Source organism: Natator depressus, chromosome 2 (genome assembly GCF_965152275.1).
Source record: "Natator depressus isolate rNatDep1 chromosome 2, rNatDep2.hap1, whole genome shotgun sequence".
In the NCBI taxonomy this organism is placed as follows: domain Eukaryota; kingdom Metazoa; phylum Chordata; order Testudines; family Cheloniidae; genus Natator; species Natator depressus.
The window spans coordinates 1,717,931-1,998,746 of NC_134235.1; the positions used below are offsets into that span (position 1 = coordinate 1,717,931).

At 54.6% G+C, this 280,816-nt stretch overlaps 5 protein-coding genes, 1 long non-coding RNA gene and 2 other non-coding genes across 15 annotated transcripts; 7 read left to right on the top strand and 1 right to left on the bottom strand.

The window, feature by feature from the left end:
* Window positions 1-42,410: 42,410 nt before the first annotated feature.
* On the top strand, window positions 42,411-44,171 carry LOC141981232 (uncharacterized). Its single transcript, XR_012637695.1, has 2 exons — window positions 42,411-42,741; window positions 43,929-44,171. It is a non-coding gene; the product is annotated as an uncharacterized LOC141981232 (long non-coding RNA).
* Window positions 44,172-51,439: 7,268 nt separating this feature from the next.
* Window positions 51,440-51,554, top strand: LOC141983557 (U5 spliceosomal RNA). The gene has a single exon (XR_012638397.1). It is a non-coding gene; the product is annotated as a U5 spliceosomal RNA (small nuclear RNA).
* Window positions 51,555-52,687: 1,133 nt separating this feature from the next.
* LOC141983541 (U2 spliceosomal RNA) lies at window positions 52,688-52,880 on the top strand. Its single transcript, XR_012638388.1, has one exon. It is a non-coding gene; the product is annotated as a U2 spliceosomal RNA (small nuclear RNA).
* Window positions 52,881-56,947: 4,067 nt separating this feature from the next.
* Window positions 56,948-70,768, top strand: GPAA1 (glycosylphosphatidylinositol anchor attachment 1). 2 transcript variants are annotated; one of them, XM_074943643.1, is made up of 13 exons: window positions 56,954-57,023; window positions 57,869-57,977; window positions 58,440-58,619; window positions 59,085-59,196; window positions 59,848-59,995; window positions 60,633-60,734; window positions 60,971-61,167; window positions 61,451-61,647; window positions 61,997-62,150; window positions 62,541-62,636; window positions 63,163-63,359; window positions 67,974-68,144; window positions 69,782-70,768. In XM_074943643.1, the coding sequence occupies exons 2-13, from the start codon at window positions 57,904-57,906 to the stop codon at window positions 70,023-70,025; spliced, it is 1,872 nt and encodes a 623-aa protein (XP_074799744.1). In that variant the 5' UTR covers window positions 56,954-57,023; window positions 57,869-57,903; the 3' UTR covers window positions 70,026-70,768. The 2 variants fall into 2 exon arrangements, with proteins under 2 accessions (XP_074799745.1, XP_074799744.1); XM_074943644.1 differs by lacking the exon at window positions 57,869-57,977 and having other exon boundaries at window positions 56,948-57,023.
* Window positions 70,769-72,854: 2,086 nt separating this feature from the next.
* Window positions 72,855-81,163, top strand: CYC1 (cytochrome c1). Its single transcript, XM_074943645.1, has 7 exons — window positions 72,855-72,965; window positions 78,011-78,204; window positions 78,544-78,670; window positions 79,288-79,445; window positions 79,889-80,049; window positions 80,469-80,569; window positions 80,802-81,163. Exons 1-7 carry the CDS (start codon window positions 72,870-72,872, stop codon window positions 80,904-80,906), a joined length of 942 nt encoding a protein of 313 aa, XP_074799746.1. The 5' UTR covers window positions 72,855-72,869; the 3' UTR covers window positions 80,907-81,163.
* On the bottom strand, window positions 77,703-127,628 carry SHARPIN (SHANK associated RH domain interactor). Its single transcript, XM_074943646.1, is given in 17 exon segments — window positions 77,703-82,832; window positions 83,551-83,694; window positions 84,266-84,364; window positions 88,130-88,309; window positions 88,763-88,874; window positions 89,182-89,342; window positions 103,696-103,869; window positions 104,463-104,599; window positions 109,615-109,894; window positions 111,699-111,789; window positions 112,335-112,476; window positions 113,124-113,240; window positions 117,356-117,530; window position 127,186; window positions 127,392-127,461; window positions 127,464-127,592; window positions 127,595-127,628. Coding segments are annotated over 17 exon segments (2,127 nt in total). The 3' UTR covers window positions 77,703-82,751.
* A 4,165-nt stretch (window positions 127,629-131,793) lies between these two features.
* On the top strand, window positions 131,794-177,683 carry MAF1 (MAF1 homolog, negative regulator of RNA polymerase III). Of its 7 annotated transcripts, XM_074943653.1 has the most exons (8): window positions 135,433-135,712; window positions 160,541-160,684; window positions 169,944-170,072; window positions 170,667-170,832; window positions 173,100-173,221; window positions 173,795-173,914; window positions 174,813-174,932; window positions 175,279-177,683. In XM_074943653.1, exons 2-8 carry the CDS (start codon window positions 160,602-160,604, stop codon window positions 175,298-175,300), a joined length of 762 nt encoding a protein of 253 aa, XP_074799754.1. In that variant the 5' UTR covers window positions 135,433-135,712; window positions 160,541-160,601; the 3' UTR covers window positions 175,301-177,683. The 7 variants fall into 7 exon arrangements, with proteins under 7 accessions (XP_074799752.1, XP_074799754.1, XP_074799748.1 ...); XM_074943651.1 differs by lacking the exons at window positions 135,433-135,712; window positions 175,279-177,683 and adding an exon at window positions 131,794-132,308 and having other exon boundaries at window positions 174,813-175,020; XM_074943647.1 differs by lacking the exon at window positions 175,279-177,683 and having other exon boundaries at window positions 174,813-175,020.
* A 4,913-nt stretch (window positions 177,684-182,596) lies between these two features.
* Window positions 182,597-256,901, top strand: WDR97 (WD repeat domain 97). The gene is made up of 26 exons (XM_074943656.1): window positions 182,597-182,637; window positions 182,717-182,872; window positions 183,380-183,528; window positions 184,211-184,794; window positions 185,443-185,564; window positions 185,918-186,581; window positions 186,919-187,067; window positions 187,728-187,964; window positions 190,255-190,345; window positions 202,335-202,467; window positions 203,535-203,662; window positions 204,950-205,025; window positions 205,589-205,744; window positions 220,371-220,526; window positions 224,214-224,369; window positions 224,682-224,813; window positions 226,204-226,341; window positions 228,195-228,329; window positions 229,205-229,348; window positions 232,370-232,567; window positions 234,374-234,495; window positions 246,208-246,373; window positions 247,471-247,545; window positions 248,475-248,668; window positions 251,250-251,311; window positions 256,394-256,901. The coding sequence occupies exons 2-26, from the start codon at window positions 182,824-182,826 to the stop codon at window positions 256,594-256,596; spliced, it is 4,419 nt and encodes a 1,472-aa protein (XP_074799757.1). The 5' UTR covers window positions 182,597-182,637; window positions 182,717-182,823; the 3' UTR covers window positions 256,597-256,901.
* The last annotated feature ends 23,915 nt before the right edge of the window (window positions 256,902-280,816 follow it).

Below are 280,816 nucleotides of genomic sequence, written 5' to 3' on the forward strand. Positions count from 1 at the left end.
GTGACAAAATTCTCCCCTTGCCTGCTGATCGTCCTCTCGGTTTTAGTCCAGCTGTGATGCTCATTCCCCCCCCCCCCGTCCACCAGGTGGCTCCTGTACCTGCGCTGACTCCTGCAAATGCACAAATTGCAGGTGCACCTCTTGCAAAAAGAGTGAGTATTCCCCCCCCCTTTTCAAAATGTTTCCTCAACAAGCGAGTTGCCCGCCTGGCTGAGCCTGCGATGAACGAGGGGTTCGTCACCGGCTCCCGTGGCAGCAGCATGGAGACTGGAGTACAGAAGCTGGAATTTCTGGCCCCGATGTAGCAAAACCATTAAGCGTGTGCTCAACTTGTAGTCTGGGGGAGTTAGGGCTGTGCTTTGTGGGCCTGCTGTAAGCTATTACCAGCGGGAGAGTGGGGTGGGAGGAGGTATTTTTTCATGCTTTGTGTGTATAAAAAGATCTTCTACACTTTCCACAGTATGCATCCGATGAAGTGAGCTGTAGCTCACGAAAGCTTATGCTCAAATAAATTGGTTAGTCTCTAAGGTGCCACAAGTCCTCCTTTTCTTTTTGCGAATACAGACTAACACGGATCTTACTCTAAAATTAATCTGGAGGCTGGAGGGGGTCTGGTTTCTGAGGAAAGACTGGAAATGTGGTTCAATACATAGAACTGGGCTAAGGGATGGCTAAAGTGGGGTGGGTGGGCATGAGGAAATGCTGCTCGTATCTGAAGGGTGTAAACCCCAAGGAAGGAAAGGGATTATTGAGCACAGTAAACAGGGAGCACCCAGAGGGCGAGAGGAGGAAATTAAGAAGAGGAACGTTCGGGCTGAATATCAGTCAGTGGGAGCTGGGGATGCTCAGCGCCCTCGAACGTTAGCCCAAGGTGTTGCAGGATTGGTGCCCCAAAATGGCAACACCCACTATCCGGGCACTTTGACTTTGACAGTGGCTGGAGCCCCAGGCCCTTTAAATTGCCTCCAGAGCCCTCCTGCTGGAGCCCTGTGGTGGCGGCTGCGGGGCTCCGGGGGCTATTTAAAGGGCCCAGGGCTCCCCTGCTTCTACCACCCAGGCCCTTTAAATAGCCGCCGGAGCCCCACCACCGCTACTCCAGGGCTCCGGGGCCTATTTAAAGGACCGGAACGGTAGAAGCCGGGGATCCGCAGGCCCTTTAAATAGCCCCCAGAGCCCTGGGATAGCGGGGGCTCTAGCTGCCTCTGCCGCCCTGGTCCTTTAAATAGCTGCTAGAGCCCCACCGCTTCTCCCGGGCTCCGGCAGCTAATTAAAGGACCAGGGCAGTAGAAGCAGGGGAGCCCCGGTCCTTTAAATAGCCCCCGGGGCCCGGTGCTGCTGCTGCTACCCTGGGGGGGCTAGGGGGAGGAGGAGAAGGAGTGGGGGCACTTACCTTACAGGGTGGGCTGGGGCTGACTCTGACCCTCCTCAGCCCCGCCCCTTCCGCCCTAGGCCCACAGTGGAGTCCCTAGAGACCAACAGACAAACAAAGGGCTTTTGGACAAATAATCTGAATTTAAACTGACTTGGGGCCTTCTTTCTGATCCAGCAATTGGACAGGACCGTCTGACCAAGGGAGGCCCCAATCCTTCCTGAGACAGATTCGAAGGACTTGACCTATTTTTTTCTTGACCTGATGCTCACAAACAGGGAAGAATTAGTGGGGGAAGCAAAAGTGGACGGGTATCTGGGAGGCAGTGACCATGAGTTGGTTGAGTTCAGAATCCTGACGCAGGGAAGAAAGGTAAGCAGCAGGATACGGACCCTGGACTTCAGGAAAGCAGACTTCGACTCCCTCAGGGAACGGATGGGTAGGATCCCCTGGGGGACTAACATGAAGGGGAAAGGAGTCCAGGAGAGCTGGCTGTATTTCAAGGAATCCCTGTTGAGGTTACAGGGACAAACTATCCCGATGAGTCGAAAGAATAGTAAATATGGCAGGCGACCAGCTTGGCTTAACGGTGAAATCCTAGCGGATCTTAAACATAAAAAAGAAGCTTACAAGAAGTGGAAGATTGGACATATGACCAGGGAAGAGTATAAAAATATTGCTCGGGCATGTAGGAATGAAATCAGGAGGGCCAAATCGCACCTGGAACTGCAGCTAGCAAGAGATGTCAAGAGTAACAAGAAGGGTTTCTTCAGGTATGTTAGCAACAAGAAGAAAGCCAAGGAAAGTGTGGGCCCCTTACTGAATGAGGGAGGCAACCTAGTGACAGAGGATGTGGAAAAAGCTAATGTGCTCAATGCTTTTTTTGCCTCTGTCTTCACTAACAAGGACAGCTCCCAGACTGCTGCGCTGGGCATCGCAACATGGGGAGTGGATGGCCAGCCCTCTGTGGAGAAAGAGGTGGTTAGGGACTATTTAGAAAAGCTGGACGTGCACAAGTCCATGGGGCCGGACGAGTTGCATCCGAGAGTGCTAAAGGAATTGGCGGATGTGATTGCAGAGCCATTGGCCATTATCTTTGAAAACTCGTGGCGAACGGGGGAAGTCCCAGATGACTGGAAAAAGGCTAATGTAGTGCCAATCTTTAAAAAAGGGAAGAAGGAGGATCCTGGGAACTACAGGCCAGTCAGCCTCACCTCAGTCCCCGGAAAAATCATGGAGCAGGTCCTCAAGGAATCAATCCTGAAGCACTTACACGAGAGGAAAGTGATCAGGAACAGTCAGCATGGATTCACCAAGGGTAGGTCATGCCTGACTAATCTAATAGCCTTCTATGATGAGATTACTGATTCTGTGGATGAAGGGAAAGCAGTGGATGTATTGTTTCTTGACTTTAGCAAAGCTTTTGACACGGTCTCCCACAGTATTCTTGTCAGCAAGTTAAAGAAGTATGGGCTGGATGAATGCACTATAAGGTGGGTAGAAAGTTGGCTAGATTGTCGGGCTCAACGGGTAGTGATCAATGGCTCCATGTCTAGTTGGCAGCCGGTGTCAAGTGGAGTGCCCCAGGGGTCGGTCGTGGGGCCGGTTTTGTTCAATATCTTCATAAATGATCTGGAGGATGGTGTGGATTGCACCCTCAGCAAATTTGCGGATGATACTAAACCGGGAGGAGTGGTAGATACGCTGGAGGGCAGGGATAGGATACAGAGGGACCTAGACAAATTGGAGGATTGGGCCAAAAGAAATCTGATGAGGTTCAACAAGGACAAATGCAGAGTCCTGCACTTAGGACGGAAGAATCCCAGGCACCGTTACAGACAAGGGACCGAATGGCTCGGCAGCAGTTCTGCAGAAAAGGACCTAGGGGTTACAGTGGACGAGAAGCTGGATATGAGTCAGCAGTGTGCCCTTGTTGCCAAGAAGGCCAATGGCATTTTGGGATGTATAAGTAGGGGCATAGCGAGCAGATAGAGGGACGTGATCGTTCCCCTCTATTTGACATTGGTGAGGCCTCATCTGGAGTACTGTGTCCAGTTTTGGGCCCCACACTACAAGAAGGATGTGGATAAATTGGAGAGAGTCCAGCGAAGGGCAACAAAAATGATTAGGGGTCTGGAACACATGACTTATGAGGAGAGGCTGAGGGAACTGGGATTGTTTAGTCTGCAGAAGAGAAGAATGAGGGGGGATTTGATAGCTGCTTTCAACTACCTGAGAGGTGGTTCCAGAGAGGATGGTTCTAGACTATTCTCAGTGGTAGAAGAGGACAGGACAAGGAGTAATGGTCTCAAGTTGCAGTGGGGGAGGTTTAGGTTGGATATTAGGAAAAACTTTTTCACTAGGAGGGTGGTGAAACACTGGAATGCGTTACCTAGGGAGGTGGTAGAATCTCCTTCCTTGGAAGTTTTTAAGGTCAGGCTTGACAAAGCCTTGGCTGGGATGATTTGATTGGGGATTGGTCCTGCTTTGAGCAGGGGGTTGGACTAGATGACCTCCTGAGGTCCCTTCCAACCCTGATATTCTATGATTCTATGATGATTCTATTGACCGGGTGGGCCCCGCCCGGAGAGGCCGAAAGAATCACTGTGTTATCTTTTCCCTCCTGCTTGCTTTACTTTCCAGGTAGACTAGTCCCAGTGGGACTTCGCCACACCAGCCCAGAGACAATCTGGAGGCTGCTCGGCATTCTGAACTCCGGCTTGCATCAGTGGCGAGCTGAAAGCACTGGAAGGATCAGGCCCTATGCAAAGCAATAATTGTGATAAAGTGGGACTATGTTCCGAGTATAATATGTACCGGGCAGAGGCTAGTGTGTATACCTCCGTCCATTCTGAGTACCTGCTACCATGCTCCTTAATCACGGTCATCTACCACAAGCAGTGCTATAGAGCTGAGCTATTTGAGCCATCATGGGGTCCCAATGATCTTGTATAGGCAGCAGGTTTAAAACGAACAAAAGGAAGTATTTCTTCATACAAGGCACAGTCAACCTGTGGAACTCCTTGCCAGAGGATGTTGTGAAGACCCAGACTATAACAGGGTTCAAAAAAGAACTAGGTAAGTTCACGGGGGAGAGGTCCACCAATGGCTATTAGCCAGGATGGGCAGGGATGGTGTCCCTGGCCTCCGTTTGCCAGAAGCTGGGATTGGGTGACAGGGGATGGATCACTTGATGATTCCCTGTTCTGTTCACTCCCTTGGGGCACCTGGCACTGGCCACCATTGGCAGACAGGATCCTGGGCTTGATGGACCTTTGGTCTGACCCAGTCTGGCCGTTCTGATGTTCTGAAGTTGTATTTCTCCCATATTCCCCAGTCACAACTTCCTACTTCTTGTGCTGTTCTGCCATATGTGAACGCTTCTCATGGGTGGACGCACCGCTGTTAGCCGATGGCCAAGGATGTTTGGTGAGGTGCCAGCTATGCCCGTTTATACCATCCGTGACTTTAACCGCTAGGACGCACTGTCCCTTCGCGGCGGGCAGCCCGGGCTAGGCTGACGGATGCCCCAAGGTCCTAACCACCCGTGACTTTAACTGCTAGAGCTCAGAGCTCCTTCGCAGCGGGCAGTCAACACTGACTGACAGGTGCCCCAATGGCAGCACTAAGAGCCTCTCCACACCCGTGACTGTAACTGCTAGAGCTCAGAGCTCCTTCGCAGCGGGCAGTCAGGATTGACTGACAGGTGCCCCAAGAGTTTGCCCCGTGGAGGCGGCACAACTCAACGCTAGGCTCTTAGTACTCTCACCTAATGGCCAGGCTTTATAGCCAAAACGGCTGAGGTTCTTTAATTGTGTTGGCTGCTTTACAGTAAACCAGAGAAACAAGTCAGGCTTATGCACAAATGGTTACCAAAATTTATTAAACTAGATTCTAATCATGTGGTTACAAAATTGCTAGTGCCTACTTATTTAAATGTAGAGATGTTACACACACAAACAAGTTACAAAACTGAAGCTACAATCCCAAAGAAAGAAAACAAAGTATAGAGCTCTATTTCAAAATATGTGTACACTAAAGATAGGAGATCAGGTGTGGGTGCTTCTTACCCTCCTTGCATCTCTCGATTCCAGCGGTGCCAAGCCAGGATCGGTCACTCAATTCCGCGGAAAGACGAATAAGGGACAAGGCTCAGGGACCCTCTTAGCTGCAGAAGCCTTGGGAGGCTGTCACTTATCTGACCAGCAGATAGATAGTGAAAAGCACTCAAAAATCATGGTGCTGTAGGTCCCATACTTATACCTCTGTACTCCTTTATTCTCTTTCTCCTTTCTTATGCCAAATTGGGGCTGGTCTGTCTGGGCGACGCCAGCTCTCGCAAGAGTAGTTCACACTTGCAAGGGAGAGAAACAATAAGTTTCGACTACTGGACATTCCTTTTATTAGGGTAAATATTTTCCCACCTAGGACGTTGGGGTGTGTGCATCACGCTATTTAGTAGGGGCTAAGAGCCATGTCTGTCACAGCTTCTCTGTCTGCTGTGAGCCCAATCGTTGTATATGTTCCCAGAGGCACATTGTAGCAGCACACCTGTGCTTCTAAAGGCTGTGCTGGAATTTATGTTACGTACCCTGTTGTTTTGGCTCCCGTGTGTTCCCAGCAATGCTGGTCGGGGGGAGGGGGGGCGCGGCTGTCTGTCTGGCTACAACCGCCGCCCACAAATGGAAGAAGGAGAACTCCAGCACATCCCATACATGTGACCTTACCCCCTCCGACCCGACTCACAACTGGGAAGTGGGATGGAGTTGTGCAATTGACTCTGTAATTGCAGAACTGTAACCCAGTGCTCTTCTCCCCCCTCATCGCATGATGCCTGGTCGTCCTGTGCCCGTGCCAGCAGTCTCTTGTGCAGGACTCCGTGAACACCTCTGTGTGGGTCAGCGCGAAAAGCACTCAGTCCGTACCATGTGCCACTCCTCCACCATACTCAGTCTCATTCGGTCTCCGGAGAACCTTTCTCTGATTCGTCTTATTTATCCTCGGCCACTCCAAGCTTTCCTGTTCCAGCCTCGGTGGATCCTGAGTTTCGGTATTTGCAGGGATGTCTTCCAGCCGCAGGTCGTTCTCATTAGATACACCCGAGAGCTCAGTTGCTCCGCCCTTAGTTGGTATCCAGCCAACAAGCCAACAGGCTCCTGTACCCAGCCGAGTGAAGCGGCATCTTCCTTTGAGTGTTTCTCACAGTAGGGAAGGAGCGGGATTCAGTCGTGATGATTATAAAAAGGGATTCTTTGTGAGGTTCCTGGACACAAACAGATACTGTCGTTCTCTCTAGCTTCCAAGCGGGGGCTCTAGCTGCCTCTGCCGCCCCGGTCCTTTAAATAGCCGCTGGAGCCCACCGCTTCTCCCAGGCTCCGGCAGCTAATTAAAGGACCAGGGCAGTAGAAGCAGGGGAGCCCCAGCCCTTTAAATAGCCCCCGGAGCCCGGTGCTGCTGCTGCTACCCCGGTAGGGGAGGAGGAGGAGGAGAAGGAAGGGGGGGCACTTACCTTACACGGTGGGCTGGCTCTGACTCCCCTCACAGCAGGAGAGATGAGGTGTTGGGTCACTGGAGTTGAACGAATGGGTGATTAAAGGGCTGGCTGCAACCAACCCCCGTCAATGAAGGGTCCACCAAGACAATGGAAGCCCAAGGACTGAGCCACTGACACCTATCCCCAGGAATCTCCGGCAGGCAGAACATGTGAGCTCAGCGAGGGTCTGCAGGACTTCGACAATGGACTCTCACCTGGGACTGACACAGAGAGGCAGGGCCAGAAATGGATTCCATAGCATCTTGGCTGGCTGATTATGCTGACTCGGCGAGCATGGACTATGCTCCAGTTGCCTAATAAACCTTGCTCTGTTTTGAAAAAGCTGCCGGGTGTCACTGCCGATACTTAGAGCCCTGCAGATCTGTGGCCATGGGCTCTATATCCGTGGACCATGTTTGCGGATCGGATGTGGATACCCATTTTATATCCATGCAGGGCTCTCCCAATACTTGCCGAGGTGCATTGGTCCCTGAAGAGAGTCAAAGTCTCTGTCAGTTGGGCTCATTGGGCAGAGCTCACGGTGTGAAACAGGAGTGTGGGAGCCCAGAGGCTCGGTCTCGGAGGCATTGAGACCACACAGCCTCCCCTTAAGGGAGAGTGAGGCCCCTTAGGGGGCTGGCACACAGAAGGGGTTCCTCTAAAGGATTATTTAAATGCTGGGGCATAGTACAGATCATTTCGATGCATGACCTAGGGTGCATCATATTTCCAGATACAAGCGTATTATGTGGATCAGTTCTCCTTTTGCTCAGCACAGGTATTTGCAAAAAGGAATCGTGGGGTATATTAATTACAACTTCCAAACAAGGCCACGTGAGACCAGTGAACTGGTCCAGCAAAGCTCTGAGACGCATGCTGAACACGTACCTTGTAGGCGTGGCCTCGGTGACGGGGGGGGGGGGCGGCTTCTGGACTAAAGGTCAGGAGAAGCAGGTGCTATTCCTCACTCTGCCACTAACCTGCTGTACGTCCTTCGATAAGTCACTTCACCACTCTGGGCCTGTTTTCCCTCCCACCCTTTCTCTGTCTTGTCTCTAACAGACAGGGATTGTCTCTGATATGTGGATGTACAGCGCCTAGCACCACAGGGTCCTGATCCTACTGTATTATGAATGATCAACTCTTAAAGTCAATGGGATTACTCTTGTTCTCAAAGTTAAACATTCTTCAGTGTTTTTCTGGGTAGGGGTCCATAACAAGTGCTTCACATGTGCTCTCAGAGAGTCAAACAGCATCTTACTCTGTAAGCGTTTGAGGAGTAGGGCACTACTCCATGTGGGTAAAGATACCACAGTCCAGTCTTATTCCACTGAGATCTATCCAAAGCTCATTTACAACAGGGTGAAGGTAACTCAGACTCTCTACATCCAATCCTCCTCTCCCTGCCCTATGCCCACTCTTACACTCTGTTCCTGGCTAAAATGTCGGATTCATTTCCCGGTAGGAAAACTGTATACCTGTGGATGTGGAGACAGTCTTGGAATGGCAGATTGGGAGGAAACGAGTGCCGCTCGCCGCCCAATGTTTCTGAATGCAGAGAAAGTCCTGAAGGATGCAAACAGAGTGAACATAAACACCCCGGCTGCTGGCATGTAAAAGATCCCCTGGTTTGCTCATAACCTTTGTGGCCAAGTATCTTGTTCTCCTCAGCAGGCTCAGGTCTTTTTAGCCTTGGAGACACAGGTTTGGGAAAGGCAGCCCGTCCAGGTGGCACACGGTCTGGCTATACCTTTCCACAGTCAGGCCCTTGGGCCTGTTTTCCTCTCCCCTTGGGGAGGGGATGCAGCCTCCCTTCCTGGAAAGGTTCAGTGTCTTGCTGCACCCAGCCTGCTGGCAGCTTCCCAGCTTGCGTGCGTGCGTGCGTGCGTGCGTGCGTCTGTCTTTCTTTCTTTCTTTCTTTCTTTCTTTCTTTCTTTCTTTCACTCACTCACTCACTCCCCCCTCCCCTCCCCTCCTAACAGGGGCGGGTTTAAAAAGGTCTCAAGCAGTTGGAGTCAGCTGAACCTAACTGGCTCTCTAGCAACCCCTTTTCAGCTGAACCTTATTAACCTGTGGTTGCCTCTCCTCAGTGGATAGGGAGGGGCCTTTTAACCTTCTGGGACTGATTACTCCCCCCCCCCCCCCGTAGCTGTTTGTCCTGGGTTTACCACACCTTGTATAAAGAAGAGGAGGACTTGTGGCACCATAGACACGAACCAATTTATTTGAGCACAAGCTTTCGTGAGCTACAGCTCACTTCATCGGCTACTCACCAAAGCTTGTGCTCAGATAAATTGGTTCCTCTCTAAGGTGCCACAAGTCCTCCTGTTCTTTTTGCGGATACAGACTAACATGGCTGCTACTCTGACACCTTGGATAGTTCTTTTTGCAATTTCTGAGAACTGGGGTAACTGCGTGACAGGAAATGTGTGGATTTGCTTCTGAGTTAATGGCTGATGGGTTTCAACCAATTGGGTCGGTGGCCAAAGAAGCATCTGTTGTTTTGTGCCCTTTTCCTCATAGTGCCACAGTGAAGGGGGAGGGCACTTGATTGCACACTTGAAGGCCTGGTAGCCATAATTCACCACCAGAGAGGCACCACTGGAAGTTGTAGTGCAAACGGGACCCTGGTGTTTTCACCACCCTGCCACGTAACCCTGCTGGAGCGTGAGATGACACGATGGTGAAAACCCCTGATCCCTGCTGCCACTGGCACTTTCCCATTGTTACCACCATGTGGCATACAGGGGCCATAAATGTGTGTGGCCACGCTATTCTCCTCCTGGCACCCCCAGCTTGCAGGGTGCAGGGGTCAGGCCAGGGTGACCCAGGCCCACAGAGCACAGTCCTGTGGAGATTCGGGCTGTGTTACAGCCCCTAGGCAGGCCAGGTGAGGGGATCCCAAAGGGGCCCATTTCCTACCGCAGACACAGCTTCGGCCAGCACGAAATCAGGGGGGCTGAGAGCCATTGAATGCCCTGTAAACCCTGCATAGGATTGAAACCGCTTCAAGCCAGGGGGTGTGGCAGCCCCCCAAACACCCCTATTCCCAGCACCTGTGGGAACCCTAGAGCTGGCCCTGATCGGAGCGTGCCCCCGAGACCCTCTAGTGCCATGCTCCCAATGAGGGAAATAAAATAACCATCACATTAAGGATGCGCGTTGCGCTCCGCGCCGGGGCCTGGCAGGGGACAGCGCCCTGCAATGCGCTCGGGGAGAGCGGGCTGCACTCAGCGCCCGGGGCTGGGTATTGCTCTCGGGACTCAGGCGTTTCCACACCGCGCCCGGGTCTGTGCGGGGACAGCACCAGGCAATGCAGTGGGGGGGGGGATGTTTGCACACGGCGCCCTGGTGTGTGCGGGGCTCGCCCACGCTATGCGCTCCGGGGGGCTTTGCGCGCGGCGCTGTGCGGGGGCGCCCGGGCGTTGCGCAGTCACGCAGCGCGGCTCCGTGCGGCGATAGGAGCCGCCAGCAGCCCCCGGCTCTGCTCGCTGCTTCGGGGCCCGTGTGCAGGGCGGCGGGGGCGGGGGTTTTGCGCTCGCTCCCACGCCTCCGCCGAGATAAATCGGAGGCGTCGGGCAGCTCCGCTCCAAGCCTCGTCTCCTCCCCTCCGCCTGGCTGAGCAGCGACCGCAGCAACCCGGAGAGCGATGGATCCCCAGGACTGTCCTTGCGCTGCCGGTGAGTGACCTCCCCGGCTCAGATGGCCCTGGCTTCCACCTTTGCGCCCCGGGCTGGCTTGTAAATCTCCTTTTCCAGCGGTGGGAAGCCTTTTTTAAGCCACTTGCAAATATACTTTCGTGGCGGGGGGAAAAGATTCTGCAGTGACTTTTGTAAGATCCAGGTAACAGACAGATTCAAACCCAGGGGTAACTGAGAGGTAACTTCTACCCAGCAGAGCCGTGGGAAGCAAGTGACTGAGATGAAGCCTGGTGTTCAGGGGTAATCCGTTATTTCTTGTCAAGGTCCAGACTCAAGATAAAAGAATATAATAATAATAATAATAACAACGATAAGTTCATCCAAAGACTTTGTGGTCTGTTTAAAAAAAGGCCTGGGGGTTTGGCCCATGGTCTGTCTATTGACTTTCCCCTTGTTGGGTTTTTTTCCTGCTGGTGATAAAATTCTCCCCTTGCCTGCTGATCGTCCTCTCAGTTTTAGTCCAGCTGTGATGCTCATTTCCCCCCCCCCCTTGTCCACCAGGTGGCTCCTGTACCTGCGCTGACTCCTGCAAATGCACAAATTGCAGGTGCACCTCTTGCAAAAAGAGTGAGTATTCCCCCCCCCTTTTAAAAATGTTTCCTCAACAAGCGAGTTGCCTGCCTGGCTGAGCCTGCGATGAACGAGGGGTTCGTCACCGGCTCCCGTGGCAGCAGCATGGAGACTGGAGTACAGAAGCTGGAATTTCTGGCCCCGATGTAGCAAAACCATTAAGCGTGTGCTCAACTTGTAGTCTGGGGGAGTTAGGGCTGTGCTTTGTGGGCCTGCTGCAAAGCCCATCAAAGGGAACGTGAGTCTTACCTCTCATTTCGGTGGGATCTTGGGATCAGGCCGCAAGTGCTTTGCTGACTGGGGATGCATTTAAGCCTGTGCTTTAAACTAAGCAGGTGCTTTGCTGAAGCAGGGTGTCTGTTGTTAAACTGTACACTTACTTTCCAAGTGTGGGCCTGAAAGGTGGAATCGGTGTCCTTTCCCTAAGAATAATTTCTAAAAACTTCTGTTCTTTCCAACTCTAACCAGTTGTTTGTTTTTCGTACGCTGAGTGTTCTTAACAAAACCGTTGGGTCAGATAAGGGATTCTGACCTATATTAAGGTGGGAAATGACTCAGGACTGTCCAATCTTGACTTTTATGTGGCCTCTGTGAGGAATATGTATTCACAGTACAACTGAGATGTTTTAATATTTTATAAAGTACAGTTCACGGCATGGTTTTGCTCCTTGTCTCATCCATGTTGAACTTCCTTCAGTCCTTACGGGGGAGGGTTGTTTTATTTTTTGTTGTCTGGCATCTCCAATAATCGTGTCTTGATTTTTATCTTTTCAGGTTGTTGCTCCTGTTGCCCAGCTGGATGCAATAATTGTGCCAAGAGCTGTGTCTGCAAAGCTCCAGCATCCAGGAAATGCAGCTGCTGTTCCTAAAATGGCGATTTTCTGGTCTCCTGTAAATATTCTGTACGAAAGGCAAAACTAATTTTGTTTGTAATGTCGCAATGACTGTTTTGTACCTTTCACCGAAATGTCGATTTGGGGTTGAATGAAAATAAAGGCCAGGACTGGAGACATGTAATGCCCGATTGACTCAGCCTGTTCATTCCATTCAGTGATTTCCAGCTTGCACGACTAATCCCCTGTTCCGAGTTTAGTTCTTGCACAGGGTGTTAGCAGCACATCTCATGGGAGCATCAACAAGAGCCCGGAGACTAAAGCTTCATGCACGAGCCGCAGCACTGGCTTGGGTTTGCTTTTGCCAGCAGAGCTTCAGGCAAAAGGAGAAGTTTTCAAACACAATATTTCTGTAGTGGTGGCTCAGTGTTGTTTTTGCCTCTTGGTAGCAAGGGGAAGCAGCCTAGGAATCAGTGTGTCTAGAACACAGGGCCTAGTGCTGCAAGCTGCTGACCCTCAATCCATTGTGCCAAATTCGGATGGGAGTCCAATGCAGAGAGTTTAAGGAGGGGAGGAGTGAAGTCTAAACTGCCGTAACATACCTTCATCCTGATTTCTTAACACACATATTGCATCAAATAGGGGCCTGTCTACACGGCCACTTCCAAATGCATTTATAACCAGCTAGTGACAGGGCTGGCTCAGAACATCTCTCGTGTCTACATAACATGGTTAGTAGCTGCAGCAGCTTCCTCTGTCCCCCCCCAGGCTGGGAACATGGCTGTCTTCCTGTAACCAGGCCGCAGTGCTTTACAGTCTAGAGAAGCTCCCCAACTCTGCAGGGGTAACTGATCTGGCTAGCCTTCCAGCTCGCTGCCCTAGGCCAGGATGTCCCGGACGAGTTTGCTGTAGGTGTGGCTCTGGATGCATGTCCTGTAGGCACTCTACTCACGTGAGGCCCCGTGGGCAAGCTGCCCCGAAGGCAACAACACAAATACAACCAGCCACAAGGGTAGACATGGACATACAAAGGTTAAGGGAAAATAGCTGACTTAGCTACAGGCTCCCGAATTAAAAACCCGGGGCTCATTAGAGATCGTACACCTTTAACTCCGCTGGAAGGAACAGCGGCTTAATGGCCCCTAGATCATCATATCAGGGCTTGTTGGCTTCCTGGTTGCTTGTCTGGGGCTTGCAGCCTCCCTGGGGGTTGCACGGGTACCGGTTTGTCAGCAGTGGGACTCATAAAATAAAATGACACAGCAAGTCGTTACCGTAGCCAGAGGAAAAGCCGTTCCCAGGGTTGGTTTTTTTTAGAGACATGGGGGAAATGACTATGAGAACGAGAGGGGAGCTAGCTGAGAACGAGTGACCATGTGCAACGGCAAGGAATTGGAGGAGGGAGCAGGGCAGCACAAGGATATGAGATTTCAGGATGGCGGACTGGGGAAATAAGAAATCTAGTGAGGAGGGTGCACTGGGAAGAAGGATAAAAATCTACCACTTTAGAAAATGGCCAGCTAAAGAGTGTGCAGTACTCAGATGCTCCAGTAATGGGGGCCATAAAGTACCTAAGATAAATAGAGTTTGAGCCTTGATGCTGCAGCAAAGAAGGCCTATGTCATTTTGGATTCCACATGTGGAGGGAGGCCGGGGACTCCTTGCCCCCTCTGGAGCACTAGGAGTCTCTTGGGAAGCCACATTGTTTATTGTTCTTGCATGCTCCCTTCTAAACTGTTAGATTTTAATACGTCCTCCCATTGCACCTGGCCAGAATCCATCTCCTAATTCTTGCTGCTCAGCAATTCCAAAGCCTGGCTGGCCAAGCAAAGTGAGGTCTAACACTCAACTCTGGCATTGCTAGTCTGTTTATCTTCACAACATCCCTGTGAGGGCAGGGCTGTGCTATTATCCCCACTGTATAGATGGGAACCTGAGGCCCAGACAGACAAAGTGACTAAGGCCTTGTCCACAGTACAGAAATTAAGTCAACCTAAGTTAGGTCAATGTACAGCCACCATTGTAATTACTGTGGTGATTCATGTCCACACTCTGTCCCCCTGTCAGTGGTACATGTCCACCCCAGGAGCACTTCCACCAACATAGCTGTGTGAGGCATTGTGGGACACTGGAGCCCCCGGCCCAGGGATGTGTGGGTCAGGCTGTCAGCCCTGGGGTGGCCGGGCTCCCACTGAGAGCTCTGTGCAGGGCTGACAGCCAACAGGCGATGTAAGTAAGGCAGTGTCTACACAGACGTTGCGTCACCCTAATGACCTCGACCTAAGCACTACGCCTCTCGTGGAGGGGCGGTATTAGGTCAGTGTAGTGGGCGATGGACATCAGCGGGAACAACGCTCTAGTGTAGACACGGATAGAGTTAGATTGACGCAAGATGCCTTACGTCCACCTACCTGTAGTTCAGACCAAGCCCAAGGAAATCTGTGGCAGAGCAGAAAAGTAGACCTAGATCTCCCAAGTGGCCCACTTAACCACTGCACCATCCTTCCTCTCAAAGGCGAGCTTCTAGCTAACATTATCAGCCCTCGGGCTCTTTCAAGATTCCAGCCTCCCAGGTGATCCCTCCGGGTGAGTATGCTCGACATGAGCTGGCAGTGCAGGAAGGCACGAATGCAATACTGGGCTGTGTGTCACCGGACAGGGAGAAGATAGCTCCCGACCTCACAGCATGTGGAATATTGTGTTCAGGCCAGAGCTCCTCATTACTGGAAGGATGTTAGGATAGAGATATTCAGGCCTGTCTGTAAAGGCCCATACTCTAAGAATGTAGGTGTGTTCTTATCACTTGGCTAGTCATAGAGGTATAAAAGAAAGAATCCAAGTCACTGTCTGCCGGTGTAAGGTCCTTCTCCTACTGTGACAGTCTGAGGCCCTGTGCTTAGGCTAAGATCTTTGGCTAAGCAGCAGAGGCAGCCATGAGCTGGGAGTCGACCGGTCACATCCTCACATCCCAAACTAGTCACATTGAAATATGGTGCTATTGGGCTGTTAGGAATACAATCCTGTCCTATCACCTCCAGAGAAAGGGAAGTGCCTAGAAAATGTAAAAGGAACTTAGTTTGAGAGCATCCTGTCTGGCAAGAACTCACTTATCAATAGCTGGGAAGTGAAATCCTCCCTTCTCTATTGTTTTGTCATTATAGTTCCCACTTTGCCATTGTTTGTCTGTATAATCTCTGTCTGGTTCTGTGATTGTTCCTGTCTGCTGTATAATTAATTTTGCTGGGTGTAAACTAATTACGGTGGTGGGATATAATTGGTTAAATAATCATGTTACAATATGTTTGGATTGGTTAGTTAAATTTCAGGAAAATGATTGGTTAAGGTATAGCTAAGCAGAACTCAAGTTTTACTATATAGTCTGCAGTCAATCAGGAAGTGGGTGGCTGTGTGGGGGAGAAATGGGAACAGGGAATGGGGGTGGGGAAATTGGAATCATGTTTTGCTAAGGGGGGGAATGGGAACGGGAAGAGGGGCACAGGTGTAAGGCTCTGTGGTGTCAGAGCCGGGAAGGGGGACACGAAGGAAGGAAACTGGAATCATGCTTGCTGGAAGTTCACCCCAATAAACATCAAATTGTTTGCACCTTTGGACTTTGGGTATTGTTGCTCTCTGTTCATGCAAGAAGGACCAGGGAAGTAAGTGGGTGAAGGAATAAGCCCCCGAACAAAAGATAGTAAAGAATTGGAGGGAGCTCTGAGAAGAGGAACAAAATTAATCTGGAGGCTGGAGGGGGTCTGGTTTCTGAGGAAAGACTGGAAATGTGGTTCAATACGTAGAACTGGCTAAGGGATGGCTAAAGTGGGGTGGGTGGGCATGAGGAAATGCTGCTCGTATCTGAAGGGTGTAAACCCCAAGGAAGGAAAGGGATTATTGAGCACAGTAAACAGGGAGCACCCAGAGGGCGAGAGGAGGAAATTAAGAAGAGGAACGTTCGGGCTGAATATCAGTCAGTGGGAGCTGGGGATGCTCAGCGCCCTCGAACGTTAGCCCAAGGTGTTGCAGGATTGGTGCCCCAAAATGGCAACACCCACTATCCGGGCACTTTGACTTTGACAGTGGCTGGAGCCCCAGGCCCTTTAAATTGCCTCCAGAGCCCTCCTGCTGGAGCCCTGTGGTGGCGGCTGCGGGGCTCCGGGGGCTATTTAAAGGGCCCAGGGCTCCCCTGCTTCTACCACCCAGGCCCTTTAAATAGCCGCCGGAGCCCCACCACCGCTACTCCAGGGCTCCGGGGCCTATTTAAAGGACCGGAACGGTAGAAGCCGGGGATCCGCAGGCCCTTTAAATAGCCCCCAGAGCCCTGGGATAGCGGGGGCTCTAGCTGCCTCTGCCGCCCTGGTCCTTTAAATAGCTGCTAGAGCCCCACCGCTTCTCCCGGGCTCCGGCAGCTAATTAAAGGACCAGGGCAGTAGAAGCAGGGGAGCCCCGGTCCTTTAAATAGCCCCCGGGGCCCGGTGCTGCTGCTGCTACCCTGGGGGGGCTAGGGGGAGGAGGAGAAGGAGTGGGGGCACTTACCTTACAGGGTGGGCTGGGGCTGACTCTGACCCTCCTCAGCCCCGCCCCTTCCGCCCTAGGCCCACAGTGGAGTCCCTAGAGACCAACAGACAAACAAAGGGCTTTTGGACAAATAATCTGAATTTAAACTGACTTGGGGCCTTCTTTCTGATCCAGCAATTGGACAGGACCGTCTGACCAAGGGAGGCCCCAATCCTTCCTGAGACAGATTCGAAGGACTTGACCTATTTTTTTCTTGACCTGATGCTCACAAACAGGGAAGAATTAGTGGGGGAAGCAAAAGTGGACGGGTATCTGGGAGGCAGTGACCATGAGTTGGTTGAGTTCAGAATCCTGACGCAGGGAAGAAAGGTAAGCAGCAGGATACGGACCCTGGACTTCAGGAAAGCAGACTTCGACTCCCTCAGGGAACGGATGGGTAGGATCCCCTGGGGGACTAACATGAAGGGGAAAGGAGTCCAGGAGAGCTGGCTGTATTTCAAGGAATCCCTGTTGAGGTTACAGGGACAAACTATCCCGATGAGTCGAAAGAATAGTAAATATGGCAGGCGACCAGCTTGGCTTAACGGTGAAATCCTAGCGGATCTTAAACATAAAAAAGAAGCTTACAAGAAGTGGAAGATTGGACATATGACCAGGGAAGAGTATAAAAATATTGCTCGGGCATGTAGGAATGAAATCAGGAGGGCCAAATCGCACCTGGAACTGCAGCTAGCAAGAGATGTCAAGAGTAACAAGAAGGGTTTCTTCAGGTATGTTAGCAACAAGAAGAAAGCCAAGGAAAGTGTGGGCCCCTTACTGAATGAGGGAGGCAACCTAGTGACAGAGGATGTGGAAAAAGCTAATGTGCTCAATGCTTTTTTTGCCTCTGTCTTCACTAACAAGGACAGCTCCCAGACTGCTGCGCTGGGCATCGCAACATGGGGAGTGGATGGCCAGCCCTCTGTGGAGAAAGAGGTGGTTAGGGACTATTTAGAAAAGCTGGACGTGCACAAGTCCATGGGGCCGGACGAGTTGCATCCGAGAGTGCTAAAGGAATTGGCGGATGTGATTGCAGAGCCATTGGCCATTATCTTTGAAAACTCGTGGCGAACGGGGGAAGTCCCAGATGACTGGAAAAAGGCTAATGTAGTGCCAATCTTTAAAAAAGGGAAGAAGGAGGATCCTGGGAACTACAGGCCAGTCAGCCTCACCTCAGTCCCCGGAAAAATCATGGAGCAGGTCCTCAAGGAATCAATCCTGAAGCACTTACACGAGAGGAAAGTGATCAGGAACAGTCAGCATGGATTCACCAAGGGTAGGTCATGCCTGACTAATCTAATAGCCTTCTATGATGAGATTACTGATTCTGTGGATGAAGGGAAAGCAGTGGATGTATTGTTTCTTGACTTTAGCAAAGCTTTTGACACGGTCTCCCACAGTATTCTTGTCAGCAAGTTAAAGAAGTATGGGCTGGATGAATGCACTATAAGGTGGGTAGAAAGTTGGCTAGATTGTCGGGCTCAACGGGTAGTGATCAATGGCTCCATGTCTAGTTGGCAGCCGGTGTCAAGTGGAGTGCCCCAGGGGTCGGTCGTGGGGCCGGTTTTGTTCAATATCTTCATAAATGATCTGGAGGATGGTGTGGATTGCACCCTCAGCAAATTTGCGGATGATACTAAACCGGGAGGAGTGGTAGATACGCTGGAGGGCAGGGATAGGATACAGAGGGACCTAGACAAATTGGAGGATTGGGCCAAAAGAAATCTGATGAGGTTCAACAAGGACAAATGCAGAGTCCTGCACTTAGGACGGAAGAATCCCAGGCACCGTTACAGACAAGGGACCGAATGGCTCGGCAGCAGTTCTGCAGAAAAGGACCTAGGGGTTACAGTGGACGAGAAGCTGGATATGAGTCAGCAGTGTGCCCTTGTTGCCAAGAAGGCCAATGGCATTTTGGGATGTATAAGTAGGGGCATAGCGAGCAGATAGAGGGACGTGATCGTTCCCCTCTATTTGACATTGGTGAGGCCTCATCTGGAGTACTGTGTCCAGTTTTGGGCCCCACACTACAAGAAGGATGTGGATAAATTGGAGAGAGTCCAGCGAAGGGCAACAAAAATGATTAGGGGTCTGGAACACATGACTTATGAGGAGAGGCTGAGGGAACTGGGATTGTTTAGTCTGCAGAAGAGAAGAATGAGGGGGGATTTGATAGCTGCTTTCAACTACCTGAGAGGTGGTTCCAGAGAGGATGGTTCTAGACTATTCTCAGTGGTAGAAGAGGACAGGACAAGGAGTAATGGTCTCAAGTTGCAGTGGGGGAGGTTTAGGTTGGATATTAGGAAAAACTTTTTCACTAGGAGGGTGGTGAAACACTGGAATGCGTTACCTAGGGAGGTGGTAGAATCTCCTTCCTTGGAAGTTTTTAAGGTCAGGCTTGACAAAGCCTTGGCTGGGATGATTTGATTGGGGATTGGTCCTGCTTTGAGCAGGGGGTTGGACTAGATGACCTCCTGAGGTCCCTTCCAACCCTGATATTCTATGATTCTATGATGATTCTATTGACCGGGTGGGCCCCGCCCGGAGAGGCCGAAAGAATCACTGTGTTATCTTTTCCCTCCTGCTTGCTTTACTTTCCAGGTAGACTAGTCCCAGTGGGACTTCGCCACACCAGCCCAGAGACAATCTGGAGGCTGCTCGGCATTCTGAACTCCGGCTTGCATCAGTGGCGAGCTGAAAGCACTGGAAGGATCAGGCCCTATGCAAAGCAATAATTGTGATAAAGTGGGACTATGTTCCGAGTATAATATGTACCGGGCAGAGGCTAGTGTGTATACCTCCGTCCATTCTGAGTACCTGCTACCATGCTCCTTAATCACGGTCATCTACCACAAGCAGTGCTATAGAGCTGAGCTATTTGAGCCATCATGGGGTCCCAATGATCTTGTATAGGCAGCAGGTTTAAAACGAACAAAAGGAAGTATTTCTTCATACAAGGCACAGTCAACCTGTGGAACTCCTTGCCAGAGGATGTTGTGAAGACCCAGACTATAACAGGGTTCAAAAAAGAACTAGGTAAGTTCACGGGGGAGAGGTCCACCAATGGCTATTAGCCAGGATGGGCAGGGATGGTGTCCCTGGCCTCCGTTTGCCAGAAGCTGGGATTGGGTGACAGGGGATGGATCACTTGATGATTCCCTGTTCTGTTCACTCCCTTGGGGCACCTGGCACTGGCCACCATTGGCAGACAGGATCCTGGGCTTGATGGACCTTTGGTCTGACCCAGTCTGGCCGTTCTGATGTTCTGAAGTTGTATTTCTCCCATATTCCCCAGTCACAACTTCCTACTTCTTGTGCTGTTCTGCCATATGTGAACGCTTCTCATGGGTGGACGCACCGCTGTTAGCCGATGGCCAAGGATGTTTGGTGAGGTGCCAGCTATGCCCGTTTATACCATCCGTGACTTTAACCGCTAGGACGCACTGTCCCTTCGCGGCGGGCAGCCCGGGCTAGGCTGACGGATGCCCCAAGGTCCTAACCACCCGTGACTTTAACTGCTAGAGCTCAGAGCTCCTTCGCAGCGGGCAGTCAACACTGACTGACAGGTGCCCCAATGGCAGCACTAAGAGCCTCTCCACACCCGTGACTGTAACTGCTAGAGCTCAGAGCTCCTTCGCAGCGGGCAGTCAGGATTGACTGACAGGTGCCCCAAGAGTTTGCCCCGTGGAGGCGGCACAACTCAACGCTAGGCTCTTAGTACTCTCACCTAATGGCCAGGCTTTATAGCCAAAACGGCTGAGGTTCTTTAATTGTGTTGGCTGCTTTACAGTAAACCAGAGAAACAAGTCAGGCTTATGCACAAATGGTTACCAAAATTTATTAAACTAGATTCTAATCATGTGGTTACAAAATTGCTAGTGCCTACTTATTTAAATGTAGAGATGTTACACACACAAACAAGTTACAAAACTGAAGCTACAATCCCAAAGAAAGAAAACAAAGTATAGAGCTCTATTTCAAAATATGTGTACACTAAAGATAGGAGATCAGGTGTGGGTGCTTCTTACCCTCCTTGCATCTCTCGATTCCAGCGGTGCCAAGCCAGGATCGGTCACTCAATTCCGCGGAAAGACGAATAAGGGACAAGGCTTAGGGACCCTCTTAGCTGCAGAAGCCTTGGGAGGCTGTCACTTATCTGACCAGCAGATAGATAGTGAAAAGCACTCAAAAATCATGGTGCTGTAGGTCCCATACTTATACCTCTGTACTCCTTTATTCTCTTTCTCCTTTCTTATGCCAAATTGGGGCTGGTCTGTCTGGGCGACGCCAGCTCTCGCAAGAGTAGTTCCCACTTGCAAGGGAGAGAAACAATAAGTTTCGACTACTGGACATTCCTTTTATTAGGGTAAATATTTTCCCACCTAGGATGTTGGGGTGTGTGCATCACGCTATTTAGTAGGGGCTAAGAGCCATGTCTGTCACAGCTTCTCTGTCTGCTGTGAGCCCAATCGTTGTATATGTTCCCAGAGGCACATTGTAGCAGCACACCTGTGCTTCTAAAGGCTGTGCTGGAATTTATGTTACGTACCCTGTTGTTTTGGCTCCCGTGTGTTCCCAGCAATGCTGGTCGGGGGGAGGGGGGGCGCGGCTGTCTGTCTGGCTACAACCGCCGCCCACAAATGGAAGAAGGAGAACTCCAGCACATCCCATACATGTGACCTTACCCCCTCCGACCCGACTCACAATTGGGAAGTGGGATGGAGTTGTGCAATTGACTCTGTAATTGCAGAACTGTAACCCAGTGCTCTTCTCCCCCCTCATCGCATGATGCCTGGTCGTCCTGTGCCCGTGCCAGCAGTCTCTTGTGCAGGACTCCGTGAACACCTCTGTGTGGGTCAGCGCGAAAAGCACTCAGTCCGTACCATGTGCCACTCCTCCACCATACTCAGTCTCATTCGGTCTCCGGAGAACCTTTCTCTGATTCGTCTTATTTATCCTCGGCCACTCCAAGCTTTCCTGTTCCAGCCTCGGTGGATCCTGAGTTTCGGTATTTGCAGGGATGTCTTCCAGCCGCAGGTCGTTCTCATTAGATACACCCGAGAGCTCAGTTGCTCCGCCCTTAGTTGGTATCCAGCCAACAAGCCAACAGGCTCCTGTACCCAGCCGAGTGAAGCGGCATCTTCCTTTGAGTGTTTCTCACAGTAGGGAAGGAGCGGGATTCAGTCGTGATGATTATAAAAGGGATTCTTTGTGAGGTTCCTGGACACAAACAGATGCTGTCGTTCTCTCTAGCTTCCAAGCGGGGGCTCCAGGGGCTATTTAAAGGGCCGGGGCTCCAGCTGCCTCTGCCGCCCCGGTCCTTTAAATAGCCGCTGGAGCCCACCGCTTCTCCCGGGCTCTGGCAGCTAATTAAAGGACCAGGGCAGTAGAAGCAGGGGAGCCCCAGCCCTTTAAATAGCCCCCGGAGCCCGGTGCTGCTGCTGCTACCCCGGTAGGGGAGGGGGAGGAGGAGAAGGAAGGGGGGGCACTTACCTTACAGGGTGGACTGGCTCTGACTCCCCTCAGCCCCGCCCCTTCTGCCCTTGGCCCCGCCCCTTCCAGGGGCCAGAGCTGGCCCGAGCATACCGGTAAGTCACTCGACTTACTTTCATCCCTGAGTTTATGTTTCATTGTGCGCCAGGGTCTGTGTTTAATTCCCTGGGGGAGAGGGACCACTCCCCACTGTTCTGAGCTCCTGGGGGGCTGTGACTGGGCAAATTCACCTCCCAAGAGGTACCCCCACCTGGACAGGCTTACATATACTGGTTCACACTGGAGTCCCTGGAGACCAACAGACAAACAAAGGGCTTTTGGACAAATAATCTGCATTTAAACTGACTTGGGGCCTTCTTTCTGATCCAGCAAATGGACAGGACCGTCTGACCAAGGGAGGCCCCAATCCTTCCTGAGACGGATTCGAAGGACTTGACCTATTCATGGGGGCTCTTGTTCTGAGCTAACAGCTGTTATGAACTTGTAACCATAACCCCCCCCCCCCCGTGGTGGGGTTTGAAGCACTGACTCTTCCCAGAGCCCTAGTTGAAGTTGGGGGTGATTTCTGGTCAGCTTATTGGCATGCATGGAGGTTCTTTTCTTGTTTTAAAGTCTTTTCTCTGTCATGCTTTCACCTTAAGAATAAATGTGCTTGCTTAGAAAGAGCTGTGTGGTAACTTATAACTATAGGGAATTACATGGTGTACAGCCTCTGGAGACAAAGCAGAGTAGCCTGTGTCGGCCATCTGACTTGCTCGGGCATTCACAGGATAGGCAGTGGACTGTGCCTGGAAAAACCCTGATCAGAAGGGAGAGAGACACAAGGAGGTGAACGCTGAGGAGACGGTGCCCTTGCTGGACCACGAGTGAGGAATACAGATGTAGTTTGTGACACCTTGCACCACGCAGTACACACAGGGTCCTGCCTGGAACCATTAAACACTAACTCTGAATAATCCCAGGCGGGCCGTGTCTGCCTTACTCCCTGAAGCCCAACGGGCGATATCCCTAATACATGTGTGTCCTAACTAGTGGAACCTACACCCATTGTGTTACACGAGCATGTTTGGGAGTTATGGTGATTTGCTCCTGGAAAAATGGAACTTCCACCTCCAGGAGTTAAGATTCTTTTCCACCCTTTCTCTTCGTTCCCTTCTTCTCTGACGTCTGGCATTTAGGCTAAGCCCTTTGGACTTCTGATGGCAATTCCCACAGAGCGAGTTTTCTCCGTTAGTCTTTGCCATTATGGGGTGGCCCAATACTCTGACTTTGGGGGAAAGGGTCTGATTTCCTGTTAATCTCCTTGAAACGGTTTGGGAGTGATGTAATTAATCCCTGGTACAGGGTGTCTTTTTTCATGTCCTCTGTGTTGTGAATCGCAATCACTGCTTGGGTAACTAACCAGACACTTGGATTTTTTTCCCCCTCTCTCCAGTCCAAGCAGAACGAAGTGATGATCATCAGCAAATATGAACTCCGTGAGCACTGCCGTAGACACTCTTACTACCTGACCTTGCTTAAAGCTACTGTATGCGGCTGTTAAACACCTTTGGGATGATGACCCATGTGGTTATTTAATGATGTCACACTCACCTTGCTGTAACACGCAAGCTCCTCATGCAGCTGCAGAGAGCTTTGTAGACAAGCTGTGATGAAATAGAAACTTTCTGTAATATTTTTACGCTTCCTATGGGTGCCTCAGTTTCCCTCTCTACTTTGCATTGTTACCCATTGCCAAAGTGTTAAATCTGCTCTTGGGGCACAGCAGGAGAGATGAGGTGTTGGGTCACTGGGGTTGAACGAATGGGTGATTAAAGGGCTGGCTGCAACCAACCCACGTCAATGGAGGGTCCACAAAGACAATGGAAGCCCCAAGGACTGAGCCACTGACACCTATCCCCAGGAATCTCCGGCAGGCAGAAAATGTGAGCTCAGCGTGGGTCTGCAGGACTTCGACAATGGACTCTCACCTGGGACTGACACAGAGAGGCAGGGCCAGAAATGGATTCCATAGCATCTTGGCTGGCTGATTATGCTGACTCGGCGAGCATGGACTATGCTCCAGTTGCCTAATAAACCTTGCTCTGTTTTGAAAAAGCTGCCGGGTGTCACTGCCGATACTTAGAACCCTGCAGATCTGTGGCCATGGGCTCTATATCCGTGGACCATGTTTGCGGATCGGATGTGGATACCCATTTTATATCCATGCAGGGCTCTCCCAATACTTGCCGAGGTGCATTGGTCCCTGAAGAGAGTCAAAGTCTCTGTCCAGGAGTCTCTCTCAGTTGGGCTCATTGGGCAGAGCTCACGGTGTGAAACAGGAGTGTGGGAGCCCAGAGGCTCGGTCTCGGAGGCATTGAGACCACACAGCCTCCCCTTAAGGGAGAGTGAGGCCCCTTAGGGGGCTGGCACACAGAAGGGGTTCCTCTAAAGGATTATTTAAATGCTGGGGCATAGTACAGATCCTTTCGATGCATGACCTAGGGTGCATCATATTTCCAGATACAAGCGTATTATGTGGATCAGTTCTCCTTTTGCTCAGCACAGGTATTTGCAAAAAGGAATCGTGGGGTATATTAATTACAACTTCCAAACAAGGCCACGTGAGACCAGTGAACTGGTCCAGCAAAGCTCTGAGACGCATGCTGAACACGTACCTTGTAGGCGTGGCCTCGGTGACGGGGGGGGGGGGGGCGGCTTCTGGACTAAAGGTCAGGAGAAGCAGGTGCTATTCCTCACTCTGCCACTAACCTGCTGTACGTCCTTCGATAAGTCACTTCACCACTCTGGGCCTGTTTTCCCTCCCACCCTTTCTCTGTCTTGTCTCTAACAGACAGGGATTGTCTCTGATATGTGGATGTACAGCGCCTAGCACCACAGGGTCCTGATCCTACTGTATTATGAATGATCAACTCTTAAAATCAATGGGATTACTCTTGTTCTCAAAGTTAAACATTCTTCAGTGTTTTTCTGGGTAGGGGTCCATAACAAGTGCTTCACATGTGCTCTCAGAGAGTCAAACAGCATCTTACTCTGTAAGCGTTTGAGGAGTAGGGCACTACTCCATGTGGGTAAAGATACCACAGTCCAGTCTTATTCCACTGAGATCTATCCAAAGCTCATTTACAACAGGGTGAAGGTAACTCAGACTCTCTACATCCAATCCTCCTCTCCCTGCCCTATGCCCACTCTTACACTCTGTTCCTGGCTAAAATGTCGGATTCATTTCCCGGTAGGAAAACTGTATACCTGTGGATGTGGAGACAGTCTTGGAATGGCAGATTGGGAGGAAACGAGTGCCGCTCGCCGCCCAATGTTTCTGAATGCAGAGAAAGTCCTGAAGGATGCAAACAGAGTGAACATAAACACCCCGGCTGCTGGCATGTAAAAGATCCCCTGGTTTGCTCATAACCTTTGTGGCCAAGTATCTTGTTCTCCTCAGCAGGCTCAGGTCTTTTTAGCCTTGGAGACACAGGTTTGGGAAAGGCAGCCCGTCCAGGTGGCACACGGTCTGGCTATACCTTTCCACAGTCAGGCCCTTGGGCCTGTTTTCCTCTCCCCTTGGGGAGGGGATGCAGCCTCCCTTCCTGGAAAGGTTCAGTGTCTTGCTGCACCCAGCCTGCTGGCAGCTTCCCAGCGTGCGTGCGTGCGTGCGTCTTTCTTTCTTTCTTTCTTTCTTTCTTTCTTTCACTCACTCACTCACTCCCCCCTCCCCTCCCCTCCTAACAGGGGCGGGTTTAAAAAGGTCTCAAGCAGTTGGAGTCAGCTGAACCTAACTGGCTCTCTAGCAACCCCTTTTCAGCTGAACCTTATTAACCTGTGGTTGCCTCTCCTCAGTGGATAGGGAGGGGCCTTTTAACCTTCTGGGACTGATTACTACCCCCCCCCCCCCCGTAGCTGTTTGTCCTCGGTTTACCACACCTTGTATAAAGAAGAGGAGGACTTGCGGCACCATAGACACGAACCAATTTATTTGAGCACAAGCTTTCGTGAGCTACAGCTCACTTCATCGGCTACTCACCAAAGCTTGTGCTCAAATAAATTGGTTCCTCTCTAAGGTGCCACAAGTCCTCCTGTTCTTTTTGCGGATACAGACTAACACGGCTGCTACTCTGACACCTTGGATAGTTCTTTTTGCAATTTCTGAGAACTGGGGTAACTGCGTGACAGGAAATGTGTGGATTTGCTTCTGAGTTAATGGCTGATGGGTTTCAACCAATTGGGTCGGTGGCCAAAGAAGCATCTGTTGTTTTGTGCCCTTTTCCTCATAGTGCCACAGTGAAGGGGGAGGGCACTTGATTGCACACTTGAAGGCCTGGTAGCCATAATTCACCACCAGAGAGGCACCACTGGAAGTTGTAGTGCAAACGGGACCCTGGTGTTTTCACCACCCTGCCACGTAACCCTGCTGGAGCGTGAGATGACACGATGGTGAAAACCCCTGATCCCTGCTGCCACTGGCACTTTCCCATTGTTACCACCATGTGGCATACAGGGGCCATAAATGTGTGTGGCCACGCTATTCTCCTCCTGGCACCCCCAGCTTGCAGGGTGCAGGGGTCAGGCCAGGGTGACCCAGGCCCACAGAGCACAGTCCTGTGGAGATTCGGGCTGTGTTACAGCCCCTAGGCAGGCCAGGTGAGGGGATCCCAAAGGGGCCCATTTCCTACCGCAGACACAGCTTCGGCCAGCACGAAATCAGGGGGGCTGAGAGCCATTGAATGCCCTGTAAACCCTGCATAGGCTTGAAACCGCTTCAAGCCAGGGGTGTGGCAGCCCCCCAAACACCCCTATTCCCAGCACCTGTGGGAACCCTAGAGCTGGCCCTGATCGGAGCGTGCCCCCGAGGCCCTCTAGTGCCATGCTCCCAATGAGGGAAATAAAATAACCATCACATTAAGGATGCGCGTTGCGCTCCGCGCCGGGGCCTGGCAGGGGACAGCGCCCTGCAATGCGCTCGGGGAGAGCGGGCTGCACTCAGCGCCCGGGGCTGGGTATTGCTCTCGGGACTCAGGCGTTTCCACACCGCGCCCGGGTCTGTGCGGGGACAGCACCAGGCAATGCAGTGGGGGGGGGGATGTTTGCACACGGCGCCCTGGTGTGTGCGGGGCTCGCCCACGCTATGCGCTCCGGGGGGCTTTGCGCGCGGCGCTGTGCGGGGGCGCCCGGGCGTTGCGCAGTCACGCAGCGCGGCTCCGTGCGGCGATAGGAGCCGCCAGCAGCCCCCGGCTCTGCTCGCTGCTTCGGGGCCCGTGTGCAGGGCGGCGGGGGCGGGGGTTTTGCGCTCGCTCCCACGCCTCCGCCGAGATAAATCGGAGGTGTCGGGCAGCTCCGCTCCAAGCCTCGTCTCCTCCCCTCCGCCTGGCTGAGCAGCGACCGCAGCAACCCGGAGAGCGATGGATCCCCAGGACTGTCCTTGCGCTGCCGGTGAGTGACCTCCCCGGCTCAGATGGCCCTGGCTTCCACCTTTGCGCCCCGGGCTGGCTTGTAAATCTCCTTTTCCAGCGGTGGGAAGCCTTTTTTAAGCCACTTGCAAATATACTTTCGTGGCGGGGGGAAAAGATTCTGCAGTGACTTTTGTAAGATCCAGGTAACAGACAGATTCAAACCCAGGGGTAACTGAGAGGTAACTTCTACCCAGCAGAGCCGTGGGAAGCAAGTGACTGAGATGAAGCCTGGTGTTCAGGGGTAATCCGTTATTTCTTGTCAAGGTCCAGACTCAAGATAAAAGAATATAATAATAATAATAATAATAACAACGATAAGTTCATCCAAAGACTTTGTGGTCTGTTTAAAAAAAGGCCTGGGGGTTTGGCCCATGGTCTGTCTATTGACTTTCCCCTTGTTGGGTTTTTTTCCTGCTGGTGATAAAATTCTCCCCTTGCCTGCTGATCGTCCTCTCAGTTTTAGTCCAGCTGTGATGCTCATTTCCCCCCCCCCCCTTGTCCACCAGGTGGCTCCTGTACCTGCGCTGACTCCTGCAAATGCACAAATTGCAGGTGCACCTCTTGCAAAAAGAGTGAGTATTTCCCCCCCCCTTTTAAAAATGTTTCCTCAACAAGCGAGTTGCCTGCCTGGCTGAGCCTGCGATGAACGAGGGGTTCGTCACCGGCTCCCGTGGCAGCAGCATGGAGACTGGAGTACAGAAGCTCGAATTTCTGGCCCCGATGTAGCAAAACCATTAAGCGTGTGCTCAACTTGTAGTCTGGGGGAGTTAGGGCTGTGCTTTGTGGGCCTGCTGCAAAGCCCATCAAAGGGAACGTGAGTCTTACCTCTCATTTCGGTGGGATCTTGGGATCAGGCCGCAAGTGCTTTGCTGACTGGGGATGCATTTAAGCCTGTGCTTTAAACTAAGCAGGTGCTTTGCTGAAGCAGGGTGTCTGTTGTTAAACTGTACACTTACTTTCCAAGTGTGGGCCTGAAAGGTGGAATCGGTGTCCTTTCCCTAAGAATAATTTCTAAAAACTTCTGTTCTTTCCAACTCTAACCAGTTGTTTGTTTTTCGTACGCTGAGTGTTCTTAACAAAACCGTTGGGTCAGATAAGGGATTCTGACCTATATTAAGGTGGGAAATGACTCAGGACTGTCCAATCTTGACTTTTATGTGGCCTCTGTGAGGAATATGTATTCACAGTACAACTGAGATGTTTTAATATTTTATAAAGTACAGTTCACGGCATGGTTTTGCTCCTTGTCTCATCCATGTTGAACTTCCTTCAGTCCTTACGGGGGAGGGTTGTTTTATTTTTTGTTGTCTGGCATCTCCAATAATCGTGTCTTGATTTTTATCTTTTCAGGTTGTTGCTCCTGTTGCCCAGCTGGATGCAATAATTGTGCCAAGAGCTGTGTCTGCAAAGCTCCAGCATCCAGGAAATGCAGCTGCTGTTCCTAAAATGGCGATTTTCTGGTCTCCTGTAAATATTCTGTACGAAAGGCAAAACTAATTTTGTTTGTAATGTCGCAATGACTGTTTTGTACCTTTCACCGAAATGTCGATTTGGGGTTGAATGAAAATAAAGGCCAGGACTGGAGACATGTAATGCCCGATTGACTCAGCCTGTTCATTCCATTCAGTGATTTCCAGCTTGCACGACTAATCCCCTGTTCCGAGTTTAGTTCTTGCACAGGGTGTTAGCAGCACATCTCATGGGAGCATCAACAAGAGCCCGGAGACTAAAGCTTCATGCACGAGCCGCAGCACTGGCTTGGGTTTGCTTTTGCCAGCAGAGCTTCAGGCAAAAGGAGAAGTTTTCAAACACAATATTTCTGTAGTGGTGGCTCAGTGTTGTTTTTGCCTCTTGGTAGCAAGGGGAAGCAGCCTAGGAATCAGTGTGTCTAGAACACAGGGCCTAGTGCTGCAAGCTGCTGACCCTCAATCCATTGTGCCAAATTCGGATGGGAGTCCAATGCAGAGAGTTTAAGGAGGGGAGGAGTGAAGTCTAAACTGCCGTAACATACCTTCATCCTGATTTCTTAACACACATATTGCATCAAATAGGGGCCTGTCTACACGGCCACTTCCAAATGCATTTATAACCAGCTAGTGACAGGGCTGGCTCAGAACATCTCTCGTGTCTACATAACATGGTTAGTAGCTGCAGCAGCTTCCTCTGTCCCCCCCCAGGCTGGGAACATGGCTGTCTTCCTGTAACCAGGCCGCAGTGCTTTACAGTCTAGAGAAGCTCCCCAACTCTGCAGGGGTAACTGATCTGGCTAGCCTTCCAGCTCGCTGCCCTAGGCCAGGATGTCCCGGACGAGTTTGCTGTAGGTGTGGCTCTGGATGCATGTCCTGTAGGCACTCTACTCACGTGAGGCCCCGTGGGCAAGCTGCCCCGAAGGCAACAACACAAATACAACCAGCCACAAGGGTAGACATGGACATACAAAGGTTAAGGGAAAATAGCTGACTTAGCTACAGGCTCCCGAATTAAAAACCCGGGGCTCATTAGAGATCGTACACCTTTAACTCCGCTGGAAGGAACAGCGGCTTAATGGCCCCTAGATCATCATATCAGGGCTTGTTGGCTTCCTGGTTGCTTGTCTGGGGCTTGCAGCCTCCCTGGGGGTTGCACGGGTACCGGTTTGTCAGCAGTGGGACTCATAAAATAAAATGACACAGCAAGTCGTTACCGTAGCCAGAGGAAAAGCCGTTCCCAGGGTTGGTTTTTTTTAGAGACATGGGGGAAATGACTATGAGAACGAGAGGGGAGCTAGCTGAGAACGAGTGACCATGTGCAACGGCAAGGAATTGGAGGAGGGAGCAGGGCAGCACAAGGATATGAGATTTCAGGATGGCGGACTGGGGAAATAAGAAATCTAGTGAGGAGGGTGCACTGGGAAGAAGGATAAAAATCTACCACTTTAGAAAATGGCCAGCTAAAGAGTGTGCAGTACTCAGATGCTCCAGTAATGGGGGCCATAAAGTACCTAAGATAAATAGAGTTTGAGCCTTGATGCTGCAGCAAAGAAGGCCTATGTCATTTTGGATTCCACATGTGGAGGGAGGCCGGGGACTCCTTGCCCCCTCTGGAGCACTAGGAGTCTCTTGGGAAGCCACATTGTTTATTGTTCTTGCATGCTCCCTTCTAAACTGTTAGATTTTAATACGTCCTCCCATTGCACCTGGCCAGAATCCATCTCCTAATTCTTGCTGCTCAGCAATTCCAAAGCCTGGCTGGCCAAGCAAAGTGAGGTCTAACACTCAACTCTGGCATTGCTAGTCTGTTTATCTTCACAACATCCCTGTGAGGGCAGGGCTGTGCTATTATCCCCACTGTATAGATGGGAACCTGAGGCCCAGACAGACAAAGTGACTAAGGCCTTGTCCACAGTACAGAAATTAAGTCAACCTAAGTTAGGTCAATGTACAGCCACCATTGTAATTACTGTGGTGATTCATGTCCACACTCTGTCCCCCTGTCAGTGGTACATGTCCACCCCAGGAGCACTTCCACCAACATAGCTGTGTGAGGCATTGTGGGACACTGGAGCCCCCGGCCCAGGGATGTGTGGGTCAGGCTGTCAGCCCTGGGGTGGCCGGGCTCCCACTGAGAGCTCTGTGCAGGGCTGACAGCCAACAGGCGATGTAAGTAAGGCAGTGTCTACACAGACGTTGCGTCACCCTAATGACCTCGACCTAAGCACTACGCCTCTCGTGGAGGGGCGGTATTAGGTCAGTGTAGTGGGCGATGGACATCAGCGGGAACAACGCTCTAGTGTAGACACGGATAGAGTTAGATTGACGCAAGATGCCTTACGTCCACCTACCTGTAGTTCAGACCAAGCCCAAGGAAATCTGTGGCAGAGCAGAAAAGTAGACCTAGATCTCCCAAGTGGCCCACTTAACCACTGCACCATCCTTCCTCTCAAAGGCGAGCTTCTAGCTAACATTATCAGCCCTCGGGCTCTTTCAAGATTCCAGCCTCCCAGGTGCTCCCTCCGGGTGAGTATGCTCGACATGAGCTGGCAGTGCAGGAAGGCACGAATGCAATACTGGGCTGTGTGTCACCGGACAGGGAGAAGATAGCTCCCGACCTCACAGCATGTGGAATATTGTGTTCAGGCCAGAGCTCCTCATTACTGGAAGGATGTTAGGATAGAGATATTCAGGCCTGTCTGTAAAGGCCCATACTCTAAGAATGTAGGTGTGTTCTTATCACTTGGCTAGTCATAGAGGTATAAAAGAAAGAATCCAAGTCACTGTCTGCCGGTGTAAGGTCCTTCTCCTACTGTGACAGTCTGAGGCCCTGTGCTTAGGCTAAGATCTTTGGCTAAGCAGCAGAGGCAGCCATGAGCTGGGAGTCGACCGGTCACATCCTCACATCCCAAACTAGTCACATTGAAATATGGTGCTATTGGGCTGTTAGGAATACAATCCTGTCCTATCACCTCCAGAGAAAGGGAAGTGCCTAGAAAATGTAAAAGGAACTTAGTTTGAGAGCATCCTGTCTGGCAAGAACTCACTTATCAATAGCTGGGAAGTGAAATCCTCCCTTCTCTATTGTTTTGTCATTATAGTTCCCACTTTGCCATTGTTTGTCTGTATAATCTCTGTCTGGTTCTGTGATTGTTCCTGTCTGCTGTATAATTAATTTTGCTGGGTGTAAACTAATTACGGTGGTGGGATATAATTGGTTAAATAATCATGTTACAATATGTTTGGATTGGTTAGTTAAATTTCAGGAAAATGATTGGTTAAGGTATAGCTAAGCAGAACTCAAGTTTTACTATATAGTCTGCAGTCAATCAGGAAGTGGGTGGCTGTGTGGGGGAGAAATGGGAACAGGGAATGGGGGTGGGGAAATTGGAATCATGTTTTGCTAAGGGGGGGAATGGGAACGGGAAGAGGGGCACAGGTGTAAGGCTCTGTGGTGTCAGAGCCGGGAAGGGGGACACGAAGGAAGGAAACTGGAATCATGCTTGCTGGAAGTTCACCCCAATAAACATCAAATTGTTTGCACCTTTGGACTTTGGGTATTGTTGCTCTCTGTTCATGCGAGAAGGACCAGGGAAGTAAGTGGGTGAAGGAATAAGCCCCCGAACAAAAGATAGTAAAGAATTGGAGGGAGCTCTGAGAAGAGGAACAAAATTAATCTGGAGGCTGGAGGGGGTCTGGTTTCTGAGGAAAGACTGGAAATGTGGTTCAATACGTAGAACTGGCTAAGGGATGGCTAAAGTGGGGTGGGTGGGCATGAGGAAATGCTGCTCGTATCTGAAGGGTGTAAACCCCAAGGAAGGAAAGGGATTATTGAGCACAGTAAACAGGGAGCACCCAGAGGGCGAGAGGAGGAAATTAAGAAGAGGAACGTTCGGGCTGAATATCAGTCAGTGGGAGCTGGGGATGCTCAGCGCCCTCGAACGTTAGCCCAAGGTGTTGCAGGATTGGTGCCCCAAAATGGCAACACCCACTATCCGGGCACTTTGACTTTGACAGTGGCTGGAGCCCCAGGCCCTTTAAATTGCCTCCAGAGCCCTCCTGCTGGAGCCCTGTGGTGGCGGCTGCGGGGCTCCGGGGGCTATTTAAAGGGCCCAGGGCTCCCCTGCTTCTACCACCCAGGCCCTTTAAATAGCCGCCGGAGCCCCACCACCGCTACTCCAGGGCTCCGGGGCCTATTTAAAGGACCGGAACGGTAGAAGCCGGGGATCCGCAGGCCCTTTAAATAGCCCCCAGAGCCCTGGGATAGCGGGGGCTCTAGCTGCCTCTGCCGCCCTGGTCCTTTAAATAGCTGCTAGAGCCCCACCGCTTCTCCCGGGCTCCGGCAGCTAATTAAAGGACCAGGGCAGTAGAAGCAGGGGAGCCCCGGTCCTTTAAATAGCCCCCGGGGCCCGGTGCTGCTGCTGCTACCCTGGGGGGGCTAGGGGGAGGAGGAGAAGGAGTGGGGGCACTTACCTTACAGGGTGGGCTGGGGCTGACTCTGACCCTCCTCAGCCCCGCCCCTTCCGCCCTAGGCCCACAGTGGAGTCCCTAGAGACCAACAGACAAACAAAGGGCTTTTGGACAAATAATCTGAATTTAAACTGACTTGGGGCCTTCTTTCTGATCCAGCAATTGGACAGGACCGTCTGACCAAGGGAGGCCCCAATCCTTCCTGAGACAGATTCGAAGGACTTGACCTATTTTTTTCTTGACCTGATGCTCACAAACAGGGAAGAATTAGTGGGGGAAGCAAAAGTGGACGGGTATCTGGGAGGCAGTGACCATGAGTTGGTTGAGTTCAGAATCCTGACGCAGGGAAGAAAGGTAAGCAGCAGGATACGGACCCTGGACTTCAGGAAAGCAGACTTCGACTCCCTCAGGGAACGGATGGGTAGGATCCCCTGGGGGACTAACATGAAGGGGAAAGGAGTCCAGGAGAGCTGGCTGTATTTCAAGGAATCCCTGTTGAGGTTACAGGGACAAACTATCCCGATGAGTCGAAAGAATAGTAAATATGGCAGGCGACCAGCTTGGCTTAACGGTGAAATCCTAGCGGATCTTAAACATAAAAAAGAAGCTTACAAGAAGTGGAAGATTGGACATATGACCAGGGAAGAGTATAAAAATATTGCTCGGGCATGTAGGAATGAAATCAGGAGGGCCAAATCGCACCTGGAACTGCAGCTAGCAAGAGATGTCAAGAGTAACAAGAAGGGTTTCTTCAGGTATGTTAGCAACAAGAAGAAAGCCAAGGAAAGTGTGGGCCCCTTACTGAATGAGGGAGGCAACCTAGTGACAGAGGATGTGGAAAAAGCTAATGTGCTCAATGCTTTTTTTGCCTCTGTCTTCACTAACAAGGACAGCTCCCAGACTGCTGCGCTGGGCATCGCAACATGGGGAGTGGATGGCCAGCCCTCTGTGGAGAAAGAGGTGGTTAGGGACTATTTAGAAAAGCTGGACGTGCACAAGTCCATGGGGCCGGACGAGTTGCATCCGAGAGTGCTAAAGGAATTGGCGGATGTGATTGCAGAGCCATTGGCCATTATCTTTGAAAACTCGTGGCGAACGGGGGAAGTCCCAGATGACTGGAAAAAGGCTAATGTAGTGCCAATCTTTAAAAAAGGGAAGAAGGAGGATCCTGGGAACTACAGGCCAGTCAGCCTCACCTCAGTCCCCGGAAAAATCATGGAGCAGGTCCTCAAGGAATCAATCCTGAAGCACTTACACGAGAGGAAAGTGATCAGGAACAGTCAGCATGGATTCACCAAGGGTAGGTCATGCCTGACTAATCTAATAGCCTTCTATGATGAGATTACTGATTCTGTGGATGAAGGGAAAGCAGTGGATGTATTGTTTCTTGACTTTAGCAAAGCTTTTGACACGGTCTCCCACAGTATTCTTGTCAGCAAGTTAAAGAAGTATGGGCTGGATGAATGCACTATAAGGTGGGTAGAAAGTTGGCTAGATTGTCGGGCTCAACGGGTAGTGATCAATGGCTCCATGTCTAGTTGGCAGCCGGTGTCAAGTGGAGTGCCCCAGGGGTCGGTCGTGGGGCCGGTTTTGTTCAATATCTTCATAAATGATCTGGAGGATGGTGTGGATTGCACCCTCAGCAAATTTGCGGATGATACTAAACCGGGAGGAGTGGTAGATACGCTGGAGGGCAGGGATAGGATACAGAGGGACCTAGACAAATTGGAGGATTGGGCCAAAAGAAATCTGATGAGGTTCAACAAGGACAAATGCAGAGTCCTGCACTTAGGACGGAAGAATCCCAGGCACCGTTACAGACAAGGGACCGAATGGCTCGGCAGCAGTTCTGCAGAAAAGGACCTAGGGGTTACAGTGGACGAGAAGCTGGATATGAGTCAGCAGTGTGCCCTTGTTGCCAAGAAGGCCAATGGCATTTTGGGATGTATAAGTAGGGGCATAGCGAGCAGATAGAGGGACGTGATCGTTCCCCTCTATTTGACATTGGTGAGGCCTCATCTGGAGTACTGTGTCCAGTTTTGGGCCCCACACTACAAGAAGGATGTGGATAAATTGGAGAGAGTCCAGCGAAGGGCAACAAAAATGATTAGGGGTCTGGAACACATGACTTATGAGGAGAGGCTGAGGGAACTGGGATTGTTTAGTCTGCAGAAGAGAAGAATGAGGGGGGATTTGATAGCTGCTTTCAACTACCTGAGAGGTGGTTCCAGAGAGGATGGTTCTAGACTATTCTCAGTGGTAGAAGAGGACAGGACAAGGAGTAATGGTCTCAAGTTGCAGTGGGGGAGGTTTAGGTTGGATATTAGGAAAAACTTTTTCACTAGGAGGGTGGTGAAACACTGGAATGCGTTACCTAGGGAGGTGGTAGAATCTCCTTCCTTGGAAGTTTTTAAGGTCAGGCTTGACAAAGCCCTGGCTGGGATGATTTGATTGGGGATTGGTCCTGCTTTGAGCAGGGGGTTGGACTAGATGACCTCCTGAGGTCCCTTCCAACCCTGATATTCTATGATTCTATGATGATTCTATTGACCGGGTGGGCCCCGCCCGGAGAGGCCGAAAGAATCACTGTGTTATCTTTTCCCTCCTGCTTGCTTTACTTTCCAGGTAGACTAGTCCCAGTGGGACTTCGCCACACCAGCCCAGAGACAATCTGGAGGCTGCTCGGCATTCTGAACTCCGGCTTGCATCAGTGGCGAGCTGAAAGCACTGGAAGGATCAGGCCCTATGCAAAGCAATAATTGTGATAAAGTGGGACTATGTTCCGAGTATAATATGTACCGGGCAGAGGCTAGTGTGTATACCTCCGTCCATTCTGAGTACCTGCTACCATGCTCCTTAATCACGGTCATCTACCACAAGCAGTGCTATAGAGCTGAGCTATTTGAGCCATCATGGGGTCCCAATGATCTTGTATAGGCAGCAGGTTTAAAACGAACAAAAGGAAGTATTTCTTCATACAAGGCACAGTCAACCTGTGGAACTCCTTGCCAGAGGATGTTGTGAAGACCCAGACTATAACAGGGTTCAAAAAAGAACTAGGTAAGTTCACGGGGGAGAGGTCCACCAATGGCTATTAGCCAGGATGGGCAGGGATGGTGTCCCTGGCCTCCGTTTGCCAGAAGCTGGGATTGGGTGACAGGGGATGGATCACTTGATGATTCCCTGTTCTGTTCACTCCCTTGGGGCACCTGGCACTGGCCACCATTGGCAGACAGGATCCTGGGCTTGATGGACCTTTGGTCTGACCCAGTCTGGCCGTTCTGATGTTCTGAAGTTGTATTTCTCCCATATTCCCCAGTCACAACTTCCTACTTCTTGTGCTGTTCTGCCATATGTGAATGCTTCTCATGGGTGGACGCACCGCTGTTAGCCGATGGCCAAGGATGTTTGGTGAGGTGCCAGCTATGCCCGTTTATACCATCCGTGACTTTAACCGCTAGGACGCACTGTCCCTTCGCGGCGGGCAGCCCGGGCTAGGCTGACGGATGCCCCAAGGTCCTAACCACCCGTGACTTTAACTGCTAGAGCTCAGAGCTCCTTCGCAGCGGGCAGTCAACACTGACTGACAGGTGCCCCAATGGCAGCACTAAGAGCCTCTCCACACCCGTGACTTTAACTGCTAGAGCTCAGAGCTCCTTCGCAGCGGGCAGTCAACACTGACTGACAGGTGCCCCAATGGCAGCACTAAGAGCCTCTCCACACCCGTGACTGTAACTGCTAGAGCTCAGAGCTCCTTCGCAGCGGGCAGTCAGGATTGACTGACAGGTGCCCCAAGAGTTTGCCCCGTGGAGGCGGCACAACTCAACGCTAGGCTCTTAGTACTCTCACCTAATGGCCAGGCTTTATAGCCAAAACGGCTGAGGTTCTTTAATTGTGTTGGCTGCTTTACAGTAAACCAGAGAAACAAGTCAGGCTTATGCACAAATGGTTACCAAAATTTATTAAACTAGATTCTAATCATGTGGTTACAAAATTGCTAGTGCCTACTTATTTAAATGTAGAGATGTTACACACACAAACAAGTTACAAAACTGAAGCTACAATCCCAAAGAAAACAAAGTATAGAGCTCTATTTCAAAATATGTGTACACTAAAGATAGGAGATCAGGTGTGGGTGCTTCTTACCCTCCTTGCATCTCTCGATTCCAGCGGTGCCAAGCCAGGATCGGTCACTCAATTCCGCGGAAAGACGAATAAGGGACAAGGCTTAGGGACCCTCTTAGCTGCAGAAGCCTTGGGAGGCTGTCACTTATCTGACCAGCAGATAGATAGTGAAAAGCACTCAAAAATCATGGTGCTGTAGGTCCCATACTTATACCTCTGTATTCCTTTATTCTCTTTCTCCTTTCTTATGCCAAATTGGGGCTGGTCTGTCTGGGCGACGCCAGCTCTCGCAAGAGTAGTTCACACTTGCAAGGGAGAGAAACAATAAGTTTCGACTACTGGACATTCCTTTTATTAGGGTAAATATTTTCCCACCTAGGACGTTGGGGTGTGTGCATCACGCTATTTAGTAGGGGCTAAGAGCCATGTCTGTCACAGCTTCTCTGTCTGCTGTGAGCCCAATCGTTGTATATGTTCCCAGAGGCACATTGTAGCAGCACACCTGTGCTTCTAAAGGCTGTGCTGGAATTTATGTTACGTACCCTGTTGTTTTGGCTCCCGTGTGTTCCCAGCAATGCTGGTCGGGGGGGGGGGGGGGCGCAGCTGTCTGTCTGGCTACAACCGCCGCCCACAAATGGAAGAAGGAGAACTCCAGCACATCCCATACATGTGACCTTACCCCCTCCGACCCGACTCACAACTGGGAAGTGGGATGGAGTTGTGCAATTGACTCTGTAATTGCAGAACTGTAACCCAGTGCTCTTCTCCCCCCTCATCGCATGATGCCTGGTCGTCCTGTGCCCGTGCCAGCAGTCTCTTGTGCAGGACTCCGTGAACACCTCTGTGTGGGTCAGCGCGAAAAGCACTCAGTCCGTACCATGTGCCACTCCTCCACCATACTCAGTCTCATTCGGTCTCCGGAGAACCTTTCTCTGATTCGTCTTATTTATCCTCGGCCACTCCAAGCTTTCCTGTTCCAGCCTCGGTGGATCCTGAGTTTCGGTATTTGCAGGGATGTCTTCCAGCCGCAGGTCGTTCTCATTAGATACACCCGAGAGCTCAGTTGCTCCGCCCTTAGTTGGTATCCAGCCAACAAGCCAACAGGCTCCTGTACCCAGCCGAGTGAAGCGGCATCTTCCTTTGAGTGTTTCTCACAGTAGGGAAGGAGCGGGATTCAGTCGTGATGATTATAAAAAGGGATTCTTTGTGAGGTTCCTGGACACAAACAGATACTGTCGTTCTCTCTAGCTTCCAAGCGGGGGCTCCAGCTGCCTCTGCCGCCCCGGTCCTTTAAATAGCCGCTGGAGCCCACCGCTTCTCCCAGGCTCCGGCAGCTAATTAAAGGACCAGGGCAGTAGAAGCAGGGGAGCCCCAGCCCTTTAAATAGCCCCCGGAGCCCGGTGCTGCTGCTGCTACCCCGGTAGGGGAGGAGGAGGAGGAGAAGGAAGGGGGGGCACTTACCTTACACGGTGGGCTGGCTCTGACTCCCCTCACAGCAGGAGAGATGAGGTGTTGGGTCACTGGAGTTGAACGAATGGGTGATTAAAGGGCTGGCTGCAACCAACCCCCGTCAATGAAGGGTCCACCAAGACAATGGAAGCCCAAGGACTGAGCCACTGACACCTATCCCCAGGAATCTCCGGCAGGCAGAACATGTGAGCTCAGCGAGGGTCTGCAGGACTTCGACAATGGACTCTCACCTGGGACTGACACAGAGAGGCAGGGCCAGAAATGGATTCCATAGCATCTTGGCTGGCTGATTATGCTGACTCGGCGAGCATGGACTATGCTCCAGTTGCCTAATAAACCTTGCTCTGTTTTGAAAAAGCTGCCGGGTGTCACTGCCGATACTTAGAGCCCTGCAGATCTGTGGCCATGGGCTCTATATCCGTGGACCATGTTTGCGGATCGGATGTGGATACCCATTTTATATCCATGCAGGGCTCTCCCAATACTTGCCGAGGTGCATTGGTCCCTGAAGAGAGTCAAAGTCTCTGTCAGTTGGGCTCATTGGGCAGAGCTCACGGTGTGAAACAGGAGTGTGGGAGCCCAGAGGCTCGGTCTCGGAGGCATTGAGACCACACAGCCTCCCCTTAAGGGAAAGTGAGGCCCCTTAGGGGGCTGGCACACAGAAGGGGTTCCTCTAAAGGATTATTTAAATGCTGGGGCATAGTACAGATCCTTTCGATGCATGACCTAGGGTGCATCATATTTCCAGATACAAGTGTATTATGTGGATCAGTTCTCCTTTTGCTCAGCACAGGTATTTGCAAAAAGGAATCGTGGGGTATATTAATTACAACTTCCAAACAAGGCCACGTGAGACCAGTGAACTGGTCCAGCAAAGCTCTGAGACGCATGCTGAACACGTACCTTGTAGGCGTGGCCTCGGTGACGGGGGGGGGGGGGGCGGCTTCTGGACTAAAGGTCAGGAGAAGCAGGTGCTATTCCTCACTCTGCCACTAACCTGCTGTACGTCCTTCGATAAGTCACTTCATCCCTCTGGGCCTGTTTTCCCTCCCACCCTTTCTCTGTTTTGTCTCTAACAGACAGGGATTGTCTCTGATATGTGGATGTACAGCGCCTAGCACCACAGGGTCCTGATCCTACTGTATTATGAATGATCAACTCTTAAAATCAATGGGATTATTACTCTTGTTCTCAAAGTTAAACATTCTTCAGTGTTTTTCTGGGTAGGGGTCCATAACAAGTGCTTCACATGTGCTCTCAGAGAGTCAAACAGCATCTTACTCTGTAAGCATTTGAGGAGTAGGGCACTACTCCATGTGGGTAAAGATACCACAGTCCAGTCTTATTCCACTGAGATCTATCCAAAGCTCATTTACAACAGGGTGAAGGTAACTCAGACTCTCTACATCCAATCCTCCTCTCCCTGCCCTAAGCCCACTCTTACACTCTGTTCCTGGCTAAAATGTCGGATTCATTTCCCTGTAGGAAAACTGTATACCTGTGGATGTGGAGACAGTCTTGGAATGGCAGATTGGGAGGAAACGAGTGCCGCTCGCCGCCCAATGTTTCTGAATGCAGAGAAAGTCCTGAAGGATGCAAACAGAGTGAACATAAACACCCCGGCTGCTGGCATGTAAAAGATCCCCTGGTTTGCTCATAACCTTTGTGGCCAAGTATCTTGTTCTCCTCAGCAGGCCCAGTTCTTTTTAGCCTTGGAGACACAGGTTTGGGAAAGGCAGCCCGTCCAGGTGGCACACGGTCAGGCTATACCTTTCCACAGTCAGGCCCTTGGGCCTGTTTTCCTCTCCCCTCGGGGAGGGGATGCAGCCTCCCTTCCTGGAAAGGTTCAGTGTCTTGCTGCACCCGGCCTGCTGGCAGCTTCCCAGCTTGCATCTTTCTTTCTTTCTTTCTTTCTTTCTTTCTTTCTTTCTTTCTCTCTCTCTCTCTCACTCACTCACTCACTCACTCACTCACTCACTCACTCACTCAGCCCCCTCCCCTCCTAACAGGGGCGGGTTTAAAAAGGTCTCAAGCAGTTGGAGTCAGCTGAACCTAACTGGCTCTCTAGCAACCCCTTTTCAGCTGAACCTTATTAACCTGTGGTTACCTCTCCTCAGTGGATAGGGAGGGGCCTTTTAACCTTCTGGGACTGATTACTACCCCCCCCCCCCCCGTAGCTGTTTGTCCTCGGTTTACCACACCTTGTATAAAGAAGAGGAGGACTTGTGGCACCATAGACACGAACCAATTTATTTGAGCACAAGCTTTCGTGAGCTACAGCTCACTTCATCGGCTACTCACCAAAGCTTGTGCTCAGATAAATTGGTTCCTCTCTAAGGTGCCACAAGTCCTCCTGTTCTTTTTGCGGATACAGACTAACACGGCTGCTACTCTGACACCTTGGATAGTTCTTTTTGCAATTTCTGAGAACTGGGGTAACTGCGTGACAGGAAATGTGTGGATTTGCTTCTGAGTTAATGGCTGATGGGTTTCAACCAATTGGGTCGGTGGCCAAAGAAGCATCTGTTGTTTTGTGCCCTTTTCCTCATAGTGCCACAGTGAAGGGGGAGGGCACTTGATTGCACACTTGAAGGCCTGGTAGCCATAATTCACCACCAGAGAGGCACCACTGGAAGTTGTAGTGCAAACGGGACCCTGGTGTTTTCACCACCCTGCCACGTAACCCTGCTGGAGCGTGAGATGACACCATGGTGAAAACCCCTGATCCCTGCTGCCACTGGCACTTTCCCATTGTTACCACCATGTGGCATACAGGGGCCATAAATGTGTGTGGCCACGCTATTCTCCTCCTGGCACCCCCAGCTTGCAGGGTGCAGGGGTCAGGCCAGGGTGACCCAGGCCCACAGAGCACAGTCCTGTGGAGATTCGGGCTGTGTTACAGCCCCTAGGCAGGCCAGGTGAGGGGATCCCAAAGGGGCCCATTTCCTACCGCAGACACAGCTTCGGCCAGCACGAAATCAGGGGGGCTGAGAGCCATTGAATGCCCTGTAAACCCTGCATAGGCTTGAAACCGCTTCAAGCCAGGGGTGTGGCAGCCCCCCAAACACCCCTATTCCCAGCACCTGTGGGAACCCTAGAGCTGGCCCTGATCGGAGCGTGCCCCCGAGGCCCTCTAGTGCCATGCTCCCAATGAGGGAAATAAAATAACCATCACATTAAGGATGCGCGTTGCGCTCCGCGCCGGGGCCTGGCAGGGGACAGCGCCCTGCAATGCGCTCGGGGAGAGCGGGCTGCACTCAGCGCCCGGGGCTGGGTATTGCTCTCGGGACTCAGGCGTTTCCACACCGCGCCCGGGTCTGTGCGGGGACAGCACCAGGCAATGCAGGGGGGGGGGGGATGTTTGCACACGGCGCCCTGGTGTGTGCGGGGCTCGCCCACGCTATGCGCTCCGGGGGGCTTTGCGCGCGGCGCTGTGCGGGGGCGCCCGGGCGTTGCGCAGTCACGCAGCGCGGCTCCGTGCGGCGATAGGAGCCGCCAGCAGCCCCCGGCTCTGCTCGCTGCTTCGGGGCCCGTGTGCAGGGCGGCGGGGGCGGGGGTTTTGCGCTCGCTCCCACGCCTCCGCCGAGATAAATCGGAGGTGTCGGGCAGCTCCGCTCCAAGCCTCGTCTCCTCCCCTCCGCCTGGCTGAGCAGCGACCGCAGCAACCCGGAGAGCGATGGATCCCCAGGACTGTCCTTGCGCTGCCGGTGAGTGACTCCTCCCGCTGCGGAGGCGCACAGACCCTGCTCCGAGCTGCTGCGGGGCCTTCGGGGGCTGCTTCCCCCTCGCTGGGAAATAGCCCCCCCCCCGCCCCCCTTGCCGGGGAAGGGGAACGATCTCTGCGCCCGGGACGGCTCCGGCCTCTCCCTCGGGGCCTCTGTGAAATCTCTGCGGCGGGAGCCTGCAGACCGAGCTCCCCGGCTCAGATGGCCCTGGCTTCTTCTGCCGTCTTTTGTCTTTTGGTGACAAAATTCTCCCCTTGCCTGCTGATCGTCCTCTCGGTTTTAGTCCAGCTGTGATGCTCATTCCCCCCCCCCCCTTGTCCACCAGGTGGCTCCTGTACCTGCGCTGACTCCTGCAAATGCACAAATTGCAGGTGCACCTCTTGCAAAAAGAGTGAGTATTCCCCCCTCCCTTTTCAAAATGTTTCCTCAACAAGCGAGTTGCCCGCCTGGCTGAGCCTGCGATGAACGAGGGGTTTGTCACTGTCTCCCGTGGCAGCAGCATGGAGACTGGAGTACAGAAGCTGGAATTTCTGGCCCTGATGTAGCAAAACCATTAAGCGTGTGCTCAACTTGTAGTCTGGGGGAGTTAGGGCTGTGCTTTGTGGGCCTGCTGCAAAGCCCATCAAAGGGAACGTGAGTCTTACCTCTCATTTCGGTGGGATCTTGGGATCAGGCCGCAAGTGCTTTGCTGACTGGGGATGCATTTAAGCCTGTGCTTTAAACTAAGCAGGTGCTTTGCTGAAGCAGGGTGTCTGTTGTTAAACTGTACACTTACTTTCCAAGTGTGGGCCTGAAAGGTGGAATCGGTGTCCTTTCCCTAAGAATAATTTCTAAAAACTTCTGTTCTTTCCAACTCTAACCAGTTGTTTGTTTTTCGTACGCTGAGTGTTCTTAACAAAACCGTTGGGTCAGATAAAGGATTCTGACCTATATTAAGGTGGGAAATGACTCAGGACTGTCCAATCTTGACACTTTTGTGGCTTCTGTGAGGAATATGTATTCACAGTACAACTGAGATGTTTTAATATTTTATAAAGTACAGTTCACGGCATGGTTTTGCTCCTTGTCTCATCCATGTTGAACTTCCTTCAGTCCTTACGGGGGAGGGTTGTTTTATTTTTTGTTGTCTGGCATCTCCAATAATCGTGTCTTGATTTTTATCTTTTCAGGTTGTTGCTCCTGTTGCCCAGCTGGATGCAATAATTGTGCCAAGAGCTGTGTCTGCAAAGCTCCAGCATCCAGGAAATGCAGCTGCTGTTCCTAAAATGGCGATTTTCTGGTCTCCTGTAAATATTCTGTACGAAAGGCAAAACTAATTTTGTTTGTAATGTCGCAATGACTGTTTTGTACCTTTCACAGAAATGTCGATTTGAGGTTGAATGAAAATAAAGGCCAGGACTGGAGACACGTAATGCCCGATTGACTCAGCCTGTTCATTCCATTCAGTGATTTCCAGCTTGCACGACTAATCCCCTGTTCCGAGTTTAGTTCTTGCACAGGGTGTTAGCAGCACATCTCATGGGAGCATCAACAAGAGCCCGGAGACTAAAGCTTCATGCACGAGCCGCAGCACTGGCTTGGGTTTGCTTTTGCCAGCAGAGCTTCAGGCAAAAGGAGAAGTTTTCAAACACAATATTTCTGTAGTGGTGGCTCAGCGTTGTTTTTGCCTCTTGGTAGCAAGGGGAAGCAGATGTGAGTCCAATGCAGAGAGTTTAAGGAGGGGAGGAGTGAAGTCTAAACTGCCGTAACATACCTTCATCCTGATTTCTTAACACACATATTGCATCAAATAGGGGCCTGTCTACACGGCCACTTCCAAATGCATTTATAACCAGCTAGTGACAGGGCTGGCTCAGAACATCTCTCGTGTCTACATAACATGGTTAGTAGCTGCAGCAGCTTCCTCTGTCCCCCCCCAGGCTGGGAACATGGCTGTCTTCCTGTAACCAGGCCGCAGTGCTTTACAGTCTAGAGAAGCTCCCCAACTCTGCAGGGGTAACTGATCTGGCTAGCCTTCCAGCTCGCTGCCCTAGGCCAGGATGTCCCGGACGAGTTTGCTGTAGGTGTGGCTCTGGATGCATGTCCTGTAGGCACTCTACTCACGTGAGGCCCCGTGGGCAAGCTGCCCCGAAGGCAACAACACAAATACAACCAGCCACAAGCGTAGACATGGACATACAAAGGTTAAGGGAAAATAGCTGACTTAGCTACAGGCTCCCGAATTAAAAACCCGGGGCTCATTAGAGATCGTACACCTTTAACTGTGCTGGAAGGAACAGCGGCTTCATGGCCCCTAGATCATCATATCAGGGCTTGTTGGCTTCCTGGTCGCTTGTCTGGGGCTTGCAGCCTCCCTGGGGGTTGCACGGGTACCTGTTTGTCAGCAGTGGGACTCATAAAATAAAATGACACAGCAAGTCGTTACCGTAGCCAGAGGAAAAGCCGTTCCCAGGGCTGGTTTTTTACCAACATGGGAGAAATGACTTTGAGAAAGAGAGGGGAGCTAGCTGAGAAAGAGTGACCATGTGCAACAGCAAGGAATTGGAGGAGGGAGCAGGGCAGCACAAGGATATGAGATTTTCCTTCTAAACTGTTATATTTTAATACATCCTCCCATTGCACCTGGCCAGAATCCATCTCCTAATTCTTGCTGCTCAGCAATTCCAAAGCCTGGCTGGCCAAGCAAAGTGAGGTCTAACACTCAACTCTGGCATTGCTAGTCTCTTTATCTTCACAACATCCCTGTGAGGGCAGGGCTGTGCTATTATTCCCACTGTATAGATGGGAACCTGAGGCCCAGACAGACAAAGTGACTAAGGCCTTGTCCACAGTAAAGAAATTAAGTCAACCTAAGTTAGGTCAATGTACAGCCACCATTGTAATTACTGTGGTGATTCATGTCCACACTATGTCTCCCTGTCAGTGGTACATGTCCTCCCCAGGAGCACTTCCACCAACTTAACTGTGTGGGGCATTGTGGGACACTGAAGCCCCCGGCCCAGGGATGTGTGGGTCAGGCTGTCAGCCCTGGGGTGGCCGGGCTCCCGCTGAGAGCCCCGTGCAGGGCTGACAGCCAACAGGCGATGTAAGTAAGGCAGTGTCTACACAGACGTTGCGTCACCCTAATGACCTCGACCTAAGCACTACGCCTCTCGTGGAGGGGGCGGTATTAGGTCAGTGTAGTGGGCGACGGACATCAGCGGGAACAACGCTCTAGTGTAGACACGGATAGAGTTAGGTTGAGGCAAGATGCCTTACATCCACCTACCTGTAGTTCAGACCAAGCCCAAGGAAATCTGTGGCAGAGCAGAAAAGTAGACCTAGATCTCCCAAGTGGCCCACTTAACCACTGCACCATCCTTCCTCTCAAAGGCGAGCTTCTAGCTAACATTATCAGCCCTCGGGCTCTTTCAAGATTCCAGCCTCCCAGGTGCTCCCTCCGGGTGAGTATGCTCGACATGAGCTGGCAGTGCAGGAAGGCACGAATGCAATACTGGGCTGTGTGTCACCGGACAGGGAGAAGATAGCTCCCGACCTCACAGCATGTGGAATATTGTGTTCAGGCCAGAGCTCCTCATTACTGGAAGGATGTTAGGATAGAGATATTCAGGCCTGTCTGTAAAGGTCCATACTCTAAGAATGTAGGTGTGTTCTTATCACTTGGCTAGTCATAGAGGTATAAAAGAAAGAATCCAAGTCACTGTCTGCCGGTGTAAGGTCCTTCTCCTACTGTGACAGTCTGAGGCCCTGTGCTTAGGCTAAGATCTTTGGCTAAGCAGCAAAGGCAGCCATGAGCTGGGAAGCGACCGGTCACATCCTCACATCCCAAACTAGTCACATTGAAATATGGTGCTATTGGGCTGTTAGGGATACAATCCTGTCCTATCACCTCCAGAGAAAGGGAAGTGCCTAGAAAATGTAAAAGGAAACTTAGTTTGAGAGCATCCTGTCTGGCAAGAACTCACTTATCAATAGCTGGGATGTGAAATCCTCACTTCTGTATTGTTTTTTCATTATAGTTCCCACTTTGCTATTGTTTGTCTGTATAATCTCTGTCTGGTTCTGTGATTGTTTCTGTCTGCTGTATAATTAATTTTGCTGGGTGTAAACTAATTACGGTGGTGGGATATAATTGGTTACATAATCATGTTACAATATGTTCGGATTGGTTAGTTAAATTTCAGTCAAATGATTGGTTAAGGTATAGCTAAGCAGAACTCAAGTTTTACTATATAGTCTGCAGTCAATCAGAAAGGGGGGGGGAAATGGGGAATGGGGGTGGGGAAATTGGAATCATGTTTTGCTAAGGGGGGAATGGGAACAGGGGCACAGGCGTAAGGCTCTGTGGTGTCAGAGCCGGGAAGGGGGACACGAAGGAAGGAAACTGGAATCATGCTTGCTGGAAGTTCACCCCAATAAACATCGAATTGTTTGCACCTTTGGACTTTGGGTATTGTTGCTCTCTGTTCATGCGAGAAGGACCAGGGAAGTAAGTGGGTGAAGGAATAAGCCCCCGAACAAAAGATAGTAAAGAATTGGAGGGAGCTCTGAGAAGAGGAACAAAATTAATCTGGAGGCTGGAGGGGGTCTGGTTTCTGAGGAAAGACTGGAAATGTGGTTCAATACGTAGAACTGGGCTAAGGGATGGCTAAAGTGGGGTGGGTGGGCATGAGGAAATGCTGCTCGTATCTGAAGGGTGTAAACCCCAAGGAAGGAAAGGGATTATTGAGCACAGTAAACAGGGAGCACCCAGAGGGCGAGAGGAGGAAATTAAGAAGAGGAACGTTCGGGCTGAATATCAGTCAGTGGGAGCTGGGGATGCTCAGCGCCCTGGAACGTTAGCCCGAGGTGTTGCAGGATTGGTGCCCCAAAATGGCAACACCCACTATCTGGGCATGTTTTTAAAATGTTTGATATTTGATCGGTCAGTTGTGGCTTTTCCTTCATCATGCCGGGCAACCACGAGTAGTGTTACCACCTTTGAAATGCAAAAATCCAGCAGTTCCGCCACCCCCACAGAACAAGCCCTATGCAACCCCCCCCCACAAGGCAACTCCGCAATCTCCCTCCCCCTTCAACAGCCACTTACTGTATCTAGAGAGCTAAGCATATAGATGAGATTGATGACATCATTTTCTTAAACTGCAGAAGTGGGAGCATTGCAGCATCGTCAGCTGGACACAGAAAATTTTAACATCAGGTATCCCAATATACTGTGATAATAATGCAAATCTTTAGACCCATGTAAAAAAACCCCAGCAGATTAAACTATTTTTCTGCCAACTGGCAATGCCATAAAAAAACTGGCCAGACCAGTCAAATACTGGCCCTGCCAGGTGGTAACCCTAATCACGAGGGACTCAGTAATACAACTGTAAGGGTCTGGTTTCCTGTTCATCTATCAGAATGCGGACAAAGGATGTAATTGTCTGGAGCAATTTATTTCCAGGTAATACAAGACACTCATTTTAATCCAGAAAGTCCATTCATTGGGATGGCTCCCCAGGAGTTCATTTTTCCCCAGTGTCTATGGATTTTAGAAGCTTTGTGGCCACCTTTTCTGAAGGTTAGTTCTGTTCTTACTGGGACGCAGCTGTTGTAAGGCTTGTGACAGGAAACTGACCTCTTTGGGAGATCTTCCTCTGTTACAAAAAGAAAAGGAGGACTTGTGGCACCTTAGAGACTAACCAATTTATTTGAGCATGAGCTTTCGTGAGCTACAGCTCACTTCATCGAATGCATACTGTGGAAATTGCAGAAGACATTATATACACAGACACCATGAAACAATACCTCCTCCCACCCCACTCTCCTGCTGGTAATAGCTTATCTAAAGTGATCATCAAGTTGGGCCATTTCCAGCACAAATCCAGGTTTTCTCACCCTCCGCCCCCCCACAGACAAACTCACTCTCTTGCTGGTAATAGCCCATCAAAAGTGACCACTGTCTTCACAATGTGTATGATAATCAAGGTGGGCCATTTCCTGCAGAAATCCAGGTTCTCTCACCCCCTCACCCCCCTCCAAAAACCACACACACAAACTCATGCTCCTGCTGGTAATAGCTCATCCGAAGTGACCACTCCCCCTACAACCTGCATGAAAATCAAGGTGGGCCATTTCCAGCACAAATCCAGGTTTTCTCACACACACCCCCACCCCCATACACACACAAACTCACTCTCCTGCTGGAGAGTATGGGGGGGGTGAGAAAACCTGGATTTGTGCTGGAAATGGCCCACCTTGATTATCATGCACATTGTAGGGAGAGTGGTCACTTCGGATGAGCTATTACCAGCAGGAGCGTGAGTTTGTGTGTATGGGGGTGGGGGAGTGAGAAAACCTGGATTTGTGCTGGAAATGGCCCACCTTGATGATCACTTTAGATAAGCTATTACCAGCAGGAGAGTGGGGTGGGAGGAGGTATTGTTTCATGGTGTCTGTGTATATAATGTCTTCTGCAATTTCCACAGTATGCATCCGATGAAGTGAGCTGTAACTCACGAAAGCTCATGCTCAAATAAATTGGTTAGTCTCTAAGGTGCCACAAGTCCTCCTTTTCTTTTTGCGAATACAGACTAACACGGCTGTTACTCTGAAACTCTGTTACAAAGTTTATGTATCATTGTGAGCCAGGGACTGGATGTAATTCCATGGGGGAGGGTGACCACAGCTCCTGCAGGAACTAAGAATGGGGGGCAATTCAGCAAATTCACTGAGGGTGTAACACCTTCAGAGAGGTGACCCCACGGGAGACACTCCAATATAGTAGTTCAAACTGGATTCTCCAGAGACAAAGAGACAAAGAAAGGACTTTTGGATTTAAAGCCTGACTTTGAACTGACTCCGGGCCGTCTTTGCATTCACTGTTGTAGCCATGCTGGTCCCAGGATATCAGAGAGACAAGGTGGGTGAGGTATTGTCTTTTATTGGACCAACTTCTGTCAGTGAGAGAGACAAGCTGTTGCGCTTACAGAGAGCTCTTCTTTGGGTCTGGCAAAGGAACTCAAAGTGTCACTGCTGAATACAAGATTTGAGTAGATTGGTTAGCATAATCTATTGAACGGTCCCTTGAAATATATGTTACCTGCTTGTGCTAAACCATCTGTTCAAACCTTGTGACACTTTGAGTTAGTTAGACCTGAAGATGATTTAATTGGGGATTGGTCCTGCTTTGAGCAGGGGGTTGGACTAGATGACCTCCTGAGGTCCCTTCCAACCCTGATATTCTATGATTCTATGACTCTAAGAAGAGCTCTGTGTAAGCCCCTAACTCAGGAGCAGAGGGAGGCCCAAGGAACCAGGAGGGGCTGCCAGGCCAGTTACTGTTTCCCAGGGGGTGCAATGCCCACTGTGCCCGGATAGCCCTGTGGGGCGTGGGGCAGGGTGGGGTCCCAGCTCCCTGCACCCCGGCCTGGGGACGCTCCCCGCAGGCGCACGGCTGCACTCGGGCCCAGGAGCCCCTGAGTCACGCTGGGTGGCCAAGCCCCGGGTTTGCGCATGGACCCGTAGACCAGCTCCTGGGGCTCAGGGCCCAGCTTTCGCCCTGGGACAGGTCGGGGAAGGGAGCGATCGTGGCTCCTCCTTCCGTGCCCTGGGTGGGACGGGCTGAGCCTGAAAGGAGGGGCCAGAGGTGAAAGTAAGCCGGTACGCCCCGGTACGGCCTACCAGCAAGAGCAGCCCGGCTTCCCCAGGGGGCAGTTTAAAGGGCCTGGGGCTCCCAGCAGTGGCTGGAGCCCCAGGCCCTTTAAATTGCTTCCAGAGCCCGGCTGCTGGAGCCCTGGGGGAGCGGCTGCGGGGCTCCGGCGGCTATTTAAAGGGCCCGAGGTGCCCCTGCTTCTACCACCCAGGCTCTTTAAATAGCCGCCGGAGCCCCGGGCTGCTGCTGCTACCCTGGTGGGGGTGGGAGAGGAGGAGGAGAAGGAAGGGGGGGCACTTACCTTACAGGGTGGGCTGGGGCTGGCTCTGACCCTCCTCAGCCCCGCCCCTTCCGCCCGAGGCCCCGCCCCTTCTGGGGTCCAGAGCTGGCCCCCGCGTACCGGTAAGTCACTCGACTTCCTTTCACGCCTGGCCCGCGCGGGGTAACGCTGGGCCCGTGTCAGTGGGGGGCAGCGCAGCCAGCCCCGGGAGCCGCGGGGAGCTACTCGGCAGCGGGGCCACCCCCGGCAAGCAGAGACTCTCCATGGAGACCCGGCCCCTTTGCCGGGCCACGTGCGCCGGCTCCGGGGTTTAGCCCAACCCAGCGGCAGGGCTATTGCCCTCTGGCTGCCTCCCCCTCCCTCCGGGCTGCGTCCTCTGTGTGCCATCGGGACCGCCTGGGCGAGCAGCTCCGCCCCCTCCCCTTGCATCCCCATCTCTGCCCCGCCCAGGAACAGCAGGGGCAGCCTGAGTGCAGAGCTGTGCTGGGGAATCTCATTTCCATATACCCACAGTGCATTGCATGCAGGGAAGCAAGTCCCTGGCCAAGGGGCTGATTTTGCTCCCAATGTCCCCGATTCCGATGATCAAACCCGGGATTTAAATCGGTTCAATTAAATCCCCTCTAAAAGCCAGAGGTTTAGCAGGCTGTCAGCGTGGTCGCCCTGAGGTGAGCAGCACACGCTGTTGTCCTTGCAGCATCTTCAGCCTCCTCTGGTTTCAGAGTAGCAGCTGTGTTAGTCTGTATTCCTTTTCTTTCAGCATACTCTGGTTTCTCTTCAAATATATAAATCTTTTACCTTTTACTAAAGATTTCTGTGGAGAGGAATGTTCACGAGTTTCTACCCAATTTTTTGAGGTTTTGCTTTGGTGAGGCTGTTCTGAGTTGTGAAAAAAACAGAAACGTGTCTGAACTTTGTGTCTTAAACTTCTCTTGATAGCTGGAGCTTCTGTTAAAAAAAAAAAGGAAAACAGAGCTCTGAAAAATACCGTTTACAATACTGTAGAGTTTGATGTATTTGTGAGGTGTTTTTGTAGCAGGGGGCAATTTTGTAGTCACGTAGCTGTTTGGTGTCCTGTTTTTTGTTGTTAGTGATTCGCTAAGGCAAGGCTTGCAGAATGTAAAAAATAAATCTGATATATTTTCACTTCATTTTTTTTTTCATGCATGAGTTCATTCCCAAATGAAAGAATTAGAATAACTAATCCCCCCTGTTTTCTGTGTTAATATTTAATGGTGCAAAAAGGGTATTCATACTGGCCTATCTGGTTATTCTAGGTAACCTTAGGCAGCAGAGCGCATGAGCAATTCATTCTTTCACCCCCATGATTTCCTGTAAGAAGGCCAGAGTGGGTCAGATCAACAGTCCATCTAGCCCAGTGGAGTGTACAGAACAGGACCGGCTGAGAACCAGTGCTGTATCATATCCCTCCTTAGGCATCTTTTGTCTAAACTGACCAGCCCGAATGTCTGTAGTCTCATCTCATACTTTGGAGGCCTACACCGGACCCTCACTAGAACGCGCATCTATAGAGCGCGAATTCGCATATAACACGGTCGCAACCATGGATCCCAAATTTAATTACTTTAATTGGAATTCATATTAATGCGGTTCCCGTTACAACGCAATACTGTGCATGGATCCCAAATCCCGCGTTCTAGCGAGGGTCCGGTGTATTTATTCCTACCCATTGTTTCCAAATCCCGCGTTCTAGCGAGGGTCCGGTGTATTTATTCCTACCCGTTGTTTCCTATCTGCTAACAGTTACTGATCCATGAGAGGGCTCGAGCTGTCTGGAGTAGTGACTGTGAGTGCCAGCCTCAGGGCAGACTGTTAAGAAGCAGGGCACAATCCCCAAATTGGTTGTGTGTTCTATACTTCGATATCACCAAGTATCACGTTATGGATTATGTACCTTTTATGACTTTTTAAACCAAACTTGCTATTTTTGGATAATTGAAGCAGTATATGCAGAGGACTAGAAATGTTTTTATTAACCTGTATTTTAGATAATTTTAATATTAGCTTGAATAAAAATTTTAAATCTGTTCTTATCACTGTAAGAACGGATACTTCCTCTACCTGAGCTCTATCGATTAACCTGATTTTTGGAATAGGGAGATGGAATAGCAGCTTGCTCCATCCACTGCACACATCAGCCTGTTATTGCAGTACTGAACCTCCAAGAACGGTGGACCTCCCTATGGGGAGAATCTCATGGTTGAAGAGCAGTGAAGAAATGTGTTGTTGTCTGCGTTAAAATTTGGTTTGTACTAAGAGTATGGTTTTGAGTCCTTTGAGTCTTTGGTTAGTTATTTGTAACATCTTATTATTAGGCCTCTGAGTTGAAAAGCTGCTCTTGCAGATTTTACTTTGTCATTGTTTGTAGGTCAGTTGAACAGCTGATTTCTTAGTTTATTCTGTGTAGGTTCTTAAACCACTCTCCTTAGTACACCTTCCAGAATTGATTGCATGGTTTGGATCCTTCTTTCCCTCCTCTCCCCATAGAAGAGAAATTTTCCATCCCTTTCCATTGGGAAAACGCCACTGTGTTAACTTAGGAAACAGTCTCTGTAAATGTTTTGCCCAGACGAGGGATATTTCATTGGAGTAGAAAAGGAGGAAGGCTGTGGCCCTTTGAGTCAGATTCATAGCATTTAAGGCCAGAAGGAACCAGCCAATCACCTCAGAGGGACTGAGGTGCACCAATGCCCGAGGCCCTGCAATGGTAAGGAATGGATTTGATGCGAGTGACTGTATGTTTGAGAGAGTTCTGGGTTCTATCCCCAGTTTTAGGGTGTGAGCAGTGGGGTCTACTTGTACTGATATTTATCATTATTTGGACTGTAACATCATCTTGATACCCTAGTCAGGAGCAGGCCCCTATTGTGCTTGGCACTAGGCCAGCCAGGATGCCTGAGTTCTGCTCTTGGCTGCATGACCCTCACTGAGTCCCTTCCTCTCACTTTGAACATAAGAGCATAAGAATGACCCTGCTGGGTCATACCAAAGGTCCATCTAGCCCAATATCCTGTCTTCCGACAGTGGCCTGTACCAGGTGCCCCAGAGGCAATGAACAGAACAGGAATCATAAAGTGATCCATCCCCTGTCGCCCATTCCCAGCTTCTGGCAAACGAAGGCTAGAGACACCATTTCTACCCATCCTCGATAATAGCCATTGATGGACCTATCCTCCATGAATTTATCTAGTTCTTTTTTGAACCCTGTTATGGTCTTGGCCTTCACAACATCCTCTGGCAAGGAGTTCCACAGGTTGACTGTGCGTTCTGTGAAGAAATACTTCCTTTTGTTTGTTTTAAACCTGCTGCCTATTAATTTCATTTGGTGGCCCCTTGTTCTTGTGTTATGAGAAGGAGTAAATAACACTTCCTTATTTACCTTCTCCACACCAGTCATGATTTTATAGACCTCAATCATATCTCCCCTTACCTATCTCTTTTCCAAGCTGAAAAGTCCCAGTCTTATTAACCACTCCTCATATGGCAGCCATTCCATAACCCTCATAGTTTTTGTTGTCCTTTTCTGAACCTTTTCCAATTCCCATATATCTTTTTTGAGACGGGGCGACCACATCTGCACACAGTATTCAAGGTGTGGGCGTACCATGGATTTATATAGAGGCAATATGATATTTTTGTCTTATTATCTATCCCTTTCTTAATTATTCCCAGCATTCTGTTAGCTTTTTAGACTGCCGCTGCACATTGAGTGGATGTTTTCAGAGAACTATCCACAATGACTCCGAGATCTCTTTTTTTTTTTGCGTGGTAACAGCTAATTTAGGTTTCAGAGTAGCAGCCATGTTAGTCTGTATCCGCAAAAAGAAAAGGAGGACTTGTGGCACCTTAGAGACTAACAAATTTATTTGAGCATAAGCTTTCATCCAATGAAGTGAGCTGTAGCTCACAAAAGCTTATGCTCAAATAAATTTGTTAGTCTCTAATCTAATTTAGACCCATCATTGTATATGTATAGTTGGGATGATGTTTTCCAATGTGCATTACTTTGCATTTATCAACACTGAATTTCATCTGCCATTTTGTTGCCCAGTCACCCAGTTTTGTGGGATCCCCTTTGTTAAGGAAAAGTTAGCACATGTGACTCCATTTTGGTTTGGGGCCCACCATTGTTTAAATGCCAGCACATCATGCACCAGGAGGAGTGAGCCTTAGATACTGAATCCCTGTGAAAATCCTCCTCCTTGTCTCCAGCCTGCCTTGACTCCCGGTATCTGTTCTTTGTCTGTCTCTAATTCCCTATCTCCTGGCCTTTGATGTGAGGCCTCCCATCCTGATAATAAAAGTTACTGATGCATGGCTTTAGGACCATGCTGCGTCATTAACATACTAGTTTAGCACGAGGAATGCACCAAGCAGGAATAGGTGGTAGATAAGACAAGGGTTTGTTTATTGGCTAAGGTTTCCATGCACGAGGGCAACATGCTTTGCTAAAAAGTATATAACCTTTGTATAATCTGTATTCAGGGTCCCCTCTTGGCTAGCAGGGGGGCACCACGCTCGAGCGTAATAAACTTAGTGTCTTTTGGGAACTCTGCAGTTGTGGACTTTGTTTATGTGCCTCAGCCTAGATTCAAACTGTGCGTGATCTATCAGGTATAATTCACAGCATTGGTGTGCGTGTCCTACCAGGTGTAATTCGTAGCATTTGTGTGCGTGTCCTATCAGGTGTAATTCGCAGCATTTGTGTGCGTGTCCTACCAGGTGTAATTCGTAGCATTTGTGTGCGTGTCCTACCAGGTGTAATTCGCAGCATTTGTGTGTGTGTCCTACCAGGTGTAATTCGTAGCATTTGTGTGCGTGTCCTACAAGGTATAATTCGCAGCAGTTGTGTGCGTGTCCTCTCAGGTGTAATTCGTAACACCTTGTAGCTCTTCGCAGTCTGCCTGGGACCTAACTATTTTGAGTAGTTTTGTATTATCTGCAAATTTTGCCACCTCACTGTTTGCCCCTTTCTCCAGGTCATTTATGAACATGTCGAGTAAGACTGGTCCCAGACTGTGCCTCCTTTTCCGGTGGCACTTTGGCGGCGGGGGTCCTTCCGCTCCATGTCTTTGGCGAAGTGACCCAGAGCGGAAGGACCCCCGCCGCCGAAGACCCCAGGCCCCCTGACTCCTCTGGGCGGCCCTGCCAAACGCAGGCACGTGTCTGTGCCCACGATCCTGGGGTGGGAGGAACCTCCCGGCCGTCGTCCTGCGCCAAGTGCTGACCCAGGCCTTGCCCTGCAGCTGCAAGCCCTGCCTGCGCCCAGGGACTAACAGCTGGAGCTGCTGGATCTCTTGCCACACAGCCACAAGGCCCATGCGGGCACTCGACACCCCCGAAAGCAGGGCACTGCGCTGGGCCCTGCACCCCCTGCGCCCACCTCCTGTGCCCATGCCCTGCACGCCCTGCACCCACGCTCCGCACCCACCCCCTGCGCCCATGCCCTGCACCCCCTGCACCCACCCCCTGCGCCCATGCCCTGCACCCCCCACGCCTACCCCCTGCACTCACCCCCTGCGCCCATGCCCTGCACGCCCTGCGCCCACCCCCTACGCCCTGCACCCACGCTCCGCACCCACCCCCTGCGCCCATGCCCTGCACCCCCTGCGCCCATGCCCTGCACCCCCTGCGCCCACGCTCCGCACCCATGCCCTGCACCCCCCACACCCACCCCCTGCACCAATGCCCTGCACCCACCCCCTACGCCCTGCACCCACGCTCCGCACCCATGCCCTGCACCCCCCACGCCCACCCCCTGCACCAATGCCCTGCACGCCCTGCACCCCCTGCGCCCATGCCCTGCACCCCCCACGCCCACCCCCTGCACCAATGCCCTGCACGCCCTGCACCCCCTGCGCCCTGCACGCCCTGCACCCACGCTCCGCACCCATGCCCTGCACCCCCCACGCCCACCCCCTGCACCAATGCCCTGCACGCCCTGCACCCCCTGCGCCCATGCCCTGCACCCCCCACGCCCACCCCCTGCACCAATGCCCTGCACGCCCTGCACCCCCTGCGCCCTGCACGCCCTGCACCCACGCTCCGCACCCATGCCCTGCACCCCCCACGCCCACCCCCTGCACCAATGCCCTGCACCCCCTACGCCCTGCACCCACGCTCCGCACCCATGCCCTGCACGCCCTGCATCCACGCTCCGCACCCACCCCCTGCAGGCTTCACCTGGGCGCGCGCGCCCCCTCCCGGCAGCTGGGAGCGAGGCTCGTCGCGGGGCGGGTCCGCTCGGTGGCTCTGAGCTCGATTGCTCAGTGGAGCGGCCGCTCGGCGGTGGATTGAGCGGCCTGGGCCCTCGCGCCGCGGCGGGTAGGCGCGGGCCGGGTGCAGGGGACTGGCGGGGGGAGGGGTGGCCCCCCCGCGGGCTGACCCCGGGGCTCGTGCTGGAGCTCGGCTCGGGGGGGTCGCTGCGGCGAGGGCCCCCCCCCGGAGACCAGCCGAGCGCGTCTCCCGCCAGGCGGGAACTCGGAGCCGGGGTCCCCGAGCCCCCCCCCGCGGAGATCGCCCCCCCCGGCGGCCCGGCCCTGCCCTGCCCCCCTCCCGCCGCTCGGGGACCGGCCCCGCCCCACTCTAGGGCAGAGCCCCCCCGTCCAGCTGCGGGCCCCGGCCCCGGCCCCGGCCCGCAGAGCCACACGCCGCGGGGGCGGCGCCTGTAGGGCCCCGGGGGGGCACGGACCGACCGGCGGCCCCGGGGGGCACACGTACAGCCCGGGGGGGGGCACACGTACCTGCGGCCCGGGGGGGGCACGGACCGACCGGCGGCCCCGGGGGGGGGCGCACGTACCTGCGGCCCCGGGGGGGGGCACATGTACATGCCTGGGGGGGGCACAGACCGACCGGCGGCCCCGGGGGGGGGCGCACGTACAGCCCTGGGGGGGGGGCGCACGTACCTGCGGCCCGGGGGCGGCCCGGGGGGGCGTTGTGCGCACGTGGGGGCGGAGCACCTAGGTGGGCAGGCAGGAGTCCGGGTGGGGGTCGGGGTGTCCCCGGGGGGGGTCAGCGAGGGGCATGGGGGGGGCTGTCGGGAGCTGGGGAGCAGGGGCTCGGCCCGGGCAGGGCCGCTGGCCGCATTGTGCCCTCGCCCCTCTGGCCGCGCCTGCGCCGGGGGGCTCCCGGGTCCCTGCCAGCTGGAGACGCTGCCCTGTTCTCCGCAGTGCCCCCAGGAGTCCGTGGGCCCCGGCCGTCCGCCATGGGGCTCCTGTCGGACCCGTACCGCAGGCGGGCGCTGTCCCGGCTCATCCTCCGCCTCAACACCCCGCTCTGGTGAGTGCCCGGCCCCTGGCTTGCTGGGCTCCCTGCCGCAGGCTCTGTGGGGAGCTCTCTCTGTTTCCTCCCGTCCCCACGCTCTGCTCTCTCCTTCCGTCCCTCTTCTCAGGGCCACCCCTCAGCAGGGCGGGAAGTGGCACACAGCACGATCTCCCCCAGGGCCTGGACCCAGCCCTCCTTGCCCTAGGAGTCCAGGGATGGGGGCCAGGCATTGAGCCGGCGTTGCCTGCCTGGCAGTGCCAAGTGCTGCACCCCAGAGAGGGAGGGAGCCCAGCTGGGGCTCAAAGCCGTGGCCCCCGCGTGCACAGATATCCTCCCTTTTTGTGCTGCTCTTGGACCTCCCTGTTAGACCTGACCCCTTCTCTCATGGGGCAATGGGGCCTGGGCAGGGAGTGGGTGGGGTGGGGAGGGGAGGGGAGCAGCCTGGGGTCTTCACCCCCTTGTGTTTCCTGTCTGCAGCATTCTCAGCTACCTGGCTGGACTGGGCTGGTTCTTGGGCCTGGCCTCCCCACCCTTCACCCTGCGCTCATACATGTCAGAGAACGCCATGGGCTCCACCATGGTGGAGGAGCAGTTCGTGTTTGGCGAGAGGGCACTCTCCTACGCCCGTGAGTTCGCTGGCCACAAGAAGAAGGTGGGGTGAGTTCAAGCCGCCAGTAGTCAGGGGAGCCCTGGCCAGGGTACAGGCCAAGCACTTCTGCGAAGGCCCCAGGCCAGCAGGGGAGGAAGGGTGGCACCCCGTGCCAGCTGCCTTTATAATACACAGGAGTGTCCTGCCAGGGCCCAGCCTGCAGTACTCAAGGCAGGTGAACTGTATGCTGGGAGTTGTAGTCTCTAGGTGCTAATGGAGGGGGTGGCTCAGCAGGGCCCTGCAGTTTGCTCTCCTTGTGCATTGGCTGGTGTATCTCACTCTGCAAGGCAGGGCAGTGGCACTGTGCTAGGTGGTACTGGGCAAGTCTGTGCCCGTGGGTGGGTAGAGTCTGGCCCTGGGCTCTGAGAAGGACAATCTGGGGTTTGCTATGCGCGCTGGGCTCTAGCGTTACCCGTCCCCCTGGGCAAGAGGGCCCCGTTCCAGCCCATCATGCTTCCTGTCTCCTTTCCCAGGGGGATCCCCGTGGCCTGGCTGGAGAAGACAATGTGGAACCTGGGCCTGGAGGTTTATAAGCAGCCCTTCTCCCGCACTCTGCCCTTCCCCGACGAGACACGCGAAAGATACGTACGTGCCAGGCCGGGACCGCAGTCCCTGGGAGATGCCCCATCTCTGTCCTGGGGGTAGGGCACAGATGAGCTGCAGGCACTGGGGGTTGGGGAGTTTCCCCCCTGGGCTGGGGGTTGGTGCAAAGGGACAGATGCGGCCCCTACGCCCCGTGGGCTAGCACCTCTCCACAGAGCTCTGGGGCTTCTCTCAGGATCCTGGCCCTTCCTCAGCTCCATACTGTGTGTGCTGATCCAGCAGGTCTGCTTCACAGAAAAGCGGTAGCAGAACTGAGGGGCTGAAAGCACTTGAGGGGCCAGGGCCGGTCACTGGGCAAAAGGCAGGAGCTGGACAAGCTCGCTGCATGCAGCTCTGTACCCAGTCCCAACCCACAGCCTCTGCTATCCCAGTGCTGGGCTCCCCCCACCTCAATCCCAACCCGAGTCCCCTGCTATCCCTGCCATGGACTTCCCCCCTGCCGCCAGTTGCTGGTGCTCCTCAGCCCCCTGCCCTCCCCATTCTGGGTCCCTCCTCAGCAGACACCAGGATGCTGTGTTTGGCTCTGGGGTGGGAAGAAGCCCCTTCCAGGGCCTGGCTCCCTGCAAAGCCCACTTCTTTTGTGGGTGGGGCTCGGTTCAACTGTCCTGCTGAGCCCTGGTTCCCTCCCTGCAGATGGTGAAGGGTACGAATGTGTACGGGATCCTGCGGGCACCACGTGCGGCCAGCACGGAGTCCTTGGTCCTGAGCGTGCCCTGTAGCATGGGGCAGCACAACAACCAGGCCGTGGGGCTCATGCTGGCCTTGGCTTCCTACTTCCGGGGTAAGTGAGTACATGCCTGGGGGGTGGGGCCTGTGGGAGTGGCAGGGAGGTGCTGGGTCAGGTGCACCTGAGAGTGGCTTGCTGCTCAACAGTGCATGGGCCAGGCCTTTGTGTGACCTGGTGACGGGGGTCCTGTGGCCCAGGGATCTGGTGGGGTTCCTGGGGCTATATCAGGCTCCCGGGCAGGGCGAGGGGGGTTCCCGGGGCTGTATTGAGCTCCCCCATGGCCTGACGAGGGGGTTCCCTGGCCCATATCAGGTTCCCTCCCACCCCCGTCCCAGTGAGGGGCTTCCTGGGGCTGCATTCCCCCCGGCCTGGTGAGGAGGGTTCCTGGGGCTGTCAGGCTGTTCAGATCAGACTCTCATGTCTCAGCCCCTCCCCTTGGCATCTGTGCAGTGTGTAGAGCACGGAGGCCTCTGCCCCGTTCACAGACCCCCGGGGGCCCAGCTGCAGGTAAGTGGTGGGTTCCTCCTGGGGCTGCTTCAGGCCAATCGCCCTGTGCAGGACGGGGTGTGTGGCTGACTTGGCTGTAGTCCCCAGGCATCTGCTGACACGGGCCCCGCCATGGTGCGTACTGCTCCCTGGGGGCCGGCCGGCCTGGCCCTCGCTGACACGGGCAGTGCTTGTCTGCTTGCAGGTCAGATTTACTGGGCCAAGGACATCATCTTCCTGGTGAACGAGCACGACCTGATTGGCATGGAGGCCTGGCTGGAGGCCTACCACGACGTCAACGTCACCGGTGAGGCCAGAGAGCTGTGGGGGCAGGGCTCGGTGGGGTGCAGCAGGGGTCAGGCAGGGCCCTGGGCTAGAGTGCAGCACTCTGGTGAGTCCAACCAAACACTCACTGAGCAGGCACAGCTGCTCGCTGCTCTGAGGGGCTGTTTCCAAACCAGGGAGCTGGCCGGGGCTTTCTCCCCGCAAGCTGGGTTCTGGGCAGTGGCGGCTGCCTGGTCTGAGCTGCTGCTGTGCTGGCAGAGGTGCTCTCCTCGGGGATGCTGGGCCGGGCCGGAGCCATCCAGGCGGCTGTCTCGCTGGAGCTGAGCAGTGACGTCATCACCAGCTTCGATGTGGCCGTGGAGGGGCTGAACGGGCAGCTGCCCAACCTGGACCTGGTCAACCTCTTCTACGCCTTCTGCCAGAAGAACGGGCTGCTGTGCACCATCCAGGGCAAGGTGAGAGTTGGGGGTGGGGAGCCCGGCACCATGCATGTCAAGGGGGTTGGGGGTGTTCCTGGCACCATCAGGGCAAGGAGGCGGGGGCGGCACCATCCAGGGCATAGTGAGATTGGGGGTGGGGGGAGTGTTCACAGCCAGACTCCTCTCCCTGCTGGTTTCTCCTGACCCCTCCCCCGCTTTCCCAATTGCACCCCCGACCAGGCTCCTTGGCTGTTGGGGCAGGGGTGGGGTGGACTGCATGGGGGGGCAGGGGGCAGGCCCTGATGTCTCTGCCCTGCAGCTGCAGCGCACGGACTGGGACACGCTGCCGGCCTACGTGCATAGCCTGCAGACCCTGCTGCTCATGGTGCTGAAGCAGGGCTCCGGCCGGCCCCAGGGCGACCATGGCCTCTTCCTGCGCTACCATATCGAGGCCATCACTGTGCGCGGCATCAACAGCTTCCGGCAGTACAAGTACGACATGGGCACCGTGGGCAAGTGAGTAACACCCCTGCGGGCAGGGGCCCCTGCTCCCCCAGTATGCAAGAGCCGGGACGGAGGGGCTGGACTGGGCTAGCAGGGGCGCTGCGGGTCAGGACTGAGGAGCACCAGCTGAGCTGGGGGATGGAGGGAGCCCAGGGTTGGGATGGCCGCGGGGCTGTGGATCAGGACTGAGGGCTCTTGGCAGAGCCAAGGCCTGGGGAGCCTAGGGGAATGCTGGTCTAGCTCAGTGTGGGGACCGGCCAGGGACGGGACTGAGGGGCTGTGCCCCCCGTTCTCCCACACTGCCACCCCCTGGGCGAGGACGGTGCCAGCGTCCACCCCTGCTGAGGATCCTGCCCCACAGGACGCTGGAGGGGATGTTCCGCAAGCTGAACAACCTGCTGGAGCGCCTGCACCAGTCCTACTTCTTCTACCTGCTGCCCTCGCTCGCACGCTTCGTCTCCATCGGCGTCTACATGCCGGCCTTCGGCTTCCTCATCCTCATCCTCGTCCTCAAGATATCCCCAGTGCCGCAGCTGCAAGGGGGAGTGGGAGAGCTCGGGGCTGCAGCAGGGTCAGGCCTAGGGGGACGGGGGGGGGGGGCAGGTGGAGTCTCTGCTCAGACTGAGGTTGGGGAGGAGCCGGCGTTTTCCACAAGGCCACTGAGCTGCGCAGCCCTGCCTGACAGGGGGAGGGGGCGCGTTCCCCAGGCTGGCAGGAGGGACCCCTCACCACTCTGCAGTGCCCCCTCTCCCCAGCCTGGGTCCCCGTGAGGAGCTCGCTCTGGGAGGCAGGGGCTGCGCCTGTCTCTGGGGAGCAGGGATCTGCCCATGGCTGGGTGAGGGTCAGCGCAGGGGCCCGGTGGGTCACGGGGTGCTGTGTGGTTGGTTTCCTTGACTCTGCCCCACGCCCTCGACCTGTGGATGAAGCTGAGTAAATGTGATGCGGGCGCCGAGGAGCAGCTCTGCGATGGAGACAAGGGCGCTGCCCGCGCTGCTGCCGAGGTGAGGGGTCGCAGGGCCCTGCCCTGGCCGCTCCTGGAGCTCTTCAGGCCCAAGGGTAGCTACTGCCTTCCTCCCCCATGGACTCCCCGTGCCGTGGGTCTCTCAAGTTCCTGGCCGTCTAAAGGACGTCTATGGTACCTGCTACCGTAGTATGCAAGCGCCTCCCAATCTTTACCCTCATCACCCTGCACGGATCAGGACCGGGGACCTGCCCAGGGTCCCCAGGGCATCTGGGGCAGGGCAGAGAGCTCCTAAGCCAAGCGATCACCCCACTGGGCCGCCCTGCTGTGTAACCCTCCCCACCACAGCCCCCGCCCCTTGGTTCGATGGGCCCGGCCCCTCAGGAGATGCCGCTTTGGGGCTGGGCTTGAAGTTGCCCAGGGCCCTTTCCCTGGGGCAGGGAGGCAGATTTGGGGTCCCCTTTGCCCCAGCAACTGGGATTCCTCCAAGGTTGAGGCCTGATGGGGTTGGCTCTGGCCCTGGTTCAGCTGCCCCTGCTTAGCTTCCTCCCTTCCCTGCCCCGCAGGAGTCGCGGCCTGGCCTGTTCACCCTGGTGCCACCTCTGCTGATCTGCCATGCCACAGGCCTCACTCTCTACTTCCTGCCTGTGCTGGGCCAGCACGTGGCCACCCAGCACTTCCCCGTCTCAGAGTCGGAGGCCGTGGTGCTGACGGTCATTGCCATCTACGTGGCCGGACTGGCGCTGCCACACAACACACACAGGTACATGCGGGTCCCGGGAGGGAAAGGCAGGGAGATGTGACGAGATCCGTCGCTCACCCAGGGCCAGCAGCAGGTTGTGCTCTGGGGTGAAGTCAGTGGGCCAGCAGGAACACACACAGGTCTAATACACATACACAATGACTCCAGGGAAGGGAAGAAGGAGGATCCTGGGAACTACAGGCCAGTCAGCCTCACCTCAGTCCCCGGAAAAATCATGGAGCAGGTCCTCAAGGAATCAATCCTGAAGCACTTACACGAGAGGAAAGTGATCAGGAACAGTCAGCGTGGATTCACCAAGGGAAGGTCATGCCTGACTAATCTAATCGCTTTCTATGATGAGATTACTGGTTCTGTGGATGAAGGGAAAGCAGTGGATGTATTGTTTCTTGACTTTAGCAAAGCTTTTGACACGGTCTCCCACAGTATTCTTGTCAGCAAGTTAAAGAAGTATGGGCTGGATGAATGCACTATAAGGTGGGTAGAAAGTTGGCTAGATTGTCGGGCTCAACGGGTAGTGATCAATGGCTCCATGTCTAGATGGCAGCCGGTGTCGAGTGCCCCAAGGGTCGGTCCTGGGGCCGGTTTTGTTCAATATCTTCATAAATGATCTGGAGGATAGTGTGGATTGCACTCTCAGCAAATTTGCGGATGATACTAAACTAGGAGGAGTGGTGGATACGGTGGCAGGTAGGATAGGATACAGAGGGACCTAGACAAATTGGAGGATTGGGCCAAAAGAAATCTGATGAGGTTCAACAAGGATAAGTGCAGGGTCCTGCACTTAGGACGGAAGAATCCAATGCACTGCTACAGACTAGGGACCGAATGGCTAGGCAGCAGTTCTGTGGAAAAGGACCTAGGGGTGACAGTGGACGAGAAGCTGGATATGAGTCAACAGTGTGCCCTTGTTGCCAAGAAGGCCAATGGCATTTTGGGATGTATAAGTAGGGGCATAGCCAGCAGATCGAGGGACGTGATCGTTCCCCTCTATTCGACATTGGTGAGGCCTCATCTGGAGTACTGTGTCCAGTTTTGGGCCCCACACTACAAGAAGGATGTGGAAAAATTGGAGAGAGTCCAGCGAAGGGCAACAAAAATGATTAGGGGTCTGGAACACGTGACTTGTGAGGAGAGGCTGAGGGAACTGGGATTGTTTAGTCTGCAGAAGAGAAGAATGAGGGGGGATTTGATAGCTGCTTTCAACTACCTGAGAGGTGGTTCCAAAGAGGATGGTTCTAGACTATTCTCAGTGGTAGATGATGACAGGACAAGGAGTAATGGTCTCAAGTTGCAGTGGGGGAGGTTTAGGTTGGATATTAGGAAACACTATTTCACTAGGAGGGTGGTGAAACACTGGAATGCGTTACCTAGGGAGGTGGTAGAATCTCCTTCCTTAGAAGTTTTTAAGGTCAGGCTTGACAAAGCCCTGGCTGGGATGATTTAATTGGGGATTGGTCCTGCTTTGAGCAGGGGGTTGGACTAGATGACCTCCTGAGGTCCCTTCCAACCCTGATATTCTATGATTCCAGAGCTCTCTCCCCCAGCAGGGGGCGGTGTGGGGAGCAGGGCGCTGGCTGTGGGAGCCTGTCCCAGGAGGGGGCCCTATGACATTCTCCAGGGTACAATCTGGACTGCTGAATAGCTGTCTCCCCTCAGTTCTCCAACCTGGGGTGCCTTTTACACTGCCACTCCTGGTCTGCCCACACAGCCTCCAGCATATAACTCACTCTCCGCTGAGTTACATGAGTGCTCTAGCCAGCCACTCCTGAATTATATAACAGAACAACACCAGCAAATTCCCAATCCCAGACTTTCCCCACAAATGTGCGTTTTGTACTGCCCAGCTCTTTACTCCTAGACAATACAAGCTCATAGAAAGTCTGTCATTTCATTAATAGAAAATGATATGCAGAAATCCTGCTATCTCAAATGGAGTACCCCAGACACTTCAGTCCAAGGACACACTGGTTTAGATAAAACAATAACACAAGTTTATTAACTACAGAAAGATTTTAAGTGATGAGGGATAAAAGTCAGAACTGGTAACAAAGAAATAAAAGATACCTAACTTAGCAAGCTATGCAAACTTAAAGCAAAAGGGTTTCTCTCACCATGTGTTCTAGCAATCTTACAGCCAGGATCTCTCTCCAGTCCAGTGATGCTTCCTTTGTCTTTCAGGTGTTGTTGGTGCTGTGAGTAGAGATGAACGGAGAGATAATCTGGGGAGTTTGTTCCCCTTTCTTAAAGCAATTCTCTTCTTTGAGAATCATCTCCAGCTGGGGTCCAGGTGGCAAAGTCCCTGGGATGGGAGCTTCCAGCTGTGTCTGTGCCAAGATGTAAATTTCTCACTCACACCCTTTTTCCTGACAAACAATGCCTGCTTAGCCAGGTGATAGTCCATTGGATTTTGTTGACACCTGACTGAGGCATCAGTTGGCCTTTTATCTTTGAGGAACTGATTTGTGCCTGCTTTTTTAAATTTGGAGCGTGTCTCAGCAATGTCATACAGTAGAATTTTATAATTGGACTTTATATAAATGACTGCCTAGCAAGGAGTACTGCAGAAAGGGATCTGGGGGACACAGTGGATCACAAACTAAATATGAGTCAATAGTGTCACACTGTTGCAAAAAAAGCAAATGTCATTTTGGGCTGTATTAGCAGGAGTGTTGTAAGCAAGACACAAAATGTAATTCTTCTGCTCTACTCTGCATTGATTAGGCCTCAGCTGGAGTATTATGTCCAGTTCTGGGCGTCACATTTCAGGAAAGATGGGGACAAACTGGAGAAAGTTTAGAGAAGAGCAACAAAAATGATTAAAGGTCTAGAAAACATGACCTCTGAGGGAAGAGTGAAACACTGGGTTTGTTTAGTCTGGAGAGAAGAGAAGACTGAGGGGGGACAAGAGTTTTCAAAAACGCAAAAGGTTGTTACAAGGAGGAGGGAGAAAAATTGTTGTCCTATCCTCAGAGGTTAAGCAGAGGAAGCAATGGACTTAAATTGCAACAAGAGGGGTTTAGGTTGGACATTAGGAAAAACTTCCTAACTGTCAGGGTGATTAAGCACTAGAATAAATTGCCTAGGGAGGTTGTGGAATCTCCGTCATTGGAGATTTTTAAGACCTTGTCTACACTTACCCGAGGATCAACGCTGCGGCAATCGATGCATCGGCAGTCAATTTAGCGGGTCTAGTGAAGACCCGCTAAATCAGGGGCAGGCAAACTTTTTGGCCTGAGGGCCACATCGGGTTTCAGAAATTGTATGGAGGGACAGTTAGGGGAGGCTGTGCCTCCCCAGACAGCCAGGCATGGCCTGGCCCCTGTTCCCTGATGGCCTCCTGCCCCCAGACCTCCCCCCCGGGACCCCTGCCCCCATTCAGCCACCCCTTCTCCCTGACCGCCATCGGACCCCCCCGCCCCTAACTGCCCCCCACTGCCCCGTCCAACCCCCCCTCCTTCCTGACTGCACCCCCTCCCCCCCCCGGACCTCTGCCCCATCCAAACACCCCTTCTCCCTGTCCCCTGACTGCCCCCTGCCGCCCCATCCAACCCCTCCTCTCATTCCTGACTGTCCCCCAGGGACCCCTGCCCCATCCAACCACCCCTTCTCCCTGACTGCCCCCCGGAACCCCTGCCCCCATTCAACCCCCTTGTTCCCCGCCCACTGATTGCCCCGACCCCTATCCACCCCCCGGCCTCTGACCACCTCCCAAACTCCCCTGCCCTCTATCCAGCCCCGCTCCCTGCGCCCTCACCGCGCTGCCTGGAGCGCTGGTGGCACGGCTGCACTAGGAGAGGCAGCCGCGCCACCCAGCTGGAGCCAGCCGCGCAGCACAGAGACCGGGTCAGGCCGGGCTCTGTAGCTGCCCTGCCCAGGAGCTCGCCGCCCCCCCCACCCAGAGCATCGCGTTGGGGGTGCAGTGAGCTGAGGCTGCAGGGGAGGGGGAACAGCGGAGGAGGGGCCGGGGGCTAGCCTCCCCAGCCAGGAGCTCAGGGGCCAGGCAGAATGGGCCCGCTGGCCGTAGTTTGCCCACCTCTGTGCTAAATCGACTGCCGACCGCTCTCTGGTTGACTCCTGTACTCCACCTGATGGAGAAGGGTAAAGGGGAGTTGACGGGAGAGTGTCTCTCGTCAATGTTGCGTAATGTGGACCCTGCGGTAAGTAGATCTAAGCTACATTGATTTGAGTTGTGCTATTCACATAACTCAAATTGCGTAGCTTAGATCGACTTTTCCCTTTAGTGTAGACAAGGCCTAAGAGCAGGTTGGACAAACACCTGTCAGGGATGGTCTAGATAATACTTAGTCCTGCCGTGAGTGCAGGGGACTGGACTAGATGACTTCTCAAGGTCCCTTCCAATCCCATGATTCTATGAACTTTACCTACAATGTTGCCACACATTTTACCGGGACAATAATGATCAGCACATTATGAGTTTTCACGATACCTCACAAGGCATGCTTTATACAGAATTGTGTAAAAAGGGTGAACATAGCGCCCTGTGACAGTCTATAGAAAATGGTACCATTGGTTCTCTGCTGTTTCTCAGCCCAGGCCAGAGCGGGGGCTAGGCAGGTGTCTGCGGGGGCTGACAGTCATTTCTCTGCTCTGCAGGGTACTGACTGGCTGTGGGAGTGAACGCGGCTGGATGACCCTGAAGCTTCTGTCCCTGCTGTACCTGGCCATGCAGCTGGGCTGCATTGCCCTTATTAACTTCTCCCTGGGCTTCCTCCTGGCTGTCACCATGGTGCCCGTTGCAGCCATCGTCCAGCCCAAAGGCCCCAAGTAAGTGGCACCTGCGCATTTCCCGTGGCATCCAGTGAGGCGGCCCAAGGTCACCTGAGCCAGGCCTGTCCATGAGTGGCTGGGGCTCCATGGCCAGTCTCATCCTTGGTGGGCTCGCTCTGCAGATGGCAGGATGCTTATTCTTTATTCTTGCCAGTAAGTTAAGAAGTAGGGGCTGGATGAATGGACTATAAGGTGGATAGAAAGCTGGCTAGATTGTCGGGCTCAACGGGTAGTGATCAATGGCTCCATGTCTAGTTGGAAGCTGGTATCAAGTGGAGTGCCCCAAGGTTTGGTCCTCGGGCCGGTTTTGTCCAATATCTTCATAAATGATCTGGAGGTTGGTGTGGATTGCACTCTCAGCAAATTTGCGGATGATATTAAACTAGGAGGAGTGGTAGATACGGTGGCAGGTAGGGATAGGATACAGAGGGACATAGACAAATTGGAGGACTGGGCCAAAAGAAATCTGATGAGGTTCAACAAGGACAAGTGCAGAGTCCTGCACTTAGGATGGAAGAATCCTATGCACCGCTACAGACGAGGGACCGAATGGCTTGGCAGCAGTTCTGCAGAAAAGGACCTCGGGGTTACAGTGGACGAGAAGTTGGATATGAGTCAACAGTGTGCCCTTGTTGCCAAGAAGGCCAATGGCATTTTGGGTTGTATACGTAGGGGCATAGCCAGCAGATCGAGGGACGTGATTGTTCCCCTCTATTCAACATTGGTGAGGCCTCATCTGGAGTACTGTGTCCAGTTTTGGGCCCCACGCTACAAGAAGGATGTGGAAAAATTGAAGAGAGTCCAGCGGAGGGCAACACAAATGATTAGCGGACTGGAACACATGACTTATGAGGAGAGGCTGAGGGAACTGGGATTGTTTAGTCTGCAGAAGAGAAGAATGAGGGGGGATTTGATAGCTGCTTTCAACTACCTGAAAGGGGGTTCCAAAGAGGATGGCTCTAGACTGTTCTCAGTGGTAGCAGATGACAGAACAAGGAGTAATGGTCTCAAGTTGCAGTGGGGGAGGTTTAGGTTGGATATTAGGAAAAACTTTTTCACTAGGAGGGTGGTGAAACACTGGAATGCGTTACCTAGGGAGGTGATGGAATCTCCTTCCTTAGAAGTTTTTAAGGTCAGGCTTGACAAAGCCCTGGCTGGGATGATTTAGTTGGGGATTGGTCCTGCTTTGAGCAGGGGGTTGGACTAGATGACCTCCTGAGGTCCCTTCCAACCCTGATATTCTATGATCCTTGCTTGGATACAGGCAGGGTGCCTTGAGAGCCAACAGCCAGTCCAAGGGATGGGCTGGAAATCCCCTCCCCAACCAGGGACCAGGCCCATATGCTGGTATTGGTCATCTGTCTACCACCAGCCTCTCCCAGCATGGGGAGCTGTAGGCATAGGCGTTCCCTGCTCCTCTATCCTCTCAGAGCACCCCCTGCTCAGGGGACTAGGGCAGGAGCACTGGGAGTTGTTGGGGAGCTCCTGGCCATTCCAGCCCCAGCCTCTCCCAGCAGGGGGCGCTGTAGGGAGCGGGGCAGGAGTGCTGGGATTTGCCCCTTTTCAGCCCAGCCCTGCTGGCTGGTGCGCCCCAGGCTGCCCCACTCTGATCCCTGCCTGCGTCTGTCTCCCAGGTATCTGTATGCAGTGCTGCTGGTCCTGGTCACTCCAGCTGTCACCCTCCTACTCAGCATCGTCCTGTACCAGGAGCTGATTGAGTACCCAGTCTCGGCGCTGGAGTGCTGGCAGCTCTTCCTGCAGGCTGTGTCTGAGGGCCTGCTGGACCACTACCTCTACGGCTCCATAGTCTTTCCCTTCATCGCCCTCTTCGTCTATCCCTGCTGGCTGCTGCTCTGGAATGTGCTCTTCTGGAAGTAGCTGAGCCCCTCTACCTGGCCCTATGTCTCCTGGGGGAGGGGGCTGCTGACTGGGCCCCCACCTGGCCACTGGATCCCAGGATCTGGGTCTTGCCCTGGAGCCATCCCATGTTCTCAGGCTGGAGCCTTGTTCTGGAGGGAGAAGGCTGTTCTGGGGCCTGCAGCAGGAGTCAGTTCCCCTCCCTTGTGCTTAGTGCCCTCATTAGGGAAGGCAGAGCCGTGATGGTCCCAGAGCAGGAAGGGGGCCTGGGGTGCCCGCTGCCTGCACTCCACTGAACTCAGCTGTCCCTGGGCTTCGCATGCTGGGACCTTTGCCTTCGGGGGGCATCTGCCAGCTGATGCAGGGGGGAGGGGGACACGGCACTGGGCTGTGTGCATGGGAGCAGGGATGCTTTGGCCTTGCTTGTTCCCACAGACAGAGGGCAGATGGTGGGGCTTAGGCTGGGAGAAGGGGGAGGCAGTACTGGAGATGCAGGTCCCCTTGAGTCCACATGGGTAGGGGAGTGGAGGGTGCTACCCACTCTTCCTCATGCATGCGCTGGGCATGCCTCCCTCAGCATTGGGGGAGGAGAGGAGTGGGGCATTCAGGTTTGCACACTCCTCCACTCTATACAGGTGGGCCGGGCCCCCACAGCAGCCAGCAGACTGGGCTGGGGGAATGCACAGGGATTGGAAAGGCAAGTGCGTGCCGGGAGTGTTCATCTTTGTAATAAAATAACAAGAAAAGCCTCTGGCAAGTGTGGTGAGAGTGGTTCATAGCTGGTGCTGGCGGCGCCCGCAGGCCTCCATCCTTGGGCTGGGTCCTGACCAGCTGTAGGTAAATAAGACGATCCAGCCTCCAGGAGCTTACGAGTTAGGAAGGGAGCTGCTCAGCAAGGGGGGAGATAGTCCAATTCCGCGTACACTGCAAGTGAGCGGTGGGGGGTTAGGACAGCAACGCTGGCTCTCCCCATCTGGCACGTGACAGCAGCATGGCAGAGGCAGGCCTTGGAAGGACAGGTCAGGGAGGGGGGTTCCTGCAGGAGGTCAGGCAGAAGGCAGGGAGGTGGTTGTGGAGGTCGTGTGTCAGCAGAGGAGGCCGGGCCAGATGCAGTGAGCGATGTAGGGTGAAGTCAAGTTTAAGGGGCAGCCCAATTTACACTGCAAATCAACATCCCCCATGAAGCCATTGCTGTGGTGGTCCGAATGCAGCAACACCAATCTCTGTGCCCACCTCCTCTGTGCCTGGCTGTGAACCAGGTCCACGCGGGGGAGTACAGGCCCCCCCTTCCAATGTTCAGAGCTTTCAAGGACATTGGCCCCCTCTCCTCAGAGGATGCCTTTCCCCCTACTGCTGTGGTCTTCCCCCACCCTGGAACTGCTGGCTGTGAGGGGGAGGTTCATGAGTGCAGGAGCCAGAACTTGCCCCGGAGTTGAAGCGAGGGAGTGGACTTCTCCCCAAGCCTTGGCTACACTGAAAACTCAAGTCAACCTCGAGTTGGTCAACTTACAGCCACTGCAGTTCATGTGCGCACTGATGGTCTGTCGAGTGTGTGTCCGCACCTGGCGTGAGGGGGCAGTGTGGGGATGAGACCCGCGGCTCGCAGCTCCCCCCTCCCCGAACCCTGGCTCCCCTCGCCCCCCGGTTCACAGCTCCCCCCCCCCCCCCCCCAGAGCCTGGCTATCCCCCCTGGCTGGCAGCTCCCCCCCCCCCCCCCGAACCCAGCTACCCTCCACCCAGGCTCATAGCTCTCCTCCTGCCCCAGGAGCCTGGCTATCCCCCCCCCGGCTCGCAGCTTCACCCCCCCCCGACTCGCAGCTCCCCCCCCCGGAGTCTGGCTCCCCTCCCCCCTGGCTTGCAGCTCCCCCCCAGAGTCTGGCTATCCTCCCCAAGAACCCAGCTACCCTCCCCCCCCCGGCTCATAGCTCTCCTCCTACTGCCCCGGGAGCCTGGCTCCCCCTTCCCCGGAAGCCTGGCTATCCCCCCTGGCTCGCAGCTTCACCCCCCACCAACTCGCAGCTGCCCCCCCGGAGTCTGGCTCCCCTCCCCCCTGGCTTGCAGCTCCCCCCCAGAGTCTGGCTATCCCCCCCAAGAACCCAGCTACCCTCCCCCCCCCCCCCCGGCTCATAGCTCTCCTCCTACTGCCCCGGGAGCCTGGCTCCCCCCTCCCCGGGAGCCTGGCTATCCCCCCTGGCTCGCAGCTCCCCCCCCCCCCGGAGTCTGGCTCCCCTCCCCCCCCGGCTTGCAGTTCCCCCCCAGAGTCTGGCTATTCCCCCCCTCCCCCAGCTGGCAGCTCCCCCCCGCCCTCCGAACCCAGCTACCCTCCCCCCCCCCGGCTCATAGCTCTCCTCCTACTGCCCCGGGAGCCTGGCTATCCCCCCCCAGCTCGCAGCTCACCCCCCGGAGCCTGGCTCCCCTCCCCCCCGCAGCTCCGCGCTCGCCCCCAGGCTCCCCAGGCGGGCAGCCCCTGGAATCTCCCCTCCCTGCCCGGAGCGGGGGCCGGGGCCTGGGGCGGGGAGACCCGAGGACTCTGCTGGGGGGGCCGGCCCAGAACGGCGCGGACGGGGAAGGGCTGGGGGGGCGGAGTCCCATGGGGTGGGGGCGTGGCCCAGGCCGACCCCGCCCAGCGCTGCCGCGGGGCTATGACCCAATGACCTCCGGCGCGGGGGCTGCTTCCGGTGGGGGCGGTGCTTCCGGCTCGGCGTCGCGATCCACGTGACCGGATATCAGTTGTGCCCGGAGGCCCTGCAAGGTCCGCCCTTTCAGCGTCTCGTGCCCAGCCCCGCCCTCTCCCCACTCGGCCGCCGTAGGCCCGGCCCGCGCGGTGCACCCTGGGAAGGAGGCGGACGCCGGCTCCTCACCAAGATGGCGGCGCTGTCGGCGGCGCGGTGCCTGGTGCTGCGGACCCGGGGCGGCTCCCTGCTGCCGCCGCCACCCGGGCCCCGCCTGCGGCCCCCCCAGGTGAGACCCGCCGGCCGCGCCGCGCCGCGCCCGGGCCGCGCCCCCCCGGGCTCTGCGCCCTGCCCGGCCCTGAAGGTCACCGGGGCGCGGCGCCCCCGCCCGGTCGGGCCCGGGGCCCCGCAGCTGGGGAGCGGCCGCTGGCCCTCGGGGCGCTCCGGGCTGGGTGTGGCCGGGCGGGGACCCCCGGCGGGCGCCTCTCTCGCCTCGGCAGGCCGCGGGCGGGGGCGAGTCGTCCGGCCGGGCGCTGGCGCCGGAGCTCCGGGTCTCTCCGCGGGGGCCGCGCTGCGCCGATCTCGCCCCGCAGGCGGCTGCCGGGGGCCAGCAGGAGCGCGGCCGCCTCCTGCTGCGCGCTGGGGAAGCGGGAGCCTTCGGAGGGGTCAGGTCGTCGCCCTCGGCTCCGGGCTCCGGCTCCCTTTCCCTTCATAAGCGTGTCTGCGAGCCTCGGCTTTCCCCTCCCGCACGGGCCTGGGTCTCCCCAGGGAGCGAGCCGCGGGGCTGCCCCCGTTCCCGGGAGCCGCGGGGCTGCCCCCGTTCCCGGGTGCCGCATCTGTTACCGGGGCATCGTCCCCTGTATGATCCTGCGGCTAGTGAGAGTGGCATCACATACCTGGCATTTTGCGTCTTCCCAGCACTGAGGAATTATGGACGAATCCTTCTCTCTCTACTAAGGTGTGTCAAGGTCATCACTCCCGTCTTCCAGTCAGCATGGTTTTATTGGAAATTGGGTGTAATTAAACCTGAGTTTATTCTTTTCATCGATTCCAAGGTCCAAAAGGATTGTTGTGATCATGTGGTCTGACTGCCCGTGTAACACGGGCCAGACACCTGCCCCAAGATCATTCCTAGAGCAGAGCTTTAGAAAAACAGCCAGTCCTGATTTAAAAAATCACCAGTGATGGAGAATCCACCACGACCCTGGGGAAATTGTTCCAGTGGTTAATTATCCTCCGTGTTAAAAATTTACGCTTTATTTCCTGTCAGAATTTGTCTAGTATCAGCTTCCAGTGACTGGATCATGTTAGACCTTCCTCTGCTAGATTGAAGAGCCCATTGTTAAATATTTGTTCTTCATATAGGTACTTACAGACTGATCAAGTCACCTCTTAAACTTCTCTTTGGGAAGCAAAATAGGTGAGATTGCAGGTTTGATAAAGGTAACTACATAGCTGTAATAGACTTAAATTTTTGTAAGGTTTTTGGCTAAGTAGCAGACAACATTCTGATAAACTAGCACTGTATGGTATCCGAGTACGTGTCCTGTGAAAACATACAGAGAAAGGCAACAAAATGATTAGGGATATGGAATAGCTTCCATATGAGGAGAGATTAAAAAGACTGGAATTTAAAAAGTTAGAAAAGAGATGACTAAGGGGGGATATGATAGAGGTCTATAAAATCATGAATGGTGCAGAGAACATGAATAAGGAAGTGTTATTTACTACTTCGTATAACACAAGAACCAGGGGTCACCCAATGAAATGAATAGGCAGCAGGCTTAAAACAAAAGGAAGTATTTCTTCACACAACGCACAGTCAATCTGTGGAACTCGTTGCTTGGGTTGTTGTAAAGGCCAAAAGACTGACTGGATTCAAAAAAGAATGAGAAGTTCCTGGAGGACAGGTCCATCGATGGCTATTAGCCAAGATGGTCAGGGATGAAACCGCATGTTTTGGGTATCCCTAAACCTCTGTCTGCCAAAAGCTGGGGTTGGACAACAGGGGTGAATCACTCAATAAATCGCCCTGTTCTGTTCATTCCCTCTGAAGCATCTGGCATTGGCCACTGTCAGCAGACGGGATACTGGGCTAGGTGGACCATTAGTCTGCCCCAGGATGGCCGTTCTTATGTTAAATGGACTAACAGCGGGCTAAGTGAGAGATCTGAGAAAGTAGTTGTCAGTGGGGGAACCATTCTTAAATGGGAGAGTCTGGTGGTGGTCCACAGGGATTAGTACTGGGCTTGATGCTATTCAACTTGTGGGGGATAGCTCAGTGGCTTGAGCATTGGCCTGCTAAACCCAGGGTTGCGAGTTCAATCCTTGAGGGGGCCATTTAGGGATGTGGGGCAAAAATTGGGGATTGGTCCTGCTTTGAGCAGGGGGTTGGACTAGATGACCTCCTGAGGTCCCTTCCAACCCTGATATTCTATGATAAGTGTAATATAAGATCACTGCTAATAAAAACTTGTGGATGACACAAGGGTTGGCAGAGTGGTAAATAGTGCTGAGGACAGGCCAGTTGTACAGAGATCTGGATCGCTTGGTAAGATGGACCCATTCAAACAAAGTGCAACCAAATGGAAAGTTACAAATTTAGGAACCAGCAATGCAGGCCTGACCTACAGGCTGGGGGATTGTATCCTGGACATCAGTAACTTTGGAAAAGATCACAGGGGATGAACAACTGAACAGAAGTCTGCTGTGCCAGAAAGGGCTAATGTGATCCAGGGATGTATAAATGGGGAGTAGAAGTGGGGAGGGATTTTACCTCTAGCCACGGTGTTGCTGAGACGGACACTGGAAAGCTGCAGCCACTTCTGGGGGCTACATTTTAAAAAGGATGTTGAAAAATTGGAGAGGTGCAGAAAAGAGCCACAAAAATGATTCACAGGCTGGAGAAAATTCCTTAAGGAGCTCAATCTGTTTAATTTACGGAAGAGTGAGAGATGATTTGATCACAGTGGGTAAGGACTGTCACAGGAAAAAACACCAGGTGCTAACGTGCTCTTTGAGCTAGTAGGGTGGCATCTGGAAGCTGGAGCAAGACAGTCAGATGAGAAACTAGGTACAGATGTTTAGCAGTGAGGGTGGTGAACCACTGGGACAGACTCCCCAGGAACGTATAGAGTCTCCACCTATGTCTAAGTCCTCACATCCATGCTAGTTGCCTTTCGGGAAGCGTCAGCCAATCAGTTTACTGGGCCCAATATTGGGTAACTGGGTGGGATTCCCTGGCCTGTGCTATACGGGGGATCAGACTGGATCCCTTCTGGTCTTAAACTCAGAGAAGCAGCAGCATGGTGAGACACCATGACTTGTCCAAGTCCAGTGCTTAAATCAGCATGAACTGGGTTCCTGGCTCCCAGTCCCCATGCTCAGATTAGTGCTTTCTGCAGAGGTGTTGGCGTGTGGTATGCTGCAACAGGCATCGCTGTAGTTAGTGTGGCTGCAGCTGGCTGTGAGGTGGTCCGAGTGGGTATTGAATGGTGCTGGACTCTGCTTTGTGGTTCCTTGTGTTGGCATGGCTGCTTCTCTTGCCGTATTGGTGACAAGGCGCTGCAATCAAACAGCAGCAGCTGCCCCGGAGCTCAGAGGGACTTGCTGAGATGGGACCATGTGCACTCATGTGACACTCCCAGCACTGGCCTCTCTGCCTGTGTCCACTGGCCTGCAGTCGGGGTGGGTAACAATCAGGGATGACAAACATTGGATTTTTTTATTTAAATTAAATACATTTGTTTTAAAAAATCTATTTAAAATTAAATTTGAAATTGACAGTCTGTTAAGGACTAAACTTACTGTAATCTATTAATCATTTAAACTAAATATAAAACATAGTGTTAAGCTGTACACATTTATCACTGAAGTTTTAAGGAATATCAAACCACTGAACTGGTGGAGTTTCTGGCTAAGCACTGGAAACCAGAGTTTGTCGAAGCGCTAAACCTGCTTTTGACAGCGGCAGCCTGTTTTGCAGGTGCAGAGGGAATATTGTCTTAATTTCAGTCTATTCCTCGAGTTCAGTGACTAGTTCATTCAAAGGTAAGAAACCAATTGGGAGCTGAAAAAGCAGGAAAACTTTTCCTCTCTTCCAATCTACGAATAAAAACAAGGTGAGAGAGGGATGAGATCTACTAGCTCTAAAATCCTGACTGTTTCTGGTCACCACATTCATCAGTTCAATTAATTAATTACAGATAATACGTCCTTTGTTTAACACCTGAGTTAGTTTTAAATACAACACATACATAAGGCAAACAATTGATCGAGGTGTCCACCACACTCAAGTTAGTTTTATTTAAACTAATAAAAAGATTAAAAATACTGTTTTGTGCACTTCAATTAAATTCCAAATTCTATCCAAATCACAATACAAATGTAACCTAGTAAATAAATGCACCATTTGCAATTTTCTAACTTAATAAATCAGGAAAGGTAGGGTCTGTTCTGGGTCTGGCGTGGAGCACGGTGTAGTGGTTATAGACAGTCTAGCCACCCCTGTGAATGTGGCACATGCCTTGTGAGAGGCTGCGTGGCTAAGAGTTGAGCCCATCACCTGCTGTCCATGTCTCACCCCTTCACTCCCGCCGATGTGGAGGGCTCCACTGTGTGACACTGCCCATGAGATGCTGTGGGGCTGGGCCTGGTTACTGTCCTGCCCTGCTGTGGGAGCTCTGTGCCCCCTGCTCACTCCCACCATGGATGCACATGGGTCAGCTCCCTTGAGGGCTATTGGGCCTGGGCTTTCCATAGTCCTGCCCGCTGCTCCCCTTGTAGAGAAAAGGGGAAGTTGCTTGTCCCAGTGCCCCAGAGACCCCCATCTCTGTGTCTGGTGAGGGGTGGGCTGAGAGGCCTGGACTCGCCCCATGTGCCTGGTGCTGGCTGGTTGGCTTAAACAGAATCCATCCAGCAGGGAGCTCTGGAGAGCCACAGCCCACCCACCTGCTGCTTCCCACCCCTACCCCTCCGGTGCAAGTGCTCCAGGGCCCCCACTGGGGGCTGCCGCTCAGACAGCTGAAATTTCAGCTCCTGCTCCTGACCCCGCTGCGCCCTTCCCAGTCTGTGTGGAAGGGGGACTCTGCTTCCTTCTGCTCGGGCGGGAGCAGGCCAGCGTCTCCTGCCTGTCAGGGGAGATGGAGGCACCCGGCTGAGCAGGCTTGGAGGCATGTTGCATCCCATGCACCCACAGGCTGCTCCCCCACCCTCCTCTCCTGGGGCGTGGGAAGGTTCCAAAGGCCCTGCCGGGGTGGACTCTGGGGAGCGTGGCTGGGGGCGGGTGCCCCTTGCTGGAGCTGGCAGGCTGACTGGCTCTCGTCTGTGTTCCAGGCCAGCATGTCGTCGCTGTCAGGCATGTCCCGTGGCAGGAAGGTGGCGCTGTCCGCGCTGGGCGTGCTGGCTGCCGGCGGGGCTGGCCTGGCCCTGGCTCTCCACACGGCTGTGAGTGCCAGTGACCTGCTGCTGCACCCTCCCAGCTACGCCTGGAGCCACAACGGCCTGCTGGCCTCCCTGGATCATGACAGGTAGGTGAGGGGGGCGCCGGCTGTCCTGGGGATGGAGTGAACCCGTGGCTGGAGGGAGGGCAGCCCGGGGGTGAGCTGCCAGCCCCCTGCAGGGGGTCAGAGCACAGGCAGGTGGGGAAGCTGCATCCCGGGGTGACAGGTCAGCCCCACAACTCTTGGCTCTCGCTGGCCCTTGGCTGATGTTCGGGCTCCCCCAGGGAATGCTGGGGGCTTGGGGTCTGGCTATGGCACAGGGGCTTGCTGTGACTCTGCTCCTCCAGCCCCTTCCCACTCAGAGCCATGGGGAGCAGATAAGGTTAGGCCAGGCAGAGGGGCTCACGGCCACCTCTCTCTTCCCAGCATCCGGCGCGGCTACCAGGTGTACAAGCAGGTGTGTGCCGCCTGCCACAGCATGGAGTACCTGGCCTTCCGCAATCTCATCGGCGTCTCCCACACCGAGGCTGAAGCCAAGGCCCTGGCCGAGGAGGTGAGACTGACAGCGGTGGGGACTCTCCGAGGGGGGGGATCCACGCCCCAGTTCTGGCAGCTGGCTCTTGCTAGCTGGTGTGTGTTGGAAGTGGGGGGAAGAGCTGGACTCGCTGCTGTGTGCCCTCCCAGGCCCTGGGTGATGGGAAGCTCGCACCTCACAGTCATGCACTGTGGGCTGCCTGGGCCCCAGCCCAGTGCTCTGTGTCTGTGAGACACAGAGGCCCCAGCCTGGTGCTCTGTCTCTGCGACCTGGTGAGATGCAGTGGGCCCCTGGCCCCAGCTCAGTGCTCTCTGTGGGATGCGTGGGGGCCCCTGGGCCCCAGCTCGCTTCTCTCTGTGGGGTGGGAGGGCCCCTGGCCCCAGCTCAGTGCTCTCTGTGGGGTGGGCCCTGGGCCCAACTGTCTGCAGCCTGGTAGAATGCTGGGGCACCAGGACCCTGGCTCAGTACTCTGTGGGGTGAGCTGGGCCCCGGCTCAGTGCTCTCTGTGGGACACGGGGGCCCTGGGCCCTGGCTCAGTGCTCTCTTGTGCCAGGTGGGACGCGGGGGCCCCTGGGCCCCGGCTCAGTGCTCTCTGTGGGACGCGGGGGCCCTGGCTCAGTGCTCTCTCGTGCCAGGCGGAGGTGGTCGATGGCCCTGATGAGAACGGCGAGATGTTCACGCGCCCAGGCAAGCTCTCCGATTACTTCCCCAAGCCCTACCCCAACCCTGAGGCGGCGCGAGCAGCCAACAACGGGGCGCTGCCCCCAGACCTGAGCTACATCATCAGCGCCAGGTGAGGCCCCCTCCAGTGCGCCCTTGGGGGGCTGAGCAGCTGGTAACAGGGCAGCCGGGGAGGAGCGCAGGGCCCAGCCGGCTGAGCCAGGTCTCTGAGAGGTGCTGGAGCAGTGCATGCTGAGACTAACTCAAGCGGCTGGAGCTCCCATGCGCAGATGGTGCTGGGGACAAGCTGAGCCCAGGTGGGTGCTCTGTGCTGCAGGCCCTAAGCACACCCAGTGAGGCCTAGGGCCCACCCCCAGGAGAATCAGAGGCTCCTTTCAGGCCCTCCCACTTCCTCCCCCATCTCGGGGTGTCAGTGGGTCGGAGGCCGGGATTTCACTGCCGAGGGCTCATCGCCCTGGCCTGAGGGGCAGGGCAGCCACACAGCATGGCTGCTCTGGCCTGGGGGCGGCTGGGTCTCGGCCAGGGCCTGGGATCTCACCTGGCCTTGTCTTTCAGGCACGGGGGTGAGGACTACGTGTTCTCCCTCCTCACCGGCTACTGCGACCCGCCCACTGGGGTGGTCATGAGGGAAGAGCTGCACTACAACCCCTACTTCCCGGGGCAGGCCATCGCTATGGCGCCCCCCATCTACAGCGAGATCCTGGAGTTCGAGGATGGTAAGAGGTGCTCTGTGCCGGGAGGCCCCCCAGCCTGTCCCGGAGCGGGGCCCTTTCCAGCCAGGGGCTTGTGGAGGGTCGGCTGAGGTGCCTGTTGCCTGCACAGCCGCAGCACAGAGCCAGGGCCTCGCGCCCCAAGCAGCCTGGAGTCCCTTCTGTGCTGGCTGTGCTCTGTGCTTCTCCCCAGGGGCCGGCCCCAGCCTGCTCTGGGCCTGCGCTCGGGGCACCGTGGACCCTGCTCTGGGCCTGCATGCGGTGGGGCTGGGCACGGGGTGGGGCTGGGTGCCTGCTGACCCTGCTCTCGGCCTGCGTGCAGGGTGGGGCTGGACGCCCACAGACCCTGTTCCGGGCCGCACGGGGTGGGGCTGGGCGCCCGCGGACCCTGCACACGGGGCGCCGCTGACTCTGCTTTGTCCCAGGGACCCCGGCCACCATGTCCCAGATAGCGAAAGACGTGTGCACATTCCTGAGGTGGGCAGCAGAGCCGGAGCACGATCACCGCAAACGCATGGGAATGAAGGTCAGTGCCTGCCCCCGGGGTGCTGGGGACAGGGGCTCCTCTCTGGGGGGCCTGAGGAGTGCCCTGGACTGGAGGGAGGAGCCCGGCCTGGCCTGCTGGCAAGGCTGGGCATGTGTCTGAGCGATTCCTGCCGGCCGTCGCCCTGGCCAGAGCCTTGGGCCCATGCACTGCTGGGGGAAGGTGCTCGGAAGCAGGGCAGGGCCTGGCCTAACCCCTCCCCTTCCCTTCCCAGATGCTGATCATGGCTGGCCTCCTGGTGCCCCTCACCTACTACCTGAAGCGCCATAGGTGGTCTGTACTAAAGAGCAGAAAAATCGCGTACCGGCCCCCCAAGTAAGAACTGGACCGGAGCCTGCCACCCTGCGGGCCTTGGCCACCCAGCCGCCGTGCGGCCCCTCCCGGGACAGGAATGTATGTACAGCTGGACAGACAGACGGGTACAGCCCACTCCTCATGACGTGTTACTCTTATTTAATGTCCTCTCCCTTGGACACAGCCGCTCGTCTGCTAGGCCTGGGAAAGGACTCTGGGAAGGGGGGTGGCTGCTGTCTGCACGTGCCCGCTGAGGGGGCAGAAATAAACCTTCAGTCTTCAGTGGGGAAGTGTGGTGTGGTGTGTTGGCCTAGGCCCTGCCCGGGGGGCCCTCGCCTTCCCCTGGCCCTGTCACTCCCACCTGCTGCCCTGCCTCCTTCCCACCCCCAGGGGAGCCCAGTACAGCCCAAGGGGAAGGCCTGTGCCCTGCAGCCCCAGCTTCTGGGGAGCCTGTGTGTAATGGTGGCATTTATTAAACAGTTCTGTCCCCAGAGCAGCATCTGTCTGAGTTGTGTTGGGGCCAGCGGGAACGCAGCACTCACTTTACGGAGGGAGGTGCCCGATAGAGGCTGATTTTTCTCCTCCCCCCTCCCACATGGCAGTGAGGAGGGGCCCCACTCCCTCCCTCAGGCTTCATGGAGAGCAGCCCTGTCCCTCTTCCTAGCATGCTGCAGGGAAGGGCACTGCACAGAGGCCTGGCTGGGGTCCTCCGTGCTCCCTCCCCTTGCAGTGGGGGTGGGGCAAATCAGTTACCCCAGCTCTTGGCCACTGCTGCTAGCATCTCAGGGGCTGCAGTGCCCTGCGGCATGGGCACCAGCTGCTGCCCCGGTGCCTCCAACAGATGTGTGTGTTGCTGTGCAGTGGCCCTAACTCTGCCTCCCCAGAGCCAGACCAGCCTGGCACTGGCCCCATCTCCACGAGCTGCTGGATTCCTGCAGGAGCAGCCACGATGGGCTCTCCTGCCATGCCGGCTGGGGGTGGCACCGTTCACAGCCTGAGCTGCCCAAAGGGGCAGAGAGCCCAACTGGGGCCTTTTGGGGCTGCTTCCTTGCACCAGCTCCGGCAGGCCACAGCCACCCTCAGGAGGTAAATCCTTCAAGCGGCCTGGCCATGAGCTGGGCAGTGCCAGGCTGCCCCCAACAGCTCAGCCCGAGGGGTGAGAGGGAGGCCAGCCTGGAGCAGCTTGTGCTACGCTGGGCATGGGGGGACTGGGCCAGGGCCAAGGGACATCTCTGCCCCCTGCACATGACAGTAAGGGATAAGTGTGCAGCTTTCCTGGGCCCCGAGGGGCTGGTGGCTCCTGGACCTGCCCCTGCAGCCCAAGGATCCTCCAAAGGAAGGATCCTCCCAGAAGTGGGGAACACCAGCCTCTGTAAACCCCCGCCCCCCAAGGTCGTTACGGGGAGCTCCCTGTGTTGGGGGAGGCACTCAACAGCCACAGGAGAGGGTACAGGGCAAGTGAAGGCAAGGCCCAGGTTAAATTGCAGGGGGGCTGAGGACCTCTCTACACCAGCAGCATTTCCCCACCCCCAGTTACCCCAGCCCTGCATAGCTCCAGAAGCACGAATGTAGCCCTGGGGCCAGGCAGGCAGGTGCAGAGGCAGCAGCTGCTCTGAAATCCTGACCCCAAACAGCTCCTTCCCTGGCCTGCCCGGGGCTGCAGAGACAGGCCCAGCCTAGGGCTCAGCAGGAAGAAGGCCCTGGGCCAGGGTCAGCGTGGGAGGTGAAAGCCCCCCAGAGCAGGGAGGAGCCCCTCAAGGCACTGCACGGGCAAGGGCTAGGCGCTCCCCCAGGAGCAAGGCACCTGCCTGACCTGTGCTGGGGCCAGGGGGCTGCCGAGTGGGGGAGGCCCAGGCATGGCTCCGCGTGCTCAGTGGCAGTTCTGGCAGTGCGGGTGGCACCTCTGCCCATTGACGTTACAGCGGCATCCTCCACTGGTGTCACCAGGGCCCTGGAGGGGAGGAGAGTGTCAGGGGGGGACGACGACGACTATGGACAACAGACACACCTGCCCCCAGCTGCCTGTGGGGGGGAAATGTTCAGCAGCATCTCCCCACCTCTCCCTGGGGGGCTGCATTCAAAGGTGAAAGGAGCCAGAGCCAGCTGCTCCCCTCCAGCCCCCAGGAGCAGCATGTCAGGGCCAGGGAGGGTCCCACCAGCAGGAACAGCTCTGGAGCCAGGGTGGGGGCCAGGGGAGGGGAAGGCTGCTGCTCCCACATGCATGAGCCTCAGGGCTCCCTCCCGGGGGAGGGTTGGGGGCACCAACCCTAGTTCTGCCTGGCTCGGGGGGTGGCTCCCCTCCTGCCCAGAGCCCAGGCTTCTAGCCCATGCGTTGCCCTGAGCGCCCCTCTTCTAGCAGCTGGGGCAGAGCCTTGGGCACCTGAGCCCCATGGCCTGGCAGGGGGCCAGGTCAGCTTTTCCCTGCCTGGTGCAGTAGCTCACGGGAGGGGAAATCTCCCACTGGAGCCAGGGGGAAGGGGCAGCCATGCAGCCAGGCGGAGGAGCCTGCTCCTTGCACAACCTGCTACTCCCCTGGCCATGGCCTAACTTCCCCCCAACATGAGCTCCTGGGGGAGGCAGCAGAGGCCCAGCCTGGCATGGCAGGTGCAGTTCCCTGCCCTGGGGACAGGCGCTTGGGGGCCAGGGCTGCTGGTCCTGTGACAGCTCACCGCAGGCCCCCAGCGTGGCCCCTTGGTCACCCAGCAGATCTCCGTCTGGCAGACAGTGCAGCGGATCCAGTCACAGCCGTCCTTTTTCTGCACGATGATCCGGCATACGGGGCAGTGCATGGCCTCGCCCATCTGCACCAGTGTCTGCGAGGGGAAGGCAGCTGTCAGAGGAGACAGAGCTGGGGGGAGCCCAGGGCTGGACAAGCAGGGGGCTGTGGGTTGGGATGAGAGGTGTTGGCAGAGCTGGGAGAGGGGGGAGCCCAGGGCTGGGCTCGCCGGGGCTGCAAGTCAGGAGTGAGGGGCCCTGGTAGAGCTGTGGGGGTGCCTGGGGCTAGGCTAGCAGGGGGCTGTGGGTCAGGATTGAGGGGCACCAGTAGAGCTGTGGGGGTGCCTGGGGCTGGGCTAGCAGGGGGCTGCGGGTTGGGAGTGAGGGGCACCGGTAGAGCTGGGGGGCAGGGTGTAGGGCTGGGCTAGCAGGGGGCTGCGGGTTAGGAGTGAGGGGCACTGGCAGAGCTGGGGGGTGCCTGGGGCTGTGGGGAGCCCAGGGCTGGCAGTGAGGCTGGGAACTGCTAGCCCTGTTTTACGTGGGGCACAGGCCTTCCCCAAGACCATACAGCAAACCATGCCAGAGCCGGGAAGACCCGCTCCCCCTTGACCTGCAGCACGGCCAGGGGCTCTCCTGGGCTGGGCCCAGCGCCCAGGGCCGTGCTCTCACCTGCAGCATGTCGCTGGTCTGCCGGGCCGCAGCGTCGGCCTGGGCCTGGAGCTGCAGGTCGTCCTGGTACTGGCGGCAGTCCTTCCCCTCGTGGATGGCCTGGGCGGGGGATGAGATGGGCAGCAATCAGCCCCTGCTCCCCTGCAGCAGCCTCTGCGTGGGTAGGCCCTGGGCCGGCTGAGAGCCCCACACAGCCGCTCCCAGCTGGCCTGGCACTGCGCCATGGGCCCCTGCCTATGGTGCTTGGTTGGGGGTGGGGGGGGAGCCAGGGAGGCTGGGCTTTGACCCCGGGGCAATGGCCAATCCCCTCTCAGTCTCCAGGGCCCCCTCTGCCATGGGAGCTCGGCGCCCCTCCAGGGGATACAGCACTCTCCCAGCCCCAGGGCAGGACCCAGGGCTTGGATATTAAGTGACTGACTCGCCTCCTGCCCCAGCAACGCAGCAGCCCTTGGTTCTGCTCAAGCCCTCCCCCAGAACCTGCACCTCAGCCCCCCATGTCACCTCCTCCCTTGCTGCACCCTGCCCCGGAGCAGCCTCCCACCCTGAAATCCTGACGGGGCCCTGGGATGAAGTAGGAATTATTTGTATAATTTTATGATGCCTTTGTGTGCCTCAGTTCCCCTCTATACTTTGATTCGCTCCCCAGTGGAGGAAGTGGGTGACGGCTGCTCATGGGGGGCAGCACAGAACAGGGTAGGGGTGATGCCTGGCTGTCTGGGCCAGGAACTGGACCTGCTGGAAGCAACCCCATGTCAATGCAGAAGCTCACAGCGAGACTAGGAAGCCCCAACGACTCAGAGGAAGGTGACATCGGCACTGCTCAGCAGGGAAGTGGAGCAGAGACCCCAGCTCCAGCCATGAGCAGCAGGGGATGAAGCCTGGGGCTCTCCAGGGGCAGACTGAAGAGGTCAGAGAGAGACAGAGTCTGGGACGCAGCCCCTGCAGCTTGGCTGGCTGATTGCTCCGGCTCGGCAGACAGACGGTGCTTTTACCCTCAGTTCTTGGTGCTGAGCTAGGGCCAGCCCAGGCTGCATCCCAGCTGACTAACGAACCCTGCACTGCCTGGTTACTGCAAACACTGGCTGATGAACTCGTCCCCCGACTCTCTCCCAGGGTCTGTCTCAGTGGGACTTGCAGGCCAGCGCTCCCGGCATGACGCAGCAGAGCTGGAGCCCCCCCGGGACTCAGTCCAGACTGCAGGGGCCCCCCTGCTGGGGGACCCCATCACACTGAAGGGCGCCTCCAAGGGACTGTTCCCAAGCAGGGGCGTAGCACAGAGCCTGTGGCTCCATGACAGTCCCAAAATCTGGAGATCACGAACCCCTCTGCGTTAGGAAAAAAGTCATTCCACTTTTTGCCCAACAGACGGCGCTGGCATGTCATGTGGGGAGCCCCCGGCTTTGCCCCGTCGGAACGGCACAGGGTCCCTGTTTCACAGCCGGCTGGAGCGGGTACAGCTCAGCTAGATCCTGAACTTGGTGGTCGTGCTGAGAGGACCCTTCTTGAACCCTATGAGTGTCTTGGCCTTCACAACATCCGCTGGCAAACAATTCCACAGGTTTACTGTGTGTTGTGTGGAAAAAATACTTCCTTTTGTTTGTGTTAAACCTGCTGCCTGTTACTTTTACTGGGTGACCCCTCACTCTTGTGTTATGTGAAAGGGTAAATCACACTTCCTTATTTACTTTCTCCACACCAGTCATGATTTTATAGACCTCTATCATATCCCCCTTAGTCGTCACTTTTCCATGCTGAAAAGTCCCAATCTTATTAATGACTCTTCATATGACAGCTGTTCCAGACCCCTCATCATTTTTGTTGCCCTTTTCTGAAACTTTTCCAATTCCAATAGATCTTTTTTAAGATGAGGTGACCCCATCTGTACGCAGTATTCAAGGAGTGGACGTACCATGGATTTATACAGAGGCAACATGATCTTTTCTGTCTTATTATCTATCCCTTTCTTAATGATTCCCAACTTTCTGTTTGTTTTTTGGCTGCTGCTGCCCACTGAGTAGATGTTTTCAGGGAACTCTCCACACTGACTCCAAGATCTTTCTTGAGTGGTAACAGCTAATTTAGACCCCATCATTGTATATGTATAGTTGGGATGAAGTTTTCCAATGTGCATTACTTTGCATTTATCAGCATTGAATTTCATCTGCCATTTGGTTGCCCAGTCACCCAGTTTTGTGAGATCCCTTTGTAGCTCTTCGCAGGCTGCCTGGGACTTAAGTATCTTGAGTAGTTTTGCAAAAAGAAAAGGAGGACTTGTGGCACCTTAGAGACTAACCAATTTATTTGAGCATAAGCTTTCGTGAGCTACAGCTCACTTCATCGGATGCATACTGTGGAAAGTGTAGAAGATCTTTTTATACACACAAACCATGTATAAAAAGATCTTCTGTACTTTCCACAGTATGCATCCGATGAAGTGAGCTGTAGCTCACGAAAGCTTATGCTCAAATAAATTGGTTAGTCTCTAAGGTGCCACAAGTACTCCTTTTCTTTTTGCGGATACAGACTAACAGGGCAGCTACTCTGAAACCTGTCATTGAGTAGTTTTGTATCATCTGCAAATTTTGCCACCTCACTGTTTACCCCTTTTCCTAGATCATTTATGAATATGTTGAATAGGACTGGGCCCAGAACAGACCCCTGGGGGACACCTCTATTTACCTCTCTCCATTCTGAAAACTGACCATTTATTCCTACGCTTTGTTTCCTATCTTTTAACCAGTTACCAATCCATGAGAGGACCTTCCCTCTTATCCCATGACAGCTTACTTTGCTTAGGAGCCTTTGGTGAGGGACCTTGTCAAAGGCTTTCTGAAAATCGAAGTACACTATATCCACTGGATCCCCCTTGTCCACATGCTTGTTGAGTTCTCTGGACACCTCCCCTCCCCTCACTCTCCAGACCCCCTCCTCTCTTCTCTCCCCCTGTCCTACCCCCCACTGCTCTGGTCCACCCTACCCATCCTGTATGTCCCACCCCCACTGCTCTGGACCCCCTCTCCATCCCACTCCCCATCCCCTGCACAGCTCCAGTGCTCTGGACCCCCCCCCCATGCTCCAGACCCCCCTGCTTCAGACCTCCCCTCCCCAACCCCCTACTCTGCTGCCCTCTCCTCCCATGCTCCTGCTACTCTGTATGTAGCCCTGGTGCGAGGGCTGCTGGAATCTTGGGTCCAATTCTGGTGCCCACAATTCAAGAAGGATGGTGATACATTGGGGAGGGGTCAGAGATGAGCCATGGGAATGATTACAGGGTTAGAAACCTGCCGTAAAGTGAGAGACTCCAGGAGCTCCGTCTGTTTAACATAACAAGGAGCTGGTTAAGGGGTGACTTGGTCACAGTCTGTAAGTACCTACGTGGGGAACAGAGATTTGATCATGGGCTCTTCAGTCTAGCAGGAAAAGGTCTGACCTGAGCCAATGGCTGGACGTTGAAACTAGACACATTCACGCTGGAAATAGGACGTACGTTTTTAACATAGAGGAATTAACCATTGGAGCAATTTCCCAAGGCTCATGGTGGATTCTCTGTCACTGGCAGTTTTTAAATCCAGACGGGCTGTTTGTCTAAAAGCTCGGCGCTAGGAATGATCTGGGGCTGTTCCCAGGCCTGTGCGAGGCAGGAGGTCACTACAGCATCACGATGGTCCCTGCTGGCCTTGGAATCCCTGCTGCAGAAATGACCCATCCCAGCATGCACTGTTCCACCCGGCTGTGCAGGGCCTGGCTGCTGGAGCACTGCGCGCGGCAGTCTCCACGGGATGGCAGCAGCTGCAGGCAGGGCCCCACGTCCATCCCCACCGGAGAGCAGAGCGGCCTGCCCCCCGCCGGGCCCCCGGGGCTCACCTTGCAGAGCAAGCAGTTCAGGCCCCAGCAGATGGGGCAGCGGAATTCGTTGACGGCGTCCTCGTAGATGCACCAGCCCTGGCAGTCTGCGGTTTTGCAGTGATAGCTGTTCTGGGTGCGTCTCTCTGCTGCCACCAGGCCCCGCTCCAGGAACCGCTTGTACTCCTCTGCTGACACCAGCTGTGGGCCCAGAGCCCCGAGGGGGTCACGCCACTGCTGGCCATGCCCACCGCATCCAGAGCCGCCAGGGGCAGGGATAGGCTGCAGGGGCCCCTTCTGGAAGCTCTGCCCTGACAGAAGGTGGCTGTGGGGCAGGGGCTAGCCTGGCTTAAGTGTGCAGGTCCCCAAGATCCAAAGGGGGAAGGGAGAAGGGGGCCAGGCCTCTGGGATCTGATGGCGGGGCGGGGGCGGTCAGAGCCTCCCAGCAAATCCCTGGCTCCCTGGGGGCCCAGGCATTTGTCTGATAACATTTACCCCACTCCCCCCATCTCCCGCTGTGCCTCACCTTGAGCGCTGGGGCTGGTCCTATGGAACCAGCCGAGATCCCTGCCCCACACCCGCTCGCCCACCCGCTGGGGCCTGCAGGCCAGCTCTTGGAAGCTGGAGCCCTCCTTGCCCACTGCAGGGACTCACCGCCCGGACCTCCCGTTCCTGGAGCTTGCTGCTGCAGGCGTAGGTGTCATCGCGGAAGGGGCAGGACACCTGGGGTTCCTGGCTGTAGATGATCACCTGCCGCAGGCAGTCTCTGTGGGGACAGGGTGCAGTCACCCCAGGGAACCCCTCCCCTAACCCGGCAGCTGTGGCCTCATGGTCTGAGCTCTCGGCCCTCGCAGCCCCACGAGGGCCCAAAGTCTGGCTCAGCCCCAGGCTCCCAGCACAGGGCCTCAGGGATGGAGTCCAAGCGCTGCATGGCAGGGACCAGGGAACGGACACCCGGGAGGAGCTGGTGGCTCCGGCCCGATCCCACCCGCTCCATCCCCCGGCTCTGCAGCGGTCTCTGCCTCGCGGCGCCCACACACTGCGGCCTGGGGGTGCCGGCTGGGCAGCTGTACCTGCAGAAGTTGTGCAGACACTCGCGAAGCAGCACCCCGTCCCCTGGAGCCACGGGCAGGTAGCAGATCCGGCACTCCATGGCCTCCTGGCTGGGCACCAGCACCTCCTCCTCCAGCTGCAGCAACTGCTGGAAGTTCTGCAGCCGCTCGTCCTCCAGGGCCTGCGGAACAGAGCCAGGGAGAGGTCAGGGCACCTTGCCCAGCGGGCCTGGGAGCTCCCCCCAAGAGGGGCCAGGCCGCCCAGCGGGGCCCCGGAGCTCCCCCCCAGAGAGGGGCCAGGCCGCCCAGCGGGGCCCCGGAGCTCCCCCCCAGAGAGGGGCCAGGCCGCCAAGAGGGGCCCCGGAGCTCCCCCCCAGAGAGGGGCCAGGCCGCCCAGCGGGGCCCCGGAGCTCCCCCCCAGAGAGGGGCCAGGCCGCCCAGCGGGGCCCCGGAGCTCCCCCCAAGAGGGGCCGGACCGCAGCACCCAGTGGAATGGGGGAACTCCCCCCGAGAGGAGCCAGGCTGTCCAGCCAGATGGGGGAGCCTTACTGGCTGCTGGAGCACTGCTTGTCCTGTGCACGGGCACAGGACCAGGCCAGGCTCTAGGGAGATGCTCTGTACAGGGGCCTGCCCTACTGTGAAGATATGGAGAGGACAAGGTAGGGCAAGTCCCCGGGGAACAGATGCATTTTGTGTGGGGGAAGCAGGACGTGTTGAAAGGCCCTAAGAAGAGCCTCACCTCTGGGCAATTGGACAGGAGCAAAGGGAAGTCTGGGAAGCAATAAGCAAACCTGGGGCCCCTGGGACATAGAGTCAAAAGTGGGAGAATGGCAGCAAGGTTTGAGCTCCCATTTGGCATGGGGAAGTACAACAATGCTGCTCTCAGCCCGGGAACCTGCCTGTCCAGCTCATGACAGGTCCAGGAGGCAGCTGAAGAAGCCAGAGGTGCTCAGGAAGAAAAGGGTTCTCTGGCTGAGGCTGCTGGGAAAGAACAAATTAGCCAAGAGGAAGACGCCAGAGCTCACGGTCCAGGCTGCAGAAGGCAGATGAGGGACTGCATAGAGAGGCATGCAAGAAGCAGGATCTCAGGGCTGGGTGAAACACGGAGGCTGAGAAGAGCCACCTCGGAGAGCAGCTGAAAAAAGGGAAGGAGAAAAAGAGGAACCCAGAGAACCCGATTTCTACCCTTTCCCAGCGGGCAGCTCCAGAATAACGAAAGCTCCAGGCTGCAATGGCTTCGGCAAAGCACGGAAGTAGGTAGCCAGCAGCAGAAAGTCTCTAGCTCGGAAGAGAGGCAGAAAGAGCTGGAGTTCCCACTAGCTGAGAAGACCCTGCCTGCCCAGTACACGGGGGAAGACGACTAGTAGATCAAGTAGATCGGGGCTTCTTCTGCCCCTACTGTTGTGTGGTGTTACAGCGGCTGTTAAGCAGCTGCTGCATCCCACCCCAGAGGTGGCTGCATATCAGTGGCTGGGGAAGTGGTGGCTGTGGACAGAGTCTATGGAGCCCTTTGGGATCCTCCCAGCTGGCAACATGAGATATTAATTTGGGGCTTGGCTTCTTGGGGCTTTTCCCAGCTCTACCACCGACGCGCTGGGTGACCTTGGTGGAGGCACGTCCCAGCTCTGTGCCTTAGTTTCCCCACTGCTGACATGGGCCTGATGAATTCCAGGGTTCACTGTATGTAGCACAGGGTGCATTTCCCTGCTGACTGGCTCCTCGCTCTTCCCTTGACAGCCCCCGTCGGTGTGGGCAGACGCCCACCTCCCAGGAGCAGCCATGCTACGAGGGGCCTTCGTGCTCTGGAACCTCAGCTTCTTCAACGTGGAGAGGACCCTGGCCCGCAGGATGCAGCAGAACGCGCATTACCCCTTCCAGGTGCAGCAGCCCAATGGTGAGGAGCACTCCCCGGCACCAGGCCCTGGAGGTCTCCAGGGTACATGGCCCCATGTCACCCAAAGCTCCTGGAGGTGTTTGAGATGCCCACAAGAGGATGTGTCTGATGCAGTGTCGTGGGGTTGGTGTGTCATGAAGAGGGACCATGAGACTGCCTTCGGCACTCCAGAACCTGCTCTGGAACCCACTAATGTTCTGCACACCCTGCTCCAGAACCTACTGGTGCTCTACCTACTCCTCTTCAGAGCCCAATGGCTTCCTGCCTGCTCTGGAACTCACTAACCTTCTGCACAGCCCATTCCAGAACCTACAAATGTTCAACCTGCCCCACTCCAGAATCCACACGCCTCCTGCCTTCCCTGCTCCAGAACCCACTCCAAAACTAGCAAGTGTTGCCCTCCCAGCTCCACAACCAGCCTCCCCTGCTCCAGACTCTGCTCTGGAGCTTGCAAACACTCTTCTTTCCCCTCTCCGAAATAGCAATCGTCTGTCCTCCATTCCAGAGCCCACTCTAGAACTCACTGCCATGCTGGCTCCTGCACTCCAGAACCTGCTCTGGAACCTGCTTCTGTCTGCTCTCCTCCAGAAACTGTTCCGGACCCCACAGAGGTTCTGCCTTCCCCACTCCAGAAACCACAATTGTTCTGTCTTCCTGCTCCAGAGCCAGCAAGAGTTCTGCATTACATACTGCAGAGCCCATTCTGGGACCGGCACTTGTTCTGCCTTCCCTGCTCCAGACTGTGATCTGGAACCCACAAATGCGCTGCCTTCCCTGCTCCAAAATGTGCAACCGTTCAGCTTCCTTGCTCTGGAACCCTCTGGCATTCTGCCTGCCCCAGGGAACTCACTGCCTTGGTGCGAGTGCCTGTGGCACCTTACGCTGACTGGCACACGCCAAAGGGAAGAGGGATAGCTCAGTGGTTTGAGCATCGGCCTGCTAAACCCAGGGTTGTGAGCTCAATCCTTAAGGGGGCTATTTGGGATCTGGGCCAAAACTTGGGGATTGGTCCTGCTTTGAGCAGGGGGTTGGACTAGATGACCTCCTGAGATCCCTTCCAACCCTGGTATTCTATGATTCTATGACTGTGCTCAGGCAGAGGCTAGGAGAAGAAGCTACAGGCTTCTCCCAGAGCAGAGCAGGGAAGGAAGCTTTGGACCAGACGGGGAGCTGGCGCAGCCCCTCAAATAGTGACAGGTGGGGGTCAAGGATTCAGCAGGGTCCAGAGCCTCACTGAGAGACAGCCCAGCAGCGAAACCGGTGAAATGGCCCCGAGGGCAGAGGAAGCCACACGGCAGAGAATGCTGGCCCTGAGCGGAGAACCGGAGCACACCCAGGGATGTACAGTGGAGCTGTGAGGCTGGGCTCAACGCTGAAGCAGCAAGGGACCAATAGGGACTATGGGAGACTGTTTCAAAGAAGGGACGTGGAGGGCCAGCAATGGGAGGGGTGTCCCATAGCGCAAACGGGGAGACTGGGCAAGGTAGGCGTGGCCCCGCAGCCAGACTGGGGAGATCAGAGAGAAGGGTTAGTGTGCCTGATGGGAACTGGGCTGAAGTCCTCTCACAAAAACAGCCAGACTCACTCGACAGAGTGCTGGCAAGCACAAGGAAGAACGAGGGATGAGATTTTAACCCAAGCCGTCCAGAGAGAGTAGGAAGTGACCTGCCTCAGAGGAGAGGAACAGGAGAGAGAGCAGCAGCTGCAGGAGGAGGTGCTGTCCAAGCTCCATACTGAAATGCTCCTGCAGAGCCAGTCCATTGCAGAGAAGAGGGGGCAGCTGGAGGGCAGGTGGCTGCCCTAAGGGAAATATCTGAGCTCTGGGGCATTTGCCGAGAAGGAGGGGCTCTGCTGCAAGGTAGGTTGGCTGACAAAGGGGAGCCCCATTACACAGCTCATACAGATGCAGGGATCACATAGCAGGAGGCCAAGGCCCCTTCCTGAAGTAGGATGGTGGAAGCCTGGGCACATCAAAGACCAAGAGGTCTACCGCAACAGGAGAGAAGGGCAGGCTCAGCCCATGCCCGGGATCCTCGGGTGGAGGAGGGATGGCAGAGGGGTGTGCACATTCTGCAAACGTTAGGGCTTACACCCGGGCTTGATACTAAGGACCGGGGGAGAAAATAAAGACCCAAGCATCTGACTCCAATTAACTACTCCTCTCTGATGCTGCTGGAGTGGGCAGGGTCTGTGTACGCCAGAGCCAGCTCACTGCAGCGAGAGAGGAGGCTGAAGGTGCACCGAGGGGAAAACCACTCCAGAAGGGACAGGAGACAATCACCTTGAAAAGGGGCTGAGTTTGGGGAGCCTGGGTCCGGGCTGGGACCTGCCTCCCTAGCCACCTGGGGTGTGAGTGCTCAGGCCCACTAGTTGAAATGAGAGTTTGGCTACCAGGCTGAGCTGGCTCCAGGGTGGGCAGAGCCCTGTAACAAACCAAGGGTCAGGGCCGGAGGGACAGAAGCCAAATCAGTCCACCTGGACTATAAGGTGGATAGAAAGTTGGCTAGATTATTGGGCTCAACGGGTAGTGATCAACAGCTTGATGTCTAGTTGGCAGCCAGTGTCAAGTGGAGTGCCCCAAGGGTTGGTCCTGGGGCCAGTTTTGTTCAACTTCTTTATTAATGATCTGGATGATGGGATGAATTGCACCCTCAGCAGGTTCACAGATGACACTAAGCTGGGGGGAGAGGTAGATACGCTGGAGTGTAGGGATAGGGTCGAGAGTGACCTAGACAGATTGGAGGATTGGGCCACAAGAAATCTGATGAGGTTCAACCAGGACAAGTGCAGAGTCCTGCACTTAGGAAGGAAGAATCCCATGCACTGCTACAGGCTGAGGACCGACTGGCTAAGCAGCTGTTCTGCAGAAAAGGGGATCACAGTGGATGGGAAGCTGGATATGAGTCAACAGTGTGTCCTTGTTGCCAAGAAGGCTAACTGCTTATTGGGCTGCATTACTAGGAGCATTGCCAGCAGATCGAGGGAAGTGATTATCCCCCTCTATTTGGCACTGGTGAGGCCACACCTGGAGTATTGTGTCCTGTTTTGGTCCCCCCACTACAGAAGGGATGTGGACAAATTGGAGAGAGTCCAGCGGAGGGCAACAAAAACTATCAGGGGCTGGGACACATGAGTTATGAGGAGAGGCTGAGGAAACTGGGCTTGTTTAGTCTGCAGAAGAGAAGAGTGAGGGGTGATTTGATAGCAGCCTTCAACTACCTGAAGGGGGGTTCCCAAGAGGATGGAGCTCGGCTGTTCTCAGTGGTGGCAGATGACAGAACAAGGAGCAATGATCTCAAGTTGCAGCGGGGGAGGTTTAGGTTGGATATTAGGAAACACTATTTCAGTAGGAGGGTGGTGAAGCACTGGAATGGGTTCCCTAGGGAGGTGGTGGAATCTCCATCCTTAGAGGTTTTTAAGGCCCGGCTTGACAAAGCCCTGGCTGGGATGATTTAGTTGGGGATTGGTCCTGCTTTGAGCAGGGGATAGGACTAGATGACCTCCTGAGGTCTCTTCCAACCCTAATCTTCTATGATTCAAATGCCAGAGCCGGAGGGTAAACCAGAGTCATCAGCCAGAGGCGGAGCCACTGCTTTAGGAGCTGTGACCACTCTCAGTTCCAAGGCAGGGCAGCTGGGCTCATCAGTGGCCTAGCAGGAAGCTAGTCAGGGAGCCAGCCAGCGGCTCCTGCACACCCAGGAATCTGCGGCCTTGCCTGAGCAGTAAGAGGCTTTATAGGGAAATGGGACTGAAGACGTGGGGTGTGTCCGTGTTCCGTTTATCAGCCGCCTGCTGCAAGACCTCTTGCACTCTGGTGTCCTTTCCCCCCACCTCCCTGGGGCCCGCCGGCCTCCTGGCCCACCAGGCAACAGTGACACTTGAAGCTGTGGGATTAACTGAGAGTCAGTCACCTTAGTGACCATCTGCTAAACTCCCCAGGGCCGGAATCCATCAGGTCACAGGGGGAAGAACCCCTGGAGCTGCCCCCTGCTTGGAAGGGGACCCTTCTGCAGCCTACCACCCAGATCTGGGGGAGAGCCCCAAGAGGAGCAGAGGGGAAGCTGGGGAACAGAACTGCTGGGGGAGCAGGGGACAGGCAGATATGGGGGTGAGTGCTCCTGCAGCAGGGGCTAAAGTCCCCTTAGTACATTTGGGACCACTGACAGCACTAATTGTCCCCCCCAAAATCATGACATCAACCCCTCACTCATCTCTTTCCATGAAGTCTCATGACTTCTGGGCCCCCCATGAGTCCTGGGGTCTGACCCGCAATCTTTGAGCCTTTCTGGTTGGCAGTACCATGTCTGTTGGGTCCCATAGGGCACCTGCCACACGATCAGCACTCGACACGGAGGCTTCCCAACAGAATGAGAGGCCAAGGAGCCAGGGGCCGAGACTGGCCCGGCAGCTCCCAGATCCCTTTCCAAGCCCCACGGAGCGCGGTCTTCTTAAAGCCACTGTGGGGCAGCCTGGCCTTTCAAGGGCCAGAGGCTGGGAGCTGGCCAGCCCTGTCCAGTGATCCCTGCCTGCCACACCTGGGGTGGGGCCTGGGTTTTAATCAGTAGAGCCAGCTGGGGTCAGAGGAGCTGTTTCCCCTATAAAGAGCATCAGGAGGAGGGTGCTTAGGGGGAAGAGACAGACATAGCGAAGCCTCGTCTTGCAACAACCTCCTCTTGGGACAATCCAATCAGGTCAATATCATGGGCGAAGCACAGCTGACTAGTCTGTTGTTCACCTATGCGTACTCTCTCCTGGAGGTTTCCACCAGTGGGTCTTAAGATGTCTTCAGGATAACTGCTGAAGAGGGTCAGTGATAACCAGCAGCCCTGTCTGACAGTTATCCTCAAGTTGAACCAACTACTTTGCTCATGCCCGGCACGCCCCAGAGCTGCTGAACTTCCACAGAGATTTGTATCGGCCTTATTACATTTTCACCAGCTCCGAGCAGCCACCTCAAGAGGTTTGTGCCAGATGCTGACAAACGCCTTAGCAAAATCCACCAAAGCGTGGAGCAGCTTCCCATCATTCTCCATATCAATACGGACTGAACATTTGCTCCACTGTACTTCATTGGGATCTAAGTCCCGCTTGTTCTTCAGACAGAAACTGCCCTCTTCTGAGAGCCTTCTCTTCAGAATGATGCATAGCAGACTTTTACTAGGGGCATCCAGAATGAGACTGTGCAGGAATTTCCAGAAGCAGCAGAGTTCCCAAGTCTTGGGCCATCTTCCAGGCTCCCAAATGGCACTGACAAGTTGGGATGGGGGCCGCTCCATCCCTTTGGATTTGTTCTGCTTGTATGTTGTCCACTTCAAGGACTTTACTGCTTTTCAGTGTCCACACTCCATCCACAACTTCTTCAGTTGCAGGAGGAGGTTCACAGGGATAAGTCAAACTTCTCACAGATATCCCCTCTGCTTTTTTCACTTCCAGGGTAACATTTGTTTGGGTTACAATATGCAGTTCCTGGCACATGGGGGTGAAAAGGTGTGTTTCCTGTCAGAGAGACCTTTCAAAAGTGTCTTGATGGTTTGGCAGGCCTTCCTACTGGCATTTGCCACGAAGCCGTTCCGTATATCACTGCACTGTTGTTCAAGCCAATCTTCTTTTGCCACTTTAATCAGTGCATTTATTTCTGGCATCATAAGGGAATATTGCTCTCTTGCTGTTTAATCCATCTTCCATTGTGCTCTTAGCTTCTTTCGTTGATCACACAACTCAATCTTCTCCGTGATCCAAGGTTTCTTCTTTAGGATCTGTTTCCCCAGGAATTCAGCCACCATCTCTGTAGTGCAGCAGACGATGTACTCTATTTGATTTACACTACTTGCGCAGAAGCTCAACTCTTTGCAGCTTTTGTTCAATTGTCTTCTTGAATTCCACTTGTTCATTGGACTTTCAGAACATTTTGACATTATAACAGAGCCTGAAGATACCTGCAGGTCATTCTTTCTTTGCTGTTTGATCTTTATGTTGGCTATTACTACGTTACGATCAGATCCTGTCTGCCTTCTAGAAGAATCAACTCCTCATCACACCGCCTGTTCGAAATTACAGTGGAGTCAGTGTGGTTCTGAGTCCCCAGACACAGCACTGTCCACACCCACTGCCTGGACAGTTTGTGCTTGAACAAGGCATTTGCTAATTGCACTGAGTCGCAGCCCTCTGCTGCCTGGCCATGCCCAGCTTCCCGACGCAGCGGCACCATTCTAGGGAACTCTCAGGACCAGTGCAGGCATTCCGGTCACCTCGTCCAAGTAACACGTCTCTCCGGTGAGCAGCTGCTAACACCGTCTCACACTCTTCATCATCACAGTCAGTAGCAGGGCAGAACACTAGACAAGTCACATGATGAGGACAGGCTGCCAAGCTGAGGTCATTAACCTGCTGCTGACCAACTTATAGGGGCTGATCTGCTTCCTCACCGGCAGCGCACCCCCATGCGCTCACATTCTGTCATTGCCACCCCAAATCAGCACATTTCCTTCCACCCCCAGTCCATCACAGCCCCTTACCAGGAGAGCTCATGTTGTAGTAACAGGGGGCAGCCTGCTCGCAGGGCAAAAACACGCTACGGGCCAGTGGAGAACACTTGCTTGACCACTTGCTAGCCTCCTAAGAGGGCTATTAGGGCCAGGATGGGGTTGGGGATGAGCGCCCAACTCCTATAAAATATCCCAAATGGTCAGCGAAACCTCCGACCGACAGCCAAAGTCATCATCACTTGCCTTTGTGAAGCAGAGGGGTTTCTGTTAAAAGCAGGGGTGTGAAAGGTCTGTGGCTGGCACCTTGAAAAGAAACCAGACCGCTTCAGGTGGGTGGAGCTCTTCAGCCTGTGGGGGCAGCCCCCCCGAGCAGGAGGAACTCCAATTGCAAATCAGGAATGCCACATTGCTCCAGGCAGATGACTGTCCTTCAGTGACAACCTCTGTGGATGTTAGAGATGGATGCCACCAGCATTACTGTCCATAATCACTCACGACATCATCATTGGCGAATGCACCGAGGGGAACTGTGGGTTTGCCTGGGTAATTCCAGCAGTGCATTTGAGAAGGTGTCTGAACTACAAGTGAATTAAACTGGCCAAGCAAGTGTTCTCCACAGGCCCATGGTTAGTTACCCTCACTGTTAATGCCTTATTTCCAGTCTGAATTGGTCTAGATTCAAACTCCAGCCATTGGATCGTGTTCGACCTTTCCCTGCTAGATCAAGGAGCCCATCACCAAATATTTGTTCCTGCAGGGGTGGAAGCTCCCTGCGAATGGGGAGCCAGACGGATAAGAAGGGGGAACAAGAGAGCTACTGAGCCTTGGTGGGGGTGGGGTGGGCAGCCTGCTCTAGGCTGGGAGGAAGGGTCCTGGGAGTTCCTACCTGCTCCAAGGCCTGTTCTGGCCTCTCCGGGTCCCACTTCCCATCCCAATACCAGATACTGCAGAGATAAAAGAACCTCTCCCCCCTACTCGAGATTCCCTTTTATACACCCAAGTTAAGTATCCATCAGTGAGTTCTGGGTTTTGGTGTTTTATTCCCAGCACACATGCTGCTCAGCCTCTGCACTGGCTGTATGACTGGCTCAAGGGCGAGGGCTGGTGGGTGAGATTCTGTGGCCTGCGTTGTGCAGGAGGTCAGACTAGATGATCATAATGGTCCCTTCTGACCTTAGTATCTATGAATCTATGATTTATTAACAAGCTTCCAAAAAGGATTGGGCATTTCTAGGGTTAACACAAACATCCAGAGTTAGAGTAGCAAGTGCTAAGAGAGGAGCTTTAGGAGAGAGAGAAAACCTGCTGCTTTTGGGGCTGAAGCCAATCTCTAACCAACAGAGACCAGGAGATGGGGCTGGGGGCAGATTATCTCATGTCTCCTCTTGCCAGTTCTTGCACCTTCCTCTGCAGAACATAGTGTGACACCCGGAATCTAACATTCCTGCGTGTACCCCAAAACGTGACAGTACTGCAGTCAGCCATTCTGTATGTGCAGCACTGCCAGCTGAAAACCAACCGTCACATAGCTAGGAACAATCTTAGGCCTTTGTGAGACAAGGTCAGACAGCCGCATACTTGCAGTTTGTTAATCAGAATGGGAGGATGGGCGAGAAAGTTATGGAAGACAGTGAGTGAAGAGCCCATGGTTTTAGGTGCCCCTGATGTATTGTTGTTATGGCTGGAAATATTAGAAATGTTTGGAGATAATGAGTAGTTTGTTGAAATTAGGAGAATTGGTGACCCAGTAGAGGTTGTTATATACCGACCCACTAGGAGTCACTATAGGTTCTGTGGTTTGTTAGAGATAGCTATAAAAGATTAGGGACCGGGCAAGGAGCTGACATCTAAACTCCCCGTCAGCTGGACGGGAAGAGGGCCCCTGGAAGCCCAGCTGGTGATCACTTGACACCATCTCAGACTGTGGGTAACTATATCTGGGATGTCTTAAACCTATTGCATATGCGTGTGTGTGCTTAATATCTAATAAACAGTAGTTTTAGATAAGAGCACATTTGCTTTTACCAATTGTTTATCAGACAGAAGCGCTGGGTTCCCATTGATTTATTCCTGACACCGCCTGGAGAGAAACAGTCACGTTACCACTGCTTTGGGTTCTGAGAAACCCCAGGTAACACTGTGCGAGACTGGACCCCAGGCTAGATGGACCTCAGCTCTGATCCCATCTGGCTGTTCTGTGTTGCTAGGATTGGCTCCTTTTGAGTTAGCGTAATCCAGTAAAAAACTATTAAACTCATCCAAATCAGCCTCTCAAGGCACAAGAGCATCTAGCCAGGGCCAGCACCCCTTTGGAAACACCCCTTTAATCCAGTGCTGCACATCTCTGTGCAGACCAGGCCAAAGTCCCTGCCGGCTGCCCAATAACACACTGGGACAGATGTGCTCTTTAGAGAAACTTTAATAGACCAAGGAACTCAGGTGTGAACTCTTCCAGTACCTGCAGCTGAGCAATCACTGTCCATCACACTCCATACAAGGAACTGGACACAGACTGCACCACAAGAGGTTACAGGAGAGGAGGGCAGCCACAGAGACTACGGGTTCCCATCCTACTCCTCCATCATACTCCCAGCTGCCAGGGCACTGAAGCTGGGAGCTGTAGTCTCTGCAGGCCAGACCTCCCACGAAGGATTTGATGCCAGCGAGCCTCAGCCGGATCCCACATGGCGCCCCTGAGCGCACTGGTGTCAGAGCCACGCTCTCCAGGCAGGGGAGCAGCATGTGTCTCACAGACGCTTTGGCCACGTCCATCCTACAGCCGGTGACTGGCTTTGGGCTGAGATTTCAAACACAACGTGTAACACAGAATCTGTGTGTGAATCTGGCCCACCCGCCCTCACAGTATCAGTGCATGCAGGTAACGAGATGGGCTTGCATCATCTCTTCCCAGAGTAAAGTGCTATTGGGATGCGGGCTCTTTGTTTCACAGAAGACACACAGACAAGGTGTGGCTGGACATCAGCACTGGGCCCATCACAAGAGGCTTCTGACTTTGGCCTGGGATTCCAATCCCATCTACACTGACAGCTTTGCATTGCTGCTTCCGTACCTGCAGCAGAGTGGCCACGCCCTTCACCTTCCTCCATAGTAAAACCATGACATCCGACAAACGCCTGGAGACCTCCAGGCCTGGCTTATCTCTGGCCTATTCAGCAGGTGGCTCCCTTACGCTCCCCACGCTGCGAGCCAGGCCAGTGTCTGACTGCAACTCCTGTCACTCCTGGGAGAGAAGTTCTGTCCAGTCCCTGTTCACATGACACTCTGCCACTCATATCCCCTAACCAGAGTCAAACCACATGCAGAGTCGTCAAATCTCCTCTAAGCCGCCCCTCTAGCTCAGGGCTCTTTCGGGGGGACTCCTCCTGCTCTAGCATTTGTCAAACCCTCCTTCCTTAAGCAGGAAGTCACTTAAGCACTCACCCCCCTCCCCAAGCTGAGTATGCATGCGACCCTGCACCAAACCCCAGCCCCAAGGGCCTTACTAGATTGAGCACAGGAGGCCCTGCCTTTCCACTGCATGTGGGACTCCAGAACTCCGAAGGCAGGTGCAGGAGTTCCTGAGCTGGGGGGCTGGCTCCGTCCTGCATTTTTTCCCGGAGGGGGTCCCGGAGCTGCACGCCAAATGGCTACGAAGGAAGTGTTTGTGCAGGTGACCCACGCATGGCTGGCAGGGCAGGTGTAGCCCACAGCAGCTCCCCACTTTAATACAGCACTGCATCGCAGCCTCCACTGCAGCGGCGGGAACCTGGACTGGCCAAGGGCTGCACCTTCAGCTGGCTTTATTCTGTGTCGGTTAAGCACAACTCTTGGCTGGGCAGTTTGGCTCCCGTGGTTTAGTGCAAGGCACTGCAATTCCCAGGGGCACAAGAGGCTTGAAGCTGGCCTGGCAGGGATCAGGCCCCATGCCCTGGGGAAATGAGCCCTTTTCTAGCCCTTGGCCAACAACCTCTGCAGTTTTTCTGGACTGGCTGGACGGAGGGCGACCCCAGCAGCACCCATCCCCCTTGCTGTCTGTAAGCCTAACGGAACAAGCAAGCGCCCTGAAGCCTGGGATGAGAGTGGTTCTCTGGGAGGCGCACACAGACGCTCCCCTTCCTTCCCCCGCTCTCTCAACTTGCCTGGCAGCACTGACAACTGCAGTGTATAAAACAGGAGGGGAGGCAGGTGCTTCCTGGGGAGAGATACCCGGGGGACCCACCCTCCCCTCCCGCCTCCCCATGTGGACGGAGGTCACACAACAGCACAGCAGTGACCGATGGCAGCAGCTGCCCAAGCGCGCTGCCCCCCAGCGGCCAGCGCCGCTCGGCAGGGGCGTCAGATCTGCCTACGCTGCTCTCCCCTAAAAGAACCAGGCAGAGACCACAGAGCCCTCGCCCCACAGCACCATGGCGACAGGGGAAGCGGCCCGGTCCCCCAGCCTTCCTAAGGAAGCCCTGTGGGGCAGCTGCCCAAAGCGCGTGGCCTGTACGCGCACGAGAGAGGCAGCCCATTGGCGCAGGAGCTGTGCTTTGCCCACAGGCAGGGCCTGGGCCTCTGCAGAGGCAGCGCTGCGGGTGAAAGCAGCCATTCCAGCCAGACAGGGAGGTCTGTGCAGCCCTCCTGGGCAGGGACGAGCAGGGCTGCCAGGCCCAGCCATGGAGGGTGGGGAAGAGCTCTGCCTGCACCACCAAGGGCCCTCACCCCCCAAGCCACGGGAGGCAGCACAGCCGCTCCACGCTGCAGCATTCCCATGGCCTGGCCCGGGGCCAGCATGTACTCCACTCGCTCCATCTCTCAGCCCATCTAAGCTGTAGAACCCGCAGTGCGGTGAAGCGCCATCGCCAAACTCGTGCAGGGAAGACACAGACCGATGTGAGAAAGCTGCCTCACTCCCGCCGGGCCAGACCTAGCTCAGCCAGAACCTCAGCCCTCCAAGCCACCAGGAAAGAGGCCTCTCTGCGCAATGAGACCCAGGCTCTCGCTTGGGATCCACCCCTCTTGGGGCAGGCCCTAGGCCAGTTGAAGTGGCTCTGCCCATGGCTTGGCAGCCCCACGGCACAGTCACCGGTGGCATAGTATAACACCGCGGCCTGCCCGCTGCTCTCCGTGTGGGAAAACAACTACCATACTGATTCTATAGTCTGACCAAGTATGGTGACCCGGCACAAACAGACGCCCCAGGCCCGCGCGAGAGGGGCTGGGGTGGGGCAGCCCAGGGTGGCCAGGCATGAGACGTGGCTAGCAGAATTCCGAGGAGAGGTGGATGAAGTCATCCAGGGAGCCTGGGCTCCGGGTGTAGTGTGTGGCCGAGCCATCTTCTCTCCTTCCCTTTTCCTAGTGAGATTCCAGCACGAGAGAAAAAAGAAAGCAGAGAAGAGTTTTGTCAGTCGCCGAGCCTGACTCGCTGGAGCCCTGCGGCACTCCGGGCCTTGGCTGGGGTAGCAGGTGGAGACGCAGTTCCCAACGGGGGCAGGGCCCCTGTCTGAAGCCACAGCACAGCCGAGCCTTGCTTACACCGGGGCGTCTGCTGGCGCTGTCACCCCTATGGGAAATACAGCTCCACCCAACTAGCCCAGCCAAGGCCTCGAGAGCCCAGCCAGCCCGACCACAGCTCTTTCCACTCCTCACCATGCCGCACGTGACAAAGACGTGCCCGCCCCCGGGCGCTGGTGCATGGAGCTGAAAGAGAAGGGAAGGAGCTGCCAGTCTGTGTCATGCCAAGCTCCAGCTGCAGTGCCCACACCCACAGCTGGAAAGCCCTCAGCCCCTTTGAACGGGGCCCTAACCAAGGCCCTGCTGTAGAGGCCTGGGCGAGGGAAACACCGCCGGGGTCCCATTGTGGCATGGCCAGTGGCTGCCCTCACCTGGAACAGCCTGGCTGGAGGGGCCAAGGGCCACAGGCTCCCTGCTTGCTGGACCCTGCCAGCTCCCTGCCTGCCTTCGCTATTAGAGAGGAGGGCAGCTCTCCCTGACTCCACTTGGCAGGGCCCCTGGCGAGTAGATGCCCTTGCCAGGGCAACCATGCACCCAGGAACCACCACCAAGTGGCTGCTGGTAGCCGACTACTATAGATTCATCCTCCCCTGGCGCTGTCCCCGCACAGAGCGGCGAGGGCAGCATGGCTGCCCCCCGGGGCAGAGCTGCCTCCAGAGTTACCTGCTGGTACTGCAAGATCCCCTTTTCCTCCTGCTGCATCCTCCAGAGCTCCGTCTCATCCGGTTGGTAGCTGCCCGGCACCACGTATTCCACTGGCCGGTCCGTGCTGCACATCTCGCAGCCCGGCCGCGTGGGCTTGTTGATGTAGGTACATTTTGCACACGCCCAGCCTGTCTGCAGAGAACAAGACAAGCCCTTCACCCACACAGCACTGAACGAGCAGAAGAGACAGAACCACACTCCCAGCACCCGTGGGAGCACACGGGCTAATGGTCTCCCCTGCAGGTTCCCGGGGAGGTGGACTCCAAAGTTGAAGGATGTGCAATAGACAAAGAAGCAGAGAAAATCCACCTCTGAAAGAAGGGGGTCAGTCCCCTGCCCAGAGTTGTGTGTGCACTTTCTCCCAGGGGACCAGGCCTCTGACCACGATGCCCCAAGGCAGCGCCAGGCAGCGCCAGTGTCTGCGAAAGGCGGACCTGGGAGCAGGCAGGTCTGTTACTCCACTGCACGAGGACTGTCCTCACTCACTGCTCTTCACACCTGCCCTGTTCAGGCCTGAGTCCATGGGCTCCTGAAGGGGAGGGTGGCGCAGCCAGACAGGGTACGAACCTTCACAAGTGAGAGCAGAGGAGGGGCAGAGGGGGTGGGGTAGGCGGGTCAGATGGGTGCATACCACAGAGGTGAGGGCAGGTTGGGGGTAGGGATCAGACGGGTGCATACCTGCATTGGGAGAGGACGGGAGGAGGGAGGGTCAGACGGGTACATACCTGCACAGGGGACGGTGGAGCAGCAGCGGCTGGGGGGTCTTTGGACTGGCTGGGTAAGGGGTTGGTGAGCTGCAGCATGCCCAGCTGGCGGCTGATTTCTCCGATATTCATCTTCCCGCTGTTGTCAGTGACCCACGCTAGAGGGGCAAACACCAGCAAACAGACACGTTACGAACACCCCCACAGGATGATGTGAGACCAGGTCTGAAATTCACCTGGCTGAGGCAGTGCAGTTCAGCGTAACACAGGCGGTCACCAAGGCGTGGCTGGGCAGGAGTGCAGGGAGCTGTGCCACCACAGATCACGGCACGGGGTAGGGGTCCTCTCATTTGCACCATGACTGCAGTGAGATGCTGGGAACAGCACCGTTTGCAACACCCTGAGCTTCAACTGTCCCCCGCCCCCACGGGGGGCAGAGCACTCAGCCCACGCAGGAGCAGCTCACTCTAGAGGGGAGCTGACAACTCCCCTTCCTCCCATTTCAGTGTTAGCAGCACAAATGGGGGGGGTCCAGGGCCAGCCTCTCCCCAGCCCTCATCACTCACCTGGCAGTTAACTGTCAAAGAGACAGCTGTTAGTGAGAGGGGGAAGAGAGAGCTGGGGTAGGGCTTTGAAACTATTTGTACCGCTCCGTGGTAGGCTCTGCCTCAGACTTTTACACTTGACTTGCCAGAGTTTCAGCTCTTTTCTATTTTCCTCACTTGGATTTGACTTCCCATTTTTAAAGGGTGCCTTTTTGCCTCTAACTGCCTCTTTCACTCTCGTTTAGCCATGGTGGCATTTTTTTTTATCTACTTACCTTTTTTTAATTTGGGGTATAAATTAAGTTTGAGTTTCTATGATGGTGTTTTTAAATAGTCTTCATGCAGTTTGCAGGCATTTCACCCTTGTGACTTTTCCTTTTAATTTATATTTAACTAGCTTCCTCATTTTTGTGTAGTTCCCCTTTTTGAAATTAAATGCTACAGGGTTGGGTTTGTTTAGGGTTTTCTTGGCATTTTCCCCCACAAGGATTTTAAATTTTATTACATTATGGTCGCTATTACCAAGCGGTCTAGCTATATTCACCTCTTGGACCAGATCCTGTGTGCCACTTAGGACTAAATCAAGAATTGCCTCTCCCCTTGTGGGTTCAAGGACTAGCTGCTCCAAACAGCAGACATTTAATGTGTCTACAAATTTTATCTCTGCATCCCTTCTTGAAGTGACATGTTCCCAGACAACATGGGGACAGTAGAAATCCCCCATTATTATTGCATTTTCTGCCTTTGTAGCTTCTCTAATTTCCCTGAACATTTCACAGTCACTGTCACCATCCTGCTCAGGTTGTCAATAGTATATTCTGACTGGTATACGGTTATTCATAGAATCATAGAATATCAGGGTTGGAAGGGACCCCAGAAGGTCATCTAGTCCAACCCCCTGCTCGAAGCAGGACCAATTCCCAGTTAAATCATCCCAGCCAGGGCTTTGTCAAGCCCGACCTTAAAAACCTCTAAGGAAGGAGATTCTACCACCTCCCTAGGTAGCGCATTCCAGTGTTTCACCACCCTCTTAGTGAAAAAGTTTTTCCTAATATCCAATCTAAACCTCCCCCATTGCAACTTGAGACCATTACTCCTCGTTCTGTCATCTGCTACCATTGAGAACAGTCTAGAGCCATCCTCTTTGGAACCCCCTTTCAGGTAGTTGAAAGCAGCTATCAAATCCCCCCTCATTCTTCTCTTCTGCAGACTAAACAATCCCAGCTCCCTCAGCCTCTCTTCATAAGTCATGTGCTCTAGACCCCTAATCGTTTTTGTTGCCCTTCGCTGGACTCTCTCCAATTTATCCACATCCTTCTTGTAGTGTGGGGCCCAAAACTGGACACAGTACTCCAGATGAGGCCTCACCAGTGTCGAATAGAGGGGAACGATCACATCCCTCGATCTGCTCGCTATGCCCCTACTTATACATCCCAAAATGCCATTGGCCTTCTTGGCAACAAGGGCACACTGTTGACTCATATCCAGCTTCTCGTCCACTGTCACCCCTAGGTCCTTTTCCGCAGAACTGCTGCCTAGCCATTCGGTCCCTAGTCTGTAGCGGTGCATTGGATTCTTCCATCCTAAGTGCAGGACCCTGCACTTATCCTTATTGAACCTCATCAGATTTCTTTTGGCCCAATCCTCCAATTTGTCTAGGTCCTTCTGTATCCTATCCCTCCCCTCCAGCGTATCTACCACTCCTCCCAGTTTAGTATCATCTGCAAATTTGCTGAGAGTGCAATCCACACCATCCTCCAGATCATTTATGAAGATATTGAACAAAACCGGCCCCAGGACCGACCCCTGGGGCACTCCACTTGACACCGGCTGCCAACTAGACATGGAGCCATTTATCACTACCCGTTGAGCCCGACAATCTAGCCAGCTTTCTACCCACCTTATAGTGCATTCATCTAGCCCATACTTCCTTAACTTGCTGACAAGAATACTGTGGGAGACCGTGTCAAAAGCTTTGCTAAAGTCAAGAAACAATACATCCACTGCTTTCCCTTCATCCACAGAACCAGTAATCTCATCATAAAAGGCGATTAGATTAGTCAGGCATGACCTTCCCTTGGTGAATCCATGCTGACTGTTCCTGATCACTTTCCTCTCATGGAAGTGCTTCAGGATTGATTCTTTGAGGACCTGCTCCATGATTTTTCCAGGGACTGAGGTGAGGCTGACTGGCCTGTAGTTCCCAGGATCCTCCTTCTTCCCTTTTTTAAAGATTGGCACTACATTAGCCTTTTTCCAGTCATCCGGGACTTCCCCCGTTCGCCACGAGTTTTCAAAGATAATGGCCAAGGGCTCTGCAATCACAGCCGCCAATTCCTTCAGCACTCTCGGATGTAACTCGTCCGGCCCCATGGACTTGTGCAAGTCCAGCTTTTCTAAATAGTCCCTAACCACCTCTATCTCCACAGAGGGCTGGCCATCTCTTCCCCATTCTGTGATGCCCAGCGCAGCAGTCTGGGAGCTGACCTTGTTAGTGAAAACAGAGGCAAAAAAAGCATTGAGTACATTAGCTTTTTCCACATCCTCTGTCACTAGGTTGCCTCCCTCATTCAGTAAGGGGCCCACACTTTCCTTGGCTTTCTTCTTGTAGCCAACATACCTGAAGAAACCCTTCTTGTTACTCTTGACATCTCTTGCTAGCTGCAGCTCCAGGTGCGATTTGGCCCTCCTTATATCTTTCCTACATGCCCGAGCAATATTTTTATACTCTTCCCTGGTCATATGTCCAACCTTCCACTTCTTGTAAGCTTCTTTTTTATGTTTAAGATCCGCTAGGATTTCACCATTAAGCCAAGCTGGTCGCTTGCCATGTTTACTATTCTTTCGACTCATCGGGATGGTTTGTCCCTGTAACCTCAACAGGGATTCCTTGAAATACAGCCAGCTCTCCTGGACTCCCTTCCCCTTCATGATAGTCCCCCAGGGGATCCTACCCATCCGTTCCCTGAGGGAGTCGAAGTCTGCTTTCCTGAAGTCCAGGGTCCGTATCCTGCTGCTTACCTTTCTTCCCTGCGTCAGGATCCTGAACTCAACCATCTCATGGTCACTGCCTCCCAGATTCCCATCCACTTTTGCTTCCCCCACTAATTCTACCCGGTTTGTGAGCAGCAGGTCAAGAAAAGCGCCCCCCCTAGTTGGCTCCCCTAGCACTTGCGCCAGGAAATTGTCCCCTACGCTTTCCAAAAACTTCCTGGATTGTCTATGCACCGCTGTATTGCTCTCCCAGCAGATATCAGGAAAATTAAAGTCACCCATGAGAATCAGGGCATGCGATCTAGTAGCTTCCGTGAGTTGCCGGAAGAAAGCCTCATCCACCTCATCCCCCTGGTCCGGTGGTCTATAGCAGACTCCCACCACTACATCACTCTTGTTGCTCACACTTCTAAACTTAATCCAGAGACTCTCAGGTTTTTCTGCAGTTTCATACCGGAGCTCTGAGCAGTCATACTGCTCCCTTACATACAGTGCTACTCCCCCACCTTTTCTGCTCTGCCTGTCCTTCCTGAACAGTTTATAACCATCCATGACTGTACTCCAGTCAAGCATGGACTTTTTATCCATAGAGATTCAATGGTGTAGTTTGATTCATTTAAGATTTGTACTTTATTTTACTCTCTGCTTTCATTCACATATAGTGCCACACCGCCACCAGCATGACCGACTCTCTCATTCCTGTATGTTTTGTACCCTGGTATTACCATGTCCCATTGATTACTCTCATTCCACCAAGTTTCCACAATACCTATTTCAGAGTAGCAGCCGTGTTAGTCTGTATTCGCAAAAAGAAAAGGAGGACTTGTGGCACCTTAGAGACGAACCAATTTATTTGAGCATGAGCTTTCATGAGCTACAGCTGAATGCATCCGATGAAGTGAGCTGTAGCTCACGAAAGCTTATGCTCAAATAAATTGGTTCGTCTCTAAGGTGCCACAAGTACTCCTTTTCTTTTGACAATACCTATTATATATCGACATCACCATTTAATGCCAGGCACTCTAGTTCACCCATCTTAGTATTTACACTTTCAGCATTTGTATACAAGCACTTGTACATTCTGTCAATATTGTTAGATTTAAATGGGACTCTTACATTTGACTGTTCCTCACTAGCTCCTACCTGTGCTTTACAAACTTCCATCCTCTCCACCTTACAAGGATATAGGGAATCTCCATTAATAGATCCTCCCCTGAGGGCTGCCTCTGTCTGAAGCACATGCTCCTCCGGACCTGTCGGCTTTCCCTCAGCCCTTCAACCTTTTGAATTGTACACACCAGCAATCTGGTTGTGTTGTGAATTAGGTGGAGCCCATCCTTCCTGCGTGGGCTCCTTTCCCAAAAGGTTCCCCAGTTCCTAATAATCCTAAATCCTCCTCCCTACACCACCGTCTCATCCACACATTGAGACCCTGCAGTTGTTCCTGTCTCTCTGGCCCCACACCTGGGACTGGAAGCATTTCAGCAGTAACAAACCCCTGGTCCAATCCTCAGCTAGTCAGGGTGGCTGGCTCCCCTGTCTTGGGAGAAGCTGAGCCTGTTCATTCCAGTAGAAGATCTGGCCCCAACCCCGCCTAGGGTTCCCGTTTGTGAGCAGTAAGAAGCACATCAGACCTTTCTTTGGAGCCATGTTTGGCAAGGTGCTGTATTTGCGTTTCTCGTCGGTGCCAGAGCTGTCTGGGAGCGAGGGGGCCGGGGGCAGCATGACCAGCGCTTTGTCCTCTTCGCAGCGCTGCTCGGACAGGTTGGCCCTCTTGGCTGACAGCAGATAAAGGAAGGCTGTGTCTCCATCCTTCCGAATGCCATACGAGCCTATCGTCCGATCATCCACGCACAAGCACTGGCCGATAATCCACCGCTGCACGCTGGGGTGGAACCCGTAATCCTGGAAAACCTGCAGGGCGGGAGAAGCCGACAAACATTCCACCATCAGGGAATCATAAGAACGGCCATACTGGGTCAGATCAAAGGTCCATCAAGCCCAGTATCCTGCCCTCTGACAGTAGCCAATGGCAGGTCCCCCAAAGGGAATGAACAGAACAGGTAATCATCAAGTGATCCATGCCCTGTCACCTGGCAAACAGAGGCTAGGGACACCATTCCTGCCCATCCTGGTTAATAGCCATTGATGGACCCATCTTCCATGAATTTATCTAGCTCCCTTTTGAACCCCGTTATAGTATTGGCCTTCACAACACCCACTGGCAAGGAGTTCCAGAGGTTGACAGTGCATTGCATGAAAAAAAATACTTTCTTGTGTTTGTTTTAAACTTGCTACCTTGTTCGTGTATTATGGCCCCTTGATCTTGTATTATGAGAAGGAGTAAATAACACTTCCTTATTTACTTTCTCTATACCACTCATGATTTCATAGACCTCTATCATACCCACCCTTAATCGTCTCTTTTCCATGCTGAAAAGTCCCAGTCTTATTAACCACTCCTCCTTTGGCAGCCATTCAATAACCCTCATAGTTTTTGTTGTCCTTTTCTGAACTTTTTCCAATTCCAATATATCTTTTTTGAGATGGGGCGACCACATCGCACGCAGTATTCAAGGTGTGCACGTACCATGGATTTATACAGAGGCAATAGGAGATTTTCTGTCTTATTATCTATCCCTTTCTTGATGATTCCCAACATTCTATTCGGTTTTTGACTGCTGCTGCACACGGAGTGAATGTTTCCAGAGAACTATCCACGACTCCAAGATCTCTTTCTTGAGTGGTAACACCTAATTTAGACCCCATCATTGTATATGTATAGTTAGGATTATATGTTTTCCAATGTGCAGTACTTTGCATTTATCAACATTAAATTTCATCTGCCATTTTGTTGCCCAGTCACCCAGTTTTGTGAGATCCTTTTGTAGCTCTTCGCAGTCTGCCTGGGACTTAACTGTCTTGAGTAGTTTTGTATCATCTGCAAATTTTGCCACCTCACTGTTTACCCCTTTTTCCAGATCGTTTATGAATATGTTAAAATAGGACTGGGCCCAATACAGATCCCTGGGGGACACCACTATTTACCTCTCTCCATTCTGAAAACTGACCATTTATTCCTACCTTTTGTTTCCTAACCCATGACTGCTTATCTTGCTTAAGAGCCTTTGGTGAGGGACCTTGTCAAAGGCTTTCTGAAAATCTAAATACACTATATCCACTGGATCCCCCTTGTCCACATGCTTGTTGACCCCCTCAAAGAATTCTAGTAGATTGGGGAGGCAGGATTTCCCTTTACAAAAACCATGTTGACTATTTTCCAACAAATTACGTTCATCTATGTGTCTGGCAATTTTGTTCTTTACTACAGTTTCAACCAATTTGCCCAGTACTGAAGTGAGGCTTACTGGCTTGTAGTTGCCAGCCCCGACACAGCACGCCTCCCAGAAGCTTTCAGCTCCACCCTGTGGCTTTGCGCCAAGCTGGGTTCAAATTAGTGTCCACCAGCGTTCCTCGTACCCCAGTGAAGAACCACCAGCCCTGCTAAAGGAGAGGAGCAGACTGGATCCCCAGCTCTCTCTCCAGACATGGAGCCGGAAGCCGTGCAGCGCGGCTAAGAATTTACGGCTGGAGCATTTCTGAGCAGCTCTGCTAAAAGGCAGGCGATGGACTCTGTGGGCCAGTGGGACTTGGCATCCCATGGCCCAGCTCCTCCCGGCAGTCGCAGGAGGGGAAGTGCCTTAGCACTGCATCATACCTGCTGCCTCAGTGTCCCGATGGACATGTGTGCATGGACTCTGATGGTGATGTTGGCGGAGCACGTCGCATCTTCCACTCCAACCTTCATCCTGAGAGGAGAGGCCAGGCCCATCAGCAGGGTCTGTGTTAGTGCTGCACTGGCTGCTAGATGCTCCCTGAAGGCCAGGGACGACCAGGTTCTAGGGGGCAGAGAAAGCCCAGCGCTGCCTTGGCCAACACGTTACTCCCAGGCAGTACCTGTTCGTGGCGGCGCTGCTCCCACACACGGTGCCGGCACCAGGGCTTTCCAGGAAAGACGCAAGTGTCTATGACAGAGTAGCAAGGGGGAGGGGCCAAGGCGTGCTGAAGGTGAGCTCCCCACATGCCCCAGCAGCGGGGAAGCTAGCTCAAAGTAAAACCCTTTGCTCTGCAGAGCATTAGGAGAGGAGAGAAGCTTACTGGCTGTTTCCAGTCTGGTGGCATCTGAAGGCCCCAGTCCGGTTTGGGTCCCCACTGTGCCAGGGCTCCAGGGCACCTTTGGAAGGGCTGGATGCTCCGGGCGGGAGTAAGGAGCAATGGCAGAGCGAGGGAGATTGGGCACTGGCGCCCTGCAGGGGAGGCGCAGGGTGCCCGCTGCGAGTGCGAAGGCGCTCACCTGATCTCGTTGGTGGGGTAGCTGGATTCCTTCAGTAGGATGCGTAAGGAGGCCTGCTGCCGAGCCAGCGCCATGGCGCACTGCGAGGCTGCCTGTTCGTCCCCCAGCTCAATGGCTCTAGCCAGGCGGAGCGCTAACTCCTCTAGGAAAGGCAGGAGACACAGAGCAAGGGGGAGTCTGTGTCAGTGTGTCGCCGCAGGGCACCCCCCTGCCTTGAGGTGGGCACTGGAGTGCGGCTTCCGGCCTTGTGTGCAGGCGAGCAGCTAGTCCAGGAGCAGCATTCATGCTCCACGGGGAGACTGGGGACGCGCTCCTCCCCCGGGGTCAGCCCGACTCTAGCCACCCAGGGATGGGTGCACAGCCCCCAGAAGGAGCAGCAGCCCACGGCTGCACTGCAACAACCCCTCTGCGTGCCTCAGCCGGCGTGGCCCTGGCCCTTGCTAGAGGGACACACGCAGGGCGGTAGGAGAGAAAAGGGGACTTTGTGGGAGCAAAGAATGGCGCTGGCTGAAACAACCAATAGTTTAGTCATTTCTGTCAAGCTGAACTCAGCTGACCTGAGCGTCCAAACCGAGCCCCCCGCCACGGGCTGAGCGCCCAGGCACTGATCTCTGGCCATTGTGTCCCAGGACAACAGAGCCGGCAGCATTCAGAGAAGAGTCTGGCAGCCTGAGCATGGGGAGCAGGCGGAGCTGGGCTCGTAGCCCTGGGCTTTCATGCCTGCGGCGGCCGTGCAATGACAATTCCTGCCCTACGCGAAGGGCCAAGGAATCCTCCACTCTTCCCTACCTTTACTGGAGAGCTCCAAGGGCTGAGATGCGTCCGATGGCGGCGCGGGCAGGGCATTCCCGCTTGCTGAGGGCAGGGGAGAGGGCTGTGACACCAGCACACTGGGACTCTCGGCAGCTGAAAGAGAACCAGGAGAGTGTCGGTGGGGACACTGTAGCCCTAGGAGACAGTGCAGCCAAGCCAGCACTATCCCTGTGAAGCGCTGGTGTTAGTTCCGCAAGGAAAAGGTGGGTCAACGTGGGGGCTTCCTGGCGGGGCTGCAATCGCCATCTGCCCCACCCAGGTGTCCGGCGACCAAAGGGCTAATGTCAGCTCACGCGTGCACGGTCTGAAATGCTTAGCCCGCCACGGTCACAGTTACCCCGACAATTGGAGTACCCGAGGGAGCAGGTACACGTTGTTTCCCTTGGTCCTCAGGGCAACCCTTTGGGCAGTGAAAGTGTTTCTGCTCCTCCCGTCCTGCGGGCACGCAGCTTCCCCTTGCCTGGGGGAATCCGTGCAGTTACTCCCAGACCCCTTCCCATCTCTCCAGACCTTCTCCCACCATTTCAATCTCAGATTCCCACTTTCCAGGTGATTCCCCTGGGATGCTACAACCCCCAACAGCACACGCTCTTCCTCCCCATCTCAAAGGGCCCCTCTGTAACAGACCCTTCCTCTAGACCCCCTTTTCCGCCCTGGCTTCTTCAGACTGCCTGGGGAGCAGTGGGGGAGAGGGTTGTTAGAAAGTGACATGGGATCCCTGCAACATTCCTTGTCCCACCAGCCCAAGCTCAGTCCCGGACTAACATGTGCAGACAACCCCCCTTCTGCGAGTCTGCTTTGCCCTCAGCCTCCCGCTCCCCAGCTTTGTTTCCTCCCCACCCATAGCACTTCAAGGGGCAGACACCTCCTCTTGCACCCTGCTGAGGAAGTGCAGAGCAAGCCGTGCCGGGAGGTGCCCTCTCCTGGGGATGCCATGCGTCTACACTAGAAAAAAAGGTGTTTTCTTACCACAAGGTAACATCTAGTGTGGACACAGCAGTGCATCGCTTCCACACGGGTTAGCACTGGGGTTCATCTCAACCTGCTAACATGTATGAAAACTCCAACGGCCTCCTCCACCCTAGGATGTCACCACAAGTTCGCTCCCTCATGGTGAGGCTTATCTTCCCTCCTAGCAAAGGCAAGGCCAGGGCGGGAGGAAGAGACTCTGGGCAGCTGCTGGAACAAGGAGTCTCTCAACCTCACGCCAAGGCGCTGGCAGAGCGCTGCAGGCCAGGATGACTGTGCACTGGCACAGTGCTGCAGGGAGCCAGCCAATGCCATACCCAGCCCCAGCAGTCCCTGGCTTGAATTGGCACTAAATCCACTGACCCATCTGTACTAAAATGTACAGACAAGGCAGTGAGTTCTCTCCATGGCTGACTGCAGCCCGAGAGAAGAAACATGGCACCCTCACCCTGCTGCAAAGCTCTGGCACTCAGGGGTCAAGCAGAGCTGGCTGGTGGCTGCTCAGTTTGCCGGTACTCCTGAGGGCTGCCACCGTGGGCTCCAGAATCTCAGCTAGCATTACAAAAACACAGATATCTAAGTCTCTAGCCCTTACAGTTGTGAGGAAAACCTTTGAAACGTGAATCAGGAGTACCCACTTCAGTAATGAACGCTGAGCCTACAGCCAACCTGAAACCACCGCCCGAAGATTATGGACTGCACCATTCATCATAGCTGAGTGTTAATTCAGAACCCTAATCACAGCAGTGTAAATGTTAACTGTCTCTTGCTGATCACAGCACAGAGAGGAGGAATAGCCACATGAAGAGCTATATAATCTGTGAGTGGCGACTCCTTCTGGTGTCAGAGTGGGCGGTGCTTGGGAGAGCCTCAGTCCTGCTGCCTGCCTCTCCACAGCTGAGTCCCGCTGACACCCAGCCTGTAAGCACCTGCCAGACTAGAACCTGGGACCATGGAGGTTCTGGGCTGCCGCAACTTCTGCCTTGCCACGGGACCTCAGGCCAGTTTCCTGCTGGGGGACCCTGCGAAACTAGGCACTGCCGGAAGTACTGTAGCCTCCTGATTGCCAATGCCGGTATACAAACCAGGAAGCCAATCAGGGGCTGTCTGAGCACACACAGATTGTGTGCTTACTTCCACTCCAGCCCATGCCTTGCTTTGGCCCTGGACTCCAGCTCCTGACCCTGGTTTGTCTCCAATTCCGCTACTTGCCTCCTGTCTGTAACCTGGTGCCTGACCCTGACTCCTTGGTAGCCTGATCCGGCTCGACCCCGACTCCTGTCCCCAGCTTGGTAACTGACCAGTGCACACCAGCCGCCCACAGCCCTGCCCTGACACAGACACCACCTGCCTGCCTGCGTCCCACCCACAACCAGTGCACAGCCCAGCCAGAGACAGGCCCCTGCTTTCCTGGAGCCCCCAGTGAGCACTATTCACCAGATTGCCACCGCTGACAGAGCAAAGCCAAGCTGCTGCTTACCGCCAGAGACCCGCTGTGCACTTCAGACGACATGCACCACACCGTCCAGACCCAGCGGGTGTGAGACGGAGAGGCTGCAGTGCTACCCAATTGAGCCACTTTAACAGCAGCACCAGGCCTGCCTGCTGTCCCTATCCCCATATGAGAAGGTGTGACGGAATGGGGAGTATTGACCTGGTGTGACAAAGTGGGAATGTTCTTAATGTTTTCTCTGAATACTGGGTGGGTGCCTCAGTTTCCCCTATGCATTTCTTAAGTATCTAGGTGGTGGGATAAGGGTGCGTGATTGTTGCAGAGCCTTAGAGGGCAAGTGTGATGCTGTCTGCACAGAGAATGGCCGACACCCTGTCTCTTGGCAACTGATGGCCTGGGCCCCTCCCCTGCAAGGTGCCATCTGAAGGTGTTGGAGAACAAAGAGATCAGGTGGTCTCCTTGCCTGGGGGAGAGACAAAGGCCAGAGGAGGGGCTGGAGGGAATTTCAGTTTGGAGCTGGCTGGGGAAATGGAGGGAGGCCCAGCACCGGGGTCTGGGCTCCCTGCCCCACAAGATGGACTTGACTGAGGGGGTCCTGTTGTCTGTACCTACAAGCTCTGTTTTGAACTGTGTTCTTGTCATCTAATAAACATTGTTTTACTGGCTGGCTGAGAGTCATGGTGAATCGCAGGAAGTGGGGGTGCAGGGCCTTGTCTCCCGCACACTTCGTGACAACTGGTGGTAGCGATGGGATGAACTGCACCCCGTGGATGGCGCTTCCTTCAGTAAGTGACTGGGAAGCAGTTAAACGAAGGGGGATTAATGAGGACCAGACGTGCTGAAGGCTCAGAGAGGAGCGGTTTCGGGGGTCGGAGAAGCTACACTTAACCCCTGGGAGTGTATAACTAGTGAGAAGGACTGTTGCAGGAACGGGGTCCCCCTGGGGACCGCGGTGAGCAATTTCAGGGGCAGAGGAGTCTGCGGCTTGACCCTGGGAGAGAGAAGGACTGTTGCAGGAACAGGGTCCCCTTGGTGAGTGGTTCCAGGGACGGAGGAGCCTGTGGCTCGACCCTGGGGAGAGGTGGTTACCTGGAGAAGGGCTGGCACAGCAGGGGTTCTTCCTGGAAATTGTGGGGAGCTGAGAGCACACAGGCCTGCAAGTCTACAGCAACTTGGGAACAGCGAGAAGATGTATAACCATCTCCTTAGAGGGACCTGGTAGAGCTGTGCAAGCAGAGGGGGCTGCGCATTGGAAAGCTCACCAAAGAACAGCTGATTGCCCAGCTGGAGGAGGAGGATCACTCAGAGGAGCTGATCCCTGTCCCTGAAGGAAGAAGCCCAGCAGATCCAGCACGGGCACCGGTGTCTGTCCCGGCTGGAAGGGGTCAGACTCCGAGGCCCCTCCTCCCTATGGATAGGGGAGGGACTGGAAGGAGCCCGGTGAGCACCGGGGGCACTGTGACCCCCGCGGCCAGCAGGGTTCCTCACGGCGGAGCTCCCCATCGCTGGAACTGAGGCACCCACCCAGTATTCAGAGAAAACATTAAGAACATTCCCACTTTGTCACACCAGGTCAATACTCCCCACTCTGTCACAGAGGGATCTGCAATCTGCTCCTTGTTACATACAGCGGCTATGGCCGTGGGGCTCTGGGTGAGGTGCCAGCTGCCCTGGGCCAGGAGAAGCCTGGCATTGCCCCTGCATTACACCCCCTGCGTCTCTCTCTGTAACACATGAATGTTACCCGGACACAGCCAGCCCGAGAACCCAGCCTGCCATTGCTGACCTTTCTGCACCTCCCGCAGGGAGCTGCTGACAACCGTCCACCACTTCTGTGCCTCCCGCTCATCTTCGAAGTGAAACACCATCGGGTTGTCTGAGCTGCTAAGGACCGTCAGCTCGTGGCACGAGATGTTCTTCACCGAGTACGAGATGTCTTTGAGGTTATACTCAGCAATGCTCTGGGGACAGACCAAGGAGAGGGTCATGAGGCCACCCTGAGGCATGAGCAAGGCAACATGCCTTCCCCCTCCTCGCCACATACACACTGCTCTCTGGCCCCTGTCTTTGGCCAGGGCTCCAGTAACCTGGGACATTCCAAAGACCCTCTTACCAGGTGTTAAGGGCTGATGCTGTACTACGTGCTTAAGAAAACTGCTGCAAGTGAAGTTAAGCAAGTGCCTAAGTCTGCAGGATCACGGCCAACAGCAGCTCCATCCCAAGAAGCTTCCATGCTGAGCGTACATGAGGACGTGATACCAAAATACTGGGCAGTGCACAGCTCACACGTTACCAAAACAGAAGTGCTCTGCAATCCTCCGCCTGTCCTGCACCACCTCAGCCCAAGGTCTCTCACAGGAGCGTATTTCAGCAAGACGCAGCTGGCTCCATCACCACAGAGTGAGGACACCACCCACTGCCACTTCTATTTGCTACCCTCTGGGCACAACAAAACCACAACACGCATCTAAAAAGAGTGAGACCTAGAAATGCCCTGTGCAGTGGCTCTTAGAGGAGACCTCTCCCCCAACCCCGAGGCCCCTCTGTAACAGGGTGGCCTTCCCCTATAAGGGCCACAAGGCCTGGGGCTGGCCAGCCCTGTCCAGTTAGCCCCACCTGTGCCATAATTTAGTTGCCTCCCAGGACTAATTGGGGTCAGGTGACAGCCTGAAACACCTGGGCCTCATAACAGGGCCCAGAGAATTCAGTTTGGAGGAGGAGGAAGCCTGGGGGCAAGTTGAGTGGCTGTGGAAGGTCCTGAGGGAAGGGCTGGAAGAAGGAGGGGACTCTGGGAAGCAGCCTGGGAGTCAGCCCTCTACCCCAGAGCAGAGACTTCAAGGTAGTCCAGAGCGGAGTCTGGAGGTGGGTGGAAAGAAGCCAGGCAGGGCAGAAGAACCTTTGCTTGTCGGGACTCGTATTACTTTGGAAGGGAGCTGGAACTTCAAGTGACTGAGCCACGTGAATCTCCCAGACAGACAGAAAACCCTGGTGAGGAGAAATTGAGGAGGTTTGCAGTGCCATGTTCTGCCAGCAGGGGGTGCTACAATTAAGGCCAAAGCAGACTGCAAAGAGTGCCTCAGGGATCTCATTACAGTGGGTGACAATAGAGCAGATGAAATTCAGTGTTGATAAATGCAAACACGAGAAAGCACAATCCCAACTCTACATACAAAATGATGGGGTCTAATTTAGCTGTTCCCACTCAGGAAAAAGATCTGAGAGTCAGTGTGGCTAGTTCTCTGAAAACACCCACGCAATGTGTAGTGGCAGTCAAAATAAGCGAACAGAAAGTCAGGAACCATTAGGAAACGGATAGATAATAAGACAGAAAATACCATAATGCTGCTATATAAATCCATGGTATGCTCACACCTTGGACACTGCGTGCAGGTCTGGTTGCCCCATCTCAAAAAAGATATATTAGAATTCGAAAAAGTGCAGAGAAGCGCAACAAAAATGACAGGGGGATGGAATGGCTTCCGTCTGAGGAGAGATTAAAAAGGCTGGCGCCGTCCAGCTGGGAAAGAGACGGCCCAGGAGGGAAGTGACAGAGGTCTATACAATCATGCCTGGGGTGGAGAAAAAGTGTGATTTACCCCTTCACCTAACAAAAGAGCCAGGGGTCACTCAGTGAAATTAACAGGCAGCAGGTTGAAAACAAAAGCAAGTACCCCTTCACACAACACAGTCATCCTGCGGAATTGCTTGACTGGGGATGGCGTGAAGGCCAAAACTACAACTGGGTTCAAAAAAGAACTGGGTAAGTTCCTGGAAGATAGGTTCATCAATGGCTATTAGCCCCATGCTCTGGCTGTCTCTCAACCTCTGACTGCCAGAAGCTGGAACTGGATGACGGAATGGATCACTCAAATTGCCCCGGTTACTGTTGGAAGACAGGATACTGGGCTAGATGGACCATTGGTCTGATCCAGTATGGCCATTCTTTGGTTCTAGCCACACCTATGACAGCGTCTCCTGTTTGTCAGACTGTCCATGTCTGGTCATCCTCTCTTCTGTCTAACCTGAGACTGAACTCCAGGGGGCAGGGACCTCACGTCTATGGCCTGTGACGGCCCATGCACAGCCACGGCCCAATATAAATAACTTGTCTGGAAAGTCTCACTAGTCTAGCCTTACTTCACGTTAAAGCTACCCCGGTGAAAGCCAGGCAGCTCTGGAGAGCTGGCTGTCCCTGCTGTCTCTCTCAGAAAGGGGAGAGGAGCTCCGCAGGGCCTCACTGCTTTCCAGATCCACCAACAGGCCATGCATTGCCTCTCACAGCTCAACCAGGGACAAGACAACAGGAGGGCAGTGCAGGCACCCGGCTGCGTTAGGGTTTAATGCTGCATGTAAAAATGGGGGAGGCGAAGGAGGTTCAAGGGACATTGTCTGTTTTTTCTTGTTTTAAGTTTCACTTTCTGTATTAAACACCCCCTGCCCCAACAGTTACTAGAGTTGAACATTTGAATGTATTCCTCCCCCAGCAATCCACGAAGCAGGGGTTTTCTGTTTCTTCTCAGTTGGGCCCATGAAATTAGACCCAGGCCATTTCACTTTCTGGCTCTTGCATGCAAGGCCAATGCTGGAGCCTCAGCCACCATGTATGCAAGTGGGGGAGATTAAAAGGAGGAGTGACCTGGGTATTTGCTGTACTTGGTGAGTGTACTGTACTTGGTACTGTACTTGGTGAGTGACTGGAAGCTGTATTGTGCCTGAGCCAATGAAAAGCCAGAGAGAGCAATCAATGACAGCCACACGCACAGCACTTGGCAGCAGGATCCTTACAGTGAAGCCGTGACACAGAAGAGTGGGCAGGAAGGAGACCTCCTCTGAGGAGTGTGAGAATTCACACCCCATGCAGTATAACTAAGGGGACTGTCAGGATGAGCACATGGCTGTCCTTCCTCATCCAGCCTCCTGGCTGCTTGTTACACCTGCTCCTGGAGCCGCCTCAAAAAGGAGACTAAGTGCTGGGGGGCAGGAAGCTCGTCTGTCCATTTGCTGCGTTAAGGACCCAGCGCACCTCTGGGTGCTGTAAAGGGCAGGGAGTCCTGAGATCATTTCTATCTGCCTCTTGAGCAAAGTCTGTTGTGACGGCTGTAAAACCTGGCAAAGGCCCAAGACAGGGATCCTCCCAAGAGGCGATGGGCAGGTCTCCAACCTAGCAGGAGCTCTGAGCAGGACAGAGGTCAGATATGGGAGAGGAAAGGGCCTGTGTTTGGAGGGAGTGGCTTGAACTGGCTGTGAGAGGAGAGAAGCCCTGCTGAGTTGGCCAGGCTGCAGGTAAGGTCTGGGAGCGGTGAGCTACCCTTCCAAACCAGGTCCGGTCTGAGTGTTACCCGGCGGTTCCACAGCCTGGCTGTGCTTGTAGTGGGCGTGGGGCTTTCGTGAAGTGCCCTCACATGTCTTTACATTCACTCCCAATCCCACCAGCAGAGGAGAAAGTCATTTGCCACTTGCTTGCAGCACTGGAGCCAGGTTCACTGCCCTGCAGCCTGACACGGCAATGTCACCAGCCTGATGTGTTGCACAAGCCAGGAAAACCTGTTTCTTTAAAAGGGCAGATGACCCAAGTGCCATTGTGGGGCGGGCGCTGGGCTACGCTGACTCAGGCTGTGCATTTCGGCTTAGAAAGGGGGGCACCTTTAAGCCTAAGATGCTACAAAGGAGGGTTTTTAGTGCACTCTCCTGCTCGTCCTGTAAATAACGGTCCAGTAGCAGCCTTACAGCCCGAGGGAAAATACCCCCAGCCAGTGTTCTGCTGACGCAAACCCACCCACCCAACCTGGAGGTCAGCTGTGCCAAGAGATGGGGTAGGGAAGGGGATTCACTTAAGAGGGCTCTTTTTTGAAATACAACCCCAGACAGAAGCAAACTTGTCCAGAGTCCCCAGCTAAGCGATCAGAGGGGGAGACCGAGCCAGCGGAAGTACAAAATGAAGCTTGTCTCCTTTCCATTCACCCCCGCTGGAAATACTGCAACACCCTCTACTAGGGGATGTCCCTTGCCCTCTGTAATCCAGCACAGACACGAGTCAGGCGTGCAGCAGAGAGCAGGCTCCTGTCTCATGGAAGGTAAGGGGCTGCACAGACACAGCTAAGCTACCAACGCAGCACAGACAGCAGCGAGCAGGGAAGGTGACATGACCTCAGCTTGCCCAGCCTAGGGAACATTTCCAGTGAAAGCTGAGAAGCCCTGGCCTTTACCAGATCACACTTCCTGTAGCAGCCTCCACACACTCAGCAGTGTCCAGAGAGCCCCCCCCCACACCAATGGAAATGGAGAGCTTAGAGAGAGGGAGGGACTTGGAGGCAGATGAGCATCAGGCAGATGAGACAGCATAAAGGAAAGCACCCCTCAACTGAGAATCTCAGGGGCCCTCTGCCCCTTTTAGGGCACCTCTCCATGGCACTAGCCCTGTGCACATCCACCAGAGGGAGCACTAGGGCAGACAGGGCACAAGCGTTTTTACCTGCTCTGCCCGCACTAGCACTCAACACGACAATACTAGTGGGGCGGGGGCGATTTCCTATCGAACAGCAGTGCGCACGAGGCGAGCGGGGCAGGAGCCCCAGTCTGGAGCAGAGCAGTGCAGGGGAGGCAGGTGGCTAACTCGTTCCAGGCAAGCAGGGCAGGAAGACAGAGCTCTGGGAACAGGAGGAAGCTGTTTGATTGTATTTGGAGACAGGAGGTCAGGGAAGCAGAGAGAAGAGGTGAGGGGAGAGTGGACAGGATGCCCTGGCAGAGGCTGGAGGAGAGGTGGTCCTGCTCTCGGGCTCCAGCATCCTGGACCACCTGGAGTTGAGGGTGGGGGATTTAGGAAGGAATCCCAAAGCCCCCTTTACTGCTGGACTCAGCTCTTTCGCAGCTGACGTCCCGTGGGAATGCCGGTGTGGATGTGCACGCGTCAGCACGAGGGGCACATCTGCCCCCAGACTTGGGGCTTCGGCAGCAGTGAGGCAGTCACCCTGAACGGGGATCTCCTCAGGAGCCACGGTTAGGGTGGATGCCCCGGCGTGTCCCAGTGACAGACAGACTGTCACGGGAGTGTTATGTGTCTCATGGTAGCACCTAGAGCCCTAGTCATGGACCAGAGCCCACTGCACTAGGCACTGTACAAACAGACCAAAGAGAGAGTCCCTGGCCCAAAGAGTTATAACCTAAGGATAAGATGAGACATTAGGTGGATACAGACAGACTGACGGACGAGGAGGAAGAAACAACAAGAGGACGTTCTCAGCACATCATGCCCCACCTGTCAAGTATTTTGTAGGCATCAGGACAAAGGAGAGCATTAAGGATGTGGAGGAGGAAATGAGGTAGCTTTACAGATGTTTACAGGAAGCTCCTCCCCAGAGTGAAGGGCAGCACAGGAGAAAGCAGGAAGGGGCTTGTTTGAAAATTCAACAAGCAGGTGATGGAGGCTGGAATCCTGAGCTGACTGGAGGCAGGACTCAACCTTTCAGTACTGACTGAGAGGTGACAGGTAGTATGGGGACAGTCGAAAGGCCCTGAAAATGTAAACAAATAGCGTATGGTTGATGAGCTAGAGAAGGAGGAGCCAGTGTAAGCATGCAGGTGGGTGGTGACACGGTCAGAGCTCCGGGCTGGGACAACAATCCTGGCAGCAGCATTTTGAGTGGACAGGAGCGGGGCAAGACTTCATGTGTGACAGCCAGAGAGAAGGCGGCAGTGAGAGAGGAGATGGTGAGAGCCTGGGTAAAAGTTTAGCTGTGTGGATGGAGAGGAAAGGCTGGATCTTAGAGACACGATGCAGAAATGTTGTGCATGATCTGTACAGTCTGGACGCGAGGCTCTAGAGAGAGGTCTGAGTTGAAGATGACACCCAGGTTACGGGCCTGCATGACAGGCAGAATGGTAGTGTTGTCCACAGTCATCAAGGAAGGAGGTAGCAGGGAGGGTTTGGGGAAGGGTGGAGATTAAGAGCTTAGTTTTAGCCAAGTTGAGCTCGAGCTGCCAGCTAGATAGCCAATGTAATAAGATGAGGCCCTGAAAAATAAACCCTTGGTATCAGAGGCCCAGTATGAGACCTAAGGCCTGAGCTAAAGTAATGGTCAAGACTTTGCTGACATAAAGCAAAGTTAAGCTGTGAGCCAGAGGCAGGCCCTGCTCACAGACGCTGGCAAGGAAAGGGCTGATGTTGCATAAGGATATGCTGTTGCATAAACCTATATCTAAAGTGCATTGGATACCAGAGCCATACACAAATGGTACAAGAACATTCTTATACCATCCACATAGATAACAAGGACGGGGGCAAAAGGCTACAATGATGGATAGAGTTGTTTTGTTCTAACCAGCGTGTACAAGGTGAGAGGCAGCACCTTACTGCGTAGAAGGGTGGTGCATTGGTACATAAAGGGGTTGCACCTCAATACGTCAGGAGTGTTATGTAACTTGTTTGTACCTGTGTATAAGAATACATCCCTGGGTCCGGCCTAGGGGGCAGTGGAGTGTCCCACCCCTGACTGAGCTGTGTCCATTACAGGGGGCACATATTCGTAGTACGTCCTGTAGAGTCTATAGGAAACTATTACTGTGTTTCATTGGACAATAAACTGGCCCAGGTGCCTTCGTACCTTACCAGAGTCTGTGGTCTTTGGGGGTTCTCTCGGGGTCTGCTGTGTCAGCCTTCTGCACAGAGCTGGGGCAGCACGCAGAGGGAACACGCACGCAGCCAACTGTTATCATCAGTTGGGGGGAGGGATAGCTCAGTGGTTTGAGCTTTGGCCTGCTAAACCCAGGGTTGTGAGTTCAATCCTTGAGGAGGCCATTTAGGGATATGAGGCAAAAATTGGGGATTGGTTCTGCTTTGAGCAGGGGGTTGGACTAGATGACCTCCTGAGGTCCCTTCCAACCCTGAGATTCTATGATCATCGAACAAGAGCAGAGCACCACACCGGTAGCTACTGACAACATCCATGAGAAGAGGTCACCGAGACAGGCCAAGATTTCAGTTTGGATAGAGGGAAACAGGTTTGGGGCAGAGAGGTAGATGTCAGTCCTCAGCATACAGCGGGGAGGCTGAATTTGTGTTTGCAGATGAGGTTACCAGAGATAAGGTACAGAGGGAGGCAAGATGGGGACCAAGGACAGAGCCCACTGGAACTTCCACAGAAAGCTGCAGGCGGATGAGGAGGATCCCCCAAAAAACACGCAGAGGGAGTGATTAGAGAAGCAGGAGAAGACAGTCATGGAAGCCAAGGGAGGACATGATTTCCAGAAGTGCACGGACAACTGAGCTGAAGGCGGCCAACAGGTCAAAGAGAGGAAATGACTGTTCTGAGCTTTAGCTAGGAAGAGGTCATGAGAGACTTTGGGAATGCTGTTTCAGTGGAGAGTAAGGGGCAGAAGAGAGAGGAAAGGGTTTAACTCGGGAAGCTCTTCAGACTGAGGTATCCAGGGCTGGCAGAGATGGGGGAGGAGGAGTCAGTCAGTGCAGAGGGAGATGGAGTCAGGTGGCATCTCCACAGAAACGATGTGATGGTTGAAGCTGGGAAAGTTCAAGTCCAAGTCGGTGCTCCCAGAGGAGAGGAAGAGCGAAGATGGAGCCTTCTGACAGCACGCAGCTATCAGCACTCAGAGCTGAATGAGTAAAGCCTCCATCAGAGAGTTAAAAGGAGAGGTTAGAAAGGTGAGTTACAGAAGGAGAGGTGAGTGCTGTGGACACTGGCCTCTTGGCCGAGGCATTCATGGAAGACAATGGCCAAGGTCTTGGTCCGTATCTTTAATGTGTTCCATGGCCTGGGCCCAGCGTAGCTAAAAATGTTCCGGGATGAAGACCACAGTCGACAGCTCCACTCCTCTGGCACAACGGACTCTCTGCAATAAGGGTAAAACTCGCCTGTGCAGGAGACAGAACTTTCTCCGGGCCAGCCTGAGCCTGTGGCCTGAACTCCCCCACAACATACGGACCATCCTAAACCTCCCCACCTTCCACTTCAAGAGTCAGGCACATTTCTCCAACTGGCCTTTGCTGGCAGACACAGAGCAGTGAGTATGCTTAAACTACCAAAACAAAGCACCCTCCTGCACACACTTCTCCCCTGGGGAGAGGATGAGAGAACACACACCCCAGAACAGAGGCTGGTCGTGTCGTTTCATACAAGGCACTCAGAGCCTACAGGCATGAGCACGGCATAAGAACGGACATAGAATACATGTCAGGCTGGGACCCAGAAGATGTGAGGGGCAAGAGACGGAAAGATGACGTTCCTGTTTACCTAACAGAACTCTGCTTCTCCGACGCAAACGCAGCTCCTTCTCCTCACCAGCCTTGCCGTACACTGGGGGTGAGACAACCCTTCAGAATTCCCGTCCCACCAGACATCATCCTATACAACGGCCAGGAACTCAATCCCCTCAGTCAGAAATGCACACAAACCTCTGTTCTCACACACAGCGGAGACGAAGGACTTTATCACCTGAATTATTTTGCAGAACCCCTCAGGGCTGCCGCATCCTGAGTTACTGTACGTGATCCGCAGCCATACACAGGTGGGGGGAATGTATTTCTAGCCCAGCCTTGAAGCAGAGAATGGCTGCTGCCCATGACGCTCACAGGGAAACCTGACAAGTGTTTGTAAAGATTGTGTGTAAACATGGACACTTGTGACCAGTGATGGGGGAACACCACTGGCCTCTGGAGGCCTCCCATCATCCCCAGAGCTGGGAGAGTGCAGAGCTGCCTTCCACACGGTCCCCAGTAGCTGCCTCGCCTGCCTTGGAGGAACCGAAGGCTGAGAAGAGAGTTCAGGCTCCAGGGTCTATTCAGTCCTTGGCTTTTCTGCTGACACTGCCAACAAGGGGGTCAGCGGGGGCCAGTCTAGGCGGGTCCCTGCTGGGGGCATCAGCTCCATGGGGCTAGTCCCACATGGGACCCCTAAGCAGCCACAGGATGGGAGATTTCAGTCATGAAATCCTCTTCTGGAAGCAGGGTCAGTAACCAGGTTCGGGCGGCACAGACCTGTGTAACTCCTGCCTCAAAAGCAGCTGAGCAAACGGGGCCCCTTCCTTTGGGGGGGGTGGGGGGGGTGGGACGAATGGCGGGCCCTACCGGGGTACAGAAACCCCAATGCTGAGGCAGAGAGAGAGGGGCTGGGATGGGGGAGCTGGCGCTGACTGACCCTGGAGAGGAGGGGGTAACTGTCCTCTTCAGACCCTTCCGGCCACAACCCCTGTAACCTCCAGTATCTGCCCTCTCCCCAACCCCTCAGTGCTTACCCCCTTCCTAGCTCCCTCAATACGTGTCCCCGCCCAGGCCCTCCGCTTCCTACCTCAGTCTCCCCCCACCCCCATCCCCACCCCCTCTGTTCTTATTGCCCCCCAGCCTGCCTTGCCCCCACCCAGACCCCCACCCCTCAGGTCATACCCCTCTAGTTCTTACCCCCCTCACCCTGACCCCTTTGCCCCACCCCCTCAGGTCATACCCCGCCCAGCCCCCGAAGTTCTTACCCCCTCCTCACCCTGACCCCCTTAGGTCATACCCCGCCCAGCCCCCCAGGTTCTTACCCCTCCTCACCTGGACCCCCTTTGCCCCACCCCCCTCAGGTCATACCCTGCCCAGCCCCCCAGGTTCTTACCCGCCCTCCTCACCCTGACCCCCTTTGCCCCACCCCCTCAGGTCATACCCCACCCAGCCCCCCAAGTTCTTACCCCCCCCTCACGCGGACCCCCTCGCCCCACCCCCCTCAGGTCATACCCCGCCCAGCCCCCCAGGTTCTTACCCCCCCTCACGCGGACCCCCTCGCCCCACCCCCCAGGCTCTTGCCCCCTCGAGCCCCCCGCCCGGCCCCCCGTACCACGCTCCGGCGGGCGTCCGTGTGGCGCAGGGCGAGGCGGAAGAGCGGCTCCCCGGCGGGCCCGGGCCGCACGCTGAGCTGCAGGCGGAGCAGCGCGTCCCCGGCGGGCGAGGCCCCGGCGGGCGGCGGCAGGAGGCCGAGCGGCCGCGCCGCCCAGACGCGCACGGACATGAGCACGGTGGGGGGCGGCGCGGGGCCGCTGGGGGGCCCGGGGGCCGGCGCGCCCGGCAGAGCCATCGCCGCCGAGCCGAGCCGAGCCGAGCGGCCGCCGCACTTCCGCGCCGGCCGGCTGGAAACACGCCCCGGCCGCAGCGTTCCGGGCCGCGCGGGGCGCGGGGCGCGGTTGGGGCGGTGGGGACGGGCAGCGGGCAGGTTGGGGCAGCGGGCGGGTTGGGGCTGTGGGGACGGGCACAGTCGGGCCGCGGGGCGCGGTTGGGGCGGTGGGGACGGACACAGTCGGGCAGCGGGCGGGTTGGGGCGGTGGGGACGGGCAGCGGGCAGGTTGGGGCAGCGGGCGGGTTGGGGCGGTGGGGACGGGCACAGTCGGGCAGCGGGCGGGTTGGGGCGATGGGGACGGGCACAGTCGGGCAGCGGGCGGGTTGGGGCGGTGGGGACGGGCAGCGGGCAGGTTGGGGCAGCGGGCGGGTTGGGGCGGTGGGGACGGACACAGTCGGGCAGCGGGCGGGTTGGGGCTGTGGGGACGGGCACAGTCAGGCAGCGGGCGGGTTGGGGCGATGGGGACGGGCAGCGGGCAGGTTGGGGCAGCGGGCGGGTTGGGGCTGTGGGGACGGGCACAGTCGGGCAGCGGGCGGGTTGGGGCGATGGGGACGGGCACAGTCGGGCAGCGGGCGGGTTGGGGCAGCGGGCGGGTTGGGGCGGTGGGGACGGGCAGCGGGCAGGTTGGGGCAGCGGGCGGGTTGGGGCGGTGGGGACGGACACAGTCGGGCAGCGGGCGGGTTGGGGCTGTGGGGACGGGCACAGTCGGGCAGCGGGCGGGTTGGGGCGATGGGGACGGGCAGCGGGCAGGTTGGGGCAGCGGGCGGGTTGGGGCGATGGGGACGGGCACAGTCGGGCAGCGGGCGGGTTGGGGCGATGGGGACGGGCACAGTCGGGCAGCGGGCGGGTTGGGGCTGTGGGGTCGGGCAGCGGGCAGGTTGGGGCAGCGGGCGGGTTGGGGCGGTGGGGACGGGCAGCGGGCAGGTTGGGGCAGCGGGCGGGTTGGGGCGGTGGGGACGGGCAGCGGGCAGGTTGGGGCAGCGGGCGGGTTGGGGCGGTGGGGACGGACACAGTCGGGCAGCGGGCGGGTTGGGGCTGTGGGGACGGGCACAGTCGGGCAGCGGGCGGGTTGGGGCGATGGGGACGGGCAGCGGGCAGGTTGGGGCAGCGGGCGGGTTGGGGCGATGGGGACGGGCACAGTCGGGCAGCGGGCGGGTTGGGGCTGTGGGGACGGGCAGCGGGCAGGTTGGGGCAGCGGGCGGGTTGGGGCTGTGGGGACGGGCACAGTCGGGCAGCGGGCGGGTTGGGGCAGCGGGCGGGTTGGGGCGATGGGGACGGGCACATTCGGGCAGCGGGCGGGTTGGGGCTGTGGGGTCGGGCAGCGGGCGGGTTGGGGCGGTGGGGACGGGCAGCGGGCAGGTTGGGGCAGCGGGCGGGTTGGGGCTGTGGGGACGGGCACAGTCGGGCAGCGGGCGGGTTGGGGCGATGGGGACGGGCACAGTCGGGCAGCGGGCGGGTTGGGGCGATGGGGACGGGCAGCGGGCAGGTTGGGGCAGCGGGCGGGTTGGGGCTGTGGGGACGGGCACAGTCGGGCAGCGGGCGGGTTGGGGCAGCGGGCGGGTTGGGGCGATGGGGACGGGCACAGTCGGGCAGCGGGCGGGTTGGGGCTGTGGGGTCGGGCAGCGGGCGGGTTGGGGCGGTGGGGACGGGCAGCGGGCAGGTTGGGGCAGCGGGCGGGTTGGGGCAGTGGGGACGGGCAGCGGGCAGGTTGGGGCAGCGGGCGGGTTGGGGCAGTGGGGACGGGCAGCGGGCGGGTTGGGGCTGTGGGGACGGGCACGGGCAGGCAGTACAGGGGGCTATGGGCATGTTGAACAGGCCACGGGCAGGTACGTGCAGCGGGACACGGCCGTGGGCGGGCACGTGGAGCAGGGCATGACCCCGGGTGGGCAGTACAGGGGCCCTTGGCATGTGTAGCAGGTCACGGACAGGCATGGGCCATGGCGCACAGGCTACGGGCAGCCACTGCAGTAGGTCATGGGCAGGTGCTTGCAGCGGGGCACAGGCCGTGTGGGGGCAGTGCTGTGGGCCACAGACACGTACAGCCAGTCACGGGCCGGCACATGCAGAGGAGCACAGGCCATGGGCGGACACATGCCACAGGGCACTGCCCATGGGCGAGCAGTACAGTGGGCCACGGATGCATACCGGAAGCCTCAGGCAGCCATGTGCAGAGGGGCACTAGCCACGGGCGGGCAGTACAGTGGGCCGCGGGCACGTACAGCCAGCCACAGCAGGCAGTGCAGTGGGGCAAGTCCATGGGTAGGCAGTACTTTGGGCCTCAGGCAGGCACGTACAGCTGGCCACAGGCAGGCACATGCAGTGGGGCACAGGTCATGGGCGGGCAGTACAGTGGGCCACGGGCATGTACACAAGGCCACCTGCGGGCACGTACATCCGGGCACAGGTCACGGGCGGGCAGTACAGTGGGCCACGGGCATGTACGCAAGGCCACCTGCGGGCACGTACATCCAGGCACAGGTCACGGGCGGGCAGTATAGTGGGCCATGGGCATGTACGCAAGGCCACCTATGGGCACGTACATCCGGGCACAGGTCACAGGCGGGCAGTACAGTGGGCCACGGGCACATGCAGCAGGCTACCTTTGCACATGTGCAGCGGGGCGCAGGCCATGGGTGGATCGTACAGCATGCCTCGGGCAGAGACGTACAGCCCCTAGGGCAGAGACGTATGGGGGGGCACAGGACATGGACAGACACATACAGCAGGACACAGGTGCGCATGTACAGCCGGGCATAGGCCGCAGACAGGTGCAGTAGGGCACATGCCTTGGTCTGACAGCAGGACACATGCCCAGACTTGCTGCACAGTTACCTTGGCACAAGGTCTCCCCATGTGCCAGAGCATAGCAGGGTTCCAGAAAAGATTGTTTAGATCACACCTCCAACCTCCCGTCTGCTGTGACGTCTACAAAACACTTGACCGTGGTTCAGCTGCTGGAGGAGACCAGTGCCTGCTATGCTGACCACGGGTGGCTGAGTGTTTCCTTGGGCTTCCCTGTCACTTCATGTCTGCCACATCGATATAAACTCTGGGGCAGGGACTGTCTTTTAGTTCTGTTTGTACAGTGCTAGCACACTGGGGGCCTGGTCTGTGACTAGGGTCCTCGGTGCTACCGGAATACAAATAATAGCGAATTAGAACGTCCATGTAGCCTGGACTCAAATGCTCCTGCTTCGGGGTACAAACCAGCCACTGGCTGACAGGGTATAGGGAGTAGCTTTCTTCAGGGGCACGTTCACAGTTTCCAAGGCCAGAAGGGACCACTCTGATCAGCCTGTCTGACCTCCTCTGTAGCAGGCCAGAGGACTGCCCCGAAACAATTCCTTTTAAACTAAAGCAGATCTTTTTTAAAAAGTCCTACCTTGATTTAACAGTTGTCAATGATGGAGAAGCCACCACACCCCTTGGTAAATTGGTCCAATAGTTAATTACTCTCACTGTTAAAAATGTATACCCTATTTCCGATTTGAATTTGTCTAGCTTCAACTTCCAGACATTGGATCGTGTTAGACCTTCCTCTGCTAGATCAAAGAGCCCATTATGGTCTAGTTATTACTTAGTCCTGCCTTGAGTGCAGGGGATTGGACTAGATGACCTACTGAGGTCCTTTCTAGTCCTACGCTTCTGTGATTCTATGGTTATTAAATATTTGTTCCCCTGGTAGGTACTTATAGACTGTGATCAAGCCACCCCTTAACCATCTCTTTTATGCTATAACAGATTGAGCTCCTTGAGTCTATCGCTATAAGGCAGGTTTTCTAATCCTTTAATCATGTTCGTGGCCCTTCTCTGAACACTCTTCAATTTTTCACCATCCTTCTTGAACTGTGGGCACTAGGCCTGGACACAGGACTCACACTGGTGCCAAGACAGAGGTAAAATAGCCTGTCTACTCCTACTCAAAATTCCCGTTTATGCATCCACGAATCATATAAGCCCTTTTGGCCAGAGCGTCAGACTGGGAGCTCGTGTTCAGCTGATTGTCCACCATGACCCCCAACTCTTTTCCAGAGTCCCTGCTTCCCAGGATAGAATTCCTCATCCTGTGAGTATGGCTGTGACAGTCTGTATCCTTATGTTCACCCTTTTTACAAAGCTATAATAGATTTTGTACAAAGTATGTCTTATGAGTTACAATTTGGAAACTCATAGTGTGCTGATCATTATTGTCCTGGTAAAATATGTGTGACAACGTTGTTGGTAAAGTGATAAGACTCTACTATATAACATTACTAAGACATATTCCAAATTTAGAAGAGCAGGCACAAACCAGTTCCTCAAAGACAAAAGGCAAACTGAGGCCTCAGTCAGGTGTCAACAAAATCAAAATGGACTGTCACCTGGTAAAGTGGCCATTCTTTGGCAAGAAAAGGGTGTAAGTGAGAAATGTACATGTTGGCAGAGAAACAGCTGGAGGTTCCTGTCCCACAGACTGTCGTCTCCTGAACCTCAGCTGACTTTCAAAGAAACAGAGCTATAAGAAAGGGGAACGGCGGCGCCAAAATCTCTCTCCCTTCATTTCTACTCATGGCATCAACAACACCTGAAGGACAAGGAAATGAACACTGAACTGGGGGAGGGGTCCTGACAGAAAGGATTCCAGCCAGCAAGACTGCTAAGGTATGTGGTGAGAGGAACCTTTGCTTTGAATTCACATAGCTTGTTAAGTTAGGTATTAGATGCATTTTTCCTTTTATTTACTTTGTAGCCAATTCTGACTTTTATGCCTCATTATTTGTAATCATTTAAAATCTATCTGTAGTTAATAACTTTGTTTTTGAAGTGTCTGGGGTACTCCATCTGCAATAACAAGGTTTGTGCCTTTCATTTTCTATTAATGAAACGACGGACTTTCTATGAACTTCTATTGTCCAGGAGGGCACTAGGCAGTACCAGATGCACATTTCTGGGGAAAGTCTGGGACTGGGAGTTTGCTGCCGTTGCCTGTAAGGTAATTCAGGAGTAGCTGGCTAGAGCACTCATACAGTATAGCTGGGGGTGATTTACATGCTGGAGGCTGTGTGGACGGACCAGTAGTAGTGGTTGTCACAGCAAAGCGGTGTAAAAGGCACCCCAGGTTGGAGAATTAAGGGACACAGCTGTCCATTAGTCCAGATTGTACCCTGGGTAATGTGACAGTGACCTACAGTCTTTGTTCCTAGATGTCTGACCTCACATTTGGCCATTTAAAAATGCATCATGTTTGCTTGTGCCCAGCTTATCATGTGATCCAGAGCACTGTATAACTGACCTGTCCTCTTCATTATTTACTGCTCACAAATGTTAGTGCACAAATGTTTGCCCAGGGGTTCATTGCACCTGCCTCTGAAGCATCTCTGACAGGCTACTGTCAATGACCGGCTACTAACCTACCAGGACCACGCTGGCTTTTATGAACTGCTTTGTCATTGTAATAAAAACATGAGAGTAGTTAATTGGCTAGCTTGCATGTGCACCACTGCCCAGGTCGAAGAGAAGAAGAACTGCTCCAGTGTGTGTCATGGGCCCTACGCTGGTCTCTGCTAAAGGAGATTCTTCTGTAACTCAAGTAGTAGGGGCCTATGCAGGAGGAACTAGGGCTTTCCTTGCTGTTACTGCAAAGTTGTGAGTAGCCACAGAATGTGCATGTTACAGCTGCATGTTCTCCATTAGGAGCTCACGGAGCTTGGCTGGGAAGCACGAAAGACCTGTCCAATGCAAGCCCTCAGAGTCAGCCTTGCAAACATTCATTCTTGCCTCTTTTGGTCTGGCAACATCAGAGGAAAATCATATTCGCTCAGTTGGGGCTGAAATCTCGCACCTGCCCACCCCTATTTTCCCCAAGCAGGGTCATAACCCTCTTGATTTCTTGTTGGCAGAAAACAAAATAGGAAGTGCTTGGGCTTATCTCAACTGTGGGGTTTGACGGGGTATGCCAGGGTGCACAGCCCCCTACAGAGAGAGGGTTAATCATCTCTTCCCAGCCAGAGGAAGGAGTACAGCAGCAGTACAAATGGACATGAAATGAATACGCTGTCCTCAGGAAAAAGAATGTCTAGGTTCTGATTTGCAGAGTGTCAAGCTCCCATCTAAGTGCCATACAACAATTAAAGATCACACCAAGTGGCCGTTTTCTCACAGTTTCCTTTGTTCCTGAGGCCATTTCTGGGGGGTTGGCTTTTTTCATTTATTTTTTAAAATTCTTTCTTCCCTTCTACTTCTTCCCCTCTAACGTCCCCAGTTCTTGGCTGATCTGTTACTGGGATGTGTCATGTGGTCCTTATCAAAGAGGCGGGCCTTGCGTTCAGATTGGGACATGGTCAGGTTCATTTTCAGCTGCTCTTCTAGGTGTCCCATAGCCGGGTCCTGCCGCTTGAAATGCTGTGTTCCATGCACCTGTCTTATCTCAGTTCTTGGTTTAGTGTTCCTGTCGAGCGCAGCTGTCTGTGAGGCTCATAAGTGTCTGCATAGTTTTTGAAGCAGCTCACACCATTGAGTACCTTTTAAATCAGGACCTAACTTTAAATTCACCCTGGAAAGAGACAGCCAGTTAGCCAGCCAGCGTCTGTACAGTCTGCACTCTGCTCAGACCTCTGTTGACTAACACAGCTGCTATGTGCTAAGTTTCAACTTCCTGATGTTACCCTATGGTGCAAAGGCCCTTATCCAAGAGCAAAGGGTGTGAGCTCCTACATCCTATGCCAGGGATAGGCCAGCCTGAGAGGCTAGGGGCTGGTATCAGCTGATGGAAAGGATGGGTCCCCCAAGGGGGGGGGAGAGGAGTTATTGGGCAAGAGGTGAAATAAGGGTGGGGAATTGATGGGGAATGTGTGGAACGGACCTGGGCGGGGGCAGATCTGGCTGGTGGGTGAACCCCCCTCTGGGGAAGGGGTGGGGGGAAGCGGTGCCTAGGCTGCTCCTGTCAAGGTAAGGCGGACAGGCCCCTCCCTGGGGTGCCGTGTGCCTAGGCTCCCCCTATGGGGGGTGCAGGGGACTGGCCCCTCCCTAGGGTGGGGTGCCTAGGCTGCCCCTATGGGGGGTGCAGGGGAATGGCCCCACCCTAGGGTGGGGTGCCTGGGATGCCCCTATGGGGGGTGCAGGGGACTGGCCCCACCCTAGGGTGGGGTGCCTGGGATGCCCCTATGGGGGGTGCAGGGGATTGGCCCCTCCCTAGGGTGGGGTGCCTGGGATGCCCCTATGGGGGGTGCAGGGGCCTGGCCCCTCCCTAGGGTGGGGTGCCTGGGATGCCCCTATGGGGGGTGCAGGGGCCTGGCCCCTCCCTAGGGTGGGGTGCCTGGGATGCCCCTATGGGGGGTGCAGGGGCCTGGCCTCTCTCTAGGGTGGGGTGCCTAGGATGCCCCTATGGGGGGTGCAGGGGAATGGCCCCTCCCTAGGGTGGGGTGCCTGGGATGCACCTGTGGGGGAATGCAGGGGACTGGCCCCTCCCGGGAGCCGGGGCAGGGACACGCCCCCTGAAGCCTGTCTCCCCCTCCCCCCTCTGTCTGCCCGGCCGGAGCAGCGGGGCGAGGCCACCCGCACGAGACTGACAGCGGCTCCGGCTTTGTCCCAGCCAGCCAACCAGGGCCTGAGAAGCCGCAGCCAATCAGATGCAGGCTCTCTCCTGTCAGTAGGGGGGGCCTCTGAGTTTGATTTGCATCCGTTCTAGCCAATACGAGGTTACGAGTGCGATGATTGGCCTTTCTCTCCTCCAATAGGAATGGGCGGACAGAGGGGGCAGCGGGTCAAACGCGGCTGGGGGGGCGGGGCTCTTGTTGTCGTCCGGCGCCTGAGGAGACGGGCCGGTGGCCGCCGCTAGCCAGGGGAGTGCGCGCTCCGTCGGTCAGTCGCTCCGCCCCGGTTAGCCGGGGACATGTCGAGGCGGGCGGAGGCCCGGCGGGCCGCGGCGAGGAGTCGGACGGCGGCCGAGGCGGAGGCGCCCTGCTCGAGCTTTCCCCACCCGCTGTGCCGCTTACAGGCGCCCAGGGAGTGAGGGAGCCGCCGCCGCGGGGAGACCGGCCGGGACTGAGCCAGCGAGACGCGAGTAGGTCCGTGCCCGACCCCTCGGAGCCGCGGGAGCCCGAGGACTACAACTCCCAGGCTGCAATGCGCCGCACGGGACAGGGCGGGCGGAAGCGGCTGGGCCCGGGGCGGCGCTTTGCATGCTGGGAGTTGTAGTCTTGTCACTGGGCTTTAGGCTCCTGTGACGCACGGCGCGCTGGCAGGTGCATCCTCCCGCCGCCCCCCACCGTGAGGTTCGTAGCCTTCAGGGGCTGCGTTCCAGGGCCTCACGGCGTGGTGCATGGTGGGAGCTGTGGCCCCCTGGGGCTGCACCCCTGGAGGGAGGGGCTGGAGCGTTGCATGGTGGGAGTTGCGGACCTCCAGGCCCGAGGTGGTGTCCTCTGGGATGGAGCGCAGCATGCAGCTGGGAGCGCCTGGGGTGTGTATGGTGGCGGGGTGCTAGGGTGGGATGGAGCATTGCATGCTGGGAGTTACGGGGCTGCCATGGGTGGGTGCCTGCTTTGAGGTGTGCCTCAGTCTGGATCTTGTGGCACTGTTGGGGTGGAAGGTCTCACGCCCCTTGCCTGCCACAGTGCAGTGAAATTTGCACTCGCTCTGGATTGTATCATCCTTGAGGTCAGTATCTCAGCATTGCCCACAGTGACTGCCCCCACTGACAGTATCCACAGACCAATTCCACTTGTCTCAAGAGTAGGTTTTATTGGTAAGTGACAGAGAGCGGAAAAACGTACATTCAGGGATAGGTACTAGGTATGCTTGCTTATTCAGATACTAAGTGAAGCTTTGTTGGGTATTTATGTGGCCCTATCACCATGCTAGATAGGGAGGCTCTAAAGTTCAGCTACAAAGTTTTGCATGCCTCAGAAATCTTAGCTGACAGGAGAAAAGTATTCTCCCAGCTTAAATGCTGCCTCAGCGTCCCTGCCAGTCTCCTGTCCCAAGGAAGTGTTCTATCTTTTGGTAAGATAAGGCTCTTGCATCTAGGGAGACAAGGTACCTGTTATATCAGCTACCAAAACCAATTTCTTCTGACCTCTGCTTCTCCCCAACAGGTATTGAGGTTGGGCAACATCCTTGTTAGATTGCCACTTCTGTTACCGTGGGCAGAGCAATCCTTCTTTTACTACCAATAAACACATCTAAGGCACATCTGGGACAAATCCCTGGATGCGCAGTCCCTGTAATTAGACTTAGTCACATGTAAGATATATGGTATATTTTATGGCACTGTTGGCTCAGAGCTATCCCTGCTTGATTGAGTTGATTCCTTGGTTGTTAAATTTGACAGTAATGCATTTTAGGCACAGGTGTTTTTAGTAAAAGTCATGGACAGGTCACGGACAGTAAACAAAAATTCAGAGCATGTGACCAGTCCGTGACTTGTACTCTATACCCCTGACTAAATCTTGGGGAGGGGGCGGACTTGGGTGCCACGAGTGCTTGGGAGAGGGGGGTGGCCCGGGGTGTGTGCGCCATGGGCCCTCAGGGGAGGGGGCGACCTGGGGGACAGGGGCAACGCGCATGCTTAGGGAAAGAGGGGTGGCTGGGGGATGCCCAGTGCCTGTGCTGGGCATGGGTGGTGGCCTGGGACCCACGCTGGTGTTGTGGGGGAGGGTGGGCGATGGCGTGCGGCCCAGGACCCACGGTGCTGGGTGGGGGCAGGTTGGCGGGGCTGACAAGCTCCCTACCTGGCTCTGCACGTCCCTGGAAACTGCAACATCCCTCATCCCCTAGGCAGAGGCGTGGCCACGCAGCTCTGTATGCTGCTTCCTCCCCGACTGCTGGCTTCGCAGCTACCATTGGCTGGGAACTGTGGCCAATGAGAGCTATGATGGCGGTGCCTACAGGCAGAGGCAGTGCGCAGAGCTCCCTGGCCATGTCTCCCCCTAGGAGCCAAGGGATGTCGCTGCTTATGGGGAGCCCTCAACCTATGCCGCGCCCCAGCCCCCACTCAAACTCCTCCTGCTGCTGGGGAGGGTGCAGTGGCCGGTACGGAGGTCACAGAAAGTCACGGAATCTGACTTCCGTGACAAACTCTCATCCTTAGTAATAAGTCTTCAGGACCAGATAGTATTCGCCCAAGAGTTCTGAAAAAACTCATATTTGAAATTGCAGACCTACTCACTGTAGTATGTCACCTATCTCTGAAACAAGCCTCTGTACCAGATGACTGGAAGGTAGCAAATGTAATGCCAATTTTTAAAAAGGGCTTCAGCTGTGATTCTTGCCACTTGTAGGCTGGTAAGCCCAATGTCAATACCGGGCAAATTGTTAGGAACTATATTAAAGAATAGAATTATTAGGCAGGCAGACACACACACAATTTGATGGCTTTTGTAAAGGGAAGTCATGTTTCACTAATCTGTTAGAATTATTTGAAGTTGTCAACAAGCACATGAATAAAGCTGATTCAGTGGATAAAGTGTACGTGGATTTTCAGAAAGCCTTTGACAAGGTTACTCACGAAAAGTTCTTAAGGAAACTGAGTAGTCATGAGGAATCTCTTCTCACAGATCAGTAACTGGTTAAGAGATAGGAAACAAAGAGTAAATGTAAATTGTCAGTTTTCACAATGGAGAGAAGTAAACCATGGGGTTCCCCAAGGCTCTGTACTGGGACCTGTGCTGTTCAACGTATTCATTAATGATCTGGAAACGAAAGTGAACAGTGAAGTGGCAAATTTGCAGATGATATAAAATTACTCAAGGTAGTTAAGTCCAAAGCTGACTGCAAAGAGCTACAGGAGAATCTCACAAAATGGGTAACTGGGCAACAAAATGACAGATGAAATTCAACACTTAAAGTGCAAATTAATGTACATTGGAAAAAATAATCCCAACTACACACACATAATGATGATGGGTTCTAAATTAGTCGTTACTGCTCAAGAAAAAGATCTTGGAGTCATTGTGGACGGTTCTGTGAAAACTTCATCGCAATATGCGGTGGCAGTTAAAAAGGCCAAGAGATTGTTCGGGACTATTCGGAAAGGAATAGAAAATAAGACAGAAAATACCATAATGCCACTATATAAATCCATGGTGTGCACACAGCTTGAATACTGTGTCCAGTTTTGGTCACCTCATCTCAAAAAGGAAATTAGAACGGGTTAAAAGAATGGAAACAAAAATGATTTAAGGGTATGGAACAGCTTCCATATGAGGAGAGACTAAAAGGATTAGTGCTGTTCAGCTTAGAAAACAGATGACTAAGGCGGGGGTGTGTGGGGGGGGGGGGGATTGTACATGATGTGGAAAAAGTGAATAGAGAAGTGTTGCTTACTCTCTCCCACAAGACAAAAACCAGCAGTCAACTGATGAATTTAATAGGCAGTAGGCTTAATATAATCAAAAGGAAGTATTTTTTCACACAGTGCTCAGTTAACCTGTGGAACTTACTGCCATGGGATGTTATGGTGACCAAAACTGTAACTGCTTGGTTCAAAAAAGATCTAGATAAAGTTAGTGGAGGATAAAGCCATCAATGGCTGTTAGCCAAGATGGTCAGGATAGCAACCCCATGCTCCAGGCAACCCTAAATCTCCGACTACCAGTCAGAAGGGGAAGACTGGGTGGATCGCCAACTGCCCTGTTCTGTAAACTTCCCTTGATGCTCTGGTACTGACTACTCTTGGAGACAGGATACTGGTCTAGAAGGGCCATTGGCCTGACCAAATAGGGCAGCTCTTAGGTTCTTAAGAGTTCCTGTCCTGGGAGTCTCCAGAATTTTGCTCACTGTAACTGAATCAGCTGTTTTGTAGTTGGAAGCACCTTCTGCTATTCCTGATTCTGGACAAGCTAACTGAAGATTTGGGGTGAAAGGGGTTGTCATAAACGTACAGCTAAGGGTAGCATAAAATCCCTCCTTTACCTGTAAGGGGTTAAGAAGCTCAAATAACCTGGTTGGCACCTGACCAAAAGGACCAATAAGGGAAGAAGATCCTTTCAAATCTGTGGGGGGAGGTTTTTTGTTTGTGTTTTCTTTGTTGCTCTCTTTGGGACAGAGAGGGACCAGAGCAGGAAAAAACCATCTCCTAAAACCCTACCTGAAATAAGCATCCAAGATTACAAAAATTGTAAGGAATAGCAAGGAAATGCGTTAGCTTATCTTTTTGTTTTAGCTTGTGAATTTCCTTGCAGGACTTAACTACTCTGCCTGCAGGCAAAGGAAAAAAAAAACTGCAGCTGCTCTCAGCTAAAAAAGAAAAAAAAGTGTCCTTTAAAAAGAAACCAAAAAAAACAAACAAGCCCCTCCCTGGCTTTCAAGCAGCCAAAAGAAAAAATGTGTCCTTTTAAAATCCTAAGGTCTGTGCTTCTGATTCAGAATTATACCACCGCTCTGCCACCATGTGAGGGTTCTCTCCCCACTCTGAACTCTGGGGTACAAATGTGGGGACCCGCATGAAAGACCCCTTAAGCTTATTCTTACCAGTTTAGGTTAAAAACTTCCCCAAGGCACAAATTCTTCCTTGTCCTTTGATGGTATCGCTGCTACCACCAAGTGAGTTAGACAAAGATTCAGGAAAAGGACCACTTGGAGTTCCTGTTTTCCCAAAATATCCCCCCAACCCCTTCACCTCCTTTCCTGGGGAGGCTTGAGAATCATATACCAACCAAATAGGTAAACAAGGTGAGCACAGACCAGACCCTTGGGCTTTTAGGACACTAAAAACCAATCAGATTCTTAAAAACATAACTTTATAATAAAGAAAAAAGTAAAAGAAGCACCTCTGTAAAATCAATAGAAGGTAATTTTACAGGGTAATAAGATTTAAAACACAGAGGATTCCCCTCTAGGCAAAACTTTAAAGTTACAAAAAAACAGGAATAAACCTCCTTTTTAGCGTAGGGAAAGTTCACAAGCTAAAACAAAAGATAAGCTAACACATTTCCTTGCTATTACTTACAATTTTTGTAATCTTGGATGCTTATTTCAGGTAGGGTTTTAGGAGATTTTTTTTTCCTGCTCTGGTCCCTCTCTGTCCTGGAAAGAACAACAAAGAAATCATCAACAAGAAACCTCCACAGATTTGAAAGGACCTTCTTCCCTTATTGGTCCTTTTGGTCAGGTGCCAACCAGGTTGTCAAGGTTCCTTCCCCACTCTGAACTCTAGGGTACAGATGTGGGGACCTGCATGAAAGACCCTCTAAGCTTATTCTTACCAGCTTAGGTTAAAAACTTCCCCAAGGTACAAGCTTTACCTTGTCCTTGAACAGTATGCTGCCGCCAGCAAGCATTTTAAACAAAGAACAGGGCAAGAGCCCGCTTGGAGACATCTTTCCCCAAAATATGGGGAAGGCTTGATGATAATCTTCACCAATTGGTACAGGTGAACACAGACCCAAACCCTTGGATCTTAAGAACAATGAAAAATCAATCAGGTTCTTAAAAGAAGAATTTTAATTAAAGAAAAGGTAAAAGAATCACCTCTGTAAAATCAGGATGGTAAATATCTTACAGGGTAATCGGATTCAAAACACAAAGAATCCCTCTAGGCAAAACCTTAAGTTACAAAAAGACACAAAAACAGGAATATACATTCCCTCCAGCACAGCTTATTTTACAAGCCATTAAACAAAAGAAAATCTAACGCATTTTCTAGATAGATTACTTTTACTAACTTTACAGGAGTTGTAAGGTTGCATTCCTGATCTGTTCCCAGAAAAAGCAGCACACAGACAGACCAAACCCTCTGTTCCCTCCACTCCAGATTTGAAAGAATCTTGTCCCCTCATTGGCCATTTTGGGTGAGGTGCTAGCGGGGTTACCTTACTTCTTAACCCTTTACTGGTGAAAGGATTTTGCTCTGGCCAGGAGGGATTTTATAGCACTGTATACAGAAAGGTGGTTATCCTTCCCTTTATATTTATGACACGGGTTATTTGAGCTTCTTAACCCCTTACAAGTAAAGGAGTGATTTTTTATGTTACCCTTAGCTGTACGTTTATGACAGGGGTCCAGGAGGTGGGGAAGTGGGGGAGGGGAGTCCCTGCTCTGATGAGTAACAGCTGTACTGAAAAGCAAGAAGTCCAAATAGTGGATTTTGGTATCAGGGAAACCACAAGAGCAGTTCCTGTCAGACAAGTTCATTCCTATTGCCTGACTAAAAGATCAGCCTTTACCCATTCTCTAACTATTACATGTTCCCTTTGCTTTCTGCCTTTCCTGGTCTCGTCTAGTCATGGTTGGGCTGTTTGCTAACTTGACTTTATCAAGGTTTGGCTTCTGTCCATTCCTGTATGGGGTTAACTTTCATTGTTTCCTTTTTGCCCATGAGTTTGCTCATGAATCTCTTGGTGTCTGAGCAGATGGTATCTTTTTCTGACAGACAGTTTGGACAATGGCTCTGGCTGGCATCTGCCCAGAATGAGTGGCATTGGTCCTGCTTCACCCCCTTCCAAACTCTCTCTCTCTCTCTCTCTCTCATTATTCGGTGTCTGGTAACTCAGTGGGGGTACAAATTCCATGACAAGCTCCTGGTACTCGGATATGAAAAACTAGTGCAGACTTCTGGGCTGTCTGTTCTCCAAAGTCCCATATATGCTGCAGTAATGAGATTACAACTCCCAAAAATGGATCTACATTAAATGTTCACTTATATTTCATGGAAAGTTTAACAAAACCCTTCAGTTAGAGGTGACTTGATTTCCGTTTCCCAGTGTTTCTCTTTCTTGCTTTCTTACTGGGGTTATAAAAGATCCTTCTCTCTCATGGCTGATGAAGTTCTCAGATGAGAGATTTTCAGCCTTAATGCTTCACTAATGTAGCACATTGAACTGCGTAGATATTTGGACTGTAGAATTTCTCTTCTCTCAGAATCTCACTCCTGCCTCACTGTAGCACCATTTTTCTTAGCTTCCTGAATCAGCTACATGTCTAGTCATGTAGCAAGATAGTGATCATGTGACCTTTATTAGTTTCCTGTTCCATTACCTAATTGGTCTTTTTTGGGAAGCATTTCCGACTATTAATTCTTAATGTTTCCTGCTTTCGATCTGATTGTTCTGTCCTTGTTTACTACAGATAAATGGTCCTCATAGCAGGGAGCCCTATTTCCCTCAATGCTTGATGGAGGTACTCTCACAGCTGTCTTTCTGTAGTGGCAAAATTCACTGAGGCTCTTTCAGAAATTTGTGGAAGTGGGTCATAGTCCCACCAGCTCAATGCAGGGTTGCTGGAATCCCATCTGTTCCTCTGGTCTGGACATCTTCACTGTTCCTCTGAGGGTCAGTAGCATTTTGCCCCTTCTGCCTTAGGAGCACTTCTCTAGCAGGAGAATGGAACTGACATGGCTGCTCTAACCGGTGAAGGGCCTGTTCTTGAAACTAGGGATGACAGATGTCCCAGCCTCCCCCATTCCCCAGGACAGGGGCTGGATGATGGGCATGGATGACTGCACCAACTGAGGATTTCCCCATGCTGTGGGAATCTTCCACTGATGGCAGCTTTGTGCTGCTGGAGGAGAGCTGAGGATTGGGTCTCTAATCCTTTTAAATGAAAGAGGAGGTTCTTCAGGAGGTGCTGGGGAACAGCCGCGCTCCAGGGAGAGCTTTCTGCTTGGCCCCAGAGAAGGGATTTACCAAGACCGGCGAGAAAAAGAAACTAGTTCTTAAAACAAGTCTTCAGGTACCGTGTTTACAGCTAGCTGTGCGCCTGGCTTCATGACCTGGCTGAGGTGGGGAGCGGGGCACCTGCACCTTGTATGCTTTATTGTCCGCAGTAAAATATCTTCCTGGCTGGAGGCTAATTGGTCTGTGCAGTGAGCCCAGAGCTCAAAGGTTCCTTCTGGGAGTCTGCCTACAAATATTTTTAGCCTCTTTATGCCTTTGGCACAGATTGCTCATTCTCAGATTTTACCTTCTGAACAGCTTCTTGCTCTCACTTACTTCCTCTGAGAGAGAGAAGGGGACGAGGCAATATTTTTTTTTTTTTCCTGTTGGTGAAAGAGACAAAGTTTTGAGCTACCCAGAGCTCTGTGGGTCTGGAAAAGAGACTCTGGGAGTATCACAGCTAAATACGAGGTAGAACATAGTGTTTAGCATAGGTACTTACCACATATTTAGGGTCCGTTGTTTTTCAGTTTTTATTTTATTTAATTTTTCCCATGAATTTATTGGTGTTTATTACTACAACAACAAAAACAAGTGAAAATTGGTGGAAAAAACTATTAATATTTCTTGGTAAGTATTGAGGTTTATTTTGGTGGATGGAAGTACAAGGGGAAAAAAGTATTCAGTAGATTAATGCTTTGATGAATGGAATTCAGTGTGGTTTGCTGCAGAACTAAAACAAACTCAAAACAAACACCACCTCTGAGTTTAAGAAAACAATACATCTCTAATCCCCAAATAAAACTTTTCATTTGAATAAAAAAGTTTACTGTTGTAGACTTTTATAACTATTAGCCTATAAATATTTAAATTGAATAATTGGGCCACACCATTTGCAGCACTTACACTCAATGTTGTCCTTTTCTCCTGTTTTTTAACTTTCGAATACTTCCTTGTGTTCTGAAGTGTATTCTGATACAGATTTTTGTTTTCTTCCCATTTTAGCATGTCATATCTTTAAACCGTTATCTGCTAATAGCTTAAAATGTGTACGTAGTGGGTGTGAGAGTAATCAATACGTTCAGATGCACATGTACTTCAGAGCTTGCGTGCGTGCCTGTTTGTTTGTATCTTCTACCCTTACTTCAGCAGGCAGCTTTGCATATACACACACACTAATGTATTATTGAACTACAATACATTGCATGAGATATATGTATTTTCCTAATAAAACAAGTTATTTTTATATATTTGAATGATACAAAAGTAGGGTGAAAATCAGAATTTTTTTTGTAAAATCTGGGATTTTTTTCAGTAAAAACCAATTTAAACTGAAAACTAAGGGGCTTACACATGTTGTAAAAGACCATTCAAAGTTAAGATCATTCGATATTGTTGCAGTCAGAGGACAAAAAAGGAAGGTTAATGGATTACAGGTTGTTGTAACGAGCCATAAATCCAGTAAAAAGAAAAGGAGTACTTGTGGCACCTTAGAGACTAACAAATTTATTTGAGCAGAAGCTTTCGTGAGCTACAGCTCACTTCATTGGATACATTCAGTGGAAAATACAGTGGGAAGATTTATATACATAGAGAACATGAAACAATGGGTGTTACCATACACACTGTAACGAGAGTGATCACTTAAGATGAGCTATTACCAGCAGGAGAGCGCGGGGGGGGGGGGGGGGAACCTTTTGTAGTGATAATCAAGGTGGGCCATTTCCAGCAGTTGACAAGAACATCTGAGGCACAGTGGGGGGTGGGTAGAGGGAAATAAACATGGGGAAATAGTGATCTTCCTGAAAACACCATCCTGGCCACTATGGATGTAGAAGCCCTCTACACCAACATTCCACACAAAGATGGACTACAAGCCGTCAGGAACAGTATCCCCGATAATGTCACGGCAAACCTGGTGGCTGAACTTTGACTTTGTCCTCACCCATAACTATTTCACATTTGGGGACAATGTATACCTTCAAATCAGCGGCACTGATCTGGGTACCCGCAGGGCCCCACAGTATGCCAACATTTTTATGGCTGACTTAGACCAACGCTTCCTCAGCTCTCGTCCCCTAATGCCCCTACTCTACTTGCGCTACGTTGATGACATCTTCATCATCTGGACCCATGGAAAAGAAGCCCTTGAGGAATTCCACCATGATTTCAACAATTTCCATCCCACCATCAACCTCAGCCTGGACCAGTCCACACAAGAGATCCACTTCCTGGACACTATGGTGCTAATAAGCGATGGTCACATAAACATCACCCTACACTGGAAACCTACTGACCGCTATTCCTACCTACATGCCTCCAGCTTTCATCCAGACCACACCACACGATCCATTGTCTACAGCCAAGCTCTACGATACAACCGCATTTGCTCCAACCCCTCAGACAGAGACAAACGCCTACAAGATCTCTATCAAGCATTCTTACAACTACAGTACCCACCTGGTGAAGTGAAGAAACAGGTTGACAGAGCCAGAAGAGTACCCAGAAGTCACCTACTACAGGACAGGCCCAACAAAGAAAATAACAGAACGCCACTAGCCGTCACCTTCAGCCCCCAGCTAAAACCTCTCCAACGCATCATCAAGGATCTACAACCTATCCTGAAGAACAACCCATCACTCTCAGATCTTGGGAGACAGGCCAGTCCTTGCTTACAGACAGCCCCCCAACCTGAAGCAAATACTCACCAGCAACCACACAACAGAACCACTAACCCAGGAACCTATCCTTGCAACAAAGCCCGTTGCCAACTGTGTCCACATATCTATTCAGGGGACACCATTACAGGGCCTAATCGCATCAGCCACACTATCAGAGGCTCGTTCACCTGCACATCTACCAATGTGATCTATGCCATCATGTGCCAGCAATGCCCCTCTGCCATGTACATTGGTCAAACTGGACAGTCTCTACGTAAAAGAATAAATGGACCCAAATCAGACGTCAAGAATTATAACATTCAAAAACCAGTGGGAGAACACTTCAGTCTCTCTGGTCACTCGATTACAGACATGAAAGTGGCAATTCTTCAACAAAAAATCTTTGAAAACAGACTCCAATTGGAGAGACTGCTGAATTGGAATTAATTTGCAAACTGGATACAATTAACTTAGGCTTGAATAGAAACTGGGAGTGGATGGGAGTGGATACACAAAGTAAAACTATTTCCCCATGTTTATTCTCCCCCCCCCCCCCCCCCCATTTGTTCCTCAAATGTTCTTGTCAACTGCTGGAAATGGCCCACCTTGATTATCACTACAAAAGGTCCCCCCCCCCCCCGCTCTCCTCCTGGTAATAGCTCATTTTAAGTGATCACTCTCGTTACACCCATTGTTTCATGTTCTCTATGTATATACATCTCCCCACTGTCTTTTCCACTGAATGCATCCGATGAAGTGAGCTGTAGCTCACGAAAGCTTCTGCTCAAATAAATTTGTTTGTCTCTAAGGTGCCACAAGTCCTCCTTTTTCTTTTTGCGAATACAGACTAACACAGCTGCTATTCTGAAACCCATAAATCTGGTGTCTCTCTTCAGCCCATGATTTTTATTGTCTAGCAGAGTTATGGATATAAGATCCCAGGCTTGTGTCTGGAAGGTGTGCAGGTTTCCTTGTCCTTGAGGTCAAGGACTGAGAGGTCAGACATGGAGTGATCATTTTGTGAAGTGTTCGCCCATAGGTGATATGGTGGTTTTTATCTTTCTATCATTTTCCTGTGCAAGTTTATTCGAGAACATAGTGATTGTCTGGTTTCACGCACATAGTTGTTGTTGGGACACTTAGTGCACTGGATAAAGTATATGCATGTTGTGATAGGCATGTGTGGGATCCATTGATCTTGAAAGGTGTGTTCTAGGGAGGTTGATCTTCAGACATACCTTCACTGCTATGAAGGTTTTGCATTGGTTATTCTGGCCAGGTCTGGTTCCACTTTGAATTGGTGTGTCCTGGTCTGTGGGGAGCTTGCTTCTGATGATGATGAGTAGTTGTCTGAAGGCCAGAAGAGGAGGTTCAGGAAAATTTTCTGTCAGAATTTGGTCCCTGTCAAGAATGGGCTGTAATTGTTTAATGATACCCCATGTTTTATTTCCTCTTAACAGCTTAAGTGTCTCCATAATGCTCTGTCACCTGGCCAATACCGCCTTTTCAGATGCTAACCCAGTCCCTCTGTGCTTGGATGACTGGGTTTATGGTAACTCAGGGTATGGCTGAAGTGCAGCCTGTTGGCCCGATTCAGCCCATGGGGCAGTTGAGGGCAGTCTGTGGGTGTGGAAAAAAATGGGGACGCTGAAGCCTTGTTTCTCTGAGCATATGTTACCACTTAAGAGGTAAGAAGACATTTCACCTTTGGGCAGATTATTCCCTGTCTCCAGCAGGGTTCAGTGCTCTCTCTTCTGCAGCAACGCATACTGGTCACAGTTGGAGACAGGATATGGTCACGTGAGGTCCCAATGTCCAGAACTCTGCTGCTCGATCGTCATTGCCTGGTGCTGTGGAGCTATAAAATCTTGTATAACTACATCTCCAGGACTGAAACAAAGGCCCTTTTGAATGAAGTTAGTGTCGTGACCTAGGATTTCTCTCTGTGGTGATGCCATGTCTCTCAGTAACTTCATGAGATTAGCTAAACTAGCAAGTCTTTTGGAAGTCTATCCCTTCCCTGCCGATTCCATTGCAGGAGTCATGAGCCACCAAATGCTTTCAAAATAGAACACGGCTAGGGAGCATGCGTAGGATGCTATCCCAAGCAACCCTTGGGATGCTATTCTGGACCCAAGGCTATAAAGCCCTACGCTGCTGTTTGCTTATCAGTCCGGGATCCCTTCCCCCTCCTCTGTGTCAGGATAAGGGTTGGCTTTCACTTCCATAGAGGCTGTGTGTGCATTAGGATTTTTTTGCTAGACTTTCCACTGCTGTCATGGATGTGGTCGGTGGTTGGAGAGTTAGTGTAAACAGGGCTCCAGGTGTCTGCTGGTATTTTAAGCACCATGTTCCTTAACGCAACTGAGGGTGGGTGTTTGCAGCATGAGCACCCAAAAGTATGCACCAGGAGCAAGGTGTAGGAAGAAAGCTAATGTTGGGCCAATTTTATAACCAGGGTGATAGGCATTTGATCCTGTGCAAAATAATGGAGCGGCTGTGGGATTTGATTAATAATGACCTAAAGAAGTGTAATGTAATTAATGCAAATCAACATGGGTTTATATAGATACCAGACTAATGTGATGAGATAAGATTGCTATTGTACTGTAAAAAGAAAAGGAGTACTTGTGGCACCTTAGAGACTAACCAATTTATTTGAGCATAAGCTTTCGTGAGCTACAGCTCACTTCATCGGATGCACACGATGAAGAGAGCTGTAGCTCATGAAAGCTTATGCTCAAATAAATTGGTTAGTCTCTAAGGTGCCACAAGTACTCCTTTTCTTTTTGCGAATACAGACTAACACGGCCGTTACTCTGAAACCTATCGTACTGTACTTAGACTTCTCTCAGGTGTTTGACTTGGTACCTCCCAACGTTCTGATGGAAAAACCCCAGAATGATATAAAATTCACAAGGCACATATTAAACAGATTAATGGCTGGCCAATGTAATTGTAAACAGGGAATCACCATTAAGCAGATTGTTTCTAGCAAGGTGCTCCAGGGAATGGTTTTTAGCCCCATGCTATTTAACATTTTTATCAATGGCCTGGAAGAATTTGCAGAAGACCCAGGTCGAGTGGTAAATCATGAAGAGGACAGGTCACTGACCAGGGTGGATTTGAGTTAAATCAAATTGATTTAAATGGAGTCTTCCTGTCTAGTGATTTAATCATGGATTTCTACATAAAAGTGCATTCTTGTTGGTTGTTATAATCTTAATACATATTCTTCACAACTCAGAGAGAGAGAGGTAGGTTTCAATTTTAGAAGGTACACACTATACATTTTTAAACAGTGATTTATTCTGAAAACTCTTCAGATTAGTTTTACAGCTATATCAGAAAATGAATGATTGGTTCTTTCATTTACCAAAGGTAATTGAAGCAGATAGTTCACCTCCCAATGACTTCATAAATATCTCCAGTTCAACAGGTTAATCATTAATATTTGGAGGATTTTCTTGCCATGCTGTATTAGGAGGAGAACATCACCAGACAGACATTTAAATTGTTTTATTTAACTAAAACTACAATGTTAAGTATTCTGGATCTTTTTCTTCAACAGCAAACATATAATATTTTAACAAAAAAGCATATGTCCCTCGCTTCTCACATTTATGTCCAGACTTCTCCTTGTCCAGATCTGTTCCAACCCCAACAATCTTCTATTCATTGAACTTTTTGAAACTTTGCACTTTTAGATAGAGGTAAGGGATTGACTCTGTGTACCCAAATTTGTAGAGGGACAATAGGGTTGAGGTCTGTTATTTCCTCTATATATTTATTTGTTTAAAAACATTTTTGCTGTTAACAAGCATGTTATCTCTGGAGACACAAATCCACAGTTTGAGAACTGCTAAACTAAGCATCTCTGATGATATTTTCTAGACTGAGCAGGAGTCCCATTGGGTAGATAGAAAGATTAACCTAAATCTATACAGAAGCCCCTGGAACCCCATAAGATTGGGTCACTAATCCATAAACTATTGGAACTCATTTACAAAACTTTTCTTAAACATTACATGTTTTTAAACTTTTCTTAAACATTACATTAAATGTTTTCTTAAACATTACATGAATATATTGTCTCAAACTATAAAATTAGAATTTATAATCTCTATTCCATGATGATATATTTGAGCTATAATGTATCTTAATTAAAACTATCTTTAGATAGGTGTGTTTTCCTCAAAAAGCATTTTATCAAAAAATCTGATTTAATTTAAAAAAATCCAATTTTTTTTTTTTTTAATTTTTAAAATCATTGATTTTTATCCACCCTGTCACTGACACAGAGCAATCTGGATCACTTGATAAGCTGGAGGCAAGCACACAATATGTGATTTAATAGGCTAAATGGCAATGTCTGCATCTAGGAACAAAGACAGTAGGCCATGTTTACAGGATGGGGAATTCTATCCTGGGAAGCAGGGACTCTGGAAAAGATTTGGGGGTCATGGTGGACAATCAGCTGAAGATGAGTTCCCAGTGTGACACTGTGGCCAAAAAGGCTAACGTGAGAATGGCCATACTGAGTGAGACCAGTGGTTCATCTAACCCAATATCCTGTCTTCTGACAGTGGTCGGGGTCTGTGTGCACTAATGTAGCAATGTTACCCAAGTATCTTCTCTGTGCTTGAGGCCGCAGCGTCTCGTCTGCAACATTCTCACTATTTGTTAGGTTTTTTCCCCTGATGGTTGTTTCCTGTGGTAGCACCTGTCACAGTAAGGGGAAGTTTGCTTTTGTTCAGATTGATGCTGCCTCCCTGCCCTGCAGTAGCCATTCTCACAGTCTGTCTGAGACCAGGTTTGTAGGTGCTGTGTAACTCTCCCCGATCCTGGAGTTGACTGTCGAGGTGGTGCTCCTGCAATCTGAACCAGGATGTAGCACATGGCTTGGTTTGTTTTTGACCCTCCCCCTGATGGTGCTGCTAAGGGATTGTGGGAGCTCCCTTTCCTGCTTCAGCCCCTGTTGAGCCAGGGACCAAACTAGTCCCAGACCAGTGTGAATGTTTGTGGTCATTAGAGCTCTGGTGCTTCCTACTGAGTTAGCAGTTTCCTCTCCACCTGGAAGTCTGCCCTCCCCTCCACATGGGCTCGTTCCTTTCTTCTCCTGGCCCAAGCTCCACGGGCACCATTAGGAAGAGTTTAGATAGGACTGATCCAGGCACTGCTGGGAAATGCAGGATTCCCCCTGTCGGGGACTGATGGGGTGTCTGCACCCACGTGAGTCTGAAGAGACTGGGCTGGGGGAATCCAAGGGGTCAGAAGGAAGAACTGGAGTTCCTGAGGACTTTGTTTTCCATCCTGGCTTGGCCCCTTTGTAGGTAGCGGCTGTCACAGTAAGGGGAGTCTGCGAGAATTCCCAATCCCATCTTGGGAGGCTGTGTTACCTGCTGGGGCAGCCAGTGTTGGTGTGGGGCAGGGAGCTGTCGAGTGTTTGCTGCATCCTGGAGTGTCTGCACTGAGGCCATTTGTTGCCCTTCCCTAATCCTGGTGCTCTGTGGCCCCCTGTAATGTTGGGGCTGGAGGCTGGCTGTTCCTTGCAGGGTCCCTGGGGCTGAGGCGATGTGACGAAGTGGGACTGTTCTTAATGTTTCCTCTGAATATTGTGGGGGTGCCTCAGTTTCCCCTATGCAGTTCTTAAGTATCTAGGTGGTGGGGTAAGGGTGTATGATCATGGCAGAGCCCTAGAGGGCAGGTGTGTGCAGGGGTCTGGACACAGAGGATGGCCGACACCCTGTTTCCTGGCAACTGATGGCCTGGGCCCTTCCCCCCTGCAAGGTGAGAGCTAAAGGGTTGGAGAACAAAGGAATCAAGTGACCTCCTGGCCCAGGAAAGGAACAAAGCCCAGAGGAGGAGGGGCTGGAGGGATTTCAGTTTGGGGCTGGCTGGGACATGGAGTGAAGGGCAGACGTGGTTGTCTGGCTCACTGCCCCCCAGAATGGACCCAGCTGAGGGGTCCTGTTCTCTGCACCTACAAGCTCTATTTTAGACCATGTTCCTGTCGTCTAATAAACCTTTTTTTTTTCCTGGCTGGCTGAGAGTCACGTCTGACTGCGAAGTTGGGGTGCAGGACCCTCTGGCTTCCCCAGGAGCCCTGCCTGGGCGGACTCACTGTGGGAAGCGCACGGAGGGGCAGAGGATGCTGAATGCTCCGAGGCCAGACCCAGGAAGGTGGAAGCTGTGTGAGCTTTGTGTCCTGCAGACAGGCTGCTCCCAGAAAGGAGACTTCCCCAGAGTCCTGCCTGGCTTCATGGGGAGCAGTTCCAGAGCATCGCCCAGGGACTCCGTGACAACTGGTGGCAGAGGTGGGATGTACTGCACCCCATGGATAGCACTTCCTGCAGTAAGTGACTGGGGAGCAGTAAAACGAAGGGGGATTGACCAAGCGTGCTGAAGGCTCAGAGAGGAGCGGTTTCGGGGGGCAGTTAACCCCTGGGAGTGTGTGACCAGCGAGAAGGACTGTACAGTAATGGGGTCCCCCCTGGGGACTGCGATGAGCAGGCTCAGGGGCAGAGGAGCCTGCGGCTTGGCCCTGGGAGAGAGAAGGACTCTTTGCAGTAACAGGGTCCCCCGGGGGATTGCAGCGAGCGGTCCAAGGGGCGGAGGAGTCTGCAGCTCGACCCTGGCAAAGAGGTGGTGACCTTGAGACGGGCTGGCACACTAGGGGTACTCCCTGGAAACCGTGGGGAGCTGAGAGCACACAGGCCTGTGAGTCCACAACAACTTGGGAAGAGCGGAGTGATGGCCTGTCACCATCTCCTTAAGAAGGACATTGTAACCCTGTGCAGAAAGAGAGGGTTGAGCATTGGAAAGTTCACCAAAGCAGAGTTAATCGTGCAGCTGGAGGAGGATGACCGCTCTAAGGAACAGATTCCTGACCCCAAATGGGGCTATAGCAGGATCTGGGAGCAGCTGGAGTGGTAGCCAGGCATTGCCAAGACTCCTGTCCCCGACCAGACGAGGGTCTTCACGATCGGGTTCCCCATCCGGGGATCGGAGATGGATGGGATTGGAGCTGAGTCCGAAGGAGCAAGGGGACCGTGAGAGACAGCGAGAGCCTGAGAAAGAGCTGCAGAAGCAGCAGCAGCATGAACTGGCGGTGGTGGAGCGGAGAGGCCTAGGGGACCTCCCCGGGGTGAGTGGGGATAGACCCCGGGGGTCCAGTTCCGCAGGGAACCTCAAGACTAAATTGCTGCCCCTGGTTAAGGAGGGGGGATGTGGATGCCCACCTCACTGCCTTTGAGCAGGCTGGAGATTTGAACCAGGGGGACCCTGCGGAAAAGCCCCGGTGTCTAGCTCCCTTGCTGGGTCCCAAGGCCATAGACTTCGTCAGCCAGATGGGTGGGGAGGTGAACAGGCTCCCACTCCTGACCCCAATCTATATGTCTGTGTGGAGTTTCCTGGGGCCTGGCCCCTCGGACCTCCAGTGGGAGGAGAAGGTGATGGTCAATAGGGGGACATTCCTGGGGTGGCGAGATCCTGGGACAGAGAGAACTGTTGTCAGGCCCTGGGTGGTGCAGCCTCAGATGCTGAGGGGCTGTGTGAGCTGGGTGAGGGTCCCAGGGATGGAGCCCCTCGCCCTGCCTATGGCCCAGATCCCTGTGCAGACCCAGGAGAGGTTGGGGTTCTCCAGGATACCAGCTGCGAGACCCTGTTGTGGGGTGACTGTGTCTCTTTGGGACAGGATCCAGGCCCTGCTCCGATAACTGCCAAGGGTTTGAATTTGAATCCAGGGAACCAATCGGTGGAGAGGGAAATGGTCAGTGAAAATGCAGATGACCTGGCTGGCAGCAGGGAGGAGCGGCTAGGCTCAGGCTACCTGCCTGCCTGTAACCAGACCCCTGGGGCTGTGTGGGACAGAGAGATGCTCCCCACCCCCTTGCACATTGGAGAGGGAGCTCATGCTGGCTCTGATGCAATGAGGAAAGCAGCGACCTCGCTGCCTACCCCCACTGGGACAGTAAGGGCAGCGCTGAGCACAGTGGGAGCTGAGACCCCAGCTGAGTGGGGGGAGACACAGGCAGGGCAGGGGATCTGTGGGGAGTGGCAAGGTGCTGGGTAAGGAAAGTCTGGATGAGCCTAGGCAGCCTTGTGAGCTGATGGCTGTGTCTAGTCAGCAGGGTGGGAAGGCGAGGAGAGTGGAAGATGAGTGTCCCTGGACCTTACGTGTTAGCTGGGTGGAGAATTGTGACAGGGAAGGAAATGTGCCTGTGTCTGTCAGGGGTATTGACTTGCCTATGGAGGGAGCTACCCTGATCTCCAAGCAGTTGTCTGTGACCAGCTTTGTGTGCTGGGACAAGGGGAATGAGATCCCAAGCTGTGGGTCTGGGAAAGGAGAAAGTGTGTACGGCTCTTCTTTGTCTGTGGAGCAGACAGAAGGGGCCTTTCAGCCTGTGATGGTTGAGGGTCGTGCAGTTGTCTCAGAGCTGGTTCTGGATTCAGCTAAAGCCCGGGAAGGGAAGGGTCCTAAGTTTGTGTCTGCTCGGGAGAATGGCCCTGTAACTAGGTCGCATCCAGTTAGTGTCCATGCAAAATCCCAGAGCCCAGACAATTCTGGTGCTTGTATTTTGCCTGTTGCTAGTGTGTGGTTGGGAAAGGGTGTAGCAACTCTCTTATCAGGGTGAGATCACCTTTCTGCTCTTCTTGTGCCCTGGCTGGGATGTGATTGTGTTACCTACTGAGGGAGTGGAAACCTGTAGCAAGAAGGAAAAGATTCCTGAACTTGTGTGTGGCAAAGGGAAGGAGAATGCTTCTGACCTTTTATCTAGGAAGTCTGTAAGTTTGCCTGAAAGGGGATTGTGTAGGAATCCGCCGGATGGGCCAGAGGTAATTCTGGATGTAAGGGAGACCCAGAAAGAGTCTGTTGTTGCTCAGGAAAGTGTTCCTCTAGAGCAAGCCATAGGTAAAGAGGGTAAGAGCAGAATTTCTGTGAGGGGTGAATTGTTGCATAGAAAAGCCCTAGGGAAAGAAATCCTCATGGAGTCTTTGCAAGTAGTTTACTGCAACTGAAGGGTGTGAAAGTGATTTAATCAAGAAAGTTTCAGTTCCTAACAGCCCGAAATTTTCTGTTGTGAATGGATCCACTGACTTTCCTGTTGAAAGATCCAGTGTGGATAGCTTTGAGAAGGTCTCAGATGGAGTGAAAGCTGTTAAGAAAATTAAACAGTCCTATAACAGGTTGTTGGGGAGAAGACGCAATCCCAGTTTGACCCCCTGGGGTTTTGGGGTGGCCAAAGGGCATGGGCCGCAGAAACCTTCCCCCATGCGGCCTGTGAGTGCTATTGACCACCCCCGACCTAAGGGAGGGCATGAAACTGGAAGGGCCTGGTGTAACTCCCACCAAGGAATGGGAGAGATGCTGGGGCATCCATGGGAACGTTGGTGGCTTGGAACTTCCCCAGGTCACCGGCTAAGTGACCCCGCTCAGTTCGATCTCGAAGGGGGGAGAGATGTGACGCAGCGGGACTGTTGTTAATGGTTCCTCTGAATCGTGTGGGGGTGCCTCACTTTCCCCTATGCAGTTCTTAAGTATGTAGGTGGTGGGATAGGGGTGTATGATCATTGCAGAGCCCTAGAGGACAGGTGTGTGCAGGGGTCTGGACACAGAGAATGGCCGACACCCTGTTTCCTGGCAACTGATGGCCTGGCCCTTCCCCCCTGCAAGATGAGAGCTAAAGGGTTGGAGAACAAAGGAATCAGGTGACCTCCTGGCCCAGGAAAGGAAGGAAGCCCAGGGGAGGAGGGGCTGGAGGGAGTTTCAGTTTGGGGCTGGCTGGGACATGGAGTGAAGGGCAGACGTGGTTGTCTGGCTCACTGGGCCCAAAATGGACCCGGCTGAGGGGTCCTGTTCTCTGCACCTACAAGCTCTGTTTTAGACCATGTTCCTGTCGTCTAATAAACCTCTTTTTTTCCTGGCTGGCTGAGAGTCACGTCTGACTGCAAAGTTGGGGTGCAGGACCCTCTGGCTTCCCCAGGAGCCCTGCCTGGGCGGACTTGCTGGGGGAAGCGCACAGAGGGGCAGAGGAGGCTGAATGCTCCGAGGTCAGACCCAGGAAGGTGGAAGCTGGGTGAGCTGTGTGTCCTGCAGACAGGCTGCACCAGAGAGGAGATTTCCCCAGAGTCCTGCCTGCCTTCATGGGGAGCAGTTCCAGAGCATCGCCCACGGACTCCGTGACAGGCTCCACTGGGGATGTCTGGGGGAGCGGGCTCAGGGTTGTGTGGCTAATGCTGAGGCTGTCCCTCAGATGGCTGCTCAGCATGTCAGTGCACGTAGCATGTGCCTCTGCTAATCTCCTCTGGGTTATGTCAGGGAAAGAATATCCAGCAGCCTCAGTCCGGGAGGAGCTGACCTCCCTTTGACCTTGCTGGGTGGACGGGTTCCCTAGCCTGGTGCTTCTCCTCTATTGCTCACTTCTGTCCCTGGAGCCTGGGATGGACTCGGCCCCCTAGCTACTGTCTGTTAGCAGCTGGCCCTGAGTCCCCTCCATGCTCCCAGGGACCCTTCTGCAAGGGCTTATCTCCCCCACTCCTATCTGAAACCAAATGGGCTCCCTGTGTCTGGGGCAGTGGCATGGCTGGGCCTCCCAGATTAGTCCTGTGAAGGAACACTGCTTCCCGAGAGCCCTGGCATGTCCCTGCTGCTGCTTGTTTACAACCTCTCCTGTTACAGGCCAGGATGGCGCAACAGGTCCCAGCTGGAGAGAGGGTGGGGCACGGAGCTCTTGAGCAGGGACTTCTCCTTTGTAGCCAGCAAAGATTTTAGGGATCCCCTCGCTGAGACTGACAAAGTCTATATACTTCAGACATAGTCTGTCCAGGGTGAAACTGCCCTAGATGGAAATAGGTCTCTGTCTGGCAGCACTGTAGAGTGAGACCCAGAGCCCTCTTCAGCTACCATCTCAACCAAATATCCTTAGGAATGTGTCCTTAAAGGCCCCATAGGGAGTAATTCTGGAGCCAAGACCCTTTGCTGGGGCTGCCCTGTCACCTCCAGGAGCATTTTGGCTGGTTACAGCTGGAGCCAAACTGGGAACAGAGCCAGGACGGGGATAGGGGCTGCACTGGGGGCAGCGAGGCTGGGGGCCTCCATCAGAGACACCCCCAGGGGGTGAGGACCGGCCACTGCCCTTCCTGCTGCCAGTAGCGCATGGCGCAGTGGGCAAGGGCCAGACATGGCACCAGGAGGGGGATGGGGAGGTGCGTCGGGTATTGGGAGCGGGGGCAGGGTGCATGGATGAGGGATGGGGCAATCCTAGAATATCTGCGTTGGAAGGGACCTCAGGAGGTCATCTGGTCCAACCCCAACTAAATCATCCCAGCCAGGGCTTTGTCAAGCCTGACCTTAAAAACTCCTAAGGAAGGAGATTCCACCACCTCCCTAGGGAACGCATTCCAGTGCTTCACCACCCTCCTAGTGAAAAAGTTTTTCCTAATATCCAACCTAAACCTCCCCCACTGCAACTTGAGACCGTTACTCCTTGTTCTGCAGTGCATGGGGGAGGGGGGTGCATGGGGGGCAGTGAGGGGCAGGATGCATGGACAGCAGGGGGAGGCGCATGGGGAGGCAGGGTGCATGTTGGGGAATGGGGGCAGGGTGCACCAGTGTCGGGGTGGAGAAAATAGGGGCATGACATATGGGTCTCTGAGAATCTGGGCGCTGCATGGGAGGGCTGCAAGGGGTCTGGGTGCATGGACAGCAGTGTGGTTCATGGGCACTGTCAAGGTTCCTTCCCCACTCTGAACTCTAGGGTACAGATGTGGGGACCTGCATGAAAGACCCCCTAAGCTGATTCTTACCAGCTTAGGTTAAAAACTTCCCCAAGGTACAAACTTTGCCTTGTCCTTGAACCCTATGCTGCCACCACCAAGCATGTTAAACACAGAACAGGGAAAGAGTCCACTTGGAGACGTTTTCCCCCAAATATCCCCCCAAGCCCTACACCCCCTTTCCTGGGGAAGGCTTGATAAAAATCCTCACCAATTGGTACAGGTGAACACAGACCCAAACCCTTGGATCTTAAGAACAATGAAAAATCAATCAGGTTCTTAAAAGAAGAATTTTAATTAAAGAAAAGGTAAAAGAATCACCTCTGTAAAATCAGGATGGTAAATACCTTACAGAGTAATCAGATTCAAAACACAGAGAATCCCTCTAGGCAAAACCTTAAGTTACAAAAAGACACAAAAACAGGAATATACATTCCCTCCAGCACGGCTATTTTACCAGCCATTAAACAAAAGAAATCTAACACATTTCTAGCTAGATTACTTACTAACTTTTTACAGGAGTTCTAAGCTGCATTCCTGATCTGTTCCCAGCAAAAGCATCACACAGACAGGCAGACCCTTTGTTCCCCCCCACTCCAGCTTTGAAAGTATCTTGTCTCCTCATTGGTCATTTTGATCAGGTGCCAGCGAGGTTATCTTAGCTTCTTAACCCTTTTACCTGTATAGGGTTTGCCTCTGGCCAGGAGGGATTTAAAGGTGGTTATCCTTCCCTTTATATTTATGACAGGCACCAAGGTGCTGAAGGGGGTGTGGAGAAGCTGGAGACAGGGGCAGATGGAGGTGCTGCTGAGTGCATACAGATGGAAGTTGGGGAGCTGGGTGTATGGCAGTGGTTTTCAAACTTTTTTTTTTTCTGGTGATCCAGTTGAAGAAAAGTGACGTCTGTGACCCAACAGAGCTGGGGATGAGGGGTTTGGGGTGTGGGGGTGAGGACTGTGGGGTAGGGCTGGGAATGAGGGGTTCAGGGTGTGGGAGGGGGTCAGAGCTCTGGGCTGGGGGTGCAGGCTCTGGGGTGGGGCCAGGGATGAGAAATTTGGGGTGCGGGAGGGGGCTCTGGGTTTGGGAGGGGCTCAGAGCTGGGGTAGTGGGTTGGGGCATGGGCTAACCTCAGGCAACTCCTGATCAGTGGCATAGTGGGGGTGCTAAGGCAGGCTTCCTGGCACCGCGGACCGTGCTGTGCCCCGGAAGCGGCCAGCAGCAGGTCTGGCTTCTAGGTGGAGGCGCACAAGCAGCTCTGCGCAGCTCTTGCCCGCAGGCACCGACATCTTCCCCCCTCCCCCAGCGGAGCTGGTGATCAGGGTGGGAACAGCGCACGGAGCCCTGTGGCCCCCATGCCTAGGAGCCGGACTTGCTGCTTGCCACTTCCAGGGCACAGCGCGGTGTCAGAACGGGTAGGGGCTAGCCTGCCTTACCCAGGCAGCACCACTGATGGGACTTTTAACGGCCCGGTTGGTGGGGCTGACCAGAGCCAATGCGACCCAGTGCCTTACATTTCGCGACCCAGTATTGAGTCGCAACCCGCAGTTTGAAAACCACTGGTGTATGGGAATCAGGGGTCGGGGGGACTAATCTTTGAGGCAGAGTGTGGATGCAAACAGGGGCCCTTTTTGGGACTGTGAACAAGGGGATGTTCTTGCCTGTGAACGGCCACTGGGGGCACCAGGGAGGCTGCTGATGCAGATGGTGAATGGGGGCTGCTGGGGTGGTTACGTGATTGGCAAAGTGATTCCTTCAAATCTGTTTCTTCAGTCTTTTGTGGTGATGTTGGGGTGGGGATGAGCATGGGGGGGTTCATTGTGCCTTTGAATTTGCAGGGCTGGTTGTGAGACTCCCTTAGGGTCCTAGTGCAGGTAGTGTCTAGGCACAGGAAGCTGTTCTTGTGCTAAATCCTGCGGCCCTGCTTTGTATATGGGATGGGCGCATACTTGGGACCAGGTGTGCACATGGCCTGGGCAGGAATGTTGCTAGTGGTTCAGCCATGATGAAAACACTGTCCTCGGTTTGTGCCCAGCGGTCACTTGGGTTGGTCTGTTGAGTATGGAGGTGAATTTGTTTAGCTGCAGTGCTGCCTCTGTAGAGAATAATAAAAGGACCTTTCACGTCAGAGAGGAGGAAACTCCTTTATATGGAAGCGTGGTGCTTTAAAACAGGGAGAACTTGTCATGAAATTACCTGTTCTGTTGGCCACTGTCAGATGACAGGATACTGGGCTAGATGGTCCTTTGGTCTGACCCAGTATAGACGTTCTTATGTTCTTATATTGGAGTGTTGGGTGGAACAGGTCAGAGGTAGCTTCACAGAGCACAGACTCTCGCTGAACTGGGGGAAATGATTCCCTGTGGGTTAGGGGTGGGAGAACTGGCCTTTGGGTCTGAAGGGGGAATGTATAGCAGCCGTGCCCTCCTACCCCCCTCATGGATTGTAAGCTCTAGGTGCTGGCGAGGAGCCCATTGCTAGGGGGTGGGAATGCGGTTGGCACACTGGTGTGAGGGTGGATGTGGAGAGCTGCAGGCCAGCTTGCCCTTCGCAGGGAATGGTAGATCAGTCACCTGAGAGTGGGATACCACAGTGTGCGATAGGGTTAGCCTGGGAGGCTGCCTGGCTCCTTCCTAGGAATGTGAGATCTGTTCTTGTTCTCCCCACTTAGGAGGGTGTCTGCCTCCTGACCTCTCCTGCACCTCCCTGTCTCTGTGTTGGCTTATCACCTCCCTGCCAGACTAGCCAAACCCATTCCATGCTGCAGGGACTGGGCTCACCAGGAATCGGGGCCAGTCTCACCTTGTCTGCAGTCTTGCTGTGCTGCTCTTGGGATGGGCAGCTGATGGAACCTGTTTCTCTGTGCTAGGTAGTACCAGCTTTGCAGCAGGTGTTGCACTGAGAGTCGCTCTGCAGCCGAAGGTGGGACAATGAAGCTGTTAGAGAACTCAAGTTTTGAAGCAATAAACTCTCAGCTGACAGTGGAGACGGGAGATGCTCACATCATTGGCAGGTGAGTGTTGTCAAAGCTTCCTTCTGTGCTTCCCCAGGGACTTGAGCTATCTCTTCCCGTGCCCTTCCTGTGGTGCAGAAAGTCCCCCCCAAGGGGGGCCAGACAAGCTTGATAGCTCTGGCAGTGAGATCTATTCAGCTGAGGAGCACTCCCCCGCCAGGTGAAACACTTGAAGCTAGAGTGGCCAAGGCACTAGGCACCATACTGACATGGGTGGGTGGGAGAGCATCGAATGGGTGCTGTCCAGGTAATTGCCGCTCGCATGTGTGTGGGGGGCGGAATGGACTATGTAGCCTTTACAGGCCTTTGCTCTCTGCCTCTGCCCAGCTGTCTGTGAAGTTCCAACCTGCCATGGGCTTTGCAGTCTCAGGGCACACACAGCTCAGCTGTCTGCTTCCAGGCTCTCCGCAGTCACCCTAGGGAGTGTCCCCTCAGCTCCCATGGACAGTCCCATCTACCAGGATTGTTTCTGCTCTAAATGTCTTGGCAGGTGGAGTGAGTGGGAAGAGGAGTGAGTCAGTCTGTGTGCACAGGTACCACTAACCTCACCTTGCATGCATGCTGCAGTGCAGGGCGCAGGTCTCTGGGCTGAGCCTTCCGTCTCCGGCTAGGGGGATCCCAGATGTGGGAACAAAAGGCTACCACTGTGCTCCCCCGTCCTTAGCGCCTCTGCCTGCCTAAGTGTTGCTGTTTGCCTGGGAGGTCCTGCTCCTGTCAGAGGACGGCTGGGAAGGAGGAGACAGGGCTCATCCAGCACTTGCTCTCCAGGCATGTTTACAGGAGTGATAAAAAGCAGTGATGTGAGGCTCTTGGCTGGGCCTCTCTCCACTTAGCCTGGGAGAGCGGCTGAAGGTGCTCCAAGGCCACTCAGCTGAGGACTCCCTGGCCATTGGATCAGCAGAGGCAAGCCTGAGCACCTGTAGCCCCTGGGTGTCTACTTTCTGAGCCCCATCTAGCTGTGGGAGTGGGGAAGGCAGGGCAGAGGTGCCAGTCCATCTCCTCTCCAAGCTTATGAACAGTGACTTGGGTCCCAGGTACAGGCTGTGACTTTTGTTTTTGCCAGTGGGTGCTCACTACTCTCTGCCCCCTCCCCACTGTGCAAGTGGTGGGCAGGCCCTCAGGGGGAAGAGGCCAAGCAGGGGTGGGGCCTCAGGGCAGAGCATGGGCAAAATGGGGAGCGGGACCACAGCCCAGGGGCTGTGGTCCACAAAAGATTAATTCAGCCCTGCTGTGGGTGCAGAGCACCCCCTATTTTTTTCAGTGGGTGCTTGATCCCCAGAGCACCCATGGAGTCGGCACCGATGGTCCTAGACACTTGTGCTGCAGAAACTTCCACCCAAGTGCAAGCTGTGGGTATGCAGTGTAGGGGTGGGGATAGGTCAGCTCCTGTGGGCTCCCAAGCTCTGGTTCTCATGCTCTCACTGGCCCTGCACGCTTCCTCCCTTTGAATCTCTCCAGTGGGTGGAGCAACGCACTTACCCTCAGCCTGGCGTCTGTGCTGTGAAGACACATCTGCTCTCAAGGCAGGATGTTTTGAGCTGCAAGAATGGAATCAATCTGCCAATGGCTTCCGTTCTTGGGCAGCTGTACAAGTGTGACCAGGCTGAGAGACTGGCTGGACCAGCCTGTGCTCATCACACCCCCGTCAGCTGTGGAGCATGAGCTATGCAAGGCCTGTGCTGGGACAGTGATGATGTGGAACAGGAGGAGGTGTTGGCAGTTCTTTGGGCCCAGCAGGGGCTCGTCCATACAGCAGCCTAGGGCATCTAGGCTAGTAGGCATCTCCGTTGTAGACTGCTGGGATGGAGCAACCAGACCAGAGCTCCATATGGGCTTTTCCCTGGTCAGTGCTGCGTGCCCAAGGAGGTTAGCTTGGGGGCAGGAGACTGCCCCTTGCCCACAGCTAGCAGGAGTCTGACAGTGACATGCTCCTTTGTATGGCAGGCTAGTGTTGCTTCCCCATCAATTGCTCACTGGTTCAAGCAAAGAGCTAGGAATCAGGACTCCTGGGTTCCATCACCAGTCCTGACCTTGGTTCACTCTGTGGGCTTGGTGATTCCCTTTCTCTCTGGACCGAGGAGGACTCCAGCCAGGGGGTGAGCTGAGCAAATTTCAGGAGACCGTTTGCAGTTTCCTGAATCGGCGTTCCAGGTTTTGGGCTTTATTTGAAACCCGTAGTTGGCCAGGAATGTGAAGTTAGGGAGTTGAGCTCTGATTGACTGTGGGGCTGGCTGGCATTGCCCAGCAGGGTAGGTTTGCTCAGTCTATTTCTGACTGTGACTGGGCTGCTCACATGTGAGGCCCCAGCCCAGGCTCGGGCTGTGTCTGTATTAGAGCACGCACCAATGAAATGAAACTCCATCTTGCTGCACCATGTCATGGAGTCCCTGGGTGATGCTCTGGAACTGCTCCCTACGAAGCCGGTCAGGACTCTGGGGAAGTCGCCTTTCTGGGAGCAGCCTGTCTGCAGCAGGACGCACAGCTCACCCAGCTTCCACCTTCCTGGGTCTGACCTCGGAGCATTCAGCATCCTCTGCTCCTCCGTGCACTTCCCACAGCGAGTCTGCCCAGGCGGGCTCCTGGGGAAGCCAGAGGGTCCTGCCCCCCAACTTCGCAGTCAGACGTGACTCTCAGCCAGACAGTAAAACAGAGGTTTATTAAACGACAGGAACATGGTCTAAAATAGAGCTTGCAGGTGCAGAGAACGGGACCTCTCGGCTGGGTCCATTTTGGGGGGCAGTGAGTCAGACAACCATGTCTGCACTTCACTCCATGTTCCAGCCAGCCCCAAACTGAAACTCCCTCCAGCCCCTCCTCCCCTGGGCTTTGTTCCTTTCCCCGGGCCAGAAGGTCACCTGATTCCTTTGTTCTCCAACCCTTTAGCTCTCATCTTGCAGGGGGGAAGGGCCCAGGCCATCAGTTGCCAGGAAACAGGGTGTCGGCCATTCTCTGTGTCCAGACCCCTGCACACACCTGCCCTCTGGGGCTCTCCAATGATCATACACCCTTACCCCACCCCCTAGATACTTAAGAACTGCATAGGGGAAACTGAGGCACCCCCCACAGTATTCAGAGGAAACATTAAGAACAGTCCCACTTCGTCACATCTCTCCCCCCTTCGAGATCGAACTGAGCGGGGTCACTTTAGCCGGTGACCTGGGGAAATTTGAAGCCACCAACGTTCCCATGGATGCCCCAGCATCTCTGCCATTCCTTGGTAGGAGTTACACCAGGACCTTCCAGTTTCACACCCTCCCTTAGGTCGTGGGTGGTCGATAGCACTTGCAGGCCGCATGGGGGAAGGTTTCTGCGGCCCGTGCCCTTTGGCCACCCCAAAACCCCAGGGGGTCAAACTGGGATTGGGTCTTCTCCCCAACAAGCTGGCCAAACACAGCCACTTGGTTAGAGGACTGTTTAACTTTCTTAACAGCTTTCACTTCATCTGAGACCTTCTCAAAGCTATCCACACTGGGTCTTTCAACAGGACAGTCAGTGGATCCATTCACAACAGAAAATTTCGGGCTGTTAGGAACTGAAACTTTCTTGATTAAATCACTTTCACACCCCTCAGTTGCAGTAAACTGCTTGCAAAGACTCCATGAGGATTCCTTTCCCTAGGGCCTTTCTATGCAACAATTCACCCCTCCCAGAAATTCTGCTCTTACCCTCTTTACCTAGGGCTTGCTCTAGAGGAACACTTTCCTGAGCAACAACAGACTCTTTCTGGGTCTCCCTTACATCCAGAATTACCTCTGGCCCATCAGGTGGATTCCTACACAATCCCCTTTCAGGCAAACTTACAGACTTCCTAGATAAAAGGTCAGAAGCATTCTCCTTCCCTTTGCCACACACAAGTTCAGGAATCTTTTCCTTCTTGCTACAGGTTTCATAGAATCATAGAATATCAGGGTTGGAAGGGACCCCAGAAGGTCATCTAGTCCAACCCCCTGCTCGAAGCAGGACCAATTCCCAGCTCCTGCTCCATGATTTTTCCAGGGACTGAGGTGAGGTTTCCACTCCCTCAGTAGGTAACACAATCACATCACCTTCATGCTCTCCTTGTGCCCTGGCTAGGATCTCACCCTGATTAGACAGAGTTGCTGCATCCTTTCCAACAACACACTAGCAACAGGCAAAATACAAGCACCAGAATTGTCTGGGCTCTGGGATTTTACATAGACACTAACTGGATGCGACCTAGTTACAGGGCCATTCTCCCGAGCAGACCCAAACTTAGAACCATTCCCTTCCTGGGCTTTAGCTGAATCCAGAACCAGCTCTGAGACAACTGCACGACCCTCAACCGTCACAGGCTGAAAGGCCCCTTCCGTCTGCTCCACAGACAAAGAAGAGCCGGACACACTTTCTCCTTTCCCAGACCCACAGCTTGGGATCTCATTCCCCTTGTCCCAGCACACAAAGCTGGTCACAGACAACTGCTTGGAGACCAGGGTAGCTCCCTCCACAGGCAAGTCAATACCCCTGACAGACACAGGCACATTTCCTTCACTGTCACAATTCTCCACCCAGCTAACACGTAAGGTCCAGGGACACTCATCTTCCACTCTCCTCGCCTTCCCACCCTGCTGACTAGACAAAGCCATCAGCTCACAAGGCTGCCTAGGCTCGTTCAGATTTTCCTTACCAAGCACCTTGCCACTCCCAACAGATCCCCTGCCCTGCCTGTGTCTCCCCCCACTCAGCTGGGGTCTCAGCTCCCACTGTGCTCAGCGCTGCCCTTACTGTCCCAGTGGGGGTAGGCAGCGAGGTCGCTGCTTTCCTCACTGCATCAGAGCCAGCCTGAGCCCCCTCCCCGGTGTGCAAGGGGGTGGGGAGCATCTCTCTGTCCCAACCAACCCCAGGGGTCTGGTTACAGGCAGGCAGGTAGCCTGAGCCTAGCCGCTCCTCCCTGCTGCCAGCCAGGTCATCTGCATTTTCACTGACCATTTCCCTCTCCACCGATTGGTTCCCTGGATTCAAATTCAAACCCTTGGCAGTTATCGGAGCAGGGCCTGGATCCTGTCCCAAAAAGACACAGTCACCCCACAACAGGGTCTCGCAGCTGGTGTCCTGGAGCACCCCAACAACCAGCCAGCGCCACCCCTCCCGGGTCTGCACAGGGATCTGGGCCATAGGCAGGGCGAGGGGCTTCATCCCTGGGACCCTCACCCAGCTCACACAGCCCCTCAGCATCTGAGGCTGCACCGCCAGGGGCCTGACAACAGTTCTCTCTGTCCCAGGATCTCGCCACCCCAGGAATGTCTCCCCATTGACCATCACCTTCCGCTCCCACCGGAGGTCCGAGGGGCCTGGCCCCAGGAAACTCCACACAGACATATAGGTTGGGGTCAGGAGTGGGAGCCTGTCCACCTCCCCATCCCTCTGGCTGACAGAGTCTATGGCCTTGGGACCCAGCAAGGGAGCTAGACACCAGGGCTTTTCCGCAGGACCCCCTGGTTCAAATCTCCAGCCTGCTCAAAGGCAGTGAGGTGGGCATCCACATCCCCCCCTCCTTAACCAGGGGCAGCAATTGAGTCTCGAGGTTCCCTGCGGAACTGGCCCCCCGGGGTCTATCCCCACTCACCCCGGGGAGTTCCCTAGGCCTCTCTGCTCCCCCACCGCCAGTTCATGCTGCTGCTGCTTCTGCAGCTCTTTCTCGGGCTCTCGCTGTCTCTCACAGTCCTCTTGCTCTCTCCGACTCAGCTCCAATCCCGTCCATCTCCGATCCCCCGATGGGGAACCCGATCGTGAAGACCCTCGTCTGGTCGGGGACAGGAGTCTTGGCGATACCTGGCTACTGCTCCAGCTGCTCCCAGATCCTGCTATAGCCCCATTTGGGGTCAGGAATCTGTTCCTTAGAGCGGTCATCCTCCTCCAGCTGCACGATTAACTGTGCTTTGGTGAACTTTCCAATGCTCAACCCTCTATTTCTGCACAGGATTACAAAATCCTTCTTAAGGAGATGGTGACAGGCCATCGCTCCGCTCTTCCCAAGTTGTTGTGGACTCACAGGCCTGTGTGCTCTCAGCTCCCCACGGTTTCCAGGGAGAACCCCTAGTGTGCCAGCCCTTCTCGAAGTCACCACTTCTTTGCTAGGTTTGAGCTGCAGACTCCGCTGCCGCTTGGACTGCTCGCTGCAATCCCCAGGGGAACCCTGTTACTGCACAGTCCTTCTCGCTGGTCACACACTCCCAGGGGTAAACCGCTCCTCTCTGAGCCTTCAGCACGCCTGGTCCTCGTCAATCCCCCTTCGTTTTACTGCTCCCCAGTCACTTACTGCAGGAAGCGCCGTCCATGGGGTGCAGTCCATCCCACCTCTGCCACCAGTTGTCATGGAGTCCCTGGGTGATGCTCTGGAACTGCTCCCTACGAAGCCGGTCAGGACTCTGGGGAAGTCACCTTTCTGGGAGCAGCCTGTCTGCAGGACACACAGCTCACCCAGCTTCCACCTTCCTGGGTCTGACCTCGGAGCATTCAGCATCCTCTGCCCCTCCGTGCACTTCCCACAGCGAGTCTGCCCAGGCGGGCTCCTGGGGAAGCCAGAGGGTCCTGCCCCCCAACTTCGCAGTCAGACGTGACTCTCAGCCAGACAGTAAAACAGAGGTTTATTAAACGACAGGAATGTGGTCTAAAACAGAGCTTGCAGGTGCAGAGAATGGGACCCCTCGGCTGAGTCCATTTTGGGGGGCAGTGAGTCAGACAACCACGTCTGCACTTCACTCCATGTCCCAGCCAGCCCCAAACTGAAACTCCCTCCAGCCCCTCCTCCCCTGGGCTTTGTTCCTTTCCCCGGGCCAGAAGGTCACCTGATTCCTTTGTTCTCCAACCCTTTAGCTCTCACCTTGCAGGGGGGAAGGGCCCAGGCCATCAGTTGCCAGGAAACAGGGTGTCGGCCATTCTCTGTGTCCAGACCCCTGCACACACCTGCCCTCTAGGGCTCTGCAATGATCATACACCCTTACCCCACCCCCTAGATGCTTAAGAACTGCATAGGGGAAACTGAGGCACCCCCACACTATTCAGAGGAAACATTAAGAACAGTCCCACTTCGTCACACACCATGCGGAACCCTAACCCGTGTTTAGGGCGCTTTAAATGGCATTGAAACCCGGATAGCTTGACCCGGTCAGTTACTGCTTTCGCTGGCTAATCGAGACAAAGCCGAAGTGAATCTGTTTCCCAGCTGGCCCAGGTGTGGGGTGGGGGGTGCTCCACACGCTCTCTGCCCAGCTTTAGCATTGGGCTTTTCAAGCACTTCACAAAGAGCTGGCGTTCTTGGCTGACAGCAGCTAGAGAAGGGCAGAGTGGTCAAGAGGGTGCTGCAGACATTCCCCAGAACGTGCCCCAATCCCCGCTTCTTTTTCAGTGTGACCATGGGGCGAGCAGCACTCATGCCTCCTGCGGCGTAGGCTGCCGCTGTCCTTTAGGAAGCGTGATTGCGTACCTCTGTCCCAGCCAATTGTGAGGGCCATGGGAGCTGGACAGGACCATGTCTGTCTTCTCTGCCTCTGTCGGGGCTGCTGGTGGAACACATGCTGCAGAGTTGGCGGGGAGAAAGCCCTGCTCTGGGCTGGGTCTCTTGCCCTTCCTGAAAGGCTTAGTCTGTGTGGATTTAGTTTGTGAACTGAGGGCACGGTCTAAGAATCGGGGTTTGCAAACCATCTCGCATCCTTCCTGCAAGCCCCAGGAGCACACTTCCTGCTCACGCGCTCAACTCCTGGGCAGCGTCTGGGAGCCCTGGCAGAGCCTGGGTGTAACTTCTGACTTGAGGCTGCCGTTACCGGGGCCTTGTCACCCTGCTCTCGTGATGCTGTCAGTGTCCGCAGCTCATTCACAGGGGAGCCAGAAGGTGGGGTCTGCCCAGGGTTTCTAGGGGGGCCTATAGAAATGTGTCCATGAACAGATGACAGTGGACGTGTCTGCCTAACAACCCTTCCCCCACCCCGCTTGAGCCCAGACACCACAGCCTGGAAGTGACAAGAATCAGAAGTGAAACTTACTAGCCTGTTGTCACACAGGATAGAAAGGCAAACAGGAAGGAGTGGCGTGTCAGGGCCAGCGACATGTGATGTGTGACTGATCTCGGTGTTGGCGGCCCTGGCAGCGGCATGTCTGCAAGGCCATGTCTACGCGACAGCTGCTACAACGGCACAGTTAGAGCACTGCAGCTGTGCCCGCCATGCCCTGGCATGAACACGTAAGGGGAGTTAATCCACCTCTGACAGGTGGTAGCTAGGTCGATGGAAGAGTTCTTCCAGGTCCTGACCAGGAGTTAGGCCGACCTAACTATGGCACGCCGGGCACAGAAGCTTCACAGCCCAGAGCAATGTCGCTAAGATGATCACAGGGAGCTATGGGATGCCTCTTTGCCACTCATTCACCCTTGAGCTGAACCTGCGGAATGGGACCCACAAGCTTTCCCAGGGGCCCTGCCTGGCACGTCTGCTCTGTTGCACCAGGAACTGACGGGTCAGTGGCAATGGCTGGTCAGTCATCGTCCCCCTGAACCAGAGGTAACGCTGGCTAGTTGCCAGTGCAGGGGGACTGAGCCTGTTGGGGGGAGGTGTGTGCAAGGGGGGCCTCAGTCCTGGGGGCAGCATGGCCATCAAATCGTTTCCAGCACTGGCTGGGGAGCCCTTTTCTGACCACGTTACTGGCAGCAGGTGAACTCCCTGATACGGGCAGAACCCTACTTTGATCAGGATGCTGCAGTGATTAGCTGGGTTTCCTGCCCCTTCTTCTGTACCCTTGGTGAGGCAGGGCAGGAGCGGTGGAAGGGGAGGGAGGACACATAGGAGCTCCTTAGAACAGCTCGTGGGCCTGTTCGTGGTCAGAGTTCGTGGAGAAAGTTTGCTGGATCCTGTTCGGCCCACCTCTCCTCCCTCCCCCATGCACGCTCCAGCCCCGGCAGCCAGTTCTGCAGGGTGTTGTGGTGGTCACATTTAAATTTCTCTGAAACAGCAGTCCCTGTAGCTCTGGGCAGAGCCGGGACAGCCTGGCGGAGAACATTAGGCTGCCTTGGGGATTCCCAAAATCCCTGTGTCTGTGCTGGACATGTCTCCGCTCCTGTTGGCCTGTCCCTTCTCAGCACTCAGTGCCAGTGTTGTGAAGGGTGATCTCTGTCTGCGCTGGGGCTGGGCACCCAGTGTTGCTCCTCCGCTTGTCGCTTGTCATGCTCGCTCCGAGGAGCAGGCGTGGGCCCGGGGGCCTGCTGTGCTGTTCCCCGGCGGGCCTCGCACATGGTGGTGTCTCTCTGCAGGATTGAGAGTTACTCATGTAAGATGGCGGGCGATGACAAGCACATGTTTAAGCAGTTCTGCCAGGAGGGCCAGCCACATGTCCTTGAAGCCCTGTCACCCCCTCAGACCACGGGAATCAGCCCCAGCAGGTACGTCAGCCCTCCACTCTGGGCCGGGGACTGGGCGGCATGGGACTTCTGCATGCTTCAGTGGGGCCCCACACAAGAGGTAGCCATGGGCTGGAGCCAGAGCCCACTGAGGGAAGGGGAATGGGGGGTTGGCCTCAGGATGCCCCATGCATTGCAGCTGGCCTCGCCCCAGTCTGGGCAGGCAGCCTGGGGTTAGTGCTCTCTGTTCCTGAGCCTCTGGGGCTGAGATGCAGCAGTGCATGCTGGGACTGATGATCTCCCAGGCCAACCCTATGTGCAGGTGAGGTGCTCTGTCATGCCTAGCTGCCCCTGGATTAAGGTGGGTGTGCATGTGCATTCCCTCCTGTGCCTGTGTGTGCATTTGGTTAGGGCCGTCTAGCACATCCTCACTGGGAAGTGTCCCTGCCCACTTGCCCATCCTAGGGTGTGTCTGAGCCCTGTTTGCTGGGTTCTGGCAATATACCTGGGGCTGAAGCTGGTTTCCACAGGATTCCTGTCCTGGGGTGTGGGGTGGGGCTGCCGGGGGCCTCCCTCCAGTGTGTTGCTTCTGGGCAGCTGGTAGCAGCTGCCCGCCTAGCTGTCTTGTGCGTGCAGGCTCAGTAAGAGTCAGAGTGGAGACGAGGAGGGGCCTCTGAGTGACAAGTGCAGCCGCAAGACTCTCTTCTACCTGATCGCTACCCTCAACGAGTCCTTCCGGCCCGACTACGACTTCAGTGCTGCCAAGAGCCACGAGTTCAGCAGGGAGCCAAGCCTCAACTGGGTACGGGATGGGCTCCCTTCAACACTGCACAGGAGCCAGCTACTGATGGTGGCTGGGGTCAGAGTGCTCCTTGCCATGGAGTTTGGCAGGGACCTTCTGAGAGCAGCCGAGACAGGGCTCCCTCTAGCTCGGTGTGGTGGGGAACCCCAGGGCCCCAGCCAGTGGGGTTTAGATCTCTGAGGCCCACCTGCTCCGAGAGGGGCTGCAGCCAGACCCTTCCCCAGCAGATGCTCTGCCACCTCCAGACCCACCCTCCAGTGAGACACCCTCCCCTTCTGCCCTCTCAGCCACTGGAGCGAAGTTCCCCCCCCATCCCGCGCAGGCTGTCAGGATCTGTCCTGCTGCCCATCACTGCAGAATCTGAGCACTGCCCACATAAAATCAGCAGCCTCAGAACAACCTCTGCCAGGCTCCAGGGCCCCTCTGGCCCGTCTCCTTTGGGGGATGCTGTGCCTGTGGGTGGGGTTTTGACTTCCCCTGGCTGTGCCAGCTGGGCTAGGTTGTTTCATGGTGGTGGTGTTGGGGTTGGTTGTGGGGTGGGGGTATGGTATTGCTTTTCGTTGGGTAGAGGCAGGGGCTGGGTTTGAGCATTTTTCAGCGTTTTGAGAGCCACCCAGACTGGGTTACCCTGCCCAGCCTCCCAGGCACCATGCTGAGGAGTGGGCAGAGCTCCATCCTGACTGAGCGGAGGGTGCCCAGAGCTGTGCCTGCTGGCGGGAGGCCTCCTTCCTCGGCCTGCGGCAATGCCCCCTTCCCAGATAGCTTCAGGGGAGCCACGTGCAGCTGTAGAGTCTTTTGAACTGGCGTCTGTGGGATCCTGTGGCAGGTCCAGCCACCCCCACCTCTGCTTCTATTGCCCCACAATGCATTTCTGTATTTCTCCTGCTTCTCCCCATGTTTTCCTGAATCTAACGCTGGGTGCCCATTGGTCTGCATCTGTTCCACACACACACTTGTGTTCTAGGTTAGACTCCTGTTTTTCCTCCCATCCCAAGAGTACCCTTGCAGCAGCTTCCCCTTCATGGAAGGGCTGTGCGACGAGCGAGGGCTTTGCCAAAGCTGTTAGCTTATCACTTCCGGTGTGTGCCATGGGAAACAATGGCTCCTTCCCGCTCAGAGGAGTGAGCCTTTGGGCAGGGCTGGATTAACTCTCCTGTGGGCCCGGGGCTATTAGATTTTGTGGGGCCCCTGTATACAAGTCTCTTTCCTAATTTAAAACACAATGATCACAATTATGGCATCAAGGCTATTAACGCTATACTAAACTTGCCTTTTAATTAACGTAAAGGTGTTCTGTGGTTACATTTCAGTCTTAAAACATGTAGAATATAGTTCTGTTAGGCTATTTTGAATTAACTTAACAGCTGTTATATTAGTTTTTCTGGGAGGGAGTTTGGGTGCAGGAGGGGGCTCCAGGCTGGGGCAGAGTGTTGGGGTGCAGATGAGGGTGAGGAATACAGGCTCTGGGAGGGAGTTTGGTGCAGGAGGGGATTCTGACCTGGGGCAGGAGACTGGGGTGCAGGCTCCGGCTGGGAGGCGCTTACCACAGGCGGCTCCTGGCCAGTGGCGCAGCAGGGCTCAGGCAGGCAGGCTGCTTGTGTGCCGTGGCCCCACGCTGCTCCTGGAAGCAGCCGGCGGCTGGCACGTCTCTGTGCACCCCTGGGAGGAGGGGGACAGCGTAGTGCGCTGCCTGCAAGCGCTGCCCCCGCAGTTCCCATTGGCCAGTTCCCAGAAAATGGGAGCAGCAGGAACAGTGCTGGGGGCAGGAGCAGCACACAGAGCTGCCTGCCCCCCTAAGGGCCGCAGAGATGTGCCAGCAGCCAGCCGCTTCTGGGAGCAGCATGGGGCCACAGCACGCAGGCAGCCTGCCTAAGCCCTGCTGTGCCCGTGGACTTTTAGCAGCCCGGAGATCATGATCGACTGGCAGAGGCTCCAGGTTCGACCAGTCAATCGCGATCGACAGGTTGGTTACCACTGAATTGTATATAATTATGGATTTATTTTTGCAGGGCTCCCCTTAGCCCGAGGCCCTGGGCTGCAGCCCCAAGCCCCTGCATTAGTCCGGCCCTGCCCTCGGGGCCAGCCAGTGTTCCAAACCCACCCTTCCAGTGACTCTCTGGACACTCCCGTCTGGCCTCCCCAGAGCAGAGGAGTTGGGCCCTGTCCCAGGCATCGTGGACACAGCACAGGGCCCCTGGGGAGGGGCTGCCTGCTTCCCTCTGGAAAGCTGCAGGGTCCTGACTCCCGTGTGTCTTGGTCTCCTCCAGGTGGTGAATGCTGTGAATTGTAGCTTGTTCTCAGCGGTCCGGGAGGACTTCAGAGCCCTGAAGCCTCACTTGTGGGATGCTGTGGATGAAGAAATCTGTCTCTCAGAGTGTGACATCTACAGGTCTGTTCTGCCTGCCCGCTCGGCATAGGGCAGCCCCACGCCCTGGAGCAGCCAGGCCATGCGCTGCTGGGGAGTACAGAGCAGGGGCTCTTCCTCAATGCTGGGCCAACATAGTGTGGCCAGTAGTGGATCTGGGGAACGTCCTACTGATTCTGGCCTGGCCTGCCTATAGGGATCCCTTTGCCAAGGCAGATAAAAGGGACGATCCCATGCCTTCCCCTTCCCACCCTGGGCATACCATGAGCTTGCTGCTAAGGTAGCTGACTGCCTCACTCCTGGCTCTGCCTGGGGCTGCTGGCCCAGTGGGCTAATAGCCTGCCTCCGTTTCTCCCTGCACATCGTTGATCCTGGCACCCGCCTGCCTTGTGGGGTGTGCTGGTTTGGCGGCTGGGTCATTACCATTTGTGCTGCGCTCTGACCACCAGGTGCCAAGGGTCGGTTCTGCTCTGTCACGCTGGTGTCAGGCCAGAGTGAGCAGCGTGCCTGGACTGAGTGAGAGTCTGGGTGCTGGGAGCCCTTCTTGCACAGGCAGCTCTAGGCAGGGTGTTTCTCACCCCTCCATTGGTTTTGCAGCTACAACCCAGACCTGGACTCGGACCCCTTCGGCGAGGAGGGCAGCCTCTGGTCCTTCAACTACTTCTTCTACAATAAGAGGCTAAAGAGGATTGTCTTCTTCACCTGCCGCTCCATCAGGTCAGGCTGCGGGACTGCGGGGAAGTGTGACCTGTCTGAAAGCTGTGCCTACAGCTGGGGGAGCCCCCTCAACCCAGCACCCCCAGCAGTGCCCTGAGCTAGAGCTGCACTCCGCCTAAGTTCCCTATCAACTGTGTGGCCGTGCAGCAGCCTGTTAAGTGCCGCGCAGGCGCTCAGGGAACCTACCCAGCTGGGACCTGGGCGCCCCTCCTCTGGCCCCAACCTAGCCTGGCCCCCAACCTTCTGCAGCCAGGGGAGGGGCGCCTATCCCACGTCCCCAGCCCTGGAGCTGCCATGGCAGGGAGAGGCACCCCTGCCCAGGTGCTGCCGCGGGGAGAGAGACAGCTGGGGGAAGTCCTCTCTCCCCGCCATAGCCCTGGGGCAGCCTGCACCCCAAACCCCTCATCCCTGGTCCCACCCCAGAGTTCGCACCCCCAGCTGGAACCCTCTGCCCCACCCCGCCACATGAATTTTGTTATGTGCACCAATATGAAAGTGATGTGTCACACACTACCTCCATATAGGTGCACATAACAAAATTCATTCCACACATGCGTGGGAAAACTTAGAGGGAACCCAGAGCAGCCAGGCCCCTTTGATCTGCCTGCAGCATACAGCTTCGCTTCCAAACTGACGTACAAACTGGATGGGAGCCGCGGCCTGGCAGCCTGACCCTCCCTCTCCAAATGGCATGGGCGCTCGGCCTCCCACAGGGAGGGTCCCTGCAGCCCCTCCTCCCTCTGGCCGCTGGGGGGGTTGAGTTGGCCGGATTGGGAGCCCTTGCTCAGCGTAGGCAGGATTCGTAACGGGAGGCCAGTGCCTTAAACTGGTGCCGATGGGGCTGTGCCTTAGCTGTGGGGAGCTGGCTGATGCTCACTGCTGCCCTTTGTCTCTCCAGTGGGTCCACATACCCTCGCTCGGAGTCAGGGAACGAGCTGGACATGGATCTCGGTGAAGAAGACCAGGGGGGGAGCATGGATGCCTATGACAAGGAAAGCAGCAATATTGAGGAGGACAGGTGTGTGAGCTCGGCTGGCAGGGACGTGCCGAGTGGGGCGGGATCCTGGCTGTCTCCTGCCCACAAAGCGTGACAGTACCCGTGACTCTCCAGCCCGTCTGCGTGATGGAAACAGAGCTTCTAGCCCTGGCGGGCACTGGGAGCACAGGGCCTGGCCCTGTTGAATTGAAACTTGTGAAGGTGTCACCCCTTCTGAGAGGGACTCGAGGCTGCCTGGCCATGGCCAGTCTCTGTGGAGCCCCAGCTGGTGTGCGCCCGGGGCGGGGTGCCCGGCTCTGAGCTGCAGCCAGCTGTGCTTCCCCCAAAGCATGTTGGGCAGAGCTGTGACAGCTGTGCTTGTTTGCAGGGTGCAGGTTATCTGCATGTGAGTGTCCAGGTGAGCTCCAAGAAGTACTCAGCCCTGCTGAGCCAGCCTTCCAGTCTCCAGTCCATCAGCCTTGAGGGTGGGCCAGCCCTGGCCACTCTGTGAACTACCCCATGCACAGAGCCTGCAGCACTGCTCTGCTCTTCGGCGCTGGGGGCTGCAGCGTGCCCCAGCTCCTGCCCCACAGCACTGCATGTGGAAAGCAGCTGGTGCTTCTGGGCTGCAGGTGCTGCCCGAGAGCCCGTTCCCTCCAGACAGGTGCTGCGTGATTGGTCAGCAGAGGCCACGCTCTCACTGCCGGCCTGGGCTCCAGCTTGCCAGATGCTTGCGCAGGGCCTTTGAGATGGTTCAGTGCACTTTAGGAATTGATTTGCTGGCTGCACTGATGTCCTGCTCCTGCTGGCTCTGAAGCGGGGCAGGCTGCTCCTCGGGCACGTTTCTTTACCGATGGCGACCCAGCAAACTCCGTCCGACCATAACAGCGGCAGGGCAGGGCATCCTCGCGTCCTGGATCTCCTCTTTCAGAACTGTTGGTGACCCACCCCTCCCCCCACGTCACTGGCCTGCTCCCTGTTTTTTTGGGGAGGAGGGGGGTTGCTTGGCTCCTGCTCACCTCACGGGCTCGGTTTGCTCTTTTCCAAGGCTGTAGCAGCCGCCCTGTGGCCCCATGCTGAGCACTGCTCCCCTGTGCAAAGGAACTGGCTGGGAGAGCGAGCTGAGGCCGGAGGGGCTGAGTGGTGGTTGGTTTGGTTTGTTTTGTTTTGTTTTGTTTTAGAAACCACAGATGACTTTTGGCATCAGCTGTGCTAGAGCTGGGCAAGAGCGCGTGTGGGGCGGGGCGGGAGGGGGTGGCTGCTGCTGGGAGCCTGCTCCATCCGGGAGGGCTGCAGAGCCTGTTTTCCTCTTGTTGGCAGCTCAGCCCTGTAGGCTCTGACTCATGCTCTGGTTTAACTGCATCCTCCCCTCTGTCCCCCATGGCCGGTTCCACAGCACTGGCCCTCCTAGTGCAGGCTGCTGGGCCCGATGCCAGGATGAGTATACACTGTCCCAGGGCCATAGCAGGACTGGGGTGCAGAGCTGCCCACTCTGCATGGGCACTGGATCATATGTGGGGGCGGAACCTGGCACTAGCATGGTGTCTGCAGAGGGCAGCAGCACCAGGCCTAGCTCCCTGCAGCTCCTCCTCTGGCCTCACTCACCCTGGCAGGTTGCACCGGGATAGCTGGTGTAATGCAAACCCCTAGTGGAGATATGCTGGCAGAGGATCTGGGCCCAGCTTCTCTGCTGCAGGGGAAAGGTGGAGAGGGGCCAGCCCAGCACAGTCAGGGCCTCTACATCTCAGCCAGCCGGGGAGGGCTCCGGGAGCTTGCCTGTGGAGCCGCACACCGCTAGCCTCAGGCCTGCGGAGGGAGCTGTAGCTGGCCCATGCACCAGCCTCGTCCACCTGAGCCTGCTCGTCACCCAGCCTTCATCTGCCACAGGAACGGAGTTGGTGCCCCAGGGGCTCTGGGGTGAGCCATAGCTTTCCCTACAGCTAGAGGACCATGTGGGGTTGCCAGCTGCCCCCAGAGCCTCCCCTTCACTGTGGGGCATTGTCCCTTCACCCGTCCCCCATGGGCATTTGGTCCAAGGCGAGCTCGTCACATCTGCCCAGCTCAGTGCTTTAAGGGCCAGCAGGTGCCTGTACATCAGTGCTGGCAGGAGCTGTCTTGGCAGCAACCATCTGCCTCCTTGAGCGTGCAGGGTGTGCCCAGGGGCCTTGCTGGCCTGTGGAGGATGGGGGGAGGGGAACCTTACGCTCAAAGCATCCTGTTTTACCCCCCTGTGGCCTAAGGAGGCTGCTCTCCCTAGCGCTGGGAGCCATGGCTATACCCTTCTACCCTCGAGCAGGGGGCCCGTGTGCACTGACCGTCTCTGCTAAAGCGCTGCAGCCACAGCTAGGCTCTGGCGGGAGCTCGCAGCATTTGGGGCTCGTTGGCAGGGGGTCGTGAGCCTCTGAGCTGTGCCATGGCTGGCCAGCGGGCTGAAGGGCACCCTGGTAGCTTGGACTCCTGCCAGATGCTCCGCATGGCCTGCGTGGGTGTCTCTGCAGTGGTGCCCGGGCAGAGGGCTGGTGAGCACAGCAAGCTCCACCGCATTACTCAGACTGGGCAAATGTGACCCGTATCCATGGTTGAGATGGGGCCCTGGCCAGGAACCATGGGACCAGATCCCAGCCCAGCTACCGAAGACCTGGCATTCCCGCTCCTGCCTTTGCCCCTATGTTCACTGGCCTAAGTGGTGCATAGCCGGCCTCTTGGCAGGGAGCCCCTGCTCCAAGGGGAGGGCAGAGCTGCTGTTCCCCTGCGCTGCTTCAAGAGTTTGTGCCTCTAGTCTCCTGCATGGGTGGGTGGGGAGCTGGGGCCAGTTTCATGTTTAAGTCCCTGTGAGGTTTGACTTTACTGCATAGCAATGTATCGTTACACCAATAAAGTTTATCTGTGACTGATGCCCCTTCCTTTAGAGAATCCATCCCGTCCATGGGGCTGGGAGAGGGAGCCTCTGCAAGTTGGGGGGGCAGGGGCGGTACCGGAAAGGTGCTGGCCGTTCAGCGTTCCTGCTGCTCGGCGGGTTCCCAGCTGGGGAAACGGCAGCTACGCAGGCAGGGCTGGTTCCTCCTTGGGGCCTGCTCGAGTGTCCCTTCTGCACTCCCTAACCCCAGCCCCAGCCCTGCGCAGCCCCTTCCCCAGCTCCGGAGCCTTCGGAGAGTCAGCCTGAGTTCAGTTGCACCATGTCCTCCCATTCGCCGGTGTCCTGCCTCCTGTGTTTGTACCTCTGCAGACGCTGCCCTGGGCTGCTCTCCCCTTTCTACCCTTTACTTGTAGCTGGGAGCCCCAGAGCCCCGTCTGCGAGGTGTTGTGCAACCAGACCAGAGCTTGCCGTTTATGTGTAAAACAAGCTGCCAGCGGGAGCTGGCCGGGCGCCAGAGTAGAAGCGCACACAGCCAGGCAGTGGGCTCTCACCCCCGCAGCCCAACCATTGTCAAGGTTTGTTACCATCCCCCCAGGAGGGCTGTGGCGGGGACAGTGAGGTAGGTTTGCAGTCAGGCGGGGCAGCAGTGGAGAAAGCACAAAGGGAGCTTGTTTGCAAATGTTAATCTCCCCCCCCCCCCCCCAAGCTGCTTCTCCGGTCGGTCCCTCCTAGGTGCCAGCATGGAGTGCCCCGCGCCAGGTGCTGCACCTGCCTATGCTGTAGTGGTGGGGTGGGGGTGGGATAAGGAAAGTGGGCCGCTCAGCAGAGTGGGGGGGTTGGGAAGTGCAGGGGTCAGGGGGTGACCAGCTGGGGGCAATTAGGGGGACAGATCTAGGCGGTGGTCTCAAGGCACAACAAGCTCTGCAAGTGCAACCAGCTCAATGCCAGGTAGATACAATCCAGCCCCCATGGTCCTAGCACAGGCCCCTGGGGGCTCCATGCCCCTTGGCAGCTGGTGTCTGCCCAGGATGGGACTTCCTGGTGTGTGCTGGGGGCTTGAGCCCAGGATGTGGCATCCACTCTGTGGTCTCCAGGCTGGTCGTGGAAGCTGTGATGGGAGCGGTGCCGTGGGCAGGGGCCCGGGAGCTGGCTCTGAGGCTCTCCTTGCTGGCTGTGGGGCGGGAGGAGCTGGGTGGGTGGGAGGGTGGCATCTGATAGCTGGGGACTTTCCTTGTCCTTCTTGGATGATCTCTGCCTGAGGCCTGCCGCTACTGCGGGCTGGGCTCGGTGCCGCCAGCCCCCACCTCCCCAGGACAGTCTGCGGCTGCAGGTGGGGATCTCCTGGGTGTGGGGTGTTTCCCTGGGGTGCTGGGGGCCTGGGAGTGGCTGTGCAGGCCAGGCCCTGGCATGTCATCGATTCTATGGCCAGAAGAGATGGTTGTGATCATTGCTGTTCGTACAGCCACTGCCTCGCACAGGCCCTTGGCCAGCCCTGAATCAGTTCCTGCTTCATGTCCCATAGCGGCCGGGGCCTCTCTCCCCTGCCCCCAGGGCGGCCAGTGTCTCAGCAGAGGGCTGCTGCCCCGGCTCACAGGGATGGGGTGAAAGGCGCTGGACCGAGGGCCGGATACCTGTTAAAATGGCAGCCTGGGACTGGTGTGAAGTCAGGGCTGTGTGGCCCCTACCCCATTCCACAGCAGGTCTCCCCTGATGCCAGCGAGGGGCTTTCTGTCCCGGCGTCCCCAGACCATGCTCTGGAACTGCTCCCTACGAAGCCAGGCAGGACTCTGGGGAAGTCTCATTTCTGTGAACAGACTGTCTGCAGGACACACAGCTCACACAGCTTCCCCCTTCCTGGGTCTGACCTCGGAGCATTCAGCCTCCCCTGCCCCTCCGTGCGCTTCCCCCAGCAAGTCCGCCCAGGCAGGGTCCTGCGGAAGCCAGAGGGTCCTGCCCCCCAACTCCGCAGTCAGACGTGACTCTCAGCCAGCCAGGAAAACAGAAGGTTTATTAGACGACAGGGACATGGTCTAACACAGAGCTTGTAGGTGCAGAGAACCGGACCCCTCAGCTGGGTCCATTTTGGGGGCAGGGAGCCAGACAACCCCGTCTGCCCTTCACTCCTCAAAAAGAAAAGGAGGACTTGTGGCACCTTAGAGACTAACCAATTTATTTGAGCAATATATTTGAGTTAGTCTCTAAGGTGCCACAAGTCCTCCTTTTCTTTTTGCGAATACAGACTAACACGGCTGCTACTCTGAAACCTTCACTCCTCGTCCCCAGCCAGCCCCAAACTGAAACTCCCTCCAGCCCCCCCTCCCCTGGGCTTTGTCCCTTTCCCGGGCCAGGAGGTCACCTGCTTTCTTTGTTCTCCAACCCTTTAGCTCTCACCTGGCAGGGGGGAAGGGCCAAGGCCATCAGTTGCCAGGAAACAGGGTGTCGCCCATTTATGTACCCTGGCCCTTCGCTCCCCCCAGCCCTCGCAAGCACTGACACCCCCCCCCCCCCCGGCCAGACACCTGAGCCCCTGCAGGCACTGACCCCCCCCCAACCCACCCGGCCAGACACCTGAGCCCCCGCGGGCACTGACCCCCCCCCAACCCACCCGGCCAGACACCTGAGCCCCCGCGGGCACTGGCACTGACCCCCCCCGGCCAGACACCTGAGCCCCCGCGGGCACTGACCCCCCCGGCCAGACACCTGAGCCCCCGCGGGCACTGGCACTGACCCCCCCCGGCCAGACACCTGAGCCCCCGCGGGCACTGACCCCCCTGGCCAGACACCTGAGCCCCCGTGGGCACTGACCCCCCCCCAACCCACCCGGCCAGACACCTGAGCCCCCGCGGGCACTGGCACTGACCCCCCCCGGCCAGACACCTGAGCCCCCGCAGGCACTGACCCCCCCGGCCAGACACCTGAGCCCCCGCGGGCACTGACCCCCCCCCGGCCAGACACCTGAGCCCCCGTGGGCACTGACCCCCCCCCAACCCACCCGGCCAGACACCTGAGCCCCCGCGGGCACTGGCACTGACCCCCCCCGGCCAGACACCTGAGCCCCCGCGGGCACTGACCCCCCCGGCCAGACACCTGAGCCCCCGTGGGCACTGACCCCCCCCAGCCAGACACCTGAGCCCCCGTGGGCACTGACCCCCCCCCAACCCACCCGGCCAGACACCTGAGCCCCCGCGGGCACTGCTCTCGCCCAGCCTGTCAGTGCCCGCAAATCCTGCGGCTGTAAACAGAACCGTCTCCACGGCGACCTGCCTTTCCCCAGCACTGGGCGCTCTCTGCCCGCCGGTGCAGGGTGGGTGGCATTGGCCTTTCCTGGGCCTGCGGCCTGGCAGGGTCCAGCTAGAGAAGCCTGAATGCTGTGGGGGGAGCTCGGGCATCTGGCCTGGGGGGGAGGCACCGGCAGGGGCTGTGGGGGGAGCTCGGGCGTCTGGCCTGAGGGATGGCACCGGCAGGGGTTGTGGGGGGAGCTCAGGCGTCTGGCCTGGGGGGGATGGCACCGGCAGGGGCTGTGGCGGGAGTTCGGGCGTCAGGCCTGGGGGATGGCACCGGCAGGGGCTGTGGGGGGAGCTTGGGCGTCTGGCCTGGGGGGGCAGCACTGGCAGGGGCTGTGGGGGGAGCTCGGGCGTCTGGCCTGTGGGGGATGGCACCGGCAGGGGCTGTGGGGGGAGCTCGGGCGTCTGGCCTGTGGGGGATGGCACCGGCAGGGGCTGTGCGGGGAGCTCAGGCGTCTGGCCTGGGGGGGCGGCACCGGCAGGGGCTGTGCGGGGAGCTCAGGCGTCTGGCCTGGGGGGGCGGCACCGGCAGGGGCTGTGCGGGGAGCTCAGGCGTCTGGCCTGGGGGGGATGGCACCGGAAGGGGCTGTGCGGGGAGCTCGGGCGTCTGGCCTGGGGGGGATGGCACCGGCAGGGGCTGTGCGGGGAGCTCGGGCATCTGGCCTGGGGGGGAGGCACCGGCAGGGGCTGTGGGGGGAGCTCAGGCGTCTGGCCTGGGGGGGATGGCACCGGCAGGGGCTGTGGCGGGAGCTCGGGCGTCAGGCCTGGGGGATGGCACCTGCAGGGGCTGTGGGGGGAGCTTGGGCGTCTGGCCTGGGGGGGCGGCACCGGCAGGGGCTGTGGGGGGAGCTCGGGCTTCTGGCCCTGGGGGGCGGCACCAGCAGGGGCTGTGCGGGGAGCTCGGGCGTCTGGCCTGGGGGGGCGGCACCGGCAGGGGTGTGGGGGGAGCTCGGGCGTCTGGCCTGGGGGGGATGGCACCGGCAGGGGCTGTGCGGGGAGCTCGGGCGTCTGGCCTGCGGGGGATGGCACCGGCAGGGGCTGTGCGGGGAGCTCGGGCGTCTGGCCTGGGGGGGCGGCACCGGCAGGGGCTGTGGGGGGAGCTCGGGCGTCTGGACGGGGGGGATGGCACCGAAAGGGGCTGTGGGGGGAGCTCGGGCGTCTGGCCTGGGGGGGGCGGCACCGGCAGGGGCTGTGGGGGGAGCTCGGGCGTCTGGCCTGGGGGGGATGGCACCGGCAGGGGCTGTGCGGGGAGCTCGGGCGTCTGGCCTGGGGGGGATGGCACCGGCAGGGGCTGTGGGGGGAGCTCGGGCGTCTGGCCTAGGGGGGTTGGTGACTGTGGGGTCTGTCAGGCATCAGGCGGGGTGGGGGGGGGCAGCTTGGTTGTCAGGCCCGGGGGGTGGCACCTGTGGAAGATGGGGGGCACAGTGGGCAGGAGGCTGCAGCTGCCCCGCTCTGAGCATCCCTGGCAGGGAGGGGCTGCCATGCAGGGAGCCGGAGCCTGGGCTGCTCCAGGGCAGGTGGGTTAGAGGGGACCCAGCGCCCCACATGCTGGCGAGTGATCAACAGTGGGGAGGTGGGGAGATGCTGAGCTGCCCGGGCCCCTCAGGTGAGCTGGGGAGGGGCTTATCTGGGGGACGGGGGTTGCCAGTGCCACCTCTAGGCAGGAGGGACCATCCTGAGCTCAGCAATGGGCTCCCTCTTGCCCCTCAGAGCCCTGTGGGTGGCCGAGTTGCCCCTGGCCTAGCAGAGCCACCTGCGGGGGGCTGAGGCACGGACAGCCTGACCTGAGGAGATGCTGCTTTCAGCCATGGCGGAGCAATGGGAATCGCAGGACAGTGGCTGTAAGTTGCCTCATGGCTGCCCTCGCCCCCACCTCCTCCCCATGCCCCCCATCGCCCACTGGGCCTTTGGCTGCCCTGCCCCCCAGCATGCCTCCTCCGAGACCAGGCGGCTGCCTCTGCCGGCGCTGTCCGTGCCGAAGACGATGCCAGAGGAGGATGCAGCCAATGCCCCCTCTGTACACAGCTGCTAAGCAACCTCCCAGCACAGAGCTGGGTCCCTCTGAACCGGGGCCTCCTCTGTGCCCAGGACGGGGGCAGGTGTGTTTGTGCCGCCTTCCTGCTGCCACGGGTCAAATGTCCCCTGTACACGCCTCTTCCCAGCTGTTGCCGGGAGTCTTCCCTGGGCCTCGGCCCTCTCTCGGTAGCGGTGAGAGCAGGGTTTGGGCATGGTGCCAGGCCGAGGGACAGCAGGGGAACGCAAGCACTGTACTGGGGGATAGGGGCTGCATGGGCACCAAGTGGGGGTGAATGAATGGGGAGCGGGTTTCCCAGCCTCTCTTTCCACAGCAGCGACCTCGACAGGGGCGGCCGCCACTCCCAGCGCCATGTGTCACCTGAGCCCCCTGCCGGCGGCGAGGGAGGAGGAGACCCAGCTGACGAGCGCCCGCCGGCTCTGGGCCTTGCTCCGGGCGGGCATCCAGGCCACTATGGAGAAGGTATGTGGTGGGGGAAGGAAGGAGCTGCCCGAGGCCTGGTGTCCCTGCAGACGCAGGAGAGAGCGGTGATGAGCATGGCCTGACCGTGGTGGCTGCTGCCCCTCCCCGGCCAGGCCACGGTCACATCACCACGCCAGCCCACCGGCAGCGCATCCATCGGGATCCTTGCTCAACTCATTCTACCAGACCCAAACGCCGGCCTTCTCTGGAGCCCTGTGGAGCCGTGCCCGAGCAGCAGCTGAACCCAGAGGTCTCTCACTAGGGCCCCACGCTTCCCTATCCCCACATAGTTTCTTGCCGAGCCAGGCTAGCTTTGCCCTGTCCCTCCCCACCCGGAGCCGGGGCTGACCGTCCCCTACAGGCCATTCCCTGGAGGTTTCTCCTGCTGGCTCCATCAGTGTCTGCTCTCCCGCAGTGGGCACGTGACAGGAGGTGCCTGAAACCATCTGATACCCAGACATCACCCGCAGCATTCAGGTGCTCCGGTGCCCCGTCAGTGTGCCTCACACGCAGCCACCCTCCCCGTGGAGCCGTCGAGCACCAGCTCGACTCGGGTTGCAGCAGGACATGCTGGGACCTGCGGGCCCCAAGTGGTACCCTATGCCGAGTTACCTGCTGAGCAGCGCGGTGAGGGCAGTGGATCGTGGCGTCGCGTGACTCCGACTCCTCCTCCTCCTGGCAGATGAAGAAGGAAGAGCTGAAGGCTGCCCAGCTGACCCACGGTCTCCAGCACCTGCGTCACCTCAGCTTCCCGCAGCCCGTGCGCCGCGTTACCTACAACAGCAGCGCCAGCCTCTTCGTGGTCCTGGACGCGGAGAGCCAGCTGCACCTGCACAAGGAGGACGGCTGGTTCAGCCACAGCACCCAGGCCCCGGAGCCCGTCGCGGGCCTGCTCTACGCCACCCAGGTCAACAAGTACGTGGCCTGGGACCAGGGAAGCCTGCAGGTGCTGGGCCCAGACTTCGAGGTCCTCTCCAAGGTGCTGGCTCCGCATGGCATCCGTTGCTGCCACTACGGCCCAGAGCTCAATCAGGTGGTGACAGCTGGAGCGGGCAGCCTGTCCATCTGGGCCTTCCGCTATGGATCCCGCCAGCTGCAGTGCCAGGCCACCGTGCAGCAGGGCCTGTCCCCTCGCGACACCTTCAGCCGGCTGGCCCTGGACGCCGGCATCCCCCCGACATGCTTTGCTGTCTGCGGCACCGGGGTTGCTGTCTTCAGCCTCTCCCAGGGGGAGCTACTGACCTTCCAGCGGGACCTTCACAACAGGTAACAGCTGCTCCAGGGAGTGCCAGCCCCAGGTGTCCCAGCGAAGAAAGAGCACCGGCTTTCCACCCTAAGGAACGTCACGCTCTTGTAGGAGGGCCTGGGCCCTGGGCTCCTGCTCCATGGGGAGGGGAGGGGCAGGAGGCACTGGGCGGGTTCCGGGTTCCCCTCCCTCTCTAGCTGTGCCCAGCGTTGGCATGGGCATGTGGACAGATGGGACTGGCCAGTTCTGTGTGTCACCGCCAGGACTCCCCAGTGCATGCGGGGACCTCTGGTCTCTCTGACGCTCACGTTCAGAGGCTGCTCTCGTCTCTGTGTTTGTAAAGTGAGACGGACCCATGCGCTGCGGGTCGAGGGCTGCGCTGGCAGCTGCTGCCCCTGCCCTGGATGGGGCAGGCTGTGGGACCCTCTGTGAGCCCTCCCTGCCCATCCCTGGGTGGTGGGGCTGGCGTTTCGTAGACACTGCAGCTGAGAAAGCCCTGCCTGGCCCCCAGGTCTGTGCCCCCAGGCCCAGCCACCAGTGCGACTTGCCATGTGCCCCGGGGCTTGTGCAGTCATGGGGTGACCCACTGGTGCCCAGCACCCTGCGGCGCCCTGGGAGGGGTGGGGCGCCGGAGCCGGCAGGAGCACTCATGGCTGCCTCTCTCCCAGGGCCATCACTGACATCGCCTATTGCAAGGCGGTGGGGTGTGTGGTGACCGCCTCCCGCGACACCACCATCAAGGTCTGGGACAAGAAGTGGCTGATCCAGACAATCTTCGTGGGACACACTGGTGAGGGCCGGGGGCTGAGCCCAGTCTGCCACGAACACCCTCCCCAGCTGGGGGCACAGTGGGGCGCTGTCTGAAGCTGCTGGTCCCTGCCGCGGACCCCTGCCTTGCAGGGAGAGACTCTGCTGCCCTGGGGCTGCACCTGACACCTGTGCCCCCTGCTGGCTGCCCACTGCCCGGCACTGGAGATGGGGGAGGAGACTGCCCTCACACTAAGCGTGCTCCCTGGCTCCCATGTGGCCCTCGACTGGGGACTCCTGTCTGGGAGCAAAACTGCCCCTCAGACTGGCAGTGCCTCCCAGTGGGCAGCCTGGGCATTGCTCTGACTCTGCCTTCCTTCCCTTCCTCTCCGGCAGGGCCTGTGACCGCTGTGACCATCTACCCGCAGGGGCCCTTCATCCTCTCTGCCTCCCAGGACGGCACCATTCGCACCTGGAACCTGCAGACCATTGACCAGGTGGACGAAGTGCAGGTGGCCGAGGTGGTGGAGCAGCTGCAGACGCACCCGGAGGGGGGGTACGTGGTCTCGCTGTCCGGCTCCACCATGGACCTTTGGAAGGTCAACCAGCTCTATTCCCTGCACACCCGGCTGGGTGCCGCCGTGACGCGCCTCTGTACCGTCGACCTGAGCGCCGTGGGCAGCTTCCCGGTGCGAGTTGCGTGCGCCTGCCAGGACTCCACCGTGCGGCTCGTGGCCGCGCACACCGGCCGCATCCTCTCCACGCTGCTGCTGGACAGGCCCTGCCAGGCCGTGGAGGTGGCCTACTGTCTGCCCAAGGAGACGCTCTTTGTGCTGCTGGAGCTGGGCCAGCTCCTGAGGGTGAACACCGCTGTCAACCCCATGAGCGTCAAGAAGATTGTGGTGCCCTGGAGCGAGTCGGCGCGGCCCCGCTGCCTGCTCCTCTACAGCCACCTCGTGGACCCCGAGAAGGCCTATGCCCAGTGGCGGGAGATCATGGAGCAGAAAGGGGACAAGAAGTCCTGGACACATCTCCCGCTAAAGCTGCAGGACAAAAACAGGTAAGGATTAGACCCAGCACCGCTCCCCACCCTAGCCCCTCAGAGATGGGGGCGTTGTGGGGAATGGGGCAGGGAGCGCTCAGCAGAGGACGCTGTGGGGAGCGGGGCAGGAGCACTGGCTGGGGCAGGGAGCTCCTGGCTACCCCAGCCCTGGTCGCTCCCAGCAGGGAGCGCTGTGGGGAGCGGGGCAGGAGCACTGGCTGGGCGGGCGGCGCGGGGGGGAGGGGCAGGAGCGCAGGGGGGGGCAGCTCCTGGTGACTCCAGCCCCAGCCTCTCCGGTGGGTTCGCTGTTGTGGTGGTTCGTGGCTGTGCCAGGGGCGATGTGTTTTGCCCGCAGGTACCTGCCGGTTCTGGGGCAGGAGGACGGCTCACTCTGCGTGCTTCAGTGGTTCACCGGGCGCGTTCAGCTCCAGGTGAAGGCTCACGGCTCAGAGAGGGTGACCGCGCTGGCTGCCAACCCCCACGACAGCTGTGTCATCTCAGCTGGTGAGTGCACTGAGCGCCCGGCGGCAGGGCTCTCTGTGCAGCTCCAGTGACTGCCGGCCCGGGGCAGGGATCCCCACGGAGCCCTTGGAGGGCAGAGCCCTCCCTGTGCAGCGATGGCATGGACGGAGCTCCAGGGGGCAGGGGCCAGGTCCTCGGGGGGCTGGAGAAGTCCTGGCCCCAGAGCTCACAAAACCCAGTCGCTAAAGAGGGAGGGAACCATAGGGCAGAGGGGTCAGCAGGAGAGTCCATGGGCCTTGGGCATGGCCTGGCAGGGTGTTCCCCCATCCTGGGGGAGGGAGGGGAAGGGCAGGCAAGGCGTTCCCCCATCCCCAGAGGTCAGGGCACTCCCCCATTCCCCAATCCTGGGGGGTCAGGTGTTCCCCCCCATCCTGGGAGGAGGGCAGATGTTTCCCCCCTGACCGGGCGTGGGCAGGAGCTGAGGGATTGTCCCCCATTCCCATCCGTTTCACGAGTTTCGGCAAACTAATGAAAAGCTCCGTGGTGGTGGCACCTGAAAGGCGAAGTCTGGGAGTTTGCAGCAAGGCCCCTGTGAGCCGACTGCCCCAGCCAGGCCACAGGCCAGAGCTGTGGCCTGCTGCAGCCCAGCGTGGGGCCCAGTGGGAGCAGCCTGGCAGTGCCCCTCTGCCTGGCCCGGTGCAGGTGGCGATTGCACGGTGAAAGTCTGGCGCATCTTCCCCTACATTGACGAGTGCCTGACCCTGCTGCTGAGCTTCTCCTGCCAGCACCCCGTGCTGCACATGTGCCTGCTGGGCTCCACGCTGGGCACCGCCATCCAGGACCCCGAGACCGCCACCTACAGCATCGTCCAGTACGACCTGCTGGCCCAGAGCTGCCAGGAGCACGGACCCGAGGATGACCCGCTGGACGAGATCACAGGTAAGAGCCCTGCAGCCCAGCGGCTTCTGCTCCTCCCATCAGGGCCTGCGTAGGCACCCAGAGCAGGAGCCTGGGACTAGAGGTGGGTCTGGGCATCCAGAGGGGTAGCGGTGCCCCCTAGCGAGTGTCCAGCCCTGGGGTGTGGGGTGGGGAATGGTGCTCCATGGGGGTGTCCAGCCCCAGCAGAGGGATAGCAGTGCCCGATGGGGAGTACCCAGCCCCAGATGGGGTGGGGTGGAAAGGTGACCCCCAGGGAGTGTCTGGCCCTGGGAAGGGGGGACATGCCCAGTGGGGAAGCAGTGTGTCAAGCTGCCTGCCATGACCCCAGGGCGTGTGTGCCAGCCTCAGGGCAGAGTGCTGGGAACCCAGCACCAACCCCCCATTGGCTGTGAGCTCTGTATTCGATTTCACCAACCAGTTACCAGGTGTGAGCTCCTCAGGCCCTACAACAGCCTAACCTGGGAGTCACAGACAAGCCCTGTGGGCTCCCCCATCTGTCCTGCCACCCAGGGGAGCTGCCTGTGTGATAGCTGGGCCCTTACCCCAAGGATACGGCAATAGGCAGGTTACTCCCTGTCCCAAAGGACGCGTCACTCACCCCAGGTCAGTTGCTGTGACGAACTGGGACTGTTCTTAATGTTTCCTCTGAATAGTGTGGAGGTGCCTCAGTTTCCCCTAGGCAGTTCTTAAGTATCTAGGGGGTGGGGTAAGGGTGTATGATCATTGCAGAGCCCCAGAGGGCAGGTGTGTGCAGGGGTCTGGACACAGAGAATGGCCGACACTCTGTCTCCTGGCAACTGATGGCCTGGGCCCTTCCCCCCTGCAAGGTGAGAGCTAAAGGGTTGGAGAACAAAGGAATCAGGTGACCTCCTGGCCCGGGAAAGGGACAAAGCCCAGAGGAGGTGGTGCTGGAGGGAGTTTCAGTTTGGGGCTGGCTGGGATATGGAGTGAAGGGCAGACATGGTTCTCTGGCTCACTGCACCCAAAATGGGCCCGGCTGAGGGGTCCTGTTCTCTGCACCTACAAGCTCTGTGTTAGACCATGTTCCTGTCGTCTAATAAACCTTCAGTTTTCCTGACTGGCTGAGAGTCCCGTCTGACTGCAGAGTTGGGGGGCAGGACCCTCTGGCTTCCCCAGGAGCCCGCCTGGGCGGACTCGCTGTGGGGAAGTGCACGGAGGGGCAGAGGATGCTGAATGCTCCGAGGTCAGACCCAGGAAGGTGGAAGCTGGGTGAGCTGTGTATCCTGCAGACAGGCTGCTCCCAGAGCGGAGACTTCCCCAGAGTCCTGCCTGGCTTCATGGGGAGCAGTTCCAGAGCATCGCCCGGGGACTCTGTGACAGTAGCACCTTAGCTCTCACAGCAAAGCCCACGCTTGTAGCCAGTCCTATAACAAGCTGTCTAAAGCTTGATTACATAGGAAAAGGAAACGAGCGTTACTGACAAGGTTAAAGCAGATGAATTACAATCTTAATTTCAAAAGGGAATAAAAGCTTCTATACTAAACTACAGTGTATGTCCTAAGGGCTAGCCTGGGCTGAGCACTGGGAATCTCTTGCTTATGCCTAGAAACCTGCCCCCAGATTCTGAGCAGCATAGAGATAATCAGTTCCTCCCTGTCAGGGGTTTTTATTCCCCTCCCACCATGTGCTCTGAGCTGCGAACTCAGCTGACGGGAGGAATTCACTTGCACGACTCATCTTCAGGGCTAGGAATGAGAGGGCAGAACAACAGACATCTTGTGTCCTCTTTATTGTCCCACAACGGTCCGTCTGGTGTCGATGGGCCTTTCCTGTGGGGCAGGACGTAATATCTTCTGCTGAAGCCAGCACTTCACACTGGTTAATGTCTCTGTCCTGCCTGGTGAGTTACACGGTCACAGAGGCTCACGCTCAAACATTCCCTTGCACTAGGGGATACAGAGGTGATATGTGAGATTAATGCCGGCAGGAACTCACCAGCTTTCCATACAGTCTAAGCACGAACCACATTCTGATGATCCCTGTCTGAATGCTGCTCACACTCAGGTGGGCCAGGCTGGCTCCAGTGACGTATTTGTCGGGGTTCCCTTGAGACAAGGGGACCTGGCAGAAGTTGGCACCTGGTCTGGCAGTGTCACACTGTGTCCTGTGGGCAGTGCCCTGCCTGGGTGGGACAAGGGGCTGTTGGTGCCCCATGGAGTGTAGCCAGTTCATGGCGCTCCTACCCACCCCAGTGCATGCTGCATGAGGGGCCAGCCCCAGGCTGGGGGGGGCACTCCCTGTTTAATGGCAGCTCTTTCCTGCCCTGTAGGCCTCTGCTGCTGTCCCACGCTGAAGCTCTTTGCATCGGCCAGCAGGGATGGGTCGGTGAAGGTCTGGAACGCCCAAAACCAGCTACTCAGGTGAGAGGCAGACGCTCCTGCCAGGCCAGCCAGCACGGCCTGTGAGGGACTCTGACCAGATCCTGCCCATACCGCAGTCGCTGTGGGGGCTTTGGGTGGGTCTCACGGCCCTGAGGGGCTGGTGTCCGGTGTTAACATGCTCCTGTCACTGACTGGAGCTGCACAGTGTTAAACAAGGTCTGGGATCCAGGGAGCTGAGCCAGCTCGGTCCCGTGGCAAACGCCCCAAGAAATGTCCCTTCACCCTGCACAGGGAAGTCGGCACATCGGGGCGAGCGCTGGAAACGTCAGGGGTTCCGTAGGGCTGGTATGTTAACAGCGCCCCTGGGGCCCTTTCCCTGGGAAACCCCCCTGGCCAGACAGCCCCTTAGCTGGGGTTAAGATGGTAAGAATTGTCCTAGGGGAAGGGAGAAGAGCTGGGAGGGGCTGAGGCTGCTGCTACAGGCTGATCCCAATTCCAAAAAGACAAAACCAGACAAACACGCGAGGGGAATGATGAGCAGCAAAGACAGAAAATGCAGTGTCCGTCTCTGGTGCCGACTCTCACTGCCGGAGGGGCACAGGCCCAGCCCCGCAGTCTGATCCGTCACTCTGGGACCTGGCAAACTTGTACCAGCCTCGGGCTGTTCAGGGCATGGAAATTACCTGCCCCTGTGGTCCCGGGCTCCCAGCCATGTGCAATCGAGAGCCTTGGCCGGCTCAGCCGTGCTTCTCTCGACAGGCCAGTGTGTTTGGACCAGGAGCAGGTTTACCGTGAAACAAACCATGCACGTGGCCCCCAACGACAAGGGACCCCCCAAAATGCAGGACAAATATCTGACAACCTGCCCCTGAGTCCCAGCCGGTGGCGCAGCAGGGCTCAAGCAGGCAGGCTGCTGGCCGGTGGGCCCACGCCACTCCCGGAAGCGGCCAGCTGCTGGCACATCTCTGCGCACCCCTAGTGGGGTGTGGGGAGGTGGCTCCGTGCGCTGCCCCTGCCCCGAGCACCAACTCCACAGCTCCCATGGGCCAGGAACTGCGGAGACTCCCTGGTCTCCCTGCCTAGGAGCCGCTGCCGGGGGTGAGGGGGTGGGGGGGTGGCGGTCGTTCTGGGAGCCGCGCCGCCCCCCTGCCCCAATCAAGGTACCTCACTTTATTTTCATTTACTGCCCATTACTTACAATACAGGAGGAGGATGAAGGAAAAAAGAATGAAAAATGGGGCCGGGGGAGATAAGAGAGGATGTTCTTTTCCCTGGCTGAGTCCTGAGCAGGGGGCGGGTGCTGAAAATGAAGCTGTACACAGTGTCCCACTAACTCTAAATCCACACGGGTTGGGACTGGTCCAGGCTCTGGCTCCCTTTCGCGCCCCCCCTCCCCACCCCACCTTTTTCCAGTCGTCCAGGACCTCCGCCGATCATCATGGGTTTTCAAAGATAATGGCCAATGGCTCTGCAATCACATCCGCCAATTCCTTTAGCACTCTCGCATGCAGCGCATCCGGCCCCATGGACTTGTGCACGTCCAGCTTTTCTAAATAGTCCCGAACCACTTCTTTCTCCACAGAGGGCTGGTCACCTCCTCCCCATGCTGTGCTGCCCAGTGCAGCAGTCTGGGAGCTGACCTTGTTCGTGAAGACAGAGGCAAAAAAAGCATTGAGTACGTTAGCTTTTTCCATATCCTCTGTCACTAGTAAAAAGAAAAAAGAAAAGGAGGACTTGTGGCACCTTAGAGACTAACCAGTTTATTTGAGCATGAGCTTTCGTGAGCTACAGCTCACTTCATCGGATGCATAGCATATCGTGGAAACTGTCACTAGGTTGCCTCCCTCATTCAGTAAGGGGCCCACACTTTCCTTGGCTTTCTTCTTGTTGCTAACATACCTGAAGAAACCCTTCTTGTTACTTTTAACATCTCTTGCTAGCTGCAACTCCAGGTGTGATTTGGTCTTCCTGATTTCACTCCTGCATCCCCGAGCAATATTTTTATACTCTTCCCTGGTCATTTGTCCAATCTTCCACTTCTTGTAAGCTGCTTTTTTGTGTTTAAGATCAGCAAGGATGTCACTGTGAAGCCAAGCTGGTCGCCGGCCATATTTACTATTCTTTCTACACATCGGGATGGTTTGTCCCTGTAACCTCAATAAGGATTCTTTAAAATACAGCCAGCTCTCCTGGACTCCTTTCCCCCTCATGTTATTCTCCCAGGGGATCCTGCCCATCAGTTCCTTGAGGGAGTCAAAGTCTGCTTTTCTGAAGTCCAGGGTGTGACGATGTGACCCAGCAGGGAGGGGGGAGTGTTGACCTGGGAATGTGCCCTGGGGATGGGAGACCTGAGAGCCTGTCACCTGAGCCAGGAGGGGGGGGGGGTAACACCTCTACCCGGGAATGTGAACACAGGCTGCAGCAGGGAACCTGCTGGGGTGGGGCGGGGGGGAGGGTTAGTTTCAGTTTGGGGCTGGATGGAGGAACGCAGGGAACCCCAGGGCTAGGGTCTAAGCTCCCTGCCCCCCAGAAGGACTTGACTGAGGGGTCCTGGTTGTACCCACAAGCTCTGTTTGAGACTGTGTCCCTGTTGTCCAATAAACCTTCTGTTTTACTGGCTGGCTGAGAGTCTCAGTGAATCCCAGGAAGAGGGGTGCAGGGCCCGGACTCCCCCACACTCTGTGACAACTGGTGGTAGCGGTGGGATGTACTGCACCCCGTGGATGGTGCTTCCTGCAGTAAGTGCCTGGGGAGCAGTAAAACGAAGGGGGATTGACGGGGACCAGGCGTGCTGAAGATTCAGAGAGAGACGGTTCCAGGGGGTGGTTAACCCCTGGGAGTGTGTGACCAGAGAGAAGGACTTTTGCAGTAACAGGGTCCCCCGGGGGATTGCAGCGAGCGGTCCCAGGGGCGGAGGAGTCTGCAGCTCGACCCTGGCAAAGAGGTGGTGACCTCAAGAAGGACTGGCACACTAGGGGGTTTTCCTGGAAACCGTGGAAAGCTGCCCGGCCTGCGAGTGGCCAGCAGGGAGATGTACGCTAAACGCCTTAAGAGTGACCTGGTGGAGCTGTGCAGGCAGAGGGGGCTGCGCGTCGGGAGGTCCACCAAGGAACAGCTGATTGCCCAGTTGGAGGAGAGGGATCGCTTGGATGACCCGATCCCTGTCCCGGAGGGAAGCCGCCGGGCGGACGCAGCGTGGGCCCTGGGGCCTAACCGGGCTGGAAGGGGTCAGACTGCTGCCGAGGACATCCCAAGACCCTTCCTACCTATGCCTGGGGGAGGGGTTGGGGGAAGCCCAGCGAATATCGAGGGCATCCTGACCCCGGCAGCCAGCAGGGGATCCTCCCGGCGGAGCTCCCCATCCCTGGAGTGGAGGCGGCTGGAATGGGAGAGGGAGATGAAAATGAGGGAGCTGGAGGATCATGAAAAACAACGTCAACATGAGCAGGAGGAGAAGGAGAGGGAACGTCAGGAGAAGGAGAAACAAAGACAGCATGAACTGGAGCTGGCCAGGCTGAGGAGCAGTGGGGCCCCGGCTGCGGTGAGTGCCGGGGGACCCAAGACTGCAAGGAGCTTTGATAAGTGCTTCCTGGCCCAGCGGAAGGAGGGGGAGGACATAGAATCATAGAATCATAGAATATCAGGGTTGGAAGGGACCCCAGAAGGTCATCTAGTCCAACCCCCTGCTCAAAGCAGGACCAATTCCCAGTTAAATCATCCCAGCCAGGGCTTTGTCAAGCCTGACCTTAAAAACCTCTAAGGAAGGAGATTCTACCACCTCCCTAGGTAACGCATTCCAGTGTTTCACCACCCTCTTAGTGAAAAAGTTTTTCCTAATATCCAATCTAAACCTCCCCCATTGCAACTTGAGACCATTACTCCTCGTTCTGTCATCTGCTACCATTGAGAACAGTCTAGAGCCATCCTCTTTGGAACCCCCTCTCAGGTAGTTGAAAGCAGCTATCAAATCCCCCCTCATTCTTCTCTTCTGCAGACTAAACAATCCCAGCTCCCTCAGCCTCTCTTCATAAGTCATGTGCTCTAGACCCCTAATCATTTTTGTTGCCCTTCGCTGGACTCTCTCCAATTTATCCACATCCTTCTTGTAGTGGGGGGCCCAAAACTGGACACAGTACTCCAGATGAGGCCTCACCAATGTCGAATAGAGGGGAACGATCACATCCCTCGATCTGCTCGCTATGCCCCTACTTATACATCCCAAAATGCCATTGGCCTTCTTGGCAACAAGGGCACACTGCTGACTCATATCCAGCTTCTCGTCCACTGTCACCCCTAGGTCCTTTTCTGCAGAACTGCTGCCTAGCCATTCGGTCCCTAGTCTGTAGCGGTGCATTGGATTCTTCCATCCTAAGTGCAGGACCCTGCACTTATCCTTATTGAACCTCATCAGATTTCTTTTGGCCCAATCCTCCAATTTGTCTAGGTCCTTCTGTATCCTATCCCTCCCCTCCAGCGTATCTACCACTCCTCCCAGTTTAGTATCATCTGCAAATTTGCTGACATAGATAGCTTCCTGACGGCCTTTGAGAATGCCTGCGAGATGCACAGGGTTGACCCTGCAGACAGGCTCCAGTTCCTCACCCCCTTACTGGACCCCAAAGCTGTGGAGGTGTACAGCCGAATGACAGGGGCGGAGGCAGGGGACTATGAACTGTTCAAAGAGGCCCTGCTCCGTGAGTTTGGGCTGACCCCCGAGATGTACCGGAGAAGGTTCCAGAGTCAGCGTAAAACGCCTGAGGTCACCTACCTACAACTGGTCAACAGGATGCAGGGATATGCCCGCAAGTGGACAGCGGGGGCCCAAGCTAAAGAGGACCTGCTTGACCTAATCGTACTGGAGCAGCTGTATGAACGGTGCCCTTCCGACCTGAGGCTATGGCTGGTGGACAAAAAGCTCGAGAACCCCCAGCACGCAGGGCAGCTGGCCGACGAGTTTGTGAACAGTCGGTCAGCGGGTAGCAGGGAGGAGTCCCAAAAGAACAGGCCCCCCCGATGCAGAGAGAGAGTCACCATGGGACCTCCCAGAGGGGAAATAGGGAGAACCCCCTCCAAAGGGGAACGCCTGGTGTCGGGCCCCTCCGACCCGCTCGAGGGGACCAACGTGACCTGAGCTGCTATCACTGTGGCCAGAGAGGCCACGTACGGACCCAGTGCCCTGGGCTCAGGGACAGACTGAGCAGACCCAACCTACCCAGGGTTAACTGGGTAGGGACTCAGCTGGACGAGGGGCAGACGACCCAGGTAAGGGGGGCTGCCAGCTTACCACCTGCTCAGGAGGGAAGAGTACCCCCGGCCAGCCCCACCAGAGGGCTGGAGGCTCTGGACTCAGGGTGCTCGGTTTACAGGGTGGGCGCGGGGCTGTCCCTCCGGAGAGAGTGCCTTGTTCCCCTGGAGGTGGATGGGAGGAGAGTCAATGGATACTGGGATACGGGCGCGGAGGTGACGCTGGCCCAGCCCGAGGTGGTGACCCCAGATCAGGTGGTGCCCAACACCTACCTGACCCTGACGGGGGTGGGCGGGACCCCATTTAAGGTGCCCGTGGCAAGGGCACACCTGAAATGGGGGGCCAAGGAGGGCCCCCAAGGATGTGGGGGTACACCACCATTTGCCCACTGAGGTTTTGATGGGGGGGACCTACAGGTCTGGCCAAGCAACCCCCAGACCGCCGTGGTTGTGACCCGTAGCCCGAGCCGGCAAGGGGCACTGCACCCTGACCTTGGGGAGGGTACCACACCGGAGGCGCGAGACCCTACTCTGGTGGGGAGGGAGCGCCGAGGGGCACGGCTCAGAGAGGCTGTGGCCTCAGACCTGGCCACGGAGGGGGAACCGGGCCCCATCCCTTCCCCAACCGCTGAGTTCCAGGCCGAGTTGAGGAAAGATCCCTCCTTGCGGAAGCTCAGGGACCTGGCCGACCTCAGTGTGGGACGGATCATGAGGAGAGGCTGCCAGGAGAGGTTCCTGTGGGAGAAGGGGTTCCTGTACCGAGAATGGGCTCCCCCAGGGGAAGGGGAGTCCTGTGGGATCAGGAGGCAGCTGGTGGTCCCCCAGAAGTATCGCCGCAAGCTCCTGTCCCTGGCCCATGACATCCCCCTCGCAGGGCACCAGGGAATCTGGCGCACCCGGCAGAGGTTGCTACAGAACTTTTACTGGCCCGGGGTCTTTACCACCGTCCGGCAGTATTGCCGATCCTGTGACCCCTGTCAGAGGGTGGGGAAGGCCCGGGACAAGGGGAAAGCGGCTTTGAGACCTTTGCCCATCATAGAGGAGCCTTTCCAGAAGGTGGCCATGGACATCGTGGGGCCTCTCAGCAAGACGACCCGCTCAGGGAAGAAATACATTCTGGTGGTGGTAGATTTTGCCACCCGCTACCCCGAGGCAGTGCCCTTAGCTTCCATTGAAGCAGACACCGTGGCAGATGCGCTCCTGACCATTTTCAGCCGAGTGGGGTTCCCCAAGAAAGTCTTGGCAGACCAAGGGTCCAACTTCATGTCGGCCCTGCTCCGGTGCTTGTGGGAGAAATGTGGGGTCCGGCATGACTGGGCCTCAGCGTATCACCCCCAGTCCAATGGGCTGGTGGAGAGGTTTAACGGGACGCTAAAGATGATGCTGAAAACCTTTATGAACCAGCACCCGCAGGATTGGGACAAGTACTTACCTCACCTGCTGTTCGCGTACAGGGAGGCACCCCAGGAATCTACCGGATTTTCGCCTTTCGAACTGTTATATGGAAGGAGGGTGAGGGGCCCCCTGGACCTGATGAGAGACGAGTGGGAGGGGAAGGCCACTTCTGATGGAGAGTCAGTGGTGGAGTATGTCCTGACCTTCCGAGAGAGACTGGCTGAACTCATGGGCCTGGCCAGGGAGAATCTGGCCAGAGCCCAGAGGAAGCAGAAGGTCTGGTATGACCGCACGGCGCGGGCCCGGGCCTACGCCACCGGGGATCAGGTGATGGTTCTCATCCCCGTGAGAAAGAACAAACTACAGGCCGCCTGGGAGGGCCCTTTCAAGGTCGTCAAGCAGCTCAATGAGGTGAACTCTGTGGTGGAGCAGTCAAACCGGGCCCACCACCGCCGGGTGTACCATGTGAATATGATGAAGCCATATTATGCCAGGGGGAATGTGGTGTTGGCCGTGTGTGGACAGTGGGAGGAGCAGGGAGATGACCCTTTAGTAGATCTATTCCCTGGGACCAGAGCTGGTTCCCTCCTGGAAACAATTCCCCTCTCGGATCAGCTAACCCCTGCCCAGCAAGCTGAGGTCAGGGGGGTGCTGCGTCCGTACCGACAGCTGTTTTCCAACCAGCCTGGACGTACTAATCTGACTGTCCACCGGGTGCAGACAGGGTCGCACCCGCCGATAAGATGCTCCCTTTTCCGAGTCACAGGGAAAACTGCTCAGGACCTGGAAAGAGAGGTCCGGGACATGCTGGCTTTGGGGGTGATCCAGCCATCTGCCACCCCTTGGGCCTCGCCGGTGGTGCTGGTCCCCAAAAAGGACGGGTCGGTCCGGTTCTGTGTGGACTATCGGAAGCTCAATGCCATCACAGTATCTGATGCCTACCCCATGCCCAGGCCGGACGAGCTCCTAGACAAGCTGGGAGGAGCTCGGTACCTTACCACCATGGACCTTACAAAGGGCTACTGGCAGGTGCCGCTGGATGCAGATGCCCGGCTGAAATCGGCCTTTATCACCCCTCTGGGGCTCTATGAGTTCCTGACCCTGCCTTTTGGCCTCAAGGGAGCGCCGGCCACCTTCCAGCGCCTGGTGGACCAGCTACTGAGGGAGATGGAGAGTTTTGCCGTGGCGTATATTGATGACATCTATGTCTTTAGCCAGACCTGGGAGGACCACGTGTCCCAGGTTAGACAAGTGCTAGACCGACTCCAGGGGGCTGGGCTGACTGTAAAAGCGGAGAAGTGCAAGGTGGGGATGGGTGAAGTATCTTACCTGGGCCATCGGGTGGGGAGCGGCCGCCTAAAGCCGGAACCAGCCAAGGTGGAGGTGATCAGAGACTGGCCCGCTCCCCACACCAAAAAGCAGGTCCAAGCCTTTATTGGGATGGCAGGATACTACCGAAGATTTGTGCCCCACTTTAGCGCCATAGCCACCCCCATCACTGAGCTATGCAAGAAGGGGAAGCCAGACAAGGTGGTCTGGACCGAGCAGTGCCAGGAGGCTTTCCGGGAGCTGAAGGAGGCTCTGGTCAGTGGCCCAGTTCTGGCAAACCCAGACTTTGACAAGCCCTTTGTGGTGTTCACCGACGCCTCCGACACGGGACTGGGGGCGGTGTTAATGCAGGAGGATGAAAAGGGGGAGAGACACCCCATCGTGTATCTGGGCAAGAAGTTGCTACCCCGGGAGCAACACTACGCGGCCATCAAGAAGGAGTGCCTGGCCATGGTGTGGGCCCTCAAGAAACTAGAGCCCTATCTCTTCGGGCGACACTTCACCATCTACACCGACCACTCTCCCCTGACCTGGCTGCACCAGATGAAAGGAGCCAACGCCAAGCTCCTGAGATGGAGCCTGCTCCTGCAGGATTACGACATGGACGTGGTCCATGTGAAGGGAAGTGCCAACCTGATAGCGGATGCGCTGTCCCGGAGAGGGGGCCCCGAACTTCCCCAGGTCACTGGTCACAGTGACCCCGCTCAGTTCAGTCTCGAAGGGGGGAGAGATGTGACGATGTGAGGCAGCAGGGAGGGGGGAGTGTTGACCTGGGAACATGCCCTGGGGATGGGAGACCTGAGAGCCTGTCACCTGAGCCAGGAGGGGGAGGGGGAGGTGACACCTCTGCCCAGGAATGTGGACGGAGGCTGCAGAAGGGAACCTGGGGGGGCGGGTTTAGTTTCAGTTTGGAGCTGGGGGGAGGAACACAGGGAACCCCAGGGCTGGGGTCTAAGCTCCCTGCTCCCCCAGAAGGACTTGACTGAGGGGTCCTGGTTGTACCCACAAGCTCTGTTTTGGACTGTGTTCCTGTTGTCCAATAAACCTTCTGTTTTACTGGCTGGTTGAGAGTCTCAGTGAATCCCAGGAAGAGGGGTGCAGGGCCTGGACTCCCCCACACTCCGTGACACAGGGTCCGTATTCTGCTGCTCTCCTTTCTTCCCTGTGTCAGGATCCTGAAATCGACCATCTCATGGTCACTGCCTCCCAGGTTCCCATCCACTTTAGCTTCCCCTACTAATTCTTCCCGGTTTGTGAGCAGCAGGTCAAGAAGAGCTCCGCCCCTAGTTGGTTCCTCCAGCACTTGCACCAGGAAATTGTCCCCTACACTTTCCAAAAATGTCCTGGATTGTCTGTGCACCGCTGTATTGCTCTCCCAGCAGATATCCGGGTGATTGAAGTCTCCCATGAGAACCAGGGCCTGCGATCTAGTAACTTCCGTGAGTTGCCAGAAGAAAGCCTCATCCACCTCATCCCCCTGGTCCGGTGGTCTATAGCAGACTCCCACCACGACATCACCCTTATTGCTCACACTTCTAAGCTTAATCCAGAGACACTCAGGTTTTTCTGCAGTTTCATAGCGGAGCTCTGAGCAGTCATACTGCTCCCTTACATACAGTGCAACTCCCCCACCTTTTCTGCCCTGCCTGTCCTTCCTGAACAGTTTATGTCCATCCATGACAGTGCTTCAGTCATGTGAGTTATCCCACCACGTCTCTGTTATTCCAATCACATCCTAATTCCTTGACTGTGCCAGGACTTCCAGGTCTCCCTGCTTGTTTCCCAGGCTTCTTGCATTTGTGTATAGGCCCTTGAGGTAACTCGCTGTTTGTCCTGCTTTCTTAGTATGAGGCAGGAGCCCTCCCCTTTCGTGCTCTCCTGCTCGTGCTTCCTCCCAGTATCCCACATCCCCACTTACCTCAGGGCTTTGGTCTCCCTCCCCCAGTGAACCTAGTTTAAAGCCCTCCTCACTAGGTTAGCCAGCCTGCTTGCGAAGATGCTCTTCCTTCTCTTCGTTAGGTGGAGCCTGTCTGTGACGAAGCGGGACTGTTCTTAATATTTCCTCTGAATATTGTGGGGGTGCCTCAGTTTCCCCCATGCAGTTCTTAAGTATCTAGGGGGCGGGGTAAGGGTGTATGATCCTTGCAGAGCCCTAGAGGGCAGGTGTGTGCAGGGGTCTGGACAAAGAGAATGGCCAGCACCCTGTTTCCTGGCAACTGATGGCCTGGCCCTTTCCCCCTGCAAGGTGAGAGCTAAAGGGTTGGAGAACAAAGGAATCCGGTGACCTCCTGGCCTGGGAAAGGGACAAAGCCCAGAGGAGGAGAGGCTGGAGGGAGTTTCAGTTTGGGGCTGGCTGGGGACGAAGAGTGAAGTGCAGACGTGATTGTCTGGCTCACTGCCCCCCAAAATGGACCCAGCTGAGGGCTCCTGTTCTCTGCACCTACAAGCTCTGTGTTAGACCATGTTCCTGTCTAATAAACCTTCTGTTTTACTGGCTGGCCTGGGCGGACTCGCTGTGGGAAGCGCACGGAGGGGCAGAGGATGCTGAATGCTCCAAGTTCAGACCCAGGAAGGTGGAAGTTGTGTGAGCTGTGTGTCCTGAAGACAGTCTGTTCACAGAGAGGAGACTTCCCCAGAGCCCTGACTGGCTTCGTAGGGAGCAATTCCAGAGCATTGCCCGGGGATTCCATGACACCATCTCTGCCTAGCACTCCTCCTTCTTGGAACACCATCCCATGGTCAAAGAATCCAAAGCCTTCTCTCCGACACCACCTGCGTAGCCATTCGTTGACTTCCACGATTCGACGGTCTCTACCCAGGCCTTTTCCTTCTACGGGGAGGATGGACGAGAACACCACTTGCGCCTCAAACTCCTTTATCCTTCTTCCCAGAGCCACGTAGTCCGCAGTGATCCGCTCAAGGTCATTCTTGGCAGTATCATTGGTGCCCACGTGGAGAAGCAGGAAGGGGTAGCGATCCGAGGGCTTGATGAGTCTCGGCAGTCTCTCCGTCACATCGTGAATCCTAGCTCCTGGCAAGCAGCAGACTTCTCAGTTTTCCCGGTCGGGGCGGCAGATAGATGACTCAGTCCCCCTGAGGGGAGAGTCCCCGACCACCACCACCCGCCTCCTTCTCTTGGGAGTGGTGGTCGTGGAACCCCCATCCCTAGGACAGTGCATCTCATGCCTTCCAATCGGCGGAGTCTCCTTCTGCTCCCTTCCCTCAGACGTATCATCTGGTCCACTCTCCGCATTAGTACCTGTGGAGAGAACATGAAAATGGTTGCTTACCTGTATCTGTGTTGCTGGTCCTTGGACGCTCCCCTTTCTTCTTCTGGAGGTCACATGCTGCCAAATTTCTTCACCGTCCTCCTGTCCCCGCTGCGCAGCCTGCTCTGAATCTTCAGAACATTGTGCCCGTAGAAGCATATCCCGACATCTGTCCAGGAAATCTTCAGTTTCTCTTATGCAAAGCAGGGTCGATACTTGTTTCTCCAGACCTTGAACCTTCTCTTCCAATATGGAGACCAGCTTGCACTTCGTACAGACAAAGTCGCTTCTGTCCTGTGGAAGAAAGACAAACATGGCACATCCAGTGCAGGTCACAACAGCTGAACACTCCCCATCCATGTTACCTTCCTTCTACGAGCTTCCTCAGGAGTTGTAGTAACTACATTGAGAAGCCGGCCAGATGTAAGCCTCAGTGGGCTCTCCCCAAGCAAACTCCCTCTGTTAGCCGCTCTGCTGGTCGCTGCTCAGCGGGTTCGCAGCTGACTGGCTTTTTATGCAGTCAGGCCCACTCAGGGCTCACCTGGAACAAAGCACTCCCAATTCACACTTTTCAAACCACCAATCAAGCACATGGTCAAACTGTCCCCACAACAGACGCTCAGATACTCACCACCACAGCCTTCCTAAGGCAGCCCTTAGCGTACCTCGTCTCAGACAGATCCCAGGCAAACTCCCTCTGTTAGCCTCTCTGCTGTTCGCCGCTCTGCTGCTGCAGGGGGGCTGTGCCGATCGACGCTCCCCGCCACGTGGCCTCTCACCTCTCTCCTCAGGCACCTCAAGCTGAACACGATCCCGGAGAGCCTGGCCTTTGGGAACGAGTGCGGGGACCTGCTGCTGGGCGTGGAGCAGCATCTGCACTGCATACACCACAGCAAGTACCTGCCCAGGCTGTATCTCACCAAGGTACCGACCGAGCTTGGGCCCAGCGCCGGGGGCAGGGCAGCACGGGCTGGGCAGGGCCCTGTCACAGGTACACACGAACCAGGCTGCCCAGGGATACCTGCCACAGGGGCCTACTCTGTGCACAATGTCTGCCCGGACTAGCCCTGTACCAGACCCTCCAACACTGCGCACTGGTCGGACACAGTCTGCTGGGAGAGGCTGGGGCTGGAGTAGCGAGAGCACCCCCCCATAGACAGTGCCCTGCCCCACTCCTCACAGCGCCCCCTGCTGGGAGAGGCCGGGTCTGGAGTAGCCGGGAGCGCCCCCCATAGACAGCGCCTTGCCCCACTCCTCACAGCGCCCCCTGCTGGGAGAGGCCGGGTCTGGAGTAGCCGGGAGCGTCCCCCATAGACAGTGCCCTGCCCCACTCCTCACAGCGCCCCCTGCTGGGAGAGGCCGGGTCTGGAGTAGCCGGGAGCGTCCCCCGTAGACAGTGCCCTGCCCCACTCCTCACAGCGCCCCCTGCTGGGAGAGGCCGGGTCTGGAGTAGCCGGGAGCGCCCCCCATAGACAGCGCCTTGCCCCACTCCTCACAGCGCCCCCTGCTGGGAGAGGCCGGGTCTGGAGTAGCCGGGAGCGTCCCCCATAGACAGTGCCCTGCCCCACTCCTCACAGCGCCCCCTGCTGGGAGAGGCCGGGTCTGGAGTAGCCGGGAGCGTCCCCCATAGACAGTGCCCTGCCCCACTCCTCACAGCGCCCCCTGCTGGGAGAGGCTGGGGCTGGAGTAGACAGGAGCGCCCCCCCAGCCAGCTCCTGCCCCACTCCTCACAGTGCCCCCTGCTGGGAGAGGCTGGGGCTGGAGTAGACAGGAGCTTCCCCCAGCCAGCGCTCCTGCCCCGCTCCCCACAGCACCCCCTGCTGGGAGAGGCTGGGACTGCAGTAACTGGGGGTCCCCGGAGATACAGTTAGACACTGAGTGGATGACGTGGGGGGACCAGTTCTCTTCCATCCATGCCATGTGTGCTGCCCTCCCCTAGGAGCCCCTGCCCCTCCGCAGCTGGCAAGACTCAGGGCCTCTTTCTCCTGCAGCTGCTGTGCATGAGCCTCCTAGACCCCGTGCAGGACGCTCCTTTCCCCGTCAGCGAGGGCTCACTGCGGCCCCTTAACAAGGACGCCAGACAACGGTTGCTCCTGGACCCTCGTTCCCTCTCTGTCAAGTGAGCTCAGCCAGGGGTCTGCCCCACTGTCAGGCCGGGTGCTCCAAGCTCCTGCCAAGTACACGGCTCCACACCGCCATGGCCAGAAGACTTTCCCCCCACTCCCTGGGTGCGACCCCTCTGCCATGGCCAGAGAACCTCCCCCCGGGTGCACCCACCCTGCCATGGCCAGAGGACTTTCCCCCCACTCCCTGGGTGCGACCCCTCTGCCATGGCCAGAGAACCTCCCCGCCGGATGCACCCACCCTGCCATGGCTGAAGGACCTCCCCCCCACCCTGGATGCACCCATGCCACCATGGCTGGAGGACCTCCCCTCCCCCCCCCGGTGCACCCGCTTTGCCGTGGCTGGAGAACCTCCCACACCCCCCCCGGGTGCACCCACACCGCCATGGACGGAGGACCTCCCCTCCCCCTCAGATGCACCCACTTTGCCATGGCCGGAGAACCTCCCCACCGTGAGTGCACCCTCTCCGCCATGGCTGGAGGACCCCCCCCAACACTCTCCCCTGCTGTGAGGCTCTGCAGGCTCCATCCCTCGTCCCCAGTGTCCTCAGGAGGAAGAGAAGTTTTCCGCCTGGACCGAGGGATTCTCTGCGGATGCAGAACGCACAGCCGCAGAGCTGGGTGTGGGGAGGGGTCGAGGGCAGTGGCTGCAGATCTGCCTAAGAGCAGCGTAATGGGGGGGGCACCAGCGAGATACATGGGGCGAGTCCTCACCCAAAAGCAACTGTGGGCGCACCCCACACACTCATGTGGTGGCAGATGGACGTGGGGACACACACACGTGGGGACAGACAGACAGATGGACATACCCACAAGTAGGGACAGATGGATGACCAGAGACACATGGGGACAGACAGACGGACACACAGACAGGCCCACACCCCCGCGCCCGACGTTCCTGACCCGCGTGGCCCTCGTTGGGGCAATGCTGGGCGGCCCACCGGCGGCCCTGGGTCCTGTCTCTTGGCTCGGGCAGCCCCTCCCACCGCTGCGGAGTGCAGCCCCAGGCAGGATGCTGTTGCTCTGAGAGCGAGGGGAGGGGCAGCCCAGGGTCTGCTGCCCCAGGTGCGCTCAGGCAGGGGAGGGGACGTGCGGTGAGTGGGGGTGTTCTGAGATCCCTGGGGGACGCTGGTGCTAGTTTGCACCCGATGAGCCGTCTCTTGCTTCTGTGAGGGTTTAGGGCCACGTGTCTGGGGTTGCCGCCCTGGATGTGGCGGGCAAAGGCCGGTGGATGGCCTGGGGACCATGAGCCTGGCTCTTGACAGGCGTGTCCCTCTCTGCAGGCTGTGCGTGCCGCTGCTCCCCTGGAAGCTCAAGAAGGATGAGGACTACTCTTGGGTGCGCCAGGAGAAGGAGGAGGTGACGCCTGACGGTGGGACGGCAAGCTGCTGGCCCTGCCTCCCCCAGCGCTGGTCCAGAGCACCTGAGTGTTAGGCCAAAGCACCAATCCCACTGGGCCAAAGATTCTGCCCTGTGGGAGCTCGCTCGAGCAGGGATGCCGGGGGGGGGGAGGCTGGGAGGCTGGGAGGTGGCCCCTGTTAGTCAGTGAGGACATGGACGGCCCCTGGGCCTGCAGGGGCCCGGAATCCAGGCACCAGACACTGGGCACCAGGCCCCCAGTGTGGGTCCTGACCTCAGACCGTGGGAAAGGGCTGGCACCAAGCCCTGAGCCACAGGCACCTCTGGCCCATGCGCAGCCTCTGGCCCTCCAGTCCCTGCACAGCCCCCGGATCTGGGCAGCCGTCCGCTGTTCCCAGCCCCCCACCACAATGGCTGCTGTCGTGGGTGGGCTCTGCTGCATGCCAGTGACTTCCTGGCAGCTGCAGACCCGCTTCCCAAGCCCTGCCACTTCCCCAGACAGTCATTGGGCTTCTCAGCCTTCCTGGAACGACCGTGAGCCAGGGCCCCTTTGAACGTTGCAGGCCTGTGCCCAGCTGGCCGCGAGGGACCAGGATCTGCTCCTCATTCAGCAGGGGAAGCTCCCCGCCGCCAGGAAGCCCAGGCTGCACAAGAAGCTGCAGGACGAAGCCTTTGAACGCTACATGCGTCTTGTCTACAGGCAGCCGCCGAGGATCCAGGTGACGGTGCGGATGGGGAGGGGGCTGGCAGTGGATGATGGGGCCCGGCCAGACGTGCTCTGTGTTCTGGGATTAGCAGGAGCTCTGCCTAGGAAAGGGCTGGCTGGGGGGCTCTGAGACAGACATAGCAACAGCTTGGGGGCAGGAACTACCCCATAGGTGGGACCCTCCTTCCAGATGATGTCATGGTGTCCTCTCGCACTGAGGAGACCTGTCCAGGGGAGGGAATCCCAAGTAGTAGGAAGAGACCGGGAATAGCAATGGGGAAATCAGTCATTAGAAATAAAGAGAGCTGGGCTTGTGGTGACCAGGAGAACCACATGGTGACTTGCCTGCCGGGTGCAAAGATTGCAGGTCGCTCAGACTTATGTGCAATGCTGGGGAGGAGCCCGTGGTACATGTAGGTACCAGTGACATAGGGGAAGGTGGGAGAGAGGTCCTGGAGGCCAAATGTAGGCAAGAGATTGAACTCTGGAACCTCCCTGGTAGCATTCTCTGAAATGCTTCCAGATCCACGCACAGGGCCAGTTCAACAGAACTGCGGGGTCTCAGTGCATGGATGAGAGGATGGTGTAGGGCAGTGGGGTTTAGTGTTATTAGGAACTGGGGAACCTTTTAGGAAAGAAGGAGCCTGTATAGGAAGGATGGACTCCACCTAAACCAAACCGGAACCAGACTGCTAGCAAGAAAATTCAAAAGGTCAGAGGAGTTTTTAAACTAAGAGCGGAGGGAAAGCTGACAGGTGCAGAGGAGCACATGGTTTGGACAGACATTCCTTAGGGGAGGATTTATTAAAGGGGATACTCTTTAGCCTAGTAAAGAGGAGAGGATGGAACTTGATAAAGTACAGGGAGGAACTGAAGAGAAACAGTCAAATGAAAAAAAGGCCCATTCAATTCCATCACATGAAGGCAGACAACTCAAAAGTGACAGATGTAATAAGTGCTTGTATACAAATGCAAGAAGACTAAATACTAAGATGGGTGAACCTGAGTGCCTTCTATTAAACAAGGCCTGGCAGAAACTTGGTGGAACACGTATAATCAATGGGACACGGTAATAGCAGGGTATAAATTATACAGGAATGGCAGTCGGTTGTGCTGGTGGGGCACTATATGTGAAAGAAAGTTTAGAATCAAATGAAATAAAAATCTTAAATGAATCCACATGTTCCATAGAATCTCCATGGATAGTAATTCCAGGCTCTAATAAGAATATAACAGTAGGGATCTATTATCAACCACCTGACCAGGACAGTGACAGTGATGATGAAATGCTAAGGGAGATTAGAGAGGCTATTGAAATAAAGAACCCAATAGTAGTGGGGGATTTCAGTTATCCCCATAGTGACTGGGTACATGTCACGTCAGGACAAAATGCAGAGACAAAATTTCTCGATACTTTAAATGACTGCTTGGACACTTTTCAAAGACACCATAATAGAGGCTCAACTTAAATGAATACCCCAAATTAAAAAACGCAGTAAAAAAACTAAAAAAGAGCCACCGTGGCTTAACAACCATGTAAAAGAAGCAGTGAGAGATAAAAAGGCATATTTTAAAAAGTGGAAGTCAAATCCTAATGAGGTAAATAGAAAGGAGCATAAACACTGCCAAATTAAATGTAAAAATGTAATAAGAAAAGCCAAAAAGGAGTTGGAAGATAACAGCTAGCCAAAAACTCAAAAGGTAATTGTCACGGAGTCCCCGGGCGATGCTCTGGAACTGCTCCCTATGAAGCCAGGCCGGACTCTGGGGAAGTCTCCGTTCTGTGAGCAGCCTGTCTGCAGGACACACAGCTCTCCCGGCTCCACCTTCCTGGGTCTGACCTCAGAGCATTCAGCCTCCTCTGCCCCTCCCTGCGCTTCCCACAGCGAGTCCACCCAGGCGGGGTCCTGGGGAAGCCACAGGGTCCTGCACCCCAACTCCTCAGTCAGACGTGACTCTCAGCCAGCCAGTAAAACAGAGGTTTATTAGACAACAGGAACACGGTCTAACACAGACCTTGTAGGTACAGAGAACAGGACCCCTCAGCTGGGTCCATTTTGGGGGGCAGTGAGCCAGACAATCCCGTCTGCCCTTCACTCCTCATCCCCAGCCAGCCCCAAACCGAAACTCTCCCCAGCCCCCCCTCCTCTGGGCTTTGTCCCTTTTCCAGGCCAAAAGGGCACCTGATTCCTTTGTTCTCCAACCCTTTAGCTCTCACCTTGCAGTGGGGAAGGGCCCAGGCCATCAGCTGCCAGGAGACAGAGTGTCGGCCATTTATGTACCCTGGCCCTTTGCTCTGCAACAATTACACCCCCTTATCCCACCACCTAAGACTTAAGAAATGCCTAGGGGAAACTGAGGCACCCCTACAGTATTCAGAGGAAACATTAAGAGCAGTCCCACTTCGTCCCAGTAATAACAAAATGTTTTTTAAGTACATCAGAAGCAGGAAGCCTGCTAAACAACCAGTGGGGCCCTGGACGATCGAGATACAAAAGGAGCACTTAAAGCACTTAAAGTTTCGCAGAGAAACTAAATGAATTCTTTGCTTCAGTCTTCACGGCTGAGGATGTGAGGGAGATTCCCAAACCTGAGCTGTCTTTTGTAGGTGACAAATCTGAGAAATTGTCACAGATTGACGTGTCGTTAGAGGAGGTTTTGGAATTAATTGAGAATCATAGAATCATAGAATCATAGAATATCAGGGTTGGAAGGGACCTCAGGAGGTCATCTAGTCCAACCCCCTGCTCAAAGCAGGACCAATCCCCAATCAAATCATCCCAGCCAGGGCTTTGTCAAGCCTGACCTTAAAAACAACCAAGGAAGGAGATTCTACCACCTCCCTAGGTAACGCATTCCAGTGTTTCACCACCCTCCTAGTGAAAAAGTTTTTCCTAATATCCAACCTAAACCTCCCCCACTGCAACTTGAGACCATTACTCCTCGTTCTGTCATCAGCTACCACTGAGAACAGTCTAGAACCATCCTCTCTGGAACCACCTCTCAGGTAGTTGAAAGCAGCTATCAAATCCCCCCTCATTCTTCTCTTCCGCAGACTAAACAATCCCAGTTCCCTCAGCCTCTCCTCATAAGTCATGTGTTCCAGACCCCTAATCATTTTTGTTGCCCTTCGCTGGACTCTCTCCAATTTCTCCACATCCTTCTTGTAGTGTGGGGCCCAAAACTGGACACAGTACTCCAGATGAGGCCTCACCAATGTCGAATAGAGGGGAACGATCACGTCCCTCGATCTGCTGGCAATGCCCCTACTTATACAGCCCAAAATGCCATTGGCCTTCTTGGCAACAAGGGCACACTGCTGACTCATATCCAGCTTCTCGTCCACTGTCACCCCTAGGTCCTTTTCCGCACAACTGCTGCCTAGCCATTCGGTCCCTAGTCTGTAGCGGTGCATTGGATTCTTCTGTCCTAAGTGCAGGACCCTGCACTTATCCTTATTGAACCTCATCAGGTTTCTTTTGGCCCAATCCTCCAATTTGTCTAGGTCCCTCTGTATCCTATCTACCACTCCTCCCAGTTTAGTATCATCCGCAAATTTGCTGAGAGTGCAATCCACACTATCCTCCAGATCATTTATGAAGATATTGAACAAAACCGGCCCCAGGACAGACCGTTGGGGCACTCCACTTGACACCGGCTGCCAACTAGACATGGAGCCATTGATCACTACCCGTTGAGCCCGACAATCTAGCCAACTTTCTACCCACCTTATAGTACATTCATCCAGCCCATACTTCCTTAACTTGCTGACAAGAATACTGTGGGAGACCGTGTCAAAAGCTTTGCTAAAGTCAAGAAACAATACATCCACTGCTTTCCCTTCATCCACAGAACCAGTAATCTCATCATAGAAAGTGATTAGATTAGTCAGGCATGACCTTCCCTTGGTGAATCCATGCTGACTGTTCCTGATCACTTTCCTCTCGTGTAAGTGCTTCAGGATTGATTCCTTGAGGACCTGTGTCACGGAGTGTGGGGGAGTCCAGGCCCTGCACCCCTCTTCCTGGGATTCACTGAGACTCTCAGCCAGCCAGTAAAACAGAAGGTTTATTGGACAACAGGAACACAGTCCAAAACAGAGCTTGTGGGGACCCCCAGGACCCCTCAGTCAGGTCCTTCTGGGGGAGCAGGGAGCTTAGACCCCAGCCCTGGGGTTCCCTGTGTTCCTCCACCCAGCCCCAAACTGAAACTAAACCCACCGAGCAGGTTCCCTGCTGCAGCCTCCATCCACATTCTTGGGCAGAGGTGTCACCTCCCCCTCCCCCTCCTGGCTCAGGTGACAGGCTCTCAGGTCTCCCATCCCCAGGGCACATTCCCAGGTCAACACTCCCCCCTCCCTGCTGCCTCACATCGTCACATCTCTCCCCCCTTCGAGACTGAACTGAGCGGGGTCACTGTGACCAGTGACCTGGGGAAGTTCAGGGCCCCCTCTCCGGGACAGCGCATCCGCTATCAGGTTGGCACTTCCCTTCACGTGGACCACGTCCATGTCGTAATCCTGCAGGAGCAGGCTCCACCTCAGGAGCTTGGCGTTGGCTCCTTTCATCCGGTGCAGCCAGGTCAGGGGAGAGTGGTCGGTGTAGACGGTGAAGTGTCGCCCAAAGAGATAGGGCTCTAGTTTCTTGAGGGCCCACACCATGGCCAGGCACTCCTTCTCGATGGCCGCGTAGTGTTGCTCCCGGGGTAGCAACTTCTTGCCCAGATACACGATGGGGTGTCTCTCCCCCCTTTTCATCCTCCTGCATTAACACCGCCCCCAGTCCCGTGTCGGAGGCGTCGGTGAACACCATAAAGGGCTTGTCAAAGTCTGGGTTTGCCAGAACTGGGCCACTGACCAGAGCCTCCTTCAGAGCGCGGAAAGCCTCCTGGCACTGCTCGGTCCAGACCACCTTGTCTGGCTTCCCCTTCTTGCATAGCTCAGTGATGGGGGTGGCGATGGCGCTAAAGTGGGGCACAAATCTTCGGTAGTATCCTGCCATCCCAATAAAGGCTTGGACCTGCTTTTTGGTGTGGGGAGCGGGCCAGTCTCTGATCACCTCCACCTTGGCTGGTTCTGGCTTTAGGTGGCCGCTCCCCACCCGATGGCCCAGGTAAGATACTTCAGCCATCCCCACCTTGCACTTCTCCGCTTTGACAGTCAGCCCAGCCCCCTGGAGTCGGTCCAGCACTTGTCTAACCTGGGACACGTGGTCCTCCCAGGTCTGGCTAAAGACACAGATGTCGTCAATATACGCCACGGCAAAACTCTCCATCCCCCTCAGGAGCTGGTCCACCAGGCGCTGGAAGGTGGCCGGCGCTCCCTTGAGGCCGAAAGGCAGGGTCAGGAACTCATAGAGCCCCAGAGGGGTGATAAAGGCCAATTTCAGCCGGGCATCTGCATCCAGCGGCACCTGCCAGTAGCCCTTTGTAAGGTCCATGGTGGTAAGGTACCGAGCTCCTCCCAGCTTGTCTAGGAGCTCGTCCGGCCTGGGCATGGGGTAGGCATCAGATACAGTGATGGCATTGAGCTTCCGATAGTCCACACAGAACCGGACCGACCCATCCTTTTTGGGGACCAGCACCACCGGTGAGGCCAAAGGGGTGGCCGATGGCTGGATCACCCCCAAAGCCAGCATGTCCCGGACCTCTCTTTCCAGGTCCTGAGCAGTTTTCCCTGTGACTCGGAATGTGGTGTTGGCCGTGTGTGGACAGTGGGAGGAGCAGGGAGATGACCCTTTAGTAGATCTATTCCCTGGGACCAGAGCTAGTCCCCCCCTGGAAACAATTCCCCTCTCGGATCAGCTAACCCCTGCCCAGCAAGCTGAGGTCAGGGGGGTACTGCATCCGTACCGACAGCTGTTTTCCAACCAGTCTGGACGCACTAATCTGACTGTCCACCGGGTGCAACCCTGTCTTGTTAGTGCCTGTCTTGTAGTGTCCACCGGGTGCAACCCTGACCTTGTTAGTGAAAACAGAGGCTTTTTTTGCCTCTGTTTTCACTAACAAGGTCAGCTCCCAGACTGCTGCGCTGGGCATCACAGAATGGGGAAGAGATGGCCAGCCCTCTGTGGAGATAGAGGTGGTTGGGGACTATTTAGAAAAGCTGGACGTGCACAAGTCCATGGGGCCGGACGAGTTGCATCCGAGAGTGCTGAAGGAATTGGCGGCTGTGATTGCAGAGCCCTTGGCCATTATCTTTGAAAACTCATGGCGAACGGGGGAAGTCCCGGATGACTGGAAAAAGGCTAATGTAGTGCCAATCTTTAAAAAAGGGAAGAAGGAGGATTGAAGCAGACACCGTGGCAGATTAGCTCCTGACCATTTTCAGCTGAGTGGGGTTCCCCAGGGAAGTCTTGACAGACCAAGGGTCCGACTTCATGTCGGCCCTGCTCTGGTGCTTGTGGGAGAAATGTGGGGTCCGGCACGACTGGGCCTCAGCGTATCACCCCCAGTCCAATGGGCTGGTGGAGAGCTTCAATGGGACGCTAAAGATGATGCTGAAAACCTTTATGAACCAGCACCCGCAGGATTGGGACAAGTACTTACCTCACCTGCTGTTCGCGTACAGGGAGGTGCCCCAGGAGTCTACCGGATTTTCGCCTTTCGAACTGTTATATGGAAGGAGGGTGAGGGGCCCCCTGGACCTGATGAGAGACGAGTGGGAGGAGAAGGCCACTCCCGATGGAGAGTCAGTGGTGGAGTATGTCCTGACCTTCCGAGAGAGACTGGCTGAACTCATGGGCCTGGCCAGGGAGAATCTGGCCAGAGCCCAGAGGAAGCAGAAGGTCTGGTATGACCGCACGGCGCGGGCCCGGGCCTACGCCACCGGGGATCCGGTGATGGTTCTCATCCCCGTGAGAAAGAACAAACTACAGGCCACCTGGGAGGGCCCTTTCAAGGTCGTCAAGCAGCTCAATGAGGTGAACTCTGTGGTGGAGCTGTCGAACCGGGCCCACCACCGCCGGGTGTACCATGTGAATATGATGAAGCCATATTATGCCAGGGGGAATGTGGTGTTGGCCGTGTGTGGACAGTGGGAGGAGCAGGGAGATGACCCTTTAGAATCATAGAATATCAGGGTTGGAAGGGACCCCAGAAGGTCATCTAGTCCAACCCCCTGCTCGAAGCAGGACCTATTCCCAGTTAAATCATCCCAGCCAGGGCTTTGTCAAGCCTGACCTTAAAAATCTCTAAGGAAGGAGATTCTACCACCTCCCTAGGTAACGCATTCCAGTGTTTCACCACCCTCTTAGTGAAAAAGTTTTTCCTAATATCCAATCTAAACCTCCCCCATTGCAACTTGCTGACAAGAATACTGTGGGAGACCGTGTCAAAAGCTTTGCTAAAGTCAAGAAACAATACATCCACTGCTTTCCCTTCATCCACAGAACCAGTAATCTCATCATAAAAGGCGATTAGATTAGTCAGGCATGACCTTCCCTTGGTGAATCCATGCTGACTGTTCCTGATCACTTTCCTCTCATGGAAGTGCTTCAGGATTGATTCTTTGAGGACCTGCTCCATGATTTTTCCAGGGACTGAGGTGAGGCTGACTGGTCTGTAGTTCCCAGGATCCTCCTTCTTCCCTTTTTTAAAGATTGGCACTACATTAGCCTTTTTCCAGTCATCTGGGACTTCCCCCGTTCGCCACAAGTTTTCAAAGATAATGGCCAATGGCTCTGCAATCACATCCGCCAATTCCTTTAGCACTCTCGGATGCAACTCGTCCGGCCCCATGGACTTGTGCACGTCCAGCTTTTCTAAATAGTCCCCAACCACCTCTTTCTCCACAGAGGGCTGGCCATCTACTCCCCATGTTGCGATGCCCAGCGCAGCAGTCTGGGAGCTGTCCTTGCTAGTGAAGACAGAGGCAAAAAAAGCATTGAGTACATTAGCTTTTTCCACATCCTCTGTCACTAGGTTGCCTCCCTCATTCAGTAAGGGGCCCACACTTTCCTTGGCTTTCTTCTTGTTGCCAACATACCTGAAGAAACCCTTCTTGTTACTCTTGACATCTCTTGCTAGCTGCAGCTCCAGGTGCGATTTGGCCCTCCTGATTTCATTCCTACATGCCCAAGCAATATTTTTATACTCTTCCCTGGTCATATGTCCAACCTTCCACTTCTTGTAAGCTTCTTTTTTATGTTTAAGATCCGCTAGGATTTCACCATTAAGCCAAGCTGGTCGCCTGCCATGTTTACTATTCTTTCGACTCATCGGGATGGTTTGTCCCTGTAACCTCAACAGGGATTCCTTGAAATACAGCCAGCTCTCCTGGACTCCTTTCCCCTTCATGTTAGTCCCCCAGGGGATCCTACCCATCCGCTCCCTGAGGGAGTCGAAGTCTGCTTTCCTGAAGTCCAGGGTCCGTATCCTGCTGCTTACCTTTCTTCCCTGTGTCAGGATCCTGAACTTGACCATCTCATGGTCACTGCCTCCCAGATTCCCATCCACTTTTGCTTCCCCCACTAATTCTTCCCTGTTTGTGAGCAGCAGGTCAAGAAAAGCTCCCCCCCTAGTTGGCTCGTCTAGCACTTGCACCAGGAAATTGTCCCCTTCACTTTCCAAAAACTTCCTGGATTGTCTATGCACCGCTGTATTGCTCTCCCAGCAAATATCAGGAAAATGAAAGTCACCCATGAGAACCAGGGCGTGCGATCTAGTAGCTTCTGCAAGTTGCCGGAAGAAAGCCTCATCCACCTCATCCCCCTGGTCCGGGAACGGGTCCCTTAACAGTAACAAGTCACCAGGACCAGATGGCATTCACCCAAGAGTTCCGAAAGAACTCAAATGGGGAATTGCAGAACTATTAACTATGGTTTGTAACCTGTCCTTTAAATTAGCTTCTGTACCCAATGACTGGAAGATAGCTAATGTAACACCAATATTTAAGAAGGGCTCTAGGGGTGATCCTGGCAATTACAGACTGGTAAGTCTAACGTCAGTACTATGCAAATTAGTTGAAACAACAGAAAAGAATAAAATTGTCAAACACATAGAAGAACATGAATTGTTGGGCAAAAGTCAGCATGGTTTCTGCAAAGGGAAATCATGTCTTACTAATCTATTACAGTTCTTTGAGGGGTCAACAAACATGTGGACAAGGGGGATCCAGTGGACATAGTGTAGTTAGATTTCCAGAAAGCCTTTGACAAGGTCCTTCACCAAAGGCTCTTATGTAAATTAAGTTGTCATGGGATAAGAAGGAAGAACCTTTCATAGATTGAGAACTGGTTAAAAGACAGGGAACAAAGGGTAGGAATAAATGGTAAATTTTCAGAATGGAGAGGGGTAACTAGTGGTGTTCCCCAAGGGTCAGTCCTAGGACCAATCCTATTCAACTTATTCATAAGTGATCTGGAGAAAGGGGTAAACAGTGAGGTGGCAAAGTTTGCAGATGATACTAAACTGCTCAAGATAGTTAAGACCAAAGCAGACTGTGAAGAACTTCAGAAAGATCTCACAAAACTAAGTGATTGGGCAACAAAATGGCAAATGAAATTTAATGTGGATAAATGTAAAGTAATGCACACTGGAAAAAATAACCCCAACTACACATAGAATATGATGAGGGCTAATTTTAGCTACAACTAATCGGGAGAAAGATCTTGGAGTCATCGTGGATAGTTCTCTGAAGACGTCCATGCAGTGTGCAGCGGCAGTCAAAAAAGCAAACGGGATGTTAGGAATCATTAAAAAAGGGATAGAGAATAAGACGGAGAATATCTTATTGCCCTTATATAAATCCATGGTACACCCACATCTTGAATACTGCTGTCAAGGTCCCTCCCCCACTCTGAACTCTAGGGTACAGATGTGGGGACCTGCATGAAAAACCTCCTAAGCTTATCTTTACCAGCTTAGGTCAAAACTTCCCCAAGGTACAAAATATTCCACCCTTTTGTCCTTGGATTGGCCGCTACCACCACCAAACAAATACTGGTTACTGGGGAAGAGCTGTTTGGACACGTCTTTCCCCCCAAAATACTTCCCAAAAACCTTGCACCCCACTTCCTGGACAAGGTTTGGTAAAAAGCCTCACCAATTTGCCTAGGTGACTACAAACCCAGACCCTTGGATCTTAAGAACAATGAACAATCCTCCCAACACTTGCACCCCCCCCTTTCCAGGGAAGTGTTGGATAAAAAGCCTCACCAATTTGCATAGGTGACCACAGACCCAAACCCTTGGATCTGAGAACAATGAAAAAGCATTCAGTTTTCTTACAAAAAGACTTTTAATAGAAATAGAAGTAAATAGAAATAAAAAAAAATCCCCCCTGTAAAGTCAGGATGGTAGATACCTTACAGGATAATTAGATTCAAAACATAGAGAACCCCTCTAGGCAAAAACCTTAAGTTACAAAAAAGATACACAGACAGAAATAGTTATTCTATTCAGCACAATTCTTTTCTCAGCCATTTAAAGAAATCATAATCTAACACATACCTAGCTAGATTACTTACTAAAAGTTCTAAGGCTTCCTGGTCTATCTCCAGCAAAGACAGAATATAGACAGACCACATATACCCTTTCTTTCTCTCCCTCTCCCCAGCTTTTTAAAGTATCTTGTTTCCTCATTGGTCATTTTGGTCAGGTGCCAGCGAGGTTACCTTTAGCTTCTTAACCCTTTACAGGTGAGAGGAGATTTCCTCTGGCCAGGAGGGATTTTAAAGGGGTTTACCCTTCCCTTTATATTTATGACGACTGCGTACAGATTTGGTCCCCTCATCTCAAAAAAGATATACTGGCATTAGAAAAGTTCAGAAAAGGGCAACTAAAATGATGAGGGGTTTGGAACGGGTCCCATATGAGGAGAGATTAAAGAGGCCAGGACTTTTCAGCTTGGAAAAGAGGAGACGAAGGGGGGATATGATAGTGGTCTATAAAATCATGAGTGGTGTGGAGAAAGTGAATAGGGAAAAGTTATTTACTTGTTCCCATAATATAAGAACTAGGGGCCACCAAATGAAATTAGTGGGCAGCAGGTTTAAAAGAGATAAAAGGAAGTTCTTCACTCAGCACACAGTCAACTTGTGGAACTCCTTGCTTGAGGAGGTTGTGAAGGCTAGGACTGTAACAGGGTTTAAAAGAGAACTGGATAAATTCATGGAGGTTAAGTCCATTCATGGTTATTAGCCAGGATGGGGAAGGAATGGTGTCCCTAGCCTCTGTTTGTCAGAGGGTGGAGATGGATGTCAGGAGAGAGATCACTTGATCATTACCTGTTAGGTTCACTCCCTCTGGGGCACCTGGCATTGGCCACTGTCGGTAGACAGGATACTGGGCTGGATGGACCTTTGGTCTGACCCAGTATGGCCGTTCTTATGTTCTTATGGGAGAGGCACTATATGTGAAAGAAAGCATGGAGTCAAGTTAGTAAAAATCTTAAATGACTCTAACAGTACTATAGAATCTCTATGGATAGTAATTCCATGCTTGAATAATAAGAACATAGCAGTAGGGATCTATTACCGACCACCTGACCAGGTTGGTGATAGTGACTATGAAATGCTCAGGGAGATTAGAGAGGCTATAAGAATAGAAAACTCAATAATAATGAGGGATTTCAGCTGTCCCCATACTGACTTGGGAAATGTGACCCCAGGACAGGATGCTGAGATAAAGTTTCTAGACACATGAAATGACTGCTTCTTGGAGCAGATAGTCCAGGAACCCACAAGGGGAGAGGCAATTCTTGTGGAGTACAGGATCTGGTCCAAAAGATGACTACAGCTGAACTGCTTGGTGATAGTGACCATAATGTAATTAAATTTAACATCCCTGGAGGGTGGGGAGAAGGGGAAACACCACAGCAGCCCACCATGGTCGCATTTAATTTCAGAAAAGAGAACTACAAAAAAATGAGGAAGCGAGTAAAACAGAAATTAAAAGGCACAGTCCCAAAAGTGAAATCCCTGCAAGCTGCATAGAAACGTTTTAAAAAAACAACATAATAAAGGTTCAAATTAAATGTATACCCCTACTTAAAAAAGTAGGAATAAAAACCAAAAAAGTGCCACCGTGGCTAAACAGCAGAGTAGAAGAAGCAGTGAGAGGCAAAAAGGCATCCTTTAAAAGTTGGAAGTCAAATCCTAGCCGGGAAGATAAAAAGGCGCATAAACCCTGGCAAGTTAAGTGCGAAGGCTACTTACGCCAGCCAAAAAAGAATGTGAAGAGCAACTAGCAAAAGACAAAAAACTAACAGCAGGTTTTTTTTAACGACATCAGAAGCAGGAAGCTGCCAAACAGCCAGTGGGGCCACTGGATGATCGAGGTGCCAAAGGAGCACTCAAGGGGGATAAGGCCACTGCAGAGAAGCTACATGAATTCTTTGCATCGGTCTTCACAGCTGAGGATGTGAGGGAGATTCCCACATTTGAGCCATTCCTTTTAGGTGTTAAATCTGAGAAACTGTCCCAGATTGAGGTGTCAGTGGAGGAGGTTTTGGGAACAAGTTGATAAACTAAACAGGAATAAGTCACCAGGACCAGATGTTATCACCCAAGAGTTCTGAAGGCACTCAAGTGTGAAATTGCAAAACTATTAACTGTGGTATGTTTCAGAGTAACAGCCGTGTTAGTCTGTATCCGCAAAAAGAAAAGGAGGACTTGTGGCACCTTAAGTCTCTAAGGTGCCACAAGTACTCCTTTTCTTTTAACTGTGGTATGTAACCTCTCATTTAAATCAGCTTTTGAACCAGATGACTGGAGCATAGTTAATGTGACGCCAATTTTTAAAAAAGGCTCCAGAGGTGATCCCAGCAATTACAGGCCAGTGAGCCAAACTTGAGTAGTAGGCAAATTGGTTGAAACTATAGTCACGAACAGAATTATCAGACACACACATGAACACGATTTGTTGGGGAAGAGTCAACATGGTTTTTGTAAAGGGAAATCCTGCCTCCCCAATCTACTAGAATTTTTTAAGGGGGTCAACAAGCATGTGGAGGAGGGTGATCCAGCTCTTCAGCAAAGTAAGCTGTCATGGGATAAGAGGGAAGGTCCTCTCATGGATCAGCAGCTGGTTAAAAGATAGGAAACAAAGAGTACGAATAAATGGTCAGTTTTCAGAATGAAGAGAGGTAAATAGTGGTGTCCCCCAGGGGCCTGTACTTGGCCCAGTCCTATTTAACATATTCATAAGTGATCTGAAAAAAGGGATAAACAGTGAGGTGGCAAAATTCGCAGATGATATAAAAGCACTCAAGATAGTTAGGTCCCAGGCAGACTGCAAAGAGCTACAAAGGGATCTCACAAAACTGGGTGACTGGGCAACCAAATGGCAGATGAAATTCAGTGTTGATAAATGCAAAGTAATGCACATTGAAAAGCATCATCCCAACTATACGTATACAATGATGGGGTCTAAATTAGCTGTTCCCAATCAGGAAAGATCTTGGAGTCATTGTGGAGAGTTCTCTGAAAACATCCACTCAGTGTGCAGCAACAGGTAAACAAGTGGAAAGAATGTTAGGAACCATTAGGAAAGAGTCAGATAATAAGACAGAATATATCATAATGGTGCTATATAAATCCCTGGTACGCCCACATCTTGAATGCTGTGTGCAGATCTGTTCACCCCATCTCAAAAAAGATATATGAGAATTGGAAAAGGTTCAGAAAAGGGCAACAAAAATGATTAGGGGTATGAAACAAATTCCATATGCAGAGAGATTAAAGACTGGGACTTTTCAGCTTGGAAAAGAGACGACTAAGGGGGGATATGATACAGGTCTGTAAAATCATGACTGGGGTGGAGAAGGTGAATAAGGAAGTGTTATTAACCCCTTCTCATAACACACAAAACAGGGGTCATCCGATGAAATTAACAGGCAGCAGGTTTAAAACAAACCAAAGGAAGTATTTCTTCACACAACACACAGTCAACCTGTGGAACTCATTGTCAGGGGACGTTGTGAAGCCCAAAACTATAACTGGGTTAAAAAAAATAGATAAATTCGTGGAGGACCAATGACTGTTGACCAAGATGGTCGGGGATGCAACCCCACGGTCTGGGTGTCCCTAAACCTCTGACTGCCAGAAGCTGGGAATGGGCGACTGGGGATGGATCACTTGATGATTCCCTGTTCTGTTCATTCCCTCTGAAGCCTCTGGCCCCCACCACTGTTGGAAGACAGGAAATGGGGCTGCCTGGCCATTGGTCTGACCCAGTGTGGCCGTTTGTACTAAGCATAGTTACTTGGGACTGAAACCGATGGCTGTGTCGCGACGGTGACTGCCCCCCCGGGGAGGGGGGGAAAGAGATGCTCTGGTGCGAGCCCACAACATGCGGGCCAGCTTGCACTTTACAGAGTCTGTGTGTCGGGAGCACAAGGCTCGCTGGGGAGCTGGCCCCATTGTGCTCAGCTGGAGGTATTCGAAACACCCTCCATGGGGAAGCTGAGTGTGTGGTGCGTGAGGCCCGCTTGCAGGGGGTGGCACGCTCTGCAATGAGCGCCTCGAGGCAGTGCCAAGCCCGACGTGTGTGGCGTGGAGAGCACAGGGTGTGGGTGGCCGCCCGGGCCCCCTCCAGGCTGAGTGCCTCACCGTGCAGCCTGGGGCTGCAGGCAGATTTCAGCTGGTGCCCATGGCGAAGGCGGAGCTGGCTGACGGCTCCCTCCCTGCCTTTCCACGCAGATCCCCCACACCGATTCCTTTGATGCAGACACGATTCTGGAGGCCTGTCTCCTTGGCCCACTGGTACCGAAACTCTACGGCCTGGCTGCTTCTCACACGTTCCTAGGGGCCTTCCCTGACGGTGCCGAGGAGGACACGGAACGTCCGCTGATCAAGGTAAACACATGCCACCATGCTGGTGGGTCGGCTGAGTGCAGCCCTGTCCCTGCCAAGGGCCCACAGCGCTCCCACAGGGCTGGCGCCATGGCACAGATGGGCGCGGTGATGCATGGGCTTGTCGGAGCCATGCCAGGACTCCGGGAGCACTCCTGTCTCCCAGGCCTGTGCTCCCAGCACCAGGCTGCGCTGTCTCCCGTCTAAGTGGAGAGGTGACCTGCCCCAGTGCACTGAGCGTGGGGCTACGCAGGAGCTGTGCACCCCTGGGTCCTCAGAGCCTTCGGGGCCCCCTGGCTCTTCCCAGTCCCTGCCCCCCACTCTGCTTTTCTCACCACGATTCCTTTCCGGCTCTCTGATTGTGGGGGGCAGTGGCTGTGTCTGCCTCAGGCAGCGCAGCGGGGTGTCGTCTTTGGAGCGGGGCAGTGGGGCTGCGGTTGTGGGGCCGGGCCGGTGTGTAGACGGCCGCGATACAGTGTCTGGCAGTGCCAGTTGGGCCGGGTGCGTCAGGCAGGGGCTGGCTGGGGTGTCGTGGCCGGGCGAGCGCTGGCAGGGGTGTGTGTAGCAGCCGGTCACGGGATCAGGAATAGACTCTGCTGGCCACGGGCCCAGGGCCCCACAGCCCACCCCAGCCAGTCGCCCCGTTCTGGGCGGGTTGGACCCATCTCTGGCAGAGACCCGAGGGGCTGTCGGTTGGTTGCCCTCTGGGGTCTCCTGTGGGGCTGGTCATGCCAAGAGTCCCATGGAATTGAAATATATTGGGGGGTGGTAGGAGTGAGGGGTGTGTGAGGGGGGAGGGGTGTGTGTGTGTGAGAGAGAGAGGGGGTAGGGGTTTGAGGGTGAGGGGTGTGTGTGTGAGGGGGTAAGGGTGTGTGAGTGAGGGGAGGTAGGGTGTGAAGGTGACAGGTGGGGGGGTAGGGGAGTGAGAGTGAGGGTGTGTGTGTGTGTGAGGGGGTACGGGTGTGAGGGTGAGGGGTGTGAAGGTGAGGGGGTAAGGGTGTGTGTGAGGGGGTAGGAGTGTGGGGGTAGGGGTGTGAGGATGAGGGGTCTGTGTGTGTGAGGGGGGTAGGGGTGTGTGTGTGAGGAGTGTGTGAGGGGGTGGGGTGTGAGGGGGTAGGGGTGTGAAGGTGAGAGTGTGTGAGGGGGTAGGGGTGTGAGGGGTGGTAGGGGTGTGTGTGTGAGGGGTGGAAGGTAGGGGTGTGGGTGTGAGTGTGAGGGGTGTGTGGGGGGGTAGGAGTGTGAGGGAGGTAGGGGTGTGTGTGAGGATGTGTGTGGGGGTAGGGGTGTGAAGGTGAGGGGTGTGTGTGAGGGGGTTGGCGTGTGTGAGGGGGTAAGGTTGTGAAGGTGAGGGGTGTGAGTGTGAGGGGGTAGGGGGGTAGGGGTGTGTGGGGATGTGTGGGGGTAGGGGGTGTGAATGTGGGGTGTGAAGGTGATGGGTGTGGGGGGTGTGTGGGGATAGGGGTGTGAAGGTGAGGGGTGTGAGTGTGAGGGGTGTGGGGGGTAGGGTTGTGAGTGTGAGGCGTGTGTGTGTGGAGGGGTAGGGGTGTGAGGGGTGTGTGTGGGGGTAGGGGTGTGAAGGTGAGGGATGTGAAGGTGAGGGGTGTGTGGGGGGGTAGAGGTGTGAGTGTGAGGAGTGTGGGGAGGGTAGGGGTGTGAGTGTGAGGCGTGTGTGTGTGAGGGAGTAGGGGTGTGGGGGTAGGGGTGTGTGGGGTGTGTGTGAGGGGGTAGGGGTGTGAGGGGTGTGGGGGGTATAGGTGTGTGGGGATGTGTGAGGGGGTAGAGGTGTGAGGGCTGTGTGTGAGGGGGGTAGGGGTGTGAGGGGTGTGTGGGGGGGGTATAGGTGTGTGGGGATGTGTGAGGGGGTAGGGGTGTGAGGGCTGTGTGTGAGGGGGGTAGGGGTGTGAGGGGGTAGGGTTGTGTGGGGTGTGTGTGAGGGGGTAGGGGTGTGAGGGGTGTGGGGGAGTATAGGTGTGTGGGGATGTGTGAGGGGGGTAGGGGTTTGAGGGCTGTGTGTGCGGAGGGTAGGGGTGTGTGAGGGGCTAGGGGTGTGAGCGGTGTGTGTGGGGGGTATAGGTGTGAGGGGGTAGGGGTGTGAGGGGGTAGGGTTGTGTGGGGTGTGTGTGAGGGGGTAGGGTGTGAGGGCTGTTTGTGAGGGGGGTAGGGGTGTGAGGGGTGTGTGGGGGGTATAGGTGTGTGGGGATGTGTGAGGGGGTAGGGGTGTGAGGGGTGTGTGTGCGGGGGGTATAGGTGTGTGGGGATGTGTGAGGGGGTAGGGGTGTGAGGGCTGTTTGTGCTGGGGGGTAGGGGTGTGTGGGGTGTGTGGGGGGGTATAGGTGTGTGGGGATGTGTGAGGGGGTAGGGGTGTGAGGACTGTTTGTGCTGGGGGGTAGGAGTGTGGGGGGGTAGGGGTGTGGGGGGTAGGGGTGTGTGGGGGTGTGTGGGGGGGTATAGGTGTGTGGGGATGTGTGAGGGGGTAGGGGTGTGAGGGCTGTTTGTGAGGGGGGGTAGGGGTGTGAGGGGTGTGTGGGGGGTATAGGTGTGTGGGGATGTGTGAGGGGGTAGGGGTGTGAGGGGTGTGTGGGGATGTGTGAGGGGGGGTAGGGGTGTGAGGGGTGTGTGGGGGGGTATAGGTGTGTGGGGATGTGTGAGGGGGTAGGGGTGTGAGGGGTGTGTGTGGGGGGTATAGGTGTGTGGGGATGTGTGAGGGGGTAGGGGTGTGAGGGCTGTTTGTGCTGGGGGGTAGGGGTGTGGGGGGTAGGGGTGTGTGGGGGTGTGTGGGGGGGTAGGGGTGTGAGGGCTGTTTGTGAGGGGGGTAGGGGTGTGAGGGGTGTGTGGGGGGGTATAGGTGTGTGGGGATGTGTGAGGGGGTAGGGGTGTGAGGGCTGTTTGTGCTGGGGGGTAGGGGTGTGGGGGGTAGGGGTGTGTGGGGGTGTGTGAGGGGGTAGGGGTGTGAGGGGTGTGTGGGGGGGTATAGGTGTGTGGTGATGTGTGAGGGGGTAGGGGTGTGAGGGCTGTTTGTGCTGGGGGTAGGGGTGTGGGGGGTAGGGGTGTGTGGGGGTGTGTGAGGGGGTAGGGGTGTGAGGGGTGTGTGGGGGGTATAGGTGTGTGGGGATGTGTGAGGGGGTAGGGGTGTGAGGGCTGTTTGTGAGGGGGGTAGGGGTGTGAGGGGTGTGTGGGGGGGTATAGGTGTGTGGGGATGTGTGAGGGGGTAGGGGTGTGAGGGGTGTGTGGGGATGTGTGAGGGGGGGTAGGGGTGTGTGGGGGTGTGTGGGGGGGTATAGGTGTGTGGGGATGTGTGAGGGGGTAGGGGTGTGAGGGCTGTGTGTGCGGGGGGTAGGGGTGTGCGGGGGGGTAGGGGTGTGAAGGTGAGGGAGGGGGGTGAGGTCGGGTCCAAGCACCATCCCCGAGCAGGTGTCCCGTGGCTCCCCTGCTCTCTCTGCCCCCGTCTCCCCCTGGCCCCCCCGTGGCTGCGCTGTGGCCACACAACCCGTCACGAGCCCCACTGCACAGAGCTGCAGCTGCTCCCCGGAGCGCGGGCGGCTGCCGGGCGGTTTGGCCCCTGGGCTCTGCCTGCCCCGCAGTGGAAGCTCCTGCCCTGGTGCCCGGCGGTGGTGCACCAGGCAGCCGCACAGGTGCAGCGCGGGGGACCCTGTGACGTGCACGGGGACACCGAGCTCCTTCGTCCCCCAGGCTCCCGCGGCGGATGGGGTTTGCCGAGAGGACGCCCCGGAGCCTCCCGCGGGCCGGGGCTCACGTGTAGGGCTTCCAACCCCCAGCGCTTCTCGAGGGCTGGAAGACTCCCTGCGCCGCACCTCGCTGGCAAGGATCCGGAGTCAGATATCCCAGGTAAGGGCTTGGGTCGACGCCGAGCAGGCTCGGGCAAGGCAGCAGGTCTGCTGCCAGATCTGATCTCACCTCAGGCCTGGCTGGGGGTCGGGGGTACAATGGGCTGGCTGGGGGGCAGGGGCTCTCTAGCCTCGCAGCTGGCAGGCTGGCTGGGGGGAAGGAGAGAGCGGCCAGGCAGCTGTTGAGCTGCAGCCTCCCCTACCGCGGCCGGGGTACGGGTGCAAGCGGTGGGGCGGGAACAGGAAGGAATGAGAAAGGGGCAGATGCAGCCAGAGCAGCGGAATAACTCCCTTCTGCGTCCGGGTCCCCAAGGCTCGCCAGGAGGCTGCGGCAGCTGGTAAGAGCCAGCGCACCGGCAGCCACAGCCGGTCACCCTCACAGCAGATCACCAAAGTCAACAGCCATGGCCCCTCCGCGTCTCAGGTCAGCAGTCAGACGTCCAAGGTGAGCCCACGTAAGCTGAGCAAAGCCTGCTGGGGATCCCGCAGCAAACTCCTGCCCATTTTGCCGCCGCAAGCAGTCGCCACCGAATTGCCGCGGCGGCGGGAAGAGTGGCGGGGCTGCCGCCGAATCGCCGCAGGACACGGACTGTCGCCCCAAGCACCTGCTTGGAAAGCTGGTGCCTGCAGCCGGCCCTGCACCTGCCACCATGGTCCTGAAGACCCCCAGGTCCCAGCTCAGTGTTTCTCAACCTCCGGCCCAGGCAGCACACCGCTGCGGCCCATGGGGCATCCTCAGGGCCGTACAGGTAGCATTGGATGCAGCCCGCAGTGGTCAATGGTTGAGAACCACTGCCTCGCTCCTCTCTGATCCCCTGGCTGTCGAGGCCTGGGCATGTTTCCTTCCCCTGTCTGTGGCTGTCTAGCTCACTGACCTCTGCGTCCTCCAGCTCTGAGCGCCACGCACGCTGTCCCGGCTCAGGGCAGCCCGTTACCCCAGCCGGGATGCAGTGGGCCTCCGAGCACCCAGCCCTCCAGTGAAAGGTGCTGATGTTGTCTCCTGCTGGAACCTTCCTCTCCAAGAGCCCTGCAGAGGTGTGCGGCTCGCTCCGGAGCCATCCGCACTGCCCAGGGGATAAAACCCTGATCTCTTCCCTTTCGTGCCTGTCCTTCTGCTCTGGGGAATAGCTCCTCCCTACTTAGCTGTTTCCCATTTACTGCTCTGGGCTTGTCAGCCCCTCCCCTGGGCCGCCCAGGCCTTGGTGCCCCCCCAGTTGGTGAGGATCTGTCACAACCCCCTGAAGAATTAGGCAGGGGAGGAGGAGCCACTATGCAGCATTCCCTGGCCTGCTGCCACCAGCCCTCCTGGGTGCCCTGCACAGACCATGCAGTGCACGGGGACAGGCCTCCAGCTCAGCGGTGGGAGGCTTATTTTGGAGCTGGCCCAGAAAGCCAGTTCTGCTGGGGACGGACTGGCTCTTTAAGAGAACATGTCTGCATGTTGTGACTGCTGTCGAGTAGACTAGAACACGAATGGCGTGCAGGCCAGTGTAGTTCCCCAGGGGCGTGGCAGGATCCTCCGTGGGCAGTGATTACACAGCGGCTGTGCTTCCTGGCCCTGTTCACCCGGGGGCGGTGGTTGTGCCCGGCCTGGTTCCCCGTGGGTGGTGGTTGCAGCCTGGCCGTGTGGCCTGGCCCGGTTCCCCCAGGGATGGTGGCTGAGGCCCAGCTGCGTGGCCTGGCCCGGAACCCCCGTGGGTGGGGGTGGCAGCCCGGACACGTGGCCTGGCCCGGATCCCCTGTGGATGGTGGCTGTGGCCCAGCCGTGTGGCTGTGGTTTGCCGTGCCCCTGGAGAGCGAGCTGCTCTCTGATATGTTTTGTTTCCTTCTCTCAGGAGTTGTCCCATCTGCAAGTCCGCAGGCTGTCATCTGGCTTCCTGCCCAATTCGGTGGCGGTGCAGCAGTTCTGGAGCCAGGATGACATCGAGTCTTCGAGGGAATCGCTGCAGGCCACGTGGCTGGAAGTGCAACAGGTAGAGGGGTGCGGATGGTCCAAGAGAGAAAGCGCTATCCATAGGCAAAGCTCTCCTGACACCTCTCCCCAGCTCTCTGCCGCTCCTCGCTGTTTCTCCTGGGCTCCGGTCTGGAGCCCCCGTTGTGTGTCCTGCTCTCCCTGAATCTCTTGGGGATTCCCTGCGCTGCAGTGCAGTGATCTGCAGGCTCCAGCAGGGAGACTGCTCCCTGCCTCTTGGTCTGCTCCTCCCGCAGCCAGGCCCGCTGGGTGCTGGGGCAGTGGCCAGGGCCCCACTGCAGGCAGGCCAGTGGTGCTGCCCTCTCCCAGCTGCGGGGCAGGCAGATGTTGCAGGCATGGGGGTTGCAGGCTGAGCCAGGAGACCTGCTCAATACACACAGCATAAAACCTACCCCCTTGAAGAGTGAGAGCATCTCCCGGCCTCCCTGTCAGTGGAAGGAGCTGAGCTGCAGCCAGAGGCGTGGGGTGACTGAGGAGGAGCCTGGAGGAGCCTCTGCAAGGACCAGGGCAGAGGAATCAGGCGGGAGCCCAGCCTCACTCCTGGAGAGTCGCTGTGGTCAGTGCTGGTCTCCACACTCCTGTCCCACTGCTCCGTCATCCCACCCCGGGGCTTGGAATCAGGGCAGCCTCCTTGAGCAGAGCAAGGCCCCAGACTGGCCTGGCCATGGGCTGGGCTTACGGCAGGAGCCCCAGGGCCCCGTTTTTGTCCGAAGGTCAGAGTCACGAGAGCAGAGCAGTGAGTTCCTGCAATGACACCATTCCCACGGCTCTTAGATTCATAGATTCATAGATACTAAGGTCAGAAGAGACCATTGTGATCATCTAGTCTGACCTGCACAACACAGGACACAGAATCTCACCCACCCACTCCTGCGAAAAACCTCTCACCTCTTCCCACAAGTCTTGTGTCAGCTCACAGCCAGCTGCCCTCCCCGGGCCAGCATTATACCCTGGGGTAAGCCAGGGAGCACGGGTGTCACCCTATGCGCCAACCCATGCCACTCACAGCCAGCTGCCCTCCCCGGGCCAGCATTATACCCTGGGGTAAGCCAGGGAGCACGGGTGTCACCCTATGCGCCAACCCATGCCACTCACAGCTGGCTGCCTCCCTGGGCCAGCATTATACCCTGGGGTAAGCAAGGGAGCACGGGTGTCACCCTACGCCCTACCCAGTGGCACTCACAGCCGGCTGCCCTCCCTGGGCCAGCATTATACCCTGGGGTAAGCCAGGGAGCGCGGGTGTCACCCTATGCCCCAACCCATGCCACTCACAGCCGGCTGCCTCCCCGGGCCAGCATTATACCCTGGGGTAAGCCAGGGAGCGCGGGTGTCACCCTATGCCCCACCCTGTGGCACTCACAGCCGGCTGCCCTCCCTGGGCCAGCATTATACCCTGGGGTAAGCCAGGGAGCGCGGGTGTCACCCTATGCCCCACCCTGTGGCACTCACAGCCGGCTGCCCTCCCCGGGCCAGCATTATACTCTGGAGTAAGCCAGGGAGCACGGGTGTCACCCTACGCCCTACCCCGTGGCACTCACAGCCGGCTGCCTCCCCGGGCCAGCATTATACCCTGGAGTAAGCCAGGGAGTGCAGGTGTCACCCTACGCCCTACCCTGTGGCACTCACAGCCGGCTGCCTCCCCGGGCCAGCATTATTCCCTGGGGTAAGCCAGGGAGCGCAGGTGTCACCCTACGCCCTACCCTGTGGCACTCACAGCCGGCTGCCTCCCCGGCATTCAGACACTGGGGAGGCACCTCTTGACCTCTTGACTCTCAGACCGCCTGAGTTTCAAGCCCAGGGGGATGTGGGTGCAGCAGCAGGCAGAAAGGGGCAGCTCCTCCTCCTCCTCGCTAGGGTCAGGTGGAGAGGGCAGGCCCTGAGCGCAGCAAGGAGTGGCAGGGCACCGAGGAGGAAGAGGACGAGGCGGCCAGGACAACGGCGATTCTAGAGAAGATATCCGTTTCCCTGCCTGTCCCCAAGTGGAAGGAGGTAACTTGTAGCAGTGTCTGCAGTGGGGGTCTGGGATCTGCCAGCTGGCCCCTCTGTGCCCAGATTGATCCCAGGGTGGTTTTTACTGAGCTGGGATGTTTCCTCTTGAAAACCAGGTGCCCTGAGCATGCACCCTTTGCCACCCCCAGGATAGCTGGTGAAGGACGCATGTTCAGGGAGAAGAGAGGACGCAGTGGGGAGGGGGAAGTGTTGACCTGGGAATGTGGCAGGGGAGTTTCAATGGGAGACCTGAGAGCCTGTCACCTGAGCCAGGAAGGGGAGGGGAATGTGAACAGAGGCTGCAGGAGGGAACCTGCTGGGGGGGGGGGGGGGGGTTTAGTTTCAGTTTGGTGCTGGGTGGTGGAACGCAGGGAACCCCAGGGCTGGGGTCTAAGCTCCCTGCTCCCCCAGAAGGACTTGACTGAGGGGTCCTGGTTGTACCCAGAAGCTCTGCTTGAGACTGTGTTCCTATTGTTCAATAAAACCTTCCGTTTTACTGGCTGGCTGAGAGTCACAGCGAATCCAAGGAAGAGGGATGCAGGGCCTGGACTCCCCCACACTCCATGACAGAGGCCTGTTAAGGGCCTGTTTATGCTGCCCCAGGCTCTCGTCACCTCTAGCAAGCTGGCCTGTGTGGCCCTGGGCTAGCTCTGGGCTGGCCTGCATGGCTCTGGGCTGGCTCCGGGCTGGCCTGCATGGCTCTGAGCAGTCTCTGGCTGGCCTGTGTGGCTCCGGGCTACCTTTGGGCTGGCCTGCATGGTGCTGGGCTGGCTCCGGGCTGGCCTGAGTGGTTCCGGGCTGGCTCCGGGCTAGCTCTGGGCTGGCCTGCGTGGCTCTGGGCTGGCTCTCCTGGCTCACCTTTGCTTTTGTTTCAGAGCATGACGAGTTTTTTCCTGACGCAGCCGGATGAGTTTGAGCAGCCCCAGGCCTCTCCCTCCGGAGGCGAGATACCATCCTTCATCCTCCAGTTCGAGGACACAGAATGGTTCAGGCAGATCTACCCTGTCCTCAGCTCAATGGTGAGACGCTGCCTCCGTCTGTGTCACTGGCCGAACACAGCAGTGTGGCCGAGTGAGCAGAGTACAGGACTGGGAGCTAGGAGCGCCCGAGGGTTAACCCCGTCTGTGCCACAGGCTTGCCGTGTGACCAAGCGCAAGCCAGTGCCCCAACAGAGTGGGTAATAGACGGAGCTATTTCATGGGGCTCTGAGGTTTAGCCAGTTAACGGTGGCCCGGCACTGGGAGGCTACAGAGCTAGCAGAGTGCCAGGTATTGTTGTGATGTGTGGTTTAGAAGCTGTCCATCGATGGACTGGCGTTAACCCCGGTGCCAGGAGTTCTGACTCTTCAGCCCTGGCAGCCGGCAAGAAGGGCCCATGCCAGCACGGCATGGGGAGGGCTCTCTGGCCCAATCCTCCAATTTGTCTATGTCCCTCTGTATCCTATCCCTACCTGCCACCGTATCTACCACTCCTCCTAGTTTAATATCATCCGCAAATTTGCTGAGAGTGCAATCCACACCATCCTCCAGATCATTTATGAAGATATTGAACAAAACCGGCCCCAGGACCGACCGTTGGGGCACTCCACTTGACACCGGCTGCCAGCTAGACATGGAGCCATTGATCACTACCCGTTGAGCCCGACAATCTAGCCAACTTTCTACCCACCTTATAGTGCATTCATCCAGCCCATACTTCTTTAACTTGCTGACAAGAATACTGTGGGAGACCGTGTCGAAAGCTTTGCTAAAGTCAAGAAACAATACATCCACTGCTTTCCCTTCATCCACAGAGCCAGTTATCTCATCATAGAAGGCAATTAGATTAGTCAGGCATGACCTTCCCTTGGTGAATCCATGCTGACTGTTCCTGATCACTTTCCTCTTGTGTAAGTGCTTCAGGATAGATTCCTTGAGGACCTGCTCCATGATTTTTCCGGGGACTGAGGTGAGGCTGACTGGCCTGTAGTTCCCAGGATCCTCCTTCTTCCCTTTTTTAAAGATTGGCACTACATTAGCCTTTTTCCAGTCATCCGGGACTTCCCCCGTTCGCCACGAGTTTTCAAAGATAATGGCCAATGCCTTTGCAATCACAGCCGCCAATTCCTTTAGCATTCTTGGATGCAATGCATCCGGCCCCATGGACTTGTGCACGTCCAGCTTTTCTAAATAGTCCCTAACCACCTCTTTCTCCACAGAGGGCTGCCATCTACTCCCAGTGCTGTGTTGCCCAGCGCAGCAGTCTGGGAGCTGACCTTGTTCGTGAAGACAGAGGCAAAGAAAGCATTGAGTACATTAGCTTTATCCACATCCTCTGTCACTAGGTTGCCTCCCTCGTTCAGTAAGGGGCCCACACTTTCCTTGGCTTTCTTCTTGTTGCCAACATACCTGAAGAAACCCTTCTTGTTACTCTTAACATCTCTTGCTAGCTGCAGCTCCAGGTGTGATTTGGCCCTCCTGATTTCATTCCTACATGCCCGAGCAATATTTTTATACTCTTCCCTGGTCATATGTCCAATCTTCCACTTCTTGTAAGCTTCTTTTTTATGTTTAAGATCCGCAGGGATTTCACCGTTAAGCCAAGCTGGTCGCCTGCCATATTTACTATTCTTTCGACACATTGGGATGGTTTGTCCCTGTAACCTCAATAGGGATTCCTTGAAATACAGCCAGCTCTCCTGGACTCCTTTCCCCCTCATGTTATCCCCCCAGGGGATCCTGCCCATCAGTTCCCTGAGGGAGTCGAAGTCTGCTTTTCTGAAGTCCAGGGTCCGTATTCTGCTGCTTACCTTTCTTCCCTGTGTCCGGATCCTGAACTCGACCAACTCATGGTCACTGCCTCCCAGATTCCCATCCACTTTTGCTTCCCCTACTAATTCTTCCCGGTTTGTGAGCAGCAGGTCAAGAAAAGCTCCCTCCCTAGTTGGCTCCTCCAGCACTTGCACCAGGAAATTGTCCCCTTCACTTTCCAAAAACTTCCTGGATTGTCTGTGCACCGCTGTATTGCTCTCCCAGCAGATATCAGGATGATTAAAGTCGCCCATGAGAACCAGGGCGTGCGATCTAGTAGCTTCTGCGAGTTGCCGGAAGAAAGCCTCATCTACCTCATCCCCCTGGTCCGGTGGTCTCTAGCAGACTCTCACCACGACATCACCCTTGTTGCTCACACTTCTAAACTTAATCCAGAGACACTCAGGTTTTTCTGCAGTTTCATACCGGAGCTCTGAGCAGTCATACTGCTCCCTTACATACAGTGCTACTCCCCCACCTTTTCTGCTCTGCCTGTCCTTCCTGAACAGTTTATAACCATCCATGACAGTACTCCAGTCATGTGAGTTATCCCACCACGTCTCTGTTATTCCAATCATGTCATAATTCCTTGACATTACTAGGACCTCCAGTTCACCCTGCTTGTTTCCAAGGCTTTGTGCATTTGTATATAGGCACTTGAGATAACCTGCTGATCGCCCCTCATTCTCAGTATGAGGTAGGAGCCCTCCCCTCACAGACGTTCCTGCCTGTGCTTCCTCCCGGTATCCCATTTTTCCACTTACCTCAGGGCTTTGGTCTCCTTCCCCCAGTGAACCTAGTTTAAAGCCCTCCTCACTAGGTTAGCCAGCCTGCTCGCAAAGATGCTCTTCCCTCTCTTCGTAAGGTGGAGCCCGTCTCTGCCCAGCACTCCTCCTTCATGGAACACCACCCCATGGTCAAAGAATCCAAAGCCTTCTCTCCGACACCACCTGCGTAGCCATTCGTTGACTTCCACGATTCGATGGTCCCTACCCTGGCCTTTTCCTTCCACGGGGAGGATGGACGAGAACACCACTTGAACCTCAGACTCCTACCGAAACCCTGCAAAGCTGCACCTGTGCATGCCTTGCCATGGCAGAACGTAGGGCAGCTGGCGTGGGATTGGGGGTGTGACCCCCCCACAACAGCCCCAGGGGGAGGCGGCTCTGAGCAGGCTCATTTTCTCCCCACACATGGAAAGGAGGAAAGGGGAAAGGAGTGTCTCAGAATGTCCCCTTTGCCCCTTGCCAGGATTCCCTGCAGGGACTGAGCATGAGCGGGTTTGTGCGCCAGCTCCTGGAGGCGCTGCTCACCGTGGATTACAGTGCAAAGACTTACATAGTCCAGGCCATCCTAACGCTGCATGAGCAGGTCGGGGTGGAGAACGGCCGCGAGGTCTGCAAGGCCCTGCTGCTCATCCTGAACAAGAGCGACCCGCCCAAACTGCAGGTAAGGATCCCCGGGTTCAGAAGGGTTAGCATGCCCCAGGGCTGTGCTAACTGCAGCCCCTGCACACCAGTGCTCTGCAGCACTTGGGTGGGAAAGGGCAGTGGTAATCCTTCCCCACCCACTCCCCAGGATGGTCTGAAACGGCTCCCTCTGGGTTAGGGTGCCCAGATGTCCCAATTTTATAGGGACAGTCTCGATATTTGGGGCTTTATCTTCTATAGGCGCCTATTACCCCCCACCCCCTGTCCCGATTTTTCACATTTGCTGTCTGGTCACCCTACTCTGGGTATAGCTTGGAGCCCTCAGAACTGATGGGGATTGGTTGCTAGCTCTGGAGAACCTGTAGTTTCCTGGCCATCCACAATGATCTCCAGGGAGCTGGAAGCAGAACTAAAAGGAGTGGCTGTGTAACGGGGCTCATCTGGAGCACAGTCAGAGGGGAGGAGAGCATCTCTCCTGCCTCCAGCCCAGCAGTCTGATCACAACCCCACGCAGCTGCCAGAGCCACCAGTCATGGAGACAGGCACCCACCTCTGCCACCAACAGAGAAAACCAGACCTGCTACAAAGGGGAGAGGCCAGAGACGGGGCGAGAGGCAGAAAGGCCTGAGACAGCAAGGGGGTAACACACCAGATTGCCTCCAGGAAATCAACCAGGAGACCCAAGGAAGCTGCAAGTCCTAGAATTGAGGGGCTGAGAGTCTCACTCTGAGGTGGAGCTCAATGAATTGATCAGATTGAGAACGAAGTGGTGAAGGGTCAGTTAGGAGAAGCTGAGACCCGTAGAAAGGCCACAACAAGAGGTGGTGACAGGCTAGTTAGTGTCGTTCCCACCCAGCCCTGAGGAAGGAACGAGGCAGGGTGCTGACATCAAACCAGGAACTGTTCCCTTTGCCCATGGGTATGGCTGACCAGAGGCCATGCATGGCAGTGTCTTGTGCCCCTGTGCTGGGCACACGCCCTGGTACGTGTGGTGCAAGGTATGTGCGTGGAGCTCTGCACCAGGGGTGTTTGTGCTTGGTGCACGCGTGGGGATAATATCGCCTGTCTCACCAAAGGATCTCAAAGCACTTCACAAACTTCAGGCACGACCCCCCCACCCCCGGCGTGCAGCCCCCGGACGTAGCAGACGCCATGGTCAGGATCAGATCCAGCCTTCACTGAAGTCAATGGCAGACTGTGATGGGAACTGGGTAAGGTCCTCAGTGCACGGCAATGGTGCGCAGTGCGTTAGGAGAGGAAGTGAAGAATGTGTCCAAATGAACCCGCCGGGGGAACGTGGACCCCTCCTCATACAAACTGGTATTTGATGTGCTTGTGTGCATGCTCCAAGTGCAAGTGGGCTCTGTATCAGCCTGCTGAGGGAACAGTCTGTGCCGGTTCGGGATGGAGTGTAGGCGTGCGCTCGTTAGCATTTGCAGTGCATGGCTGTGTCTGTTTACCTAGTGCCGTCTGCTGTCTGCGCTCGGTCATGGACAGGGCATGACCGTCCAGCCGCCTGCTGCTTCCTGGCTCTCTGCTACAGGCCTCTGAGAGAGGGAGGGTCTCAGCAGCCCTGTCTCAAAGGTCTTCAAAGGGAAGAAGGAGAGCTCCCCCCACATGCCCCTGCCCTAGGGGCCTCCTGAACTCCTGTGCTCAGTACCATATCTGGCTGCCGCTTCGCCATCAGCCAGCATGCTGCCACGTGAATAGGTTTTTCTCGTTCTTCGGTTGCTAGTCCCAGCCTGAGCCTCCGGGCATCCCATGGGGGAAGCTTCTTCCTCGCTGGGACTGGGGCAGGCTAATGCTCTGTCTTCTCTCTTCTCAGGAAAAGACGCAGAAAAAGTTTGTCCTGACCTCCCTGAATGCCCTCATGGCCTTCTGCAGAGACAGTAAGGAGCTGCTGCTGGAGCTTATGGCATACTTCCTGCACAGTCCCATCTCCAGCAGGTGAGGGGCTGGCTGCGTGCAGGGATGACCAGCATGCAGTGTGAAGGGTGGGCTGGGGGCACGGAGCCACGCACTGCGTCAGTGACCTCAGACTCCTGGCCTCCATGACAAGGGTGAGCTTTGGGCTCCATTGCTGGGGGACACTGGTTGCTTTAGATGAGGGAAGTCTGGGTAAAGTGCCCTGCACCAGGGCTGTGCTGCACTCATAGGCTATCCCTGGTCAGTGCTAGCCAAACCCCTCCCGTGCCTGTTCCCCCAATCAAAGGGCTCTGTCGGAGATCCCGGGGGTGCGGCACTCGATCCAGTGAGCGGGCAGGGAGCACAGCCAAGACCAAAGCTGAGGAGTAGCCAGTGCTGCTCAATATGGTAGCTCCTGTCGTGAACATATTCCAGTTGTGGCTAACTCTGCGCCCCTCCAGGACAGAATGAGGGCAGGCCCAGGTCACCTCTCTCCCCTCTGCTTCCTCTCTGCACGGTCTCCCCACCCTTGGCGAGAGGGTCCTGTGCAGCCCTGGCTGTCTGCGCCCCTGCATCGAATCCTGCGTCTCCCTCTCGCTATCACTGATCTGGCGGGGAGGGTCACGGGCGTGCAGATGCTCCTGGACATGCTCGCACATAGGAGATGCCCATTGGACCCTGTCGAAAGGAGAAGAGTCCGTGCCTGGGAGCTCAGCGTCTGTGGTGGGGGGCCTAGGGGCCCTTCACTTCTGCGTTAGCCCCCATCCTTAGGGGAAGCCAGCCAGCCCCAGAGCAAAGGAGAGCCTGCAAACGGCTGGGCACGTTTCAACGTGCCGGGATGCTTGGGGCTGAGGGTTCAGGCTCCGGCCAGCGTGTAGTGAGAGAGGGACTTGGAGACCCCCTGACACGCAGTGACAGATTTGAGCCCACATCCCCTTGGTCTGAGGATCTGAGTTCTGGCTGGCCTGGGGTCCAAGAGCACTTTGGTTCACATTTCCATCTGTCAGGAGGAGCCCACCACTGGGGAATGAGGGCAGGCGGTACAGGAAGGAAGTGGGGATGCAGGCAGGGCGTGAGGCTGGCCCCCGCTGCCCTAGTGTTTGAATTTAGCACGCTGCCATGTTACATGCCAAGGTGTGATCTGAGACGTCCCATAATACATAATGTGGCTCGGGGCTAAACTCAACCCCCTGCGGCGGGGCGTGGGGCTCAGAGCAGGCAGTCGCTGCGGGAGCTGGGCCCACCAGCCATCACTGCTCGAGGCAACACAGAACCACTTCCAACCCCCTCATCTAAAGGGAGGAAAGCCCCCCTCGCCCGTCCCGGGCCTGTCAGGTGGTGCGTACACACCGCACAAGCCACTCGCAGCTCGTCTGTCCCTCTGTCACGGAGTGTGGGGGAGTCCAGGCCCTGCACCCCTCTTCCTGGGATTCACTGAGACTCTCAGCCAGCCAGTAAAACAGAAGGTTTATTGGACAACAGGAACACAGTCCAAAACAGAGCTTGTGGGTACCCCCAGGACCCCTCAGTGAAGTCCTTCTGGGGGAGCAGGGAGCTTAGACCCCAGCCCTGGGGTTCCCTGTCTTCCTCCACCCAGCCCCAAACTGAAACTAAACCCACCGAGCAGGTTCCCTGCTGCAGCCTCCGTCCACATTCCTGGGCAGAGGTGTCACCTCCCCCTCCCCCTCCTGGCTCAGGTGACAGGCTCTCAGGTCTCCCGTCCCCAGGGCACATTCCCAGGTCAACACTCCCCCCTCCCTGCTGCGTCACATCTCTCCCCCCTTCGAGACTGAACTGAGCGGGGTCACTGTGACCAGTGACCTGGGGAAGTTCGGGGCCCCCTCTCCGGGACAGCGCATCCGCTATCAGGTTGGCACTTCCCTTCACATGGACCACGTCCATGTCGTAATCCTGCAGGAGCAGGCTCCACCTCAGGAGCTTGGCGTTGGCTCCTTTCATCTGGTGCAGCCAGGTCAGGGGAGAGTGGTCGGTGTAGACGGTGAAGTGTCGCCCGAAGAGATAGGGCTCTAGTTTCTTGAGGGCCCACACCATGGCCAGGCACTCCTTCTCGATGGCCGCGTAGTGTTGCTCCCGGGGTAGCAACTTCTTGCTCAGGTACACGATGGGGTGTCTCTCCCCCTTTTCATCCTCCTGCATTAACACCGCCCCCAGTCCCGTGTCGGAGGCGTCGGTGAACACCACAAAGGGCTTTTCAAAGTCTGGGTTTGCTAGAACTGGGCCACTGACCAGAGCCTCCTTCAGCGCCCGGAAAGCCTCCTGGCACTGCTCGGTCCAGACCACCTTGTCTGGCTTCCCCTTCTTGCATAGCTCAGTGATGGGGGTGGCTATGGCGCTAAAGTGAGGCACAAACCTTCGATAGTATCCTGCCATCCCAATAAAGGCTTGGACCTGCTTTTTGGTGTGGGGAGCGGGCCAGTCTCTGATCACCTCCACCTTGGCCGGTTCCGGCTTTAGGCGGCCGCTCCCCACCCGATGGCCCAGGTAAGATACTTCAGCCATCCCCACCTTGCACTTCTCCGCTTTGACAGTCAGCCCAGCCCCCTGGAGTCGGTCCAGCACTTGTCTAACCTGGGACACGTGGTCCTCCCAGGTCTGGCTAAAGACACAGATGTCGTCAATATATGCCACGGCAAAACTCTCCATCCCCCTCAGGAGCTGGTCCACCAGGCGCTGGAAGGTGGCCGGCGCTCCCTTGAGGCCGAAAGGCAGGGTCAGAAACTCATAGAGCCCCAGAGGGGTGATAAAGGCCGATTTCAGCCGGGCATCTGCATCCAGCGGCACTTGCCAGTAGCCCTTTGTAAGGTCCATGGTGGTAAGGTACCGAGCTCCTCCCAGCTTGTCTAGGAGCTCGTCCGGCCTGGGCATGGGGTAGGCATCCGATACAGTGATGGCATTGAGCTTCCGATAGTCCACACAGAACCGGACTGACCCATCCTTTTTGGGGACTAGCACCACCGGCGAGGCCCAAGGGCTGGCCGATGGCTGGATCACCCCCAAAGCCAGCATGTCCCGGACCTCTCTTTCCAGGTCCTGAGCAGTTTTCCCTGTGACTCGGAAGGGGGAGCATCTTATCGGCGGGTGCGACCCTGTCTGCACCCGGTGGACAGTCAGATTAGTGCGTCCAGGCTGGTTGGAAAACAGCTGTCGGTACGGATGCAGCACCCCCCTGACCTCAGCTTGCTGGGCAGGGGTGAGCTGATCCGAGAGGGGGATTGTTTCCAGGGGGGAACCAGCTCTGGTCCCAGGGAATAGATCTACTAAAGGGTCATCTCCCTGCTCCTCCCACTGACCACACACAGCTAACACCACATTCCCCCTGGCATAATATGGCTTCATCATATTCACATGGTACACCCGGCGGTGGTGGGCCCGGTTCGACAGCTCCACCACATAGTTTACCTCATTGAGCTGCTTGACGACCTTGAACGGGCCCTCCCAGGCGGCCTGTAGTTTGTTCTTTCTCACGGGGATGAGAACCATCACCTGATCCCCGGTGGCGTAGGCACGGGCCCGCGCCGTGCGGTCATACCAGACCTTCTGCTTCCTCTGGGCTCTGGCCAGATTCTCCCTGGCCAGGCCCATGAGTTCAGCCAGTCTCTCTCGGAAGGTCAGGACATACTCCACCACTGACTCTCCATCGGGAGTGGCCTTCCCCTCCCACTCGTCTCTCATCAGGTCCAGGGGGCCCCTCACCCTCCTTCCATATAACAGTTCGAAAGGCGAAAATCCGGTAGACTCCTGGGGCACCTCCCTGTACGCGAACAGCAGGTGAGGTAAGTACTTGTCCCAATCCTGCGGGTGCTGGTTCATAAAGGTTTTCAGCATCATCTTTAGCGTCCCGTTAAACCTCTCCACCAGCCCATTGGACTGGGGGTGATACGCTGAGGCCCAGTCATGCCGGACCCCACATTTCTCCCACAAGCACCGGAGCAGGGCCGACATGAAGTTGGAGCCTTGGTCTGTCAAGACTTCCCTGGGGAACCCCACTCGGCTGAAAATGGTCAGGAGCGCATCTGCCACGGTGTCTGCTTCAATGGAGGCTAAGGGCACTGCCTTGGGGTAGCGGGTGGCGAAATCTACCACCACCAGAATGTATTTCTTCCCCGACCGGGTCGTCTTGCTGAGAGGCCCCACGATGTCCATGGCCACCTTCTGGAAAGGCTCCTCTATGATGGGCAAAGGTCTCAACGCCGCTTTCCCCTTGTCCCGGGCCTTCCCCACCCTTTGACAGGGGTCACAGGATCGGCAATACTGCCGGACGGTGGTAAAGACCCCGGGCCAGTAAAAGTTCTGTAGCAACCTCTGCCGGGTGCGCCGGATTCCCTGGTGCCCTGCGAGGGGGATGTCATGGGCCAGGGACAGGAGCTTGCGGCGATACTTCTGGGGGACCACCAGCTGCCTCCTGATCCCACAGGACTCCCCTTCCCCTGGGGGAGCCCATTCTCGGTACAGGAACCCCTTCTCCCACAGGAACCTCTCCTGGCAGCCTCTCCTCATGGTCCGTCCCTCACTGAGGTCGGCCAGGTCCCTGAGCTTCTGCAAGGAGGGATCTTTCCTCAACTCGGCCTGGAACTCAGCGGCTGGGGAAGGGATGGGGCCCGGTTCCCCCTCCGTGGCCAGGTCTGAGGCCGCAGCCTCTCTGAGCCGTGCCCCTCGGCGCTCCCTCCCCACCCGAGTAGGGTCTCGCGCCTCCAGTGTGGTACCCTCCCCAGGGTCAGGTCGCAGTGCCCCTCGCCAGCTCTGGCTACGGGTCACAACCAGGGCGGTCTGGGGGTCGCTTGGCCAGTCCTCTAGGTCTCCCCCCATCAAAACTTCAGTGGGCAAATGGTGGTGTACCCCCACATCCTTGGGGCCCTCCTTGGTCCCCCATTTCAGGTGTACCCTTGCCACGGGCACCTTAAATGGGGTCCCGCCCACCCCCGTCAGGGTCAGGTAGGTGTTGGGCACCACCCGATCTGGGGCCACCACCTCGGGCCGGGCCAGCGTCACCTCCGCGCCCGTATCCCAGTATCCATTGACCATCCTCCCATCCACCTCCAGGGGAACAAGGCACTCTCTCCGGAGGGACAGCCCCGCACCCACCCTGTAAACCGAGCACCCTGAGTCCAGAGCCTCCAGCCCTCTGGCGGGGCTGGCTGGGGGTACTCTTCCCTCCTGAGCAGGTGGCAAACTGGTAGCCCCCCTTTCCTGGGTCGCCTGCCCCTCGTCCAGCTGAGTCCCTACCCAGTTAACCCTGGGTAGGTTGGGTCTGCTCAGTTTGTCCCTGAGCCCGGGGCACTGGGCCCGTACGTGGCCTCTCTGGCCACAGTGATAGCAGCTCAGATCACGTTGGTCCCCTCGAACGGGTCGGAGGGGCCCGACACCAGGCGTTCCCCTTTGGAGGGGGTTCTCCCTATTTCCCCGCTGGGAGGCCCCATGGTGACTCTCTCTCTGCATCGGGGGGGGCCTGTTCTTTTGGGACTCCTCCCGGCTACCCCCTGACCGACTGTTCACAAACTCGTCGGCCAGCTGCCCTGCATGCTGGGGGTTCGCGAGCTTTTTGTCCACCAGCCACAGCCTCAGGTCGGAAGGGCACTGTTCATACAGGTGCTCCAGTACAAACAGGTCAAGCAGGTCCTCTTTAGTTTGGGCCCCCGCTGTCCACTTGCGGGCATATCCCTGCATCCTGTTGACCAGTTGTAGGTAGGTGACCTCAGGCGTTTTACGCTGACTCCGGAACCTTCTCTGGTACATCTCGGGGGTCAGCCCAAACTCACGGAGCAGGGCCTGTTTGAACAGTTCATAGTCCCCTGCCTCTGCCCCTGTCATCCGGCTGTAGACCTCCACGGCTTTGGGGTCCAGTAAGGGGGTGAGGAACTGGAGCCTGTCTGCAGGGTCAACCCTGTGCAGCTCGCAGGCATTCTCAAAGGCCGTCAGGAAGCTATCTATGTCCTCCCCCTCCTTCCGCTGGGCCAGGAAGCACTTATCAAAGCTCCTTGCAGTCTTGGGTCCCCCGGCACTCACCGCAGCCGGGGCCCCACTGCTCCTCAGCCTGGCCAGCTCCAGTTCATGCTGTCTTTGTTTCTCCTTCTCCTCCTGCTCATGTTGACGTTGTTTCTCCTTCTCCTCCTGCTCATGTTGACGTTGTTTCTCCTCATGTTGACGTTGTTTTTCATGATCCTCCAGCTCCCTCATTTTCCTCTCCCTCTCCCATTCCAGCCGCATCCGCTCCAGGGATGGGGAGCTCCGCTGGGAGGATCCCCTGCTGGCTGCTGGGGTCAGGGGGCCCTCGGTATTCGCTGGGCTTCCCACAACCCCTCCCCCAGGCATAGGTAGGAAGGGTCTCGGGGTGTCCTGGGCAGCAGTCTGACCCCTCCCAGCCTGGTCAGGCTCCAGGGCCCACGCTGCGTCCGCCGGGCGGCTTCCCTCAGGGACAGGGATCGGGTCATCCAAGCGATCCCTCTCCTCCAACTGGGCAATCAGCTGTTCCTTGGTGGACCTCCCGATGCGCAGCCCCCTCTGCCTGCACAGCTCCACCAGGTCGCTCTTCAGGCGTTTAGCGTACATCTCCCGGCTGGCCACTCGCAGGCCGGGCAGCTGTCCACGGTTTCCAGGGAGAACCCCTCGTGTGCCAGTCCTTCTTGAGGTCACCACCTCTTTGCCAGGGTCGAGCTGCAGACTCCTCCGCCCCTGGGACCGCTCGCTGCAATCCCCCGGGGGACCCTGTTACTGCAAAAGTCCTTCTCTCTGGTCACACACTCCCAGGGGTTAACCACCCCCTGAAACCGTCTCTCTCTGAATCTTCAGCACGCCTGGTCCCCGTCAATCCCCCTTCGTTTTACTGTTCCCCAGTCACTTACTGCAGGAAGCGCCGTTCACGGGGTGCAGTAGATCCCACCTCTGCCACCAGTTGTCACGGAGTGTGGGGGAGTCCAGGCCCTGCACCCCTCTTCCTGGGATTCACTGAGACTCTCAGCCAGCCAGTAAAACAGAAGGTTTATTGGACAACAGGAACACAGTCCAAAACAGAGCTTGTGGGGACACCCAGGACCCCTCAGTCAAGTCCTTCTGGGGGAGCAGGGAGCTTAGACCCCAGCCCTGGGGTTCCCTGTGTTCCTCCACCCAGCCCCGAACTGAAACTAAACCCACCCAGCAGGTTCCCTGCTGCAGCCTCCGTCCACATTCCTGGGCAGAGGTGTTACCTCCCCCTCCCCCTCCTGGCTCAGGTGGCAGGCTCTCAGGTCTCCCGTCCCCAGGGCACATTCCCAGGTCAACACTCCCCCCTCCCTGCTGCGTCACATCGTCACAAACCATCACCTGATCCCCGGTGGCGTAGGCACGGGCCCGCGCCGTGCGGTCATACCAGACCTTCTGCTTCCTCTGGGCTCTGGCCAGATTCTCCCTGGCCAGGCCCATGAGTTCAGCCAGTCTCTCTCGGAAGGTCAGGACATACTCCACCACTGACTCTCCATCGGGAGTGGCCTTCCCCTCCCACTCGTCTCTCATCAGGCCCAGGGGGCCCCTCACCCTCCTTCCATATAACAGTTCGAAAGGCGAAAATCCGGTAGACTCCTGGGGCACCTCCCTGTACGCGAACAGCAGGTGAGGTAAGTACTTGTCCCAATCCTGCGGGTGCTGGTTCATAAAGGTTTTCAGCATCATCTTTAGCGTCCCGTTAAACCTCTCCACCAGCCCATTGGACTGGGGGTGATACGCTGAGGCCCAGTCATGCCGGACCCCACATTTCTCCCACAAGCACCGGAGCAGGGCCGACATGAAGTTGGAGCCTTGGTCTGTCAAGACTTCCCTGGGGAACCCCACTCGGCTGAAAATGGTCAGGAGCGCATCTGCCACGGTGTCTGCTTCAATGGAAGCTAAGGGCACTGCCTCGGGGTAGCGGGTGGCGAAATCTACCACCACCAGAATGTATTTCTTCCCCGACCGGGTCGTCTTGCTGAGAGGCCCCACGATGTCCATGGCCACCTTCTGGAAAGGCTCCTCTATGATGGGCAAAGGTCTCAACGCCGCTTTCCCCTTGTCCCGGGCCTTCCCCACCCTCTGACAGGGGTCACAGGATCGGCAATACTGCCGGACGGTGGTAAAGACCCCGGGCCAGTAAAAGTTCTGTAGCAACCTCTGCCGGGTGCGCCGGATTCCCTGGTGCCCTGCGAGGGGGATGTCATGGGCCAGGGACAGGAGCTTGCGGCGGTACTTCTGGGGGACCACCAGCTGCCTCCTGATCCCACAGGACTCCCCTTCCCCTGGGGGAGCCCATTCTCGGTACAGGAACCCCTTCTCCCACAGGAACCTCTCCTGGCAGCCTCTCCTCATGGTCCGTCCCTCACTGAGGTCGGCCAGGTCCCTGAGCTTCTGCAAGGAGGGATCTTTCCTCAACTCGGCCTGGAACTCAGCGGCTGGGGAAGGGATGGGGCCCGGTTCCCCCTCCGTGGCCAGGTCTGAGGCCGCAGCCTCTCTGAGCCGTGCCCCTCGGCGCTCCCTCCCCACCCGAGTAGGGTCTCGCGCCTCCAGTGTGGTACCCTCCCCAGGGTCAGGTCGCAGTGCCCCTCGCCGGCTCTGGCTACGGGTCACAACCAGGGCGGTCTGGGGGTCGCTTGGCCAGTCCTCTAGGTCTCCCCCCATCAAAACTTCAGTGGGCAAATGGTGGTGTACCCCCACATCCTTGGGGCCCTCCTGGGTCCCCCATTTCAGGTGTACCCTTGCCACGGGCACCTTAAATGGGGTCCCGCCCACCCCCGTCAGGGTCAGGTAGGTGTTGGGCACCACCCGATCTGGGGCCACCACCTCGGGCCGGGCCAGCGTCACCTCCGCGCCCGTATCCCAGTATCCATTGACCTTCCTCCCATCCACCTCCAGGGGAACAAGGCACTCTCTCCGGAGGGACAGCCCCGCACCCACCCTGTAAACCGAGCACCCTGAGTCCAGAGCCTCCAGCCCTCTGGCGGGGCTGGCTGGGGGTACTCTTCCCTCCTGAGCAGGTGGCAAACTGGTAGCCCCCCTTTCCTGGGTCGCCTGCCCCTCGTCCAGCTGAGTCCCTACCCAGTTAACCCTGGGTAGGTTGGGTCTGCTCAGTTTGTCCCTGAGCCCGGGGCACTGGGCCCGTACGTGGCCTCTCTGGCCACAGTGATAGCAGCTCAGGTCACGTTGGTCCCCTCGAACGGGTCGGAGGGGCCCGACACCAGGCGTTCCCCTTTGGAGGGGGTTCTCCCTATTTCCCCGCTGGGAGGCCCAATGGTGACTCTCTCTCTGCATCGGGGGGGGCCTGTTCTTTTGGGACTCCTCCCGGCTACCCCCTGACCGACTGTTCACAAACTCGTCGGCCAGCTGCCCTGCATGCTGGGGGTTCGCGAGCTTTTTGTCCACCAGCCACAGCCTCAGGTCGGAAGGGCACTGTTCATACAGGTGCTCCAGTACAAACAGGTCAAGCAGGTCCTCTTTAGTTTGGGCCCCCGCTGTCCACTTGCGGGCATATCCCTGCATCCTGTTGACCAGTTGTAGGTAGGTGACCTCAGGCGTTTTACGCTGACTCCGGAACCTTCTCCGGTACATCTCGGGGGTCAGCCCAAACTCACGGAGCAGGGCCTGTTTGAACAGTTCATAGTCCCCAGCCTCTGGCCCTGTCATCCGGCTGTACACCTCCACGGCTTTGGGGTCCAGTAAGGGGGTGAGGAACTGGAGCCTGTCGGCAGGGTCAACCCTGTGCAGCTCGCAGGCATTCTCAAAGGCCGTCAGGAAGCTATCTATGTCCTCCCCCTCCTTCCGCTGGGCCAGGAAGCACTTATCAAAGCTCCTTGCAGTCTTGGGTCCCCCCGCACTCACCGCAGCCGGGGCCCCACTGCTCCTCAGCCTGGCCAGCTCCAGCTCATGCTGTCTTTGTTTCTCCTTCTCCTGCTGCTCATGTTGACGCTCCCTCTCCTTCTCCTGACGCTCCCTCTCCTTCTCCTGACGCTCATGTTGACGTTGTTTCTCCTTCTCCTCCTGCTCATGTTGACGTTGTTTCTCCTTCTCCTCCTGCTCATGTTGACGTTGTTTCTCCTCATGTTGACGTTGTTTTTCATGATCCTCCAGCTCCCTCATTTTCCTCTCCCTCTCCCATTCCAGCCGCATCCGCTCCAGGGATGGGGAGCTCCGCTGGGAGGATCCCCTGCTGGCTGCTGGGGTCAGGGGGCCCTCGGTATTCGCTGGGCTTCCCACAACCCCTCCCCCAGGCATAGGTAGGAAGGGTCTCGGGGTGTCCTGGGCAGCAGTCTGACCCCTCCCAGCCTGGTCAGGCCCCAGGGCCCACGCTGCGTCCGCCGGGCGGCTTCCCTCAGGGACAGGGATCGGGTCATCCAAGCGATCCCTCTCCTCCAGCTGGGCAATCAGCTGTTCCTTGGTGGACCTCCCGACGCGCAGCCCCCTCTGCCTGCACAGCTCCACCAGGTCGCTCTTAAGGCGTTTAGCGTACATCTCCCGGCTGGCCACTCGCAGGCCGGGCAGCTGTCCACGGTTTCCAGGAAAAGCCCCTAGTGTGCCAGTCCTTCTTGAGGTCACCACCTCTTTTCCAGGGTCGAGCTGCAGACTCCTCCGCCCCTGGGACCGCTCGCTGCAATCCCCCGGGGGACCCTGTTACTGCAAAAGTCCTTCTCTCTGGTCACACACTCCCAGGGGTTAACCGCCCCCTGGAACCGTCTCTCTCTGAATCTTCAGCACGCCTGGTCCCCGTCAATCCCCCTTCGTTTTACTGTTCCCCAGTCACTTACTGCAGGAAGCGCCGTTCACGGGGTGCAGTAGATCCCACCGCTGCCACCAGTTGTCACGGAGTGTGGGGGAGTCCAGGCCCTGCACCCCTCTTCCTGGGATTCACTGAGACTCTCAGCCAGCCAGTAAAACAGAAGGTTTATTGGACAACAGGAACACAGTCCAAAACAGAGCTTGTGGGTACCCCCAGGACCCCTCAGTGAAGTCCTTCTGGGGGAGCAGGGAGCTTAGACCCCAGCCCTGGGGTTCCCTGTCTTCCTCCACCCAGCCCCAAACTGAAACTAAACCCACCCAGCAGGTTCCCTGCTGCAGCCTCCGTCCACATTCCTGGGCAGAGGTGTCACCTCCCCCTCCCCCTCCTGGCTCAGGTGACAGGCTCTCAGGTCTCCCGTCCCCAGGGCACATTCCCAGGTCAACACTCCCCCCTCCCTGCTGCGTCACACCCTCGTGTGTCCCGGAGTGTGGGGGAGTCCGGGGCCTGCACCCCTCTTCCTGGGATTCACTGAGACTCTCAACCAGCCAGTAAAACAGAAGGTTTATTGGACAACAGGAACACAGTCCAAAACAGAGCTTGTGGGTACACCCTGGACCCCTCAGTCAAGTCCTTCTGGGGGAGCGGGGAGCTTAGACCCCAGCCCTAGGGTTCCCTGCGTTCCTCCACCCAGCCCCAAACTGAAACTAAACCCCCCCAGCAGGTTCCCTTCTCCAGCCTGTCTTCACATTCCTGGGCAGAGGTGTCACCTCCCCCTCCCCCTCCCGGCTCAGGTGACAGGCTCTCAGGTCTCCCGTCCCCAGGGCACATTCCCAGGTCAACACTCCCCCCTCCCTGCTGGGTCACATCATCACAGGGCGTCAGTCTGATGCTGCCAGAGGCTCGCACCGCAAGCCAGCTTGCCTGGCCCCCAGGGGACACACTGGGGAGCTCGCTGAGCTAGCATCAGCTTCCAAGGGGAGGGACAAATGTCCTCCCAACGCTGGTTTCTCCCGTGCTCTCAGGCAGTCCATTAAGGCTCTTTTCATAGAGCTGGGCCTGGAGGATCCGCACCACTATTTCTACCAGGAGATGGACTCTTGGGACCTTTCCAGGGAGAAGCCTGTCTCCAAGGCAGCACTGAGGAGAATCTGCGCACAGTGGCTTGAAGGAGCGATGCAGGATTTCCAGGTGCTGTCCCTCCCTCCCTCCCAATCCCCCCTTCCACCCCTCCCGCCGAGGGCTGGGCCCGGGCTGCCTGGAATGACAGCACACCGGGAGTTTGGCTCTTCAGCATGGGAGGGTCTGTTCCTGCCAGTGGGAAGCAAGTAACCACTGCACGGCCCCCCAGGGGCTGTGAGCTCTAGTGCAGGGGGCTCAAAGCAGCGGCCAGGCAGGGACCCCAGTGGGGTCGTCTTCTCTTCCCTCTAGCAATTATGCATGTGTAAAGACCAGCAGGCCGGGCCAGGGGAAGGCGCTCCTGGGGAGCGAGGGAGCAGGCTAAGCCTCGTCTACACTTGAAATGCTGCAGTGGCCGAGGGGAGGGGCCCTTATTGTTGGAGTTAATTCACCTGCCCGAGAGGTGTAGCTAGGCCAAGGGGAGAATTCCTCGGCCGACCTCGTGCTGTCTACGCTGGGCTTAGGTCGGCATTGTGACGTCTCTCCAGGGTGTGGGTTTTTCACACCCCGACTGACATGGCTCGGCCAGTGCAGGTTTTAAGTGTAGACCAAGCCCTAGAGAGAGGGGGGCTAGTTCAGAGAAAGGGGAATCTGCAGAGCTGGGAGGCCTGGCTCACCCTCCCAAAGCAGCTGTGCTCACAGGCTGCCCTCCTTAGTCCCTCCTCAGACAAGGGTCCTCACCTGGGGGCTGAAAATCTTATTATAGAAACGTGCCCAGCTGAGTCCTGCTGCCACCTCAGACTCCCCGCCCCCGCTCCATTTGGGTGCTCTGTCCAGCTCGGGAGCTTCTGCAGCAGGGCCCTTCTCTTCGGGCCTCGGGCTGCAGCCCAGCACGTTGCTGGTGTGATACGAATGCTCATCACGGTAATAACGTGTCAGGCAGCAAAGCAGAAAGGTGCTGGTAAGTTTCTGCTTCAGGCTCTCCCAGCTGCTTCCTTCCTGATCCTGGCCTCCTCCTGCCTGCTCCCGTGTTTTCTCCACCGCTGCCTGCCCGCAGGTTGTGGGATCAAAGCAAACCAGTCCCAGGTTATATGAAGAGATTCTGTGAGTTTGGGGGTTGGTGGGAATGGGGAGGTTCGGTTTTGACTGGTTACGTCTGTTTGCTCCAGGATCACAGGAGCAGCACGCTGGAGCCGTTCCAGGCACGGGCGGGGAACAGGCACTTCCCTGACAGCAGCCCAAAGGTGAGGCCAGTGCCGTGGAGGTGTCTTCAAGCCAAGCTCCCGTTGCATGGCCCAGTGTCTCCAGACCATACGTCTCAATGCCAGGACGAGCCCCACCACCAGCTCTCTGCTCCAGCTGCTTCCTCCTCTCCCCAAGTATCTGCAGCCTTAGCCCTGTAATCAGGGCGAGTGCAACCAACAGGCGAACTAGGCAGTCACCTAGGGTGCCAAGTGGTTGGGGGTGGCCAAAAGTGTGCTCCGGGGCGGCGGTGGAGCGGAGGTGAGCTGGGGCGGGGAGTTGCCGCACGGCTCCCCGGGCCGAGGGGACAGGGGGAGTAGCCACACGGCCCCCCGAGGGGGCAGCGGGGAGCTGCCGCAGGGGGGGCGCCTCAGGGTGGAGGGGGGGCGGCAGGGAGCTGCCGCGGGGGGGGCGCCTCAGGGTGGAGGGGGGGTGCAAGGTGGAAGTTTCGCCTAGGGTGCAAAACATCCTTGCACCGGCCCCACCTGCAATGATGTAGTTACAGCTACTGAGCAGGGCCAGCGCAGGCGGCTCCCGCAGAAGAGAGGAGGCGTGACCCCCACCGCTCCAGTTGCTGGCAGGGTAAGCAGACCCACAAAGCAACGTCCATAGCTAGTGCCCTGGTCGTCAGAGAGGAAGTGTCCTGCGGGCTCAGATACCATGGTGAGGGTGCAGCCTATTCATGTGGCGAGGCTTCTGCAGGATGGATTTTCCTGTCACTTTCAAAGGATCTTTCTCCTGTATAACAGAAACAGCCCTTTATACTGGGTGTAACCACTTCAGTGCCGAATGCACCGGGCAGAGGCTCGGGTGCCTGCCCGTCTCCCACGTGCAGCATGTCATTTTGAAGCACTGTCATGCCTGCGACAGCTCCTACGCTAGGCAGGCAGCCCTTGCTGTTGTCAATCGGCGTCTGTCACTCCTTTTGCAGGCTAAGAAAGCTGCAGGGAGGAGCAAGGTTTTTCCATCTGCTGGCAGCTCAGAGCTGTCACTGGGGCCAATAGACGCAATAAACCATTTCTGTAAAGTGCAAATGAAGAGGGATTTGGAGGATCTGAAACAGCCAAAATCTGCTGGAGCACAGGAAACCAAGAACACAGTGATGGCCTTGCCTTTCATTGGGAGGTAAGTTATGCAACAGGAGGTGACCAGATAGTAACTGTGAAAAATCAGGACATGGGGTGGGAGGTAATAGGCGCCTATATAAGAAAAAGTCCCCCCAAAAAGGGACTGTCTCTATAAAACGGGACATCTGGTCACCCTATGCAACAGGAGGAGGTATGTGAACTTAGGAGGCCAGTGCAGGCTGCGTGGTCACAGTGGCTTTGCTCACAGGGCCTTGTGTGGTCATTGCAAAGGACTGCAGCAATTTGTTCTTATGAACCCTGTAGGCAAAGTAAGTCACATGGTGCCAAGGATAGTAGCATGCTCTTTAGGGTGCTGGGAGGAGGTGGAGTCTGGTTGCTTTGTACTGCTCTTATTCTTACTTCTATCGTGCCCAGAACAATGCTGGGTGTGTTACAGAGCAATAAAACAGAGCCTGGCTTCAGAAAATATGCCAGGAGTTGGAGCCACACCCCGTTCAGCCGTAGGGTTAAATTTAAAAGAAGTCTAAACTTGTTAAGATATTAAGGCACCCGAACAACCTTCACTGTACCCTGCAGGGATGCAGTGTGATAACCGTCTAATTATTAGTGTCAAATAGTGTTTGAAGCCTTAAGCTACATCTACACTGCAGCAAAACATCCACAGCTGGCCTGTGTCAGCTGACTCGGGTTCATGCCGCTCAGGCTGCGGGGCTATGAAATCGCAGCGGAGACGTGGGCTCTAGGACCCTGCCCCCTTGTGGCAGCCCAGAGCCCAGCCCGAGCCCTGCAGCCCGAGCCCAAGGCAGCTGGTGTTATTGCAGGGTAGATGTGCACTTAGGTTAGATTAAACTGATTTTAAAGCAATATTAGATTGTTTCATTTTATTTTTGTTCACGTTGTGCTGTTCTCCCATGAGCCCCATCCCATCAGCTCTAAGCAGGCACATGACAAGGGGAATTTAACCAGCTCAACTTCCCTGTGGGGCCAGCTCTTCTTGGTACTCTACCTGGCTCTGGGATGGTGAGCCTAATGCTATCGTCATCCCTGTTTCTTAGCAACTCAGCTGCTATCACTTCTTGAATGAGCTCCTGTGTGTATCTTAGGTCCAAGTGAAGAATATCTCCTCTCGCATGTTCTAGCTTTTCCATGAAACAGTCACTCACAGTAGCAAGAAATTGTTTCTCTAAACTTTGTCCCGTTGTGCCACGGGATCAAAGTTCTCCTTGTCTCGGATCATAGAAACAAGTGAGCCTGCAGTGAAATGAAAAGGTGGGACATTCAAAACCGAGGAAAGGAAATACTTATTCACACCCCAGGTGTGAACAGCCTGCGGATCTCCCTGCTACAGGAAGTCATTGAGGCCAGGATTAAAAAAGGGATTGGACATCTATATGGCATCAAAATATCCAGAGTTGTTTTGATTAACGATAACAAATTCTGGAGTGGGCATTAGACTTCCTGCTTCAGGGCTTAAGTCAATCTCTAGCTTAGGGGTCGGCAACCTTTGAGAAGTGGCGTGCCAAGTCTTCATTAATTTCAGGTTTCGCCTGCCAGTAATAAATTTTACATTTACAGGGGCCCCCCGACGGAACCCCAGACTGGCAGCGGGCTGAGCGGTACCAGCAGCTGGGACCCCGGCTGGCAGGGGCCGGCGGCCGGAACCTCAGACCAGCAGTGCGGGCGGCAGACGGAACCCCAGACCAGCAGTGGGCTGAGCAGCTCAGCCCACTGCCGGTCTGGGGTTCCGTCTGCCGACCCCTGCCAGCCGGGGTCCCGGCCGCCGGCCCCGCTCAGCCCGCTGCCGGCCCAGCGTTCCATTCACCCAGGCCAGCAGCGGGCTGGGTGGGGACAGTGGCTGGGACCCCGGCTGGCAGCAGAGTGCCACTAAAAATCGGCTTGCATGCCGACTTTGGCACGTGTGCCGCAGGTTGCTGAGCCCTGCTCTAGCTATCAGAGACCAGGACAAGTCCGAATGGGGGGGCAGATTATCCCATGTCCGCTTCTGTGGGATTCTTACACCTTCCTCTGAAACATCCAGTGCTGGCCACTGTTGGGGGGAGGATACTGAACTATCAGGTGGGCCTTGGGTCTGATCCAGCCTGCCAATTCCTATGTTCCCAGGCAGGCCTTCACCTTATCCTTTATTCTGCGCCACACCATCCTCCATTGCATCCCCCTTCATTTGCCACTAAGGACCATGCCTTGTGAGCATAAAATGGAGCAGGTTGTAGCCACCCTGATCTTTAATACAAAAGGTGTGATCGATGACACCTACTGGTCCCAGCATGCAATGCTGCATCTGTATCCAAGAGGCAAGGTTGGAGCATTATGAGCTGGGGCCTGTGGTCACTACAGTGCACACGTCATTAATAGGATAACAGTGGTTCACATTACACCATAGGATTCTATGGGTTGCACTTTGGCCACCCCCATATTGCACGCCATTTGGTAAAACTGCAGTGAGAAATCACACCTAGCAGCTTTACGGGGCGGGATGTCATACTACCACCAGGAGCAGGCCGGCACTCATGGGTTTCCCTTCACACCCGCCTCCATGTCTAAGAAAAAGAGTTTCCAGCACTGCAGAGTGCAGAGAATAACGACTGTTTCTGTGCCAGGAGCCAGGCCATCTTGCGGCTAGGAGAGACCAACACTATGGCGCGAAGGAGACCGTCCCAGCGTAAGTAGTGGCTCTCACCACCTTCTCCCTGATTTTCTCTGCCTCTCCCCTCCTTGTAGCCTGTCTCTCTCCCATGTTAATAGTGACCTGAAAAACTTTTCACCAGTCAGGTGCAGGGTTCTGTATTTAGTATTGTAGCCTTAATCAAGATCAGGGCCCTGTTGTACTGGGGGAAGTACACCTAGAGGGACACAATTCTTTCCCCAACGAGCTCACAATGCAGGTTAAGACCAGACATGACAATGCAACAAACCAACCAACCCATGGGTGTGGAAGGGGAGATAAAAGGGTTCCAGCGATAGTGACAATTCACCAAGTGTTACTTATGTAGACTCGCTGGGTCACAGCTGGATAAGTTAGATTTTTTTTAAAGAACATGTGAATAAACAAACAAACCAGGTGTTGAAAGTTCCCCGCTGCCCAAGTGACGCACAGCTGGAGCGGGAGTCATATCTGCGGCTGGTGTCACACACTCTCTCAGGCCAGCTGGAATGTCACTCGCTAGCAGGGCTGCAGGCAATGAACAAAAGTTTCCCATTCAGCTCCTCCTCCTGCCCACTGGAGGCTGCTTCTCCCTGTTCCCTCAGTGCAGCCCAGCCCAGCCCAGGGAGGGCAGGAGGTGGGGAGGAATAGGTGACCAGCACAGCTCTCCAATGGTCCTTGTTCCAGTCCCTCTGCCACGCAGTGAATTTTACTCTTTCTGAGTGTGTTAGGGCATCAGTGTGTTATAACTCATGGTTAGGAACAGTTTTCAGGAACAGTGTGACTTACCCTTCTGAATTGTTTTATGCTGAGTTTGTTCGGGGGGGGGCAGGGAAGAACCAGTTAAACGGTTGCTCCTGTTGGTTGTGTCTTTGGATGGGTGGCTTCGTAACTATGTAGAACCTTAATACAAAGAACATGTTGAAAAAAAAGTTTTCACAAAACAAATTGCTTCATATCTGACCTCTTAATCCTCGTCCTCAAGGAAACCGGCACAACACCTTCAGAAGACGAGCCAGGGAGCTTAAATTCATAACTTTGCTAGGCCCTAAAAAGTATGGACTCAAGACATTGGCTTTATGTCCCGTTACAACAAGCTGTAACCCACTAACCTTCCTTTGTCCTGTGACTGCAGAGGTGTTAACTGCCCACTTCATCTTGAAAGGTCTCTGGTAACATGTGTTAACTTCTTATGCTCATCAATCTGTTCCATCTTGTGTTTAGCTGTGACACCCTGAATATCTTTCCCAGACCTGAAGAAGAGCTCTTTATAACCTTAAAAGCTTGTCTCTTTCACCAACAGAAGTTGTCCAGTAAAAGATATGACCTCAACCAGCTTGTCTTTCTAATATCCTAGGACCAACATGGCTGCAACAACACTGCAAACATTTGAAAAAGAGTCACTTCCAAAGTCCCTCAGTCATTTGGTTTATAGGAATGGAGAACAAAGCATCAACAGCAAGCAGACAGTACTTCAACAAATCCTGAAACAACACACATGAGCAAATGCAGCATCTGAGGGTTAGTGTCCTATTAGGTTGGACAGTGACCTGTTAGATACTAGCATGCATGCTCTGCTTATCCTCCTCTTTCTGGAACTGCTCACTAAAGTAATTACATTTAACATCCTTGTAAGGGGGAAAATACCAAAGAAGCCCAACATGAAGTAGCATTTAACTTCAGAAGGGGGACTTTCACAAAAATGAGGAAGCTAGTTAAATGGAAATTAAAGGGGGCAGTCAGAAGTGAAATGCCTGCAAGCTGCATGGAAACTATTTAAGAACATGAGAATAGAGGTTCAAACTAAACGTATACTCCAAATATAAAAAACCGTCAGAGGACCAAAAACTGCCACTGTGGCTCAGCAACAGAGTAAAATAGGTGGTTAGAGACAAAAAGACATCCTTTAACAATTGAAAGTCATATCCTACTGAGAAAGAGAGAAAGGAGCATAAACTCCGGCAAGACAAGTGTAAAGTCTACTTAGGCAGGCCAAAAAAGAATTTGAAGAGCAGCTAGCAAAAGACTCAAAATCTAACTGCAATTTTTTTTAGTACATCAGAAGCAGGAAGCTGCCAAACAACCAGTGGGGCCACTGGATGATCAAGGTGCTAAAGGAGCACTCAAGGAAGAGAAGGCCGTTGTAGACAAGCTAAATGAATGCTTTGCATTAGTCTTCACTGCAGAGGATCTGAGGGAGGTTCCCACATCCAAGCCATTCTTTTAGATGACAGTTCTGACTAACTGATCCAGATTGAGGTGTCAGTAGAGGAGGTTTTGGAGCAAATTGATAAATTAAACTGTAATAAATCACCAGGACCAGATGGGATTCACCCAAGAGTTCTGGAGGAACTCAAATGTGAAATTGCAGGACTACTAACTGTGGTCTGTAACCTCTCATTTCAATCCGCTTCTGTACCAGATGACTGGAAGGTAGCTAATGTGACACCCAATTTTTAAAAAGGCTCCAGAGGTGATCCCGGCAATTCCAGGCCGGTGAGCCTTGACTTCAGTGCCAGGCACATGGGTTGAAACTATAGTAAAGAACAGAATGATCAGACACGTAGATGAACATGAATGTTGGAGAAGAGTCAGCATGGCTTCTGTAAAGGGAAATCCTGCCTCACCAATCTACTAGAATTCTCTGAGAGAATCAACAAGCACGTGGACAAGGGGGATCCTGTCGATATAGTGTACTTGGACTTTCAGAAAGCCTTTGATAAGGTCAAAGATTCTTACCCAGAGTAAGCTGTCATGGGACAAGAGGGAAGATACCCTCGTGGATCAGTAACTGATTAAAATATAGGAAATAAAGGGTAGGAATAAATGGTCAGTTTTCACAGTGGAGAGAGCTAAATAGTGGCGTCTCCCAGGGGTCTGTACTGGGACCTGTTCTGTTCAACATATTCATAAATGATCTGAAAAAGGGGGTGAACTGTGAGGTGGGAAAATTTGCAGATGATACAAAATTACTCAAGATGGTGTCAGGGACCGTGGATCATGAGCCCTGGTCCACTGGGGCTAGGCACTCCCACCTGCCACCCAAGTGACCTGTTAACTGCTTCTGGAATAGCAGTGAACTCTGACAGAGTACTCCAGTCCAGAGATCTGATTAGTTGGACACTGCGGGTCTTGACTGGTCCCCAGCTTCTCTTTAACTCAAGCAAAGGAACAGGAAGTCTGTGCAACTGGGTTCTCCCTGCTTAAGGCTGTTTCCCCTGAGATACCTGCTCCTCCTGCCTGCTACTGATCTCCTGACACCTGACTCCTGGTTTGCTCTTTGGCCTGTCTCAGAGCCTGATGTCCTGGTAACCTGACCCTGTCTGCCTCCATACATCTGACTCTCAGTTTTGCCCTGTCGTTTGCCTTGGACTCTGACCTCCTGGGGTCTGACCTGGCTTGACTCCCGACTCCTGCTCTGACCACTTGGTCAGACCACCCACACCCCAGTTTGCATGTTCCACCGAGGCTACAGGAATGGGCCCGGTCAGTGGAATGGACCTCGCTAACCCTTCAGGAGCACTGGATGTGTTCAAGTGGGCCATCCATCTTCAGGCAGACAACTAAGCCCTGCAGGCCTGGGTCATCCAGCGGACCTTGGAGAACCAGCTCTTGCAAGAGCAAGTCACGCAGTTGTGTGCAGAAAACGCTGCACTCCAGACAGGGCTCGTGCTGCCCTGTTCCCTGATACCACTGCCGGAACGGTTTGACGGTAATTGCCGGTGATTCCGGGGATCTATAAAGCAATGCTGCCTCCTATTCATGATCTACCCTCAGTCCTATAAAAAGAAAAGGAGTACTTGTGGCACCTTAGAGACTAACAAATTTATTAGAGCATAAGCTTTCGTGAGCTACAGCTCACTTCATCCGATGAAGTGATGGGGTGTTCACCCCACACTTGCCCTGAAGGGGTTTATGTAGATTGAGAAGGGGGCTAATTAACCCAGCAGGCCACAGCTGAGGGGAGTCAGGTACCTAAGCAATTCCCTGACTGAATAAGGAAGCCCAGCTGAGGCAGAAGGAGCCAGGGTGGATTTATAAATGACCGGGCAACAAAATGGCAGATGAAATTCAATGGTGATAAATGCAAAGTAATGCACACTGGAAAACATATAATCCTCACTATACATATACAATGATGGGGTCTAAATTAGCTGTTCCCACTCATTGTGGATAGTTCTCTGAATAATCTGTTTAAGGTTCAGTGGCAGTCAAAAAAGCTAAGAGAATAGTAGGAACCATTAGGAAAAGGAGAGATAATAAGAAAATATCATAATGCCACTATATCAGTCCCTGGTACGCCCACATCTTGAATACTGTGTGCAGTTCTGGTCTCCCCATCTCAAAAAAGATATACGTGAATTGGAAAAGGGATGGCAAAGAACAAGAAAAATGATTTGGGGTGTGGAACAGCTTCCATACAAGCAGAGGTTAATAAGACTGGGACTTTTCAGCTTGGAAAAAGAGACGACTTGGGGGGATACGCTAGAGGTCTATAAAAACATGACTGTGGTGGAAAAAGTGAAGAAGGAAGGGTTATTTACCCCTTCACATAACACAAGAGCTAGGGGTCACCCAATGAAATTAACAGGCAGCAGGTTTAAAACAAACAAAAGGAAGTATTTCTTCACACAACGCACAGTCAATCTGTGGAACTCGTTGGCAGGGGAGGTTGTGAAGTCTGAAAGTATAACTGGGTTCAGCAAATCATTAGATAAGTACATGGAAGATAGGACCTCAATGGCTATTAGCCAAGATGATCAGAGACACAACCCTATTCTCTGGGTGTCCTTAAACCTCCGACTGCCAGAAGCTGGGACTGGACGACAGGGCATGGATGACTTTAGACAGTCATTTCTGGGGGACAGGGGTTCTCTTGTGTGAAAGTGCAGTTCCATTAGGTGCACAATTGGCAGTCTTAGGTATACATCATAAATGTATATATGAACATACGACATTTGGGTAACACACCGCCATCTATTTTGGCCATAGGTAGGAACACACATGATGGAAAGAAATAGCAGTCACACAGCACTATTCAGAACTATGGCATTTCTTTTTTATTCTTAATATATTTTTGTTTCTCCCCTTCAAACCCAGGTTTCTACCTTCCGCGCATTTTTCCACTCCCTTTGTTGACGGGATTTGTACATGCTATTAAATTGCCAGTGCCAAGAATCAACCTGAACCCATTTCCACCTGATTCTGACATGCCAGCTTCACAAAATACATTCATTTCTATGCATCAGAAAGTCCAGAAATATTTCATCCCAAAGTTCTCACTTGCAGATAGCTATCCCTGAAGACATGGCTACCCAAGATGGCTCTGCATCGGCCTGACTCCCGGACTTGATAATGAGCAGAGGCCACTGAATGCAGAATGATAATGGGCTCTTCTAGGTCTGGCTATAAGGAAACTAAATAAACTGTAGTCTATATGTATGGTAAAGATGGGAGGCCCAGCTGAGAGTTATACACCAACAACTGGATGGAGCAAGCCACACAAAACAAAACGCACTGGGGAGATAATAAATGTGGAATCAGGATTGTTCTAGTCAATAGCTTCAGACTCCATTACTGTCTCCTCTTCCCTTTTCTTGAAATGTGATGAAGAATCATTGATTGGATAAAGCTCTGTTCCAAACTCCTAGTTCCATCAGCAAAAGGGACTGTGGAAATATGTGGGAAATTAATCTCTGCTCCCATCCCTGCTCCTGTCTGCAGGAAGGGGAACCCCGGGCAGCAGGGGAGGCAGCACCTTTATGCGTAAGAAGACAGGAGTGAGGATGAAAACATGCCCTGGCCAGTGGGCGAGTGGAGGTTACAGAGGAGGCTTGTTGAGGCGCTAGATCTTGGGCAATGTTCAAACTCCACTGAGGTCAATGGAGCTACGCAAGGGGTGAATGGCCTTTCAGCGCTGGCCTTAGCATTTTTTCTCAGGATCAGATCCCTGGAAGGAAGTGTTCTCTTATCCCCTCTCGAAACCATGATCGCCTTTGTCCATAGAGAAGCGCGAGTACGACGTCAGTTCTGGAGAGGGGAAATGGTACAATATCTGCCCTGAGAGGGTTGTGTGTGTGGGGGGGGCAGTGTCTGCATGGTGTGTCTCCGGGGGTAGCGTTTGCTCTGGGAAGCAGGGGTAATTTCAGGGAGGGAGCAATGGTAAAGCGGGGGAGTGGCACAGCAGCTACTCTAGAGGGTACCACTTGGGAAAAATGGGGCATGAGCCACGTAACTGCCCTTTGTCCCTTTGAAAATTTACCCCCGTGACTGCTCTGGCCATGCTTTGAAATTTGGATTTCACATATTCTCCAGGCAGTTCAAAGTAAGAAATGATTAGTAGTTAAATAAATGTGCCAAAAAGATCAGGGAAAAAAGTAATAGCCTGTCACGGAGTGTGGGGGAGTCTGGGCCCTGTACCCCTCTTCCTGGGATTCACTGTGACTCTCAGCCAGCGAGTAAAACGGAAGGTTTATTGGACAATAGGAACACAGTCTAAAACAGAGCTTGTGGGTACAACCAGGACCCCTCAGTCAAGTCCTTCTGGGGGAGCAGGGAGCTTAGACCCCAGCCCTGGGGTTCCCTGCGTTCCACCACCCAGCCCCAAACTGAAACCAAACCCCCCCAGCAGGCTCTCTCCTGCAGCCTCTGCCACATTCCCGGGTAGAGGTGTTACCTCCCCCTCCCGGCTCAGGTTACAGGCTCTCAGGTCTCCCATCCTCAGTGAAACTCCCCTGCCACATTCCCGGGCAGGGGGTGTGATGGTGCTGCCCGTGGGAGCCAGCTGAGGTCACTCAATCAGGGTGAACTGCAAACAGACCGGGGCAGACAAACCCCAAACGCTGGTGGATATTGCAATGGTTAGATTTACCCAGCCAGCCCAAAGCAGCTTCTACAGCACCTCCCTGGGTACTCAGACGTCCAACCAACGCAGTTCCCTTAAAGTAGCCAGCCTCAGGCCTCCATCCAGACACACCTGTCAACCATAGGATGATAAACTCTGAAAATCTTATTTCATCCTCAGAAAGGTTTTTCTGACCCCAAAGGACCAAGCCCCAGACCCAAGTCGAATGATAACTCAGATCTTACCCGAAATAGATGCTTACAGTCAATCCTTGTTATCTAAGCTAAAATTTATTAAAAAAGAAAAGAGAGAGCTCGTTGGTTAAAAGATCAATATACAGAGAGACTTGGGTTCAATTCTTGAGGTCCAGATACAGAGTAGAGATGAGCTTGTAGTTGCCAAAAGTCCTTTTAGAAATAGTCCAGAGGTTATAGTCCAATGGCCATGTTCAGGGTGACTCCAGTCAGTGACTGGGGATCTCAATCCTGATGGCTTAAGGTTCCCCCTCCTGAAAGCCAAAGCAGATCTGAGATGAAGAAGGATCGTGTCCCAGGGTTTTATACATTTCCTGCAGCCTTATGGCCTGAGAAAACAATCGGCTTGACTTTCCTTCTCCCAAACATCCTGGCAATTAGCACAGGGTCATTTATCCATTAAACAGTTCAGATACAGGTTACCACAACCTGCAAAGAGACATAGACAATAATACTCTGTCACTCCAGTGTCTTCCTAAATGTCAATATTCCCTTTTTGATCTTTGAATCAAAGCCATAGCCATAGATAAGGCTTGTTTGCGGATATCACAAGACCTGAGCAAACATCTCCCCTTCTCTAACCAGCCGGCTGCATTTCACGGCTCTGTTCACAACCAGTCTCTACAGTCCGGCCACGGCTCAGCTCGCTCTGGGAGTTCATTAGCTCTTTCTGGCCCTGTCACCTTTCCATGAGATATTATGTCATGCTCAGAACGTCACAGGGGGTCAGAGGCTGCTCGGGGGCTGCGGGTGATGTGGGGGCAGGGGGTGATGTGGGGGCGGGGGGTGATGATGGGGGCAGGGGTGATGTGGGGGGCGGAGGGGTCAGAGGCGGCTCAGGGGCAGGGGTGATGTGGGGGTGGGGGGTGATGATGGGGGCAGAGGTGATGTGGGGGCAGGTGGTGACATTGGGGGCAGGGGTTGATGTGGGGGGCAAGGGGTGATGTTGGGGGCAGGGGATGATGGGGCGAGGGGTGATGTGGGGGCGGGGGGGTGACGTGGGGGGCAGGGATTGATGTGAGGGCAGGGTTGATGTGGGGGGCGGGGGGTGACGTGGCGGGCGGGAGGTCAGAGGCTGCTTGGGGGCAGGGGGTGATGTGGGGGCCAGGGGTTGATGTGGGGGTCAGAGGCTGCTCGGGGGCGGGGGTGATGGGGGCAGGGGATGATGTGTGGGGTTGGGGGGTGATGTGGGGGCAGGGGGTGACGTGGGGGGCAGGGGATGTGGGGGGCGGGGGGCGATGTGAGGGGTGACGTGGGGGGCGGGGGTGATGGGGGAGGGGGATGATGTGTGGGGTTGGGGGGTGATGTGGGGGCGGGGGGTGACGTGGGGGCAGGGCATGTGGGGGGCGGAGGGTGATGTGAGGGGTGACGTGGTGGGCGGGAGGTCAGAGGCTGCTTGGGGGCAGGGGGTGATGTGGGGGTCATATCATAGAATCATAGAATCATAGAATATCAGGGTTGGAAGGGACCCCAGAAGGTCATCTAGTCCAACCCCCTGCTCGAAGCAGGACCAATTCCCAGTTAAATCATCCCAGCCAGGGCTTTGTCAAGCCTGACCTTAAAAACCTCTAAGGAAGGAGATTCTACCACCTCCCTAAGTAACGCATTCCAGTGTTTCACCACCCTCTTAGTGAAAAAGTTTTTCCTAATATCCAATCTAAACCTCCCCCATTGCAACTTGAGACCATTACTCCTCGTTCTGTCATCTGCTACCATTGAGAACAGTCTAGAGCCATCCTCTTTGGAACCCCCTTTCAGGTAGTTGAAAGCAGCTATCAAATCCCCCCTCATTCTTCTCTTCTGCAGACTAAACAATCCCAGCTCCCTCAGCCTCTCCTCATAAGTCATGTGCTCTAGACCCCTAATCATTTTTGTTGCCCTTCGCTGGACTCTCTCCAATTTATCCACATCCTTCTTGTAGTGTGGGGCCCAAAACTGGACACAGTACTCCAGATGAGGCCTCACCAATGTCGAATAGAGGGGAACGATCACGTCCCTCGATCTGCTCGCTATGCCCCTACTTATACATCCCAAAATGCCATTGGCCTTCTTGGCAACAAGGGCACACTGCTGACTCCTATCCAGCTTCTCGTCCACTGTCACCCCTAGGTCCTTTTCCGCAGAACTGCTGCCTAGCCATTCGGTCCCTAGTCTGTAGCGGTGCATTGGATTCTTCCATCCTAAGTGTAGGACCCTGCACTTATCCTTATTGAACCTCATCAGATTTCTTTTGGCCCAATCCTCCAATTTGTCTAGGTCCTTCTGTATCCTATCCCTCCCCTCCAGCGTATCTACCACTCCTCCCAGTTTAGTATCATCCGCAAATTTGCTGAGAGTGCAATCCACACCATCCTCCAGATCATTTATGAAGATATTGAACAAAACTGGCCCCAGGACTGACCCCTGGGGCACTCCACTTGACACCGGCTGCCAACTAGACATGGAGCCATTGATCACCACCCGTTGAGCCCGACAATCTAGCCAGCTTTCCACCCACCTCACAGTGCATTCATCCAGCCCATACTTCCTTAACTTGCTGACAAGAATACTGTGGGAGACCGTGTCAAAAGCTTTGCTAAAGTCAAGAAACAATACATCCACTGCTTTCCCTTCATCCACAGAACCAGTAATCTCATCATAAAAGGCGATTAGATTAGTCAGGCATGACCTTCCCTTGGTGAATCCATGCTGACTGTTCCTGATCACTTTCCTCTCATGTAAGTGCTTCAGGATTGATTCTTTGAGGACCTGCTCCATGATTTTTCCAGGGACTGAGGTGAGGCTGACTGGCCTGTAGTTCCCCGGATCCTCCTCCTTCCCTTTTTTAAAGATTGGCACTACATTAGCCTTTTTCCAGTCATCCGGGACTTCCCCCGTTCGCCACGAGTTTTCAAAGATAATGGCCAAGGGCTCTGCAATCACAGCCGCCAATTCCTTCAGCACTCTCGGATGCAACTCGTCCGGCCCCATGGACTTGTGCACGTCCAGCTTTTCTAAATAGTCCCTAACCACCTCTATCTCCACAGAGGGCTGGCCATCTCTTCCCTATTTTGTGATGCCAAGCGCAGCAGTCTGGGAGCTGACCTTGTTCGTGAAGACAGAGGCAAAAAAAGCATTGAGTACATTAGCTTTTTCCACATCCTCTGTCACTAGGTTGCCTCCCTCATTCAGTAAGGGGCCCACACTTTCCTTGGCTTTCTTCTTGTTGCCAACATACCTGAAGAAACCCTTCTTGTTACTCTTGACATCTCTTGCTAGCTGCAGCTCCAGGTGCGATTTGGCCCTCCTGATATCTTTCCTACATGCCCGAGCAATATTTTTATACTCTTCCCTGGTCATATGTCCAACCTTCCACTTCTTGTAAGCTTCTTTTTTATGTTTAAGATCCGCTAGGATTTCACCATTAAGCCAAGCTGGTCGCCTGCCATGTTTACTATTCTTTCGACTCATCGGGATGGTTTGTCCCTGTAACCTCAACAGGGATTCCTTGAAATACAGCCAGCTCTCAGGGGTCAGGGGTTGATGTGGGGGTCAGAGACTGCTTGGGGGCGGGGGGTGACGTGGGGGGCGGGGGTGATGGGGGCAGGGGATGATGTGTGGGGTTGGGGGGTGATGTGGGGGCGGGGAGTGACGTGAGGGCAGGGGATGTGGGGGGCGGGGGGCGATGTGAGGGGTGACGTGGGGGGCGGGGGTGATAGGGGCAGGGGGTGACGTGAGGGCAGGGAATGTGGGGGGCGGAGGGTGATGTGAGGGGTGACGTGGGGGGCAGGGGTGATGGGGGCAGGGGGTGATGTGGGGGTGGGGGGCAACGTGGGGGCAGGGGATGTGGGGGGCGGGGGGGCGATGTGAGGGGTGACGTGGGGGGCGGGGGTGATGGGGGCAGGGGGTGATGTGGGGGCGGGGGATGTGGGGGGCGGGGGGTGATGTGAGGGGTGACGTGGGGGGCGGGGGTGATGGGGGCAGGGGGCGACGGGGCAGGGGATGTGGGGGGCGGGGGGGGCGATGTGAGGGGTGACGTGGGGGGCGGGGGTGATGGGGGCAGGGGGTGATGTGGGGGCGGGGGATGTGGGGGGCAGGGGGTGATGTGAGGGGTGACGTGGAGGGCGGGGTGACGCTGTTCTGACGGGGGCTGGGCGTGGGGACCCCCCAACGAGCGGAGTCACTTCGAGGCGCCAGGCCCCGCCCCCCGCGAGCCCCTGAGGCGCTCTGCCGGTGCAACCCGCTGCCGCCTTCCGGTTTCGTTTCCTTCCCTTCCCGCGACGCCTGCCTCCCACCCCAACCCCCAGCAGCCAATCAACGGCCGCCGAGCGCCACGTGCCCCGTGCGAGAGGAGCGCAGCGGATTGGCTGGTAGCCCGGATCACGTGGGGTGCGGGCCGCGAGCTGGGCGGGAGCGGAGGCCGGTGACTGCGCCGCGGGGGCGCGGGCCTGAGCGCGGGAAAGCGTCGCGCCAGCTGGAGCCGGTGAGAACCGCCCTGCGCCGGCGGCCCCGGCTGCACCCTGTCCCCGTGAGGGGGGAGCTGCGCGCGCGCGCGCGCGCGGGGCCGGGCGGTGACCGGGCTCAGGCGGAGGCGGAGGCGGAGGCGGGGGCGCAGCCCCTGCCACGCGCCGAGCGGCTGGTTCCCCCTGGCCTGATCCCCCGCCCGCCGGTGGGGATGCGGCGGTGAGCGCCCGGGGTGCCTCTCGGCCCCCGCGGGCGGCGGCTCCCCGTGGGCGGTTCCCCGTGGGGGGGGAGGCGCCCCGAGGGGCTGGCGTGCGGCGGGCTCCGGTCCAGCGCTCCGGGCCCTGCCCGGGGGCCCTGCGACCGCCGCCCCCGCGCGCTTTGGGCAGGGGCTCCCCGCCGGAGGGGCCGGCGGCGCGGCCGGGCGAGCGGGCGGGAAGGGGCTGCGGTGCCGGACGCGCGGCTCCAGGCTGAGCCCTGTCGCAGAGCGCGGGCCTCCTGCCCCCGCGGCGTCGTGTCCCGCGGGCCGCAGCCGCGCTTGCTCGCTTGGAAAGCGAGTACTGGGGAAAGCTTTGAAGGTATTTTAATTTCTTCTAAGGTGATTTTTAGCAGACCGACTCATGTGACTGGCTGGCTCTCTGTGGACTGCAGTTTGGGAAGCACTGCCCGAGTTCATTTAGCACTTCTACTTGCTTATTCCTTTATGAAATAGAAGTAAAATATGTATGGTTTTAATACCAGGTACATAAACCCTCTTGTGTGGGGCCTAAGCCAGCCACTAAGTATCAGGGGTTAGGAAGAAACTTTTTCTTACCTCCTTGTTTGTCTTGGGTATTTAGATTGTCATCTCTCTGGGGTTGAGACTCTCACTACCTATTTGTATGAGATCTGATGAGTTGGGGCCGCTAGGCATTGCTGTAAGACAATGAATAAAGTTATCCACTTTGGAGTTTCTTGCACTTTCTTCTGATACTTCAGAGACAGTAAACTGAGCTAGATGGACATTGGTCTATCCAGGTGTGGCAATTGCTTTGTCCCCTCTCCTCTTCTGCCTTTTTTTTTTTTTTTTTGGTCCGTGTCACCTCTTCTCTCTCAGGGGTACGGCCACAGGTCTTCAGTATGGGTCCTCACCTGTCTGTAGCTATAGGGGGTAGAATCTGAGCTGCTTGGACAGCTGACGTGGGACTAGTCCCCACATTCTGGAGACTCCTTAGTTTTGTTCCGCGTCCTGTAACATCTACTGCAAGAGAGAGAATTAAAAAACAAAACAAACAAACAAAAACACCCTGAAGAGTCGGTTTGTCTCCTACCTGGAATTACTGTAACCCCTTCCCCCTGGCAGCTCAGACTAGGAGGATTGTGGAGAAAGGTCCAAATGGAAGACCAAAGCTCTGTTCCTCCTGGTCTGTATCCAGGATGGAGAAGGAATGGTGTGTGTATTGTGCACTCCAGCCGTCTCATCTGCAAGGTCAGAAAGGTTTTACTTTTGCCACCTTAACCTGCCCCAGGAGCTGGTTCCTCATCTGTGGGGAGTCTGACAGCCAGGTTGTGAATGTCTTGAAGAATGGTGGAAAAATGGAGAGAGCTCTTTTCCTGGAGGCAGTTACCCCAGGCTGCTGCCCTTTGATGTACAGGGAACCCATAAGCAACCCAGAACCCATAAGCAACCCATGGCTGAATCTGTCACAGACAAAGCAAAGAGAGGCTGGTAAGACAGTTACATGTGTGTTCCCTCCTGCGGCACAAGTCCTCAGTGGGCAGTTTGATTTCCTTTGTGTAGCCCCAGGGGAAGTCAGGAATTCTTCATGGAGGTGGGAAGAAATTCCTCTGTGGGCTCGGGAGCTCTTGGATTTGGTGTAGAACATGGTCTCGGACACCATCCGATGGTCCAGGGGCATCTACATCGAACACCTCACCAGCCACCAACAGTACCAGGAGATGTGTGACGGTATGACATCGTGCATCAACTATGAGAAAGGGACCGAGAGACTTTTTCTATTGGACCATATGAGCTGGAACCATAAACTCACTGAACATTAAATCTCACCAAATGAGGGCAAATCTGTCCTCCTCATCGTATCCACTCATTATACCCCACACCTGAACATAGCCATTATATGAACATCATACCCCCATATCTCCATGTCTGTACTTTGACCGTTAACCTTTTACCAATCGAGGATATTGCAGATTATGTATTCCTTACGCCACCTGTTCCTAAACCGAACTTCACACCCCTTGACAATCTGTACCTTATTCCCTGATAACCAGAAACTTCTATGCTTAAACTCTGTACCGTTTTCTTTTTATTTTAACATCTTAATAAAATTATTAGCACTTTTACCTCAGAGGCTGCCACCTCAGAGAGCCCCAGGCAGTAGCTGCATTGTCTCCTTACAGGCATCCTATGCACTCTCAAATGGGCAAAGATAAAGAGATGCCTGCTAGCAGAAGAGGTTCATGGGATTCAGGTTTCCAATCCCCATTTTCCCTAAAGAAGTAAAATTTGAAAAAGGGGAAAAGGGTTCAAGAAATTGTCTCAGAAACTTAGGAGAAAACTGGTCTGTTCTTCTGGGGATAGCTGTTCCACTGACTGATCACCAGAGTTTAAAGGCTCTGCTCACAAGGTTTTCATACTTGGAAAGAAAAAGCTTAAAGGGAATAGAATTGTTTGTGTCTGGTTCTTCATCATTTGATTCATTTTCATCCTCCTCTTCATGCCATCAAAGAAAAAACTGGCTAGGAAATCTGTTCAATCTAAGTCAGAGAGAGAAGTTAAGTGGAAACTCAAGATCTTCACAAGAGAGAGATGAAACTCTCAATCTCAGCATCTGAAACACAGGATGAAGCAATGCAAGAGGAATTTTTTTCCAGCGTAATCATTTGAGAAGATGTTACAAAAGGTGATTAGATACTTGGGTATTCTGTCAGATGAGCCCATTAGAAAAGATTCTTAGGAGGGAGAAGAGGAGACTGCTACAGAAATTGCAAAAAAATAAAATCCCAGCCTGTTTAAAATCTGAACCACACATTCCCCTTCACATCTTTTTGGAAAAAGTAATTAAATCTGAAAGGGAAACACCGTCAAAGTCTTTGAGACTGTAGACTTTTTTGGGAAGCCTGGAGAAAGTGCACTATAGACAAGCAGATCTTGGGTCTCTTCCCAAAGTGGACAGGGCAGTTTCAGCACTAGTTTCAGCACTGCTATCCAAATGGAAGGGGATTTTTTCCCAAAAGAACCCAACAACCGTAGAATGGAAATACCACTGTGCCATACGTTTGAGGCTGCATCTTCCCCTCTGAGGTCTTCTGCTGTTGCAACATGCTTTGCAATAGCAATACGAGTCTGGACTGTGTTTGGTAGCCAGACTGCCAAAAAAGGTTAGGATAGATCAATGCGGTTCAGAGTTAAAGAAAATCTCAGTGGCTTGAGCATTCATAGCCAATGCAACCAGAGAAACTTTGGAGGTCATGGCACGTGCTGAAGACATGAATGTGATGACCAGATGGCACCTCTGGTTATGAGCCTGGAAGGGTGATATATGCCAAAAATGTTAGTGGCTTTGAAATATTCAGAGGTCCGTTATTAGGGAGCTGTTTAGACAATGTGGTGATGGAATCCTCAGATAAATCAAAAAAGACCTTACTGAACCCTCCTAACGCCAAAGCTGCGAAAAAGGATAGCTGACCTTATTACAGGTCTAAATATTTTTTTCATGGCTACTCCTAAGTATGGTAGGTGAGACTGCAGCAAAAGCAAATGGAACAAGTCTAAACCTGGAAAGAGCAGAGACTAGTCTTCCTGCAATGCAAATTCCAACACTAGAAATAGTGCCTGATAATGGTCAGGAGAGGTCTGACAAGCCCCACCTAGTGGGGAGACTTAAAATTCAAGGACCAATGGCCTCTCTCCACATCAGACAGATGAGTCCTGGATGTGATTTGATAAGGTTGCATCATAGAACTTTCAAACAAAAAAAGGTCTCTGTGCCTGAAAGCACCTCAACATTCAGGGTTTTAGCTAATTGTCCCATTTTATTGCGTTTTATATCAAGGGTACTATTTAGGGCTGAACACTTCAATAGTCTACTCAGTAGACCATCCACAGTCAATCTGGGTGTCCTTGATCAATTATCCGAGAAACCCATTGTCACGTTATTGACTTGAACTGGGACCATATAGAACATGGTTGCAACCAAGGTCCTGTAGTGGCACCAAATCTTGTATAAAGGGGGTCAAATGAGGTATCTAAGACAAGGTTATGGTTTGCTGGTTATGATTGTGCTGTCTATATGTATGTATCATTTTTGTAGTTGAAGTTATGAATATTGGCTCTGTACTGTCTGTATTTCAAACTTCTGCTATGCTTCTGGGTGACACCCCAGACAAGTTGGTGTCAGCTCTGCCTAGCCTGCTTGATGGCCCATTAAGGACCATCCGCTACACAACTGACCCATTGAGAGAAGGCAGACACGCCTTGCAACTCAGCAAGGTAGGCAGGGACATGCCTATGGACAGAACTCTGAGGTTTTTAAGGCCATGTGATGGACAGCTTGTCTTTGGAACAAAGAGAGACAGACCACATGGCAAGAGAATATAAAAAGCTGCTGCAGCTCCTCCATCCTGTCTTCAGTCCTGCTTCTTACCTCTGGAGGAACTTTGCTACACTGAAGCTTTGAACCAAGGACTGAAAGACCCATCCCAGCTGGGGATGTTCTCCAGAGACTTGATTTGAACCTGCAGTTTATTCTCTCACTGCTGCAAGTCTGAACCAAGAACTTTGTCATTACTGTATGTGACTGATTCCGTTTAACCAATTCTAGCTCTCATCTATATCTTTTTCTTCTTATGAATAAACCTTTAGATTTTAGATTCCAAAGGATTGGCAACAGCGTGATTTGTGGGTAAGATCTCATTTGAATATTGACCTGGGTCTGGGTCCTTTGGGATCGAGAGAACCTTTTTTCTTTTACTAGGGTATTGGTTTTCATAACCATTTGTCCCCATAATGAGTGGCACTGGTGGTGATATTGGGAAACTGGAGTGTCTAAGGGAATTGTTTGTGTGACTTGTGGTTAGTCAGTGGTGTAAAACCAAAGTCTTCTCTGTCTGGCTGGTTTGGTTTGCCTTGGTGTGCACGGGAACCCCAGCCTTGGGCTGTAACTGCCCTGCTTTAAGCAGTTTGTCCTGAATTGGCACTCTCAGTTGGGTCCCACCAGAACCAGCGTAGTTACACCCATCAAAGAGGATCTCGACCTCCCTCCATCAGTTGAAGAAGTCATGAAAGCCATCAAACAATTGAACCCTGGCAAAGCATCTGGAAAGGATGGTATTTCAGCAGAATTGTACAAAGTAGCAGGCCTAAAGGGTATCAAGGTATTTCACGCCATCTTGACTAGCATTTGAGATGAAGAAGAAATGCCACAAGACTTCAATGCTTTTATTATTGTATCACCTTTTAAAAACAAAGGCAGCAAAGCTGACTGTAGAAACTACAGAGACATTTCTTTTCTCTGTATGGCATGGAAAATACTAGCTCGCATTCTACTGAACAGACTCATTATGAACGTATCTGAGGAGAATCTTCCAGAAGCGCAGTGTGGTTTCAGACCAGGTTGTAGTACTACGGACATGATCTTTGTCATAAGGCAAGTCCAGGAAAAATGTTTGTTTAGAGCAGAACATGGACCTGTATGCAGTTTTCATTGACTTGACCAAAGCTTTTTGATACCATCATCAGAGAGAGTATATGGGCTATTCTACATAAACTGGGTTGCCCAAGAAGGTTCATACAAATCATCTGTCTGTTCCATGGCCACATGGCAGTGCAAGTGCTCCCCAATAGTGACTCTTATGCATTTGAAATCTCAAATCTAGTGAAGCAAGACTGTGTACTTGCTCCAATGCTTTTCAGCTTGTTCTTTCACTGTGTCCTCAGCCATGCCACAAGGGACTTGGATCAGGAGATATACATCTGCTGCTGCCTCGGTGGCTCCCTCTCTAAGACCAAGACACTTGAGAGACTTCTTGTGGAGGCACTTTTTTGCAGATGACTGCTCCTTGATGGCCCATAGACGTGACAACCTTCAGGTCATCATTGATAGGTTTTCTGAAGCATCCCAGCTCTTTAGCCTCACCATCACTCTCGGGAAGACAGAGGTCTTGTTCCAACTAGCACCTCATTCCAATGCCCTAGTACCAGCCATCTTCATCCAAGGCACACAGCTGGAAAATGTGGATCAGTTCAAGTATTTGTGTAGCACCCTCTTGAGTGATGGTTCCCTGGATAAGGAAATTACTAATTCTGGAGGCAAAGTCAGGCAGGTCCTTGACCAGCTCTGAACAAAAGTCCTTAACCAACACAACATTCGTGTCTCCACCAGAATGAAGATCTACAGTGCTGTGGTTCTAACATCTCTCCTTTATGCATCTGAGACTTGGACTTTTTATAGACGGCACATTCAATAGCTTGAGCAATTTCACATGTGCTCCCTCCACTCAATAATGAGCATTCGCTGGCAGGACAGAGCGACCAATATTAAGGTCCTTGAGAGAGCAAACACAACCAGCATTGAAGAAATGCTACTGAGACCACAATGTAGGTGGATCAGACATGTCATCAGAATGGAAGACCACTGTCTCCCAAAACAGATCTTGTATGGGGAGCAGAGTCGGGCAAAAGAAAGAAGGGTCCTCCGTATAAGCACTTCAAAGATAACCTGAAGAGCAGTCTCCAGTGATCTGGCATCAGTCTCAACTCAAGCAAATGCCTTAGAACAGGATTCACTGGCGTTCTCTAGTAAGATCAGCATTTATCAGGTTTGCGTGGATTAGGCAAAATCTTGAGGCTGCATGTGAAAGACGCCACAGAGCTGCATAATCAAAAATCATAGATATGGAGTTCCCTTGCCCTTGGTGTGGCCGACTCTGTGCATCAGGGTTTGGATTTTGGAGTGATATGCTTAGCCATAAATGAGAATTGTAACAATATCGTCGTCTTTGTCAGCGATGGACTACTGACACTAATAAGGGGACTCTTAGAGGGTTCCTTTCTCTCACAGTTAACTAAGCAATTATCTGTGTGTGCTTGCAAATTAACAGGGTTATAAGGAATAGCCAGCATGGATTTGTCAGTAACAGGTCATGCCAAACCAACCTAATTTCCTTTTGACAGGGTTACTGGCTTAATGGATGGGGGAAGCAGTAGAAATGATACAGCCTGATTTTTAGGAAGGCTTTTGACACTATCCCACATGATATTTGCATAAGCAAACTAGGAAAAAAAAGGTTTAGATGAAATAACTAAGGTGGGTGCACAACTTGTTGAAAGACCACACTGAAAGAGCAGTTATCAGTGGTTCGCTGTCCAAACTGGGAACATGTATCTTGTGGAGTCCAGCAGGGGTCAAGCCTACATTTTCATTAATGACTTGGATAATGGAGTGGAATTTCATTATAAAATGACCCCATGTTGAAAGGGGTTGCGCAAGCACTTTGGAGAATCGGCTTAGAAGTCAAAATAATCTTGATAAATTAGAGAACTGGTCTGAAATCAAGATGAAATTCAAAGACACGTGCAAAGTACTACATTTTAGAAGGAAAAATCAAATGCACAAGCCAAAAAACCCCCAAAAAACAGCTGGCTAGGTGGTAGTACTGCTGAAAAGAATCTGGGGGTTATAGTGGATCACAAATTTAATGTGATGCAGTTGTGAAAAAGGCTAATATAACCCTGGGGTGTATTAATAGGAGTGTTGTATGTGAGACCCGGGAGGTAATTTTTCCACTCTGCTTACACTGTTGCGGCCTCAGCTGGGAGTATTGTCCAAATCTGGGTACCACACTTTAGGAAAGATGTGGACAAATTGGAGAGAGTGTAGAGGAGAGCAACAAAAGTGAAAAAAGGCTTAGAAAATCTGACCTACGAAGAAAGACTTTTTAAAAAAAACCTAAAAATCCATGTTTAATCTTGAGAGAAGAAGACTGAGGGGGAATCTTGTAACAATTTTCAAATATGTTAAGGGCTTTTATAAAGAGGATGGTGATCAGTTGTTCTCTGTGTCCACTGAAGGTAGGAGAAGTCTACAGCAAGGGAGAATTAGGGTAGAAATTGAGAACAACTTTTTAACTATAAGGGTAGTTAAACTTGAATAGACTTCCAAAGAAGGTTGTGAAATTCCCATTTATTGGATGTTTTTATGAACAGGTTAGACAAACATCTATCGGGGTGGTCTAGGTTTACTTGGTCCAGTGTCAGCACAGGGGGATGGACTTGAAGATTTCTCGAGGTCCTTTCCAGCCCTACATTTCTGATTCTGTGATGCTCTGAAACCCACAGTTGTAAGCTTGACAGGGTTGGCTTTTGCCTGAAGTGCTGCCTCAGCCATGGAGCTCTCATGATGAACTTGCTGTGTCTTCCAAAGAGACTGCTTTGCTAGTCTCCCTGAGGGTTGTGGAGGTAGAGAAAGAGTCATTAAGCTCAAGAATCTCCTCAGTGGTTTGTTATCACAATGCCTGTGATTGTGTGTCTGAACTCTTACTGATACTAGCATTTTCAACATCTGCTGTTGCCAGTGTCTTAACATCAGAGTTTCCAGCATTGATGGCTTCTGGCTCTGGGGATCCTGTGTCAGATGTTCCAAGCAATTGAAGCTTTGGTGTCACAATATTAGTTTTTCTGTCCATGATGTTGTGTTTGGTTGTGCTGGGGATTGGGTCCTAGTGTTTGTCAGCTTGTTCATTTCTTCAGAGGTAAGTCTACCATATCCTTATGAGCCACAGGCATATTGGCTTTATTGGGCTCAACAATGTATGTCTCAAGATTCGTTTATGCTCGTCTAGAAGAGGGGAAAAAGAACCTCAAGACATTCTTGCTGGCAGCTGACTTTTTAACCATGATTTTCAGAGGATTGGGAGGGTCAAAAGATCCCAGACAGCCCTATCCCAGAGGGTTCCCATCTGTGTTCTCTTCATCAGATTATGCTGTAGCACCACCAACAGTCTTCTCTTGCTCTCCCCTTCTGAATGACTTAAAATTTTTTGGAAGAAGTCTTGGAGGCTGAGACATTGGGCCAAGAAGAACACCAGGTCAAAAAAAAAGTCTCTCATGTTCAACATCCATTAGATAAAGCAACCTGGCAGAGTGGCCCTCCCAATAAATGAGGGGATTTTTTTTTAACGGGCAAAAAAATCTTTCGTTAATTCCAGCTTCCATATCCTCTCCATCCAAGGCTGAAACCTGTGGGTATCTAGTCCCTCAAGGACTTGATTTCTCTGTGGCAACTGAAAAAGAAATATTCAACTTTTTGGTTCCTCTTGTTTCTCACTACCCACTTCTGGGGAGGGAAGTCAAAAGCTAACTGCCCAGTAACACTAGCTAAGTTTCTCACCTGGGACAAACTCTCTTCCCTTGATAAAGGCCCTTAAAAATTTCTGGAGATCAGAGAGCAAAAGGCTTTTGGGCAAAGGCTTTCTGAAGTTGAAATCGTTCTCCATCTGGGTACGATTGAAGGAAAGTCTTCCAGTTCCTTTGTTCTGTGCTGTTGGTACTTCATCTCAGGCAAATCAGTTTCTTTCCTAGCTCTAAAAGAGTTCATAAGATCATCATTTTAGCTTCTCTTCCTCCTGTCTAGAACTCTGTTGTGTGCTCACCCTACCTCAGGACTTTCCTCCTGTCTGTGCGCTGTCCCTGTCCTGAGTCTTAAATATGGTGCTTGCCAAACTAATGGAACCAGCGTTAATGGAATGGTCCCTGCACAGTCTCTTGCAAAAGACTGCATTCCTGATGGTGATTGTATCAGCCCGGAGAAGCTGTGGGATACAGGTACTGATATATGGTGGATCAGTAATCCATGTTCTGCAGGGATGTGGTCATAGAATCATAGAATATCAGGGTTGGAAGGGACCTCAGGAGGTCATCTAGTCCAACCCCCTGCTCAAAGCAGGACCAATCCCCAATTAAATCATCCCAGCCAAGGCTTTGTCAACCCTGACCTTAAAAACTTCCAAGGAAGGAGATTCTACCACCTCCCTAGGTAACGCATTCCAGTGTTTCACCACCCTCCTAGTGAAAAAGTTTTTCCTAATATCCAACCTAAACCTCCCCCACTGCAACTTGAGACCATTACTCCTTGTCCTGTCATCTTCTACCACTGAGAATAGTCTAGAACCATCCTCTTTGGAACCACCTCTCAGGTAGTTGAAAGCAGCTATCAAATCCCCCCTCATTCTTCTCTTCTGCAGACTAAACAATCCCGGTTCCCTCAGCCTCTCCTCATAAGTCATGTGTTCCAGACCACTAATCATTTTTGTTGCCCTTCGCTGGACTCTCTCCAATTTATCCACATCCTTCTTGTAGTGTGGGGCCCAAAACTGGACACAGTAATCCAGATGAGGCCTCACCAATGTTGAATAGAGGGGAACGATCACGTCCCTCGATCTGCTGGCTATGCCCCTACTTATACATCCCAAAATGCCATTGGCCTTCTTGGCAACAAGGGCACACTGCTGACTCCTATCCAGCTTCTCGTCCACTGTAACCCCTAGGTCCTTTTCCGCAGAACTGCTGCCTAGCCATTCGGTCCCTAGTCTGTAGCGGTGCATTGGATTCTTCCGTCCTAAGTGCAGGACCCTGCACTTATCCTTATTGAACCTCACCAGGTTTCTTTTGGCCCAATCCTCCAATTTGTCTAGGTCCCTCTGTATCCTATCTCTGCCCTCCAATGTATCTACCACTCCTCCCAGTTTAGTATCATCCGCAAATTTGCTGAGAGTGCAATCCACACCATCCTCCAGATCATTTATGAAGATATTGAACAAAACCGGCCCCAGGACCGACCCCTGGGGCACTCCACTTGATACCGGCTGCCAACTAGACATGGAGCCATTGATCACTACCCGTTGAGCCCGACAATCTAGCCAACTTTCTACCCACCTTTATAGTACATTCATCCAGCCCATACTTCTTTAACTTGCTGACAAGAATACTGTGGGAGATCATGTCAAAAGCTTTGCTAAAGTCAAGAAACAATACATCCACTGCTTTCCCTTCATCCACAGAATCAGTAATCTCATCATAGAAGGCGATTAGATTAGTCAGGCATGACCTTCCCTTGGTGAATCCATGCTGACTGTTCCTGATCACTTTACTCTCATGTAAGTGCGTCAGGATTGATTCCTTGAGGACCTGCTCCATGATTTTTCCAGGGACTGAGGTGAGGCTGACCGGCCTGTAGTTCCCAGGATCCTCCTCCTTCCCTTTTTTAAAGATGGGCACTACATTAGCCTTTTTCCAGTCATCCGGGACTTCCCCCGTTCGCCACGAGTTTTCAAAGATAATGGCCAATGGCTCTGCAGTCACATCCGCCAATTCCTTTAGCACTCTTGGATGCAACTCGTCCGGCCCCATGGACTTGTGCACGTCCAGCTTTTCTAAATAGTCCCTAACCACCTCTTTCTCCACAGGGGGCTGGCCATCTACTCCCCATGTTGCGATGCCCAGCGCAGCAGTCTGGGAGCTGTCCTTGTTAGTGAAGACAGAGGCAAAAAAAGCATTGAGCACATTAGCTTTTTCCACATCCTCTGTCACTAGGTTGCCTCCCTCGTTCAGTAAGGGGCCCACACTTTCTTTGGCTTTCTTCTTGTTGCCAACATACCTGAAGAAACCCTTCTTGTTACTCTTGACATCTCTCGCTAGCTGCAGCTCCAGGTGCGATTTGGCCCTCCTGATTTCATTCCTACATGCCCAAGCAATATTTTTATACTCTTCCCTGGTCATATGTCCAAGCTTCCACTTTTTGTAAGCTTCTTTTTTATGTTTAAGATCCGCTAGGATTTCACCATTAAGCCAAGCTGGTCGCCTGCCATATTTACTATTCTTTCGACTCATCGGGATGGTTTGTCCCTGTAACCTCAACAGGGATTCCTTGAAATACAGCCAGCTCTCCTGGACTCCTTTCCCCTTCATGTTAGTCCCCCAGGGGATCCTACCCATCTGCTCCCTGAGGGAGTCAAAGTCTGCTTTCCTGAAGTCCAGGGTCTGTATCCTGCTGCTTACCTTTCTTCCCTGTGTCAGGATCCTGAACTCGACCATCTCATGGTCACTGCCTCCCAGATTCCCATCCACTTTTGCTTCCCCCACTAATTCTTCCCTGTTTGTGAGCAGGAGGTCAAGAAAAGCTCCCCCCCAGTTGGCTCGTCTAGCACTTGTACCAGGAAATTGTCCCCTACGCTTTCCAAAAACTTCCTGGATTGTCTATGCACCGCTGTATTGCTCTCCCAGCAAATATCAGGAAAATGAAAGTCACCCATGAGAACCAGGGCGTGCGATCTAGTAGCTTCTGCGAGTTGCCGGAAGAAAGCCTCATCCACCTCATCCCCCTGATCCGGTGGTCTATAGCAGACTCCCACCACTACATCACTCTTGTTGCTCACACTTCTAAACTTAATCCAGAGACACTCAGGTTTTTTCTGCAGTTTCGTACCGGAGCTCTGAGCAGTCATACTGCTCCCTTACATACAGTGCTACTCCCCCACCTGGTGGTGGTCCTCTGTTCTCTAGTTCATCTCTGAAGTGATCTCTGCTTTCCACTTAGACAGTTGTGTTAATGGAAGGAAGGCTCCGTTACATGTTTAGATAAGTCTGAGGTAATTTTTTTTTAAACCTGAGAACCCAAGTTTAGCCTCCTAAATGTGGCCTGAATTTCATGCTGAGCTCCTGCAGCTTCCAGTACAATCAATTTAGGGGCCTGCCTAACTTGAAACATCTGTTTTGAAAACATTGGTTTGTTAGTCTCTAAATAGGACTAAACTGGAGATTGTTGCCCTTTCTTGGAACCAGCCAAGAAATAACCACAAAGGTTGAACTAAAGCAGAACTGAGGGCTGATTTATTGCTTGCTTCCCTTATTTACGCAATTATACTCTCTCACACATTCCATTCATACTGGTGGCAGGCTGCAGGTGCAGATGTTCCTTTCGATCTTAGGTGACTGAGACTGGCCAGGTTCCAGGTTCCCAGAGATCGAACCGCTAGGCGACTAAAATCCTTGACGTCCCTTCGGATATATGGGAGGGCTTTACTGCTTCCAGTCCGGTCCTGAGTCATAGGTTACATCTCTCTCTGTCTGCTACTGCCGTAGGTTTATATACAGTCCCATATACACCTTGATTATCCTTACACGGTAATATTTCGGTTCAAGCCTTGTGATTGGTTTCTTACACTCACACTATCTCGCTTATTTCTTACATATTGATTACATATTCATAAGCATGAATACAATTGGTAGTATAGCTTTAAGCAAGCCCTTAAGAGCTTCCGCTGGTTGTGGTTTTGTAACAGGAAACCTACACAGATGTAGAAACCTACACAGACAGATGGGGGGGAGGGACGGGGCATGGGCTGTCCCTCCTCCCCATGGAGCAGAAGCTGCTTCTGCCTGGCAGAGGCCAAGCCATGGACGGATGCTAGAGGAGCATGAAGACTTAACACACCAGGTTTTAAATCTAGCTTCAATCCTTTCTGCTTTTTCTTCTTCTGGTGGATAAGGAGTTGTTAACGTTAACCCAAATGCTGGAATAGTTAAGTGCTGGTAGGCAAGAGATGATTGCGATGGCAGTGGCCACTGATGCTCATCTAGTTAGTAATGACTATAAAGCCTCTTCAGAGTGACAGATTTAAGCTGGTAAATGATAAACATAAACTACTAGTCACAAGTCATTGATTAAAAGATCAGTATGAGCTTTTGGAAGTTTGTGTGGGATGCATTTTTTCCCCTCCTTTCTTAATGACTGAATAGTTGGATGTAGACTTGCTGATTCCGTGGAACTTCCAGGCATGGGCTAATCCTTCACTCCTTGTGTGGGCAAAATGCCCATTTGCCTTTGTAAGAGCTGCTGTATCGGTCCTTGAGTTTGTATGATGCTAAGAGTCGGTGAGCTGCTGTCTGTCAGATGAGACATAAAACCAGGGTCTAGTCCAGTTTTCATTAAAGATCTGGGGCTTTTTTGTTAACTCAGTGCTCTGGCCAAATTTCTTCTGGCCTAAATAACTAATGATGTTTCAGCATAATGGAGCAGGTGATATGGGACTCAATGGTAAAGAATTAAAGGAGGGTAATTTAATGCCAATCAACATGGGTTTATGGAAAATCACACTAGATAATTTTTTTGAGATTACAAGTTTAGTGGGTAAAGGAAATAGTGTTGAGGTAACATACAGTAACTGCTAACTTAAAGTTGTCCTGGTTAATGTTGTTTCGTTGTTAGGTTGCTGATCAATTTAGGGAACATGCTCGTTTAAAGTTGTGCAATGCTCCCTTATAACGTTGTTTGGCAGCCGCCTGCTTTGTCCACTGCTTGCAGGAGGAGCAGCCCATTGGAGCTAGCTGGTGGGGGCTTCGAACCAGGGTGGGCCGGCAGCCCCCAATCAGCTCCCTGCTCCCCTAAGTTCCCTGTGCAACAGCTGCCCAGCAGGCTAGCAATTGCCGGCAGTTCAGCTGTCCCTCCCCCACTGTCCTGTGCTGCTCCTGCCCTCTGCCTTGGAGCTGCTCCGGGAGCCTCCTGCTTGCTGTACAAGTGGCGGGGGGGGGGAGGGAGGGCGGGAAGAGGGGTGCTAATGTCAGGGTTTCGTCCTCTCCCCTGCTCCTTTACCTGATCAGGCCATCTCCATGGAGCGGGAGCCGGGGGGACACGACGGGGCTCAGGACAGAGGGACCTTGCTGGCAGCAGCTGCTGTCTCAATTTGCTGATCTGCTTAAAAGGGAATCAGAGTAGCAGCCGTGTTAGTCTGTATTCGCAAAAAGAAAAGGAGTACTTGTATTTGTTAGTCTCTAAGGTGCCACAAGTACTCCTTTTCTTTTTAAAAGTGTACTTAGAGTGGGGCCAGCGTACTTAAAGGGGCAGTGCACGTGTCTCTCTCTCTCTCTCTCTCTCACACACGGTGTGTCTTTCTGTCTGTCTCTGATATGCTCTCTCCCCTCCCTACATTCGCGCTGCCTTGTGGAGTGTGAGGCTACATTAACAACGTGTTAAGCCTTGAGGGCTCAGCAGAGTGCTAGTTCATCATTCAGCAGTAAGGCATTCCCTGGGAAATATCCCACCCTATTCCACACTCTAACTCTACCACCTCAACCAGGCTTCACAATCATCATTGCTGTGTACAGTATTAAATTGTTTAAAACTTATACTGTGTGTGTGTGTGTGTAAAATATAGTCTTTTGTCTGGCCAAAAAAATTTCCCTGGAACCTAGCTACCCTTCCCCCCTCCAACCCCATTTACATTCATTCTTATGGGGAAATTGGATTTGCTTAACATCGTTTCACTTAAAGTCGCATTTTTCAGGAACATAACTACGTTAAGCGCGGAGTTACTGTATTTGGATCTTTGTAAGGCATTTGACTTGGTACTGCAAAACATTTTGATTAAAAAACCGAGCATGATATAAAATTAACATGGCATACGTTACGTGGATTAGGAGCTGGCTAGCTGGGAATCACTGAGCAGGTGTGTTTCTAGTGGGGTGCCGCAGGGATCAGTTCTTGGCCCCTATGGTATTTAACATTTTTTATGAATGACTTGAAAGAAAACATAAAATCGTCACTGATAAAGTTTGCAGATGACTCAAAAATTGGGGAAGGGGTTAAATAATGAAGAGGATAGGTCACTGATACAGAGTAATCTGGATTGATTGATAAAATGGGCACAAGCAAACAAAATGCATTTTAATACAGGTAAACGTATACATCTAGGAACAAAGAATGTAGGCCATACATACAGTATGGGGGGACTATATCCTGAAAAAGATTTGGAAGCTGTGGTGTATAATCAACTGAACATGGATTCCGAGTGTGATGCAGTGGCCAAGCTAATGTGATCTTTGGATGCATTAACAGAGAAATCTTGAGTAGAAATAGAGGCGCTGTTTTACCTCTATATTTGGCACTGGTTTGACCACTGCTTGAATTCTGTGTCCAGTTCTGATGTCCGCAGTTCAAGATGGATGTTCATAAATTGGAGAGGGTTCAGAGAAGAGCCTTTAGAAAGATTAAAGGACAGGAAAATTACACTTTATAGTGATAGACTCCAGGAGCTCAATCTGTTTAGCTTAACAAAGAGAAGGTTAAGGGGTGGCTTGATTACAGTCTATATGTGTCATAAATATAAAGAGAAGGGTAACCACCTTTCTGTATACAGTGCTATGAAATCCCTCCTGGCCAGAGGCAACATCCTGTTACCTGTAAAGGGTTAAGAATCTCAGCTAACCTGGCTGGCACCTGACCCAAAGGACCAATAAGGGAACAAGATACTTTCAAATCTTGAGGGGGAAAAGGCTTTTGTTTGTGCTCTTTGTTTACATGTTTGTTCTCTCTTGGGACTTAAAGAGGCCAGACAGAAATCCATCTTCCCCAACCCATCCTAATCCAAGTCTCCAATATTACAACCAGTAGAGGTAAGCCAGGCAAGGCGGATTAGTTTATCTTTTGTTTTATGTGAATTTTCCCTGCGTTAAGAGGGAGGTTTATTCTTGTTTTCTGTAACTTTAAGGTTTTGCCCAGAGGGGGATGCTCTGTGTTTTGAATCTGAATACCCTGTAAAGTATTTTCCATCCTGATTTTACAGAGGTGATTCTTTTACCTTTTCTTTAATTAAAATTCTTCTTTTAAGAACCTGATTGATTTTTCATTGTTCTTAAGATCCAAGGGTTTGGGTCTGTGTTCACCTGTAAAAATTGGTGAGGATTCTTATCAAGCCTTCCCCAGGAAAGGGGGTGTAGGGCTTGGGGGGATATTTTGTGGAAAGACGTCTCCAAGTGGTCTCTTTCCCTGTTCTTTGCCTTGGCCTTGAACAGTATGCTGCCACCACCAAGCGTTTTAAACAAAGTTTGTACCTTGGGGAAGTTTTTAACCTAAGCTGGTAAGAATCAGCTTAGGGTGTCTTTCAAGTGGGTCCCCACATCTGTACCCTAGAGTTCAGAGTGGGGAAGGAACCCTGACAATATGTATCTATGTAAGGAAGAAATATTTGATAATCAACTCTTCAATCTAGTAGAGAAAGGTATAACACGATCCAATGGCTGTGAAAGTTGAAGCTAGTCAAATTAAGACAGGCAATAAGGCATACTTTTTTTTTTTTTAACAGTGAGGGTAATAAACCATTGGAACTGTTTATCGAGAGTTGTGCTGGATTTCCCCATCATTGGCAATTTTAAATCACGATTGGATGTTGATCTGAAAATTATGCTCTAGGAATTATTTTGGGGAAGTTCTCTGACTTAGTTATACAGAAGGTCAGACTAGATGACCACAGTGTTCCTCTCTGGCCTTGGAATCTATGAAAAGGACACTCTCTTTTTTAGGACCAGAAAATTAATAATGATTGTATAATGTTGTTATGTGCAAGATCTACGACGTTCCATACCAAGGTTGGTTATATTTCCATAATGGGCATGGAAATATATACATAATTTGTTAAGCCTTTGGGATCCTTGGGCTGGAAAGCACTGTATAACTGAGGGACCCTAGAAAGAAAAAGCTATGTTAACTTTACTTGTTGGCCGTGGAACTTGGTCGTCCACTTTTGACCCTGGACTGCTTCTTGAGTTCACTTTGTGGATGGTGATATTTGATGTTTCTGGGATAAATGCATTGAAGGGTTGTAGATAAAGTGGGAGTGTTTTTGTGAGCGGTATGAAACTTACATGCTTCATTCACTTTATTTTTAATTTATTTTTCCCCCCTCCAGATGTAAAGCAAGCTCGTATTCTCTGAAATGGCAACCATCTGCCAAACGCACGGAGGGGGGCTCAACCAGTGTCACCTGCGCAGTATAGGCCGCAAAGCTTCTGTCTTCGGTGTTGCAGAGGTTATCCAGTGAGTACTGTGTAAGACAGCTCTTGAGCTGCTCTGCTCAAGAATGAACACTACATGCTGGGATTTGTATTTTATGGGCTGTGTTCCATGTTAAATATGAGTGGCGATGGTCCATATT

Coding starts and splice junctions, on each gene's coding strand:
- GPAA1 (XM_074943643.1), top strand. CDS start 57,904: ATGGGGCTCCTGTCGGACCCGTACCGCAGGCGGGCGCTGTCCCGGCTC. Junction 59,996..60,632: donor CTTGGCTTCCTACTTCCGGG/GTAAGTGAGTAC, acceptor GTCTGCTTGCAG/GTCAGATTTACTGGGCCAAG. Junction 61,648..61,996: donor GACATGGGCACCGTGGGCAA/GTGAGTAACACC, acceptor CCTGCCCCACAG/GACGCTGGAGGGGATGTTCC.
- CYC1 (XM_074943645.1), top strand. CDS start 72,870: ATGGCGGCGCTGTCGGCGGCGCGGTGCCTGGTGCTGCGGACCCGGGGC. Junction 78,205..78,543: donor GCCTCCCTGGATCATGACAG/GTAGGTGAGGGG, acceptor CTCTCTTCCCAG/CATCCGGCGCGGCTACCAGG. Junction 79,446..79,888: donor AGCTACATCATCAGCGCCAG/GTGAGGCCCCCT, acceptor CTTGTCTTTCAG/GCACGGGGGTGAGGACTACG.
- MAF1 (XM_074943651.1), top strand. CDS start 160,602: ATGAAGCTGTTAGAGAACTCAAGTTTTGAAGCAATAAACTCTCAGCTG. Junction 170,073..170,666: donor ACGGGAATCAGCCCCAGCAG/GTACGTCAGCCC, acceptor TTGTGCGTGCAG/GCTCAGTAAGAGTCAGAGTG. Junction 173,915..174,812: donor TTCACCTGCCGCTCCATCAG/GTCAGGCTGCGG, acceptor TTGTCTCTCCAG/TGGGTCCACATACCCTCGCT.
- WDR97 (XM_074943656.1), top strand. CDS start 182,824: ATGCTGCTTTCAGCCATGGCGGAGCAATGGGAATCGCAGGACAGTGGC. Junction 185,565..185,917: donor AATCTTCGTGGGACACACTG/GTGAGGGCCGGG, acceptor CCTCTCCGGCAG/GGCCTGTGACCGCTGTGACC. Junction 205,745..220,370: donor GGCAGCCGCCGAGGATCCAG/GTGACGGTGCGG, acceptor CTTTCCACGCAG/ATCCCCCACACCGATTCCTT.